The sequence below is a fragment of the Sitophilus oryzae genome, unplaced genomic scaffold (genome assembly GCF_002938485.1).
Source record: "Sitophilus oryzae breed Bouriz unplaced genomic scaffold, Soryzae_2.0 scaffold_1396_pilon_pilon, whole genome shotgun sequence".
NCBI lineage: Eukaryota > Metazoa > Arthropoda > Insecta > Coleoptera > Curculionidae > Sitophilus > Sitophilus oryzae.
The window spans coordinates 11,971,551-12,259,908 of record NW_022146055.1 but is presented as its reverse complement, the minus strand read 5'-3'; the positions used below and the strand labels follow the sequence as shown (position 1 = coordinate 12,259,908).

Sequence of the window (288,358 nt, the reverse complement as noted above, 5' to 3'; positions counted from 1 at the left end):
TAAATCTCCTCTTTATGGTTATGAGTTATTTTAACTGTAAATAACATTGTATCTTTAATGTGTTATTAATACTCATAAGAAGTCTGGTGTACGCTATTGTATTTAGTTTTATATCTATCTTTCTATTTATTTCAGAAAAACAATGAATTACAGTCTTATTATTTTTATTTTTTACAATACCAACATAGATATTTCATGTAATTTTATTTTAAAGTTCGCAACAAAAAAGATTTTTGAAGTGAAACTTCTTTACGCTTTTTGGGAGTAAAAATTCAATGCCGTGACACACAAGCTAGCGAGATGACATGCGAGACGAAAAATGGTAACGATCGAAAAATTGGCAAGCCAATGAGAAAGTTGAGCTGGGTTTCTGGAATCTCGTAGCTCGGGCCCGAAACTCTAAATGTAGATGGGGCTCCAAGAGCCCATCTTTTCATGACATTTTGACGACGTTTCGTGCACTATGAAACCCCATAACCAATGGCGGAAAATCGTCCGATTTAAATGAAATTTGGTATGTCGATAGAATGGACTAATGCCAATGCCAACTTAACCGTGTACGACACGTGTCACTGTGACAGTTAGTTTTGACGTAAGACATGTCAAAATTTGATGCCGGCCGATCGCGACCAAATTTGGTGGGTAAAGAGAAAATCTTGATCACTATTTGAAAGAATTCAACTATGCTGCTCTGAACTTTAATAAAAGATAAATACTAATAATAGAAATAATGCTGTCTTCATACCAAAGTTCAAGGTTTAACACACTTAAAACATTCATAACTAAAGTGGTTTTGTTAGTTAGCAGGTCCCCATTTGCAGGTACTGAGGTCCCTGGATTTGGGAGGCTACTCAGCTATAGTTGATATGTTTGGTGCCAAGTTTAAGCTATGAGTTACACCATTCTTTGGTTTTGAGTGATCACTTTTTTACCAATATATTCGCCTATTAACGGTTGAAAAATATTAGTACACTCAATCAAGACCCTTATTGTCACTAAGTCATAGTGAGCCTAAAACATCGACACGAATGGACAGTAAACGACTGTATTTAGATTTAATCTTAAACTAGAAATTATCACTCAATCAAGACCCTTATTGTCACTAAGTCATAGTGAGCCTAAAACATCGACACGAATGGACAGTAAACGACTGTATTTAGATTTAATCTTAAACTAGAAATTATTCACAGCCCCAAAAATGGAATACATTAACACATACATATGTTATACAATATAATTCTCAGATGAAATAAAATCAAGAAAAGCTTTAGCACAGAGTATTACAACAGAAAAATTAAAAAATACGCTATAACAGTTAAATAATAAGAAAACATTTACTTTACCTTTTGATAACATTCTTTGTCACAATGACTGAAACACAAATTAACATCAATGCGTCTCGAACGGTAATGTAGAAGCTATTACCTAACACCTCATTGTCTGATTTCCCCCTCCCTAGTTTGTAAATCAAAGGGTTTCTCACAGATAGGAACTTGAACTTCGGCCTTAGATACAGAATGGTGAAGTGCTATGTCTGGTCCGTTTTGTTATACGGTGTGGAAGCATGGACATTGAAGGTACCAACAATAAGCAGAATTGAATCCTTCGAAATCGTAGGGTCCACTACGACGAATGCTAAGAGTGTCCTGGGTCGACCGTGTGAGAAATGAAGACATTTTCAGAAGAGGAGCTGGTCTAGAAGAACGTGAACTATTCGAAATCTTCAAGAAGAGGAAAATAGACTATTTGGGACACATACTACGTGGAGGACGCTATCACTTTCATCGTCTAATTCTCCAGGGTAAAATAGAGGGGGCAAAAGTGGAATAAGCCGAAGGAAGCCTGGCTGACAAATATTTGTCAATGGACAGGCATACAGAACTTCCAAACACTCGAAGTCACTTCAATTCTTCAATTCTTCAATTAATAGAATCATCTGATGAGGAAAGAAAATCGCGAGGAATGAACGCCTACGTAGGAATATGCACGGCACCTTAAGAAGAAGCAGTGGCGGACTAAGGGGGGTGTGGTGGAAGGGGGGGGGGGTCCGCCCCGGGCCCCGTCTTTTAGGGGGCCTCCGAATCTTAATAAGTAATTTTTTATTCAACTGGCAAACAAGGCCAATATGTGTTCACTAGTTATAAAGCAGTTTGTAGGGGGAGTATGCAAACCATACGTATACGCCAACTAAAAACAGTATAAATGGAAGCAGATATTTACTTAATTATCAATTATCAGGCCCCAGTAATTGTCAATGGCATTTCCTATTTAGGAAATTAAATCAAGGGGAAATTTTCTTTGTTTAAAATATCGAATAATTATTATTTTTTATATATTTTGAGACTGAATTTATTTTTTTTTAGTTTTTAAGTTATTTTTCAATGGTTTCATTATTTATTTTTACTGAATAAACATTTTAAATTACAACCAATGCACAGCATAACTTGTATTCTAGCTTCATAATGACTGATGATGAGCAGTGAAGTCTTTAGTATAACGGGGGCCACGGGTCTGAGACAGCGAAGAGGCCCCTCGGATCTTGGAGGACTTACAAAATCGCGATATTTTGTCGCGGTATTTCCCTGGAAGCATTTTTAAGAAAAAAATATTTAAAATTTTTGGACGAAAAAAACTACCTGTCAAAAAAATTTTTACAGCCTAAAAGTCAAATTTAGTGATTATCACAGCTCCTGTGACATAAAGAAAAGACATGTGGCTATCTATTTCAAAAATTAAATTGTTCAAATGTCATATAATAATGGCGGTAGCTGTCATGGAATTGCGCGATTAAAAAATTATCACAAATATTTTCTTTTCAAATGGAAACCCACTTTTTTTATTTCACTAGTAAAATGGTTTTCCAATTCGTTACGTTTTAACTAGACATATTCCTATACCTAAAATAAATCGTTTTTAAGTTATTTAAGATTTAGTTTGAAAACATATATTTTTCTTGATTTTATCTAGGTTCCTTTGACATTAAGTGTCAAACAGTCAGACAATTTATTTCCATCTGTCAGAAAATGAATTATGTATTTGAATTTACTACATATATTATAACTATATACTGCTGCCTTAAAAGTTTAAAAAGTGTATTTATATAAATATAAACAAAAGATGTTATCCTGGAGACTATATAAATATATCTCGTATTTTTGTTCTTTACTTTAGTGATATCTAATAGTTGATATTTTAATAATATACCGTACGATCGAAAAAAAAACAGCGCGAAGCTTGGAAATGATGATCGATAATATATACTGTCGTGGATGTCCATTTGAAAAAAAAATGATTTATGATAATTTTTTAATCGCTGAATTCCATGACAGCTGCGGCCATTATTATATGACATTCAGACAATTTAATTTTTGGCATAGATAGCCACATGTCTTCTCTTTATGGTACAATGGCTGTGGCAATCACTAAATTTGACGTTTAGGCTAGATTCATATTTTTGACAGGCAGTTTTTTCCTCCAAAAATTATAATTTTTTTTTCCCCAAAAACGGTTAACGTTAGGTATAGAGTGTTTAATATCAAATATATATAATAAATTCATAAAATTTTCCAGAGAATTTAAGTATGTAATAAAAAATACTTGAATTTTGTCAACCATTATACATACGTCATTCAATTTTTACAAAATGTGCATTAGAAGTACATATATCATTATCTAAACACACCAGGGCGGGGTCCACATTTAGCTTCGCCGCCCCGGGCCCCCGACAAGCTTAGTCCGCCACTGAGAAGAAGTTTGTAAATAATACAGGGTGGCGCCTCTCATACGCCGCGGAAGCTCTAAGGAGAACTATAGTTTTTAAGTATTTAAGCATTTAAGTATCCTATTAATTGGTGAATGCACACTGCATTCACGAAATAATAGAATCATATCAATTCTCTCTGATGTAGGATAAGTTTGCATTTTCGGCAAATTTCTGAGAATTTTTTTAGTTTTAACTGACACAAAATGATAACTAGTTGTTAAAGTTGGACTAATTAGACAAATATGTTGAAGTAACGTCAGACATATCACAGCCACCTAGATTTTATCAAATAATAAAGATCTACTCAGATCAAATCATGTAAATGAAAATATCTAGAAAAACTTTTGTTGGAGGGGTAGGCAACCAATAGTATTTTGAAGAGACATGAATTCTCCATTGAATATCGGAATAATATACAGGATGTTATATTTAAAATAAAATAGTAACATGCTTTTAAAGGTGACCAATGTTCAATATTAATTTTGTCTCACCCTGTATAACTTTTTGCATCAAGTTTTAATTTGATTTAAAGTACAATAGTTAATTTAACTACATATTAGTATATACCGAGTAAGTTCCAATTTAGGTAGCTTTTATTGTAATTTATAAATTGTTCTTTATTTCTAGAAAATGTTAAATATGTCAAAAACCTTACATTTTACGTCATGTACTTCTCTTATAAAACTTACCTTTATTTTTCTCCCAGAATCCGAAAATCAATTAATATATAGGGTGTTCCATTACAAAAAAACACAACTTTGATATGTAACTTTTTTTGGAGATACCCTGTAGAACTCTCTATATTTTTAAAAAGTGCTCTGAACTAACCTATATGTATATGCTCACCAAAATTTCATATCAATACAGACTGTCGTTTTCCTTGGAGCCTCCGCGGCGTATGAGAGGCGCCACCCTGTATTTTAAAAATCAATAAATATTATGTATACAGAGTGTTTTAAAACTGAATGTCTGAAATTTAAAGAAATATGTTTATTTTTAAATAGGCGGGTCATCTCAAAAGAATGAGAAAATGTCGAACGAAAATGTTGCGGTACATCCACCACTGTGTCTTATGCCAACAATACGTGTGGCCGATACCTAAAAAATTCGGCCCGATCTCGGTCGGCCAGGGTATTTATCTATCATTAGCGGCCGAAATTAACGGGCAATTTGCGGTAATAATTCGCGAAACCTTTCAATTTCTGTATATTGGTAAGCACAAGAGCGCTCTTTGTGATAAATTATGGCCCGGCAATTTGACTAAGTACCGTACGTGGGCGCTGTTTACATAATATCCGACTTCGAGCGAGAAGAAAGAGTACGGCCCCATTGTTTGAAGAGAAAAACTCTATTGGTGGTAATTGGGGCTATTTTCCAGGCGCGAGAAAGTGCTCGAGGTGAACCTGGGACGTTGAAAAATTTAATAATTTTAAAGACGAATAAAAGGTAATATTTATAAGGTCTCTATATACCCTAGTTTATGGGTACCTAGGGTAGGGTGCAAAATAAAAAATAGAGGACGAGAGGGTAAAAAAGAGGCACAAGCGAAACATTTTTTGAAACCTTGTTTAAATGCCTAGAATTTATCAAAAAGTTATGTAAACGGTATGCGACTGCTGGTCTTTCTTACTTTTTTGAAAATATTTATACCCATGACTTATTAAAATAAAACAAACCGTTTTCAACAAAACTTTGTTTTCAAAACATAAGCTAACAGTAAGTAAACATAAAATAATTAAACATGTTTATCGCTTCCAAAAATATTTCTTGTACATAAATATTTCTTGATTTTCTTTTCTGTACAAACGAGTGGGAGTAGTGAGAGACACAGATTAACAATCTTTTAAAGCATTGTGACGATAGACGAATATTTATTAGATTTTGAGTTTTGTATGTAAAGAAGAGGACTTTTTCAATACGTGAGAGAAAAGAGGACAGTGAGGTCAAAAAGAGGACTGTCCTCTGGAATAGAGGACGGTTGGCAACCCTAACCTAGGGTTCAAAATATAGTTCTTAAAATAAATTTTTCATTAAAATACAACTGGATATAACTTCCGGATCTTTCAAACTTAGGACTAAACAAAAAAAATTTAATGAAGACCTAAATATTTTTTATATATTTTCATAGATTTCAATTTGGCGGAACTTAAGTTGCTCATAACTTTGAGAAACACCTTACTGTAGTATTGAGTAATAAAAAGGATTGGAAGAAAGAAACGCTTACTCAGTATGTAAAAGACCATACCATAACGTGGTATACTGATGCTTCCAAAACCAAAGCAGGGACAGGGATAGGAGTATTTAGGCAGAAAACTAAATACCTACTGCGAACCAATGGGCACATACCCCAGTGTCCTTCCGGCAGATATTTACGCTATCGAAAGATGGGTACAATTTATCTTAGGTAGGAACTATCGAAAACAGAAAATTGCCATCCTATCCAATAGTCAAGCAGCACTAAACGCGATTAACTCAGTATAACCATCAATTCGAAGTTGGTCAAAGAATGCCTAAAGAAGCTCAACAAATTAGGCAAAGAAAATAAAGTCATCCTACTCTGGGTGCCTGCTCCCCAAGGGATATAAGGCAATGAAAAAGGAAATGGTCTAGCTAAAAAAGGAGCGAACACTCCCACTAACTGGACCAGAACCGAGACCAGAACCGTTCTGTTTTCCAAACGGGAACCAGTTGAAAGCGGAACTGAAGAATCTGGAGGTCTTCATCCGTAACATGGAATGGATGTCCTCCAACGGTCTAAACACTCGAAAAAGTTCCTCAGAACCTACGACCGAGAAAAATCAAAGGTTTTTCTTGATTTAAGTAAAAACAATCTTCGGATTGTCACGGGGTTTTTAACAGGACACTGTCTCCTCAATGAACACCTCAGTAGATTGAAACTAAGAAGAAACGGCGAATGCAGATTCTGTGGGGAAAGTGGGGAAACACCAGTACACCTCATCACTGGGTACGCCGAGACGACAACCATTCGTACCATGAACTTTGGTACGACTAATATTGGAGATAGAGAACTACCAATACCACCTAGACAATAGCTATGAATGAACTATTGTGATTTTCACATTGAGACAAATCGAATAATAAATTATTTTGAGACAAATATTCTAGTGTTATTGCTGATAAAAATTATCTCCACACTATCACCTCAACGAACAATTTATCATTAGGCTAAAGCCTAAAATAATTTTATCATTAGGCTAAAGCTGAGGAACAACGGCGAATGCAGATTCTGTGGGGAAAATGAAGAAACACCAGAACACCTTATCACTGAGTGCACCGATACGACGACCATTCGTGCCATGAACTTTGGTACGGCTGATGTCGAGGATGGAGAGCTGGCCTCTGTGGAGCCGTCTCAGGTACTGGCTTTTGTTAAAGCCCTGACACTATACGATGAGTTATAACTCGTTATAACTCAAGAAAGGGGAACATACAATAGATCTGTAAGGTCGCGGTGATTAACTCCCTTCCTAAACATACTACATTCTACATTCTAAGTTGCTCATATATTACTTCAAGCCCCGTTAAATTATCAATCAAAAAAGGCATTATTTTAGGAAGCGGTTTTATCTAGATCACTATTTTTTTATTTTTATTTTCTGTAGTAAGATTGTTAAATTCAGCTTCTCTTGGCTAGAAGAGACAAAGGTTAAACCATTATGAGCAATAATTTTCTACTAGTGATCTTGATTTTTTGTTCATGAGGAAGATCAAGACCTCTTGGATATCCGACAACTTAATTTAGAAAAAAATATGATAATATGATTCAGGGTGTCTCTCATTAATCGAATACAATAGGGCAGACTTAACTCAGGTGAATATGGTTACATGGTGTCATTTATACCAGATATTTATAGACGCATTCATTGATCATCGATCATTGAAATATAGTGATTTTTTTCTCAGAGTCCTAAAAATCAAAACGCGTTTCTATGGTAATATAATTTCGTTTTTATTCGTTGTTTGATTGTTATTGATAGAATTTTAATTAACGTCATATTTTGTGGTGTTTTAAAATGTTAAAGATGCACAACATTTATATTTAAGTCAATGCTACAATTATTAAGTCGATGCTATAATACTTAAGTACTATTCTATAGCTTTTATTCGGAAAATGTAATACTTGTAAATAAATGTAATACAACAAAATCAAAAAATATTACGGCAATCAAAATTAATAATAACCGTCTATCAAAGAATGAAATCGAAATGATATTACCATAGAAACACCTTTTAATTTTATCACTTTAACCATATTTTCATTTTTTTTTAATTTTTTGTCAAATCGTATAGTAATAGGAAACAGTATAAACAGGATTAATAATTTTTGAATAAGCAAAAAGTTATATGAAGAATGCATTTTTCTAAAAATGTCAATAACAAAAAAGTTTTTCCTCTTGTATTTTCCCAATCCGGTGACATTATCTACTGCAAAACAACTACCTATTTTCCTTCATAATAGGTTTAAACTAACATATCTGAAAAAAAAACGTAACAATACACTCAATTTAACTAAAATCCAATTAAAAAGCGACATTTTAATCTACATGATGAAACACGAATAAAATAATATAGATTTTGCAATTTAAATTTGAAGCGTTTCCCCGCACGAGGTCCGTTAAAACCGCCGAAACCTATTCGATTTTTTTCGCAACAGCCCGCGAATGTACATTTAACCACGTAAAAATTTATATCTATTTCGGCTATGTTTAATTGAATTTCGAAAGTGGCGCTGCGCGAATGCAGTGGATGGGAATACACCGGCTTTTAGTACACGTTTTGTAGCGAAAACTGCGTTTTTTAAACGGCACGGGCGTTTAAATACACAATACATCTCTAGAAAAGACCTTTTGAAGTGAAACTTCTTTACACTGAAAAAATATCAGTAGTTTTTCTTCTCTCTTGTACTCATTAGCGTATTTTTAATAAGAAACTTGTAAAAATGAGATATTTTTGCATATTACAAAAAAATATAATTTTGCACAAAACAGTTTAATACTACATTTTCCATTAAAAACAACTGGATATCATTTCCGGATCTTTCGAACTTGGTACTAAACATGAAAATTTTAATGAAAACCTGAATATTTTTAGCCGACCATACCAACAGGTACAACAGGTACAAAGTTTTTTAATTTCATTCAAAATGAGTTTTTTTATTATTTTTTTTTAGAGGAGGAGGGGAAAAATATTGCATAAGACACCGTTGGGTAGTGTCGGATTCCTACCGACTAAAAACCCTCCTCGCATTCCATCGCTCTATCCAGCTGGAAACCGCTTGCGCATTACTTCAGCTGGAAGGCTGTCTATGCGGTTAGGTCCCGCATTCTATTTCCTTTGGTTTCTATTATTTCTCGAATGCATCTATATGTAATTTTCCATGATGTTTCACCACTTAGTAGCCCTTGCATCATATTTTTGGCATTAAAGACTTGTCCACCACTGTCCCGTTGGAATGACTCTCTAAACTGCTTCCATTCACTGCAGAGGAATAGTGTGTGTTCGACACTGTCAACTTCCTTGCAATACATACACAAATTTGAGGTGGATCTCTCCCTTTTATGCAAATAGTTGTTAAAGCATCCGTGCCCTGTCAATGCCTCAGTTAGGAAATAGTCCGTCTCTCCAAAGCTTCTGTCTAACCAGATATTAATGTCTGGTATGAGATCATGTGTCCATCTACCATATCTATCTAGATCCCATTCCTTTTTTGCCATTCAATCATCAGTATGCTTCTTGCCTCCAGTTTTGATGTCCCTTTGTATCTCTCTCTTCTCTCCTCTACAAGTAGCTGAATAGGCGGCACCCCGGATATGACATTTAATGCTTCAGCGGAGACGGTTCTATATGCACTGCAGATCTTGAGGTTCAGTTTACGGTGTATAGCTTTAAGTTTTTACCTTATATATCCCTTTGATATTGCGAAGTGCCACACTGGGGCGGCATATAACAGTTGAGAGTGTGCTACACAGGCTAGGATTCTACGTTTGGAAGCAAGTGGCCCTCCTATATTAAGCATCAGCCTACCCAGTGGGGTCAAAGTTCGTTCCGCCTTTCGTATAACTTGATTTATATGCTCGCCGAATGTAAACTTTGAATCAAGCCAAACTCCAAGATATCTTATTGCATTCTTTGGTGAAATTGTTGTACCGAGAAGCTCAAATGATATATGAGAGAGTTTCCTCTTGGTGGTTAATAAAACCGCTTCAGTTTTGTTCGGTGCTAGTTTTAAACCTTTGCGCTCGATCCAGTTGGCCACTCTTTGTAGCCCTGCATTAGCAACACTCATGAGTGTCTTTTCGTTTTTGGCCGTTACCACCATCGCTACGTCATCGGCAAAGCCGATTAGTGTTACTCCTTCGGGCATTGCCGTTTCCAGTAGGTCGTTGTACTGGATATTCCATAGTGTTGGGCCAAGTACTGACCCCTGTGTATCGTCTTCAATTAAAATTGTCCTTTCAGAGAGATAAGATGCCACCATGTTAGTCAGAGACAAACTTATACCCCATTTTTGCATTTCGTCCAGAATGATCTGCCACGAAGCACTGTTGAACGCATTTTGCACATCTAGAGTAATTACTGCGCATAATTTTCTATTATTTGGTGCATAATCTGCTGCTTGTCTGGCAATAAGAAGTACATGTTCGATCGCATGTATTGTTTGTCTACCTTTTCGAAAACCATATTGGCGCGCTGAAAGAGTTCCTATTCGATCGAATTCTTCATTTAGTCTAATAAGGATAAGGTGTTCATATAGTTTTCCTTCTATATCTAAAAGACATATCGGTCGATATACCGCTGATCCATCTTCTGAGTTAGAGTTTTTAGGAATCAGTGCCAGTGCGGCTTTCTTCCACTCGGGAGGAAAGAGCAAGTCTCTTGCTAGGCGATTATAAACCTTCAAAATATACTCTGGTTTTTTGTCTATTAATTGCTTAAGTATTTCGACCGGCACGTTTCCAGGTCCAGGGGCTTTTCCGTTTTTTAATTTATCACAGGCTTGTTTCAATTCATTTACACTAAAATCTACAAAACTATCTCTAATATTACGGTTAAATATCACGTTTGGATGAACAGGGAATAGTTTTTTAGCTTCCTCTGCCATTGCTTCAACGCTCAGCTTTGATTTAGAAGGAAACCCATTTATGCACTTCATAGCAATTTTGTACCCGTTATTCAAAATGAGTTATTTGGGTCATAAATGACCTAAATACAAAATATTTTCTCATGGTGTCTGTCTGTCTGTCTGTCTGAAACACAATAATTCAAAAACCGTTAAACCGATTTTAACCAAATTTGGCACAAAAAGGCTGTGGCACCCGAAAATCTGGCTATTAGTTTTTAGTGGGGGTGGGGGGTTGGTATGGGGGTATGGGACGGGGTTAAAAATTTTAAAAAAATCGTAACTCCAAAATTACAGTAACTAGCAAAACGCGGTTTTCAATTTAAGATTAGGAATAATATTTGCAACAAAATTTGTAACATCAAAATCAGTCAAAGTCGCAGTAGATAAAAAAAAAATTGGAAAAATTCCTTTACTTTGAAACTAAATAAACTGCCTACCAACTTTTTATTAACATATTTTAGTATGGGCGGCTATGCGTGCCTCCCGGCGCCAATTTTTTTATATATTTTCATTTATTTCAATTCGGCGTAACTTAAGTTGTTCATATCACTTAAATCACTTATTTTAGAAAGCGTTTTTATGTACAGAGTGCTTCAAAAATCTTATTTTTACCTGAGGAATCTCTCCATGAGAGGTTGCACATATTTTTTCGTTTTTTGAAACACCCTGTATATTATGTTTTTTTTAGTTTTATTTTCTTTTTTAAGTCCTTTTTCAAACTAAGATAGTCCAGCGTAAGCTATATAAGAAAATAATAGTAGGTATACAAAAATTCAACTTCTCTTGGCTAGAAGAAACAAAGATTATACCCATTTTGAGCAATAATTTTCTATTAACGATCTTGATTGATTGATGATTACATTGATTACACTGCATGCATGGTGTAGTTTATACCACATATTTATAGACGCATTCATTGATTGTCAGCTCAATTTTGGAGATGGAGATGTGCAGATTAGAGCAGGGCCTACCTCAATTTTTTACTCTAACCATCATTTTTGTCCACATTTTCCAAGTTCGCCAGCCAAAACTGGTAGTCCTTCAAATGTAGATTGAAACTATATAGCTTTTCTAGTAAAATATTTTCACGTCCTCTTATTTTTTGATTTTGCTTAGACTACACTAATCAAATAAGCCCTTACTATAGAAACGCATTATTAGTGACCCAGGTTATAATGGTCAGTGAGAGCATCACTCGTTAAAGCAAATGGATTAAAATTATACTCGTCTCTGTGTAATTTTCTTCTTCTCTGTGAAAGTCTTGTATTGTACCAGCACACTTCTATTTAAAATTTTATATAAAAACTAAAAGTATTGCCATTTATTAATTAGGTTTCTTTTTATTTTGTCACTCAGTATACAGTATGTCCTCGGATTCACTTTACAATAGGAAAATCTTTTTTATTATTGAGAGTTTGAGAAAATGCATTCTTCATAAAAAAATTGTTTGTTCTAAAACGGCCAATCCAGTTTGTACTTTTCCATTTTCATGCCGTTTTAGGCATAATTGAATTTTTTCCTTGTGTCCTAAATATCAAAACGCGTTTCGATGGTAATATAATTTCGTTTTTATTTGTCGATATATTATTATTGGTAGAACATAAACTGGACACCCCATAAAACACAAGAAAATAGGACACCATGGCAGGGGATGGGACAGAAAATGGGACACCATGAAATGGGACACAATAGAGGGGATCGTACTATAGTACAGTACGTCTGTCCGTTCTGTAGCTACGGGGTATCCGTGAGAGGGGAAACGATATTCTCTCCATGTTTTTCGTAAAAAATTAGACGACGCGTCCCATCAATAAAAATTCGACAAATTTGCAAGTAGCCAATAAAATGAGTGGGCGGAGCGCTTTGCGGTGACGTACTCGTAAAGTCGACGTATAAAATATATTCTTGTTTATTTAAATGTTTTTGTCCGCATTCCTTTCATAGACTCAGATCCAGCAGACGTACTGTACGATCAGTAGTACGATCAATACAGCTATTATTATTATTCAAAATCATTAGGTTTTTTAATAAATTAATAGGATTTATTAGGAGTAAAAATGATACTTTTTATGGCGATGCTGTATAATACGTTTAACGAACAAGTCTTAGCGAGTCCGACATTACATGCAAAAAAAAACATGTCATTGTTTTCAAACGCCACAAATAATTTTTTCCAAATAATATAAAAATATTTAAAAGTAATACACCTTGTAAGTTGTAAGTAATTATATATCGAGAAACTATCGTTACGCTCGTTGAATTTGACACTATATCAGTTTAATAACGTATTTTCCTACAAAAAGGACTTTACTTTTATGCCTAGGCGTTAAAATGACTTTTCTATATTGTCATAATACTTTTGTGACGTTTGAAAAAAAAAATAGATTTTTGGCCCTATTGAGTATATTTTTATACGATAAAATCAAACGAAAAGGTCGATTTCATCCACCATTATTCCCACTATCCCTTTACACACAGAACATTCCCTCGAAATTCCTACATGCATATTTTCGATGCAACGTAACACCAAGTCGTCAAATCGATCAGCCCGGTGTCTACATACAAATCCACTCGTGTATACCGGATCGTCCTGCAAAATAAATAGCCGCTGATCGGTTATGGCGCTGCGGAGCCCTGTAGTTCGAACGGTCGCAGACATTCCGATCGGTTAAACGCAAATTTTACCGGATGACGGCACGAAGTCCCTGTTCGAAGTTTAGCATCGGAGTAGGTCAAAATATGTCGGACGATTAGAAAGCTAGGGAAAGAGTTGTGTACAGGGTGTCCAGAAGTGCTGATTGATTCCCTTAGATTCTCATTGTATAAAACATAGCGGCTTAAGCATAAGGTCAAATGGTCAATGCTCCCCCCCCCCCAAAAAAAATCAGAAGAAAATTAGAAAAAACCTATTTAAATTATACTTTTTGTAAATCACTTTTTTTTAACCTAAGATATTCAAAACGTTTTATTTTACCCATTTTCTCTACTACCGGTCAAAATTTCATTTTGTCCTTCGTTCCCGCTATGTTTTGCACGTATTGAACTCCAAATGCCGCGGCTCGTGACACCGACGAGGTAAGGTATACTACGTATAGAAAATATAATGGGTTAAGTTGCGATAGATATAGTTTATATTGGCCATTGACCGCGTCATTCATAAAAGCATTTCAGTCATATCGCTGGAAAAATTTCGCCGTTTGGGCAGTTTGGGTGTTTATAAAAACTCAAATTATAAAACAACCTAGGTTTTCATATCGTTTATCGGGGTATAATATTTGGTTTAAGGTGGCTGCAACAACGTTCTGTCATCCTGCTGTTAAAACATAACAGCTGGTTTTTATATATAAAAATCAGTTGTTTTATTTTAACAGCAGGATTGCGGGACGTCGCGCGTCGTTGCAGCCACCCTTAGTCAATATAAAGCAATATTTAAATTTTTAATATCGAAAGAAATCTTGATCTTGATCTTGAATCTTTTTTACTTGAAATCTTCATAATTTTCTGGTTATGGATAAATGATGAACTGTTGTTGATTGATTCTGGAATAGATATTTTAAAATAGACAGCATGGTTTTTACTTTGTGAAATCGTGCGGTTACAAGAAAACAACTGCTTAAATTTCGAAAAAATCTTCATTTTTCTTAATAAAAATAATAAATATTATTAAATACTTACTTATTAAACTTATTGTAGGTCAATTACATAAAAATAACCTGTTATAAATTTAAATAAAGACCATAAATGTCGATTTTGAAAATAGCTACTCTAGCGTCTCTAGCAAATTGCCATGGCGACACCAGCCATCATCTTGATTGCCATTTTATTGAAAAATCCTTTTTTATTCAAAATCTGAGCCAGATAGGTATGGGAAACCCTAATATAGCTTGAAAGAGCATTTAAATCTGCTTCGACTTAATTAAAAAAAATACATAGTGTATCATTTGAAATAACGAAGTTTTTATGTAAAATAAATATTTAAAATAAACCAGCAATTTTTGATAACCCTGTATATATTTAAGGAAGCAATAATTTATTTTAGTAAAGTTTATTTCTCTGGCTTCAAAGGCAGCACAAGAACTAACTCTGAAAAGTAATGTACAGGGTGTTGATAAACTTTTTTATTATAGCATGCATATTTAAATATCTTTAAATATCTCAAAAACCAAAGCATTTAAACATATTAAACCCTTATAATAAATGCCTTATTTTATGCCCAAGAATCCAAAAATGTAATAAAAAACCGGGTGTTCCATGAGAAAAAATATCACTTTGGTATGGATCTTACTTTTGACACACCTTGTACATTTGAGAATAATTTTAAATTATGCACATTGCTTTCCCACATATACACATAAAATATTTTGTTTCTACATCTTTCCGTTTTCATATAATCCACCGAGACGAATGAGGTGCGCTACCCTGTATATATGTTTCCATCATATATCCATTCCATCAAAATCGATTAAGTCGTTTCGGAGGACTATGGTAACAAAACCTGTGACAGGTGAATTTTATATATTAGATTGTATATTAACACTGGTCAAAATTTCCATAAAATATCCTTTATATCTTAAAAGATTACCCTAATACAAGAAAATGATTTTTCTCTAGTATGGCGGATGTCTTGGTCGGAAATGGACAGTGTCCTATACACAAGATATTCCATCTGCCGGATGAGGAATTCAAGTTCGGAGATACGGGTTTTAATGAGGTCAGGGACGTAATACTTAACTTAAAAAATAAAGATTCGCGTGACAAATTTGCGTTCAGTGTTAGGATTATAAAGATGACTCCCTTATCATCTTCACTTATCCTTATACCGCTAACAAAAATAATTAATTTGTGCTTTAGGGAATGCATTTTTCCATGTTGTTTCCAGGAGGCTGCGTTGTCGTACCGGTATTCAAAAAGGGGGCACAAGAATGATATATCTAATTATCGTCCGATTTCACTGCTTCCTGTTTTTGCAAAAATGATTGAGAAATGTATGGCCTCAGGAATGGCCTTATTCCTTGAAGAGAATTTATTGCTGAACGACCAACAGTTCGACTTCAGGTCCGGACACAGCACTGTGCTGGCTATTCTGGACCTCGTTTTTGAAATTCATTTTGGATGGCTTTGAGGGTAGGGAACATGTTGGCACGGTATTTTGCGATTTAAGTAAAGCCTTCGATTGTGTGTCTCACGAGTTGCTCATTAAAAAAACTCGACTATTATAAATTTAGTGAGGGTAGTTTGGGTTGTTGCCCTTTTGAAATCCTACGACAGAATAAAGAGGGTGGTCGTTGATGGTGTGTGGTCGAACCCAAGACCTCTTAAAAATGGTGTCCCACAAGGCTCAGTACTAGGCCCTTTACTTTTTTTGATTTATATAAACAACTTACCACATATCCGACGTGACGACCACTACGTTTTGTTTGCAAATGATACAGCGGTCTCGGTCAGAGGAAAAGAGCTAAAAGACCTAGAGGGAGGCGGGGATGACGCTCAAGCGAGGGCGGCTATAAAAATCAAGTGGTTCCGGAAAAATAACCTATAGTTTTAAATGAGGCCAAAACAAATCGTGTAATTTTTTCTTTGAGGAGTGTGCCTGAGGACTGAAGCGGCAGTCCAGGTCTTCCTGGGAATCTGTTCCAGGGAATCTGTTCCACTCCAGGGAATCTGTTCCATTTTTAGGGGTTCAGTCGGACAGTGAAATGCGATGGAATGCTCATATTGAGCAACTATGCAAGAAACTAAGAAGCGCGCTCCTCGTTCTGCGTAATAGGTACCGTATTTGTACCGTGTTGGTACAAATACGGTACCTGTTGGTAAGCGCATTTGTCAGGTATTTGTCCTGTTGCGTATTGCTGTTGTATTGCGGACGGCTTACTACGCTCTTTTTCATTCTGTGATGTCCTACGCTGTTTTGGCTTGGGGTCACGCACCTCAAGGGCGCAGGATTTTCGCGCTTCAGAGGAAAGCTGTGAGAATTGTCGGAGAATTGGGCTACAGGGATAATTGCAGGGAAACCTTTAAAATGTTAAATATACTTACTCTTCCAAATCTTTATATATTGGAAAATCTATTATATGTTAAAGCCAATACACAAAAATAACCCACAAATGTTCAGCACGGCTCTCATGACACTCATAGAGCGGAACACCTCAGTATCCCTATACATATGTTAGAAAGGTCTCGAGATGGACCTAGATACTGGGGTGTGAAGTTTTACAATAAACTCCCAGATGGGTATAAACTATTGTCCGATAAGGTGTTTAAGGGTAGGATTCGTGGCTGGTTACTTGAAAATCCACTGTATGACTCGGAGTTTCTTTCAAGTAATATACATATTAGTCTCACTTGACGGAAATTCCTTCTACAACAGAATGTGGGAACTGGAAACTCCTACTCTATGTTTATATTACAATGTATTAACTAGAGTAATTGTCATTTGTACCCATCTAATATGGTGGTCTTAACTTTATGTCTTTTGTGTCAATTTTTAAGTTAATTGTGGTTTATATTATATGTGTTTTATTTCATGTGCTGACTTATGTACGCCACTCTCTCTATGATATTAACATCAATAAATTATTTTATTCTAAAAAACTTTCAGAAAATTCATTTTATGCCGGGTTGTCACTGCGCGAAACTAGCCTTGCTTCGTGTATACTTCGTACTGACCCCGAAACTCGTTTCGCGAATATGTTTCGAAGTGAGCCAGCGTCAGTCGGTTTTCGTTTACGCATCAAAAGAGCTTCGTCTTCCGTGTTGCTCAGAGTGTGAACGTGCATCGTGTGTTTCGCGCCAGAAATGGACCAAGAATCATTGTCTCGCGCAAACTGACGGCTCACCACTTGTTTCCGCTTGGAGCACGAAACGTATGTTTGTTGTCCGAAACACACTCGCGAAACATTTTTTCACGAAACAGTTTCGCGCAATGACAACCCGGCTTTATGTCAAATAAAGTTATTACGAATCATATTACACGCGCCGCAATGTATCACTTTGATGACCTATTGAAAAACTTTCGATAGATGTAATACCTACACCGTGGATGCAGTTTAAGAGGTAATCAGTTCCGGACTACCGCCGTACCAGTCCTTTGTTCTAATTTTCAGAAAAAAACTATCCGATCACGAGCGCCACATCGGCATTAGGAGAAAGCCGAAGCCACGGCCGTTTTTTACAAGCCAGCAGCAAATGCGGTGCATGTTAATTCGAGTTAACCTTTGGCCGAATTCGGCCCAATTGTCGTGCGAGGTTTAAATTCAGTTTCGCGGCTGCGACTAGCGCGGATAATGGGGACGCGCATTTGCAAACCGAATTTTTCCTCCTTTTTCGAATATCGCCGGCACGGAATTGGGTTAGTTGGTTTGGCATTTACCTAGAGAAAAGGATGTTCGATGCAAAATATTTACGGCCAACGGAAAAATATAAAAGCAAATGTGATAAGATTGCGATAGTTTTCACGCGATATTTCATATATTTTTAATATTTTCTCAAATAAGAGCATTCAACATTTTTGAAGTTGAAAAAATGTTGTGTGCACTATCTGCGCATAGTTGAAGTGAAACTTCTTATACTTTTGTCTGTCCGTCTGAGGACTTCATTCGGTATCTATATCCACGTGCCGAGTTTGGTTCCAATCGACCCATAATTAGTAAGTAAAGAAGTAGTAAATAGAAATCCTGATGATTTCGTCCATTAGAGGCATCGGTTCGAAACATCGAGGACGTCATCTTGTATACCTTGATTTTTTTTCTCAGGTAAGATTTCAACAGACGATGACAGAAGAAAAGCAGATGACGTCAATAACAATCTATTTATTTTACTAAAAAAAGTTTCTAATATTTTTTTAAGTTAACTATGGATGGGTTTAAATATAAATCCGTCATGCGTCGTCTCTTGTTGTTTTTAACCAGTTTTATTGGTTTATTTCAAAAATGCCAGACCATATTTCAATTTAAGAAACGGAATAATAACGGACGCCGATGCGTATGAACTCGCCTTTAGATTTTTGAGGCTTGTCAAAGTCTTGCCAAATTATAGGTTATAATTTTGTGTCAACTTATGTCAAATACCCTGCGTTCTAGAAGATGGTGCATTTTGATTCGTGTCATTGCGTGTGTTTTGAATCTTTTGAAGTCAAGTGGAGGAAAAATCGAGGGAAAATTAACTGTAGACCCAGAGCACAGTTTATTGTTAATACTCGGTGCCCAGGCAAACGTCTTATACACCAATAAATAAAACCATCAATAAAGTTTGTATACCATCTCGTCATAGATAAGTGCATCTCGTATATGGTACATACAAGGATCATACTAAACATATACTAAAAAATGGAGTACCTGTAAAATAACATCACACGATAGGTAAATAATTAATTTTAGTACTGCAGAAAAATAATGTCAAAAGGTAATGGTTTAAAAAAATTAAAATTCAAGTTAATTAATCAACTTTTAAGGTATAAAATTCGGAAACTCATTAACTCAAAAACTTATTATTAATAAAATAGTTTGTTTTATTTATGTTATTTTATTTATTCCTGTGGAATATTACAAATTTGTATTTGTACATAAGTTATATTAATAAATATAATAATAAATGCGGGAAGTTTCTTGAAGCTTGAAAGTAAGAAATACATAGTTATATATTTTTATATTGTTTTGGTATATGGTGTTTTGTTCTTGTTTGTTTTGTTCGTTTTTTTTAAATAAAATAACTCGATTAGATTTTTTCAGTTTTATATATACAGTTTCTTTTCACAATATTTTGAACTAATCACTTGTCACTCAAATTTTAAATATATTAATTTCCTGCTATGCATTCCAATTGTACCAACTTATTTCTTTGTAAAATAAAATAAACTACTTTGAAATTAAAATGACAGAGACATCTATCACTGTCAAGGATTTTCTCCTTGGACAGACTATAGACCGTTTCCAATTATGCCAAAATCGACCGACATTTTTCTTCAATATCAAATCCTTACCTATTAGTCCCACTCTGATGACGATGTAAACGATATGTCGTATCCAACTTTGCAGGGTTGGACTGTGTACACCGTCGCTTACCTTGCCTACCCTCCAAATTTGGTCGCGGTCGAACGACATCAGCTTTTGACATTTCTTACGTCAAAACTGTCATAGTGATACGTGTCGTGCACGGTCAAGTTGGCCTTGGTCCAGTCTATAGACACACCAAATTTTATTTAAATCGGACGATTTTTTAATTCGATTCATTGATGATGGGGTTTCGTAGTGTACGAAACGTCGTCAAAATATAATGAAAAGATGGACCTCTTAGAACCCCATCTACATTCCGAGTTTCAACCCCCTAGTTCACATAGACACACATTACGACGCTTCAAAAACCTATTAAATCAGACGATTTTTTCGCCATTGATAATGGGGTTTCATAGTGCACGAAGCGTCGTCAAAATATCATGAAAAGATAGCGTTCTTCTAGCCTCGTCTACGTTTCGAGTTGCAGCCCCCTAGCTCACATAGGGCACGAGTTACGACGCTCCAAGATCGATACCATTTTTGTAAACCTTGGCGTGACGCTTCGAGTAACGCTGCTCGTGTGTCGCGGCCTTGTTGAAGTGAAACTTCTTTACGCGCGATGGGAGTAAAAATCCAACTCCATCATCAATGAATCAAATCAAAAAATCGTCCGATTTAAATATAATTTGGTGTGTCAATAGACTGGGCCAAGGCCAACTTGACCGTGTACGACACGTGTCACTGTGACAGTTAGTTTTGACGCAGAATGTAGAATGTTTAGGAGGGGAGCTAATCACCGCGACCTTATAGATCTATTGTGTCTCTTTCTTGAGTTATAACGAGTTAACTCATCATACAGTCTCAGGGCTTTAACAAAAGCCAGTATCTGAGACGGCTCCACAGAAGCCAGTTCTCCATCTTCGACATCAGCCGTACCAAAGTTCATGGCACAAATGGTCGTCGTCTCGGCGCACTCAGTGATAAGGTGTTCTGGTGTTTCCCCATTTTCCCCACAGAATCTGCATTCGCCGTTGTTTCTCAGCTTCAGCCTACTGAGGTGTTCGTTGAGGAGACAGTGTCCTATTCGAAACCCCGTGACAGCCCGGAGATTTTTTTTACTTAAATCAAGGAAAACCTTTGATTTTTCTCGGTCGTAAGTTCTGAGGAACTTTTTCGAGTGTCTTAGACCGTTAGAGGACACCCATTCCAAGTTACGGACGGAGTCTTCCAGATTATTCAGTTCCGCTTTCAGTTGGTTCCCGTTTGGAAAACAAAACGGTTATGGTCCAGTTAATGGAGTGTTCGCTCCTTTTCTAGCTAGATCATTTGCTTTTTCATTGCCTTCTATTCCTTGGTGAGCAGGTACCCAGAGTAGGAGGACTTTATTTTCTTTGCTAATTTGTTGAGCTTCTCTATGCATTCTTTGACCAACTTCGAATTGATGGTTACTGAGGTTCAATACTCCTATGTCCCTGCTTTGGTTTTGGAAGCATCAGTATACCACGTTATGGTATGGTCTTTTATATGCTGAGTAAGCGTTTCTTTCTTCCCATAATTTTTATTACTCAATACTACAGTAAGGTGTTTCTCAAAGTTGTAAATTCTTGGTATGTCATCCACTGGGAGTTGGAGAAGTGGAATTTTCTTTTTGAGGGTGTTCCAAGCCCCTGACATGAAAATTCTCCCAGTACTGTTTCCGTCAATTGGCATAACTACCGACGACAATATGCAGTGGTGTTAGGTCTAGAATGGCCTCCATTGCTGCTGTTGGACATGTTCTCATGGCACCTGTGATGGAGATACATGCCAGTCTCTGTACTTTGCACAGGTTTTTCCTTGCTGTACGTTCCTCTAGTTTTGTATACCAAGCAACTACTCCATAAGTAATCATGGGTCTTACTATCATGGTATACATCCAGCGCAAAATATTAGGGGCTTACTATTAGTTTTGACGTAAGAAACGTCAAAAGCTGATGTCGTTCGATCGCGACCAAATTTGGTTTGTGAACACGGTCCCACCCTGCAAAGTGGGATACTACGTTTTGTTTACATCTTCATCAGGGTGGGACTAAGGATTTAATATTGAAGAAAAATGTGGATCGATTTCGGCATAATTGGAAACGGTCTACAAGATGACGCCCTCGACGTTTCGAACCGATGTCTCTAAATGGACAAAATCATCAGGATTTTTCTTAATTATGGGGCGTTTGGAACCAAACTCGGCACCACCCATACCAGCGACCGGTTTATCGATTCATCGATATACCGGTAAAATGTACTAAAAACGCGTTAAAATATTACAGGTAAATCGTCTGCAAATACCGTTAATTGGATTAGAAGCCAGAAGCCAAATTTGCCAGATCTCTGAAAATATTAGTTACCGAAGCCTTTATTTCTTTTATTACCATGGTTTTTATTTATTTTTTCTTTTTCATCTGAATATAGAGCAGATATACACATCAACGATTTTTATTGCGGAAAATACATATTTTTATTTAAAATGAGTTAAACGTCCTTACCTGTCGGTAGCAGACAGACACGATTACAGCTAAGCCACTGCCACCACTCTAAACTATCAGCGGACCTAATTTAAAGAAAAAGAAGCAATATGACGTTGTATGATTTCGACATACATCCAAATCACACAGAAAAATGGTTTATTTTGTATGAAAGAGACAAATAGCTGTACTACGACTCACTGGTCTGTTTATATTGAAATATAGAAATGATTTACTAACTTTAATGCAGTATTTTTTAATATAATTAAATTAAGTTCAGAAACGACAAAAAAACATAGTATTTCTTAGCTTTAGGTGAGAGTTACAGTTTGTAGCAAGTTTTATTTTTAATCTAACTTGTGTTAGACTTGCCAGCCAACGTGCAATAAAAGTTTCCAAAGTAATATTGATTGTGAAATGGAGATTTTTGCAAGTGTTAGCTTTTCTGTTTCTCTATTATTCGCTGTTAAGGAAAAAGTTATCGAAACTTTGTCGTGGTAAATAGAACTGTTAGATATTGATTATAATATCTGGTTTGTGTTCCAATATAATATGTTCTAAACAGTGGACTGATGCTCAATCGTCTTCTTTACCACTCTTTAACGTATAACAAATAATATTTATTTGTTTAGTTTGAAGATGGAATAGTTAGAAGAAAACGTCGTGCTTCAAGGGGTAATTTTAGCCTTGTAACATGTCTTTTTAATTAATTAAACAGCATTTCAAACATATGTAAGTAAGACTGTTAAATTAAACCGACAATTTAGCTGGTCATGCTTTATATAAGGTAAAAATCGGGTTTAAAAATTTCTATGAGTAAACAGGACTAAACGTAATCCAAAGTCATTATTAGAAAATCTATAAATAAATATAATAAAATCGAATTAATATTATGTAACAATTATTATACCACCTGTACCTCCCGATTTCCAATAATAACTCTATCGAATGAGACCAACCAATCTTCACGACTGTCTTGGCAAGCCATCCATTTTTTCTTGTTTGTTTTCGATCATCGTGCACCACATCCGCGTCGACATATAATATTTACTGAAAGAAATGCCAAAAAGCGGATCGACATCGGCAACCGTTCTTATAAGTATGTTTATGTTTGTGCTCTTTACATTTTTAATATTTGCACAAGATTGTAGAATGCCAAAGGCCATTCGTATTACATCTATTTGAATCGTAATTTAAGCTGGTATATATCAGCAAAGTTCCCGATTTATTTATTAACACTCAGGAATAATTATACCAAACAAATATCGCCAAAGTTACAAAATTGCACCCAAAAACACATAAAGCTTATGATTAGGGTGACCCAATATTTTATTCCTTCTTCTTCTTCTAGTATGCTTGCGATAACATTTTCCAGCGCCTCTCTGTTTCTGGCGGTGTGTATTAACGACTGTACATCGTACAGGCCTATCCACTGTCCACTGTCCACTGTCCAACATTCCTCGGCCAAGACAACAGATGCAAGAATTGATATTTGGGATTTCGCATTGTGTGCCCCAGATATGCGTTTTTTTTTCTTTTTATTCAATTTAAACAATTCGCGGTGTTTGTACCACGTCTCAGAACTTCTTCATTTGTTAAACTAGCCGTCCAAGTTATCTTCAGGATTCTGCCATATAGCCACATCTCGAGAACCTCTAGTTTGTTAATGGCAGCTGCTTTCGATGTCCAACCTTCCATACCATAAAGGAGCACCAACCACACGTAACACTTTACAAATCTTATTCTGAGGTTAACATCAGAATTAACCTTAAGGTCAAAATCAGAACAGACAAGTATTTATAACCTGAAGAATGCCTGCCGAGCTTGTTCGATGCGACATTTAATTTCCTTGTCTGATTTCCAATCTTCGGAGAGCCAGATGCCCAGGTACTTAAATTTATCTAATCTTTCTATGGGCCTTGTGTTAAATGTTATGATGGAGTTTTTATACCCATCTGAATTTCTGGATATTATTATAAATTTGGTTTTCTTGATGTTCATGTTTAAACCCATTACTTTGCTCTGTTCTCCTACTTTGTTGACCAGTTGTTGTAGGTCGTATTATCCGCAATTCAGACCGTATCATCGGCGTAGCGGATATTATTAATCCACACTCCATTAACTTTGACTCTCATTTCCAGGTCCTCGATAGCCTCTTGGAAAATAGCTTAGAATACAAATTGAATAGGAGTGGAGATAGCATGCAACCCTGTCGCACCCCCTTCTAACTTGCATGGGATTGAACATGGTATTGGCCAATTTTATTTGTGCTGTCTGGTTCCAGTTCAGCTCCAGTATTTTATTTCACTAAAAAGAAATTAAAAGTCTAACGTTTTGATTTACCTTGGGTCCACCAATTTTCTTTTTTTATTGGTTGTACGTTTACGTTTTATAGTTGGTTGCCATATTGTGGAAATTTCCATACTTGAATAGCTTATTGTTTGCTCTAAACGTATATTAGTATATTTATGCCTCGAAACTACACTCATATATTATTTTAAATATTTGCTTGAGGTCATATTCCCCCTTTGCAGGAAAAAAATTGATTAAGACAAGACTTCCCAGAATGTGGAATGTAGAATAGTAGAATAGGCAAGGGCCGGAACTGGTTGCAGTGACGGGAGAAAACATCCCTAAAGGGGCGGCCATCACGGTCTTTCTGCCGAGGAGCAAGGCGGAAAGACACCACCTACCTGCTGAGCCTTATCCAGGGTCAGAACTTCAGTGTAAGGGCATCGAGTTGGCGAGTCATCAACTATAGGGTCATGGTCAGGTCCTCACAATAGTAATTGACCTCAAATCCAAGGAGCCAATAGAGAAAGAGGGACACATCCTCTATTATAGATACGGGACAACACCAGTATCAGGTCTAAGGAGAGACCAAGTTAAAGAGGTGGATAAAATGGAGACAGATCCTCGAGCCTCAACCTCACGGGTTCCTCAGCCGGAGGCAAGCTCCTCGACTGTGAAGGGCGGCACGGAGGGCCAAACTCCAACCGTGGAAGGGTGTGTACCCTCGGAGGAAGAACTGTTTTCAGAAGAAGATGGGAAATACCCTGTCCCTTCTACAACAGGGGTATGATGGGTTATAGACTGTGTGATGACTCAAGGAAGGGGGCACTTTGACCCAAGAAAGGGGAAGGGATCTTTAAAGTCGCAGTGATTAACCCCCCCCCCCTCTTACTCATTCTACATTCTACAAACCTTCCCACACATTCAATGCTCAAAATTGTGTTTGTGTTGTTTAATCTATTTTACAGCATCTTAATAACATAATTTGTTTTTTTATTTTAATGGTAAAGATTATACTTTATTTTACAATTAAAATTAGTGGTATTGATATTTCAATTTTCATAAAATGTATGAAATATTTTCTTAAACAATGTATATGCGTAGAGGCAAACCAACAGTTTTTAAAAATGGATATTTTAATGTCTCTTTTTAGTATCTTATCTATTAAGCACCTATTTAAAACAAACAATTAAGTTGTTAAGAGCATAAAAAGAAAATTGCTGTGCAGTAAAAGTTTAGTTAATAGCAGCTACTTCCTTATTTCGTATTTTTATAAAGTATGTAACATAAATATTTCTTAATTATCAACAACTTAAAAGCTATCCTTTAATTACATTTTGCTAATAACGTTTTCAACTATATTAGTACTTAAAATATACTTAAAAACAATATAAAATTTAATAGCTTAACTAAAGTTGTACTGCTTAGTAGAAGTGGGAGTGACGCCGAATCGGAAGGTGAAAACAAAAAATACAAGAAAAAATACGAAGTTAGTGCTGAAGATTAATTATTAAACTGCAGTAGAACAAGCCATACATATAACGAAGGTTGGCGTCCCAAAGAAAAAACTCCTTATCATCTACAGTTAATAACAAATAAACTTTTAGTCACGTGATTAAGCTTGCGATTTTTAAATTCATTGTTTCCAACCATGGGCATATATTCGGCGCCGTGCTTACTAACTGGAATTTAAATTTTGCGCTGAGGATTCAGGTGGTAGCTCTCCTGTAAAAAATGTCAAGTTGCCGCATTTATTTATTTATTTCCTGACATTGTCATTCGTTTTGACACTTTAATTTTCTATTACGAGCACAGATAAATGAAACAAGTTTAGATTGGAAAGTGCCAATAGGACAATGTAAACACTATTTGGCGCTATTCTTGCAACGGTCGCGACCCAAAGCTTTTGATAATTTCGGAGCGGTTCGGCTTTTTCCTGAATTATATCGCCAAATATTATTTATTCAAATTTATTATTATTTTCTTTCAATTTTTTAAATAAAATACAGTGTGTTTCATACAAGAAACTTTATTTTATATAAGGACATGTATGAAATACCTATGAAACATTGGAAACCGACGTTATTCCACGATACACAATGGTTTTTACAGTTCACAGTTCACAGCACAGCTTTTTAAGTTTTTACTGCCATTTTTTCACAATTATCACAGGTTTAAGTAGTAATCGTTCAATGAAGGAATGAGCTTATTCTCATCAGTACAGGCCTGCTCTTCTGTATTTTAAGCAAGATCAAAATGAATTAGGTAAAGTAATATTAAAAATAAATTTTCAGTAATTTTACTTAAAGTGATAAAATTCAAGGTGGTCTGGCAATTGTGCGTGGGACATCTATAGCTAACAATTAGGAATTTTGTTTAAGTATAATTGTGAGTGGATCGGAATGTTATTTTTTAACGGAACACCCTGTATGTTATTACATTATCAGCCTCCTTTCTGATCACTTTACACAGTGGCGGATACAGAGGGGGGCCCATGGGGCCCGGGGCCCCCCTAAAATCTGTAAATTTGTGTTAAATATTAGGCTTTTGGTTTAAAAATGGCGCCCTAAAAGCATATTCTACATTACTTTTTATTTAGGGCCCCCCCTAAAATAAATTCCTGTATCCGCCCCTAACTTTACATGTAATGCTAAGATATTATTAAATAGGTTAGTTTCAGAGATTTTAATAAATAGATATAATTTTTTTTCTGTCTTTTTAAAAAAAAATTATTAAAAATACAAAAAATGTCCTGAAATCAAAACTACACTAGGTATTTACTATATTTGGTTAGTACTTACTTTGCTATAAATATTGTAATCTTAAATCATACAGGCTGTTCAAAGTTCTATACCAAACTTTCTAAAACATAAAATAATTTTTCTTCGTTTTTTTAACATGTATACCTATTATTTGAACCATGATGAATTTGAACACCATGTATATTATTTCTTTGTTAATGGCAGAATTAAGAAATTAACATTTTTTGTATTTTAGCAGTTCCGCAGTTATTCGCTAATATTCTGTTTTTAATTTTCCATCTAACAAATATTATATAAGAAGAAACAAAGAAAAATTATTTTATATTTTAGAAAGTTTAGCATAGAATTTTTAACACCCTGTATGTGTCCTAATTATGTGTAATGTATGATCTAAGATTACGATATTTATAACAAAGTAAGTACAGGGCAACTATAGTAAATATCTAGTATAGATTGGATTTCAAGACATTTCTTGTATTTTTAATAAAGTTTTTTTTATTTATTTATTAATATTTGCAAAACGATAAAAACCTATTTAATAATATGTTAGGATTATGTAAAGTCATCAGAATTGAAGCCCCATATGCAATATTATACAAGGTGTTGTTCCATTTAAAAAAAATTATGTCAATCCACTACCCATTCATTAGTGATGTGTCGGTATTTGAGTAGCGCGATTTTGGAGCGGTATTTTTTTATAACGTCGCGTCGTGTCGCGCTCCACAACGAATCAGGAACCTGTTATTGAAGAACGACGATCATAATGACGACAAAATTATAAATTATTTATAATTTGCAAATAAATTATTTATAATCGCTCTTGAAGTTAGCTCGAACCGTAGTAACCGCATAGCGACGTGTTCGCTCCAGCCGTCGCGCTCCTAGAGTTGTAGTTCCCTGTCACGAACAGAAGTAACTGCTGTAACTGATTATCGACGCTCGACCTCGGCGGCGACCTACTTCGCTCCAGCCGTCGCGCTCGTAGAGTTTTAGTTTCCTGTCGCGAACAGAAGTAACTGCTGTAACTGATTATCGACGCTCGACCTCGGCAGCGACGTACTTCGCTCCAGCAGTCGCTGGAACGCCTTTAGGGTTTCGTTTTCGCCTGTAGCGATTTGGTCAGTTACTACTGGCGTTGGTGCTCCCGTCGCTACGTTACTTTCGAAATAGCGATTTTTGGTATGCACTAGGCATGGTATAAAATAGCGTTGTTAGAAAGATGAAACGTAAAAGCAAATAAAATTAAAATGTTATTTGCTTTTATACATTTATATAAGTTTTATTGTTTTTATTTTTAAGGTCTAATGATGGCTGGAATTGCCGAAACCGGTCACCAATAAAGAATTTTTTTGACAGTGGTTTGGACTTTGTTCTTGATTAAATATATTATGTTGCAATACACATAAATATGAGCCGTTAAAGACAATACGTCATTCCTTGATATTTCTTTAAAAATTAAAATATAATGCTACTTCCCGCAATATAATAAATAAATATAGCGACACGTAATCAATTTCGCAACTAACTATAGTTTAAGTAACTTATTTTATTTTTGTATTTCTCAGCATCGAAATTTTTAAAAAATATAGGGCCATTTTCTATAAAGTAAACACCGCTCTCTATAGGCGTTCTATTAAGTTCATTATCTAAGTTCATGGCACGAATGGTTGTAACAGCTGGTACAATTGTAAGAACCTGACAACACTGGTTGGGATTAGATAACTAATGCCAGAAATACTGCATAAGCGAGGACCGCGACACTGTGGAAGTCGGAACCTCGATTACAAAATAGCGGTATTTTGTCGCGGTATTTTTCTGGAACGGTCGTTACTGTAACGCGACTCATGTGGAACCGGTATTCCCATCACTACTACCCACACTTTTTTGAGCCACCCTGTAGAAGTTAGGTTAGGTTTGGAATATAATTAGGAAAAATTAGGAATTAAAAATTATGAATATTTTCTTAACTCTTACGTTATTTTTTGTACATTTTTTCTTTATTATTCCCTATCCTACTTTTTTTATTTTTTGTACATTTTTTCTTTATCCTACTATTTTCCCTATCCTTATTTTCCCGCCAATATTTTTTTCAAAAAGAAACACGAAATTTCAAAGCGTACTGGCAATTGCGAACGAGCGTATAAGTATATTTACGCCCCGAAGCTGTACTCATCTTATTTTAAATATTTGCCAGAGATTTTATAATGCGGAGAACCATCTCCCGCTCTATACCCGATATAAGCTGATCGAGACAAGCTTTCCGACACATTTAATCCGCAAACACTACAGGAATTATCAATCAACAAACCCCATGAAGATTACAAAATTGTCCTGCGTTAAAATGTTTGCAGATGGGATCGGATCACTGTCGTTATTTTATCTGTTTTCTAGTGTTAATCCAAATATAATATATATGTTACAGTGAAAGTTGGAAATTCAGTGATTGTTAACATTCACTAGGAAATGCTAACAATTACGCATTGGAATTTGGCATTTTAAAGAGATTTGTCGACTTTTCCTAGCAATTTCTAACATTCACTAGTGAAAGTAACATTTAGTAAAGGTTGCCAGTAAAAGTTATTCTATTGCACAGGGCGAGTGTGGCGAGGAAGAATGTTTTGGAAGTTAGAGGAAATAAAACTTTTAAGAATATTGGATCATCAACATTCAAGGTGATTCACATATCTTAAAATTACAATTTACTTCTTTAGTATATTTACTAAAAATTATAGAAAATAACGATATAACCTTCTAAATATTAAAAGGGAAAACATAGTAAACATTTTAAAGCGTACAAAATAATTAAAAAAACATTCATAAAGATTACTTATTGGTACAAGGTTTTTCTGATAAAGTTCTTCATTGTGGACAAAATAAAGGTATGTGCGTATTTTCTTCAACCGCGAGTTATTCGTTTTTTCAAACCCGCTACTTCAAGCATATCAAAACGTTTAATAAGTTCATAGTCACTAGGTTCTTTAATATTTTTTTCTCTTGCACGCTTAACTTTTGCTATTACTTCATTATATTGCAAAAATGAAAAACCAGCACCGTTACATTTTTGCGAGTACCTGCTTTACCTTAATTTTCCGTACAGCACTTTTTACAACGATAACAAAACAATTATACATAACCACAAAAACAAAGCGAATTTACGTTTCAGATGTCTGTCAACGTTGCCAATGTTTAGCCCAATTTAATGTTATCCTTATAGTGCCTATTATCCAACTTATGCTTATTTATCCATATATATTTTACAACATGTGGCAACCGCGCTAACTTTCGAACTCACTACCATCATCCAGGAAATGTTAACATTCATTAGTAAAAGTTGCTTTCAAAAAAATAGCTGTTAAACTTTTACTGGCCCAGTCTTAGCAAATCAGTGAATGTGAGCTTTTACTAGTAAATTACATAGTAACTAATTTTACTAGTAAATTATAGTAATTTTTAACAATCACCGATTTCCAACTTTTACTGTGACATATATATTAATTATTATTAAGTATTTCCCTTCATTAAGTAGCCATTGGAACCAGTGCCAAAAAAATCAGTAATAACGAGATATCAACTATCAACAGCAATTTTATTATTGTAAACAATATAATAGTCCGATTACGCATAACTAGAGTTGCTTGATATTGACTATTATGGCTAGTTCACTATTTTAAAGTTTTATCTTCATCACTCATCCCAATACAACTAAAAAAAGTAAAAGTATTTTAACTTAACGTTCCCCCCCTTTGGTCGCAAAGCAATATTTAAAAAGAAAAACATACATATTAAAAACGTAATTTTATTAAATTTCTCTTGACATTTAATTTGCCACTCCCTGTACAAGTAAACAATACGCTATCCATTCGTTTTGATTATCCTAATAATATGTAAATGTACAGTTTAGGATTATTTAATCAAACCATCATAATGCCTGGTTAGGAATAATAATAACATTGTTGTCCTATTTGTCATATTAACAATACCAGGCACTCTAAAGATTTCCTGTAATAGATAAAGTTTACAAAATGTTATGCGGTGAGGTGAATACAAAATTGTGTGTGTAATAATTTTCTTAACGCATTTTACAAATGTTGGTGTTTTGTTGGAGCCGATTTTAGAGAAATTCTTTGAATGTTAAACACAATGCCCTATTATTAAGATTTTTCTTTATGTGCCTACAAGTACAATACAATCGAAATAAAATGATGTCCGAGTAGTATGGAAATGAAGATCGCGCTGTCATTTACCTAATTATACAAGGTGTCCCAGAAATAAGTGCAAGTATTTCAACTGGTAGTATAGGTCAGCCCCAGAAACACCCCTATGGGTTTTTTTCCGCGAAAAAAAAAATTTGAAAATTCGAAATTTTTTGAAAAAATTTTTGAATTTTTTCGCAGTTTTTAGTTAAAAAAACATAATTTCTTAATAATATTGCAACATAGGTATTAGATTAAATTTACAAGAAAGAAAATCCAGAAAAGATCCAGCGGTTCTCAAAATTTTAGCAAAAAATCTTTTTTTTTGGAAATTTTCAAAGTAAAATAACTCCGTTATTTTGGACTTATTTGATTTACGATAAAGAGAAAATATGTTTCTTTTATCCAGATACCTATCTCGATATATACCTATCTGGCTCATATTTCTAATAAAACCAAGATGGCTGGTGTCACCATGGCAATTTGCTAGTAACACTTAGTAGCTATTGTTAAAATCGACATTAGTTTATGGACTTTATTTAAATTTATAACAGGTTATTTTTATTTAACTTACCTACAATAGTTTAATAAGTAAGTATTTATTATTTTATCAAGAAAAATGGAGCAGTATCTGCTGGCTGAAGGAATAGATTTGTTACTAGTGATTTTATTTTGTGAAACAATTGCTTGTTGGTTTGATTTATGCTCAAAGATATCCGCAAATAATAATTTTCTTGACAAGCGTTACTTTGAAAAAGTACATTTCCCATATTCCTATTTCGCAGAGCTGATAGTGTTGTATATGTCAAACCTATTAGGCAGAAACCTACCGTTGGAAGCGAAGAAAATGAATTTGCCTTAATTGGTATCTATTATATGTGGTCTCGTCTCATAAATAAATACAATGTAGTACCCTTTTCTCCGTGCGGCGACCACACATTTTAAAGCCTAAACAAACAAATTTCAACATGCCCCTCGCTTCCCTGCTCCCTTACCTCATTATATGCCCTTGCATCATTTCTTATTTGGTCTTTTTTTGTGTGCGGTACGACCCACATCGAATGTCGCGTAAAAGATATCGATCGGCTCTCGCTCCGTAGAGCGGAGTGTTTTAGATTATCTTAAACGGATGGATAAGCGATTAAAGTTATTAGAAAATAAAAACATGCATAAAAGAAAAAGATTAGTGACAAGTTCGGAAGAGGAAAGTATAACAAGTTTTGAGAGGCAGGCGAATAGTAGTGATTATTCGCAAGATTCTGAGGACGAGATTAGAAGCAGTGTTTGAGATGTTAGAAATAAAGGTAAATAAACATATAACATATACATATACAATACCTGAATAGTAGGGGGAAATTTCTTCTAAGCTTGGGTATATAGGTATTGTGGGTGAATACCTTAGTGAATGCTTATATTATCTAGATTTTTCCACTTATGCTTATATTACACTAATATGGCAGAGTACGTTGGTGGTTACTCTAGCTTGGTTTATAGGACATTAAATTTATTCACGTTAATTGTAGCGGAGTACAGAGGTGGTTACTCTAGCTTGGTGTGTAGGTATTGTTGGTGAATACATCAGTGAATGCTTATATTACCTAGTTTTTTCCCACTTATTACATTAATACAGCAGAGTACGTTGGTGGTTACTCTAGCTTGGCATATATGTATTATTGATGAATACTTATCGCATGGCTGTCTTATTACACTAATATGGCAGATTACGTTGGTGGTTACTCTAGCTTGGTTTATAGGACATTAAATTTATTCACGTTAATTGTAGCGGAGTACAGTGGTGGTTACTCTAGCTTGGTGGGTATGTATTGTTGGTGAATACCTCAGTGAATGCTTATATTATCTAGTTTTTCCCACTTTTTACAGTAATACAGCAGAGTACGTTGGTGGTTACTCTAGCTTGGTATATATGTATTATTGGTGAATATTTATCGCATGGCTGTCTTACTACAATAATATGGCAGAGTACGTTGGTGGTTACTCTAGCTTGGTTTATAGGACATTAAATTTATTCAAGTTAATTGTAGCGGAGTACAGTGGTGGTTACTCTAGCTTGGTGTGTAGGTATTGTTGGCGAATACCTCAGTGAATGCTTATATTACCTAGTTTTTCCCACTTATTACATTAATACAGCAGAGTACGTTGGTGGTTACTCTAGCTTGGTATATATGTATTATTGGTGAATACTTATCGCATGGCTGTCTTGCTTTTATTTTCAAAGTTGGTAGTCCCATAAGGGCACGTTGGTGGTTGTCCTTATGGAGTGACGTTTTGCTAAGCTAGCTGTATAAGATTTATAAACTCCTTAAGCATGAGTTAGCCCAATATGTGTTTACATATCATGATATTTTCTTATAGGTGAAAGCGCTAGTACACTTATTGAAAAAGGTATTGGAAAGAGCCTACCTAAACCTTTCTAGGAAGGTTTATTAGCGGTTTTAGGAGATAAGGTAGACGGGAAAAATACCACGACACCACCGATTGAACCGGAAATTGCAGAAAGATACATACACATCGCAAAAACCGGCCTTGAAGAACCCGTTCTTAACCTATTAATGGAAAAGTACCCCTCTCCAGAGAATGCCACCTCTTTAGGACCACCACAGTTAAATTTAATGGGGAAACAGGCCATACATGATAATGTGGAGTGCAGAGATGAAATTGGCTAAAATTCAATCAAGATTAGCAGCCAGTTTGTCGGCTATAGGCCAAGTAATGGCAAAAATTTTAGAGGAAAAGGGAAAGGGGGGAGAAAGGAATATAAAGCATTATATAGAGACCCTAAACGACACAGAACGTTTTATAACTGGTGTTATCCATTCCGAGTCAATATCGAGGAGGGAACTAGTGTCTTTCGATTTAAATAAAAATTGGAAAACCACTCTAACGGAATCCCCTTTGGATACCTGGTTATTTGGTGAGGATTTGGAAGGAAGATTAAAGGCGGGCAAAGAGTTGTCCGCCTTTAACTGTCATCCAGTCAGTTAAAGACTGTCAGAAGTACTCCAGGAAGAATCGTATCAAATGCAGCCAGATCTCGGTCCACGCCGCATTTAAACTTCAAAAGTCTGCCTCAACATCAGCAGGGAGGGAAACGGGACAGACTCAATGTTCGAGAAACTTCCTACAACCGCCCACGTCAAAGGCGGACCTGGAACCGAATACAACACTTCGGCGTAAGGTCGCGTTCTCAGGGAAGATGTATAGGGATAATAGATGTATTATGGCATGGTTGCAAGGTTTTAAAATTCCGTTTGTGACGAGACCATCACATAACATAATCTCAGGTAGACATAAATGGTCGGTGCAACAACATAAGACAATTGAGGGCAACGTTCGGAGATTGCTTAGTATAGGGGCTATTTCTAAGGCACAGCCATGTAAAAATCAGTTTATTACAGAGATATTCACGTTTCAGTTGTTTATTTAGATGATTTTTAATTACTAGGAGATTCTTATGATGCATGTTTAGCAAATGTATTAGAAACAATTGGACTACTCGAATATGGGGTTTATTGTAAACTATAAAAAGAGTATTATCTCCACAAAAAATTGTGACGTTTTTGGGGTTTAAATTAAACTCTATGGATATGACTATTTCTGTTCAAGAGGAAAAAATCACAAAAATAATTTTGCATTTAAAAAAGTTTTTAAGATGGAAGAAATGCACTACAAGGGAGTTTGTAAGGCTAACAGGGAAGTTGATATCCATATGTCCAGCCATAAGTACGGTTATTTATATACCAAATTGTTTCGAGAGAGAAAAAAATTTAGCGTTAAAGAGTAATAAAGGAAATTATAACGGAACTATGAAAATTTCTAAGAAGTTATGTGTTGATACCGATTGGTGGATTCGAAACATACCTATTAGCAAAAACTTATTATCATATAGTAAATACTCTATGGAAATATTCTCTGACGCATCAGATATTGGATGGGGTGTTTGTTGCAATAACATAAGTTCTCAAGGTCTCTGGCCTACCTACGAATGAGAAGAACACATAAATTTTAGGGAGTTACAAGCTGTTTATTTTGGCTTGAAAGGCTTTGCTAATGACTTATCTAACGTTTCTAGCTTGTGCAAGGTAGACAGTGTTGTCTACCCTATATGCCAGTGCAGTAGTGTTACTGCACTGGCATATACCTATATTACATAGAACATAATGTGTTCAATTTCCAAGTTAAACAATATCCCTCGAATAATTTGGCAATGGTGTGAGGAAAGGAGATTATTTATCGTAGCCTCTTATATTAGATCTCAAGAGAATAAGGAAGCTGACAGGGCTTCCAGGGAATTTAAGGTCGAGACAGAATGGAGTTTAGCGAGCTGGGCATTTGGGAAATTGGTCACTATAAGTGGGGTTTACCGGAAATAGATTTGTTTGCTACGCATATAAATGCTAAATGCAAGAAATACATATCGTGGCACAGGGACCCAGATATGTACGCCATTGATGCCTTTACAACAAACTGGGAAACATTTTATTTTTTGCTTTCCCTCCATTTTCAATGGTCCCAAAGGCTCTGCAAAAAGAAAAAAAATTATTTCTGATCAGGCAGAAGGTATAATGGTTGTACCCAACTGGGTTTCGCAACCTTGGTATTCGGTTTTAAGGGCGATGTTAATAGATGAGCCGATTATTTTTTTAAATTAATAAATATTTACTTCTTTTAGCGGATCTCCCCACCCGTTAGCCAACATCTTTCTCTGACGGGAGGTCCGGCTATCAGGCAAGCCTTGCTCTTAGGGAATGTTCCAGAAGAAGCGCTGGAAATTTGCATGTCTTCAATAACAAGTAACACCTTAAAACAGTCTAACTCAGGGCTTAAATAATGGTGGGAATTTTGTAGCGTTAAGAACTTAGATCCCTTCTCGGTTTCGGGTTCCAACGTTCTAATATTTTGACTCAACTCTTTAACGAAGGCGCATCTTTTAGCTCATTAAGTTCTTATAGAGCAGCCATAGCACAGATAGCGGGCCCAGACCTCTTACAAGATTTTCGTATGCAAAGGTTTTTTAAGGGAATATATATGTTGAGACCTAATAAGCCCAAGTCCGAAAATACCTGGGATCCTACGTACGTAGTACTTAATTATTTAAAAATAAAAAATAATTATGAGTTAACCTTGGAGGGGCTTACGCATAAATTAGTGACATTACTGGCCTTAGCATCGGGTCAACGTTTACAAACACTATCGCTTATTGATATAAGGGAAATTTTTCGGAAGTTAGGGGAAATACATATAAAAATTAGCGCAAGATTAAAAACATTCGGTAGAAATAAGCCGCAACCCTTTTTACGCTTACCTTATTTCAAGAAAGACGCTAATTTATGCGTAGCTAGCACGTTAGTAGAGTATCTAAAACGAACAGAGAGCATTAGAGGAAGTATAACTTCTGTTTTCGTAACAATCAAGAAACCGCATAAGAAAACATCCACTCAAACCTTGGGGAGCTGGATTAAAATTGTCCTAAATAAGAGTAGGATTGATACGGATCATTTTACCGCTCATAGTACACGGCATGCTGTAACTTCAGCAGCTGCCAGGAAAGGGTTAAATTTTGATACCATCAGACTCGCTGCTGGTTGGTCTAAAAATTCTAGAATGTTCGCTACTGTTTACAATAGATCCTTGATGGATAATGAGAATAGTTTTGCTGAGAAATTAATCTTTATATATTTTCAATATAGAAATGGGAGAAAAGATTATGTTGTTGTTATTACTTTAAAAATCTACATTGTACTTATTTATGAGACGAGACCACATATAATCACAAGATTAAACGAACTTACCTGAAGTGAAGTTCAATCTTGATTATATGAAGGTCTCGTCCAAATAAATAAGTTCCCTCCCACCCTCAACCTCATTTTACAACAACATAATAAGTATCTTTAAATTGACTAAATAAGAAATGATGCAAGGGCATATAATGAGGTAAGGGAGCAGGGAAGCGAGGGGCATGTTGAAATTTGTTTGTTTAGGCTTTAAAATGTGTGGTCGCCGCACGGAGAAAAGGGTACTACATTGTACTTATTTATTTCGACGAGACCTTCATATAATCAAGATTGAACTTCACTTCAGGTAAGTTCGTTTAATCTTGTGATTATATGTCATAGTAAGTAATATATCAAGTCATCGTAATATAAATCAAAGAACTACTTCTTTATTTTTCTGGATAAAATAATAAATACTTACTTATTAAACTATTGTAGGAAAATTAAATAAAAGTAAACTGTTATAAATTTAAATAAAGTCCATAAACTAATGTCGATTTTGAAAATAGCTACTGTCACTAGCAAATTGCCTTGGCGATACCAGCCACCTGTCATCTTGATTGCCATTTTATTGAAAAATCGATTTTTATTCAAAATCTGAGCCAGATAGGTATAGAAACCCCTAATATAGTTTGAAAAAGCATTTAGATCTATTTAGACTTATTGTAAAAAATACATAGTGTTGTGTTTGAAATAATAAAGTTTTTATGTAAAATAAATATTTATAATAGACCAGCAATTTTTGATACCCCTGTATACATTTAAGAAAGCAACAATTTTTTTTTTAGTAAAGTTTATTTCTCTGGCTTCAAAGTCAGCACAAGAATTAACTCTGAAAAGTAATGTACAGGGTGTTGACAAACTCTTTTATTAGAGTATGCATATTTAAATATCTTTAATTATCTAAAAAGCATTTAAACATATTCAACCCTTATAATAAATGCCTTACTTTATCCCAAGAATCCAAAAATTAAATAAAATACCGGGTGTTCCATAAGAAAAAATATAACTTTGGTAAGGATTTTAGTTCTGACATACCCTTACATTTGAAAATAATTTTAAATTATGCACATTGCCGCTCTACATACCCATCAAAACCGTTTTTGTATAATCAACCGAAGCGAATGAGGTGCGCCACCCTGTATATGTATAATTATTTCTTTATAATTTGATTAGAAATAAGGACAAAATATAAACAGTGGGCTGTGAAAAATACATTTTGACATTTAGAATGGTGGTTTTTAAGATATACATTGACAAAAAAAACTGTACATTTAGAGAAAAAGTGTAAATATACAGAAAAAGTGCAAATTTTGCCGAAAATATTTTACAATATCGATATGGCAGCTCTACGATTTCATAGCAACATCAATAAAAATATATGTTTTTTCGATAACTGAGTTATTTTAAGCGTATAGATGACCGACACAGCTCGCCGCCGGGTCATGCACGGCTTTGAAATTATTAATAAAACAGACTGCTCCACAAAAACAATAGAACATTCTCTTATTATGGCAGGTGCCCATCCACAGCGTAACCTTCACGTTAACCCGAAATTCGGTAGGTCTACCGAAAAATTTACCGAGTCATTCTACGAAATTACTTTGGGATTTTTTCGGTTGCATCGGGATGAGCTATAACGTCTGTTCTAGTCGAGTTGTGTTCATATTTACGGAATTTGCGTCACTGTTTGATAATCCTAGTCGTTAGAGAAATGTAATAGTAAAATCTCTTTAATGCACAGAAAAGAATCTTGCGGGTTTAAATTATTTTTTTCCACAGCAACTGTTAAAATTACCTTATATCTATCAAAAATAGTAGATAAAATAGTACTTTAACCGCAAGGGTAGATTAAATGATACTTTAACAGCGAGGATAGGTTAAAAACTTTCTCGCACGTTTTTTAATTGCTTCCATTTTTGAAAATTTGTATATCCCTTTTCATAAGTTATTCGGGATTTAAATGGAAGCAGTTTGGATATGGCGTTTGTCACCTCAGCCTTATATCTATCAAAAATAGTAGATAAAATAGTACTTTAACCGCAATGGTAGATTAAATGATACTTTAACACCGAGGATAGGTTAAAAACTTTATTTCTTCTCGCACGTTTTTTAATTGCTTCCATTTTTGAAAATTCTTGTATTCCTTTTCATAAGTTATTCGGGTTTAAATGAAAGTAGTTTGGATATGGCGTTTGTCGCCTCAGCGTGAATATCTGTTGGTAATTTACTTATTTCGTTTTGAGCCATTTCTGGCTCCAATTCAATCAGCAATCAACATGAAAGAGAATTAAAAAACATTGACTCAAAACTGACAACTAAAGAGACAGCTTTATTTACTTGTCAAATTACATAGAAATCAACGCCAACCCAGCACAATATTTTTTCTACTCGTAATAAATTCCTTGAAATAATAATTTCTGAATATTTTTAAAACGTAATTCAGTATGGAAAAAAATATTGTTTTATACACGACGATAAAATTGCATTATCGTCTCCCGAAATTAATTAACTCGCGATTTCATCGCTCGTGAATTAATCTTTTCGGTCGACGATAAAATACCATTTTATCGTCTTGTATTAAAAATGACTATTAATTTATTACACAAATCTATCATAAACACTTGATTTCAAATTCTTTAAAAAAAAGGTTTTATCTACCGATTTTACAAAACTCATACATTAAATAATGGATCCTTGGTTAGTGTTAAAACTAACTAGCTATTTTGTAAACTAACTAAAAGCGGCTAGTTTGCCAATTTTATATTAACTACTTTTGGTTAATCTCATGATTTCATATTGTTGTTTTATTATTAACCATTTATTTTAGTTAGTTGGTAGAATAACTATTTATAATCGTAGCGGAGCCATCATATAACAAGAAGAACAAAGACTTTTACTACAAAACTTTTACTAAAGACACTTTCTACGTAGGAAATCTTTACATAAATAGTAAAAAATGAACCTTTCAAGAATCAAACAATATAAACAAATATTTTCAATATACAGGGTGTGGCAATAGTGCTAGTAGGAGTCATTATTGACATCAAAATCAAATTTCTCTTGTCCAAAAACTCCCAGATACCAATGTTCATCCGAATATTGATGTTACTTCAGAAATTATTTGGAAAAAATCGAAATAAAAATGAAACTTCTACACCCTGTATCGCCGAAACTAAGCCATTTTAGGACATACACGACCTTTTTTTAGTTTTCTGTAAATTATGCTCCCGAAAGTTTCCGGAATACAGTTCGAACCATCCTGTATACTATATGCATAAGTTTTTCGTCGTTATATATCCTTAAAAATATGAGTCTATAAAATATTAAACCAGATATTTTATTGCTAATACAACTCAACTTGATTTTAAATCAACATTACAGTAAAATAAATATACGTTGACATTGAAATATAGAAATTTTTCTAAGTTAAAATAGTTGCCAACTGAGTTTCCTGAATGTATTTGACTTTATTGAGACAGTGATTTTTATATAAGATGGAGAAAATTTAAAAATATTTGATACCTGTAAAATGGCAATCAATGTGTCAAGCCGGGGGAAATGGAAAAAGATTTATCGCATGCATTGCACTTACAAAAATAGCAATTTTATTGGTATTAGTATTTAAAAAAATATACGATATCTACCCAAATATAGATCTCTTGCACAGATAATCTTTTTATCCTGCAGCAGGTGATGAAAAAAAAGATAGCAGTTGATCAAGAAGTCCATTGATTTGGAGAAAGCGTACGACTCTATTCCCCGCAGCAAGATATGGGAAGTCTTGAATATCTTAGAAGTAGATAGATCCTTGCTTAAGATAATAAAAGAGCTATATAAAGAAAATGAATCGTACGTTAAGATAGGACATAGGCTATCAAATCCAATTAATACCACAAAAGGGTTGCTAGAGGGATGTAGCTTATCTCCTCTGATCTTCAACGCTTACGTCGAAGTAGCCCTTAGGGAATGGAAGACGAACTGTCAAAGTATGGGAATATTCATTGGGGACAATACACTATTTACCCTGAGCTTTGCAGACGTTCAGATCGTGATTGCGCAGGACTCATACGATCTGGAGTTCATGATTAAGAGGCTTTATCAAGAATACAACAAATTGGGACTTCAGGTTAGTCTAAAAAACACGGAATACTTGGCTGTCAATTCCAACGCTTATTTTGAAATCTACATTAATGATAACGTCCAGATTCGTCAAGTAGCCAAATTTAAATACTTGGGTGCTACTATCAACAACGAGGGTTTGGGCCAAAGAAGAAATACAAACCCGCATTCAGAAGAGCAAACAAGTTATTGGATGTCTTAATAGCCTCTGGTGGAACCGAAACTTGCCTGCAACAACTAAAAAAAGACTTGGACGAACATTGGTGGAGTCAGTTCTTTGCTATGGTTCAGAGCTATGGACTCTGAGTGCAGACGCGAAGCGCAAAATCCAAGTTGTTAAAATGGACTACCTTAGAAGAAGCGCAGGTATATCTAGGATAGAAAAAAAGTCAAACATCGAGGTCAGGCGTATCATGAATGCATCGGAGGAAACAGTATTAGATCGAATCGAAAAATCCAGCTTAAAGTGGTTTGGACATGTTCTGCGTACGCCGGAGAACAGGTGCTAAAAAGTTTTTCAATGGGCTCCCCAGGGCAGAAGAAAGAGAGGTAGACCTAGAAAATCCTGGAACGGAACGGTTAAAGAAGCAATGGAAGTTCGTAACCTAGAAGCTGTTGACGCTCTAAATCGAGATGTGTGGCTTAGGGTAATGGGAAGGCAGCAATAGGCTGTAGTTGGAAATGAGTATTAAATACTTAAACCCAATCCCGATTTTATATATGCTACTGTAAATGTCCGAAATGCCCGCTAAACCTAGGATTTACAAAAAGCGTTAACTAATTAGGTTAGCCTGGTTATTTGGAGGGTGTTAATGCATTGGTTAGCCTGGTTATTGGGGTTAATGCACTTGTTAGGTGGTTATTTGGTGGAGTTGGTTGGTTTTTACTACCACCTGCTTTTGGTAAATCCTAATAGGTTTTACCGCATTTCGGACATTTACAGTAACATATACATATAAAACGAATAAAATTAGAGAATGTTTTAAATTTCCAGATTTTACCCAAAGTTTAGAGAATGACCCGCTTTACTTCAAAAATTACACTTTGTGTAATTTCTTTGCTGGTAAAATTTGACTTTTTCTAGTAAAGAAGATTGTAACTTAGTTCGTTTGCGATCATGAACGTAGTTTTGAAATATGCTACCCGGCCGGATACTGGCAAAACAGCACTTTTATCACTTAAAAATAATTAAAATCATTGGTAGGTTTATGAAAAACCTGTTATATTTAACATGAAGCCCAATATCCACACTATCTATTTCATAAATTTTCTTTTCCATGCCATAAAAGGGTACTTTTTATGGCATGGAAAAGTCTTACAGCATACAAGAAAATTTAATCAACAATTTAAACTGGACTTCCTCTAAACTGTCCGACCACTGGCTAATTCACCCTGTAATTATAAGAAAAATAAAAGTAATAGTAATAAGTAAATATAGATCTTTGCATCATAAAAACCGATTTAAAAGACATTAATCATAAATAAAAGCAATCATTGTACAAATCTATAAAAGAATATCAATAGAAATTATTAAAACCGCCTTTTAGCAATTACAATACAATAAAATATTTAGTCTGAATCGGAAACGTTTAAATGATCGATACAGCAATGATTTATTTTTTCCTCCTTCACTTTTTTCCTTCACAATCAGTGACTACTAGATTTATTGACTCGAGGTTGTTTTATGATGATTGTTTCTAGAGGTTTACAGTTACGTTGTGATAGGAATTCTATAAATCGAATGTAAGCACTGCGAATATACTAGGAGACGTGATTTAATTCGAATATTTTAATGGCGCAGACCTTGATTTAAATAGGATTCTAAAAAGCAATTGTGTTAGAAGTTAGTTTTATTATGACAATAAAATGCATTTTGCATTGACACAGACTTTTCTTGCTTCGATCCAGAGGTATACATACATATGTTCGAAATAGACTTAGAATTAACATTTTAAGATTTTAAAATATTGGTTTTAATTCAGTAGTTAAGGCTCTCCTTCCCACTGGCGCTAGCCTAGCATTTGTAAGAGTTTGGCTGTCACAAAATGCTGCAACAACCATGTGATCTTTCTTCACGAATCTATTTTTATTTGTTTGTATACATCTTAAGACGTGCTTATAATTATATTTCCTTCCCCAAACTCAACTCAAACTGTTTCAAATTTACCCCTAAAACGCCCTAAAAAAAGAAGATTTTATAAGTAATTTTTTTAGCATTAAATGTATTCAAATCGATTTTAAAACTAATTACGAGCATGTCCGAAAGCTTCCTTAATAAAGTGAAACACAAATTATTTCAAAATATTAAAAAACATGGTCGCAATTTTGTGACGCCCCGCCCGACCCTCTGCAAACCCAATTTTGATCATTTTTGTTGCCCATAATGTGGCGCCCTTATGTGAAGTTTGTTGCTGACGCTTTTGAAGGCGGGCAAAGGAAACCAGGTACGTATTCGAATTATTTGGATAAATTATTTTATAACGCTTGTCTCTTACACAATAATTTGGCACAAAAATACTGTGGCACCCGAGAATCTGGCCATTAGTTTTTGGTGGGGGGTGGGGTGTTGGTAAGGGGGTATAGGAGGGGGTTAAAAATTTTAAAAAATCGTAACTCCAAAATTACAGTAGCAAGCGAAACGCCGTTTTCAAATTAAGATTAGGAATAATATTTGCAACAAAATTTGTAATAACATGAAAATCAGTCAAAGTCACTGTTTTCGAGATATTAAAATATTTTAGTATGGGCAGCTATACGTGCCTCCCGGCGCCATTTTTTTTATAATACTAAATGTAGATGATAGGGGTAAGTTTTTACTGTTTTTCTGCCTCTTTCACATTTTAATAATATTTTCCCATATTTGTATTAGGGTCATTTTTGTTAAAATATATTTAAAATTTATGAACGATTTTAAAAAAATGTAGAAATATCCTATTTTTATACATGTCATTCGCTTAGGTAGTTCTTATTCTTTTATGTCGAGCAAAATAAATCTGCCCCAAACTGCCACCCTGTGTGGTAGAGCATATTGTTTTGTTGGAGCCTAAAGTATGTACGAGGATGTATTTCAGGAAAATATTTTAACTTCTATAGGGTGGCTCAAAAAAGCGTGAGTGGACCGGGATGATTTTTTTAAAAGGAACACTCTGTATATTGTTGCATTTTTGGCTTCCTTTCTGATCACTTTACATAATCCTAAGATAAGATGTAAATATTAATAAATAAATAAAATATATATATTTTTCAATAAGTTACAAAGTAAGTTTGGTTTGGTTTGGTATAAAATATTGCATTTTCAAAATAATTATATTGAAGGTACAGCTCTTATCATATTTTTATACAATTGTCTCAAAAGTCTTAAAATTCGATTTTTAAGAAAAAAAACTAGTTTTATAAAAAGTTCATTACTTTTGACTTTTAAGACACCCTGTATAACATTTTTTTTACATATTATGATGTTTCTAGGCTCATACATTTTTTGGAAACTAGTTAAGGTGTGACTTTGACCTGAATCTGCGAAAATATGATTTTTTATGTGGGTTAATATTGTAACACCATGTATAAACCATTTCCTATGCACTAATAATAGTTATTTTTTTCATATTTTGTATTGACTTTGTAATTTTAACACATATTGATTAATATCTACGAGCAAAATCATTTTTCCATAAAATATGTCCACCGTTGGGATTTTGGGCGCCGCGCGCCTTTGACCCTGGATTTATCGAGAGATTCGTAAGTGCAAGTAGTCGATGCACCGCCTTCTGTTAGTTTAAAAGCTACCTCGTCTCTTCGGATTCCCCGCAGGTGTTATAGTTTGTCTAGGGAAGGGCAGCCTTAATAAAATGTAACTTTTGTTTACATTTAGTTTAATGATTGACGTTTCGACCAATTTTAATTCGGTTTTCAGAATTTATAATGTACAATACAATTTTATAACTAACAATGTTTTTACTTTAATATAGGGGGTGGTCCGAACTAATATTCCGGAAACTTCAGCAATACTCAAGTATACTAACAGAAAAAAAAATTGTAAAGAATACCCTAATACTTTGTATTGCTGCCCCTGGCTGCTGTAACTACCTGTATACCTACGTCCGTTCATACTGCCTTTGAGGCTGCATATATCATATTGCGTTATTTTGCCCATTCTTCTTTAAGGACCAAGCGAAGTTCATTTAATGAAGCTGGTACTACATCGCGACCTCTAATCCTCCTGCCAAGCATTTGCCAAACGTCGAACATGATGGGCAGTTCAAAGTAGTATATAGTTCACAATAATCACCAAAGCCGCCTTGTCACATTGAAAAATAACTTCAAAAAGAAATGATAGGTAACAGAAAAAATTGCAAATTGTCGGTGGCAAGTTCATTTCGCTCTTAAAAATTAATCAAGGCAGGTATTAACATGATCCAAAAAAACAAAATGCTCAGGAGACATGGTTCTCACTGCAAAATTATATTTTAGGAAAATTTACACACGAAATTATTGCACAGGGTGTTTTAAAGTTAAGGTAAAAAAACAACCCCGCGATTTACCCTGTATAATATACCAAGTACTAAAGATTATAAAAAACTGAGTTTACGATTTAAAGTTGATATAATTATATACAGCTTGCTAAAAAATTCATGAAAATAGGGCTGAAAATAACAAAAATATAACACTTTAAATTTGACCAAAAATTTCTCCTTTGCGTTTTTTTTTGCATCTGATTGTATTTGAATTAGAAAATATTCCTGTTAATTTTAGTCATTAGAGTTCATCACAAGAAGACTAAACTCTAAACAGGTCGAAAAAGAGACATATAACGTATTTTTGACAAAATCTGCGGTACGCCCTTACGACAATATGTCTAAAATTATCCCGTTATAGTAGCCCATTATTTATAGATTGCACTGTATACACGGCGAGAGAAAAAAAGGTTTATTCGAAACACGAAATAGGACGTTCTCGGACAGAGCAGCGGTGCGGCGAACCGCATCAGCTATCGCAATCCATCGGGCTCCTTGATTCTACCGCGTCGCAAACCATTTTGTTTTACAGTTAACCTAACCGCCCGGTCGAAGATAAATTACACAATCCGATTTATTTACCGATCTTTGCATCTCTTTCCGATGTGTTGTCTGTCTAGGAACCTATCCCTAATTACCCGGATTGGCCATGACTGAGTGATAAGGTGTGCGAGAGGAAATGATTGATGATTGAAATTATGTTAAACTAAATCTGCCTCCAATCATTGTTTTTAATAATATAGTCCGTCTAGAAAGTATCCGGAAAAAAGAAAGCAAAATTACAATTATCGATATATATTTTTAGGACTTTTTAGGAAAAAAATTATAACAAATTATTAATTTCATTTACTTATACAACCTCCACTTACCTCCAAACACTTAACTAAACGTCCAGGTACACCCGAAACTAGGTCCAGACCATAATGTTCAGTGGCGGTAGTCCAGGCCTGTAAACTGAGCAAATCCAATCTTGTTTATTTCGTGGGGCTGGTCGTTCCACTTCAATCTTCATTAGTCCCCATATGTTTTCAATGGGACTAAGGTCTGGTGAAGCTGCTGGCTATGGAATTGTTGCCAAATATTGTTCTTGCATCCAAGCTTGGTATAGGCAGACGTATTATGGCATCTTGCATTATCCTGCTGAAAACGCCACTCCTCTGGATATAAAACATGAGCCGTTTCAAGAAGAAACCCATTTAAAATATCACAATATTTTGCACTATTAACAGTTCCATCAACTATACACAGAGGTGTAGCACCACGTGTGTGTCCACGGTTTCCACCAAGCTGGAAACAACTTTCGTCAGAGATAAAAACATTATTAAAATTATCTTAAAAAATGTCTAGGTATACCTATGTGGCCCATTCATCTTTCCAAAAAAATACTTTATAGGTATTTCGCCACGGCACTTTAAAATTATCTTCTTGAGAACGTTGACAAAAATCCATTCTTCGCTTTCTTTGTAGAGGTGTTATTGCAGGGATTTTTTTTTTGGCTTCCTTGATAGGTAGCCTTGTCTTTTTAATGACATGCGGATGGTTTCTGGACACACATTTAATTTTCGCTGACTTCCAAATCTGTTAGCCGATTTGCGAAACTCTAGGTGCTGATTCTGTCGTCCTAATGCCACTAAAGCGTTTAAATTGTTTTCGCGAATCTTACGCGGTCTTCCTGAAACTGGTCCATGCTTCATATCTGTGCCACTTTTATCCCCTTTATTGTCCTATATACTGCACTTTTTCCGAGTTCAGTGAATTGCACTAATTTTTTAACGTTTCGAACACCTTTTCTATACAAATATTTCACCATTTCTCTTTTTTTTACTTGCGACATTATTTCTCAAATCTTAAGCCGGTTTACAATCAACAATATTTGACAGATGGTGTTGCCATGCGATTTTGGTCATAGCCTACAATCGGCACAACCTACGTGATGGATTACTGTTGTCGTAGAGTGTTACAGAAAAAAAAATACATAAAAATATAAAATTCCGGATACTTTCTAGACGGACTATATTTATGTGAATTAAAAATAAACACATGTCTCTCATCAGTTTTTATATTGAAGACTAGAGCTTCCATAAAGGATTTTGGAAATTCCGGACAACTGAACTCAGAAATCCGGACAAAATCTGGACGTCGCAAAAAAACTACATATAAATGTATTTATGAACTCCTATAAGATGCAAATAATAGCCCCGGAATCAACAAAATATAAATCAAAAAAACATTCACTTTCCAAGACTGCACAAAAAGCGAAAAATTTGAGCGCCAAAGTATACTAAGGGCTGGCAAGGGTTAGTCTTGGGTCGAGATTTCCGTATATACGAAGAGTTCAATGCGTTTATAATGTACTGAACAAAGAGAGAAAAATAAACACGTTGCCAAACGTATGAAATAAACCGAGAAACTGTACACATTGCTAAGAGACGTCGGAAGGGGATGTAGCATGTAGCAGATTTTGTCGGCAGTCGATCGGTTAACCCAATCAGTACAATCAGTACCTCTGTCAGCACTTAAAGTTCTAGGAAAAGGTGTACATCATGCGTTCAGCTTTTACTTCGCAATACTTTGTTTATTTATTAACGAGTCGTAGTCATTTTCCCTATAGCTTGAAAAATTTTAAGTGCAAGTTAGAAACACTTGCATTTTTGGTAAAAATAAGTGGAATTGAGTTGGTGTTCGACAGTGGTCGCGCTATTAGAACTCTGAATTCAAAAATCGATATCTCAAAATCTATATTAAAAATAATTGATTGTAGTTTTTTTTTCAAAAACTTTCTTAACATTTCTGCTATATTTTCTTCGCAGACAGTATGTGAAAACTTTTACAAATAAAAAAGTTACACGACTGCTGAAAATTGCACGACTGCTGAAAAATGTACTAAAAGTAAATGGATGGGTTGTTTTAAATTTTTGAATGGAGAAAAACAACCTTATCGAGTTTTTCTGATTTAAGCATATTGTAAAAGATCCGATCTTCAAAATAAAAAAAGTTTCAATGTCTAAAGTGGTTTTTAAATTATGGCATGTTATGTGTTAAAAAGTTGAGTTTTTAAATTATCGCGATTACGTCATTATCCATTTTTTTTTATAATGATAAAACGTCAATTTTATCATTATAAAAAAAATGGATACTCTAACGATATCCTTATAATTCCATTTCAGATGCTCAGAAACATATCTAATGATTTTGTCTAGTTATCTTTTCGAAAAAAAAGTCGTTTAAAAATAAGCGGTTTGCGATCGTGATTTTACTTTATTTGATAGACTTTGATAGATATTTGAAAGACCTACCGGCAATGCCGCATTAGCACGCCGTAATCTGTGACACCGTCATATTTCTCTCACTCCGACTTAATAAGATCCCTATGCGATTTACTTCCACACACATGTCAATGCCGACCCAAAAGTAACAATTGCCAGCACGGTATGGAGTAAGATCTCAGAGCGCTCAGAGATAACTTATTTTCACCAGAATGAAATAAGGTGCGTATTCATTATCCGCACGAACGAACGAACGAACGAACGAATGTTCGCTAGTGGTATGAACGGGGACCGTACGATAGAACCGCACGAGAAGACCGGACGCGAACGCCTTTGATGTACCGACTCGAAACGGATGGTCGAGCGAACGAACGAACGAACGGCCGCATGCGTTCGGTCCCCGTCTAAATATACCGCACTTTCATTCGTTCGTTCGTTCGTTCGTTCGTTCGGATAATGAATACGCACCTTTAGGCTCTCAGTAGTGCTCTCATGTGCTTTGAATACCGGCGTGTTTGTGAGTTTCGCCCTGTGACATCTTGGTAGATACCAGATGAGAAAGGTAACTAAAAATAAAAGTTACTTAACATAAATTTGTATGGCTGATTTTTATATAGGTATACATTGTAGAACATTACTCTTAAGTAGGTAGTATCAAAAGTATCACACACTTTCCATGGACCAGAACTTTTATCAGACGGTTTAAAGCTCCACAGAAAATAAACGAACTTTACCTATTTTTACATGTCTGATTTTTATGTATGTTATTAAGACAGCTATTATAAAGTTATTTACCTATCGTGTGATGTCGTTATTTTACAGCTACTCCAGTTTTTAGTATATATTTAGTACGATCCTTTACTTGTACCAACGAGATGCATTTATCTATGACAAGATGGTATACAAACTTTATTGATGGTAACTTTATTTGTGTATAAGACTTTCTGTCTGGCTGATGGGCACCGAGTATTAACTCTAAACTGTGCTCTGGGCCTTGTAGTTAATTTTCCCTCGATTTTTCCTGCACTTGACTTGAAAAGACACGAAACACACGTAATAACACGAATCAAAATGATTTAAAAATCATCATCATCTTCCAAAACGCAGAATCTTTGACATAAGTTGACACAAAATTATAACCTATAATTTGACAAAACTTTGACAAGTCTCAAAAATGTAAGGCAACTTCATACGAATCGGCGTCCGTTTGTCGTTCATCGTTCCGTCAAACCAATAAGACTGAAATATGATCTGTCATTTTTGAAATAAACCAATAAAACTGGTTAAAAAAACAACAAAAAAGACGAGGTATGACGGATTTATATTTAAACCCAACCGTAGTTAACTTAAAAAATATTAGAAACTTTTTTTAGTAAAATAAATAGATTGGTATGGACGTCATCTGCTTTTCTTCTGTCATCGCCTATCGAAATCTTACCTGAGAAAAAAAAAACAGAGTATATGTAAATAAAAGTCGTGGTAGTCAAATAAATCAGAAACTAAAAACAATGGAATATTGACATTGATATAACAGTTTAGATAAGATATTTTACAGTAAATTCAGAGAACGCACTAACTAAAAAGCGAAAAAATCCTAATAAATAATTAATTTGGTTGGTCGAAACATTAATCTACAATCAAACCAAACCAAAGAAAAATGCTAATTTATTCTATCTAAATACATATACACTTTGACATAATATATTCCACAAAAAGCATATAAAAATACCCATTCATGTTGTAAAATTTGATAGTACAAAAATACGAATAGCTGTGTTGCTTTCATAACATTTATTTCAAAAAAGCCTCTGAGCTTTAGCAAATTCTATATTCGCCATTAACGTCAAACAAAAAGACTAATCAATGTCAGGCTTGTAATTCGTATGAACGCAATTTTCTACATCACTCGGTTTTTTCCTTAGTTTTTTTCCAAAAAGCCCAATTACACAAACAATTAAAAATGAGCAGATCGACAGAAAAGGCTTATGTTTGGAATTAAAGAGGAACTCCACACAAAATGATTAAAACCTAAAATTAATAATGTATAATAAAAATATACTTAAGTAATAATAAATCAAATTCAATTTTCTGTGGTTAGAAGGAAGCATTAGGTAAACCATTATGTTCAAAAGTCTATCCTAATGTTAATTTTCTATCATTCCTAATGTTTTTCAGATAATTTTTGGGGGGGGGGGCAAGACAAGAAATCTTGTCTTGACAAGTAAAGCAATTTCTTGTCTTGTCTTGAAATATTTTCAAGAATTAAAAAAACATCTTGTCTTGACCATTTCTTGAGAGTTGATTTCTTGTCTTGATTCAATATACAAATACCTATATTATATATAATATACAAATATATTAATATAGATATTCATATAATATACAAATACCTGAGTAAATGAGTATTTCTTTTTTATTTTTTATCTTCAAGAAATTTCAAAATTTTCTTGATTTATTGTCAAGAAATCTTGATCTTGAGAAGTAATTTCTTGTCTTGATCTTGTCTTGAAATCAAGACAAGATCAAGAAGTTGTCAAGAAAATGACGACCCCTACCGGCAGTACGATTCGAACACCACCTTCAGATTGGTAGACGAGAGCTGTATCTCTACACCTTCGGATAATTTTTATATTTTCTTAGAAAATATAAGAAAAATAGAAATAAATTATATTTTCTAATAGTCGATTGCATTAAAAACTTTCAGAAAAGAAAGAAAATTAATTTTGACAAATTGACAAAAATAATTCCATTTATGATACATAATTAATAAAAGAATTTGAAGCTTTATACACGTATATAAAATGACTTGGCGATTATACATAATTATTTAAATAATTTGATATAGAAAATTAAGTCACAATCATAACCATCTTCAACTTACTGAAAAAATAATTTTCTCTCGCGCCACGCTATAACTCAAGTATATCGAATTAAATTAATGAAAACCTAAACTTCGTCACCCCTCCTAGGGCTAAATTTTTTTGGACTGAATTGGTATTAACGACTTCGTATATAATCTGCCATCAATTTAAAGTTCGTTTAGTGAGACTGGGGAACCGGCAATTTCACGTTCAAATTCCCTATAAATTTAATTATCGCACTAATTATTTATTAACCATTAATTAAAACTTGAATTATTTAATATTAAAATAGACGCCTGACAGTAATTATGTCATTTTATTAGAATTTTAAAGCGAATATTTGTCAATAATTTGCGTTGAATATTTAATTTCGATTGAATTAACGTTTTCCCATAATCTGATCGCGAAATTAGGTTTGGGCGAAATTAGCGAAATTGAAATTTGCACAAAATATCTGTTTGTAATTAGTTGTTGTTTCTGTTGTAATTGTAATTGTTTAGAATTCGTAATTGGATGTGACTTATTTAGCGAGTTATTTTTTTATTATTTTTACCAATTAACAACAAACCAGTCGGGTATATTGATTACACAAACGCATGTCATTAATGTCATTATAAACTAATAATATAATAATAATGCTGCATAAAAAACCTTATCATCGTTACATGACTAATTTTTCTTGTGAAGTGTCCTTTTATGTAGCCATTATAAAATATCTCATGTCATGTCTGCCTGGCATGTCATGTCATGTCTGCCAAGTCATGTCTGCCAGCCAGTGCGATCCCGGTGCTTAAAGCGGGGGCGGCCAATCAAAAGGGTGAAATTTTCAAACTAAAAATATTATAAGGTACACGATATAAGTGCGAAAATAACTTTTATTTATTATTAAGAAACGTGGAAAATTGTGGCCAAACATTTTTCTCGTGACTAAAATGCCGGCAGACAACGCGAAAGAAAAGTAAAGTAAAGATTTCGGTTAACGTCTCCTTTTTGCTGCCAGGGCTAATCTGGACGGGGCCTACTTTGTTTACGCGGAATCCGAACCGCGGTCCTCGGCCATACCATGGTCAATGGCCTACCGACTGGCAAGTGTCTAAATCAACTCTTACTCACGAGATATCCGATCTCATCCGGCCTCACGGTGTGTATCAATAGATTTTACACTTTTGCCTTTATTGGCAACAACAGCACGATACAGAGTTTCGAACCGGTCACCCATCGATCCACTAGTATCGCCTTACGTCGCTTAACTTCGGTGTTTTTATGGGAACCGGTGTTTCGACGTAGCTGGGCCGTTGCCTCACAACGCGAAAGGGCATGAAATTTTGACAAAAAAAATCATCGCATACATGCGTGCCGATTGGTGGAATGCCATGTTTGTTTATTTAAAATGCAAAAGGGCAGACAAAAAAATCGTGGCTCAATCAGCGGTAGACAGTTATCAAAAACCCAAGATTACTCTACATGGTGAGTCTTGAATAAGTGCAAATATTTTCAGAGCTGATAGATCTCGATAAAAGAAACATATTTTTTCTTTACCGTTTTCCGAGCCGTTTTCCAAACAAGTCCAAAATAACCGTGTTATTTAAGTTTGAAAATTTAAAAAGAAATTGATTTATTTTTAAATAATTTTGCGAGTCACGTGTTTTTTTCTCTATTTGCATTCATACTTTTAGTGTCGTAACCATAGACATATAAAGCCGTAAGCATGGTAGGTTAAGAAATAATTATAATAATAATAATAATAATATCTCGTATATAGCGTTTAATGCCTTGCGAGTAGCAAGGTACAGCTTGCAATGCTAGAGCCGTTCGGTATACAAGGAAGGTAATGTGGCTAGCACTACGCTTCAACCACCTATTATTACCTCAGGATTGTGAATCCCACGTACTCATTTAAGGCTGAGTCGACCTAGATACCCAAACTATTTTTATTTTAATAAAAATAGTCGGCTGATGAAATGCTGGGTGTAGGATTCGAACCCACTACCTTGAGATTGGTAGACGAGAGCCTGTACCTCTACGCCACCGGGCACCTTAGAAAGAAGAAATAATTATACAGGGGGTAAATATGCGGTGAACAGGCAGAAAGATTTTGAAAAATGCACGATTTTCAACATCTTTATTAACTTCGGTCATTATATTATTTATATTAACTTCGGTCAAATTTCAGCTAATTAATCTTAAAATGTTCAAAATTATTCCTCAATTGTTATTCTATCTCTTATTATTCTGATGCTTGTCAAATATTCGTCAGCGAGTAATGGCAGTAATAGTTATTTACAGTACACGTGTGTTTATGAACATAATTACAACAAAGAGTGTGAACGATTAGAACGACGAAGTCGTAGACCGAGTCGTTCTAATCACACGAGTGTTGTAATCATGTTTAAAGCGCGTGTCATGTACAACGTTTTATCTACAACCGAAAAATAAGAAAATGCTCTTTTAATTTTCGTTTATTAGTCGCCCACCTTTAACTGTGACATTTGTCACATAGTTGTTTTTCATTATTATAAAAACTAGTTGTGTGAATCTCATAACGTAACTGAAATACTAAAAAAATAGTGATGTAAAAACGTTATAACTAGCCGATGGTTAACTAGCCAAACGGTTGTATATAAATAAATTAATATAATTAATAGGGGTACACAAGTTCGCTTATTTCATTTAAAAAACTATGTATTTATTACAAAATAATTCTAAACTTAATTTTAAAATTTACTTAAGTATAATATGGTTGAAACACTAATGGATTTATCTGACCAATTTAAATTAAGTAAACATTTTCCTTTGGAAATGTAAAATAGTTAGAATGAAATTGCAACTGGCTCGATCGGCAAATAGAGAAGTGATGCAAATGGATTTAGGTGGAAGAATGTATACCTACGTTAATCTAAAGAAGTAATTAAAGCAATGGAGTATTAAGAAATTAAGTATAGACATAATCATAGAAGGCATAAAAGGCAAAAAAAATATCAATAATTTTTTTAAAAAAGAGATGAAATTGACGAGGCAATATTGTCCAATTTGATACTGATCAAAATGCCACCTTCAAATTTTAAAATTTCCGAATGGCTTCCAAGATTTTTTTAAAAAATAACGAAATAAATTTCACATTCTCATTACTACTTTTTTAGTTCTACAAGATGGTGTTATCAACTTTCGTTTTTTTTTATAAGCTGCTGATTTTTTGGTCGCAATACCAAATAAACCGATGATATATTGTAGAGGTGGGAATTCTAGTTCCTTAGTTCTAGTTCCTCCAGAGGAATAGTTCCTTGAACTAGGTCTTTAGTTGACAATAGTTCCCGACTAACATTGATATCCCCCTTGCTTGCTAATGCGTTTCGTTATCAGTCAGAACTATTCACAGTATGATCTGTATAATTTTTGTAATGTACGGAGATATAACGAGACGTGTAATTGTGTATGTTAAGAATATAGAGGTAAGTTTTATTGCAGATAAAAAAATAAAAAAGAAACTCAAATCAGAGTTTAAAAAACTATATCACAAATCAATTGGAGCAAATATTACGAAAAATTACATTTTTCCTCACTTCAAGCTTTTTGTTTTTGTCTAAAAATTCAGAATATCTACTTTGTTTTATAAGATATTTCTTATTTTTAGGGACCTAAAGTGAAACATTCCCATAAAATATTTAAAAAACAAACTAAAAATCAAAAACAGTATCCACGACAATTTTCTGTGGTAATTACGCCGTCTCGACTGTGGCAATAGACAAGGCCGAATCCATCGTCGTCGCCTTGTATTATATCTCGGATCTGCCGACTGAATAGATTCCCGTGAACTAGTCTTTTAATTAGTTCCTCTATGTCCGGATCCGATAGCATACGGCTGGCACTCCCCACGCCTGCCTAGCATCAATCGCGCTGGCTGATCCATACGTAAACTAGTAACTAGTCTTTTATTTAGTTCCTTTAGGTCCGAATCCGACGGCTGGCACTCCCCACTCCTGCCTAGCATCGATCGCGCTGGCCCGATCCGTACGTACGTAAACTAGTCTTTCATTTAGTTCCTCTAGGTCTGAATCCGATAATGTACGGCTGGCACTCCCCACTCCTGCCTACCATCGGGCTACGCGCGCTGGCCGATCCATCGCCGTCGCATATTATTATATATCAGTCACAGTCTCGATCCCGGAATAAGTCCTGAGGAACTAGTTCTTTGAGAAACCAAGAACTAGTTCCTTTCATTCCGGGGTCGAAATAGTTCGTTGGACTAGTTCGTTCACGAACTACACACCTCTAATATATCGCACTTTTGGAAAAATTTCTATTAATGATTTTCCACGACGATCTTACAAAAAATCTACTCCCTCTCAGAGCTGTAACAACTCAGTTTCAAAAAAAAGTCTATGATTTAAATCATTTTCTATCAAGTCAAGTCATTTTCGTAAAGACTTGAATCAATATAATTTAATTCAAGTCGTTTGTATGACTTAAGTCTATATTTTTTATTTAAATCTTGATGCGAGTTAAGTCGGCAAAATAACTTAAATTAAAATAATCACCGTCAAGTCAAGGCAGTCATTCAATTTAAGTACCTATTTTTTAATGTTAATATGAAATTTCTTACATTACCGATTGCCGATTTTCTTATTTTACCTATATTATTCATTTATTGTAGGTACAAATCTGTGGTACTACTCGTAAGACAGAACCCTATATATGTCACCATAATTTCCTATTTGACATGGGTTTTGCCTTAGTACCACAGATATGAAACTATGAGACTAATACCACATAAGATAAATAGAAAAATATGTTTATTTTTATAAAATTTAACCGATTTTGTAATACTTTATTTGTGACCATTACAGTAAGCTGCCGCCTACAGATTAAAAAGAAATGCTGCTGTTAAATATTTATTTATTATAAAAATCTATAAAAATCTGACTTAAGTCTTTTATAAGAATACTGAAGCCTTTTTAATGACTTAAGACTTTTCTAAAAAGACTGAAATCTTTTTAATAACTTAAGTTTTTTCTAAAAAGACAAATTATTTTGTAAAAGACTTAAATTTTAAGTCTTCAATCAGCTTTCGAAAAATGACTTAAAATCAAATGACTTAAGTCATTAAAATTATTTAAATCAAAAAAAGGCCTAAGTTCTCTGTGAGCTTGCAGCTCTGCTCTCTCTCTCTATACAGGGTGGTCAGAATTGTATTCGGGAAACTTCGGCAGCATATTCTGCAGGTAAGTAAGTAAGAAGTTCGTATAAATTTATTTCCTAAAATGCTTCGTTTGTAAAATGTGAACGTGTCTGGTGTGTGGTGTGACCTGAATTATTGTATATTTGTCTGATGATGCTCGTATGAGCGAAACCCGTGCCACAACTTAACTTTTAATAAAAAATGTCTATACCTATGTGGCAGATTCATCCTAAACCTAAACGGACACTGCTTGTCAGAAGTTATGTTTACAGTTATACAAATTTGCCTAACAAAGAAAAACATGCTTAACGTTTCGGAAAGTCTATCTCTTTCCGTCGTTGAAAACAAAAAAAAATACAACGAATAAAGAAAAAAACCTATTTAAAATATTTAAGTTCAATTATTCGAGAACGCTTTACTTTTTTAAAACAGATACGTCTACAAGAAACCGTTGACGTTCTGTTAAAATGACATTATATCAAGTTAAACTTCAAAATTAATATTACTACCTGATAACAATTACATAATAAGGTAAAACCAAAACGCCCCAAACTTTCTGTATGATTATTTTTAAATTTTACGTATGTTATGTTTATTTATGTTATGTTCTTTAAAATCAAAGAAACGATTGCCATACATTACTAACATATACAGATGCATGAGCAATACATTTATTTTTATTAGATTGAATTAAAAAAGCTTCTTTTATTTTTCTTTTAGAGGCTATCGCTTCTTTCATTATAGTTTTGGCGTTATTAAAATTTATTCTATGCCCTGTGTCCCATGAATGCTGACAAATCTTAGATTTGTGAAAATCTCCCTTTCTTAAATAATCTTTATGATCTTTAATTCTTCTAACATTTAAGGGTCTAGATGTTTCACCAATGTAAAATTTATCGCATTCACATGGTATTTGGTATATTACATTTTTTGTTTGTTGTTCTGTATTCATTGGTTTAATTAACTTTTAATAATAAATGCTGAGACCGAGACTTTGAGTCTTCTTGCTTCTTTTGGGTACAGGGTTGGGGTACAAGTTTCATTTTTATTTCGTTTTTTTTCTAATAATTTCAGAACTACAGTCGATATTTAGATAAAAATTGGTATCTGGATGTATCTAGCTAGAATCAAAAGAAAAAGAAATGTGAGTCATTGTATAAACTAAACATGGAACAGAACTCTTTAAAGTAACATAAAAACCCTTCAAATTACTGTCGAAAGAGAAAAAGATTCAAAAAAAGTACAAAATAAATAAAGATATAAATAAGTTTAACCGATGCCGAAAATGTGTATTTAAATATGGTCAGAAATGAGCGCGTCGTTGGTTCGGGACGAATTTTACGATTCCTTTAATTTTTGCATAAATTTTCGGTTACATACGACGAAATAAAAATGCCTTTTCAGATTTATATCTTTTAATCGATTGTTTATAAATCTCCCCTTTAATAGTAGGGTTAAACATTTTCACGTATTCTTAATAGTCCATAAAAAAGAGAAATATTCCCATCGTAAAATATTCGACTGCAGTTTTTATAAAAAATAAAAAGGGGGGCCTCATCGTAAAATTTGCAATAAACATTTTATTTATATACCTGTTATGTTTTTTAGAAATTCGACAAAATGTTTATTTGTAATTAAAAAGAATACACGAAATATCATGTCAAAAATGTATCGAAATATTTTAGTTTTATGTACAGGGTGTCCCAGAAATAAGTGCAAATATTTTAACTGGTAGTATAGTTCAACCCCAGAAGCACGCCTATGAGGTTTTTTTCGCGAAATTTTTTTTAAAAATTCGAAATTTTTTCAAAAATTTTTTGGAATTTTTTTTTGTTTTTAGTTAAAAAACATAATTTCTTGATAATATAGCAACATAGGTATTACATTAAATTTACAAAAAAAAAATCCAGAAAAGATCCAGTGGTTGTCAAAATTTTAGCAAAAAATATTTTTTTTAGTTATAGCGGGTCAGGTGCGTCTCAAAAGTGGCTCACCCCTATAACATTTTTAGTTTTTCAGATAAATAAACGAGATTTGGTATGTTAGTATATGACATAAATTAGGATTGATTGGTGTATTCAATTGTTTTTGGTCACTTCCTGTTTCACCGGAAATGACTACAACTTTTGATTTTTAAATGGCACCCTCGGTATTTTTTTACTTTATTCGATAGAAAATGACATTCTGTCTATCATATGTCAACTTTTGACATTCTCGCTTAATAAAAAATTGTATTTTAAAATTCAATTTAGAGTTCTATGTTAAAAACACTAATTCTTCATCAAGGAGCCTTGGAAAAATAGATTTGATCGTCTAATGTTTTTAGTGACTTGTCCTGGCCAGTTAGAAAATGCTCAAATCGTATTTTTAATGATATCTCAATTTTTTCAAATGGAACGAGGGTGGCTCATTAGCATATTTGAAAAAAGCATTCTTTTACGTATAATTTAATACCACACACTTGGTATTTCAAGTCAAATTTTCGTTACGAACCGCAAGTTATAATTTCAAATAAACCATTGCGAAAATGTCAAAAGTTGACATATGATATGTCATTCTATTCAGAGTGACATTCTCTATCGAATGAAGTAAAAAAATACCGGGAGTGCCAGTTAAAAATAAGACCCTTAAATGTTAGAATTAAAGAACATAAAGAGAGAGAGAGAGAGAGAGAGATGTGTTAAAGACGCATCGACTGTAGTCTTTTAGCGTCACTTTATCCCATTATTTATATATTTTTATATATGTCGATATCCTTTATATAATCCAACATAGCCTTGTTATTTTGGTAGGAAAGGGCTACCTCAGGGTTATCCACGATACCGTGTTGTCTTCGTTTTAACGCGTTCTTTGGGCATTCAAAGATAATGTGTTTGACAGATATTGGAAGATTAGATGTTTCACAAATGGGCTGATTCTGTCCTTTAAGGAGGTGTTCATGGGTAAGTTTCGTGTGTCCTAAACGAAAATTCTAGTGAGCATAACAAAATCTCTTCTAGGTAAGTTAACTACATTATTTTCAAAATAGTCCCTTTTGATTTCATGAAGCTTATTATCATTCATGTCTAAGTCCCATTCTAGTTGGATTATATTATCGATCATATGTTTGCCATAATTCTTTAGATCTTGCTTGGAGAAAACAAGGTTGGTTTTATGAGGGTTGAGAGTTTTTGCAGCCAAGTAGTCAGCTCTGTCATTGCCAGGAATTCCTATGTGGCTCGGAAGCCAAAGGAAAGTGACGCTGTAGTGGTTGATATTGGCCTTCTGTAGAAGCATTTTGATTGCTATAACTAGTGGATGGTTGGAGTAGAAAGAGGAGATACTTGAAATGGAACTCAATGAATCGGTAGCCACGACCCATCTCTTATAGCTGGAGGTCAATATATGTTGAGTGGCCTTAAATATTGCAAAAAGCTCTGCTGAGAATATTCCCGTTATGGGACTTAGTGAGAAACACATTTCTTTATCAAACGTATGAAAAGCCGCTCCAGTGTGCCTATCAGTTTTCGAGCCATCGGTGTAAACCAGTCGATGACTCTTATACTTCGAGTTGATGAGATCTTTGAATTGTGCTCTTATAGTGAGATGTGAGCATTCCGTTTTGTTGTGGACTTTGAGTGATAGGTCAAGTGAGAGTGGGTGCAGACTCCATGGGGGAAACAAACGGGAGAATGGCGCAATATTGAAAGGAGGAGGCAAATCGATTGACAGTCTTTCCTTTATATCTACATAACGGTGGTGTGATGCTGATTGATACTGTTTGTATCTATGTTTGATTTGGGGGTAAATAATTTTGAAGAATTTTTTGTGATTAGGGTGTTCCAGATTAACACGTAGACCAAACGCATATGCTAATAGGTGTCGTTCTCTAATATAATTTAGTGTGAGTTGTTCTGATTCACACATTAAGCTTGGTATGGGACTCGTGTGAAAAGCGCCCAGTGATTTCCTGATTCCCATGTTATGTACCGCGTTCAGCTTATTTAAATAAGACCGCGGTGTAGACGCGTAAACTTGAGACCCGTAATTGATTTTGGATAAGACACAAGCATTGTACACCCTCAAAAGAGAAACATGTAGAATTTTAATAATGTTAAGATTAGTTTGGCATTTAGAGATTAAGTTGCTGATATGGGTTTTGAAATTGAGAAGTGTGTCAAAGGTAATGCCAAGAAATCGTTGTGAAAGAAAATAAAGATTATTTAAGAAAGGGAGATTTTCACAAATCTAAGATTTATCAGCATTCATGGGACACAGGGCACAGAATAAATTTAAATAACGCCAAAATTATAATGAAACAAGCGATAGCCTCTAAAAGAAAAATAAAAGAGACTTTTTTAATACAATCTAATAAAAATAAATGTATTGCTCATGCATCTGCAGATGTTAGTAATGTATGGCAATCGCTGCTTTGATTTTAAAGAACATAACATACATAAAATTTAAAAATAATCATACAGAAAGTTTAGGGCTTTTTGGTTTTACAATTGTTATCAAGTAGTAATTGTTAATTTTGAAGTTGTCCGATACGCCGAGCAGACCAGAACGCCAACGACTTTCTTGTAGACCAGTAAGTCTTTTTTTTTACGTGCATAAAGTGTTCTTCGTTCCACACAGGTGCTCCTCCATACATAATAATATTCTGGCACGTTTGTATTTTTTTTTTGCTTCCGACGACGGAAAGAGATAAACTTTCCGAAAGTTAAGCATTTTTTTCTTTGTTAGGCAAATTTGTATAACTTTTTTTTTTGGAGGTGTAAAATACCTTTACGTACGGAGTGTGGGACTCAATCTCTCCTTAAGCTGCCTGGAGAACACTACCCACTAAACATTACCCCCTCGCTCCTGCCACGTCTACCTGAACCCGCTGGACGCATCTCCTCAAGTAGACGCCGGACTGTTCCTTTTATTTTTCATTACCCCTGCTCTTCGCTGTATTTTGCCTCTAGTATATTTTGGGCCAGTTTTGAGATGGCTTCAAAGTTTTCTCTTCTTTCTGTTACCGATTTTAAGAAGGTATCTGCGGAGATGTTGCCACCAATCATCATGCGTGCCTTACATCTTTCCTGTTCCCATCTTGGACAAGCAAACATTGTGTGTTCTGGAGTATCATTGGGTTCAGCACAGTATCGGCATTCCGCGACTTCCCTCTTTCCAATTTTACACAGGTAACTCCCAAAATTTCCGTGGCCACTTAATATTTGAGTAAGGTAGAAGTTTACCTCTCCATGCTTTCTTTTAATCCACATATTTATATTTGGGATGAGCTTATATGTCCATCTTCCTTTTTGTGATACTTCCCATTCTGCCTGCCACTGCTGCACTGTGCGGTTTCTCTCCATCTCTCTGCTTGCCCTGGTTTGTACTTCACCCTTGAGAAAGAGTCGTTCTCTTTCTCTTGAGGGAAGATGCAAGGGCACCAGACCCGATATCACCAAGGCTGCCTCAGTTGTCCGATACGCCGAGCAGACCCTCAAAGCCATGACTCTCTGTGCACCTTCAAGTCTTTTTTTATTTACGTGCATATTGGTTGCTTCGTTCCACACAGGTGCTCCATACATAATAATATTCTGGCACGCATATGCTAACACTCTTCTCTTTGCTGGTGTTGGGCCCCGAACGTTTGGCAGTATTGCGGACAATTTGTCTGCAATACAAATTTGTATAACTGTAAACCTAACTTCTGACAAGTAGTTTCCGTTTGGGTTTAACGCAGAAGTGTTTACAAAAAATAACTATTTTATTTTGTAGATTTTCTTGCAGTGCAGTGGCGAATTACCCAAATAGGATTTTTTTGGACTACACAAATATGTTACACACGATCTTTGAAAATTGAAGAAAGAAGTTTGAAAATTAAAGAAGAGTTTTTTTGTGGTACTGACACATCATCAATATAAGAGTTTCCCATTATTGAAGAGGTAGGAATGTACAGAACGTGCTACTAAGAACAATATTTTTGAGGTAATTTACTAAAAAGAAAATTAATTTAAAAAGTTGGACCATCAAATAAAATAACCAGAAATTCATTACAAACAGAAACTTCATCGAAACTACCGGTTACATTTTGAAAATTGGAAAAAACTGTTCGTTCCCATTACTCGAAATTAAATCCGGCTGAACTGGATCTCGTCTCAAATCAGAGAATAAAAGAATACCGTAATAAATCTGCTAATTTGAAAAGTAAACAAACGAGTTAAAAGAATCTTATAACTTAATTAAAAAATTAAAACGGTTTCGGAGTTTTAATTTCATTCATATTCATGGTTTAATGCGATTATATTTTTCGTTCGTTACCATCGTTTTTATTGTCAGCACTTTATGGTCTTCGGAATTGAAATTAAAATTCGAAATACGAAACAAAAGAATCGCCTAATCAGTATTTATATTTATGCTAATCCCTTTCTTTCTCGAATTTATATCGCCATTGGCAGAACAATAATTATTTTGTACGGTTCAACCAGTTCGTAATAAACCAGCAATTAAATCTAAAAAAGGAAAGGAAGGAGTTAGAAGTAAATTTCTTTTTTTAACAAATGTAAATCAATTTCTATTTATTAGCACTTGAAATGAAAAAAGAAATTAAGTTTGGGTGATTCTTTTACCAGCAAAGTTGATTTTAAAGTACAGTGTAAGTAAATTAACACCGTAAATTACAACTGTAAGTTTTGGGTTCGTTGAAGGACTATTAGAGCTACAATTTAGAAATAATTATACAAGAAACAGAGTGTCCCATATAGGTAAAAAATATCATAGTTGTATTTTTTTAAATGAAACACCCTGTATATTATTCTATTTTAATATTCTACGATTGAAATAAAGGTAAATTTGATTAAGGTTTATCACGCTTAAACCTTACCGTTTTTGAAATATTTTCAATTTTGTGAAATTGCAGTAAAAAAATTTAAGGCTTTATTTCTCCAAGGGTCTTTTTTTAATACTAAATATTTACTGAAGATTATTTATTGATCACATATTGTGTTGCAATAATAAAAATTGTACTACATTATACAGAGTGTCCAAAAATTGATATTAAATAATTACTAGCTTTAAACGGCAATAACTTGTTTAATTTAAATAGAACACCCTGTATATTTTACGTGAATCAGATGCACAATTTAATTGTCTATCAAATTGTATTACTCCATTTTATAGCTATCTCTTTAAGTTTTCGTAGAAAACGCATTTTCTTATAATTTAAACCTCATTTATCGCTATACTCATGGAAAAATAAAACGGGATTAACCATTTTAGAAAAAGCAACAATTTTTATAAAGAATAATAAAAAAGTTTTTCCTCTTGTAAAGACAATCCGGGGATATACTTTATAGTGTGTTTTTCCAGCTGTGTATCTCCAAATATTCTTGAGCATTCCAAAAAATGTTATTCTGGCCTTGTTTATTCTGTTTATGATATCTTGCTCTGTGCCTCCGTTGGTTGAGATGATATACTACCTAAACTGGTACTAACTCTCACCGATTTATTTTTTTTTAATATTGATCTTAAGACCTGCAATTATAGCTTCATTTGTTAAGTCAAGTGGTTTTGAGACATATCTGCGTGACTATGAGAAAGTAGACAGATGTCATCTTCATAACTGAGATCTTCTAACATGCTAAAGGAAGTCCACCATATTCCATGATTATTCTTGGATCTTGGATTTTTTTCTCTTTAGAATATCATCTAAGAGGTGATCAAAATATAACACTAAATCACCACAATACAGCAATTAAAACTCAGAGAGCTTTAATCATCTGCTGATGATGCTAACATGGTTAGCATCATCAGCGTGTCCAGTGCAAAAGTAAAAGTGTTTTGGTGTATTGTGGTAATTGAGTATTTTATTTTGCTGTTGTAACACCAAAGGTTTCAACCCCCAACTGTAATCTAAGAGGATATTAAAAAGAAATGGCGACAGGACGCAACCCTGCTTCACCCCAATCTGAATGTTTATGGATTCACCCCGTTGACTCTTATGCAAGACTGCACTTTGAGCCTCATAATAGAGCACATCTATGATTCTTAGAATTTGGTTAGTCTGCTGAGGGCTGACCAAAGATATTGGTGCTTTAGGCTATCAAACGCATGCTCAAAATCAATAAATATCAGGAATAAAGGTGAACACTTGGCGAGTGTATTTATGTGATCTATACACGATCACTGAAGCCTAAATTCTGCTTGTTATTGGATAAAAATGCGGTTCTATGTGTTGGCCGTATAAGGTTGATTAAAATTATTGGCCAATGTTGGAATTATCACACGTTTTCGAACATTTAATATAAATCTTTTTAGTATTTTTAGATGATTTATACAGAAATAATAATATAGAAACACTTAAAAAAAGCGCGAGGGTGGTTCAAGAAGCTCAACTTTATCGTACCAATTTTTGTACACGTGTTTTGTTCCCTCCATTCTTGTAAATTCTTTCGATTATTCTTTATTTTTCGATTTTCAACATTATAGACCTGTTTAGGATAAATCAAGTTCCCGCTACCATGTTTAAAATTGTGATCTAAGTGTAAGGTTATTAAAAGGTAAGGTTGTCTCGTAACTTTTGGACCAATAGGAGCGAAGCGGAATAGCATCCTTCTGACGTAGATAGAACGTATAAAATCATAGATAAAAGGAATAGAAAATAAAATGCAACCGACAAAGAGAGATAAATGGACAATAAAATAAAGAAAACACACATCAAACCTTCATCAAACAACTGAAAACTATTGACGCCATACACTATAAACAATAAAGTACACAATGAATATCGATTCGGAAATGCACTGTCGGACTGTGGGCAGTTTTTATCACTTTATCTATGAGCGGTATCATTCCTATGACGTAGTAGATCATGTTTTCGATAATGGCGGATCGAGTTACGAGACAACCTTACCTTTTAATAACATTGATCTGTGTTCCATTAGCCTTTGCTTATTGCGACTGCATTGTCAACATGGGTACAAGGGCTGCTGGATGTAAGCAACTTATTTCTTTCCTCTGTGACTTACGACTTAAATGTACACAGTTGTTTCGAGAATGTGGTAAACATTAGCCAATTTATCATGTTGGTAGTAAAAACATAGTTTGGGGGAAATATTGTATTTCTAATTTATTCTAATAAAAAAATGTGAACCGCCACTGCGAAACAATCTAGTATTCAACTGGATAAGTTGGAGAAAGCGGTAAGAAGGCTGTGGTTTTTATAATCTCTCATCTCTGGTTACTTTTCTTCTTATTTTTGGAGTGTTTTAATTTCGTTTCTTGTTTGTTTTCGGTGGATTATTTTTCTGGAATTCGCAATTTATGTATTTATTCAAGGAAAATTTTAGGCGGTATTACGGTTTAAGTGAAATAGAATTAGTACAATGCAAATTTTGGAAAAATGGGAAAAGAGCGAGGAAAAGAGTTAACCTTCATTACAACATCTGAATAAGAATTGTCACCACAAATATTTAATGATTTACTGATAATGCTACCAACACCGTTCATTAAATGATCATCTAAAATAAGTAAAAGTATTTTAATCGGTATAGTAAAAGTGTCTATTTTTCTGTTTAATATCAAAAACTTTTACAAGAATGCTTTCAATAAAGACGTATTTCAGTTGTTAACTTAATACTATAGACGTTTTCAAGCGAGTAACCAAAAATAACCATTTAACGTTGGTATTTACCTAAGATTTACCAAGAAAGGTACCCGGTGGCGTAGAGTTACAGCTCTCGTCCACCAATCTAAAGGTTGTGGGTTCGAATCCTGCACCCGGAAGTTCATAAGCCGACTATTTTTAATAAACTAAAGATAGTTTGAATACCAAGACAACGTGACCCCTTGCAGGTACTTGTAATATGTGTTCTGTGTCATTAATTTTTCACGTACACTAGACCTACATGTCACCGCAGAACCCGAGCGGCAAAAGTGGCAACTAGGACGGTAGTAGCTCATTATGGCTACCATCAATAATTATCCTTGATGGTAGCCACGAGGACAAGACATACCTATAAAGAAAAAGAAGACGGTACCGGCTGCGGTTTTGCGCCTTTACTGGCTATTATCATCATCATTCTCAGCTTATTCAACCATTTCCAATTATGGTGTAGACCTCATATATTTAGATACTATAGATACCCTCTTTGTAGTTGGGCCAATTGTTGTCTATTGTTGGCTATGCGGGCCCAAGTTATCCCTGCTAATTTCCTAATATCATGGTCCTATCTAAAGTTTGGTCTTCTTCTAGGTCTCTTAATTTCTGGGTACTATGTTATAATTTTTGTGGTCCATCTATTGTCCGTCTTTCTTGCCAGGTGTCATGCCCATTGCCACTTGAGGGATTTGATTCCGTGGATGATATCTACAACCTGGGTCTTTTGTCGTATCCACTATATCCTTTTAACGTCTTTCTTGGTTATTTCAAGCATATTTCGTTCCATCGAGCGTTGTGCGACCTGTAGTTTCCTTAAAATGTCCCTTTTAAGTGTCTAGGTTTCTCATGCATAGGTCATGACTGTTAGTACAGATTGGTTGAATGTTTTCTTCTTTAGATAAAGTGGCATTCTAGATTTGAATATGATTGGGTTTTTTCCATAAGTACTCCATGCTAACTTAATTCTTCGGTTGATTTCTGGTAGTAGAGATCCCGAGCTGTGCATTAGTTAGTTGTCCCAAATATATTCTTGTACTATTTTCAGTTTTGTGTTATTTATTAGAATGTCTTTTCTGTCTACTAGTTCGTTGTACATTATTTTAGTTTTTGCTAAATTCTTGTGCAGCTTAAAGCTTAAGTCAGGATGTTCTTCTTCTACCATCTGAGTTTCTCCCTTCTTATTTGCCTTGCATGATACTTTGACTACCTGATTCCAGTAAATTTACATAGGTATATACAATATCACAGTTAGAATGAAATAATCCATACCTTTATAGCAATACCGTTTTGTTCTACAAAAACAACAACCGCTAATTCATTTTCTATTCTAGTTCATACACGGCCTGATCATTATGCATAATAGAACAATAAAATACGAAAATATGACTTATGCCCGGCATTTTAAACGTTTATTGAAGTGATTTAAAAGGTAATTTACGTTACAGATCGCAGCACGACATCTAAGGGATCAATAAAAAAATAATAATTTCTCTCCGATGCACAACATATTTTTCAAAAATACTTATATTCCCGGTCGTGAAACGGTTTTTTATCGTTGTTTATTGGGCTGTAAAAATACTTGAATATTTATTAAGAGTTTATTTGCGTTTTATTTATGTAATTATGTCCCCTTATACGGCGAAGCTGCCTTGTTATTTTTTTAGCGTAGAAATGAAAACAACATGCAAGTTACTGCAATAAATTGACTTGCGCTAAAATGAGAAACAGGATAAACAAAGCATTTAATGTTTTCATTTAATAAAAAAGCAGATTGCTAATATAAATCCAGCCTTGGTGGGCTCGGAATAATTAACAAAGTCCCTTTTTTGTAAAATTTATATGGATAATCGACTATTGTCGTGATCCTGGATTGGACCACCGTCGTCACCAATCTTGTAGTCGCTGCCACCAAATGTTGTAGTTCTCTATTTGACTCGTATCACCACTTGTTGGGAATGTTATTCTTTATTTTTTTTATAATTAAATTCTTACTAAGTTGTTATTACTTTTTATTTTTAAACTTTTAATACAAAATATAAATTTAGCAGTATTACGTCTATGAAAATTTGTACTTAATCTGTGTATCTTTGTGGAGGGTTAATTTCCGGAAAAAAGCTTTTTTTCATGTGCATGGGCAAATTCGTGACAAGGCTGATTTGATTTCCCTTTACGTCTCAAGTGCTGTACGGTGGAGCCTCTACTCGTCCTGCAGCCAACGCATAAAAACACTTATTTTCTCTAGATCGGCTAGCCAAAGTATATCGAAAATATGGTCTGTGAAATATCTGTAATACGTTTGACGAAAATATCTTTGGATGAAAAATCCGTGTTTATGTATTGAAAATGTATTCCTGTTAAACACAGAATAAACAACAAAAAATATTTTATAGCTAAGTACTGAATATTTCGTATGATCAAAAAAGTCGTTTAGTTGGCTTGAAAATGACGACTATTGACACTTGCCATAATATTTTACATATGAAATAACAGCTATCTTCATTTCCAAGCCAACTCTGACGCCGTTCTTTGTTTAATCATATAATATTATGTTAAATTGTTTAATGATAGAAAATCCTTATTATTAACGTAGGTACCTACTGCATCCAAAACCCGTAAATCTACAGGTTAATCCGTAGTTCTGGCAACACTGTTTCCGGCAACCACCCACTCTGTCGACTGAAAGCAGAACTACGGCATAGTATTCTTTATCCGCGGCACTGTAAACGACTATCAGCGCGCAGCGATGCAGAACTAAACTAAATCTCGAACAGGTTGACTAGCGGCGACGATATCGCCAGCTACATCTCGGACAGGTTTTGTGCCACGAAATAGCCCATAAAGTTGCGCATCTTCTTATATCTTCAACTTATATATTCAACGCTAGTAATCCATTATAAAGAGCGTCAACGATTTAATAAACGTGTCTACTGAATTTCAATAAGTCTTTTCAGCTTTTTGTTATTTGAACGTGGCTTCCACAGGTTGACCCTACATAATTGCGTATTGCTTCCAGACCCAATTCAGTTCTAAATCTATCTGCAATCATCAGTTGAATTTCTCTTCCTGTAGGTACACATGCCAGCAACCCACCAAAAACTCCCTCAAAAGCAAGGTCTCAGACCGAGTCCACCTAGCCATAAGAAACAACCAAAATAATTGTCCGTCCGCCGGCGCTGTCAACCCACTGGCCTGGTAAAATTAAGACGTGGTATTGTATCAAATATACTAGCACTGGTCACATTATTTCCGTGGTCTGTACTCCATACAACAGATAAATATGACCAGTTAGAAACATTAGAAACTATATAAAACTTAAAAATATGTATACCCGTTAAAGGTTAATAGAAAAAATTCACTCACCTAACTCGAACCCGATTTATACCATTATCAAGTCTACACACAACCCTATTTTCATTCAAAACTGTGTATAGCCGGTTTAACTCACAATACTAGAATTTCCTTGTATTTCTTTTATTTAAGATACTGTCTTTGCGTATATAAAATATTACAGAGACGTAGCATATGTAGAGATGGAGCTTTAGGAAACCAGTCTGAAAAACTATTTTTGCTGAAAACTAATACAACTTATTATATTATTATATATACTTACAAAACATTACTTTCATTATATATACTTACATTTCGTAGCCTTTTCCGAATTTTTCCTTGATTATGTTCCTTTTCATAGGGCTCCAAAACACTTTATTCTTATCGAGGAGTGCCTCTTTTCAAATAAAGATTAGTACAGATTAAATAGAAATAAAGGGGTGCATAGAAATTAGATTTCTAATCGTGGATTCGGTGAGGGACAATGTGTTGCCCTTTTCTTCCTTAGTCACGTTAAGGGTTGACATATACAATTCCATATGCTATATGTAGGTGCACATAGATTCAAAATTTATTGAAATTCATGTAAAATATTTTTATTTGTTTATTATTAGACCGATTTAAGAGCATACCAACCCTTTTAATGAAGTCAATTACTAAGTTTAATATCATAAACAGAATAAACAAGGTATAAACAATTGATCTAAAACAGAGAACCGCATAGACATAAATCAAATGACCGGTGCGTTATGGAGTAATGACAGCCTTTGTTACGTTTGTAAAATCGCTTATTTCTGGGGCTTACTCAACCAGGTCTCACAATGTAAATTCACCTCAAATATCCATTTAGCTGGTCATTGGCAAGCAGACTCTCGTTGTACAGGGTGAGTCAACGATAAAGTCCATTATCTCATTTGTTTCGAGGTTTACAAAAAAAACTTAAATATAAAAGTTATAGGGAAGGTTAAGATACACATTTTAAAATTATTATAGAGTATACAAGGTGCCTTGGTAAAGCCAATATTACTACTGCCTGGAACACTGAAGGTGTTTTTTTTTTCTTCTCTAATTCTCTAATTCATTTCAGGAAAATCTATTATCTAACTATTATCTCTACCATTTATACTTATTACAACAAATTAAACTAAAATTCATATATTTTGTTCTTAATTTCCTTAACAGACAAGACATTTTGATAATTATTACTTTTTGTCATGGTAACTATGATGTTATAGCGTAATTGTATTAAAAATATGGGTAAAAATAGAAAAGATTGGAATAAATCGCAAACTATTAAAAATAGGTACATGATATACTTAATAAAAGTTGAAGAGTTTTGTAAAATCTATCAGAAAAAATGATAATATATAGGGTGTCCTATTTAAAAAATTTGAGATTTTTTAATTTTAAGTAGTTGAAATTCATAAATATATTTTGAACACGCTGTAACATCTAACTAAAATATCTTTACATAGGTCTTTTTCTATATCTATATGAAATTCTTCTACCAAATTTTAGTTGTCCAACATCAGAAACAATGGCATCACTGGCAATTTTTTATCACACTGCAATCTAACATTTGTTTAAACAAATTTAAATATTTCAAAAACTATTAATTTTAGGTATATAACATTATATATAAAAAAGTTATGGAATGTTACGCAGAATCTAAAAATAAAATAAAACATAGGGTGTTGCATTTAAAAAAACATGTTATATTCGCCACACTTTTTTGAAGCACCCTGTATATTCTATAATAATTTTAAAATGTGTATCTTAACCTTCCCTATAACTTTTGTATTTAAAACTTTTTTGTAAATCTCGAAACAAATGAGAAAATGGACTTTACTCTATCTTTGACTCACCCTGTACATGACATTAACAAAACGAACATTTACTGATCTGGATAAAATTGATAGTTAAATAGTAAAACTCTAAGCCACTGACAATCTATTCAATATATCCCATTCCATATCTTCCTCAATTCAAATATTATTCGGATCTGTTGGTTAATCTTCAACAACTAGCTAGTTTCACTTGAAATAAGTATAGGCGCTTCTCTCGGACGCAAATCTGCCGCTAAACAGATTCGCATATCCCAATCGACAAGGCTAATTGGGGTACCTCGCGACCCCAACGCCCCATCGCATCGTGTCAATTCGAGAAGCATGGGAGACCTCAAACTCTCAAGACACACTTGAAGGAAAAACGTCATAAGAGTCATAAGAGGTTTTCTTCTCAATGGTCAAACGACCCGAAACCTTAATAGTCAAGAGACTCACAACCTCCAAATGTCGGCTCTGTGACAAAACACTACACTACAGCCGGTAAAATTGTGATGTAACAGGACAGCTTACAGCGCTTTCAGATGGAGCGGACCGTCCGCAACTTCGAGCAAGTACTATGAGTTTATATGAACAATTTCACATGGGTCGCGTCCGGATGATTTCGTCGGACGACTATCTTGAACACGACAGACGGTCCGCTCCATCTGAAAGCGCTGTAAGCCTGTCCTCTTACATCAAAATTTTACCTGCTTGCAAATATTTACATCGCTTGCCAACGAATCATACTATTTTCTCTAATCGACTTTCAGATAAAGTGTTTTAACATTACCAGATAACTAAATAAAGAGTTTCCGAAGGAATGTATATTTTTTTATTAGAATAGTGAATAATAAAAGCATCATTATGACGAACTTAACGTTGATATTAATTCAGATGTAGAACATATATTTATGTGATCCCTTTTGTCTAATACTAAAACAACAAATACTGCCGTCTTTTACATTAATACAACATATACAGCAGCCTTGCCGTCAAATTGTAACGTGTAGGGTGTCATGCTTCGTCCAGATACGTGCACAATACGTTCCGACGTGCCGAGGACTTGCAGCCATCTATCCCGTCGGCAAGCCCATCAGGGAAAGGACAATAAAAGGACAAAAATTACCGTCATCTCTTTCTTGACGAACGCTTATCAGATGAATCACCTAGCGCACAGGGGTCCGATAAGGTCTCCCCCTTTTATTTTTTTCACCCTGTGTGTCTTTGTTTTATTTCTCTCTGTTGCGAGGGCTAAAAGGAATTGGCGTGACTGCTTACGAGAACGGAATTGGAAATTGGCGTTTGTGGAGGGAATTATTTAATTTAAAGCAGCCCTCGGGTTTCTTTGAGTGCAAGAAGATGTTCCTTGATTTAATTGAATAGAGCTTACTACTAAAATGGCTTACTTCTTTTGGTTAATGTAATGTATCTAGCCATATTGTTATCTTCCGAGAGAATATCAAATTAGTAAAGTCAAATAATACAACATAATTACAATTTTTTTACAATTACCCCCCAAAGAAAGTAAAAAAACACATATTCGGCATACAAAAGCGTTCGGCGAATGGAGTTCACAGTTTACGCGACTTACGAACCTTGTAAGCCGGTTTTGGCACTATGACTTAGATATCATGTGAAACGTCCAGTAAGGTGAGTGAGACGTGAGACAGCCCAGTAAGAGGTGACAAATGAGACTTCCAAAAAAAAATTAAGCGAATCAAAAAAAATGTTAAAACTCACCGGCACCAAAAACAATGAATGAAATTTTATATATTGTGTTCCAGTTAACCAATTTTGATTATTTTTTAAGCAATTTGTAGCTAGATGATATTTGACTTCCTAGTGTATTTTTCTAAATTAAAAATGAAAGTTACCATCTGTCAATTATTCGAGGTGAAACAAAATATTGATATTTTGGTGAAAGTTTGAAACACCCTGTGGAGTACATTAACAAAGCAAGGAATTTAAAAACCAATTTATCATCTAGATGTACATTTTCTCGATAGTTTGTTTTTTGATTCATCTCAATAGCTTTATTCTTTTTGAAAAGATTCGCTTTTGAAAAAGACACTAACGTGTTTTTGTATTTTTACATTAAAACGATGTCTACTTTTGGTTAGAGTCAACAGACCTATAAAATAGTAGTTATGATTTATGTAATATCAATGTCTTGGAAAAATCATATATTATTGCCTTACTCTAGCAGATATGGTTTTAGGTCCACAAGTTGGGAACTCTACCATAATCACTTAAAGCAACAATAACTGATTATTCAGAACTTAAAACCATCTCTACCAGAGTAAACGTCAATAAACAATAATAATATGAGATTTCACAGAGAGAGAGACACGACAAAAACAATAAGCACTATTTTATAAATGTGTTGATGAGGACCCAAAATCAATGCTAAAATTGCGTTAAAATAGTTACTGCCTTATTCACAACCGAATATCTCCATTAGAAATAAAGCTATTGAGATGAATCAAAAAACAAACTATCGAAAAAAGACGTACCTAGATGATAAAAATATTTTTAAATTCCGTGCCTTGTTAACATATTCCACAGGGTGTTTCAAAGTTTCAAAATTTACATGAGAAGAAAAATTGTTCTAAAATTCTAGATTTCCGTTGAGACTAATTCAATTCCTAGCCCCTTTTGTAGATTCATTGTGGAATAATGTACCAAGGAGCATGAACTATTCTTGTTAGTACAATACGATCCAAAGATATGGCGTTCAATTGAAGATTGTCGTCGTTGGTCCTATAACCTAAAGGCGGGTTCTCATTAGTCGATTTTATTGATCAATATCATTGAATCTATTCCATTGAACATAGAAATAAATGGAAAATTCGTTCACAAGATTCAAGAATATTGAACATTCAATCTAGTTTTAAAAATGGTTGCCAAGAAGAAAATTGTGCGTGCTGGCGTTCGTATGATGTGTGAACATTTAATAAACACAATCAAAAACAGGAAACAAAGAAAACCTCGTCGTTGGTGGGTCAAGCTATGGATTTTAAAACAAAAAAATAAAGGCGCTTCAGTAAAACTGTTAGTAGAATTGGCAACAGGTGATTCAGATGCCTATAAGAACCATTTAGAATGAGTGAAGAGCATTTTGACTCCAGAAATTTTGCAACATGGAAATCCCTCCATTTAAACGACATTTTGATTTACTTATTTCAACAGAAACACACACCGAAAGACACTTCGATGCGACTGAACGCTTGTTCCAGCTTGTTCTCACGGGCAAACACTATTCAATTTGATTGAATCAATACGATTGGTCCACCAAAAGTAGAAATGGCTTCCAGTTTTCTAGAAATGCGAAAACATTGAACAATATGGTTGAAATAATGTTCACATTAATCTGTTTTATTTCAAATTTCAATGACATAGATTCAATGATATTGATCAATAAAATCGACTAATGAGAACCCGCCTTACCAACTACTACTTAATCCTATTCAGTCGGCTTCAAACTTTTTTTAGTCATTTCCGTGTCTATCGGCATTTTTCTAATACATCTTAAGGTTTGTTCTTTAAATTTCTAAATAACAGATAAGGATAGAATGTATAAAAACAAAGATAAATGTATAAGATGAAACCGTGGATGAAACAGATATTTTAGTGAGATTTTTAGTATTTTTTTTACATTTGAGGTGTTACTTTTTGACTGTTGTCCATTTTAAATAAGAAAATGACAAAATAAAACTAGATTGTTGGTCAACATATAAATCAGTCGTATCATCAACATATAAATCAAGTCGATCCTATCCTGTGTATACGAAACGATATTATGTTTGCATCTGCTTGAATAACTTCAATCCTACCGAAAAAGAGTTAAGAATTTGGATCCGCGTTGAGATATCAATCGCTGCTGGGCCATATCATTATTTCTGATTGGGGCACTTAGAAATTTCCTATAGGGCGAATTGGGAACAAAATAATATAAAGCTACGATTAGTCTTAATTGATAATTTCCTGTTGAACATACTAAAAGTTCCCATGCCTCCCATAAGGGGAACATTGTCAAAATGGCACCGCCATCTTGGATTTTTGGCATTTTTTCCTAAATTTGCCATTTATTCAAAAACTTTTAATTTTTAAAGAAAATATGTTGGAAGATAAATGAAAAACCGATAAAATTTCTATAATTAGAGATACCTTCGAGGTTCCTAGGTAGCACCGTTACCAAGATAGGTACGTAGAAGGAGCATCAACATAACAATTTTTGGCGAATTTTCGTTTTTAACCTGAAATAAGTAAAGTATAAGTATTTTGCTGTTTATAAAATGGCTAGTGACAAGATCGATGGATGAAAAATTTTGGACAGTAGCTGTAAAAATTTTTGGTCAGTACTTTGGGCAGTACTGCAAGTATATACTGTCGGGTGGCTTACATATTATTTCTGAGCAGTCGATTAGTCAGTAGATAGCTGGTAAGTTTCTACTTAGGCAATACTTGTGCAGGACTTTGATGGTACTTAGGCAGACTAGGGCCGGAATTTGTGTACTAGGTAGTGCTTGGGTAGTACAAGGCAGTACTGCAAGTAGTGTCGTCGAGCGGTTTAGTTTTGACTAGTTATATTGTGTCGTGCCAATTTTTATTTATTAGCACGCCGTGTTTCTAATAAAGCATGCAAAATATTCCATTTTCGGATAATCTTCCTGAAATGTACTACACATAGGTACCATCTAAAAGACGCCGGCAACACATATCTCGGTCGTCCCTAAAATCGCTTTCCTAGTTTCGGTCATTGCATAACATAGTAGGCGCCCTCCACGCAGAATCAAGACAAGTCGATTCAGGATTTAAACAGCTGATCAGTCTGTAAATCTTATAAAAGTGTGCGGGTTAAGCTCTGGAATATACGACAATATTGTGATATTGATGATGCCTTGAAAGCTGGCGAGCGCTTTTTAGTATCTCTTTACGGAAAAACTTCAATAATTTCACTAGATGAATTAAGATTTAAAAAATACATTGCTATAACCGCTAGACAAAATCGTAGCACAAACTTCAATTTGGCTGGTCTTCCTCCCACCACAGATGCCGCAAAATTCCATATCTTTAGAATTTATAACCAAATACAAGAATGGTTAGGCTACTCTCCTGATCCATTAGAGTGGGCATGGAAGGATGCAAATAATGAGCTTTATCTCATTTTAATGGAGCAAGAAGTAGCTCCCGAATTTATTTTAAAGATTATTTTTTGTAACTGCAAAACCTCATGCACAAAGCAATGCAGCTGTAAAACATCTAGCATTTTTTTCTCAAATTTATGCGGATTTTGCCAAGGAAACTCTTGCGATAATATCCCCGAATTAAATCCGATGAATGATCGAGCCTGAGGAAGAAATGTAGATACGTTAGTTTTTAGTTATATTTTTTGTATGTATAGCGACAAAATAAACGTGTTAACTGAAGTTCTTCAGAAGTACCCAGTCTTTTGACGTTTTCTTTCCTCGACTATTTCTTTCCTCGACTATTTCAAAGTCGGGATAGATTCGCTGTTTCTATATACGAGTGTATGATCAAAAATGAATATGATGAAAAACTAATTAGCTTCGAATTTTTTATTAGTTTTCATGCAAAATCGAGAGATCAACAACTGTAGGCAGTTTCATTACACCATATTTTGGGCAGTACTAGGCAGCACTGCAAATATTGTTAGGCCGTTTAGATATTTTTGACCAATTATAATTTGTGAATAACTATTTACTCTTCGGAGTAATAATATACATTAGATCATAAGGATATTGTGTACTCGCCAGTTGTTGGGTAGAACTTGGTCAGTGCTAGATAGTACTACAAGTACTATCGGACGGTGCATAGATTTTTGACTAAATCTTTACCTCTCGAGCAAAACGGAAACTTATTCAAGTTATTTTAGTTAAATTTTTTTAAAATTTCTAGCAAATCGATATGTCAGTGGTACTTCAAGACATATATCTTGATAAGGGTAGTACTTAGGAAGGTCAGAGGTATCTCTATTTATAGTATTTTTATCGGTATTAAAATTTTCCCTCTTCATAATTTTTCTAAAAATTAGTAGTTTTTGAGTAAAGACCAGATTAACAAAAAAAATGTCAAAAATCCAAGATGGCGACGTCATTTGGACAGTGTTCCCCTAGTGGGAGATATGGGGACTTTTAGTATGTTCAATCGGACTATAAAAGCTATAGATTAAGACTAGTACCAGCTTCATGTTATTTTGTTCCCAATAAAATCATAAGTGCCCCGAACTAGATGAATTGAAGTGAGTCCGATCTGCTCAATCGGATTGAAACTAACCGATAAACACGTAGTCATTGACTACGTCATGAAATCCAGAAATAAAAACGTCATGACGTTTTTTTTCTGGGTCATTCACTTATACAACTTTCCTTGATTTTTCCTCATTCCATTACTAGCAATAATCCGCTTTATATTTATAACCAGTTTGAAAGCTTTAAATTTTAACTTAACTATGTACCTACCTATATTTATTTTTATTATGTTCAATAAATTAATGACCATATTAAACTGTTCAGACATTACTGCCCACACTATTAATTTACAAATATTTTACGAGTGAAAATTAAAATCTGACAATAGTGCTTTCCCGCACATGATACGTTAACAGTTACGACTTACATGATATTAAACCCCTGCAGGTTTACTATTGCCCACTAACAGTGGCTTAAGCGGGAGGTATATAATGTTGGTAACTATTAACTGCTTTTACGCAATAGATAATTAATACAGTTTCCCACAGAAAACTAATCGAGTATCCTATTACCCAATTAAAAAGATTTTTTTTTATTTTGTTTGTAAAAAGATTTTTCTATGTGTACTTTAGGTATTGTAATCGCAAAACACTTTCCGATGCACGTCATCAATCATTTCGACATTGACACTAAGGTTTATAAGCCTGACTAAATTAAATTTTGGCAAAAATGTTTAAATTTGTTGTATAATTTAAGATACCGAGCAGTTCTTCATTTTACTTTATAAAGCAAATGATTGTAACAGATATTCTATTTAGATTAAAGCTGTAAAAATTAGTTTAAACCGAATTTTATTATCGCTATGTTGGTCACATTGCACTGTTTTCACCAAGGTTGTCGTTTATTATTTGACAATTATTCTAATGCCAGTCATTATTTTGTATAATATCGTGTTGTTGTTAAATCTTTGTGAGTAATTCTCGTTGTTTTTTTGTCTATTTTCATAGTCTATTTAAAAAATTGTACTTTTAAGCATAAACAGTTCTTTTAAGAACTAAATTTTCGAGTTTTTGTATTACATTTCTTGAAATTGTATGTTGAAAATATGCCAAAGCATTTAAACAGTCGAAGCAAAGAGCTTGTAACTTCCCTGATAAACTATTTTGAACGAAAACGTAACAATAAAGGTCTTTTATTACATTACCCTTAACAGCAGTCAGAAAAGTAAGTTTGATTGATAAGCGCATTACACCACTTTCAAAGTTATTTCTACGTTAGTTTTTATTAAATTTTGTGATTATTAGTTTGTGCATTAATAGCACCCTTTTACTCGTTATTACCACTTATGGCGTTGTAAGATATACATAAATAAATAAATAAATAAATAAATAACCCATAATAACGCTTAGAATAATCCTCAAAATGGACTACTTTTTGCCAATATGTAATTAGTAAAATAAACTAAAACAAATAAATCGATTAAATATTAAATTAAAAATAAAACGTAAAAATCCATCATAATCTGGCAGCGCTGTCGCCATCGCTTGTCACTCAAAGTTGATCACGTGCATCGGAAATTGTTTTGCGGTTACCATAGGTATTTTCTACTTACTATAATTTTGAAGACTACTAGAAACTAGAACAAAGCAAATACCAGACAGATTCTCGTACAACAAATGTCCATCCATTCATAAAGGCATCCATTGTCCATTCGGGTACATCCAATGAAGGCAAATGATCAAAATGATTATTAATATCCTATATTGTACTAAATCATACCTACTCTAGGAAAATGCTTTAACTTCTACTGGGTGACTAAAAAAATATGACTGGATCGGGATTTTTTTAATGGAACACCCTGTATATAATTACGTTTTTGGCTTCCTTTCTGATCGGATTACATAATCCTAAGATATTATAAAATATGTTTTGATAGCTTCCAAAATATTAATAAATAATAAATAAAAATATATGTTTCTTTCGGGCTTTTTTTAAAAAATGACTAAAAATACAAGAAATGTCTGAAATCAAAACTATACTAGGCACTAGGCATTTAATGTAACTTCATAATCTTAAACCTCGTCTTAAACCATACAGGGTGTTCAAAATTCTATGCCAAACTTTCTATAATATATTATTTTATTTTAACATTTTTAACCGTTTCGTAAATATTGGCATTTTTGTTACATATGGCTCTTCCAAACCGCAAAATACCAGACAAGAAATCATTAGGTGGCTTTGATAAAAAATTACTGATAAAAAACCCCTATGTAATTTACGAATATCCGCAAAACCGTTTCACAACCAAAACAAACCAAACCAAACCAAACCAAACCAAAAATATTAATCAATCAAACCAAACCAAACCAAACCAACATCTAACAAAGTATAATATACAGGGTGTTCCATTAAAAAAAACGGAGAAAAACTTTTTTATATTTTAGAAAGTTTGGCATAGAATTTTGAACATTTTACAAATAATTTTGATTTTTTCCAAATAATTTCTGAAGTAACGTCAATATTTGGATGAAAATTAGTGTCTGAGCGTTTTTTGACATGAGAAATTTGATTTTAATGTCAATATGACTCCTACTTGTAGAGGGCGCCACCTACATATGGTTTAACTGTTTTGAAGAGTAGTAACTTTTCGTCTGTACATTTAGAATTGTCTCTGTTTTCTATAACATCTTCCTATGAGTTTTTACGTTTAGTATTAACAAAAAATATTAAGAAAATTAAATTTTGTTAAATTGAAGCAAGACCAAGAATTTCTTCTTTATTAGGTACTAAAAAGGCTAATATAATGATATATGATTATATATTACCAATTTTAGGGCCCTAAAATACAAGAAAGGCCTTCCGAACGTACTTTTTAACAATAAAATATTACCCCACGGTTTTTATGCGCAAATTTAACAGATCTTAAAACGAAATAATATATCATTATAACGCAATAAGCAGAGCCCCAAGTCCATATTTTAATAAAAATACTAATTCACTTTGCAATATGTTGCCGTCCGCACACTCCTTTGCCATTATAATACAGAGTTAGGGCGGTTTATTCTATTATATATATACGGGGGGTAAGGCTGAGAAAAAGTATATTTCATTTTACATTTCAGCAACGTGATAAATTTTATTAAGTATATCATTTTTAATCTAATTCAAAGCAAAAAATAACGCCAAAGTAAAATTTTGTTTATATCAATTAATAAAAAAAATCTACCATGTAGTGAGTGCATCGGGACGCGGGACAAGAAATTCCATGTAAATTTTGAAAAGGTCAAATATTATCTCCCCAGATGATTTTATGCAAAAGTTGAATTAGACTTTTTTGAAGAGACGTTAAAGTGGGTGTTTCGCCTATTAGCACTTTAGATGGAAATTTAAAATACGATATATGATATGTCATTCTATTCAGAGTGTCATTTTCTATCGAATAAAGTAAAAAAGTACCAAAGGTGCTATTTAAAAATCAGAAGTTGTAGTCATTTCCTGTGAAAAAGGAAGTGACAGAAAACAATTGAATAGGTTAATCAATCCTGATTTATATTATAATACCGTATGATCGAAAAAAAACGGCGTCCAGTTGGCTGGGAAATGACGATCAATGACATTTCCCATATAAATTTACATATAAAATGACAGCGACCTTCATTTCATAGCCATCGTTGACGCCGTTTTTTCTCGATCATACGGTACTAACGTACCAAATCTCGTTTAGGTATTTATCTGAAAAAATAAAAAAGTTATAGGGGGTGAGCCACTTTTGAAAAACACTCGGTATACATAGATTGTTGACTAAAATTAAAAATTGGAAACGTTTTGATGCCAAACGTTCAACAGAAAAAAATTCCTAGCTATCCAAGGATCTAAGCTATCGCAACATAAAATGTGTTGAGCTCATTAGCAGAAACTAAACGACTTTGTCTTTTAACAAGCATAAATACATATTGATATGCTGTCAATGCCCATAGTAGACCCGTTTTATACAGGGTTGTTCACCACATACGACACGGAGTATTGTAGCTAAACGATTAGATTTTTGCAAGTTGTAAGTTTTGGGTTTGTTGAAGGACCATTAGAGCTACAATTTAAAAATATTTTTATAAGATAGAGTGTCCCAAATAAATAAAAAATATCAAAGTTGTATTTTTTTAAATGGAACACCCTGTATATTATTACATTTTTTGTTTCTACGATTAAAATAAAAGTAAATTTGATTAAGGTTTACCGCATTTTAATCTTACCGGTTTTGAAATATTTAGGTTTTTGTCAAAATACAGTAATAATTTTAATGCTTGATTTCTCTAGCCGTAATTAAGTTATTAAAACCAAATATTGTACTGAATGAAGTATTTCTATTTACTAAATTTTGTGTTGCAATAATAAAAATTATATTATCTTATACAGAGTTCTGAAAATTTATTTTAAATAATTACTACCTATATATACCGCAATAACTTGTTTAATTTAAATGGAACAGCCTGTATATTTTATGAGAATCAGATGCACAATTTAATTGTCTATTAAATTGTATTATATCATTTTTTAGCTATCTCTTCAAGTTTTCGAAGAAAATGCATTTTCTTATAATTTAGACTTCATTTATCAATATACCCATGGAAAATTGACATTTTAGATTATTTTTAAAGATGTAACAAATTTTTAAACAGTACAGATTTTGTAAAAGTTTTTTTTATATTTTAATGAAATGAAAGAACTATTATTTCATTAAAAAATTAAAAAAAATGTTTAAATATGTGTTAAAGAGGACCAGTTAATATGATTCCAATATTCAAACTACATGAATTGAGCGTTTACGTTGATTAATAATAATTGCTCCAAATACAAAAAAACTGAATTTTGGATGTGTATTAGACAATGTGATAAAAACGAATACCTTAAAAAATTTATTTCATTTTTTGACGATTGCTTATTTATAACAACAGAGACGTTCATTTTCATAACTTATTATATTGATTTCTGATTCAAATCTACATTTATTTAGAATAATTTATTAACTAACACAATTAAGTATGTATTTAATTAATATTTTTGGAGAAATAATGGTGGTATATTTAATTAACGGTATACTCTTTTATAGAGATTTAAATATCTTATATTATGTCTTTTTCTCTTATCTCTGTCTTATATCTTTTTGTATACAAATGGGCTAATAATATTATAACATTGGTTGCTTTAAAAACAATCTAAAATGTCACTATTCCATGGGTATATTGATAAATGAGGTCAAAATGCTGAGGTGAAAATGCCCCGGGCTTAAAGCGGGGACGGCCAATCGAAAGGGTCACATTTTGACACTAAAAATATTATAAGGTACACGAGTTATAATTGCCAAATAGCTTTTATTTATTATTAGGAAACGTGTAAAATTGTTGACAGACATTTTTCTCGTGGATGAAATGCCGGCAGACAACGCGAAAGAGGCATAGAATTTTGACAAAAGAAAATCACCCCATACATGCATGTCGGTTGGTGGAATGTCATGTTTATTGTTAATTAATTTAAAAAGCCGTATGCAAAAGGGCAGACAAAAAAATCGTTATTGAAATAATAAAAAACATATTTATAATATAATCGTATATTATATGATTTATCTATACTTAAATGGATGAGGCGGCCAGCGTTCCCCGAATAAAGCGCTAGAGTAATGAGTAATATCGCGCTTTTGATAACTGTCTGCAGCTGATTGCGCCACGATCTTTTTGTCTGCCCTTTTGCATACGGCTTTTAAAATAAATAAATATGGCATTTCACCAATCGGCATGCAAATATGCCATAATTTTTTTCATTCTTCAAATTTGATTTTTTAATAATTTTTAAAATTTCATGCCTCTTTGGCGTTGTATGTCGGCATTTTAGCGACTAGAAAAATGTCTGCCAACAATTTTCCACGTTTCTTAATAATAAATAAAAGCTATTTTCGCAATTATAACTCATGTATCTTATAATATTTTTAGTGTCAAAATTTCACCCTTTCGATTGGCCGCCCCCGCTTTAAGCCCCGGGATCGCGCTGGCAGACATGACTATTTCATAATGGCTACATAAAAGGATACTTCACACAAAAAATTAGCCATGTAACGATGATAAGGTTTTTTTATGTAACCAGCTCTTAGACTATAACACAAAGGATTAAAATCAAAAAAAGTTTTAAGTTTTCTGTGAGCTTGCAGCTCTGGTTGTGATACTTTAAGCTTAAAAATGTTTACTAGCAAATCTTGTAGTCGAACATTGTTCTTTTTAGAACCTCTTTTAGTGCAAAGTGGTACAAGATAGCTTAATGGCCGTAAAAAACTCATCGCAACTTTATTAGAATATTTTGAACGGTACAGCGGTAGTAATGGCCCTTTATGTCCCTTAAGTGCTGTTAAGAAGGTGAGTTTTGTTGATGTACATAATAACTGTTTATATATTAATAATTAATTTATTTTTGTTTCCTAAAATATTTTGATTAAAAGAAAATATATAAAAGTGGGCAACGGTGTGCCGGTCAAGCTTAAACACGTGACTAAAAGTTTATTTGGTATAAACTGTAGAGAAGAAATACCATAAAACCTTTGATAAAACTATGTACTATATCCTAGTAATGTTTTTCAACATTCTAGGAATTGTCAACTGCTTTGTAAACATCTTTATTAAGGCTTTTGCAGCACCACAAAAGAATTCTGGTCCGACAAGACAAATGGGATTGATGAATCGTAGTCTATAACGTATTAAGTTAATGATAGAGATATCACGTTAACGTATAAGATAATAATAGATATATCAAGCCTAACAAGCCGAAACATATGAAGAAATAAAATATTCTAATAATTAAGCACATATGAAGCCGTATAATTTTATTAAACTTTAATTATTTCCATGATCTTTCAAGAAGAACCAGCCATAAATTCCATACAATTTATAAAAATATCATTATTATATTAAAACTGGGCTATTCTTATTAAAAATATATTTTGGACCGTTCGTTGCACCTAATTACGCTTAAGGAGGAAATCGAAGTACCCACCGGTAATTGATTTAACCAGGATCTTTATTTAAATTGCCACATACAACTGTTTATTACACCGCGTGGCTCAGGTGCAAAAAATATTGGTACTTATGCAAAATGCATAATGCCCAGCGGGTTATTTAGCAAGACAAGTAATTTATGAAGGAGCAAAGCGTAAAAACTGTTTTTGATCGCTACTCCTTTTTGAATACGCCCAATATAATTTATAAAATGAAAATATCATTGGACGTAATAAGGTAAAAGAATTTTCAAATTGCTGAAATAATACGAAACAATAAACTTTTAAATAAGGTTCTGCTGGTTTAACTGCCGGCGATATATTTTATTGTACTTTTTCTCAATCTACGTTTTATTATGATGCTTACTTAATGTAATATTAATAGAATACTCTTATGTTCATAATAAACCTGTGAAAAAAATCCTTTGAAATGATAATTTGCTTTATGAAAATTTATTATAACAAAAAAATTGTGTGTGCACTATGTACAAATATTCGAAGTAAAACTTCTTATTTCCCGGTATTAATTTTAAAATAAATTTTAAAGGATTTGAAGGATTGTTTGAAAAAATGTAATTTGAAATGTTGAAAAAGTAATAAATAAAAAATTAATAAAATAATTTGATTCAATTTGTAACGTGCCAAAATTTCACTAAACTATTTTATTTCTTTTCTTTAATAATTTAACGCTAATTGATATTATTATTAGTCTGAAATATCGATCAGTTCAATTCAGTAAACCAAGAATAAATAAATCGTACTTACATGTTAACAAAAGTAATTATTCCATCCTTATTTTTAACTAAACATATTTCACACTTAATAACATTTTTTTTTTTTTTTGCAGCACAGAAACTAGTTTGATTTAATACAATTTAATATTTATTTTAGCCGAAATAGATAAAATAATTCTTTCCGCCGTTAATTCTGTTTATATACTAAATACCATGGCTGAGAAACTTAAATGGAAATGACGGTTCATTAAAAATAGTTTTTCCTCCAAGATGCAGAGGCGCAAAATATTAAAATTGTCAATATTAACAATGCAAATGTCAATATCTGACAATAATAAAATTTGATTTTTAACTGTCACTCAGAGACGCTTTTGTTGTGATTTTACGGTTTGATTTCGTTTTGATTTGTCGAATTATTGTAAAATTAAATTCCTTCAGAGTTTTTGCCAGTATTCTGTTTTAGAGAATGTTTTTTAAAAATGGTGGGACAATTTGTGTTTTGTATAGACTCTTAATTATTTTTTATCATGGAGTTTAATTGTTGTACACCTGGTTTCCGAAGGATACAATGGTAAGTAAATTAAACATATCTACTTACAGTTATAGATTTTTAAATTAGTACTGCTAATAAATGCCACCTGCTGAGCAGTTATTTAATTTTATTACGGTGCATGTAAGGAATTAAGGACGCGCGTTGTGTTATATTAGCATGATCAGCAGATGATTACATCTAATTTAATTTGTTTTTATTATTTCAGGTCTCAAACGGAAACAAACTGGGAATCTTGCCTACACCAAAATTATATAGCCGTTTCCAATTCACTTCAAAGGGAGGAAAATTATGTAAAACTGCCTGCTATTTGCTGAAAACCGCCAAATATTAAATTATAACTGTAACAACATAATATATATTATTTCTAGTCTTTTTAATATATTTTTTAATTAATATCCGACATATAAGAACACTTTGTATGCTTTTAATTCAGTTGATTTATCGTTTATAATATGTTCGACCTAATTAAAAGCACACAAAGTGTTCTTACATGTATGTCTAAATTTATTTTAAATTAACTAAAACAACCCCCCTTCCCCGCACCCCTCTCATCCATTAGTATTTCTTCCTCCATCTACCAGAGGCGCCCTTGTATAATAAAATTGAAATGTATTATAAGTTGCCTATCTATTTAATAGTATAAGTCTTTTATCTATGCTAAATACGTAGGTTAGAAATTTTTGAATTGAACTGTCAAATATTTATTTATATTTTTATTAACATTAACTATTAGGCAACCCAAAATATACTTTAATAAATTGATTATATATTTTTGTATTTTATTTAATCAACAGTAATTATTGAGCCTATTTTCACTTAGTTAAACTCATTAAATTTATGTTGCTCTATTTTAATTTTTAGGTAGAATTTTCTAAGCATAATTGTCTTAAAAATATCGTATCGATCCGGCAAGTGAGTCATGCGCAATATCTCTAGATTGTTGTTATTTATTAATTTTTGAATGTTTTGATAAGCAAATTTCTATATAACTTTCATTAATCTCGTTAACTTTATTTATTCTATTAATTATATAAATTATTGATATTAACTTTATTTTCCTTTAATATATAACTTTTTCTTCATGTCTTTATTCAGCTCATGGTTGGCAATCCATATTTTATCAAGGGCTCGTGTTTTTATCTGGCTATTTCTTTGTTGCAAAAAAGGTTTTCGTTTTTCTTGGAACTACCTTGGTTTGGTCACTTTATGTTCAGCTAGTGTGAGGTACAGAGGCCTCTCGGTCATTTTTGTCAAGTTTTTGATTTTTACCCTTGTGGGGATTTTCGAGTGTGCCTCAAAAATTACTGCAGCATCCTATCTTACCTTTTGTTTTTTGGACGGTGCTACGGTTTACCGGTGACGGGATTTTCACCTCAAAAAGCTGACGTGGGTCAACCAAGCAGCCCGCCTTTTTTTTATTGAGCACCCCATTCCATCCAGGGGAAGAAATAATATTAATCACCTGAGGATTCGTAGAAAACCCTGAGTTAGCAGGTAAAGCCTATTTTTTTTTATTAATACATTTCTTTCCACTTTTTTTCTTCTTTAAAAAAAAACTATCTTTTTTTATGGTATCTCGTACTATGGAGAAACTATAATATTATTTCTCCGTAGGGTTTTTTTTTCGTCGGAGCCGAAGAGTTTTTGTCTGGACCGAAGAAGTTTTTTTGTCTGGGCCGAAGAAGTTTTTCTTCTGTGTTGAAGACTTCTCTCTGAGCCAGTTTTTTTGTTGGAGCAGTTTTTTTTTCGCTGTATCCATTTTACTTTTCTGGAGGAGTTGACAGTCGACGGTTGACAGTTGACAGCCGACGGTGTCTGCCCAAGATTGATTTGATTTGAAGATTTTCAACTATTTGGTATCGTACAATTCAATTTTTTATTTTTTCCCTATCTTACGATTTGAATTTCATTGGTGCGCACGAATACTGAACGTAGATAATTTTTTTTTACATTATAATTTAATTAGAATAAATTTTCACATACTTAATTCTGTTGATAAAATAATATTTCATTTTTTTTTCCTTTAATTTTTTTTTGTAAATTTAATACAGCTGACACAGTTTCTTTTTGTCTCTATTTAAAATTTAAATCTATTCATTTTTTTTATCGATATCTAAATTTCTTGAACTGATGAATTCATAATTATTAGTTGATTATTTTGATTTATTTATTTAATAATTATATTATTAATTATTATTATTAGTGAATTGGTTTAGTATTATTTATTTGATTTATTAATTTGTTGATTAATTTGATATCTTAGCTGAATTTAGTTGCGCTGATATATACATATATATTTTATTTTGTAAATCTTACGTGATCACGAAAGGTACCTAGGTATTTACGTAATTTTGTTACTTGCGTATTGTGAGATATATTTTTCTTGGTGCACAATTTTTTTTATTGATTTATTTAATTTACTATTTGCTATTTGGTATTTTCTATTTACTGTTTCCTATATTTTCCTTTTATATTTCAATAGAGGGTACTGAAACTAATCAGTTTGCATTATTTTTTTATTTCCTTTGGCCCTATGTCTACATAATTCTCTAAGATCTTGACTTTTTTTTTGTTTATTTATTTACTTTTTTTATTTATGTATTTGTGGAACTTGTAAGATGACTAAATACACCGTGGGGATTTCTGACTTTTTTTTCCGTCTAAAGTCAGTGGCGCTCTTAACCGCCCCTACTCTCCGAATTTTCTGAGCTAGGGCATAAATTTGTTCGCGACTAGACCCCTGCAAATTCCATAAATATTTATTTTTCTTAATCGCTAACTTAATAATATTTTTTTCTTCTTCGTATTTTTTTTTACTTCTTTTCTAAATTTTTTTTTCCTTTTTTTTTAATTAATTTAAAAGGGCCGAGCTAAGGCCAAAACGCGTGACAAATTTCACGAAATTTCTTTTAAAATGACCCTCTGTACGCTGTACGTCTGAGGACTCCATTGGGTATCTCTATCCATGTGACGAGTTTGTTTCCAAGCGACCCATAATTAAGAAAAATCCTGATGATTTTGTCCATTTAGAGACATCGCATCGGTTCAAAACGTCGAGGGCGTCAACCTGTAGCCCGTACCCAATTATGCCGAAATCGACCCACATTTTTCTTCAATATCCATAGTCGTCAATAATTCAATATTCATAGTATCCAAATCCTTAGTCGCACCCTGATGAAGATGTAAACGTAACGTCGCATCCAAGCAGGGTGGGAACGCGTGCACCGTCGGCATCGCTCACATAGCCTTCCCACCAAATTTGGTCGCTATCGGACGACATCAACTTTTGACGTTTCTTACGTCAAAACTAACTGTCACGGTGACACCTGTCATACATCATACACGGTCAAGTTGGCCTTGGTCTAATCAATCGACATGCCAAATTTCATTTGAATCGGACGATTTTTTCGCCATTGATGATGGAGTTTCATAGTGCACGAAACGTCGTCAAAATATCATAGAAAGATGGGGCTCGAAGATTTTTGTTTTACGATGCTTGTAAGATGTAGGTATGTGTATAGGGTGTCCTATTTTGATTGGAATCATATGATATGTCCCCCAGATTCCCGGCGGATTTGTCCGCCCTCCATATCTGAATTTAGGAATTTTTGAAAAATAAAATATGTCGTCACACCTACAACAATATCGAAGACTGACACATTGACAAATGCTATCAGGCAAGCTTTTAGATATTTGTAAACCCATTCTGTTATAATCTTCAACGCTTTGAGAAGAAACAGAGCAATTTACCAACAATGTTTACAACAAAACAGGGTGCACATTAAACATAAAAATTTATTATCTGATCATTTATTATGAAATCGATCATTTTATCATTTATTATCAAATTTTTTATCTGATCATGCCAGTTTTCCATTCTTTGTGAGTAGTAGGTCAGTTTTATAGGATTAATATTTTAATAAGTATTAAGTAGAAATATATGGGACTAAAATGGGACACCCTGTACATTTAAAAAAGACTCGAAGCCGTAAACGCGTATTTTATATTTCGAAATGGCTATTTCTTAGTAAATTAAAAAGAATGTATCCAAATAAATTCTGTGTTCAAAGAATAAGATCTACAATTTTTGCACGTAGCGCTCCCAGATTCGTTGGAAAAAAAGAACAACCAAATGAAGCCTGAATATAAATGCAAAATTATATTACAGTATAAAGGTAAACAAAAATAAATATGAACAGTTATTCTTTTGTAATAATTCATCTTGAAGACATGACACGATTTCGGTATTATTATGGCCGTCGAAAGAGCAGAAGGAGCGCCTTATTGCCCAAGTACCGCCACTCCATAGGGCACTAGCCCCAAAGAAATAAGTAAACGTAGAAAAGCGTTCTAAAGAATTTGTTGATGTTTATAACTTCACAGTTCACGCAGATATTATTATTGTATCTATAGATTAGTTGAACCCAAATTTATATTATGTATAGCACAAAATTTTTATTAAAAACATTAAATTAAATTAAATTTTATTTTTGCAGTGCGTCTGCATCTACAGGGTTCCGCAATAGTGCGTCGGGCATCTGTAAATTCTAGAATTAAAAATTTGGGAATTTTGAAATATATTTCGATAGTTTCAGAGATATTAATAAATAAATATAAAATATTTTTTTTCAGGCTTTCTGAAAGAAATTATTAAAAATACGAAAACTGTACTGATATCAAAACGGTATTTACTTTAGATGGTCTATACCGAGGTCTATACTAACTTTGATATAAATATCGTAATCTGAAATCATACAGTGTTCAAAATTCTACGCCACATTTTCTAAAATATATCTAGAGTATCTGCGAAACCGTTAAAAATGTTGAAATACTGTTAATATAAAAAGTGTACATTTTTTAATTCTCCATCTAACAAAGAATTATTATACAGGGTCCTACATTTAAAAAAAAAAACGAAGAAAAATTATTTTATATTTTAGGAAGTTTGGGGCAGCATTTTGAACACCCTCTATGATTTAAGATTACTATATGTATAGCAAAGTAAGTACAGATTATCTAAACTAAATACCTAATATAGTTTTGATTTCAGCACAGTTCTTGTATTTGTAATAATTTTTTTAAGAAAGGCTGAAAAATATAATTTTTTATTTATTTATTAATATCTCTGAAAGTATCGAAATCTTACCCATATTTTTATAGCAAAGTTAAGTATACACCATCTAAAGTAAATACCTAATATAGTTTTACTTTCAGGACAGTTCTTGTATTTGTAATATTTTATAATGAAGGTTGAAAAATATAAATTTTTCATTTATTATCTCTGAAACTATCGAAATATATTTATTTATATCTTAGGATTATGTAAAGTGATCTGAAAAGAAGCCGAAAATGCAATAATATACGGGCTGTTTCATTTAAAAAAAATCATCCCGATCCACTCAAACTTTTTTTTCGCATTTCGTTGGAAACCTAAAAAAAATGATGTGTCTTAAGGCTCGAACTCACTGACGACCAGGTCGCAATGACCTGGCCGTCGGCTGGCCGGATGTATTGCGTTTTTAGCTGCGGCCAGATGAACGACCAGTTTCAACAGAGTTGTCAAATCTAACGATTTTTTACGTTTTACCAATTAGAAAATATTGTTTCAGAAATGTTAAAATATCCGAGTTAACTAAAAAGCGAAGTTGCTATTCACAACAAACAAAAGAATTGTGTACGCGCGACCGACAAAAGGGAGATATTCTGTTTCTTTTTTCTACTGATATGGCGCCCTTATCGACTTTAGAAGTAAACATATTAGGGCCATCGTAAAAAAAGATCGTCAGACACTGGCTCTAAATATAAGCAGGTAGAAAGTTTAGCTTCCAGTTATTTCAATGTTTACAATATAACGAAGAATCTACAACAGTAATTACTTCTATTTTTATGAATGTTTAAGTTACTTTCTTAATTTCTTTTTCAAAATAATGTACCTAGTGGAAATATGGTCTAATGAACCCTGCTTGAAAAACGTTAAAATAAACATAATATTTAAAATACAGTTGTCCTCCTTGTACATGACTACAATAAGTGGTTGTAGAAAAACTTTAAATATTATTTTTTTTATTTTTTAACATCGAAACTCAAAGGTATAATAACAGGTATCATACCAACCATAAATAGAGTAGGTATGTCATATAAAAATGTTTTGAGTTTTTACTAGAATCGACCCTTCATAAAAGAAAGGGATTAGATTTAAGTTTACCCTTTGATCCAGTCTGTTTACTATTTCTTTAGATTTTCTGCACGTGTGCAAAAACTACACTAAAACACTATATCTTATAGAAATAAAATATTGTGCCTTGAATTTGAGGGATTTCATCTGAAAAATTATTAATTTGGAAGAAAACCGGCAACAAGCGGCAGAAAATAATAATATTTCCGTGCAGTCTTCTGGTCGCAACGATCAACGGACGGCCAGGACGTTAGTGTGCGCTATATCATTTGATTTAATGGTTTTAGAGGTAGCTGCGGCCTGGCCGGTGCGACCTGGTCGTCAGTGTGTTCGAGCCCCAATACCGGGTCAAGACCAAGGCGACAAAAAGTAAACACGATTTTGAGACAAAAACAAGACAATTTACGACAAAAAATTGGGAATTCTGGCACAAGATAAATGGTTAGTTGTCGCGAATGAGTTTTATTAACCATGTGTGATTTCACTGGTCTCCTACTGTTGGCAGCACACGCCATCCACACTGCGCCGACAACTTGTCGCAAAATATACGAACAAAACATAGACACTTTGATCTTTACCGACTCGAGACGGGACTTTGAAAAGTCTCCAAATTTTGAAACAATAAAAATGAGACAAAAATATCGCAGAAATGTATTGGATTTTTCGCAATTTTGACGTAAGACATGAATGTTTCTGTCTTGTCGTTGCTTTGTCTGCTTATCCATATCAGTATAGTTTTCTAGTTTCTAATATACCCTAATATTTATTTTGGAAAAATTAGAATGACGATTTTGATCATTAAGATAATAATATACAGGGTGGTCCGAACTGTATTCCGGAAACTTCGGCGGCATATATTATTCTGCAAATGCATGTCCTAAAATGCTTGGTTTCGGAGATACAGGGTGTACAAATTACATTTTTACTTCGATTTTTTCCAAATAATTTCTGAAGTAACGTCAATATTTGGATGAAAATTAGTGTCCTGGAGTTTTTTGACATGAAAAATTTAATTTTGATGTCAATATGACTCCTACTAGTAGAGGGCGCCACCTACACATTTTTAACTAGTTTGAAGAGAAAAAACTTTTCGTCCGTACCTGTATAAAACTAAGTAAAAAATTATACACTTACGACGTTTTTTACGTAGAAAAGGTTTCTTGGTGAAAATCACTACGAGTAATAGTTTTCAAGATATTTTGAATCTATCAATACCTGTCATCATTGACATAAATTAAACATGTTGACTAAATATCGTATGATCGAATAAAAATGGCGTCCAGTTGGCTTGGATGACGATCGATGACATTTCCCATATAATTTTACATATAAAATGACAGCGATCTTCATTTCATAGCCATCGCTGACGCCGTTTTTATTCGATCATACGGTAGTTATTAGCCTGAAATCATAAATTTAAAATGTTTTTGTACCAAATGTTCCAACCAAAACAAACCAAACCAAACCAAACCAAACCAAACCAAAAGTTCAATAGAAACTGTTTTATCATATTTTTTTTTTGCAGAAAAAGTTATCCATTAGGTAATTAAAAAAATAACAATTTCCCAAATTTATTATTGCGTGTTTATTTTTCGTCAATAATGACATGTATTGACTATTTTCATTCTAAATATCTTGAGAACGGTTGCTCCTAGCGATTTTTAAAAAGAGATATTTTTTGCGTGAAAAGTACCCAGAGATGTATTTTTTTTTCTTGGTAGTTTTATACAGGTACGGACAAAAAGTTATTACGCTTCAAAACAGTTAAAACACAGGTAGGTGGCGCCCTCTACTAGTAAGAGTCATATTGACATCAAAATCAAATTTCTCATGTCAAAAAACTCCCAAACACCAATTTTCATCCAAATATTGACGTTATTTCAGAAATTATTTAGAAAAAATCGAAATAAAAATGAAACTTTTGCCTAGATAATGAGTACTATAAATAATAGCGTCATAATCTTCAGTAAATTTTAGATTTTTTTTGTTAGAACCATTTTCCCCTATCTGCTAAAATAAAGTGGTGGGGGAAGGTTAGATCTGTCTTTATTTAAATGTTAATAACTCCGGACTCTCTGGATGATCAGAATCAAATAAAGGAGAGCTCGTTTAAAAGAGCATTTCTTACTCTAATTATACCATAAAAATAATAATAATAAGGTTTTGAACGTAGAAGCTAAGGGGCGCTTTCTTACAATTTAACAAAAATAGTGCGTTTTTTCAAAAAAATTAAATACGATAGTATGTGTTATTTTAGCTGATAGTAAAGAGTAGTAAAAGGTTAAAAAGTCAGCGAAAACCGCATCTTGATATCTTCTTTCAAACCGAAGATATTAGCAAAATTATAATAAATACCAAAAAATAAACCCTTAATTACCTCATTTTTACAATACAGTATCAGTAGCCCTCTTGATTAGGCCCATTCTAACAAAAAAATAAGATAGAAACATTAGTTTATTTTAAAATCGACGAAATACCAGAATACCATAATACCAGATGTATTAATATCTAATAATTAAGATATTAATAATAGTGAACAAGAAACGATGATTCAGTGAAGTCATATTAGGCTTTGTTGCTAAACTAAAAAAGTTGCTTTTCACGTAATAGTATAAACGTCAAATTGTTATTAGATCAACATTTTGATAATCTTAGCAGCGTTTTTTTATCTTTTAAATGCTTTTTCAAAATGCCTTTATTATTTGAAGTAGTTGAAGTTGTTGGCATTTTGAAAAAGCAATCAAAATATAAAAAACGCTGCTAAGACTATCAAAATGTTGATCTAATAACAATTTGACGTTTATGCTATTACGTCAAAAGCAACTTTTTTCCAAAGCCCGCCATGACTTCACTGAATCATCGTTTCTTGTTCACTATTATTAATATCTTAATTATTAGATACTAATACATCTGATATTATGATATTCTGGTATATCGTCGATTTTAAAATAAACTAATTGTTTCTATCTTATTTTTAGGTTAGAATGGGCATAATCAAGAGGGCTACTGATACCGTGCTGTAAAAATAAGGTAATTAAGGGCTTATTTTTTGGTATTTATTATAATTTTGCTAATATCTTCGGTTTGAAAGAAGATATCAAAATGTCGTTTTCGCTGACTTTTTAAGCTTTTACTACTCTTTACTATCAGCTGAAATTACATATACTATTGCATTTATTTTTTTTTTTTTGAAAAAACGCGCAATGTTTGTTAAATTGTAAGACAATGCCCCCTAGCATCTATGTTCAAAAGCTTATTATTATTGTGTACAATATAGAGTAAGAAACGCTCTTTTAAATGAGACCTCGCTTGTTGGATTCCGATCATCCAGTCCAGAGTTATTAATATTCAAATAAAAACAGATCTAACCTTCCCCCACCACTTTATTTTGGTAGATAGGGGAAAATGGCTCTAACAAAAAATATTCAAAATTTACTGAAGATTATGAAGCTGTTACTTACAGTACACCTTATCTAGGCAAAATTGTGTAAAAACTTCACTTTCTTATTTTTTGTTGCAGTTGCGCCCCCTAGCGGTCGTTCTACAAACTTGTAAAGCAATTTTCCATAGCCTCTTTAGTTATAAACAATTTTTTCCGTAGCCGCTACGGCTAATACTTTCCGAGATACAGCCGAGAGCTATTCTTAGTGGGACACCCTGTACACCCTCTGTATCTCTGAAACTAAGCATTTTAGAACATACATTTATACGAACTTTTTTAATTATTTTTATATGCAGAATATTCTGCCGAAGTTTCCGGAATACAGTTCGGACCACCCTGTATATAGAACTCAGAATTTGTGAAGAAAGACCTATAACTATATTCTTATAAACAAATATGCACAACTTCTAATTTTTTAGATAGATTCATAATTTTTAATGATACATACCTCATGCTTATATTACCTTTTTTGTAATGTGCAAGGGTTATGCACAACAGTCCTATTTTAAACACACACACAATACAGTACAATTTCATTATTATTATAATAACTTTTATTATTTACACAAAATAAATATAATAAATGTTAAAACATTCAAATGCATGTATTTTATCTACAACTGCATTTTCTCTAATTTATTTGTCGCTTCTTTGTTACCTTGCTCAGTTTTAGCATCAGGCATGGTATTTGATATTGGCAATTTTGATTTCTTGTTCTCATCAGTCTCTTTTACTTCTGTTGTCCTAATTTTCGTTTGCAAACTAATTAGTGCTTTATCAATTTCTAGAACTCTCTCCTTTGTCTGAATTTTAATCTAAATATTAAAGAAAAAAATATACTATTTATCTGTTATGATTTTCTTACCTTATAAAATAGTAATAAAATGTCTGCATTATACACTCAGATGCAAAAAAATCGCAACGGAAAATTTTTTCGTCAACTTTAAAGTGCTATATTTTGTTTATTTTTAGCCGTATTTTATGGAATTTTTTAACAAACTGTATATAAATCTATCAACTTTAATTCATTTACTCAGTTTTTATAAACTTCAGTATTTCGCTGATTATACAGGGTTAATTGAAGGGTTGTTTTTTACCCTAATTTTAAAACACCCTGTGCAATAATTGCCTAAGTAACTTTTCCTGAAACATTATTTTTCGATCAAAACCATGTCTCCTAAGGATTTTGTTTTTTGATTCATGTCAACACATGGCTTGGTTAATTTTTAAGAGCGAAATTAATTACCAACAATTTGCAATTTTTGAACCAAACCAAACTACCGTATGATCGAGAAAAAACGGCATCAACGGCTATGAAATGAAGATCACTGTCATTTTATATGTAAATTTATATGGGAAATGTCATCGATCGTCATTTCCCAGCCAACTGGACACCGTTTTTTTACAGTAATAAAAATTTGCCTAACAAAGAAAAAAATGCTTAAAAAATAACTTCTGACAAGCAGAGTCCGTTTAGGTTTAACGCAGAAGTGTTTACAAAAAATAACTATTTTATTTTGTAGATTTTTCTTGCAGTGCAGTGGCGAAATACCCATAAAGGATTTTTTTGGAGAGATGAATCCGCCACATAGGTATAGACATTTTTTGTAATAACTATGTGTACAAAGAAACAAAAAAACTTGTAAAACATACTGTAATACTTTGTATTGCCTCCCCCGGCTGTTATAACTGTCTGTAGCGTCGGTTCATACTGTTAATGAGGATGTAAATATATTGTGTTGTTTTCCCATTCTTCTGCAACGACCAAGCAAATATTCATTTCGGCCATCTTCAACAAGATTATTGACTTTTACACAATTTTCGACTTTAAGAAAAATATTCAAGTGTACACAACGTACACAACCATAGTCATCAAAGCCACCTCGTCATTATGAAGAATAGCATCAAAAAGTAATGATAACTGAAAAAACTGCAAAATGTTTGTGACCAGATCATTTTGCTCTTAAAAATTATCCAAGGCATGTGTTGACATAAGTCAAAAAACAAAATATTCAGGAGACATGGTTCTGACCGAAAAATTATGATTTAGAAAAATTTGATCACGAAATTATTGCACCAGTGTGTTTTAAAGATAGGGTAAAAAACAACTCTTCAATTAACCGTGTATAATAAGAAAAATACTAAAGGTTATAATAAACTGAGTTTACGAATTAAAGTTGATATATTTATATAGAGTTTGCTAAAAAAATCAAGGAAATAGGGCTAAAAATAAAAATAATATACCTAAAACTTTAAACTCACCTCAGTAGGCTGAAACTGAGAAACAACGGCAAATGCAGATTTTGTGGGGAAAATGGGGAAACACCAGAACACCTTATCACTGAGTGCGCCGAGACGACGACCATTCGTGCCATGAACCTTGGCACGTCTGATGTCGAGGATGGAGAGCTGGCCTCTGTGGAGCCGTCTCAGATACTGGCTTTTCTCAAAGCCCTGAGACTGTATGATGAGTTATAACTCGTTATAACTCAAGAAAGGGGAACACACAATAGATCTGTAAGGTCGCGGTGATTAACTCCCCTTCTAAACATTCTACATTCTACAAAACTTTAAACTTGAAAAAAATTTCCATTGCGTTTTTTTTGCATCTAAGTGTATAATTTAATAATAATTTCCAAAATAATTATTATTCTATAATATTCTGTTCATTACACAATCTCTAATATTTTATAAATATTTATCCCTTTAGAGAAAAAAAAATAATTAGAGAAATATTCTTGGTAATTAAAAAAATTAATAAAAGTAAACATTAAATAGTTATTTAAACATTACTATTTTGGATATCATACATGCTGTTAATAAATAGGTTGTCAAAGCAACAAAATCATACTAACATTTTTTAGATTTGTTTTTACAGGTTTAGCTTTTGTCTTCATCTTTAAACTTTTTGCGCCCGCCACTTTGAAAACATTGCGGTTCTTGCCCATTGTCTAAAACTAAAAATAAAGTAAATTAATATACAAATTATATTAATAATTCATATCATTACTTATAGTGTCACTAATATCCTGTTCCTTTCTTTTAATTCCACAATTTCCAACTAAAATATCTCTGTCTAAATGTATAGTAACTCGCATCATTTCTTTCATGGAACTTACAGTCCTTACATGAAAGATATCTTTAATTTTTGTTGTTACGTCAATAGAGTTAACTTTCAAATTGTTAACAATAAGTTCTCTAACTATTTTTTCAGGATTATCACCTTTGGCAAAGCAGTATATAAAGAGGGTAATATATTGAAAACTTTTTGGAAGACTAATATCCCTGAATAACTCGACATATGTATTTAAAAATTCCACAGCTAAAGCTGGCAAATTCATTGTTACGAAAGTATTTTTTTCTGAATGATTTATTAAATTTTCTTTCACAATTTTTAAAATAAACTCACGACCATCTAAATTGTATCCTTTGAGATTTGAGTCAGAAATTTTGTTTAATTTCTTATTATGCATTAGCCATTTATATGATTCTGGATTAAGATCGTTTGCATAAACTATGCAGCCTTTTTTTGCACAAGGTATAGCAAAAGGTCCCACTCCAGAAAATGCATCAAAAAGAACATCTCCTGTTTTCAATGTTTTAACAATTCGCTCATGTTCAGTACAAAGTCTAGAATTCCAATAAACACTGGAGAAGTCAAATTCAAATTTACAATTATTTTCTTTTACCGCTGTAACCATATTGTTTTCTCCTTTCAAAAGTTCCATTTGAAAGTTTCGATATGTATTATCAATCATGTTCACTTTATTGACAACTGACTTGCATCTTGGAACTTTATCATACAGTACTTCACCTAAAATATTTTAATCTATTATTAAGAACAAAAATTAAAAATATACCTAGTTCATTACCTATGAGATGTTTAAAAGGCAAAAGATGTTCTCTTAAGTTAATATGAACAATGTGACCAATTTGGGTAAAACTGGACATTCCCTCCATATTTTGAGGCAAGACAGCATTCAAAATTTTATCAATAGAATAATTGTCATATTTAAGCATCAAAGCTTTTAGGTCCAAATTTCCTTCACCAAGATTTAGAGCTTCTAATTCGATTCTTGTAGTTTCAGGGAAATCATTCCACGTCTTAATCAAATCAGGATTCAAATAAATATGAACATTACTTTGACAAGCACTATCGACAGGTTTAAAATGTTCTAATTTCAAAAGATATTTCTTCAATAAAGGAAGGACTTTTGAAATATTTGAATACTCAATATTGAAAGTAGGCACATCTACTGTTTTATCAAACGCACTTCTATCTAATTCTTCCATTAAATATACTTTCTCTGGTGGTATTAAAATACTTTTCATGTTTATTTGTCCAAAAAGGTTTTTGAAAAATCCGATTCGTTGGAAATTGTGAAAAACTAACGACAAAAAGGACTTCATAAAACACATATGTTATTCTAGAAAATCATACCTGTATACAAATCTATCCAAGATATAATGACTAATGAGGCATAAGGTCTGCGAAGCAAAAGAATCATAAAAGATCACGTACAAAATTTTAAAAAGTTAGGTTAGGTGAAGAAATTCGAGGTTAAGTAGTATATTAGTTTAATGGCCACAGCTGCCAGGGCTATCCGGCCGGATGGTAGAATTAACTACCTACGGTTGAGCGTTTATATAGATGATGACACACAGACGAGGATCGCTATAAAGCGAGCCTGGGAAATCCCATACCCCGACTGTTGAGTTGAAGAAAATGTTGGCAAAGGAAGAATGGTAAGTAGTAAGGTAATACAAATTAGAGATGTGCTTTTAAATTTTTTATAACACAACCCTGTTCCCTTTTTTACAAGCAAGATACAGTAGGGAACAGCGAGAAAGTCTTTTAGCCATATCTCTGGTTGCTCTGGAAAAAGTCATGAAAATTAATCATAGAAATTGACTTTTTTTTAAATCCTATTTTTGAAGCCTCATTCATAGATAAAACGCTGATAAAACGGCATCTTATCACAGAACAGATACAAATTACAGATTTGTATCTGTTCTGTGATCTTATCTACGATATCTATTATCGATATACAGGGTGTTTCAAAAGACATGTGCCATCTCTCGTGGGGAGATACCTCACGTAAAAATAAGATTTATTTTTTATATCAACATAGGTCCGATACTGCTTTGTTTCGTAGCTGCAGGGTGTTTTTTTAAGTCTTAATAATATGTTTTCGATTTATTATAATTTTCTTCCAAGTCCTTTTAGGGTTTCGAATGAAATATTGAGGGTAAAAGTTACTATAAATATGCTATAAATACGACATATTTTGAAGCCATTGTGCGCGTTCAGGGAACACAGCGGCTGACCGACCGCTGAGTATTTTGCTCAGCGGCTGACTATTTTTGCGTGTAAAAAAAGACCGTTTAGGGAAACCGCTTACTCAGCCACTCAGCCACTGACCGTCCCTGAACGCGCCCATTTTGAAGCTAAAAAAATGTTGACATATTCACCAGGGGCGTGCATATTGGCTATCACTGGAATATTTTTCAAAAAAGCATGTACGCCACAAGTGTACGCCACTAACATTTTTTTTTAGCGAAATAGTGTAAGCAATTTAATGCCGATTAAAAGTTGTCTCTTGATATTTTGTCGATCTCAGCCTCCTTGATGAGATAGGCTAATAGCAAGCTTTTAAAAATTTTAATATCATTAACTTGCGAAAGCTTAAAATAAGTACCCATGGATTCCTCATCTGAAAAAAAGTTCCTATAAACACAAGGGTATGCAAATGCGTAGTTTTAAAGTTACAGGATGATAAAACTTTTTAAAATTAGATTTAGAATTATTATAGAAATATAATTTTTTTAATTATCTTAAACACCCTTATTTTTTTAATTTAAAATTGTTGTAGGTTGGACTAATAGTAATAATAATTTAATAATAAATTAGGTAAAATATATACCTAATTTTTTAATTTATTTTTTATTTTAATTTTATTAATTGTGATTAATAAAATTGCGTTTATCTCATCAAGGAGGCCGAATTCGACAAAATATCAAGAGATAACTTTTAATTGGCATTAAGCGGCCTACACAATTTTGATATTAAAAGAAAAAAGTCAGTGCCGCACGTTTTTTTTTGAAAAATATTCCAGTGATAACCCATATGCACGTCCCTGATGAATTTATCGACACTTTTTTAGAATGAAAATATGTAACACTTATAGTAACTTTTAGACATCAAATTTCATTGGAGTCACTTAAAAGTACTTGGAAGAAAATTATAATAAATCGAAGAATTATTATAACACCCTGTAGCTACGAAACAAAGCAGAATCGGACCTATGTTGATATGTAAAATTATATGAGGAATGTCATCAATCGTCATTTCTGAACTGAACGCGGTTTTTTTCGATCATGCGATATCCAGCCAAGACAATGCTAATCTAATATTTAGCATTGTCTTGGCTGGATACTATGAATGGCTACTGGATACTGTTCATCACCATTACAAAATCGATATAAAAACTTAATGTCTGTTCAACGGGAGGATTCCTAACAGTGACAGATGTGTCTGTCATTTTAATTCGTAGATAAATTGTATTTGCTGTTATTTTTTGGATGTCGTCTATCGAAATCTTTCTTCAGTCGTTGGACAGACTAAATTTATGTAGTAAAAATAAATTATTGACTCAATTCTAAATTACGGCCTTATAACCCAACTCTAAATTAGAGCCTTAACATAGATCAGATTTATATGCGAGTCTGCGAGTCCGACAAGGTAGGGAAGATTTCGACAAACGATATCCAAAAAACGGCAGACTGTCCCTCTCACGTATCGTCTCGTTAGACAGACTATATGTTATATGTATACATTCTCCAGCGGAAGAAACAGAATTCACAAGAAATATCGAAAAATTTACTTTTTAATTCAAATGGCAGACAACCACATATAAAAGAATTATCTCTAAATAATTACTATATCTATTATAACTACCGTATGATCGTGGAGAGCTGGCCTCTGTGAAACCGTCTCAGATACAGGCTTTTGTTAAAGCCCTGAGACTGTATGATGAGTTATAACTCGTTATAACTCAAGAAAGGGGAACACACAATAGATCTATAAGGTCGCGGTAATTAACTCCCCCCTAAACATTATACATTCTACATGATCGAAAAAAAAAGCGGCAAGCAGGCTCGGAAATGAGCATCGATGACATTCCCCATATAATTTTACATTTAAATTTTTTTTATAAGCGATCTTCATTTCATAGCCATCGCTGACGCCGTTTTTTTACAATCATATTGCACATATATACAGTTAACTGTTATAAAGACTGTCCATCAAATCAAGGAAGACTTGACAGACGACATCCAAAAAATGACACATAATACACAATTCGCCTATGAATAAAAAGTGGCACACACAACTGCCACTGTCAGTGATTTCGTTGGACAGACTACATATTCTTTCACTGCACATACTTAGTAATGAAATAACTTCATGGTTAACATACATATCTAGGTAAAATGTAAAAACCAATTGTGTGTCATGATATATTTTAATAGAGTCAATCGTAAAATTACAAGTGTTAGCTAATTAACCACTAGGTATTTTCTTAGTAATTAATATTATCATAAAATACCTACCTAGCATATGTTATATTTCACTTATATTCTTAGGACTATGTACATGTATCAGCTAATTATATACAACTTCTAAGACAACCTAAATGATACTTATTACTCTAGATAGGTATAAAACAACTACACAAAAATAAATAAATGAAAAAAAAATAATGATTAATTATTTCAATATTGTAATACCTAATGTGTGTATAATATCTGCATTTAATAACATTTATTAACGGTTTATTCAAATTCTGCAGTTATATGCTATATATTCGATAGTATACTTTATGTTGTTGATATTCTATCACCATATTATTTTGTAATAGTTTTCGAGAGAAAATTTTAAGAAAGCTGGCTCTTTAATATATCTTTTGCTATTTTTCTTTGGAATAGCGTGCGGGCCGTCTGGCTGCCGGATAGACGTTACGTTCACAACTGCGCATTGAAAGAAGATCCCATATTTTTTTTATTTAGTCCGTTAAATTCTAGTATTGAATATAAATCGAGCAAATCTCCATAACGCGGTGCGAAAAAGTTCCGCCTATAAAGCGCCGAAACAAAAAAAGCGCGAGTTCGAAACCGGCTCGAGGTGAACTTTTTTTTATTTTATTTTCGTTTATAGTCTGATAGTAAAGTATTAAATAATTCTGGTGATTAAAAAAATCAAATATGGCCCGCGCGCTGTTCCAGAGAGCATAGTAAAAGATATATCAAAGAATCAACTATCTTAAAATTCTTGTTTTCCCCACGTTCGTTGGTAGCTCTCGTACTATAAATTTCTGTCAACAATATAAAATTACTATAAATTGATTTAAAATTTTATTAGATAAAAAATCAGTCTTCATATCTTCAAAATATGGCATTTTTATAAAGTTTAAGTCAAGCAGGAAACTTAAAAACCAGGAAAAAACGTAAATGTGTACTCATATAAATATAATAAATTTGTAAGATAACGTATGATCGAAAAAATGGTGTCAACCTTACAAATGCCGAACGATATCAATTTCTGTATAAAATTATATGACACATGTCATCGGTCGGCTTTCCTATGATGTCTTGCAAGCCATATATTATTATTTTTTCGATCATATAGTAGTATATACCGGGTCCGTCTCAAAAGTGGCTCACCCCCTATAACTTTTTTATTTTTTCAGATAAAACAACGAGATTTGGTATGTTAGTATATGACATAAATTGGGATTGATTAACGTATTCAATTGTTTTCGGTCACTTCCGGTTTCACCGTTCAATTTTTTCAAATGGAACGAGGGTGGCTCATTAGCATATTTGGAAAAAGCATTTTTTTACGAATAATTGGATACCACACACTTGGTATTTTGAGTAAAATTGTCGTTATGAACCGCATGTTAAAATTTCAAATAAACCATATACCAAAATGTCAAAAGTTGACATACGATATGTCATTCGATTCAGAGTGTCATTTTATATCGAATAAAGTAAAAAAATACCGAGAGTGCCATTTAAAAATCAAAAGTTGCAGTAATTTCCGGTGAAACCGGAAGTGACCAAAAACAATTGAATACGTCAATCAATCCCAATTTATGTCATATACTAACATACCAAATATCGTTGTTTATCTGAAAAAATAAAAAAGTTATAGGGGGTGAACCACTTTTGAGACGCACCCGGTATATATAATAATTACTGATAATTCAATATAATGCACTTGGAGAATATATAATTATTTTTTTATTTATAGTTCCTTTTCACTATTTCATCGAAGCCCAATGACTCTTAGAATTCCTACACTTAAAAATGATCAATCATGCCACGCATAAAATTCAGTATATAAAAGTCTACCCAACAAATCAGAGATTTCGACAGATCCAAAAAATGACATAAAATGCAATATACCTGTAATTTAAAATGACAGACAACTATGACTATCGTTGCACAGACTTTAAATCTGAATCTTAGGATATAAAATGATTCTGTACAAATCTCACATTCTATCTAAGCAAAACAATTAGAAAGATAAAACTAATAAAAAGGCAATATTTATTTTTATTCAACTTTAGAAAATGTAAAAACTTTTAACGTTGATTAAACAAATAAGAAGATGCGCAACCTTATGGCGATTTCGTGGCACAAAACCTGGCCGAGATGTAGGTGGCAAACCTATTTGAGATTTAGTTTAGTTCTGCGCTGCGGCGCGTTGATAGTCGTGTACAGTGCAGCAGATAAAGAATACACAAGCGTCTAAAGTGCAGAGGATTACCGCATGCAGCGTTGCCAGTTTTCACCTTTTTGACACGTTTTGAAAGAAGAAAAGACAAAAGACATGAAGATTACGATATTTACGAAAAAACGATTTTAGATTAATTCTTGCATCTAGAATGTAGAATGAGTAAGAGGGGTGTTAATCACTGCGACCTTAAAGATCTATTGTGTCCCCCTTCCTTGGGTCATCACACAATCTATAACCCATCATACCCCTGTTGTAGAGGGGACAGAGTATTTCCCATCCGCCTCTGACAATAGTTCTTCCTCCGAGGGTACACATCCTTCCACGGTAGGAGTTTGGCCCTCCGTGCCGCTCTTCACAGTCGAGGAACTTGCCTCCGGCTGAGGAATCCGTGAGGTGGAGGCTGGAGGATCTGTCTCCATTTTCTCCACATCTTTAACTTGGTCTCTCCTTAGACCTGATACCGGTGTTGTCCCGTATCTACAATATAGGATATGTCCCTCTTTCTCTATTGCCTCCTTGTATTTGAGGTCAATTCCTATTGTGAGGACCTGACCATGACCCTCCTCCCTCGAGTTGATGACTCGCCAACTCGATGTCCTTACATTGAAGATCTGACCTTGGATAAGGTTCAGCAGGGAGGTAGTGTCTTTCCCCTTGCTCCTTGGCAGAAAGACCGTTATGGCCGCCCCTTTAGAGATGTTTTGTCCCTTCACTGCAACCATTTCTGACCCTTGCCAATTCTTAAGCTTAGGTGCGATTTCTTGCATCTAGCCTGACCGTGAAACTTTGCAACCCGCAGTTCCGCATGCGCATAAACGATAATCGGTCGGGTATTTCGCATGCAATCTAAAAGAGACTAACCAATGCAATTAAAAAACGCCTATGGCGTATTTTGATTTCTATTGCCGACAGCTGTAAAAAAAACAGCTACATATATATTTTTGGGACACGATCCTCGATCCCGAAGCGACGGCCTTGAGATCAATTGAGCCACGGCTGCTTTTTAGAAAGGCTATAGGTAGGCATTGCTTAGTTCCGCCGTTCATAACATAATAATAAGTACCATCTACAACAGCGGTAAAATTTCCAATGTTTGTTTTTTAATTTCCTCTGCAATTTAGACGGTTTTAAAGAATACTGTACCGTAGTTCCGCGGTCAGTCGACAGAGTGGGTGGTTGCTGAAGACAGTGTTGCCAAAACATTTTTGTCTCCACCGTACAGCACTTGAGACGTAAGGGAAAATCAAATCAGCCTTGTCACGAATTTGCTCATTAGGTTGGGTATCTTCCCAATTCTTTCAATCAACGCTTTTAATTTTACGAATTTGAGAAAAATTAAATCGACGCCTATCGATTGTCGATTAAAAGTTTAATTGGGACATGAGGTGAATGATGGTTGGTATTTTATCCCATAAGATAGATGTTGAAGTTATAAATAAGATCAGTTAAAATAATTTCATCAGTTTTCAATGTAAAGAAAGTGTAAAGCTTGATTTTCATGGATCCGTTGTCCGACGGTACGTTGATACGATATTAATTTTATTGGTAGAATTTAAAGACTTTAATTGGTTAGAAAACAACGCACTTTTTAAATTTATTGCATTTTCATGCCTCCGTTTATCGGATATACGTTGGTGTTATTTTATATTTTCGAGGAATAGAGTAGAAGTGAGCCGTGCCCAGCACCGATGTCTATAGGTGTGGCACACTGCACACGCGCAAACTACAACCACAATAAATAATAAAATACACTACAGTTTCCATAACGATTTTGCTATTTTACTTATATTTTTATCAAGATTAGATTAAATTTATCAAAAAAGTGTCAAAACGTCCGTTATCGTTTAAACGGGTCCGTTGACGGGCTGAAGTAAAATATTTACGGATAAAAAGTAGCGCGAAAACGCTATGACCAATCAGAGCACCGTCCGTCGAACCATCGTATCAACGTATAACGGATGCATAAAAATCAAGCTTAATAAGTACATTCTGCTAAAATATCAGCACCATTTGAAACATTTATTATAAACTTGAACTAAATCCTGATATTGTTTAGAACAAGTAAAAGTTTCTTTTACAATGCAAATGTGTTTTGTCAGTATATGTGCTTCGTCAGTATATGTAAACCACATTACAAAATGTTAGGCACTTACACTCTAATCTCTTCTATTGACTTGAAGGTCATATATTATTACACATACATTATTACACTAATTAAACCGACAAAATGCAAAACCGATTTAAAATAAAGGCATAATATGTTATATACTAATAGTATTTACATATTTGACAACAGATGACTTAACTAGGAATGTAAAGTTCTGAAATATTTTTATTTATTTAAGTTGGTCCCAGCAAGAACTGTGGTGAATCAGTTAAAATTTCTTTAAAAATACCTAAAAATCTTGGAAATGAAGATCGTTGTCATTTTTAAATGTAACATTTTAACGGGAATGTCAGCGATCGTTATTGCCAATCCAACTTGAGCCTCAGAAGTCGATTTATTACGAAATAATACTAGACACAATAGACGCAAATAGTTGGCGCTAATATTTATAATAATTGTTCAGAATTTGATTACACATGTACCAATTGTCATAATTATACAGTGACATATATTGAATGTCAAAAGATAAAAGGATTCTAACAAGTATAATTTATAATGTAGTAATTTTACTTTACAAAATCGCAATATTATATTAAGAATATCAATTTTATTGCAATGCCACAGAAAACAAAAATTATAATTAATATATTAAAAATTATATTAAATTTACTCCATGACTTTATTGTATATATTTACATACCGTGCTGGTAACTCTTACTTTTGAATCGGTATTTACATGTATCGAATTAAATCGCATAGGAATCTTATTAAGTTGGAGTGCGAGAAATGCGACGAGACGGTGTGCTGTTGCGGCGTTGCCAAATTTCTCCGGTACGCCTTTCCCTATGAAGTAAAGTAAAATCACGATCAAAAATCGATTTTTTGGAAAACATCATTAGATAAGTTTCTGAGCATCTAAAATGAAATTATAGGGATATCGTTAGGGTGTCCATTTTTTATAACGAGAAAACGTCAGTAATCGCGATAGTTTAAAAACTCAATTTTTTAACACATAACACGCGATAACTCGAGAACCACTTTAAATAATGAAACTTTTTTTTATTTTTAAGTCCGGATTTTTACAAATGTTTAAATAAGAAAAATTCGATAGGCTTGTTTTCTTTCCATTCAAAAGTTTAAAAACCCATCCATTTACTTTTAGTGCATAGCAATTTTCAGCAATCGTGTAACTTTTTTATTTATAAAGATTTTCACATACTGTCGGCGAAGAAAATATAGCAGAAATGTTTTGGGGTAGTTTTTGAAAAAAAAAACCGCAATCAATTATTTCTAGAATGGATTTCGAGATATCGATTTTTGAATTCTAATAGCTCGACCACTGTCGAACACCAACTCAAAACCACTTGTTTTTACCAAAAGGACAAGTCTTTGTAACTTGCGCTTAAAAATTAACAAGCTGTAGGAAAAATTACAACGACTCCTTAATAAATAAACAAATAAAGTATCTCGAGATATAATTAAATCGTGAAGCTGAACGCATGATGTACACTCTTCCCGAGAATTTTAAGTTCTGATTGGATTGGATCGACCAGCGACCAGTCGACCACGACGAATCTGATATATCCCCTTCCACGTCTCTTAGCAATGTGCAGAGTTTCTCGGTTTATTTCATACGTTTGGCAACGTTTTTCCTGTTCTCTCTTTGTTCAGTACATTATAAACGCATTGTACTCTTCTTACATATGGAAATCTCGACCCAAAACTAACCTTTGCCAGCCCTTAGTATACCTATCTCATTCAAAAAATTTATAATTTTTCTCAAAAATTATCTTTCAGAATTTTATTTACTAGTTCAGTCATCTATTTTTACTATTTTACGTATTTATGAAACTTATAGTGTTGTAGATGAAAATATTTCCGTTGGAAATATTTCCATGGAAATGGAAATATTCGAAATTGCTAAACGTGTCTCGAAAATATTGGAAATATTGGGAATATTGAAAATATTTTTAAAAATACTTCTTGTCATTAACGATTCAAACCCGATGTTAATTAATACCAGGGTTGGAAAAAATCATGATTTTTTTTAAAAAAATCAAAAAAATCAGATTTTTTTTATTTAAATCGGATTTTTTTTATTTAAATCAGATTTTTTTTATTTTAATTCATAACAATATTTAAATCGGATTTCCAAATGACTAGGACTTATTTCCATTTAAAGTCCTATCCTAAATGGCTAAATCTTTATAACTCTGAGCGATACCGATAACATACTACGGCGCGTGTCATTTTTCCACATCGGTCACCAATATATTCCGCAAAAAAAGTCGCTCCCTTCAGATCAAAAGGATTTTTTTTCAAACGCCTCAAAAGTATTAATTTTTGTCATTTTAACGGCTAGGCATAAAAGTAAAGCACTGTTACGCCTAAGCACAAAAGTGCAAAAATATATTATTAAACTAATATTAGGTGTCAAATTCAACGAGTGTACAAATCGTTTCTCGATTACTGTTTGTATTAGTTGCAATGTTTGAAATTGATTAAAAAATTATTTGTAATGTTTTAAAAAAATGGTGTTTTATTTGAAGTAAAAATGTACTTTTTGTGCCTCCTTGTAACGTCGGAATAGCTTTACGATGGTCCTCAAAATGTACAGCATCGTCAAAAAAAGTATAATTTCTACTCTTAATAAAACAATACACTATTGTTCGGAAATAGTCTTAAGTCGAGAATGAAATTAGTATTATCTAATGTCAAAGTGTAAAGTACTTACTGCAAATCAAAATGTCGGTAAGAATTTGGAAACATACCAACGTTTCAAAAAAAAAATACGATTATAGATTTTTGGGAATGAAGATATAGTCTCTATATCAGAAGAACCTAGTTCTGCACCAGTCTGCGAATGATATGTATTTGAACAGCGAATTTTTGTCACTTATAGGTACATAAATTTTAAAATAAATCCCTGCGTTTAGAGGTCTTATGGATTCACACGAAATTACTTCAAAAATCGGTTCAACATTTAAATTGATGACTAGGTATTTTTATAATAATAATAATAATAATAGCTCCCGTATATAGTGTTTAACGCCTTGGGAGCAGCAAGGTACAGCTTGCCATACTAGAGCCGTTCGGCATACAAGGAAGGTAATGTGGCTAGCACTACGCTTCAACCGCCTATTATTACCTCAGGATTGTGAATCCCAAGTACTCATTTAAGGCTGAGTCGACCTAGGTACCCAAACTATTTTTATTTTAATAAAAATAGTCGGCTGATGAAATGCCGGGTGTGGGGATCGAACCCACTACCTTCAGATTGGTAGACGAAAGCCTGTACCTCTACGCCACCGGGCACCATGGTATTTTTATACAGTTTTATAAAATTTACAATTATTTTTCGATTTATTATCTGTTAGGTATATCTGTTATCGAAATAATTTTTTATAGTTTTCTAAGACAGATTTTGATAACTTTTACAATTATTTTTTGATTTAATATAAAGTTTCAATAAAATTAATTTTTTGATTTAAATCACATGATTAAAATTAAAAAAATCACTTGATTTAAATCATTTGATTCGGCTGATGAAATACAACCCTGATTAATACCGTATGATCGAGAAAAAATGGCGTCAGCGTTGGCTATGAAATAAAGATCTCTGTCATTTTATATGTAAATTTATATGGGAAATGTCATCGATCGTCATTTCCCAACCAATTGGACGCCGTTTTTTTTTCGATCATACGGTATATCATTCATATTTTGTAACCCTATAAACATTAAACTTACTATAGAACAGTTTTACAAACATATAATATGGTGAATATATCGAGTTTGAGGATTCACCAAATTATTTGCAACCTCGCATTTCTACGGAGAAGTCCCCAGCTCGTAGGTCGTAGCGTAGGGGAATCCCTGATCGACATAAACATCGTATTATTTGCTAAAGGAAGAACGTGAGTGCCGCAGTTCGTTATTAGAAAATACTTTCATACATTATACGGTGTGTAAAGTATATTTTGTAAGATTTGGAAGTTTATTTTTGATTTTTTGTTAGTGTCAATGGTTAGTGAATTAAAATGGGGAAAACAAAAGACATTGTTTTGGAAGTATTGCATTTTCCCAAATTTCCAACCTAATTAACATTTTTGAACCTATTTAAAAATTGTAGAAGGAGATTATAGCACTATTCATTTTGCTGTAAAAGTATTTTTTGATATTAGAAGGGTAATTCAGAGTAATCTTGCATTGTCCTCACTTGACGACAAAGAAAAATCCGAATTGTTGGAGTTTGTTGACAAAAGAGAAAAATTTGCTATTAAACCCATTCATTATGCTGCAGAATTACTAAATCCAAAATCACAAGGTTCTGAACATCATGAAACCCAAATTCTTTCTGCCATAGAATGCATATACTTAATATATCAAAAAATAAACTCAATATAAAGGAGCAAGAAATAATAGATGAAATAGCAGATTACCGTTGTAGAAGTGGTAAGTTATTTGGAAATAACTTCATATGGAAAAGTAGTTTTGATAACCCAGTCTCCTGCTGGAAAGGACTGTGTTCTTCATCTTCATTATCATAAGTAGCTTCACGAATTTTGATGATGCCAGCATATTCGGCTGCTACGGAACGCAGTTTTAGCGTTTATAGTCATATTCATTCAAAAAAGAGAAACAGGCTTACTAATGATAGAGTCGCTAAGCTACTCTATGTATCCCACGATGAAAACTTGCTGAAGAAAATAGGCAACGACAATAGATCAATTTTTATTTCCGATACTATTGAAGATTTTGAGGAAGTAGACTGGCAAGAAGATGTTGAGTGTGATGCTGATGACAGCAATGAAGATATGCCTCTTGCTTGACTATTATGCTATTTTTTAAAATATTTCATATATTTCCAATATTTCCATATATTTCCAATGTTTCAGGAAATATTTCCGGAAATATTTCCTAAAATATATTTCTGGAAATTTTACATCACTAGAAACTTACTGTTATAAAGTTTCTCTCCTAAAAAGAGATTTAGTCATTTTAGAAATATTTATTTGGCCAACTAATTCTATCGATTTTTACGCCTGTTATTATATTATTATGCATATTATTATTTAAGCATACTAAAGTTATTCAGTTATTATATATTATAGGCCTCGTATTTCTAGAGATTAAAAAATTTAATAACTAGATCTCTACTTTATTTACATAATAGAATTGACAACTGGTTTCTCTGTTTTTAATAACTAAGTATTACGTTTTATACTAGAAAATAGGAACAAAATGCACAAAAATAAGAAACCACTGTCAAAATTTAAAAAATTTACATTTCTAAAACGACCAAATTATTTATTTCCTATACGCTTCTCACGAAGATGGGATACTAAGGTTTGAACTTTACCAAGGGAATATTTTTAGTAGATAAACATTTATCGCAAACCCATTCTGCGTATACTTCGGCCGTTAACAGTTGGAAAGCGTGTTCTGTCAATCCTGTACAGCCACGGTGAAACCAAAAATTACAGCCACTCTCGCATAAGATTGCTTGATCGTTGTCGTGGACCTAGATATAAAAAAATGCTATATGATAGAAAAATAGGGCCTCAACTTTGTAATAAAAATTATTGATAATTCGTAAAAATGTAAAAGATTGTTTCCGACGATAACCTTTTTTCTATAACAACGGGTTTTGCCGAGGTTAAAGATAATTTTTTTAAACGGAAAATTGAGATATATGGCAACAATACAGGGTGTCTCAATATTACGTGGACACAGAACTACTACGTATTTTTGGAATCAAAATTAGTTCGTAGGATACAATTTATCTCTATACAAAAGTGCTTTGGTTGTCTGTTAAAGAACATCAAGCTTTAAAAAAATAAGCACAATTTTTTAGATATTTTAAAACCCATTATACCGATTTGAATATGATTTTGGGTGTCTATGTTTTGCTAAGTGCTTTGACATTTGACTTTCAGAAAAATCAAGAAAAAGTAAGAGAAGAATGAAAACTACCCCCACCCCCACATATATTTTAGTATAAATATTTTCCAATTCAAACGACGACCGAATTTTTTTTTGTAAAATGGTCCCTCTAGTATGTATTAAGGTGCGTTCACACTGCTGTACCGCTCATATACTTTTGTGCGCGCTAAAAAAATATACTTCAAAAGTACATGTTAAAAAAATGTTTTGCGCGGCGCGGCGCAGCCGGTGTGAACGCACCTTTACATTGTTTCTCTCTTGGGGGTAAAAAAACGCCACCGCGCATACTTTTGAGGAAAAAGATCTTTTTCCGAAGCTGACCATAAAATGTTTTTTGTCACATCAATAATAATATCTAATAATCTAGTTGGCAAAAATATGGAATTTTATGTTAGTACCACAAATTATATTTGACAATAAGATTCATAAAAAGCTTAAAAATAATAATAAATGTTAAATTAATTAACGTTCGTGATTATTTTTTATTGATGCCCTCTAACGGACAAACGAAGCACTTTTGTATAAAGGTACATTATGTACAGTTAACTTATTTTGATTAAAAAATACGTACTCATTCTATGTCTACAGAATATTGGAACTCCCTGTATATTTTGTAGGTCCTGCTTTGGAAAAACAAATTCTCTAAAAATGTTTCTCTCAAAAAACTATGCGATGTAGAGTTTTTTACAAGAGACAAAAAATGTAGTAGATAAATACTAGGGGGGACATTTTAAGAAGGATATCGGTCGTCGTCGGTTGAGTTGGAAAATGTTTTGACTAATATTTATGTCGGGGTGGGGGTAGCTTTGACCCTTTCCGTACTTTTTCTTAATTTTTGTGAAAGTCAAATGTTAGAGCACTTAGCAAAACATAGACATCCGAAATCTCATTCAAGTCGGAATAACGGTTCTTAAAATATCTGAAAATGTGTGTTTATTTTCCAAATTTGATGATCTCTATCGAACAAACGAAGCACTTTTTTATAGAGGTAAATTGTGTCTAATAAACTTATTTTGTATATCACATTAAGGAAGGCTTTATTTTTTTGACATCTATGACAGTTAGCGTCATAATATGCGTTTATGCGTTTATGTGCTAATATCGGATGCCGCTAGTTACATAGAGAAGAAGCGGTATTTTGACATTTTGCAAATGTTACGTTGTCAATTAATTGAGATGCTGCATTTCTGTCAAAATAAAAATGTTGACATAAAAAATATTTTTCTTTTAAATATTACAAATAGATATACAACATAGCTTAGTGGAAATTATTATTTAAGATTTAGTACGTTATCAGAAAATTATTAATACAGTTGTTCTGATAGACTAATTTTAAATATTATGAGAGGGAATCCAGAATGACTGCTTCAAGATCTTGCTTACTCTTTTGTATGTAAGTATAATTTAACTAAAACTTTTAAATTACTTGAACGAAAACCAACAAAACACAAAAGCAAAAATAAAAAGTTAGGTTAAGATCGAGTTTACAGCATATACATATCAAATAACTAAATATACTCAGTCTAATCTCTAAAAGTGAAGCCCAACAGTGAAAGAGAAATATGGAATTCTGCATAAAGTATATTTCACCCGGATATTCATTTAACTGCGCATGCCTTACCTGACGAAATTTTCATTGGTCGGTGTTTTTAGAGGGAAGTGGTTGACTGACATTTCACCTAACCTTGGAAACAATAAACTAAACAAAATCACTCTTTTACGCGCACAAATAAAAAGTAATCCAAACAGAACTAAAACAACAATCAATCGGAGTTTAGCGCAATCGCTGATCAATCGATATCTGGGTGAAATAGACTTATGCAGCATTAATCTGGAGCTGAGTTATGTTGTCTTTTTCTTACAGCACGGAAACAGCACGGGGTTAAATAGGGAACACTGAGTATATTCAGTTATATGTATATGGTTTACAGATTGAAGCTTTATTTAGAAACTCGGAAGTTGAGGTTCAGTTGCCGTTCAAAATGTCCAACGCTATGAAATGAACGCGCGCATTTATAAAGTCAGTTGGTCGAAAAGTTGGCAGTTCGTTTTACATTCAGCGGAGTTCAAAGATGGTCAATGTTTAAGTCGGCAGTTGCGGGCAGTTGGCGATGTTCGGCGACAGCCAATGAATAAGCGCCTGTCGATCACGTGAAGCACGGTAAAGAGAGGTGACGCCGATGCATTGGAAAATTACCCTTATGGTTATTTCATTATTTCTGTTAATGTAATGTTTATATTTTGCGTAATCTTGGATTACTGTGTTTGAACTTTGACAAATATCAAAAGTATTTTTAAATCGAAAGAAAAACGTTCGAAATTTTCACAATTCCAAACCTAACCTACAACCGAAACTAACAGTTTATAAATGCAAAAATATTGAACCTCAACTGCCGCGAACATCCAACTGCAACTGAACCTCAACTGAACGCCAACTCCCGACTTTATAAATCCAGCTTGAATTAATGAACGTTATTTTGTGCTAAATTCGACAACCGTAAATATCAAGTTACGTCTGAGCTACTAGAGGAGTTGTGGCGGTATTAGACGTCGCTATATCTCTCCATTAACTTAGATCTTTGCAATACAAATTTTCAGATATCTGATGCGATAATTAAAACCCGCATAATAATTGAGTAATTACGTGTTTCTGATAAAAGTACGTTTAAATAAATCAGAAGACTTACTTCTTTATGACAAATTCCACAGGGGTAGATAGGAGGCGCATTTGGATTCTGTGAATTAAAAACCATGGGTTGATCAGCTGGATAAACTTTTCCTGCACTCACTGGCATTGGCTTGGAATACATGCTATTCATTGGTGACATCATGAAATTGTTATTATTCATTGGAGGTCCTGATAAAGACATTAAATATAACATATTTATTTATTAAAAAATAAAGTGTATACCTACTACATTGCAACGCACAAAAAAGTACTATGTAAAACATTTACCTCAACCCATACTTTTACAGTTGTACTGAACAAGTATACGAATACACTCATATTATTTTTGAAACAAATTCTCTTAATTATAAATGGAAATGGAAAGAAATTAATAATACGTTTCACAAATCAACTTTTAAGTATAATTTTAAATATATTTAATCTGAAATTAATCTACAAGGTAAAAATTATTAAAAAAAAATCTTAAGTGTTTTATGAAAGGTAACTATTTTAATTAATTTAGTAATTATCTAATAATTTATATCTCATCTATTCCTTGTTATACAGGGCGTTTTATAAAATAACTAGTAGTTGAGCGAAACGACTGAAAATATTTTGTAATATCGCGAAAATTGAAACTGTAATAATAGTTACAATTTATTTTTTCAGTTTACTCAATTTACAATTAGTAAAGTAGGTAAATTAATAGAGCAGGGTACAAATCTATTTAAATAGTGATAGGAGTTTCTCTAAAATTCGTAGTAATTTAAACTGATATAAAGTTATTTTGCGTATTTTTTTAAGTAGATAGTCACAATTACTGTGAACTTATAAATATGCAGAATGTGAGTAACGTAGGGGGTGGCAACATTGCATTCTCTACATGCTCCTTAAACAAATTTCGGGAGAGTGAACAGTGGCACTCAAAAGTTTTTCAACATTTTCTGGGAAATGCCAAGAAAAATATAAAATTTTCAATATTTTTTTCACCAAAAAAATAATAAGATAAGCTTACGGTAGCAATAATAATAATAATACACATGTATATCCGAGGGGTAAACCGCAGAGGAATTATGGTGTACACTATGAAGGAATTCCAAGGAATTACTGGCAACGCTGGTTCGGACTGAAAGAGTTACCGAATTCGTACCAAGGAAGACCTTGAATGATTGACCTTGACCTTGAAGACCAAGGAATTCCAAGGAATTCCGAAGGAATTACGAGGAATTCTGAGGAATTATTTGAGTAAAAGGAATTACGGTGTACACTTTTCTCTCTGCGGTTTACCCCTCGTGTATATCTAAATGAGCACAAAAGAGAAAACAAACACTACTATTATTGTGTTCAGAGAACTAATAATAAGTGCGTTGATGTGGACAAACTACATCAAACCCAAAAAGACATTCCATCCTAATGTAATTTTATTCTTTTTCTATTCTATTTTCTATAAAAAAAGACCGCAAAATTAGTTTGTGAACAGCTATATTGTAAATTTCGCAAATAGTTGTAAATCGATTCCCATATTTTATTGAGTTGGTATCGTTTACTCATTTTTTCTATTTTGAAAAATATATAATTTATAATTTGTCCAAATAGGAAACATTTGACAGTGACAGTCGCTTTACCTCAAAAGTAGACTGAATTCCTCATTACACAGGGTGTCTCAGAAATAAGTGCAGATATTTTTACTGGTAGTATATTTCAACCCCAGCAACTAGTGATGGGAATACCGGTTCCACGTGAGTCGCGCTACAATAGCGACCGTTCCAAAAAAATACCGCGACAAAATACCGCGATTTTGTAACCGAGGTTCCGACTTCCAAAGTGTTGCGGTCCTCGCTAAAAATATATCTAACTTATCTATATTTGTAGATTAATGTAACTTTTATCCGCCACTCATTTTCCAAATATCGAGTTTATAATTGTGTACATTTATGTTTACATTTTTAGAAAAACGATGACATTCCTTGTTATTTTTTTTCTTTATCAATTTTCGTTCAAATAAAATGAACGGCTCATTTATGTGTATTGCAATATAATATATTTAATGTTAAAATTAAGAACAGTTTCGAAGTTTGATACTTACTTAATTTAATCTAATATTTTTAGATACTTATTTATTACAGAGGAAAATAAAACATTAATAACAATTATATTATGCACACCCTTTAAGTTAGGCAACTGTCGCGACAAGCGTGTTTTGATTGCTTTGAATTCAACCGTTTTGTTTGTTTCCTTTTGTGTTTCTGTTTTATTTTTAAAATTTAATACAAATTTTGATTGCTTCAAAAAACAAAATATGTATTTATGGTATGGTATGGTAATGATGAGCTGCCTCCCTCACTGTGGCAGCTCTATGGCTCTGCTTCCTATGAAGGTGCAATTTGCCAAAATATGTATTTAAAATTGTTGAGTAAAACATGTACTTTCTTTAGATTAAAAGTAGTTCGTAAAAGGTAATAATTCTCAAAATGTATTCATTCAAAAAGGTACTCAAAGTAGTGTGTGTTTTACAATGTGTTTTGTAAATCACTGGTTCAAATTATGATAAAGCCTAAATATAATTTACCTATTGGTCCATTTGGTCCGCCCATTGGACCCATTCCACCCCCTGGACCATGACCACCGCCTGGACCATGAGGCCCGCCCATAGGTCCTGGACTATTCATCGGGCTACTCATTGGTCCATTAACTGGACCGTTCATTGGTCCATTCATTTGGTTATTTGGACCACCGCCATTCATAGGTCCATTCATGGGTCCACCCATTGAACCACCCATAGGACCACAGTTACCCACCATCGGACCCATTGTTCCTATAGGACTGTGCATAGGAGGACCTACAAAAATATCAAAACTATAGAAAGTTAAGTAAACACTCTTAAATCAAAAAATATAAATAAAATCTGATTAGCAAGTAAAAATTTGTGTAGAAGTCTATAAAGTTGTTATGGTAAATTAGGATTAAATTATTTGCCATAGCACAACATAAATTTGAGGTAATATATAATTATCTTTAAATAATATTAATCTTTTAAATTTAAGCACTAATTAAAGTACCCATTATAGTTCATTTTATATAATATACCGGGTGTGTCTCAAAAGTGGCTCACCCCTATAACTTTTTTATTTTTTCAGATAAAAAAACGAGATTTGGTAGTATATGACATAAATTAGGATTGATTGACGTATTCAATTGTTTTTGTTCACTTCCTGTTACACCGGAAATGACTCCAACTTTGGATTTTTAAATAGCACCCTCGGTATTTTTTTACTTTATTCAATAGAAAATGACAATCTGAATAGAAAGACATATCATGTGTCAACTTTTGACATTCTCGCTTAATAAATAATCGTATTTTAAAATTCAATCTAGAGTGCCATGGCTATGCTAAAAACACTAATTCTTAAGCAAGGAGGAATCTTATTTCAATTTTTTCAAATGGAGCGAGGGTGGCTCATTAGCATATTTGGCAAAAGCATTTTTTTTACAAATAATTTGATACCACACACTTGGTATTTCGAGTCAAATTTTCGTTACAAACCGCCAGTTTAATTTCAAATAAACCATATGCAAAAATGTCAAAAGTTGACAAATGGTAATGTCATTCTATTCAGAGTATTATTTTCTATCAAATAAATAAAAAAATACCGAGGCTGCTATTTAAAAATCAAAAGTTGTAGTCATTTCTCGTGAAACAGGAAGTGACCAAAATCAATTGAATGTGTCAATTAGTCCTAATTTATGTCATATACTAATACTAACATACCAAATCTCGTTTTTTAATCTGAAAAAATAAAAAAGTTATAGGGGTGAGCCACTTTTGAGACGCACCCTGTATAGAATATAGAAGATATATTATATTAGAACTAAACATCTATTTTTCCGAGGCTCCTTGCTTAAAAATTAGTGTTTTTAACACAGCCATGGCACTCTAGATTATAATTTAAAATACAATTTGTTTTTGAGCGAATATGTCAAAAGTTAATATATGATATGTCATTCTATTCAGAGTTTCATTTTCTATCGAATAAGGTAAAAAAATACCGAGAGTGCCATTTAAAAATCAAAAGTTGTAGTCATTTCCGGTGATAACCGAAAACAACTGAATATGTCAATCAATCCTAATTTATGTAATATACTAACACACCAAATCTCGTTTTATTATTAAAAAATAAAAAAGTTATAGGGGTGAGCCACTTTTGAAACGCACCCGGTATAGGAACTAATAAATATTTTTCCCAAATACATAATTTTTATATAAACATACTTCCTTTGCAATATAAACTGTATCAGACAATATAGATATTTTTTAAAACAGCTATTTTTATAAAATAAAATCGCAAACCCTTATTATATGTTAAAAAACAACAAGGTGAAGGAAGCTTCTCTCTATCAGTCATACCAGTCATAGAATGCATCGGCCCAGGACCATTCGGACTATTCATCATGTGAGGTGGTCCATGTGGACCTGAACTTGGTCCCATATGTCCTGTTACCATTCGGGGTCCGTTAGCCATCATTGGGTTCCCCATAGCATTTGGACTATGCATCATTGGTGATCCTATGGGCCCCATACCTGTACATAGTTATTACAAATTAATATATCAGTATTAAACATTAAGCAGCCAAATCTAATTTGATTTAAAACTATATATATTGTCATGTTAAGTAACATACCTGGACCCATTGGAGGCCTGCCCATCCCCATAGAACATCCCATATTTGGGGACATACCCATATTAGGGCCGCCCATACCCATTTGTGGTCCTCGACTCATAGTTATATTATTTACCGTACTCGGACAGTCATCAAAAGGGTTGGAAGCAACTATAGTGTCCCCATAGCCAGTCAAAGGAGGTGGCAATAAATCTTGCACATTTGGGGGTGTCTGTATTGGAGCTGCTTGATTATTTTTCCTCCTCTTTTTAGGGTTACTTGGAGGTCCAGTAATATCTGGTCCCAGATTAGGGACATTTAATCGGAATGGAGGCATGTGAGCCATTTTATTTTAGTAAATTAAAAAACTCACTTGAATTCACTTGAATTCTGCTTTAACCTCAACTAGTATTCCGTCACTAGAGGTTTTATATCTAAATATTTGGGCTTTACTACGATTCGACCAATATTTAGTTTCTTGTTTACTTAAAATAGTTTCTGGATCAACAGCCACTACTTTTAAAATATTCTTACTTATACATTGACCTGAATCTTGTTTTCTATTGAATTTTTTGCCTGAATTGTGATGATGTTTAAATGTAGATTTGTCTTCCTCTAAAAAATGTCTGGAATCACTAAACAATCTAACACCACTTCTATATTTTTTTCGTTTAGGTATTTCACTATATTCTATGTTTTGAATTTTGTCTTCAAGATATTTATCTAATATTTTAGTTAACTGTCTAGCTACATAATTTTGAAATTCTGGAGTTACATGAAATAAGTTGAATTGTTCGTTTTCATCCTTTGATAAGCGCAGCGATGGAAACTGCTGTGTCTCACTAAGCTTATTAACTTTTATTACAGACTCACCTATAATGAAAAATTATAGAAATCATCATGAAATCCAATCTGAGTTAAATTACTAAACTTACCACTTTTATTAGCAAACATAGAATCATTAATAAATTCAAAATCGGTAGCTTCTCTAAGGAGATCTATATTCTCATCATCAGAATTATCTGAGCTCATTTTCTTTCTGAGATATTAGTAAAAATAACTTTTTTATCCATGATTTTCGCTCTTTTTACTATAAGAACTCCACCATTTTTAGGATAAACACTCTTCTTTTCGAATTAATATAATTTAAAAAAGAAAAAGAATAAAAAGATTTAATATTTCTTGGGCCATAAGAACTAAAAGGAAGATTGGTTGAATTTTATTGACAGATTGACTGACAAATTGTAGTGCTCAGTAATCTATGGTATGACATATAATCATTGCATGTAATAACCAAAGCAATGCCAGGTAATGTTTATAATCTGCTTATAATATCCAAACAAATTACCGCAAATTACCGTACGTCCCGTAGAAAACTACAAAAAAATCTAACTTATAATGTAATAAAATGATAAACTGATCATATATAAAAAAATAAGAAATGAAAATATGAAAGATACAAGGATGGGTGTGTAAAAAACATGAAAAACTATTTTTTTACACAAAAAATATATTTAGTTTTACCGAACGTTTTAATTAAAATTTAATGTAATTAAAAAATATACATAAATCAACTTTAAATAAAAAATGCATTAACGACCATTCTTGGAAAAAGTAATGACGTAAATTAACACTTACTTGGAACTTGGAAGTTGGAAGGCTTGGCTCAACCCTTGTCTGCTCAACCCTAGCTAGCCATATTCTCTATTCTTTTCCTAGGTTATATATGATGTAGGCGCGGGCGCATCAAAAGCATATGAAAAGTAATCAGTTGACAGATGTGCAAAAATCACATGTTTTTTTTTTAAATATATGAAAAATCGGCACGCATTTGACAATTTTGTCCTAGAAGGTCGAGTTCACTAATAGCAGCAAGGACTTTTTGCTGGAAATTTAATTTTTTATTGATAAAACATAAAAAAAATGTTTTCCAGGTGTATCAGGCCAACTCTTATTTCTGCCAGAAATTTTTCAACTTCCAAGCAGGTACGAAAATGTCTTTAATTATAGATTTTATTTTTTAAAGGTACTCTCTGGAGGTTATCTCTGATGTAACACATAATTGGTTTTTATAGAAATAGTATACAACTATTAAATTCTTATAGGATATTGACATATTCTAGTTGTAATTTAATATTTTTGAAAATTTATAACACCCATATCTATTAATAGTTTCAATAAAAATAGTTCTTGATTGTTTGTGTTATGCAATCTATAATGATATAGTATTTACTGGAATTCAAGTATACTCTTTTGTGTATTTACAGAACAATTATAAAGTCGCCGTATGTGGAGCTGCAGGAGGAATTGGGCAACCACTTTCTTTACTGTTGAAAATCAATCCCCTTGTTTCTGAATTATCTTTGTATGATATTGTACACACCCCAGGTGTAGCTGCTGATTTGTCTCATATTGAGACCGCAGCGAAAGTTAAAGGGTATTACTTATTTTACAACTGAAGAGCACACGGAAAAAACGATGAATGTCCAAAAATGATAATGTCCAGGAAAGCGTTTTTTACCCAAACTACGCATGGACTATTATGGTTTTTTCCATTTTTAAATGCCTGTTTCTATGTGACTATCAATATTCCCATTTATTTAGGGACCAAAAGATGTTGTTTTTTAAAACGGAAAATATTATGCATTTAAACCAAATTAGCAAAAAAATGGACTTATAATTTTTCCCATGTGCTCTTTAACTGCTTCTACACTTATACCTTGCTATATAACATTATTTATTATAGGTTCAATGGACCAGATAATCTTTTGGAAGCCTTGAAAAATGCTGATGTTATTATAATTCCAGCTGGTGTTCCCAGGAAACCTGGTAAGTAAACAAATCTTTTGGCACTTTTCTGATAGAGAAATTACTGTAAACATATTTACTACAATTTATATAAATAGAATTTTCTGAAGGACTGGGAAAATGTCTAATTTGATTCAATTTTATCTTTGTGTAATTGATATATTTTTTTAGTGCAATAAATATTTTTCTATTTTTTTCTATTGATATGAGGTCAGGTCATTGATAAAGTTAATATGTTAAAAACTGTGTAATCATTAAATAGGGTGATATGAAAGCAATAATTACATTGTATTTAACTTTATGTAGGAATGACTAGAGATGATCTCTTTAACACAAATGCTGGAATTGTGAGGGATCTTGCAAAAGCAGCAGCTCAGGTTGCTCCTAATGCATTGATTGGTATAATCACCAATCCGGTTAATTCAGCTGTACCAATTGCGTGCGAAGTATTGAAAAAGGTAAATTAGCATATTACAATTTCTTATGAAGTCATGTTCAATCTGTATTACACAGGCTGGAAAACTTGACCCCAGACGTGTCTTCGGTATTTCAACTTTAGATATTGTAAGAGCTAACACTTTCATTGCTGAAGCCAAAGGATTAAATCCTAAAGATGTAAACATACCTGTTATTGGAGGTCATTCTGGTGTGACCATTATTCCTTTGATTTCAAGGTATGTTATTTTCCTTTTATTAAGAGATAAATGTATTTACTTATTGATTTTTTCTTTGTTTATAAGTTTATTCAAGGTTTTTTATCTGTTATCTTAATAAAATTATAAGCTAATTTATAAAGTAGATCTTGCACTTAAAAATTAAAATGAAACTACTATTTTTTCATATTCTCCTCTAGTTTTTATTAACGTATATTGTCTATGAAATGTGTTAAACAACTCCATTGTTTCTAATTTTACAGGAGAGCAAACATACTTACACATGTATAGTTTAGAAGTATATTCATGCATTAATATGATAAGAGATAACAATAATATTTGTTGGGGAACAATAAAACTCAATATTTTAACGTAAAAATTATATATTAAACGTATTCTTTAATTAATGTAAAAAATGGAGTTATCAGTTTAAGACATTTCACTGAAGATATTGTAAATTGATACGTTCTCTGGATTAATGTAGGTTTTAAGTAAGTTAATATTTAACTTTCTATTTCTTAGAGCTACCCCATCAGTAAGTTTTCCAGAGGACCAACTAAAAGCCTTGACCACAAGAATCCAAGAAGCTGGTACTGAGGTAGGTGGACTTATATTATTAATTGTTATAAATCAATTTTATTAAAATGAGTCACAATAAAAAAAGGAAATAGATAACATATATACAATAAAAACCCATTACGTATAATCCCAAAATTATACTGTATTTAGAGATTTTTTAGACAGTTTATTTGGAGTTGCTAAGATTGAGAATTGCTTGGAAAAAGATATTGGATCTTAAAAAATCCATTTACCTGCTTTTATTTTTGACAGTGTTTTTGATAATTTTTAACTCTGGTTTTTGGTATATTCCCTGTTATTTATATAAATATTGAAATGTTTTAAATTGTTCATTATAAATGTATTATTATTTCAAATATTTAAAAATATGAGGGTTTTTCAATTTTTAAATATTCAAATTAAATAGTTATTATGTATTTGTTTTACTATCTTATGCCAACTGAGTTTTCAAATTATTTAATTACGTGTAAAATTCTAATTAATTTGATTTAATTTTTACATACAGTTGTTACATTATTACTTATTAATATTCTCTTTAAAAAATTGCTCTCTCACTACAATAAAATTAATAATTTTATTGTAGAAAAGGTATTGTGGAAAAAGAAATATTAATTTTATTGTAGTGAAAACCTAATTATTAAACATTTATTTGGTTTTCATATTGAACATGGATATTAGAAAATAAGATGTTCTAATTTTAATGTTCCACTTCTTATATCCAAAGCATGATTTACATTTATTTGTTCTACATGTAAGTAAACTCTTCCAAAATTGTTGCACGAATAAAAATTTAAACAATTAAAATAAAATATCAGTGAGTCTTAGAATCGCGTAGTGAAGGATAATTTTAGCGAATTGATAAGCTAGTCATATATACAGGGTGTCACAGAAATAAGGGCAAGTATTTTAACTGGTAGTATAGTTCAACCCCAAAAACACGCCTATGAGGGTTTTTTTGCGAAAAAAAAAATTGAAAATTCAAAATTTTTTCAGATCCAAAAATACGCCACGGAAAATTTTTTGGTTAAGTTTAAAATTATATACCCCCATAAAATTTTAGTGTCCCAGAAATAAGTGCAAGTATTTTAACTGGTAGTATATTTCCGCGTCAGAAACACGCCTATGAGGTATTTTTTGCGCATTTTTTTTAAATTTTGGAATTTTTTGAAAAAAAAAATTGGAAATATTTTTAGTTTTAAGTTAAAAAACATAATTTCTTGATAATATGGCAACATATCAAAAGATAAGAAAAAAAAAGAAGAAAAACAACAAAAAAGAAAATCCAGAAAAGATCCAGTGGTTCTCAAAATTTTAGCAAAAAATCTTTTTTTTTTAAATTTTCAACTCCGTTATTTTGGTGTATTTGAAAAACGATAAAGAGAAAATATGTTTCTTTTATGGAGATCTACCACCCCTTGCACTTATTTCTGGAACACCCATAGTTACCAAGTGTTGAAAAAAGGAATTGGAAAGGACTACTTGAAATTTTCATTGCAATAATTTTTGTAAAATATCCTACGAATATTTGCGCACATACATTTTAAATATATTTTTAAAAATATATTTAAACAGGGCGATACAAATATATTTTTACTTTTTACTTTAGTTTTGTATATTTATGGAATACAGTATTTTTTGCATAGCGGATTTTACCACAATTTTCCATTTCAAGGAATATCAAAACCTGAATAGTTTTTAAAATATTATACCTAATATATATATATATATATGAATAGTTTATAAAATATTATATATATATATATATATATATATATATATATATATATATATATATATATATATATATATATATATATATATATATATATATATATATATATATATATATATATATATATATATATATATATATACTATATATGGCTTCTCAAAAGTGGCTCACCCCTATAACTTTTTTTTATTTTTCGGATAAAAAAAATTAGATTTAGTACATTAATTTATGACATAACAGGCAACATGCGATTCGTAACAATTTTATTCAAAATATCAAGTGCGAGGGACCAAATTATTTGTATAAAAATGCCTTTTCCAAATATGCTAATGAGCTACTCTTGTTAAACAAATTTATTTTTCCAAGACTCATTGGTAAAAAATTAGTGTTTTTAACACAGCCATAGTACTCTAGATTGAAATTTAAAATACGATTTTTGTTAGCCGGAATATTAAAACTTAACATGTGATATGTCATTCTATTCAGAGTATCTTTCTATTGAATAAAGTAAAAAAATACCGATGTTGCCATTTAAAAATCAAAAGTTGTACATACAAATGTTATAGGCTTGGTGCATTCTCCGCCGGTGCTGCCACCGCCCGAGAATATCATAAATAACGAACACATACAAATACACGGGTTTAAATGGCGAGTAAACGAAAAAATAGTATATAATTATTCTAAGTGTTAGAAAGTATAATTTGTGGAAATTCTAAACAAAAAAAAATAAAAAGGTAAATATTTTGATATCTTCAGAAGGTCTAACTTGTATTATAATTTATTATTCCAGTTGTTAAAAATTATGAGTTCTACGGTAGCGAACATAGTTTTATCACCGGTTTTGCTAGTGGGGCATAATTGGAGCTATTTCGGCTAGAACGCCAAGTATTTTTAAGGTATGTACTTACTACTTATACTTGAATAATTGGTTTTAAGTAAAATACTTATTACTTCAAGTACTTTCGTAAAATACTTATACTTAATATTGTAAGTAGATTTGGAATTTCAATTACTTAATACTTATTACTTGAAGTACATTTGCAAAATACTTATCACAGCTCTGTTTACTAACTTGTTTCGTCGAACTGCTTGAATCCGTTTTTGCTTTTGACCAAATCGGTGTGAGGAACTATGAAGCTATAAAATGTTGTTTCGGGAGAGTTGAATATCCGGGAAAGTTGAGTTATTGAATGTTATTGCACCCAACAACGCCCTAATTACGCTCTCCTTTACGCGTTAACATTTTCTTGGGCAATTTTATTAACATTTGAAATTCACAAGTCACAACACAAGAAGACACCTAGTTTGAATTCTTTTCCACTTATTTTTAACTACACGAAACAGTGTTACATCACACAAACCTCGTACCTGAGTGTTCTATAGTCTCAATAACTGCACTAGCAAAAAACTAAATTACTTAAATATTATGACAAAACCCCGATTTCAATATTATTTTAATGCCATCGACATGACGGCGGCGTGAACTATTTATTGATAATTCCTGATTTCTGCCGTAGAGTGCGCTGCGGTCGGAATTTGTTGAAATCAACTGAAATGCACCAAGTCTATACCTACCACACATGGTTTCAGATTTTCCAATAATTAACAATACTAAGAAATAAGTTGTAAACTCTCTTATTTGTATTAACTTACAGGTTGTTAAAGCCAAAGCTGGAGCTGGATCAGCTACATTGTCAATGGCCTATGCTGGAGCGCGTTTCGCCAACTCTTTATTGAGAGGACTGAACGGAGAATCGAACGTTATTGAACCCGCCTACGTCATTTCCGATGTCACAGAAGCAGAATATTTTTCAACTCCTTTGATACTAGGCAAAAATGGTATATTTCTTTGATAAAAACTGCTATTATTATTATAAATGTCTGTTTTTTAACAGGTATCGAAAAGAACCTAGGATTAGGAAACCTCAGTGACTATGAACAACAATTATTGAAAGCGGCCATTCCCGAATTGAAAAAGAACATTCAAGCTGGAGTCGAATTCGCCAACAAGTAAACAAACTTTACAAAAAAAAAATCCTTTTACACAAACAAATACAAATAGTATATGGTTACCTCTAGGTCCTAAACGGGTAACTACTTTTTAAACGAAATTTTATATGACCGTTTTATTTTTATTTTTAGGGATTTAAATGCAGAAGGGAAGATATTTGCATTTTAATCATTTATTCAGTGAATTACTTGAAACTTGAAGTATTTTTTTCGTATTTGTTGTTTTAAGTCAAACATCTCACGATTTATGTAATATACTATGTTAAAATAAAAATATTTATTAAGAAGTTTTGATGTGATCAGTATCCTATTGCCTTCTTGCCGTTCTTTAGCATCTGAAACAAAAATAATCGGTTTATTTTTAGCGTGAAATAATTGCTGATAATATATTTACGGATTTCTCTGCAAAATATAATTCTGTAATAATACTTGAAAGTTTCTTTTCTATGGTGCCCAAATAAATCTTAACATTAAATAAGTTAATTTCTGAGTTTTCACCTGGAAGTATAAATAACAATCAATACAAGTAGGGCAGTAATTGGCACATATGGTAATCGCAAAACAATTTCCGATGCACGTGATCAACTTTGAGTGACAAGCGACAGCGCTGCCAGATTGTGATGGATTTATGAGACGAATTTTAATTTAAAAGTGACAAACAATATATTTATTATATCATTTTTTAAAGACGTTTACGTTTTAATTTTAATTTAATAACTAATATTTTAGTTATTAATTGATTTATTTGTTTTATAGCTTATTTTACTTATTACATATTGGCAAAAACTAGTCCATTATGAAGATTATTCTAAGCGTTATTATGGGTTATTTATTTATTGATGTACATCTTATGACGCCATAAGTGGTAATAACAAGTAAGAGGGTGCTACCTATTAATGCACAAACTAAGAATCACAGAACTTTGAAAGTGGTGTAATGTGCTTATCAATCAAACTTATTTTGCCTACCCTTGACTGCAGCCAAGGATAATAAAGGACCTTTATTGTCACGTTCTCGTTCAAAATAGTTTTTCAGGGAAGCTACAAGCTCTTTGCTTTGACTGTTTAACTGTTGCTTCGGCATATTCAGCACACGATTTCAAGAAATGCAACACAAAAACTCGAAACTTTACTTCTTCAAAGAACTGTTTGTGCTTAATAGTACAATTTAAAAAAAAAGACTATGAAAATAGGCTAGGATATGATACAAAATAATGACTGACATTAGGATAATTGTCAAATAATAAACGACAACCTTGCTGAAAACGGCGCAGTGTGACCAACATAGCGATAATAAAATTCGGTTTAAACTAATTTTTGCAGCTTTAATCTAAATAAAATATCTGTTACAATCATTTGCTCTATAAAGTCAAATGAAGAGCTGCCCGGTATCTTAGATTATACAACAAATTTAAACATTTTTGGCAAAATTTCATTTAGTCAGGTTTATACAAGTTTATAGACTTTAGTGTCAATGTCGATATGATTGATGATGACGTGCATCGGAAAATGTTTTGCGATTACAATATAATAACTTATTACTTAGTAATTTCAATATGGGACCTCTATCACAATCAATAATTCGAAATACTTCCTCAATTCCATGCAATACTTTCAAGATGTCTTGTTCTGTGTTCTTAACGTCGCCTTCATCATTGTTTGCCTATTGAGCATAAACAGAAGAGTAATATGTACGATATTGAATAAATATAAAACATCACGTCTTTAATCAAGCAATTTCTTTAATTGCAGTCATTTATTTTAAGGGATACTTGTTTTGAATTGTGGTAATTTAGGAATCACATAATGCTGATTGAGAAATTATTAGAGACACAATTTAAACATATTTTTACAACATACAGACTGTCCCGAATAAATAAAAAAACAAAGTGGTATTTTATAAATGGAACAACCTGTATATCATTACATTTTCCTACAATTAAAATAAATGTAAATTTGTTTAAGGTTTGCCGCATTTTAATCTTACCATTTATGAAATATTTAGGTTTTTGTCAAAATGCAGTAACAATTTTTCATTTCTCTAGGCGTATTTAAATTTTTAAAACCAAGTATTGTACCTACTGAAGTTTTTCTATTTACGAAATTTTGTGTTGCAATAATAAAAATTATATTACCTTATACAGAGTGTCTAAAATTTATTTTAAATAATGACTAGCTTTAAACGGCAATAACTTCTTTAATTTAAATGGAACACCCTGTGTGTTTTACGAGAATCAGTTGCACAATTTAATTATCTATCAAATTGTATTATACCATTTTTTACCTATCTCTAAAAATGCATTTTTTAGAGATATAGCGCATTAATTTGAAACCTCATTTAATCAATATACCCATGGAATATTGACATTTTTGATTGATGACATGAGATAAATGAGGTCTAAATTATAAAAAATGTATTTTCTAGGAAAACTTGAAGATATATAGGTAAAAAGGTATATAATACAATTTGATAGACAATTAAATTTGCATTTGATTATCGTCAAATATACAGGGTGTTCTATTTAAATAGGGCAAATTATTGCCGTTTAAACCTAGTAATTTAAAATACATTTTTAGACACTCCGTAAGGTAGTATTGTTTTTATTATTGTAACACAATATCTGATCTATAAATAAACTTTAGTAAATATTTTTAAAAACTTCAATACCCTTGGAGAAATGGAGCCTTAAAATTTTTACTACAATTTCGCAAAATTGAATCGATTTCAAAAACGGCAAGGTTTAAGTATGATAAACCTTAATTAAATTTACCTTTCTTTCATTCGTAGAGTCTAAAAATAAAATAATATACAGGGTGTTGCATTTTAAAAAATACAACTATAACATTTGATATTTATTTGGGACATTCCGTATCTTGTAAAAATATTTTTAAATTGTAGCTCTAATAGTCTTTCAAACCAAACCAAACCCAAAACTTAAATTTGCAAAAATCTAATCATATTAGTTTAGCTACAATACTCCATGTCGTATGTGATGTGTGTGTGGGATATATAAAATATGATCGAAAAAAAACTGCGTCAGCGACGGCTATGAAATGAAGATCGGTGTCATTTTATAAGTAAAATTAGGTAAGTAAAATGCTTACTTGTTGTGTTGCTATTTTTAAATCTTCTTGGAGGGAAGTTATCGTATGTTGTCGTTGCTTAGCTTTTTCCGCACTTATCTCTATCTGCTCATCTAAAAAAATTATGTAATAATTCCAGTAAAACTCAGAAATACTAATTTCTTCATTTTTGTCATCGGACAAAGCCAGATTAACCATAGAAATGTTTAATCATATTGTATTATGGAATATGAAGATCGCGGATATATTTTTAGGGTTTATTAAGATCTAACCAATTTTTTCATGAATGTCATCTACTGCTGTGCTTAATGTTTCTAACTCATGTCCAAGCTCATTAACATAGTTAAAGAGTGCAAAATTTTCTTCCTCCTGTTTTAAAAATTGAGAAGCAATTCTTTCTATATCCTCTTCATTGCAAAACGTCTAAAAAATAACGTTATTGTGTAGATATCTTCATATATTTAATTAAGATTTAAATACTTGAATTTTTGTTAGTGTTTCTTCGTAAACGTGTAGCTGATTTTCGAGGTCCTGTATTTGAGATTCTTTTTTTAAACGTTCTTTTTCTTCTAAATCTTTCAAAATTCGTTTTTGTCCTTTGACGCATAAGAACTCTCTTAGGGTCATATAATGATCTAGGCGCCTCTGGATTTCTCTCATTTCTTCGGAGTGTATCACAAAGTCCATTTCCGTTCTCTTCTTTAGAGCAATCAGTTTAGAACACCATTCTTCTCGTTGATCGAACGCAATGATGGCTTGTTCTATTAGGTCGACCATATATTTTTTACCGGCGTTGACATCCTTCAACAACTTTTCCCATATTTCATTGAAATGATTTCTGTAAGGTATCTTTTTCATTAAAAAAATAAATAAAAACATATGTTCGATAAAAAATAATCGTTTTTTGCTGTTTTTCAGATTTCCAGTTTTTCTTGATACTTTTTACCGCAAGTCTTTGGTATAATATAGCATGCTGCATAGAATCTTAAATAAAATACGTCTGTACTAGATCTGTGTCCTGTGTCTATGAAAGGAATTTTAAGAATGGTGGTCCAGGTAAAATATATTTTTATTATTGCAGTGAAACTTCTTTACGCGCGATGGGAGTAAAAATTCGATGGGGTCTTTAGATGGGTCTTTGGAAGGGCCGGCGGAAGGGCCGGGCGCCCCTAGCGGCCGCCCGGGGCTCCGCATGCGAGGGGCGCCGCGACGGCAACTAAAATATTTAAAAACAGTAATCTAAACAAATAGTAATGAAAAACCAGATCAATAATAAATAAAATATTAGCAATTACCATACCACATAGGGAAGAAATATCTGACTAAACAAAAACACTACTATATCCTATTATAGTTTACTGAAATTATGATCAAAAAAAATCCTTAGCACGAAAGCTTTGGGATAGTTTTGATTTCTTCTTTTCTATATATTTTTTGGGTGCTCTATTCGAAACTGGGATTTGGGAATTCATTTTCGTGGAAGAATCTTAAACAAAATAAAATAAAAAAATATAAATTTGATTTGTTCGTGGTATTTTATTTTTAACTCAAAAACTAACAACTTTTTGTAAATAACCCTTCTTTCTATAAATCTCGTTTTTATAAATTTCTAAACAAACTGTTTTGGGTCAAGGGCCGGCAAAATTGACAGTTTTACACTGACCGCTCAAAATCGCACTTTTTCTACTACCCTCAACCTTTATTTGTTATTAATGGCTGATGCCCTAACATTATATGAGGCAAATATTCATTCGCAAGAAGCTGAAGAGGATCCCGATATCCTTATTATCAAAAAAAGCTTATAAGTTTGCCTCATTAATTAAATTAATTTATTAGCAGTAGTGGGAAAAGATATCAATCTTTTGGTGGTTTTGATTGTTCCGGATTGAATATGTAGTAATACAGGGAAAATGGTAGTAGAATTTTCTCATTAGAGAAATTACACAAAGAAATACATTTCAAACACTGGCTGATCCTCATTTTGAAGCCGACAAAACTGTCTGATCATATACTGATTCTGCACGAAATAATCGATTGTGAAAAAGAGGAAATTTTTCTTAAATACTCACTACAAACGAGAAAAATAATGCAACTTCTTGCAACTAAATACTAATGTTTCCAAAGATCACTTATACCAGAACGAGACTGCCGAAGTTGGAATTCTATTTCTTATAAATCTATATACCGGGTGCGTCTCAAAAGTGGCTCACTCCTATAACTTTTTTAATTTTTTCAGATAAAACGATATTTTGTATGTTATTATCACAGATAACACATAATTTTGGATTATGTGTTATCTGTGGTTATTATATGACATAAATTAGGATTAATTGACAAATTCAATTGTTTTTGTTCACTTCCTGTTTCACCGGAAATTACTACAATTTTTGATTTTTAAATAGCACGCTTGGTATATTTCTTTTTCTTACTTTATGCAACAGAAAATGACACTTTGAATAAAATGACATCATATGTCAACTGTTGGCATTTTCTCATATGGTTTACTTGAAATTGTAACATGCGGTTCATAACGGCGAACAATTTGTCTCGAAACACACCAAGTGTGTGGTTTCAAATTATTCGTAAAAAATGCTTTTTCCAAATTTACAAATGAGCCACCTTTGTTCCATTTGAAAAAATTAAGATATGATTAAAAATACGATTCGGGCATCTTATAACCGGCCTGGACAAGACACGAAAAATATTAGATGATCAAATCTATTTTTCCAAGGCTCCTTGTTTAAATTAAGTATTAAATCAGTGTTTTTAACACATGCCATTCTAGATTGAAATTTAAAATACGATTTTTTAAGCAAAAATGTTGAATACATCGATCAAGCTAATCATATACTAACATACCAAATCTGGATTTTTTATCTAAAAAAAAATTAAAAAGTTATAGGGGTGAGTCATTTTTGAGACGCACCCGGTGTAGAAAAAACAACAACCATATAGACTAAGATTGAACAGAGAGAAGAATTTTGAAGTTTCTTTAAGTAAACATTTATTGTTAAAGTAGTATAAATATGCTTAGTTGTAGTTAAAGTATGCTATTGAAGGAAAGAAAGAGTTATTATAACTATTGGGGAGGGGGGCGCCAGATATGGTACTCGCCCGGTCTCAATATTTCCCTTCCACCGGCCCTGGTCTTTGGAGCATCGTATCTCGGGCCCTATGTGAGCTAGAGGGCTGAAACTCGGCATGTTGATAGGGCTTGAAGAGCTTTGCTGGAAAAAAGATACTTTCATTCCGAATAAAAAATTCTGGCAAGTATGCAAATGTCATCAAGACTTGGTTTGATCGCGAAATTTCTTACAGCATGATGAAAATTAGACAGGTGATCTAAATATTTCTGTACAGATTTGCACAATCGTTAAAAAATTAATTTTGAAATTAAATATTATTATACCTACCTTTCTTTTAATAAATGATCTATTTCTTCTCTTAGCTCTTTATTACTTGCCAGAATTGCACAGAATTTTTTTACCATATTATCTAGACGATTTTGAAGCATTTTTACAGTTTTTTGTCCCGTAGTTAATTGACTTTGAAAATGATTATCGGTAATTGAACTTTTTGGTCGAAGACTTCTGATATCAGCCTCCAACTAAAAATTGTTATTAAGCAATATAGAAAGCACAATTAAAAAAGATGAATGTAGAATGTAGAATGTTTAGGAGGAGAGTTAATCACCGGGACCTTACAGATCTATTGTGATCCCTTTCTTGAGTTATAACGAGTTATAACTCATCATAGAGTTTCAGGGCTTTAACAAAAGCCAGTATCTGAGACGGCTCCACAGAAGCCAGCTCTTCATCCTCGTCATCAGCCGTACCAAAGTTCATGGCACGAATGGCCGTCGTCTCGGCGCACTCAGTGATAAGGTGTTCTAGTGTCCTCCATTTCCCCATTTTCCCCACAGAATCTGCATTCGCCGTTGTTTCTCAGCTTCAGTCTACTGAGGTATTCGTTGAGGAGACAATGTCCTGTTAGAAACCCCCTGACAATCCGAAGATTGTTTTTACTTAACTCAAGGAAAACCTTTTTATCTCTCGGTCTTAAGTTCTGAGGAACTTTTTCGAGGGTTTTAGACCGTTGGAGGATACCCATTCCAAGTTACGGATGGAGTCTTCCAGATTCTTCAGTTCCGCTTCCAGTTGGTTACCGTTTCGAAAACAGAACGGTTCTGGTCCAGTTAGTGGAGTGTTCGATTCTTTTCTAGCTAGATCGTTTGCTTTTTCATTGCCTTCTATCACTTGGTGAGCGGGCACCCAGAGTAGAAGGACTTTATTTTCCGAGTTATTTTCTTTGCCTAATTTGTTGAGTTTTCCTAGGCATTCTTTGACCAACTTCGAATTGATGGTTACTGAGTTGATCGCGTTTAGTGCTGCTTGACTATCGGATAGGGTGTCAATTTCCTGTTTTCGATAGTTCCTATCTAAGATAAATTGAACGCATCTTTCGATAGCGTTAATTTCTGCCTGAAGGATACTAGGGTAGGTGCCCATTGGTTCGGAGTATTTAGTTTTCGGCCCAAATATTCCTATCCCTGTCCCTGCTTTGGTTTTGGAAACATCAGTATACCATGGGTTAAAAAATATAATACTCTCTGTCGAACTCTTGGCGAATCTTTAGAAAATAATTTTGACGAAGATATGTTTCAGTCAGGATTAAATTGTATTTTAAAACTGTATCAAACCATATAAAAAGTATTAATCATCTGAGATACACTGTAATATAATGCAATAATTGCATCAAGATAAGCCATTAAGTCTACCTATAATTTAGCTACTTAGCATTCTTAGTCTTCCATACTGAGGACACTGCACAACTCTATCTACTCAGGACATACTTTCAGTTAGTGGTAAAGATACAATGCATTATTCGAAATGTGATAAGTTATGCGTTTTAGATCCAAGGATGGATTGGTAACAAGTTAGAGCCTTTGCAGTAACGGTGGAAAAAGGTCCAAAAGATATTTTTCCCATAAAAATCAAAAGGTATTCTACATTTTTTTCTTCTTTTTTTTCATTCTAAAAAAGAGCACACTAAACGCTTTTAAACAGTTTTAGCGGCGTAGAAGAAACTATAAATATAAATATTTGGAAATACAGGAGGTCTAGGAAAAATTAACATTTAGTTTTAGATCCAAAGATGGATTGGTAACAAGTTAGAGCCTTTGCAGTAAGGGTGGAAAAAGATCCCAAAGGTATTTTTCCCATCAAAAATCAAAAGGTATTCTAACCAATCAACAGAAGTTGCACCTGCTAACCAACTAAAATTAATTTTTGCACTTGCAAAGAGATTCTGCATGTGCTCTAAAAAAGGCACATTTTTTTCTTCTTTTTTTTCATTCTAAAAAAGAGCACACTAAACGCTTTTAAACAGTTTTAGCGGCGTAGAAGAAACTATAAGTATAAATATTTGGAAATACAGGAGGTCATGGAAAAATTAACATTTAGTTTTAGAATATTAAGAAATATATTATTAATACAATGGCATACTGGCATTCACATCCAAATGTGAATATCTGGGCACTGACCCGGTATAAACATTTGAACCTGCAGAAAGACATCTTAAACTATATCATTAATGCCCACTTGCACCGTTTGTATAAACTTTGTTTAAAGGCTAAACAGTAATTAACTATAATAAAATATGTATAGTTAATCGCTGTTTAGCCTTTAAACAAAGTTTATACAAACGGTGCAAGTGGGCATAAAAAGCACAGTAGAAAATACCTTTTTAATTTGAATGTCCATCTCCGTGATATCCTCTTTTTGAACTTTCACTTTCTCACAATAATCGTCATAAACGCTCAACAGTTTGTAAATATCCTTAGATAATTTTTCATCTTTTCTTCTTTGGTTATCACAGGTAGCAATGTTTATGTCTTCATAGAGCTTCGCTCTTTCATCTTTGAGTCGTTGTATAATTTTTCTTTGTTTTTCTAGTTTGGTGTTTGTTTCTTCAGAAAATGCTTTACGATCATCTTCCATAATACGTAACTGAAAATTACAATTAAAAATTGCATAAGTTAATATTTTCAAGAGAAGTTAATAGTTTTAAGAGAACAGATATTGTGAAAGATAAACATGTATTGGTATAATACGATCAAAAATTATAATCATTAAGTGTACAATACCTTGATGTAAGCTGATGAAAAATTAGATTAATTTATGAAGTGAAACTTCAAAAATTCACGCGCTGGGAGTAAAAATTCAAGTCTGTGACACGACACGTCATATAGCAGGCCAGATAAAAAGTAGTACGGACAGCCTACGGCTTAGAAAAAATCGTCCCATTTAAATTAAATGAAATTTGGTATGTTGGTAGATTGGATCAAGGCCAACTTGACCGCTGTGTACAACACGTGTCACTATGACACTTAGTTTTGACGTAAGAAACGCCAAAAGTTAATATCGCCCGATCGCGGCCAAATTTGGTGGTTAGGCTATGTAAAGGTAAGATGTTTTACCGGAGGATTTGTTTTTTTCCGACACTGCGACATGCGACAACGACGTGCGACACTACGGTGTGCCGTAAATTTAATCTAGCACTAATCAAATTAGTATGTTGTTTAACCTATCGACTTGCGGCAGCGACATGGCGGCATCGCAGATGTCGCTGTGGCACGTCATCGAGAAAAATAAAATCTTTTCTGAACGATATCGCTGCTAGTTCTTTTGTAGCATACACCGCATCGGCGTCGATTTATTTGGAATTTTTGGTGGTTAAATTATTTGTTTTTTTTTCTGCCATGTCACAAACATGAGATGATGACTTCAACGAACGTTTAGTAGATTGTGTACGTACATTTCCAGTTCTCTGGGAGACGAAAAGAAACTCATATAAGGATAAGGTGGCCAAACAACGCAGGGAAAAATATCTCGGAGTATATGTCAGAATGTTTCTGAAAAGGTTCAGGAGCGTGAAGCAGTAGAGCTAAATTTTCTTCTTCTTCGTCATAAAGTAAAAGAACCACAGCAATATTACGACGAATAGCGTTCATCTTAATAAACTGCACTGCTTCGAACGATTTGCTGAACTAAAGTGTCGCATGGTAAGAAAACACGTTTGTCGCAAACCCGCAATCCGCGTCGCCACAGTTTATCGCACGTCGTTATCGCATGTCGCAGTGTCGGAAAGTAAAACATCCTACCTTAAGCGACGGTGTACAGGGTCCCATCCTGCAAGGTGGATCTAGACCTCCGACGATCCTTAAGGTTATCGGACGGCTGTAATGTTCTACAAGCAGAGATTTACGCCATAAGGGAAGCGGCAAGTTGTATACGAGAGAAAATTGCTGATAGACCAATAGGGGATACAGATTGATGACTCATCAGATATACTCTGACAGCTTGGCCGCTTGAAGAAGCATCACTATGCAATCAGTGAGATCGAAAACTGTGATGGAATGCCGAGGAGCACTGTCCTGGCCGCGTCAGGCCGGGGCTACTCTCTGCGCTGGGTGCTAGGCCACAGGCCACAGCAATGTGGTGGGCAATCAGGAAGCAGACAGAGGCCCGATTCTGTAAACACTTCTCTTGTCTAGTGACTCATCAATCGTATACAAATAGCATAGGCTAGACAGGAAATTTCTTGCTACGGAGCTTACAGAATCCCACTGCAGACTCGCCAAAGACGGGGCCAGGGGAGAGGCCGTGGCAGATGACCCACCACTTGTGATGATCAACACACTGAAGGAGGCTATAGGAACTGCCATCAAAGCCAAGCAGCAAGAGACGTGGCAACATTGTGAGGACTGCGCTACAGCTCGAAGACTATGGCTAGTGGTAGATAGCAAAAAGACAAAACAACTACTAGAGCACAAAAAGGACCTAGTACGCATAATTTTAGGTGTCGTCACTGGAAACTGTCCCACGGGGGTAAACCTCGTGAGATGGAAAGTTTCCGACGACGACTACTGCAGAGAATGCGGAGAGGAAGAAGAAACCATAGAGCACCTGCTCTGCCACTGTCCGGCATTGGAATACCGACGCTTTAAAATTTTAGGGCAAGGTTTTTTGGAGGGTCTAGAGGAAGCAGCAGAAATCACCATCAGCGACATCGGGAACTTTGCAAAGAGCTGGAAGTGTTTTAACGGAAAGAAAGAATGAGAGAAAGGTTTGGTACAACAATAACAAGGGTATCGCAATCTGCCCAAGGCCTCCGAGTGAGGGATCAAATATGATCCCAAACCCCAGCAAACCTAACCTAACCCAACCTAAGAAGGACTTGTGTTCCACTATTCTATTTTTTCTCAACACTCACACTGTACAATCAATCATATTAAATCTTACGAAGAAGAGACATTTTACAAGTGTTATTCAGAGAGTGCAATAACTAGAAGCGGTTACAGGATTCGAGGGAGGGGGGCTAGACACAAAACTTTACTCAAAGTACATATCCTGAGTCGTTTCTGACATAATAAATTAATAATATCTATATAAAGGGGGGGGGGGGCTTGAACCCCCAAAGCCCCCCGTGGATCCGCCACTGGCAATAACTAAATGGTGTGGGGAAAGAAAGTCAGTTATTTCGGGAAGAAAGACTGTCATTTATCCAGTTAGTCAATATTTTGCCTGCATATAGTAAGATTAGGTATATGACAATTGGCAATATAGTCCTTTCTGTAAAATGTCTCCCATTCTACAGCCACTAAAAGAAAGTAATGTTTTCTCATTTCGGGTAAGATTCCGTTCTGCAAAGTTCTGTAAATATTGCCAATAAAACGAGGAGGAACTGATATAACTAAGATATCTGTTTTATGTTAAAAGCTATAGTTTTCAAAAACAGAGTTACAAGTTACAAAAAGCCGCAAAAATTAAAGTGTCAAAAATTCCGTCACAAAAATACCGTATGATCGAAAAAAACGGCGTCCAGTTGGCTGGAAAATGACAATCGATGACATTTCCCATAAAAATTTACATATAAAATGACAGCAATCTTCATTTCATAGCCATCGCTGACGCCGTTTTTCTCGATCATACGGTACATTAAATTCTGCAAATGTATATACTGCATCGTTGTATTAGATAAAATTAATTTCTTTATTTAATAATTATAAAAAAATATAATAAAAAAAAATCGGCGTCAAGTTAGCTTCGATCGCTGCCAATACCTAACAAGATGTCATATAGATCTTCATTTCTAAGTTAACTCTAACGCCGTTTTTTGATCATATACGTTAAATAATTTGATATTGCAGATAAGGCTTTAAGTTATTAGAGGCTATGATGCAGAAACGTAACATGTAAAGTAAAGTTATATTTAAAATAACCAATCAGTATTTTTAATACATTTTTTATACGACAATAATCATCTTTCAACATTTTTTAAATTTTATTTTCTCAATAATAAAGCTACACTCAAGCGACAAATATTCAAAAATCACCATTAATATTGCTTTCTGAATCAACATTTTCTTCTTCCCCTCACCATCATTTTTAAAAATATTTTTAAAACTTACCTGTCGCTGAAGTCTGGCTAGCTCCTCTTCAGCCATGGCAATCATTTCTCTTTCTGTGGTAGAATGAACTGTGGCATTCATTGCTTGTATCATGGTTAGGCACCCGCAAATTTAATTAATTAAAAAATTCTATTTTCTTTTGTACTTTTAATGGAAGTTTTATCGATATGTCTTTTGTGGCTACTCCATGGGGATAATTTGTCATGCGCACTATATTACTGCACGTGTCTATAAATGTATAAAATCCCATAATTTTAGATATGTTTAGTCGATACACAATGATACTCAAAATTATATAATGTTTATACTACTGTTACTATATTCTAGCGTAGGTTATAGTCAACATTTCATTTTTTTTTCAATAACCCCTTAATATCTAATAATAAACAAATTAAAAAAACTTATACAGGGTGGCGCACCTCATTCGCCTCGGTTGATTATACGAAAATGAAAAGATGTAGGAACAAAATATTTTATGTGTATATGTGGGGAGGCAATGTGTACAATTTAAAATTATTTTGAAATATACAAGGTGTTTCAGAACTAAGATCCATACCAAAGTTTTATTTTTTTCTTATTGAACACCCGGTATTTTATTTCATTTTTGGATTCTTGGACCCAAAAAAAGATATTTATTATAAGGGTTAAATATGTTCAAAATCTTTGGTTTTTGAGATAGTTAAAGATATCCAAATTTGCATGGTACAATAGAATAGATTATTAACATCCTATACATTACTTTTCAGAATTAATTTTTGTGCTGAGTTTAAAGGTAGAGAAATAAACTTTACAGAAAAATGTTATTGCTTCCTTAAATTTATACAGAGGTATCAAAAATTGATGATCTATTTTAAGAACTTAGTTTACATATAAACTTCATTATTTCAAATACAACACCCTGTATTTTTTAATAAATCGAAGCAGATTCAAATGCTCTTTCAAACTATATTAGGGTTTCCTATACCTATCTAGCTCAGATTTTGAATAAAGAGCATTTTTTTCAATAAAATGGCAACCAAGAGGGCTAGTGTCGTCATGGCAAGTTTCTAGTGACAGTTACTAGTACTAGCTATTTTCAAAATCGAAATTAATTTATGGGCTTTTTTTATTTATACTAGTTTACTTTTACTTAATTTACCTACAATAGTTTAATAAATAATATTTATTAAATATGTATTTATTACTTTATCAAGAAAAACGAAGTAGATCTTTGATTTATTTTACGATGACTTGTAGATATATAGATTTTCTATAAAAAAACCAATAACGGCAAATTCGTTTTTTTTTCACTTCCAACGACAGGTTTCTGCCTAATAGGTTTTTAATAAACCACACTACCAGCTCTGCGAAATAGTACAAGCAGTTTTTCAAAGGAACGCGTATCAGGAAGATTCCTATTTAGATATCTTTGAGCATAAGCCTTTGTGGCTAAGAAGCAATTTTCCTCACAAAATAAAATCTCTAGTAACATATTGTACAGTTCAGGGGCGGCTTGTCCTATGAGGCAGATGAGGCAGTGCCTCACCAATACATTTGAAAAACTACACGTATTAATCGATACATCTTTAATCACAATTTTATATTTTTTTTCCTATTTGCATCAATAATAATTGTATTTTTTAACCGTCATTTTACAATAAATTACGTCGATGGTATTCCTTTAAACGCGCTTCCTTTCCCATATGCGACAAACTCGACGATGTATATCCATCTCATTTGTTCTTTAAGAAGTATATGTGCAGAGGTTTGCCTCTCGTCTTTCCTTGTCTAGCGTATTGTGGTATATCGCACTGACGGAGCGACAGCGTTCACTGGAATCTTAACTCTATAGAATGAAAAGAAAAAGCATAGGCATAGGCAAAACCTTTAGTTGAAGAGAGATAAAATGTATGGAGTAGTAGCGCGTAAAAAGACCGTATTGAGGCGAGCCTGAAATGTAAATTTGAACCTTAAAAGCCGTTTGTTAAAAATATGTATCACTTCCCGATCAGTTCCCGATCAGCCCGAGAGATTTTAGGCGACAGGCTCAAAATGCAGAATTGCATTATTTGGGAATTTGGCTTAGTTTGAATCAGAGTTTGAATTAATTCTGCCGGTTATTACACTGTTTTGTCTCTAACTGATTAATATCTACATTTTTTAATGCGAATTGCATGATTAATTACCCTTTTTACTGATTATTGTACATATTAAGTAAATACCTAAAAAGTGGGCAGTGACTAATTGTTGATTGATATGATGATTTAGAGGGACCATGCATCATCAGAGGACTTCCCTAGGTAAAGTTTTTCGAATCAGTTCTAGATAAATTGTGTATAGTCAAAAAGTAAAGCGACCTGGATGGGTAGAAAAACAAAATTTTACCATACAGAGTAAAATATAAGAGAAAATATCCTGAGGTCGCTTTGATAAAAATTTACTGTTGCAATAGCCCTATGTAATAGGTACCGTATGATCGAGAAAAAACGGCGTCAGCGTTGGCTATGAAATGAAGAACGCTGTCATTTTATATCTAAATTTATATGGAAAATGTCATCGATCGTCATTTCCCAGCCAACTGGACGCCGTTTTTTTCGATCATACGGTATAATACTGCGAATCATATTACATAAGGCTATTTCCGCAACTGCTAAAAATTTAGAAATATTTTAAATACAAAAATGTGCGCTTTTTAAGTCTGTAGGTATCTAAAATACTAAAAATAATATACAGTGTGTATTGCGTTTAAAAAAAAACTGTGATATAGCATTATAATATTGCAACGTTGGCCGCGCCATAAAAAAATTCCTGTGAATGTGATTTTTCTCGGATTTCTTCTTTTATCCTACATCATCATCATCATCATCATTAGCCGTTTGTCGTCCAACTTTGGACATAGGCCTCTCCCAATTCTCGCCACCGATCTCTGTTCTGTGCTGTGCGTGTCCAATGTAGTCCTGCCACTCTTTTGAAATCATCGTACCATCTCATTTGAGGGCGTCCTCTCATTCGCTGTCCTAAGTATGGCCTCCATCGCTGAATTACCGTGTTCCATCTATTGTCGGATTGTCTAACTGTATGTCCTGCAAAGCTCCATTTCAATCGTGCCGCCCTGGCTGTCACATCCTCCACTTTAGTCCGCATTCTTATCCAGCTATTTCTTTTTTTATCCTTAAGTTTAACTCCTAACATAATTCTTTCCATGGCTCTTTGGGTCCTCGACAGTTTTTCTATATTTGCCTTTGTAAATGTCCATGTTTGGCAGCCGTATGTAAGGATTGGCAATATGCATTGGTTGAAAATTCTGCTTCTCAAATATTGGGGAAATTTCTGATTTTTGAGTATCCACGATAATTTTCCGAATCCAGCCCATGCCAACTTGCTCCGCCTAGTAATTTCGGCCGTTTGGTTTTCTTTTCCTAACTTGATCACCTGTCCCAGGTATATGTATTCTTTAACTGTTTCCAGGGGGGATCCGTTGATCGTCACGTTGTTTTGATTTTCGGTATTTGTCATCATTTTTGTTTTTTGTATATTTATCTTTAGGCCAACATTTTCCGATGCGGTTGTCAGCTGGTTTACCATTGCCTGAATTCCCTCAAAAGTGTCAGTAATTAGGACGACGTCATCGGCAAATCTCAAGTGATTTAGTTTTTTGCCGTTTACATTAATGCCATATTCCGACCAGTCCAGTTTTTTAAAAACATCTTCCATTGCCAAGGTAAACAATTTTGGAGATATCACGTCTCCCTGACGTACTCCTCTCTTAACTTGGATGGGTCTAGTAGTATCTCCTATTTGTATTGTCATTGTTGCGTTCTTGTATATATTATGGATTAAGGTTCTATATCTTGAATCAATTCGGCAGTTGTTCATTGCTTGTTCTACAGCCCATAATTCGACACTGTCAAAGGCCTTTTCATAGTCCACGAAAGCAAAATACATGGGAAGATGATACTCGTTTGCCTTCTCAACCAATACTTTCATAGTCAGCAGGTGGTCTGACGTACTGTATCCTTTACGGAAACCTGCCTGTTCCACCGGCTGGTAGTTGTCGAATTTTGATGTTAGTCTGTTGTTAATGACTTTCATGAAAAGCTTATATACTTGAGAAAGCAAGGATATTGGCCTGTAGTTTTTTATATCACCTCTATCACCTTTTTTGAATAAGAGTACTGTCAGGCTGTTATTCCAATCTCTTGGTATTTGTCCGAGATGTAGACATTCGTTAAATAGCTTTTTTAATATCGGTATCACTATGTCTTTTCCTTCCTTTAGCATTTCTGCTAATACTTCATCTTGGCCTGGTGCTTTATTATTCTTCAGGTTTCTTATGGCTTGTTCAATTTCGAATTCATCTATATCCGGCAGTTCCTCGGATCCAACATTTTCTATTTTCAGTTTTAGTTTTTCTCTTGTAGGGGTGTCTGCATCTTTCTTAGACCTATATAGGTCAGTGTAGAAGTCTTCTACTATTGAGGTGATCTTTTTTTTGTCTCTCTCTTCTTTTCCATTTGGGTATTTTAGAGATATCATTCTTTGGGTTCCAAGTGTTGGTTGTAAGCTTTTTAGACCCCTGTTGCTCTCTATAATTTTCTCCGCTAACGCTTCGTTGTGTTCTTTTAGGTCTTTTTTGACTTCTTTTTTGATGATTTTATTTAGTTCATTATATTCCCCCGTATTCATCCTTCCATTCGTCATGAGTTGCCTCCTTTGATTCATCAGTTGTTTCGTTTCCTGACTTAACTTATTTACCCTAGTTTTTGTCCTGCTAGCGACCTCCAATCCAGCTCTGGGGAGCTCCTTACTTATTCTATCGTTTGTTTCGTCTATATCTTGTCCATCCATTTGTTCTAAATTTATATTATCTTCAAGTGTTCTTCTGAATTTTTTTATCCTACATACCTCGCTATATTATACGTACTTAAGCAATAATATATCAATAAGTTAAATTCACTCCAGTTTTTTACCACTTTTTAAAAGATGAAATTTTTCAAATATGAATTATCATGGAAATCCCGCATATACATATAGTGCTTCAAATAAATCAATAGTGTGATGTATGCTGAATTTTATGCTGAACCCAATTCTGTACAGAAAAATGGTAATGCGATTGCAATTTTAAAGAAAATATTTTTTTAGGTATGTACCTTTTTTATATAGAACTTCCTCGTACTAATGGCCACCCTATATACATACTAATAAAAAATCTCTTCTAATGTGCCTCACCATCTTCCAGTGCTACGAGCCGCCCCTGGTACAGTTCGTCTGCTGGATCTGTGTCTATGAAAGGAATGCGGACTAAAACATTTAAATAAACAGCAATATATTTTATACGTCGACTTGACGAATACGTCACCGCAAATCGCTCCGCCCACTCATTTTATTGGCTACTTGCAAATTTTTCGAATTTTTATTGATGGGACGCGTCGTCTAATTTTTTACGAAAAACATCGATAGAATATCGTTTCCCCTCTCACGGATACCCCGTAGCCACAGAACGGACAGACGTACTGTATCTATTCGTTCTGCCACCAGATACTACTTTATTTTTTTTGATAAAATAATGAATACTTATTTATTAAACTATTGTAGGTAAATTTAAGTAAACTGTTATAAATTATAAATAATAATGTCCAAAAACTAATGTCGACTTTGAAAACAGTTACTAACTGTCACTAGAAAATTGCCATGGCGACACCAGCCGTCTTGATTGCAATTTAATTTAAAAATTGCTTTTTATTCAAAATCTGAGCTAGATAAGTATAGGAAACCCTAATATAGTTTGGAAGAGCATTTGAATTTGCTTCGATTTATTTTAAAAAATACAGAGTGTTGCATTTGAAATAACAAAGTTTTATATAAAATATATCCTTAAATTAGATCAGCAACTTTTCATAGCCCTGTATAAATTTAAGGAAGCAATACCATTTTTCAGTAAAGTTTATTTCTCTAACTTTAAACTCAACATAATAATTAATTCTGAAAAGTAATGTACAGGATGTAATAATTTATTCTATTGTAGCATGCAAATTTAAATATCTTTAAATATCTCAAAAACCAAACATTTTAAAGATATTTAACCCTTATAATAAATGACTTTTTTTGAGCCCAAGAATCCAAAAATGAAATAAAATACCGGGTGTGTTCCATAAGAAAAAATATAACTTTGGTATGGATCTTAGTTCTGAGACACCCTGTATATTTCAAAATAATTTTAAATTGTGCTCATTGACTCCCCACATATACCCATAAAATATTTTGTTTCTGCATCTTTCCTTTTTCGTATAATCAACCGAGGCGAATACGGTGCGCCACCCTGTATGTATCTCAAAAGAATGAAAGTAAAAAAAGAAAGTTGCTCTAGTATGTCCTAAGACAGTAACAGTTTTGTGTCTGTCATTTTAATTATTCATAGTCAAATTGACTTTAATATTTATTTATTATCTATTAATAACAAATACCGTATAAACATCGACATTTCCCATATAAATTTACATATAAAATGACAGCGATCTTCATTCCATAGCCATCGCTGACGCCGTTTTTTCTCGATCATACGGTAGTACTCAAATGGGACAAAAGACAAAAAATAAAGAAGATGAATCTCTTTACAATCTTTACATGTTCAAACTTCCGTCTGTATTTTGACCGGCCTCCCCTACCTACTTCTTCCAGTGTTTCAATACGCACGCGTCCAGGTGAGTTAGTTTGTTGCCATGGTAGTGGGCTGGCGGGTTTTCAAACAACTGAATAGCGTTCGTTTCTGTTTTTAGTTACGTATAGTTTATTTGACAGGTTATATAGTTTCTCGTGCGGTCCGCGTTTTGTTTCTTTCGCATGTTTTCGCGAAAAGTGACGTCAAATTGTTATTTGTCTTCCGGCCTAAAATTATTTTAAACAGTTGTTTTTAATCGGACCAGCTAGTTGAGTTTATCGTTTTTATTAGTAATTTGTGTTTTTGTTATTAGTGAACAACTCTTTAAGGATTATTTGTATAAATTGGGCAGGTAGGTTTATAAGTTGTTTGTATTGTTATGCCTGAAAAAATTATGAATTGAATTTTTGAACAAATGCATTGTCGAAGTACTGTTATAAAACTTATTAGCTTTTCTTTGTCATTTACTTTATGTATCACAAATTACTGTCATAATGAAAGAGCAACTAATACAAAAAGTTTGTCAAGATCACAGCCGTAGAGGAAAAATAAAAAAATAACATCAAAAATTAATAGATACATATTGGCTGTGATATTGGTTTGTTATTTTTTTGAATCCTAAACGGAATTAACACATAAGAGTATTTTGCAAGGCAATCAATTACCAGACTACCAGATAAATAAAAATAAAGAAATATTAAACAAAAAATCGGGTCTGGTAAACATTAAGTACCTCAGAATTTCGCAATTTTTATTTTTTTAGTCGAAAGCTCTATTGCTATAGAACAGTTTAAAAGAAAAAAAATCCTTGGATGAAGCACTTTTGAACCAAAAAAAATCATTTAAAAGTGTCTAAAATGCTAACCAACCTATCACAGTAAATTATTAAAATATAAAAACCACAGCTTAACACCTGTGTTAACACCCTCCACAAAGAAAAGCTAACCAAAGCAACCCAAATCCTATACAATTTAATAATATTTTTGCAAAATCACAGTTAATTATTAAAATATAAAAACCACAGCTCAACACCCTCCACAAAGAAAAGCTAACCAAAGCAACCCAAATGCTCAAAAAAAATGTATGATCCAACAAATTTGTTGTCTTAATATGCTCTATTTACAGTAATCTTTCAAACCAAACCAAACCAAAACAAAAAAAAGTGTGAAATTCCGAGGTACCTAAAGTTTACTAGAGCCAAAAAATCAAATAAATGAATATAAAGGATAAAAATTAAACTAGTTAAGTTAAAAATAAATTGCAAATCAATATAAATAATAATAATAAATAAATAATGTATTTATTATTTATACATTTTCTTTGACAACTTTTAAAAACCATTACATATTTATCTTTTGTATACATCAGTGCCTTTTTGCAAATTCTCTTTCGTTAAATACTATCAACATTTTTTTCTATTAGTTAAGACATCTTCGCAGTACAATAATTTTCCTGTTTATAATAATTTAAATTTCTTTTCCGTGTTAACAGTATAAGCAATAATAACTTCCGTTGCAGTAGTAGGTACACATACATTTAGGTCACTTTAGGTATTGAATTTTTATTGACATTTATGAGCATTTTAATTTTTTCTATCTTTTTATTTTTACCTGAATGTTTCCATTTTTTTCTTATTATCTTTCCTAGTGGTTTATCTCAAAAGCAAAATGGTTGTATTTATTAGAGATATAACATTTTATTTCTGCTTTTGAATGATATAGTAGTTAATATTCCGTTATATTGTTCTACCATTTAAAGATATTACTCCAGTCCATACTATTACTACCGTATGATCGAAAAAAAGTTCCAATTGGCTTGGAAATGACGATCGATGATATAGTCCACATATAATTTTACATATAAAATGACAGCGATCTTCATTTCATAGCCATCGCTGACGCCATTTTTTTTTCTAATAGTCATAGACGGTAATAGATATGCTAAACCTATTCAGGTTTAGCATCGAAATTATCCTAAGCTGTAAAATACAATTTGGTATTTAACATTATATTAATAAATAGACCATTTAGATAGATGTTTAAAAGAATTTTTTTCTAATTGGTTTGAATAATTGGGAGTAAATTTTATGGTAGGGGGGCCTTTTATCATACTATTCTAGTGCGTTCTTAGGGCCACTAATAATTTATTTTATGCTGTCATTCAATAATAGTAAATATATTTACTTAATAATATTAATTTAGTCACTATTATAAAATCTTTGTCAATTTTCTCATATTATCTAGGAATGAAGGGCCCAGGGGAAAACTTGATAAGCGCCAATTTCGTAATTTTAGGATTTTACAATATAGTAGGTCTAACTGGTCCCTTCAAAATGAACAAACCCTACAAGGCAATATGAATAAGTTGTTAAATCCTATGATATATGCCTAGTAAAAATATAGAATACACTGCAAGAACCTGATAACTACCGGCCGTCCAGTGCTCTCCTGTAAAATCAATGAAATGGCGCTTATCATATTTTTCCCCGTATTTCTCTCATATTTTCCTTACATTTTGATGCTTTAAAATTATTTACTTATAAAGTTCGCTTTAGAGATTTCTAGACTTCCTAATACCTATAATAGTGCGTAATTTATTTTTACATTATTTCGTTGTTTTTTCAATCCATCGACAATAGATTTTCATTTTATGTCTTTGCCAACAGGAAACATCTGGATTCTGGATATATCCAATTTGATAGTTCAGTGCGGTTCTTTGTTTCCGAAAAAGACAACACTGGCCTACGCAAGACAACATTTTTAGTAAAATATTTGTATTTTTTTTTTAATTTTTGCTAAATGTTTGGCTACAACGCGTATTCTCATGGTAATAAAACATATAGTCATAGTTTTCTGAGAATGTCACTATTGAAATAATTTGGAATTAATTTGCTTTCTAATTTATATTTTAATGCTTAAAATATTTATATTAACAAGCATAATTGAATAGCTAATGAACTACTTCCACTTACACACATTAATTGATAGTAATGTTTGTATACGTATTGTATCTCATATAACAAGTTTGAAGTTTGAAGTAGGTACGAGTATAATGTAAATTTCAGAAATCTGCCTAAGGGTACGAACATAGTGGAGGCAGGTTTCTGCTTTCCGGCAACCGGCGCCGTCTCTGGGGACCTATTCTTGACCACTCGCATCACCAAATATCGCTCGCATCTCGCATCTCTTAAAAAGCCATATAACAATACACAGATGCGTAACTTTGCGTATATGCATCACGTGTATTGTATATGGCTATTTCGGAGATGTGAGGATTCGGAAGTAGATAATTAAGAGGAAATTTACCTGATTAACTAACCTAACCTAACCAAACTATATTCAAACGCCGCGCCCGCCTCGCCGGGGCCGCACATAGATGTATTTGGTTTATAAACCTGGCCAAAAGTGATATTTTTTATTTTTATTTTTTATCTTAACTGAATACAAATCTATAAATACTAAATGTAAGCACGTTTATTAGTTATTAGCTTTTTTAAGTCGTAAGTTGACTATCAAATAAATAATATATTTCAGTTAAAAGTATGAATTATCTTGAGTGTATTCTGAATATTTCTAAGATTATAAAAATAGTGGAATTGTTTGTAGTGCTTTTTTTGCAAATTGTTCATAATAACTGTCATGATGGATACAGAGCCAGCTTTGTTTGTTGGCTCTGTTCTGTTTTATGCCATATTTTTATTTTGAAACGTTTCCTTCTATTCTATTTTTTTATAATGTTTTATATTTAAAAAATCAGTGGCATTTTTATAAGGTGTAAGACTATTCGGCAATATTCCGCATGGAAATTAGTATCCGTTCAATGCTTAAAGTCTCCAGCATTGGAATATGCACAAAAATCTTGCCAATATTTGCCACTGCCAAAAAAAACATTGATTTAAATAGATTCTTAAAGGAAATAGTCTTTACCCTATTAACACCCATCCTCGCTCAAATATCGTCTATAATATACAAATTACTTTCTTGTTCTAGCATCCTCATCCAATTGCTTGGTTTTGCACAGAATGGCCCTATTTGATCGGTGGAAAGGGTTTCAGAGTAGAGGAAAAAATATTGTGTAGGAAAAACAAAATGGGGTTCCATATTAGCAACCTCTCCTCTAATTAATAATTAATATTACTAGCAAAAAAGCAAAAAAATCATAAAACATAATTTTGGCCAACTTTTAGTTCTTAATACCCCCTGTGCGCCGTCGGCGCGTGCAAAAGCAGAAATAAATAAATTTTCGTTCCGGTAAAAGCGAGAACGCCGATGAACGCTGGTTGACGGTGCCTGCCTGCTTTCACTGTGAACTAGCCGATTTGATAACACGCTTTAATTTTTCAAGGTTATAAGCGCGAGGCGGCGCGGCGCGGCGCTACTATGTAACCATATACAGGGTGTCCCAGAAATAAGTGCAAGTATTTTAACTTAACTGGTAGTATAGTTCAACCCCAGAAACACGCCTATGAGGTTTTTTTCTAAATAATTTTTTTTTGAAAATTCGGAATTTTTTGAAAATATTTTTGGAATTTTTTTGTAATTTTTTTTAGTTTTTATTTAAAAATAATAATTTCTTGATAATATGGCAACATAGGTAGTAGATTAAATTTACAAGAAAGAAAATCCAGAAAAGATCCAGTGGTTCTCAAACAAATCTCGAAGTATTGAAAAGAATGTGTAAGGACCAAGAACTATTGACTACAATAAAACGACGGAAAGCAGCATATTTTGGTCATATTTTTCGAAATAACAATTATAGTTTCCTACAGCTGATCGTTGAGGGAAAGATTGAAGGACGACGAGGCATCGGGCGTAAACGGTTTTCCTGGTTGCGGAATTTGCGCCAGTGGTTTAATATAGGAGAGGCCAGTGCAATTATCCGTTTGGCTCAAGACAGGGAGGAATTCCAATTGATGGTCGCCAACCTCCGATGAGGAGAAGGCACATGAAGAAGAAGGTTCTCAAAATTTTAGCAAAAAATATTTTTTTTTGGAAATTTTCAAAGTAAAATAACTCCATTATTTTGGACTTATTTGAAAAACGATAAAGAGAAAATATGTTTCTTTTATCGAGATCTACCACCCTTTAAAATACTTGCACTTATTTCTGGGATACCCTGTTTATAACAATACACGTGATGCGTATACGCAAAGTTGCGAACGATGTCAAGAATAGGTGCCCAGATTGGCGCTGACTACCAGTAAGCGGCAAACCTGCTTGCACTGTGTTCGCACACTAAGGCTTAGCTCGATCCTGTCGTGTTAAGCCATACCTAAAATTCACACCTAAGCTATACCTAAACACACGTGCTTTGATTAAGGCTTGATTAAGGTTTGCAGAGCTTCAGCATTTGCCATAAAATAGCGAGCAATTTGTTACAACACCATATAAAATATATATATATATATATATATATATATATATATATATATATATATATATATATATATATATATATATATATATATATATATATATATATATATATATATATATATATATATATATATATATATATATATATATATATATATATATATATATATATATATATGCAATATATATATATATATATATATATATATATATTATATATATATATGTATATATATATATATATATATATATATATATATATATATATATATGTTGTTGATGTTTGACCATCAAAATCTTAAAAATAAAGACGTTGTCTAAAAATGTGCTGCAATACGGATATCGTATAATCCTTTATCTTTAATTTCCTTCTTCATTTGTGTAAAAATACCTAGCCAGTTTTACACAAAACGTTACATTCCGAACGCTTATTTTGCTACTTTTTCGGACTAGTGAAATGGACTCTTAAATTTTTTTGCGCGACACTGGTATTTCAATATTGCACAGAATGAGCTTTACTTAAAGAATATTTTAAAACTAAAGGAATTTCGACACTTAATTCAATTAACGTAGAACGTAGATATTTGTTTTGAACTATAGTCAAATGATTACGTTAATTATTGACACTAATAACCTATACAAAAGACAAATTTCAACTCTGAGACACTGGATGAAAGCTGAGATGAAAATATTAATTCATTAATTGGAATAAAAATACTATTGCATTATAATTACAATCATTGCTTTCCGTGAATTTTAAGCTTCAAATTTATTTCGTTGAAATTCAAATAAAATAAATAATAAAAATACCGTGCCCAAATGCCTAGTGTTTTTTCAAGAAATAATTATACCAATTAGACTAAAAAATATACCAAATGGTTGAAAAATGGCGTCAAAGACTGCTGGGAAATGACAGTCGATAATATTTTTGGCGAGATCAAGCATAGACATCATGACTTATGACTTGGTCCATACTCTACTATTTTACTGTTGATAACCCCATGTAATATAATACAGCGAATATCTGCAAAACCGCTATAAATTTAGGAAAAACACAAGAAATGTTTTTAATTCTGCATTTTTTAATTCTGTCCTGTGATTCTGTCTCTAAACGAAAAATAATATACAGGGTGTTGCCTATGTAAAATAAATTTAAAAATGATGAAAAGTGCTCTTAATAAGGAAAAAAGTAATACTCGATGAAAGATCGATGAAAAAATTATCATAAATCATCAAGAAAAAAATACGCTTTAAAACTAAATCTTAAATAACGTAAAACAATTTATTTTAGGTATAGGAACATGTATAATCAAAAAGTAACGAATTGAAACCCCTTTTCACTAGTGAAATGAAAAAAGTGGGTTTCCATTTGAAACAAAATGATTTATGATTATTTTTTAATCGCTCAATTCCATGACAGCTACCGCCATTATTATATGACATTTGAAAATTTAATTTCTGAAATAGATAGCCACATGTCTTCTCTTTACCTCCACTGTGCTGTGGAAATCATTGGGCGCGTTCAGGGACGGTCAGCGGCTGAGTGGCTGAGTAAGCGGTTTCCCTAAACGGTCTCTTTTTACACGCAAAAACAGTCAGCCGCTGAGCAAAATACTCAGCGGTCGGTCAGCCGCTGTGTTCCCTGAACGCGCACATTAAATTTGACGTTTAGACTATACACATATTTTTGACAGGTGTTTTTTTCGTCCAAAAATTTTAAATATTTTTTTTCTCAAAAACGCTTAATGTTAGATATAGAGTATTTAATATCAAAATTCATAAAATTTTACAGAGAATTTAAATATGTAATAACAAATGGGGGCACCCATTTAAAATAAGAAAGTTGCTGTCAACTTCCGGTATTTCCGGAAGTGCCGCCATATTGACAATATTTTTAATCGATTGATTTTAAGCCGCGTACTCACTGGCGAACTGCAACTGTAACTGCAACCGTTGCTGTAACCAAATTCTATAGTGTGGACGCGTTGCGAACCAGGTTTGCGAGCCAGCTTCGGACAGCTCGCAGCGAGCCGCCAGTTGTCGGTTTTCAGGACGAACACAAAGAGATTCTCGGTTGGTTCGTGGACGTCGAATTACGACGATCGCCAGTGTGTACGTGCAATAGTCTCGCAACCAACAAAAATATGAGTATGTGGGACGAAGAAAAGGTTTTGGCGCTAATTTAAAAGTACAAAAACATGCCTATAATATGGGCTCCAAAAAATAAAGACTATTACAAGAGACATTTAAAAGAAGATACTTGGACAGAAATTGGTTCTTTAATGGAACATTGTGCTTGCGCTTGGAACATTGTTGAGCGATTAAATCAACTGAAAATAAAGACATGTTCATTCTAGAAACAAAAACAATAACGAATGAAAATACTCTTATCTAGTTTATTTTAATATTATTTTTATACGAAAATATTTTTTTAAGTACTAATATATTTTTAGTAATTATTTAGTTAATTTAGGCAATGCTTTAAAATAAAACAGCTTCTGGTGACTTAATGACAAGTTTATCACCAGTGCAAAGGGATTGTAGATCTTGATATTTAGTAATATTATAGGTTTTGGCCCTGAGTTTAATTTAGAATGTGATTGAAAAAATTAGTTATCATTTTAGGTTTACTATTCTAACTTTCATAAATTACCGGTAACCGGTAACACACGGTAGACACATATAATTTGCCTGTTTTTTATTGCATGAGCAATACAACAGATCCAGGGTCTATTTTTCATCTGGTCGGGCCCTAAGGCCCAAGCAAAAATTCGGGCCCTCTTTTCCAAAAAAATTCAAAAATTCAAGAAATTGTGAATATTTTACAACCTTTAACGGCCCCCGAGACCACCGGTTCCAAGGCCCGGGCCTTATGGGCTTTATGGTAAAATAGGCTCTGAACAGATCTAGTAAAATTGCCCGAAAACAATTAACTGAAGTGGAATTACCCGAAAACAATTGATAAAGCCGACGATATCTCTTTCCCGTTTTACAAATAAGTCCAAAATAATCGAATTATTTTTCTTTGAAAATAAAAAAAAAATCATTTTTTGTTCATATTTTGAGAACCAATGTTTTTTTTTTCGATTTTTTTTGTAAATTATGCTACTAACTATGTTTCCATAATATCAAGACATGTTTAACAAAAATCCAAAAATTTATTGAAAGTGAAAAAAACCTCATAGACGCGTTACTGAGGTAGAAATATACCGCCCCTAAAAATATTTGCACTTCATTCACCCTGTATACTAGGGCTAGCATTTTTGGTCTTGGATGGCGGTTTTCATGTGTACGACGAGTACGGTCAACACAGGCTTAGCAAAATAAGATGTACTGAATAAAGGCAGAAGGCAAGTATTTTCCCAAGCGCATGGAATCTAGTCACTGTAATGGAATATAGCGCCATATTAAGTGGTTATGTAATAAATACTTCGTATTTTTGCTCTCTTCGACTTACTAGATTGCCATAGCGATTCGCTCCTCTACATGTAAACGCCGACCCAAGGTTTCGCTTGCCAGCAGGGTATGATAAGTTACTAATCAAAAATCTCATCCCTTATTCTCATTTTTTAGCTGACCATACCAACAGGTATGGTTACACGATAACTCAAAAACCGCTAAACCGATTTTAACCAAATTTGCAGTTTTTGAGATAATTGAAACTAAAAGAACTGCCTACCAACTTTTTATTAACATATTTTAGTATGGGCGGCTATACGTGCCTCCCGGCGCCAATTTTTTATGAATACATGTAATACTTCTCGAAATATTTCATTTATAATCATTTCTAAAGTTAACGTTTCTTTTCCAGTTGGATATTAAATCGGCATCATGACTCGGTTGCGTGAAATGGCGATATGTCGCAATCGCTTCCTAGCGAAACCGGGCCGGATTTGAACAATCTCGCATAGAAAATGCTTAAATCCTTAGAAGAATACGTAGTAGAAATGGAAAAACGTAGTGCCATAAACGAGCAGAATGCTCAAATCCCCAACGAGGACCTCTGGACTCAGCTGCAGCAAAAGGAGAACGATCTACAATTGGCAGCTGAGTTAGGAAACGCGTTGCTGGAGAAAAACAAGGAGCTAATGAAGCAACACGAAGCAGCTATCGAAGAAATTTCTAAAAAATTAGAGGTAAGTCAGTTCAGAATAATGTTATTTGTTGGAAAATTAGTAGATTTAAGGTTCTTATTTCAGATTTTATTAGAATAGAATTAATGAATTTAGATTGCGATAAAATAGCTGCTGTGTGATATAATTGTATTCACAGCACAAATAATTCATTGTTTTTGGTATATTTTTCTTATAGTACGAGAGCTAGCAACGTCGGGAAAACAAGTATTTTAAGACGTCTGGCTCTTTGATATATCTTTTACTATGCTCTCTAGAACAGCATGCGGCCCGTCTGGCTGCCGGTAAACGTTGCGTTCCCTACTGCGCATTGAAAGAAGATCCTATATTTTTATTAGTCCTTTAAATTATAGTATAGTGTTGAATAAAAACCGAGCGAGTCTCAATAGCGCAGCGCGTAGAGAGGTAGAGATTCCGCCTATCAAGCGAGGAGTCAGAGTGTTAGAGTTCGAGAGCGGGTCGGGGTAAAAACTTTTTTATTTTATTTTCGTTTATATTCTGATAGTAAACTATTAAATAATTCTGGTGATTCAAAAAAAAACAAATATTTAATACTTTATTAACTTAACTATTAAGACTATCAGAATATAAACGAAAATAAAATAAAAAAAATTTTGCCCTGACCCGGTCTCGAGCGCTGAATCCTTGGTTCGTAGTCGAAAACTCTACGCGCTGCGCTATGGAGACTTGTTCGATTTATATTCAATACTAGAATTTAACCGACTAAATAAAAAAAAATATATAGGATCATCTTCCGATACGCAGTAGTGAACGCAACGGATATGCAGCCAGATGGGCTGCATGCTGTTCCAGAGAGCATATAGGTATAGTAAAAGATATATCAAAGAGCCAGATTTCTTAAAATACTTTCTCGAAATCGTTCCTAGCTCTTAGACTATTATATGTGTCTTATTTTTTTTTCTAAAATTTACAAGATAAGTTTAAATTTAATATTTATTAAGTACTAATAACATACTTTGTTACTTACATGTTAAATATTTCTTAAAACCATTATATATTATATTTTTAGTACTGTTTGAACAATGTTTAAATTGCTTTAAAATGATTGGGAAAATTAAATCTATTAATTGAACAAGAAACATCTATTTGTCCTAGGCTTCTTAGTTTTTGAAATACAGGGCAAATTTGAAAGTTTTTTAGTTACATTTTTCGACTCCCTGATCATACCGGTACCATCGTTGATTGAAGAAATAAGAAGATGCGCAACTTCTGTCCGAGATGGGGGGGTAGCTGGCGTTATCGTCAGTCTATCCGAGATTTAGTTTAGCTCTGCGCCGCTGCGCGCTGATAGTCGTTTACAGCGTAGCGGATAAAGAATACTGTACCGTAGTTCTGCTTTCAGTCGACAGAATAAGTGGTTGCCGGAAACAGTGTTGGGAGAAATACTGATTAATCCGTAGATTTACGGATTTTGGGTACAGAATGTTAATAATACGGATTTTTTATCATTAAACAATTTAATATAATATTTAGTGATATATGATTAAACAAAGAACGGCGTCAGAAAAGTAAAGAATTCAGTTAACGTCTCCTTTTTGCTGCCAGCGCTAATCTGGACGGGGCCTACTTTGTTTACGCGGAATCCGAACCGCGGCCCTCGGCCATATCATGGTCAATGGCCTACCAACTTGGTAAGTGTCTAAATCTCTCATCCGGCCTCGAATCGACGTGAATGAGCAGTGTGTGTCAATAGATTTTACACTTTTGCCTTTTTTTTTGGACAACAGCACGATACAGAGTTTCGAACCGGTCACCCGTACATCCACTAGTATCGCCTTACGTCGCTTAACTTCGGTGTTCTAGTATGAACCGGTGTTTCGACGTAGCTGGGCCGTTGCCTGAACGGCGTCAGAGTTGGCTTGGAAATGAAGATCGCTGTTAATATGTAAAATATTATGGCTAATGTCAATAATCATCATTTCCTAGCCAACTAAACGACTTTTTTCGGTCATACGACATACTCAGTACCTATAAAAGTTTTTTTTGTTTATTCTCTGTTGGACACAAATAAATTTTCAATTCATAAAAGCGGATTTTTCATCCAAAAATATTTTCGTCAAACGTATTACAGATTTTACACATTTTAATTTGGCAACGCTGTCGCTTTCAGTTCCACACCGTCTTCGATATGCATTCGCTTGCCGAATTAAAGACAATAAGTATTTTATGCGTTGGCCGCAGGACGATTGGTGTCTCCACCGTACAGCACTTGAGACGTAAGGGGAAATCAAATCAGCCGTGTCACTGTCATTTTCGAAATATGACTCAGGCTTAGTAATGTATAAACCGCATTTTTTTTTCTCTATTCATAAACGAAAAACCCTTTTAAAAACGCAAAAATGGAACACCTTTAATATATAATATATATATATATATATATATATATATATATATATATATATATATATATATATATATATATATATATATATATATATATATATATATATATATATATATATATATATATATATATATATATATATATATATATATATATAATAATTTTCATTTATTGTAATAAATGAAAATAATTATTATACATATATTTGAATATTTACATTCGTGTTTTATGTGTTTAATAAATCCCAAAAGAGATAAGATATAATTCTTATACCTGTATGTTAGTTAATACCTAGCTAATTTGTTACGAAAAAATATATATCCAAAAACCAACAAACATAAAGATTATAGATTATTTTAAACATTTTATGCATTTTACAATTTGAAAAGTTTAATTTTGGATTAAGCTTAAAATTTACTGAAAGGTATTTTTATCAAATATGCATAAAGACCAGTCAGTTAAAAGAAATTTTACTTACTAAATTATTAGTCTGTTACCCCAACGTTTACAAGATTTTCTGTAAACTTTGCTAATACAGAATTTTCTGCCATAAAGAAAACACATACATACTTTATTTTCAAAAAAATAAAAAAAAATTGGGATATTTCCATTCCATAATTAAATGCTGTAATTAAATGCATTTTTCTGTCTCATTTTTAGTATTTATTAGCAAATAAATCTAGCAATTATATTGCTTATAATATTATGATTAATGAGTGAAAACAGCTAAATTAATATAATTAATTTGATCCTTTTTTTATTACATCCTACTGTAAATAATTCAATATCATTTACATTTTTTTTAATAGAAAATATTCGCTATCACTTTAAATTATATTTTTGATTGAACATGTGACAATCCCGCTTTTGAAAGTAGTCAATTAGCGGAGCAGGGAATTGTATGTTTAACATGGAAATTGTTAAATTATGAACTCAAAACTTTTACTCTCACTCTTGCTACATGCACAAAGAAGACTGATTTAAGTTGTCTCTGGCGATGACATGCGTCTCACAGAATATATGTGAAACTAGAAAGTAATTGATGCAATTAGTTTAATCTGATTTTACGTAATCGGACCTGTATATTGTTGTACCTAAGGCATTTGTTGTAAAAAGTTAATTAAGTCGCTTTGAAAGTACACCCTATAAAAAATGTTTTACGTCGAAGACGTTCACCTTCATTGAAAGTACCCACTACATGCAAAATGCGTCTCCCAATTATAGTAAAAGATTATATCGCGGAACTAAGCAACCAGTTCAAAATTATCATAAAATCAATGGAAATTTACGTTCCTTAAGAAACTCTAATCTTTTATTTCATTTCACCGATTTTTGCACATTATTATTTGTTCATTTTTTATTAAATGTGTATGTGTACAGGAGATTAAATGTAAAACACCACAACCTTTCCATTAGACAGCCAGTCGACTTTTTTTGAATACCTGCGCTTCATTTACTACGCCTATCTCGTACGTGTCTCGCGTAGATTCGATCACGTTATATTCTCTATTTGTAATACAAATATACAAAAAATATGCCTTAAACCGAGCCTTAAACCTTCCCTTTTAGTTCTCATCCAGCAAAATTGTATTGTTCCTTTCCATTTACCCCATGCGACAGGTTTGAATCACTCTGTACATTTAGATCATAATCATACTCATACTTTTAATGTACTCGTACATCCTTGCCTAACCAATAAAATGATAGGAAAGATGCGCTATTGATTTCATAATTTCATATAATAGTCGTATGCGTCAAGTACATGCATTTTAAGTGCCTACTTTATCAATAATATCATATATATATATATTTTTTCCTTTCTTGGGTATGAGGTTTTTTTTTATTAATTGAAAATGGAAACTTTAAAAAAAAGTTTCCATTTTCAATTAATAAAAATAAAACCTCATACCCAAGAAAGGAAAAAAAAATATATGATATAATTTAAAGGTTTAAGAAAAAGAAAAAAAAACTCTTTATCAATAATTTTAATTTAGTTTTATTTAGTTAACGATTAAGTACACACACATAGTTAAGGATTTTATTTATGTACTACGAATGTTATAAAATATTAAATATTATTTTCAACATTGGAATCAAATCAATGAAGGTTCTAAAATATTAGTGTTTTTATAAGTGATGTTTGTATGTTTTGGTTTATATAACCAACGGTTCATAACAACATTTTCTAAAATACAATAATTGTTAATACATCATTATGATCGAAAAAACGACCTCCAGTTGGCAAGTGACATTCGTGATATAATTTTAATCGATGAACATTTCCCATATAATTTTACACATAAAATGCCAGCGATCTTGGATATGAATCCAAATCAATTCTGACGCTGTTTTTTATAGCATCGCATATCTATATAGTATCACAAATAACAGCGACAAAAAGTACAGAGGCAACAAAGCAATGAGATTTTTGAATGTCCGGAGTGCGGTAGGTAGATAACATCACGTATCGGGCTTTTCAGTCCTGGCTCATGAAAGGAAGCGCCTTGCGAGACCATCTTCTGATGTGTGTCGAATACTCGTCAGCGAGTAATGGCTGTATGTATATCATCGCATTTAGCAACTTTTGTTGGTTATACCGTTACTATACTTTATAACAAATAGGATTACACAAATTAATTATTAATTTTTACATTATAAAAATTTTAATTTTAAGGCTGCCCTAAAATGCATAGGTACTGTTTTAAGTGCTTTTTACAGTATGGTGACTTCTATGTGAATCCTATTTTCATTTTTATTTTTAAAGCCAGACTTCTGACTTAAACATGTTTATTTTTAGTTGTTAATCAGCAAAATATACAGGCACCTGTTATAAAATACATTAAGAAAAAAAAAAGAAATTTGACTAACAATATTAACAAATATGAATCACTTTTGTAAAGTAAATGGTGTTGCTTGAGATCATCATTGATGAGTAAAACCTGATCTTTTATTCATGGGTTCTTGAATTGAAAAACATATACGTAATCCCAATAGAATCGTGACTGTAAGAAAAAAAGTTGATTATTGAATAGCTAGACATATTTGTTCAATGTAAATATCGTCTCAGATTATATTAATGTTTTTATTTTAATCTATTCAAATATGTAAGAATAACAGTTGATATAACGGCATTACTAAACATATGCGATTCTATAAACTTTTTTAAGCTCTTCCTAAGTTAAAGTAAAGTTTTTGCTTCATAACATTTATAGTGTGTAATTGGTTATCGTAAGCTACTATATTATAAGTATATACTTGGAGAAGGGAAAAATGTGCTATCGACTTGAACCGGCACTTAGTCTTTCTGATACAATCTGTTAATTCCAAAATGGAATACGCCAAGAACCAGTCATCCGTTACGTATCTGAGTGACAAAATTTTACGACTTCGACAATGCCAAGGCGGATCTCTAACCTAAAATGTGATTACGATATTAGAAAACAAGCAGAAACAAAGGTAGCTTCAAAGAATACTACAACAAAACATATAAGAACAAAGGAAAAAAGAATATGCAAGGGGGGCATAACCGTAGTGTAGAATATAGATCATTTTGCAGCATGACGACGGTAGTGATGATGATGATAATGATGATGCTGATGATGGTGATGATGATGATAAAAATGAACAAGAGGATGACTGAGGGTGAGATTGAATAGGCGTCTGTGGTTGCAGTGAATGTTTCTTTGAAGACTTTTGACCGGAAGAAAAAACGAAACAATAGCTGTAATTATCTTTTTCAAGATATTTATTGGTTTAAAGTTAAAGTTTCAAGATTATAAATTTCAAATACTTAGGCTTTATAATTATTTTGTAATAAATACACAGAGAATAGCATGCGGGTTAATGCAATCTTCCTTTAAGCATCAAATTTACTAAAAATAAGAATGAAGTCAAGGCGAGCGCAATTTTCCCAACAAGGAACGTAATAATATCGATTGGACACACGAATAAAAAATTATTCAATAAACTAGGTTAGCCTGTAAAACGGATGGGTTTCAGTTTACGTCATGAAATGGACTGTCTAATTCAGATGGAGTAAATAATTCTAAAGTATTACAAGCGTATATATGTTAGAATAATTTATGGATTCCGTTTACTGTTCAAATAATCGTTGGTCTAAATAAATCGAAAATGCTTGTTTAATACAAAATTCTTATCGCGGCAGACATGCAACTATTTGCAGGTAATTAACTTCCTTGTTTTACTTTTTATATTTTCATTTAGGAATAATTCTTTGAAATACATTAACCTGATGTATATAGTAGCTGTCAACACATATTTTAGTACTGCATGCATGTATTTTATTCACATGCATATTTTTAGCATAACATTTATAAATTTTCACTTTTATAATACCCCTATCCGAATGAAAACTCGTTATTCACATTCTTTTGAATTGTTGTTTTTGTATAGTCACAGTTCGGTTAAATATTATTACGCCTACCAGATTACATCATTTATAGTAGCATAAATTCATTACAAAATTAGTTTTATTGCATTTAAAATCTAGAACTGAATAATTACTTCTTGATTACTCCTTGTTTTCACCTTTATTTATATCTGATTTATATTTATAGTTTTCTTAAATTTAGAAGCAAAATAACGCCACACATTTCTTATTCGATTATTTTACCAAAGTCGTTACCATTACTTCAATATAGGCATATGGTGGACCACTGTTCCATATCAGGTTTTATGGTGCGTTTAGACTTGAGCACGCACGCACTGATCCTCCGCTAATACTCAAGTGTAAACAACTGTGCGCGCACGCTCACTCTGAATCTGGGAACGTGAGCCGTCTGTTGTCGGTTTTTGGTCCGTGCTCAAAGGGATTTTATGTGTGCGCGAATATTGCACCGGCAATTTGATTTGTCTGCGTTCGTGCGTGCGTGTGTGATTTTTTTTCGTTTTCTTTATTAAAATTATGGAGTGGATCTTCGTTATTAATTGAAAAATATGAAAAGTTGCCTGTATTATGGGATGTTAAACATTCTTTGTATTATTAAAAAATAAAAAATAAAATATCGCATGGCAAGACCTTGTAAATAAAATTAATATTGAATATGTCGATATTAATGAAATTAGTATTCTAAAATTTGTATCTTTTGTTCGTAATTTTTGATGTTATTAAATTTTGTAAATATTCAAAGTCAGGCCTGGTCATTCTTGTAAAGTTTTTGAACTGATCATAGCCCTTTTCAGACACTAAGTTGTTGCAGTAAATTATATCGATTTCTAAAAATTTGGGTTTGCCACCAGCGACGATGTTTTCGATTTTTTTTTTCTTTTTAATAATTAAGCTGTGCATAACAATGACTGCAACCTCGACTATTTCTTGGTCGTCCATTATTTTCGCCAATACAACTCTGCTGTGCGCGCACAAATGGATCACTTCATTCGTCGAAAAATAAGTTTTTAATTTGAACGGAGCCGAGAGCGAATGCCCTGCGCGCACGCTCATCTCGTGCGTGCTCAAGTCTAAACGCACAATTAGAGTTTAACTGTTTTGGATTCTTGTATTATGAAAGTGAAAATTATAATTTAATATCATCATCATCATCATTTTCAGTTTATTTTACCATTTCAAACCAAACCTCACATATTTAGAGGTAGTTGTAGTTGGCTCTTTGTAGTTGGGCCCATTGTTGTCTATTGTTGGCTATGCGGGCCCTGGTTATCCCTGCTAATATCATGGTCCCGTCTCAGGTTTCTTCTTCCTCTAGGCCTCTTAATTCCTCGTGGGTACCATACTGTAATTTTTACCGGTCTTTCTTACCAAGTGTCCTGCCCATTGCCACTTGAGAGATTTGATTCTGTGGGTGACATCTATTACCTCGACCCTTTGTCGTATCTACTCTATTCTTTTACGATCTTTCTTGGTTATTCCCAGCATATATCGTTCCATTGAGCGTTGTGTGACCTGCAGTTTCCCTATAATGTTCCAGGTGTCGCATGCATAGGTCATGACTGGTAATACACATTGGTCGAATGTTGTCTTCTTTAGATAAAGTGGAATTAATTATAGATTTGAATATGATTGCGTTTCTTCCATAAGTACACCTTACATATTCTTCTATTCAGTAGCGTAACTTTAAATGTGAGGCCCCCCGCAAAATTTTTTTGGGGCCCTTATATTAAAATAAAAAAAATACACTAAAAAACATAATATAGCTTTATGTAGGTTTTACTTAAAAATATGTGCTAAAAAATATGTGTTTAAAATTAAAACATACTACATTATTAAGGTAACAATGTAGTTTAAAAATTAAATCAAGTCCAAAAAAAGTTAAAGTTTTTTCCCTTTTATTTTTGGAAATTGTAGCGGACGCTGTTCACATATATATGTATTTAGTAAATAAAATTTGAGGTCCCTGCGGGGCCCCCAAAATCACGAGGCCCCCCCGCCGTTGCGGGTGCTGCGGGGCCTACGCTACGCTACTGCTTCTATTGATTCTGGTAGTAGAGATCCCGAGCTGTGTATTGCTTGTCCTAAATATATATATTCTTCTACTATTTCCAGTGTTGTTTTATTTATTAGAATGTATTTTCTGTTTACTAGTTCGTTGTACATTACTTTGGTTTTTGCTAAATTAATTTTGAGATGTAATTTATAATACAGGGTGGTCCGAACTGTATTCCGGAAACTTCGGCAGCATATTCTGCAGATAAAAATAAGTAAAAAAGTTCGTATAAATGTATGTACTAAAATACTTAGTCTCGGAGATACAGGGTGTAGAAGTTTCATTTTTATTTCGATTTTTTCTAAATCATTTCTGAAGTAACGTCAATATTTGGATGAAAATTGGTGTCTGGGAGTTTTGTGACACGAGAAATTTGATTTTGATGTCAAAATTACTCCTATTTGTAGGGGGCGCCACCTACGTGCGGTTTGACTGTTTTGAAGAGTAATAACTTTTTATCCGTACCTGTATAAAACTACTGACAAAAAAATATGCATTTCCATGACTTTTTACGTAAAAAATGTCTCTTGGTAAAAATTGCTACGAGCAACCGTTCTCAAGATATTTAAAATGGAAATAGTCAATACATGTCATTATTGACAAAACATATGTACACGTTGAATTGTTATTTGACTGAAATAATAAATTTTTATTTTTTTAAATTAATCATAATTTTTTCTGCGAAAAAATTATATTAAACAGTTTCTGTTCAACTTTTGGCACAAAAAGATTTCAAATTTAAGATTTCAGAGTCTAATAACTATTTAGTCAACATGTTTAATTTGTCAATGATGACAGGTATTGATAATTTCAATTTCAAATATCTCGAGAACCGTTACTCATAGCGATTTTTACTAAGAAACCTTTTTTATGTAAAAAATGTTTAAAATGTACATTTTTTTACTTAGTATTTTTATACAGGTATGGACGAAAAGTTATTACTCTTCAAATCAGTTAAAGCATATGTAGGGGGCGCCCTCTACAAGTAGGAGTCATATTGACACGAAAATTAAATTTCTAATGTCAAAAAACTCACCAATTTTCATCCAAATATTGACGTTACTTCTTAAATTATTTGGAAAAAATCGAAATAAAAATAAAACTTCTACACCCTGTATCTCCGAAACTAAGCATTTTAGGACATACAGTTATACAGACTTTTTTTACATATTTTAATCTGCAGAATATGCTGCCGATGTTTCCGGAATACAGTTCGGACCACCCTGTATATCTCTTATAACCTAACCTACTATACAATACACCAAAAAGTTTTTCGTGTACTGTTTTTTGTTTTTATTTTGTTTTTTTTATGTGGTGTATTGTTTTTTATTTATTATTTTGTACTAATATAAAAGATGCTGGAGCTTAAGTGAACCATGACTGAACAGTCTTTATATTTATTTATGTGCAAAATACCAAATGTTTTAATACAATCAAAATTGAGAACCTTTGTTTTACCAAAGTTTACAGAATTATTCTGTAAACTTTGGTTTTACCCTATAGAAAAATTTCTTCATCTGCAAAATATCACACAGGGTATAAGAATATAGCGTGGCTGGTTATATACATACTTTTTCTGGTTTTTACAATACTACAAATCATTTCTATCTTGAAAACCATTAGTCAGTTACTCAGCCAATTAAACACGAGTTTCTACTCATGTTTTATACGTGAGCATCTGATATATGCGAAAGGAAAAGAAAACAATAGCAGTTTTTTATGGCTATCAGATGAACAATAAACGAAAAGTGTAACACCGCCGTATTCTATAGTGACGTTAGGAAAAATAACGTAACCTAAATGTTTATTAGAAGGTAACCAATTTTCTACAAAAAAAAAACATAATTTACGGTAGTGTACGTTAAACGTACAGTATTTTTTAATCTTCTTGGTGTGGGGAGAATTAAATGTCATTAAAAACGGTAAACCATTGTTGTGTACACGTACGATTTACGAAACCAGCTGTACATTATATAGTTTGTTTCTTGCCTTCAATTATAAACCTACGTTATTTATATCTATTTTAAATAGTACAGATTAATAGTTATTTTTTATACAAGACGATAAAATGGTATTTTATCGTCGACCGAAAAGATTAATTCACGAGCGATGAAATCGCGAGTAAATTAAATTCGTGAGACGATAATGCAATTTTATCGTCGTGTATAAAACAATATTTTTTTCCATAGCAAGTTACGTTTTAAAAAATATTCAGAAATTATTATTTCAAGGAATTTATTACGAGTAGAAAAAATATTGTGCTGGGTTGGCGTTAGTTCTATGCAATTTGACAAATAAATAAAGCTGTCAATTTTGAGTCAATATTTTTTAATTCTCTTTCGTGTCGATTGCTGATTGAATTGGAGCCAAAAATGGCTCAAAACGAAATAAGTAAATTACCAACAGATATTCAGGCTGAGGCGACAAACCCCATATCCAAACTACTTCCATTTAAATCCCGAATAACTTATATTATGAAAAGGAATACAAAAATTTTCAAAAATGGAAGCAATTAAAAAACGTGCGAGAAGAAATAAAGTTTTTAACCTATCCTCGCTGTTAAAATATCATCTGTGGTATCATTTAATCTACCCTTGCGGTTAAAGTACTATTTTATCTACTATTTTTGATAGATATAAGGCAATTTTAACAGTTGCTATGAAAAAAAATTATATATAGTTCAATCAAATAAACTTTTAGTCATGTGATTAATCTTGACCGGCACAGTGTTGCCCACTTTTACATATTTTCTTTTCTTTTAATCAAATTATTTTAGGAAACAAAAATAAATTAATTATAAATAGGGTCATTAATTATAATTAGGGTTATACATAAACGGGCATTACTACCGCTTTCCCATTCAAAATATTCTAATGCGCTAAGTTGCGATGAGTTTTTTACGGCTATTAAGCTATCTTGTACGCTTTGCACTAAAAGAGGTTCTAAAAACAACAATTGTTCGACTGCAAGGTCTGCTAAAAAGAAATTTAAGCTTAAAGTATCACAAATCACAACATAATTCATTTAAACCAACAACTCGTAATACAAAACTAAAGTGTCAATACGAATGACAATGTCAGGAAATAAATAAATAAATGTGGCAACTTGGACATTGTTTACAGAAGAGCGACCACCTGAGCGGGAAATTTAAATTTCAGTTAGTCAGCTCGGCGCCGAATATGTCCATGGTTGGCAACAATAAACTTAAAAATCGCTTTCGTAACTAAAAGTTTAATTGGTATCGAATATATATAACTTATTACAGGAATGGGCGAGACTTTTTGACATGTAGGTCAAATTTTGTTCATATTTTTTAGTACTAGCTCGTGCTAATGCACTAATGCCTATTTGCTTAAATTTAGCAATGCGAAATTAAGACCAAGACTGGGTTCTGTAGTTAATAAGTAGCCATGGTCTTGGTCTTGCAGAATACTCTTGCAAGTCTGGCATTCTAAAATAGATTATTATTAGATGTATTTTCTACATAGAAATTTCTTAAATAAATAGTATTTTTAGTAATGTATTAGAACTATTTAAAAGTTACAGAAAAATATTATTAGATTATTTGTCTGACGTATATTTTTATTGTCCAATATATCATATTGAATCAGCATTTTTTTTAATTTTATACAATAGTCGGTTGTAATAAATTAAAATAGTCCTTTTTAACAAATAACAGTCCGAATGCTCAAATATCACCTTGGTGTCTAGATATTCTTACCTTTCATTTCAAGTACAATAATTGAAAATTACTTCAACAAATTATTTAGCCAATGGAAGTAAGTAAGTAATAGGATGCTTTTAAAATTCCTCTTTGCTGATAGAAAAGTTAAAACCGCTAATTTGCTTTAAAAGCATTTATGACGGTAAATTTAGACGAGCCATGCTTTTACAGCTGTTGTATTTCGTTCAGATAAGAGCTAAACTTGTTTAAAAAAAATCAATTTTCATTTTTTACGTTACAAAATGGTGAATAGAGTCACAGATAATATTTCGAGTAACTATGTTTAATACATGAATTTTCGTAGGTGATGTCGAGGATGGAGAGCTGGGTTCTGTGGAGCCGTCTCAGATACTGGCTTTTGTTAAAGCTCTGAGACTGTATGATGAGTTATAACTCGTCATAACTCAAGAAAGGGGAACACAAAATAGATCTGTAAGGTCGCAGTGATTAAACCCCCTCCTAAACATTCTACATTCTACAACTATGTTTAAAAACAGAATTCGTAAACATTTTAGTTTATACGAATTCTGTTTTATTTGTATGAAATTTAAAGAAAACTCTATACCGGGTGCGTCTCAAAAGTGACTTACCCCTATAACTTTTTTATTTTTTCAGATAAAAAAAACGAAATTTGGTATGTTGGTATATGACATAAATTAGGATTGATGGACATATTCAATTATTTTCGGTCACTTCCTGTTTCACCGGAACTGACTACAACTTTTGATTTTTAAATGGCACCCTCAGTATTTTTTTACTTTATTCGATAGAAAATATCAGTCCGAATAGAATGACATATCATATGTCAACTTTTGACATTTTCGCATATGGTTTATTTGAAATTATAATAATTAACTTGCGGTTCGTAATGAAAATTTGGCTCAAAATACCAAGTGTGTGGTATCAAATTATTCGTAAAAAAATGCCTTTTCGAAATATGCTAATGAGCCACCCTCGTTATACATACATAATATACTAACATACCAAATCTCGTTTTTTTATCTGAAAAAATAAAAAAGTTATAGGGGGTGAGCCACTTTTGAGACGCACCCGGTATATCGGGTGTTTCTCAAAAGTGGCTTCCCTCTATAATTTTTTTTATTTTTTCAAATGAATAATAGATATTTGGTATGTTAGTATACGATATAAATTAGGATTGATTGACGTATTCAATTGTTTTCGATAACTTCCTTTTTCACCGGAAATTACTACAATTTTTGATTTTCAAATGACACCTTCGGTATTTTTTTACCTCATATTTTTGATAGAACATGACATATCATATGTCAACTTTTGACATTTTCAATTAAAAAAGCATTTTAAATTTCAATTTAGACTGCCATGGCCATAAATGTAACGACAATTTGACTCGGAATACCTATAATATTATACCTATAATAATCTATTTTTCTCTCCGAGGCTCCTTGATTAAAAATTGATGTTTTAATACAGACGTGGCTCTCTAGATTGAAATTTAAAATACGATTTTCCTAAGCAAGAATGTCAAAAGTTGACATATGATATGTCATTCTATTGAGAGTGTCATTTTCTATCGAATAAAGTATAGGAAGGTGCCATTTAAAAATCAAAAGTTGTAGTCATTTACGGTGAAACAGAAAATGACCGAAAACAATTGAATACGTCAATCAATCTACCATATCTCTCGTACTTTATCTGAAAAAATAAAAATTCATAAGGGTAAGCCACTTTTGAGAAACACCCGGTATATATTTTTGGAGATCATTTCAAAAAGGGCCTCGTTTATTTGACTATATAAAATTAAGGTATATTTTCTAACATTTCAAAGCTACATACAAGCTTTTATTTTTTCAATGACATAATATTAAGCGAGAGAAAGACCTTACTTCTTTGTTAATTAAAGGTCATGTCTCTTACACATTTGAATACAAATAACCCACATTTATTTAAATACTTTCAGTTTTAAATCGTGTGTATGGGCAAAAACAAGATTTTATTTTTTTAATGAATCCTACAATATACATATATGAAATGAAAGTTATAACGAGCTCTCATCTAAACAGTAATTTATGTAGGTAGTTTAATAATTGGCCATTGATGCTTGTTCGTATGCATATTGGCCCAATTCTAAATATTAATTACAGAGTGATTAGATAACTTGTTGCAAAATTGATACATATATCGTCTGTGTTATTAGATTCACTGTATAAAATTACTCTTGCTCATATGGGTCAAAAAAGATATCTTGTGTGAAGTGTAATTATAAGATTTCATATATCTAAGGATATCGGCAATTTGATGAAGGAACTTAAAACTAGGCTATTTCACAACGGAATAGTAGTTTAAATATACAGGGTGGTCCGAACTGTATTCCGGAAGCATATTCTGAAGATAAAAATAAGTAAAAAGTTCGTATAAATGTATGTCGTAAAATGCTTAGTTTCGAAGATACAGGGTGTAGAAGTTTCATTTTTATTTCAATTTTTTCCAAATTCCAAATAATTTTTGAAGTATGTAACATCAATATTTGGATGAAAATTGGTGTCTGGGAGTTTTTTGACATGATAATTTTGATTTTGATGTCAATATGTCTCCTACTTGTAGAGGGCGCCATCTACATATTTTTTAACTGATTTGAAGAGTAGTAACTTTTCGTCCGTCCCTGTATAAAACTACTGAGTAAAAAAATATACATTTACCATGTTTTTTTTACGTAAAAAAGTCTCTTGGTAATAACAGCTAGGAGTAATGGTTCTCGAGATATTTGGAATCAAAATTATCAATACCTGTCATCATTGACATAAATTAAACGTGTTGAATTAATAGTTATTAGATTTAAATCATTAATTTGAAATGTTTTCGTGCCAAAAGTTCAACAGAAACTGTTTTATCATCATTTTTCGTAGAAAAAATTATGATTATTTTAAAAAAATATTTTTTTTTCAAATTTATTAATTCAGTCAAACAACTATCTACTCAACGGGTTTATTTTTTTGTCATTAATGACATGTATTGACTATTTCCATTCTAAATATCTTGAGAATGGTTGCTCGTAGCGATTTTTACCAAGAGACAATTTTTACGTAAAAAGTCACGGAAATATACATTTTTTTACCCAGTAGTTTTATACAGGTACGAACGAAAAGTTATTACTCTTCAAAACAGTTAAAACGCATGTAGGTGGCGCCCCCTACAAATGGGAGTCATATTGACATCAAAATCAAATTTTTCATGTCAAAAAAAACCCAGATACCAATTTTCATCCAAATATTGACATTATTTCAGAAATTATTTGGAAAAAATCGAAATAAAAATGAAACTTCTACACCCTGTATCTCCGGAACTATTTTTATCTGCAGAATATGCTGTGGAAGTTTCCGGAATACAGTTCGGACCACCCTGTATATATGTATGCCATTTATGCCAATCACAGTGAAAACCTAACTATCTGAACTGAAGTACTTTAGTTTTTACCATCTTAATTGTATATTGGATGCGAGGAAAGTACAATTTGCTTGAATATATTGGCAACTGAAAGTTTTTTACATTTACTTATATGTTATCACCTGTGTATAAAAATATATTGATTTCGGATAATACCACCTTTACCACTAATATTCAAATGTTATCCAGGTTTGATAGTGAAGATAAGTTTGAAAATTGCATATCTACAAGAGCAATATAAATATTGACCTTTATTTTGTTTTATGGGTGATTAAGTATTGTTTATTTACGATGACTAAAGGGATATGATTACTGAATGCTGTATACAGGGTGAGTCTCTACGATGTTCTCTATGGGTATCTCGGAAACTACCAAAGTTAGAGAGTCGGTTGGAGGGTCATAAATATGAGCTTTTTGGACGTTTGAAAAAGTTTATGGCTTTCTAGATATTTCGAAAAAAAAACAAGTTTCGGCTATTTTAATAATGCTCCCTAATTTCATTATAGTCTATTTTGAACAATAATTTTTACAGATAAAAGTTGTAGATAATCACATCCTTAATGAGACAGTGTTCTCCGATTTTTTCTAAAGCTGTCATTTTTGACCTATGACATAAACATATGTTTTTTAAATGGAAACCATAAATATATGCTATAATACTTTTTTTTTAATTACTGAGTTATAGCCAATTTAGTTTTAAAAAGATGTACATGTACTCAAAATAAAGGCGGATTTTTTGAACATTTGCAAAAATGACTTAAAGTGTATGTAAAAGAACCGTCTAATAAAATATTCTGTCTTTTTATTAAGTTTTAAATCATAATAGAATAAGAATACCATATGACAACTAAGTGAAATTAGCCTGGAAATTAGGCAGTAATTTTTCGAAAAAAACATATTCTAGCTTATATTGCTGGACAGCTTTAAAAATGACGTTTTTGATGAAGTCATGGCAAACTATGATTTCCATTTAAAAAAAACTATGTTTGTGTCAGATGTCAAAAATGACATGCTTTAGAAAAAAACGTAGAACACAATCTCATTAAGGATGTGATTATCTACAACTATTATCTGAATTTTTTTTGTCTAAAAGATAGATTGTCTAATATAGACTATAATGGAATTAGGGAGCATTTTTAAAATAGCCGAAATTTGTTTTTTTTTCGAAATATCTAATAAGTCATAAACTTTTTCAAAAATCCGAAAGGCGCATATTTATGACCCCACAAAATTGCAATTCTTTCCCCATTTAACCGACACTCTATCTCCAGTAGTTTCAGAGATACCCATACAGAACATCGTAGAAAACTCACCCTGTATATCACAGGTGTGAAGTAATATTATAATTTGTAAGAAATAATCTAATATTATGTAAACATATAATATAAGAATAGAAAAAACAAATGTTCTCTACAGGTCATCCAATATTGGATGTTATCTTGGCAATCGTATAGTTGTCAATTTTCTTCTAATATAATTTTCTGCATTTTAATCACTTTATAGAAAAGTCAAATTAATACATTTTGTATTATCCAACTCTAGAGGTATGAAATTATTATTCAATTGTGACAAATTTTATTTTATTTATTATAGACTACACTTAAATCTTGAAAAGGTACTTTCTTATTTTTAATAAATTCTTGCAGCATACTCATGACTTTTAAGTAACAAACATAGCGTAAAGAAGAAAAATGTGGAGTCAGTGTAATAAACATAAAATTAATTAATCATCTCGTTAGAAATTAATTAAATAGCAATTTTAATTAAATTATAACAAATTACTTAGGAATAAATATTTATACAAAAGCGAAAGTTAAATAATATACCACAACGAACAAAAAATAATACAGCTTGGAAGTAAAACAGGATTCATCTGAATACATTTTTTCATATCGTATTAGAATTTAAAATTAAAATAATCCAAATCTGATACAGCTTAATAAAATTAGCATCAGTAACTATATACAATTAGATGTTTGTAGATGAATATCACAGCTTATCTTAGCTAGAAAGTTAATGTAATAATAATTAAGAAAAAAAAGAGGCGGTAAAATAAAGAAATGCTTCTTATAATTAATACCCTGTTCAATTTCTGCAGAGTTAGTCTATTGAATATTTGAAAGATTGTTAGGATTGCCGTATAATCCGAGAATTGATTTAGTCACCCATGATGCAATGCATGATATATAGAACGAGTAATTAGCCTTTGTATTTGTTTGAAATCTAGCGGAATATATTTTTAAAAAGGTAAAAGCCAGTAATGAGTCAGCGACCATGATCGCTGTCTAACCGGATTTTGCTTGGCCAGGTTGTCATTTGAATCGACTGCTTATAAAGTGGAAATAAGTAGTATTGTTTGGTAGATTGTTGAGCTTCAATATTGAATATGCCTAATATTTTTAGAATAAGTAATTTCAACATTCATAGGACACAGGTCATAAAATAGACTGTAATAATGCCAATATGATAATGAAAGAACGGATAGCAGCTAAACGGACAAGGAAATGGCATTTTCTAATCCAGTCAAACATACAGTCCGTTGCATCGCCGACCTGAACAGAGGAAATCCCATGTAAATTTTAAAAATGATGAATAAGTTTTTCCCATTTTATTCTACAGAAAAAAATATTTGAAACTTTTTAAAAAACTCCTGAGAATGGAGTAAATTGTTAATTTTTAATAGCTTCTACAAATTCCTTTTGCAGTTACCAAAGATAAAAAATGAATTTATTCCAGCCCGTCGACAACAAATTTAATCTAGCCTTAATAAAAATATAATAGTACAAAAGCTAGCAACGTCGGCGTCGAGAAAACGAGAATTTTAAGAAAGCTGGTTCTTTAATATATCTTTTGCTGTGCTCTCTTGACCAAAGTGCGGGCCGTCTGGCTGCCTGTAAACTACTTCGGTTCCCTACTGCGCACCACATCGTAGAGGGTATCCCATTTTCGCGTGTTTTATGGGATTTCTCATTTATATGTGAATAGAGATACAATGATGCGATTTTCACATTACTTTGCTACTTTTTTATGAAACTAAATATGCTACACATATGTTTGTTCTAGACTTCTTAGTAATTACAGGACGAATTTGTGATGCGCAGTAGTGAACAGATGTTGAATACAGATATGATGCGCAGTAGTGAACGCAACATATAGCGGCCAGACGGTCCGCACTCTGTTCAGGAGAGCATAACAAAAGATATACCGGGTGCGTCTCAAAAGTGGCTCACCCTTATAACTTTTTTATTTTTTCCGATAAAAAAACGAGATTTGGAATGTCGGTATATGGCATAAATTAGGATTGACTGACGTATTCAATTGTTTTTGATCACTTCCTGTTTCACCGGAATTGACTACAACTTTTGATTTTTAAATGGCACCCTCGGTATTTTGTTACTTTGTATTCAATGGCATTCCGAATAGAATGACATATCATATGTCAATTTTCGACGTTCTCGCTTAATAAAAAAATGTATTATAAAATTCAATCTAGATTGCCATGGCTATGTTAAAAACACTAATTCTTAATCAAGGAGCCTTGGAAAAATAGATTTGATCGTCTAATGTTTTTAGTGTCTTGTTCTGGCCAGTTAGGAAATGCTCAAATCATATTTTTAATCATATCTTAATTTTTCCAAATAGAACGAGGGTGGCTCATTAGCATATTTGCAAAAAGCATTTTTTACGAATAATTTGATACCTCACTCTTGGTATTTCGAGTCAACTTTTCGTTCCGAACTGCAGTTATAATTTCAAATAAACCCTATGCGAAAATGTCAAAAGTTGACATATGATACGTCATTCTATTCGGACTGTTATTTTCTATCGAATAAAGTAAAAAAATACCGAGGGTGCCGTTTAAAAATCAAAAGTTGTAGTCATTTCCGGTGAAACAGGAAGTGACCGAAAACAATTGAATACGTCAATCAATCCTAATTTATGTCATATACTAACATACCAAATCTCGTTGTTTTATCTGAAATAATAAAAAAAGTTATAGAGGTGAGCCACTTTTGAGACGCACTCATTAAAGAACCAGCTTTCTTAAAATTATCTCTCGAAAACGTTCCTAGCTCTTAGACTATAAGCTTTGCTATAAGTAAAACAGCGATGGAAATAAATAAAAAATCGTTATGGAAATGAAAATATAAAATGACACCATTCACAAGCAAATCGTACATCCGATGAACGGAGGCATGAAAATGCAATAAATATAAAAAACTGTGTAATTTTCTAACCAATCGAAGTCTTTAAATTCAACCAATAAAATTAATATCGAATCATCGTATCGTCGGATGCATGAAAATCAAGCGTAAGAAACATGCTATCTCCAAATTAAACTTTTTAAAGTCAAATTGATATTTTCGTTGTATAAATAATTTGAGAAAAATAATTTTTTTAATGTCATATTGACCAAAGATTGACTTTATACGTGCTAAAAATAAAAAGGTTTGGTGGTAGTATGGAGCAAATAGTATACAGGATTTACTTTCTGTACATTTTATTACTTCTAAAAAGCAACGGCCTAGCTACGTTGAAACACCGGTTCCCATTAGAACACCGAAGTTAAGCGACGTAAGGCGATACTAGTGGATGGACGGGTGACCTGTTCGAAACTCTGCGTATCGTGCTGTTGTCCAATAAAGGCAAAATTGTAAAATCTATTGACACACACTGCTCATTCACGCCGGATGAGATCGGATATCTCGTGAGTAAGAGTTGATTTAGACACTTGCCAAGTCGGTAGGCCATTGATGATGATATGTCCGAGGACCGCGGTTCGGATTCCGCGTAAACAAAGTAGGCCCCGTCCAGATTAGCCCTGGTAGCAAAAAAGAGACGTTAACTGAAATCTTTACTTTACTTTATTTTACTTCTAAATAGTCCAGAACAGTTATTCAAGACAGTAAATATTAAAAGAAGAGTAATATTGATCAGGATTATCGAGAAATAATAAATGAAAATAAATTCCGCTACGACAGTGGAAGATGAAAAACAAGTAAAGTAAACAAGTAAATATCAGAATACTTGGACAAATAGTCGATTTTCTTTTGAAGCAGTGTGTTTACTTATCTAAGAAATATATTTGATTTCTTAAAGATGCTATTATGTTTAAAGTGTACTTTTTGTAACTTTCCATAGAGGACTTGTAATGTATGTAATAACTTGTAATGATCTTAGTAATGTTATAGAATATCGTTATGACGTACCTCTTAATGTTAATCTTAATAGTTACCGATACTATTAGTTAGTATCGTTCGAAAAAAGAAATGTTAAAAACGTTTAAGCACTAACGAGTTCATTTAAATGTCTAAAATATATCTACCTCATTTTAGAAACTTCAGTTGCTGTCTTGTTGGAAGCGGCAGGGTCTCTGTTCTATCGCTGATTTGTCTATTTCGTGGAAATCCGTATTCATTACCTCAGTTGGATGATTTTACCACGGTCTCCCCTACAAAAGATTCGGCGCGGCGGTTTACCGTTTACAAATCGAATCGTGACCTATGACTTACCCAGACTTACCGCATGGCATCGTTGGTTTGCGTTGCGTTTGTGTCGCGTCGTTCGGCTTTCTTACCTCGAACAATGAATATGGAGTTCCTCAAAATCAGAAAGAAGTACTGTTAGTCGACTTGAGGTGGCACGATCTTTAAACATGTATATAAATTTTCTAAATAAACATAAGAAATGAACGAATTTTACAGCCATCAGATTCGTATGGATGTGACGCGCGTCTCACTTGTACGCTATTTGTATGGTTATATTTTATCTAAGGCTAGTAGGAAAGCTTTTTAACATCCAAGTAAGTATTGGCCCTACCAAATTATTTCGATGTTGGAAAGATTTCCAACTTGATTTGGATAAAACAGTTATTAATAACGATACAAGCAGCGTACAAATGAGCCACACGCAGCATCAAGATAAATATACTTATATTGCAGCATCTAAGTGTACGTGGACCAAGTACACCTTGGCCGTGTCAATCCCCCTTAAATTTTTTTTGTATCGCTTATTAAATTTTATGCAAACCTAGGACCTTAAAAGTGTGACCTTCCTCAATTATTTACACGTATATATGTTTCAAGCCACTGTATTTCAATGACCTCCATTATTGGACAAAATACTTCTTTTTAATTAGATTGATTGTAAATAATTGATTGTAGATGCACTTACACAGAAAATATTATTAAAAATACTTCAGTGGATACTTGTTCTATGAATACCGAAAAATAATCGTCCCTAACTCAAGTTTTTTAAAGACAGTTGTAAATGTGTTTGTGTACCTCTCTTAGTATTTAACTTATTTGTATTATTTGATGATTGTTATGAATATGAAGATAATTAGATTAAGTTCGTCATCATTTTCAAACGTTCCCGCAACAGAAAGTTCCGTCAAGCAGAAAGCTACTGACAACAGGCATCAGTCATATCTATTCTGCAACCACTAGCTTAAAAAATTATGGTTTTATACTTGTTTAGTGTCTGTGCCTTGTAAATCCTGAATAATCGAATATACTTTGTTACTGAAAGCTCTCTGATAGTGGTATTAAAAGACACGCTAACCATCATCTGACTCATCTTCTAACTCTTTTCCCTTCATAATGCAGGTAATTTGGACCTTACCCTAAACCTGCATCACTAAAGTTATATTACTATTACTCCATTCCAGGAAATGACTCAAGATTAAGCCTTTTAAGTGTGAAAGTAATTTTTAGCCACAGCTACACTTTGCCTAGTCACAGAACTCGACTATAAAGCTACGTTAGAAATAAGAATAACAAAGTGTCTCTGAATAATACGTGTTACTATACGAACTTATTATGAATACTGCTGAACAATAGCATCGTTCGCAGGATTGCCGGATTGAATCCAGTAATTAATTTCCATAATATTCTTTTTATGTCATATAACGAGAAAAATAATTTGCCTTGATTTAAGTAAGAACAACCTTCCGATTGACACGGGGTTTCTAACAGGATACTGTCTCCTCAACGAACACCTCAAACAACGGCGAATGCAGATTCTATGGGGAAAATGGGGAAACACCAGAACACCTTATCACTGAGTGCGCCGTGCCGAGACGACAACCGTTCGTGCCATAAACTTTGATACGGCTGATGTCGGAGATTGAGAGCTGTCGTCTGTGGAGCCGTCTCAGGTACTGGTTTTTGTCAAAGCTCTGAGACTGTCTGATGTGTGATACTACTCCCAAGGCGTTAAACGCTATATACGGGAGCTATTATTATATTACTATTAGTTAAAAAAAAATCTTGATAATATGCCAACATACATAGGTAGTACCGTTGATTGAAGAAATAAGCTAATTTTTTTAATCAACAGTAGTACATTAAATTTACGAGAAAGAATATTCAGAAAAGATCCTGTGGTTCTCAAAATGTAAGCAAAAAAATATATTTTTTTAATTTTCGAAGCAAGACAACTCGGTTATTTTGGACTTATTTGAAAAACGGTAAGGAAAAAATTTGTTTCTTTTATCGAGATCTACCAGCCCTGAAAATAGTTGCACTTATTTAAGTCTCACCCTGCATAAGCTATTTGTTGGATATTTAAAATATTTTTAAGAATTATCCTGAATGACAGTATTTTTAGCTGTCACGACTTTACGTAGTCATATTTAAATAACTACCCACTACGATATCCTAGAATCTTTTTTCTGACACTTTTCTAATTTATAAGGTACTTCTACTCATCTGGAATTACATATTATATTATCCTGACTTAATGAGAGCAATAATAATAAACTAGTGCGTGAATAATTCTATGTTTGTATTTATTACAAAATAAAATGATTACGATTTAACAATTACTTTATTTCCTTCTTTATTTCAACCGATCTAACATCATTTTTATTTAATCTAAGCTACGAGTCGCTCGACCAAAAATATCCTAAGGCAATCAGGTTAGAACGAAGTCGCAATAGCATATTATTGCTAAAGACCCAGAACTAATCTTCAAAATAATTTCTGCGTAATATAATAATATAAGAACAACTCGATTGACTGACAAAAATTTGTTTTTAATGTCACCGTGTCATTGTCAACGAAATTATGTCGTAGAAAATATCGCGCAATTTTTATCAAAATGAAATTGGTTCGAGAATTAGCTCAGGCGGTCATAAGACTCAACATTGTGCAAAATAACTGTGCTCAACTGAGATATATCCATCGTCCAGTTAGGAAATTGAAGAAAGACCCGGAAGAGGCAGTAGAATGCTTGAAGCCAGCAAAAAAGCCGCCCAAAAAGTCGATCTGGAATATATTTAAAGGGAAGAAAGAAGCAGAATGTTATGAGGCAGAGAAGAAAGCAGATACGAATCCTGTAAAGCCTGGTGGGTAGTTTTCATATTTTATATTTATTTATTCATGAAACTGAAAATTTGATGAATAATTGGAATAGTATAGATCACCTTGTGTTAAAAATATTTTTACCTTCAGATTACCTTTACTGATAAATACGTTAAGAGACCTTATATATACAGGGTGAGCCTTAAATAAGTGCAAGTATTTTCAGGGCTGGTAGATCTCGATAAAAGAAACGTATCTTCTCTTTACCGCGTTTTTCAAATAAGTCTAAAATAACCGAGTTATTTTACTTTCAAAATTTCCAAAAAAAGAAAGATTTTTTGCTTATCTTTTTTGAGTCTTATTTCTTGTGAATTTAATCTAATACCCTTGTTTATATATTCTTACTAATACTTATGTTGCCATATTATCAAGAAATTATGTTTCTTAACTAAAAATTGAAAAAAAAATTTCAATTTTTAAAAAAAAACAACTTTTTTTGTTATAAATTTAATTTACTACCTATACCGGGTTCGTCTCAAAAGTGGCTCACCCCTATAACTTTTTTAAGTTTTCAGATAAAATAACGAGACTTGGTACGTTAGTATATATAATATTATATTATTATATACATAAATCTAGACTGATTGACGTATTCAATAATTGTTTTTGGTCACTTCCTATTTCACCGGAAATGACTACAACTTTTGATTTTTAAATGGCATCCTCGGTATGTTTTTACTTTATTCGATAGAAAATGACATTCTGAATAGAATGACATATCATATGTCAACTTTTGACATTGAGAGTGTCATTTTCTATCGAATAACGTAAAAAAATACCGAGGATGCCATTTAAAAATCAAAAGTTGTAGTCATTTCCGGTGAAACAGAAAGTGACCAAAACAATTGAATACGTCAATCAATCCTAATTTATGTTATATACTAACATACCAAATCTCGTTTGCGATTAGTGAAATGAACTCTTAATTAATTAAAGTTAATTTAATTGTTACTATTGAAACGAAATACTGTATGATCGAAAAAGGAACGGCGTCAAATGTCAAAAATTGACATATGACATGTCATTCTATCCAGAGTGTCATTTTCTATCCAATAAAGTAAAAATACACTGAGAGTGCTATTTAAAAAACAAAAGTTGTAGTCATTTGCGATGAAACAGGAAGTGACCAAAAACAATTGAATACGTCAATCAATACGTAAATTAGTATTGATTGACGTATTCAATTGTTTTTGGTCACTTCCTGTTTCACCGGAAATGACTACAACTTTTGATTTTTAAACGGCACCCTCGGTATTTTTTTACTTTATTCGATAGAAAATAACAGTCCGAATAGAATGACGTATAATATGTCAACTTTTGACATTTTCGCATAGGGTTTATTTGAAATTATAACTGCAGTTCGGAACTAAAATTTGACTCGAAATACCAAGAGTGAGGTATCAAATTATTCGTAAAAAATACCATGTCAATGTATATCATGTACTAACTAAATGTATGTCATATACTAACACACCAAATTTAGTTTTTTTATCTGAAAAAAATAAAGAAATTATAGGGGTGAGCCACTTTTGGGACGCACCCGGTATATTAATAATTATTTGATACTTAATAATATTCTCTTAAAATCACCGGAACATACATATATGCGGGTCAACTTTCGTTTAGCTGAAATCAGTTATTAGAAAAAAAACTGTCTTTAAAAAGCTACTGTGAACCACGGAAAACACAAATTTTCCTGCGGAAATGCGTAATTTCCAAATTTCGCACTTTAGAATTAACCAAAACAACCCAAATGCTAACCAATCTAATATTTTTTTTCAAAATCACAGTTAATTATTAAAATATAAAAGAAAACTGCATGATCCAATGATTTTTTGTTTTGAATCAGCCCTATTATTTACGTAAAGCTTTAATAAAAAACAAGAATAAGTGCAACATTCCGAGGTACTTATAGTTTACAAGAACCTATATTATCAATTCTACAAGAATTGTTATTCCTCCGAAATATGTTTTACCCCACCCAGAATCCCTATTCGCTGCCGGGTCCCGTAAGCTTCTAAACTGAAAAATGTATGACAATCAAAGTGCACAAAATGACACTGACACATTTCCGCAGGAATTTTATTGTATTGCTTTGCTCGTAAAGGCTCGTATAAAACAAATATAAGTTCATTTTTCATGTAACTGATTTCGGCTATTCTAAAGTCAAAGCATTTTTTTATGTAAAATAAAAATAAAAAATTTCCGCAGACACTTTTTTGTGTTTTTATGTTTAGAAAAATGTCTAAAACACACCCCGAAGACTAGTTTTGATGAACAGATTTCGGCTATACTAAAGTACGAGAAATGAAAATGACGCATTTCCGCAGGAAAATTTGTACTCTTAACTCTTTGTCTTAACGCCTTCTAGAACGCATATATAAAGTCATTTTTTATAGTATAAACCGATTTCAGCTAAACGAAAGTTGAGCCATATGTGCTTATTTCCAATTCCAAAAAATAAATGATTTGGGGAAAAATATAGACCAATCCAGTCTTGAAATGTAATAAAGAAACAAATTGTTTACCGTCATCTAACCAGAATACCGTTTTCATTGTGTATTGTTAAATTAAAAAAAGAAATTCTCGAACTAACCGATAGGTACTCAAATATAGTACCAACAATATTTAACCTACTTAAAGAGCGCTTTACATTTTTATGTTTCTTAATTAATATATTATATTACAATTCACTTCAAATTAACTGCATTATATTTTCTGTTAATGTTTGTTTTTAATTCCATTCATAACACGGCTAATTTACTTTCATCCGATAATTTTCCCATAAAAGACAGAGGGATTAAGTGAAACTATCATAACGACGTAGAGCATGCGGAAATTTACATTATTTACCACGTATTCCGGTAGCGAATGACATGTGCTTTTTTTTAACTGTGTTGGGTTGCCATGTTTGCCTTTGCTAGTCATAAATATGTTTATTTACAACCACATATGTAATAATACTGACATTACTGACTTTTAAAAAATTTGAAAGTGTCAAATTATCTACATTTCTTCCCTCTTCCATTTCCCTCACCCATTTCCCTCATCCATTTCCCTCACCCATTTCCTTCACACGGTTTTTCTTATTTCTCGCATCATTTAATGAAGCAAAATATTCTTGTAATATCTTTATTAAATACTTATCTAACATCAACAAAAATTAACAATAATAATTGAAGATTTTAATACATTTATTTGTTGAAGATAAAAATGCTAGACTTCTTTGGCTTAAAACCTACATTCTGGCGTTTTAAATAAGCGACGAATTTGTGATGTTTTGATAGTCAGTTGTTTTGCCAGTCTTTTCTCTTAATTCTAGCATTGTCCGTATCATGTTGTACGTAGCCCAAAGAGTATATGGCTTTTTCTGCCTTGCCATGTCGCTAAAATATGCCATCAAGACTGTCTCCAAAGCAATATACTTAGCATTTCTTTCGGCACACCATTTTTCGGATACTTTCAATGCTATTTCATATCGCCCCCTACTTTTCTCTGGAAGTAAACTGGCTTCTGCTCTTTTTGCAGCTTCTGTAACTTCTGGTGGAGTACCAATATTAAAGTAGTCTTCATTATCAGAACTTTCCGACAACATTCTGGCTTTCTATGTTATGTAAATTCGAAAAAGCGAACGAGAAATTCAAAACTGTCACTTAGTTGTTTGTTTTGCTGTTGAAGGTTTGCGCCATAACAACCACTGGTACCGGTAACTATAGATATGAAAATGCCAAAACAGAAAACGACACATTTTCGCATTTTTTTTCAAAATAAAATACTGTCCCTATTTTTTATTTAATGATGTGGTTGTAGATAAAATAGTATACAAACCTCGGAGGAAACTTTTCATTATTGTCTCGAGATTTAGTTAATCTCTCGACAGTAATGAAACACTTTTCCCTCCTCGGTATGTAATATACTATTATGTTTATTAAAACTCTGGTATTGATACTTGAGCTTTTTTTATCCTTTCTTAATATTTAGGTTGTCAAAATTGGTCTATTATATACAGGGTGTCCTTGGATGAAAATATTACCTAAAGAACTAAAATACAGGAGTCTCTCGATTTACATGGGGTTTACGCCCTGTAAAGTTTTCAGTCCCAGGGCTACATCTTCATTTATTTCTTTAGTTTCATACTTCTGCTCCAGTTCTTTGAGTTCTTCTTCAATGAGTTCAACAATATGACTATGTAATTCAAGTCGGTCAATTATATCTTCCTGATGTAAATAAAGGACAAAAGGACAAAGGACAGAACACTAAATCCCTCTCAAAGCATCTTTCCTTAAATCAGAATAAAAGTTGATCTCTGATACCAAACGCCAGTTCTTAAAAATTTCTTTCTCTAAAACGGTATAGAAAGTTGGAAAAGTATAAACGGGATTAAACATTTTAGAAGAAGCAAATTTTTTTTGAAGAATTTGCATTTTTCTCAAAATGTCAATAATAAAAAAGTTTTTCTTCTTGTAAAGACAATCCAATCTGATTGATAGATATTCTACCAGGCGGCAGCCATGCACACCACTTTTGACATTTCTGCTTAAAAAAAATTATTTTAAATTTCAATCTAAAGTGCCGTGGCTGTGTTTACACAAACACTAATTTTTAATCAAGGCGCTTTGGAAAAATAGATTTAATCGTCTAATAGTTTTCGTGTCTTGTCCTGGTCGATTAAAAATGCCCATGCAAATCGTATTTTTAATAATATCTCAATTATTTTCAAATGCGACAAGGGTGGCACATTAGCATATTTTAAAAAAGCATTTTTGCGAATAATTTGGTACAACACACTTGGTATTTGAGTCAAATTGTCGTTATGAACCTTATGTTACAATTTCATATAAACCATATGCGAAAATGTGAAAAGTTACATATGATAGGTTATTCCATAAATATGGTGTAAAATATTCTATCGAATAGAATAATAAAATACCGAGAGTGCCATTTAAAAATCAAAAGTTGTAGTAATTTCCGGAGAAACAGAAAGTGACCAAGAACAATTGAATACTAATACTAATTTATTTCATATACTAACATACCAAATCTCGTTTTTTTATCTAAAAAAATAAAAAAGTTATAGGGGTGAGCCACTTTTGAGACGCACCCGGTATATGTTTAAATTAGGTGTAGTATCCTTTAGAAGCAAGATGGGGAAAGTAAATACTTTTATGAATCATCACACACATTTTAAGCCATTTAATTAAAACTTAAAACATCAAAGGTATTAGAATTATTTAACTATACAGAGTGAGTCTTAAATAAGGGCAAATATTTTCAGTGGTGGTATATGAACCAAAGAACACGACTATGAGATTTTTTTCGCAAAAAAAGATGTTGAAAATCGTGCACTTTCTTTTAAATTTCCCTGTATATTTTTCGAAAATTTTTAGAACTGCCTGTTCACCGCAAATTTTCCCACGGTGTAATTTCTTAATCTCTGATATTACCATAGTTACGGCTTTACTCTATGGTTACGGCACTAAAAGGGATGCAAATACAGAAAAATTCCGGTGGCTTTCAAAATGTTTAAAAAAAATCATTTTTTTTAATTTTCAAACTTAGATAACTCGGTTATTTTGGACTTATCTGAAAAATGGTAAAGAGAAAATATGTTTCTTTTATTGAGATCTACCAGCCCTGAAAATATTTGCATTTATTTAAGACTCACCCTGTATAATATAACTAAAAGGTGTTCTAATACTTAAGTCGATATCATTAGTATTAATGATAATAACTGGTTAATTGATGCATTAGGTTCATTGGTGTATTGTATTGACATAACTTCATCAACATTGCTTATAACAGTACAGCAGATCTTGGTAATTACATCTATATTTATTTTATAGTCCTTTAAGGAAATTTTAAATCATCGTACTGATGGCAACTGTAGTGTGATATTAGATGTTTTATTTGCTTTCCTTTAACATTATAAGGAAATTTATCTATCATAGGTCGCTAAACTGGCAGCGAGGTTATTGACAATGTTTATATACGGTTCGTCTGCTTTATATGGTCCATGAGTAAAATTATTGAATTCCCTTAGTGGATTTATGGTGGTAATTCCCATATATACAAACAGTGTTTCAATTACATGTTATAGGTATACACTCAGATGCAAAAACACGCCACGGAAAATTTTTTGGTCAAGTTTAAAATTATACAGGGTGAGTCTTAAATAAGTACAAATATGTTTAGGGCTAGTAGATCTCGATAAAAGAAATATATTTTCTCTTTACCATTTTTCAGATAAGTCCAAAATAACCGAGTTATTTAGGTTTGAAAATTAAAAAAAAAATGATTTTTTTTTGAAAAAATTTTGAAAGCCACTGGATTTTTTCTGTATTTGCATCCCTTTTAGTGCCATAACCATGGAGTAAAGTCGTAACTATGGTAATATCAAAGATTAAGAAATTATACAGTGGGAAAATTCAGTTAATTTAGAAAACAGGCGTAAAAAGTTTTCGAAAAACATACAGGGAAATTTAAAAGAAAATGCACGATTTTCAACATCTTTTTTTGCGAAAAAAAAACTCACAGACGTGTTCCTAGGGTCGAAATATACCACCCCTGAAAATATTTGTACTTATTTAAGACTCACCTTGTATATATTTCTTATTTTTAGCTCTATTTCCTTGATTTTTTTAGCAAACTGTATATAGATATATGTATCAACTTTAATTCGTAAACTCAGTTTATTATAAACTTTAGTATTTAACATATTATACAGGATTAATCGAAGAGTTGTTTTTTACCCTATTTTTAAAACAACCTGTGCAATAATTTCGTGAGCGAATTTTTCTAAAACATTATTTTTCGGTCAGAACCATATCTCCTAAATATTTAGTTTTTTGACTCATGTCAGTATATGCCTTGGTTAATTTTTAAAAGAAAATGGAACTTGCCACAAACATTTTTAGCTCTCAGGGGTCAGGTAAAGGTTGATTCCCACTATACCTTCCGTTTCCATTCCATATCCGTTCCGTATTTTTTATTGTATTGACGCTATACGTAAGCTTCCGTTCCGTATCAGTTCCATACTTTTTATCGTACAATTTGTATGATTACGAAAGTCTTATTTTAAAAAATTGTATCTTATATTTCAGAAATCTGCCTAAGACTTAGCTCACTTAGCCCGATCCTGTCGTGTTAAGCCACACCCAAAATTCTAAACACATGTGCTTTGATTAAGGCTTTATTAAGGTTTGCATAGCTTCAGAATTTGCCATAAAATAGCGAGCAATTTGTTCCAAAACCACATACATCATATATCACTGTAATCACAAAACTTCAATCTATTTCCGTATTGTAACGGAATTTTAAATTGCGTCTTTATTTTCAAGAAAATTTAGTCCAATAACATAATGAATACTTTGTTGATGTTTGTCCATCAAAATCTTAAAAATAAAGAAGTTGTCTAAAAAGGTGCTACAATACGGATATAATATAATCCTTTATCTTTAATTTCCTTCTTCATTTGTATAAAAATAGCTAGCCGGTTTTACATAAAACGTTAAATGCCGAACGCTTATTTTGCTACTTTTTCGAACTAGTGAAATGGACTCTTAATACAGTATTCTAATTCATCAGTTATCAAACAACCTTTCTAGTTTAGCGACACTTGGTCAAATCCAAATTATCCATTATAATCCTCAACCATTTTAAATTTTAACTCATAGTTCCGGACGAGCAGATAGTTTGCGACCTTAAGCACATATCGAATAAAATGGGTGGCGATGCGTACCGAACATGCGGAACCGCTTACATTCTACAAACGGGCCACGTCGAAATGCCCAACCTCGAAACGGATCCGGAAACGAAAATCCTGGAGGATATGGTGAAAGACCCGTCGCTGAAGGGCCAGGTGGACCCGATGCCGCCCTTCGAGAGCGCCGAGAAGCGCTTAATTGATCTGAGCGAGAGGAAATTGCACCCGTTATATAAGAGGTAACGTGCATAGGGGGTGATAGTTATCTTCTTTTTTATACGGTGGGAGTGTCAATTATACAGGGTGAGTTTCCTACGAGGAGGTAGAGAGTCGGTTAAATGGGGAAAGAATTGCAGTTTTGTAGGGTCATAAAAATGCGCCTTTCAGATTTTTGAAAAAGTTCATGGCGAAAAAAAAAACAAATTTCGGCTGTTTTAAAAATTGTCCCTAATTCCATTATAAGCTATTTTAGACAAAAAGTTTTCAGATAAAAGTTGTAGATAATCACATTCTTAATGAGGTTGTGTCCTCCTCTATGGAAACCATAGTTGGCCATGACTTCATAAAAAACGCCATTTTTTAAGCTTTTTAGCGATATAATACACGCTTTTCTTCATATGAAAAATTCATATTTACAATTTTTGTTTATTTTAATTTACAAAGTTTGGATGTGACAGCTTCACATTTCTGAGAGCAAAGCCGATTAAACTTGTTTCCATGGCTAACTAAGTGAAATTGTTTAAAAATGATAAGAATTGGCTATAACTCAGTAATTTTTCGAAGAAAACATATATTAGCTTATATCACTAAAAAGCTTAAAAAATGGCGCTTTTTATGAAGTCATGGCCAACTATGATCTCCATTTAAAAAAAAACATATGTTTGTATCATATGTCAAAAATGAGAACACAATCTCACTAAGGATCTGATTATCTACAACTTTTATGTGAAAACTTTTTGTCTAAAATAGTTTATAATGGAATTAGGGACAAATTTTAAAATAGCCCAAATTTGTTTTTTTTTTTCGAAATATTTACCAGATATTTCGAAAAAAAATGCCATGAACTTTTTAAAAAATCTGAAAAGCGCATATTTATGACCCCACAAAACTGCAACACTTTTCCCATTTAACCGACTCTCTATCTCCAGTAGTTTCCGAGATACCCATAGAGAACATCGTAGGAAACTCGCCCTGTATGAAAATAGGGGAAATTATGCGTCCATTTAAAAAAACTCATCGATTTTTTTTAAATGGATGCATATTATGTAATTAATGCATAATATGCATTAATTACATGCTATAATAGGTTTGGTGTATTCTCCGCCGGTGCTGCCCCCAAGGGAGAATCAGTCAGGTTTCAATTACACTTTATACTTTTTAGTTTACGATCATTCACAATGTTAAAAAACACAATTAAAATTTTTTAAAAAATTCACAAAATCTTCACTTTTTATAATTTTTGTCTAAAAAATAATTATTTTTTTATAAAATGTCATTTACATTAAAATGTCATACATTTTACATTTATGTATTTTTACAACCATAGACCATTCTCGATTTTACTTTTAAAGTTTGTTTAACCTAAGTATTTGTAGAATATCATATTTGACACAATATCTATTCACAGAACCATTTAATACAATGACCCCCCACAAGGATATAGGCTATTAATTTATGTTGCAACAGTGTTTTTCTGCTTTTTATTCATATTTTTTTGCGAAAAATAACAAAAATACATTTAAATAACAAACATATAATTAATAAGGTATACATTTATTTCCATGTAGGCAATTCATCTATGGATAACACGGATTGATATTTTAATATGTATTAAGCATTGAATAGCAGAAGTAAACTTCATGAAATCAACTTAAAACTGTGAAGGAAAATAATTTATCGACTTTATCACTTCCGATTTTAATTTAATTTAATAGAGGAATTCATTATTGGCAATAATTTACACCTAATATTTAATTCAGCTTACGATGTATTGAGGCCAATTAGTTAGGAATTTTGTTCATCCAGTTATGTACGATTGAATTTACGTAAAAAAATAAACAGATAAAATACCATTACTAGAGCAAATTTACATACCGTAATGTTAGATATGTACAGTTTTTACTTGTACCTTTTTTATATGAAAAGTTAAACTATTTACTTTCTAAGATATAAGTAGATACATGGTTAACTACTACTTTGTAAATAATGTTTAAATTTAAAAACAAAGACGAAAAAAATATTAAGTAATTTTGGTTGTTTAATACTACATAAGTAAAGTTATATAAAGTTCTCTTTAACAAAATGGGAAAGATTTATTCATGAGTTTTTTGAAAAATTTACATTGCATTTTTTATGTTCAGGTGGCTATTTAGTAGTGTTGGGAAAAACCGATTAGTTTCAATAATCGAGTACTCAAGCGAATTCAAGCGATTGCAATAATCGAGCGATCGCTCGAGCGAAATATCGCTCGTATTTAAAAATACGGTTTTTTGTCAGTCACTTGTTGTAAGTAATCGTTAACGCCAAGCGCTACGCAGTAAGTTGCGTGCGCAGGACACATATTCTTTCGGTGATGAATGGCAAGTAGCAGGCGACGAGCGATTCGCTGGATCGCTTGATTTAGTTCATTTCAAAGCATTGCCGATGTAGGTCGTAGAATTTTGTTACTCAGGTACGCAACGAATAACGTCGTATAAATTTGATACCTGGAATGTATGTACAAAATTCGCTCGGCTTTTTATCGAGTATGTCGGAACATTAAAATCGGATTTTATTTTATTCTAGGATCGCTTGCGTTCGTCACTCGTAACTCGTCATCTCTCGTTCATAATCGAGCGATGGCGGTTATTTCAATAATCGAGTACTCTTCTGTAACTAACTAAGTAAATGTAAAAACTGAAATACTAAGCAAATGTAAAAACTTGAGAAAAATATAATGGAAAGTATAAAATATTGAGTCTGCCGAAGCTGTCGCATATTTTTTCGAGGAATTAATCTTTTAAGAACAGAATATGTTTTACTGTTTGACAAAACATTAAATAATAGTCCCTGGAAGACAAACAAAATTTATTAATTATATTCATGTTAAAGTAGTAAATATCTTTTCCTCCACCCATGATACAAAAATAGGCATTTTATGCCTATTTTTGTATCATTTTGCTTCACTCGTTAATTATTTCTAAGTAACATAAATGAATTGATTGAATGAAATTGACAGACATCGCATCTGATTAACGGATTGTACGTCATAATGGCAGACGTTTGGCCATTTTACATCACAGATAAAGGAAATAAATTTAGATTGAAATGCCCGTCAAAATTTTGGGTCGCGACCGTTGTACGCGATCTGGCGCTGCTATAGCGGTTGCTAAGAACAACCTCAAACAAAAACAGAAAAATTTTCTCTTGTCCATATCTCTTGTCAAAGTCAGAATCTTCAGAAATTATAAATTCTTTTTAAATCTAAACCGCTCTCATTGAAAAAAATTGGAAAAGTGTTTAAAGCGTTCATTTTCAAAGTAATTATTGCTATCTTGTGAGTTTAATTTAAGTTTTATTTACTCAAACTCGTGATAATTGTGAAAAAGTGGCATTAAAAACTTAAAAAGCTGTGCTGTGAACTGTGAACTGCAAAAATCATCCTGGATCGTGGCATAACGTCGATTTCCAAAGTTTCATAGGTATTTCATACATGTCCTAATATAAAATAAAGTTTCTTGTATGCAACACATTGTATTTTCTTTATAAAATTAAAAGAAAATAATAATAAATTTAAATAAATAACATTTGGCGATATAATTTCGGAAAAAGCCGAACCGCTCTCTAAATTTTCAAAAACTTTGGGTCGCGACCGTTGCAAGAATAGCGCCAAATAGTGTTTACATTGTCCTTATGGGCACTTTCCAATCTAAACTTGTTTCATTTATCTGTGTCTGGCCATTTTACATTCAGATGGCTGTTAAAATGGTATATTTATGGTTTTGCATTATTCTTAAACTAATTTGTTATATTCCTTTAAAGATTAATGTCAATTCCCAAACCACCTAAGCCCCAACCTGTCCCTGCCCTACGGGGTTCCTACAAGACCAGGAGCGGACCTGTGTCGCCCTCTGACATTCCCGAACGCCTCAAACTAAACAAGGAAGCTTTCGAAAAGAAAAACATATTTTGCGAATTTAAAAAAGCCCACCCGCCGCAACAGCTAATGGCGAGACTGGTCGAAATGAACCAGAATCGGCGAGGTACTATGGAGAAAAAAATTGAGGAAATGGCTAAAACAGATTGTTCTAACTAATGTTAAAAAAAAGAAATGTTATGTACAGAGAAACAAGATGTTTAATAACAGTTGTCAATTTTTTGGTACAAGTCTATTTATTTCAGTGTGTGTGATATTTATCGGTTCTAAATAATTTTTTACAACGGAAGATTTTTTCTTTATTGCAATATTTATGGACAAGGTTACATATTCTCAATCCAAAAGTATTTTACTGCGATTCGACATAACCAAAATATGATTTTTCATTCTATTTCTGCACTGTTTTTTGTTCCTTTTTCCCACAATGACGGGAAATTACGTCAAATATCAATGAAATATTTCACTTATCAGAGTGTAATGTACAAAAAGTGTGCACTACACTCTGCGACAAAAAATAAATCTTGATATTATATTTAACTTCTAATTAAATCTAACTTCTAGTAGTTTACAATTTAGGGTGGCTGCGACTGCGACGACATATTGCTGGTTTTTTATATAAAAATTTTAAATATATATTAAGAAAAATAGATGAAGGTTTTTCGACAACTGAGAAAATTATTAAGGAAGCTTAAGTCCCTAAATGTTGGTAATATAGGGAGATTAATTAATTATCAATCTCCATACACTAATGACAGATTTCTTCAAAGGTTTGTTATTATTTTATTTACCACTAATTTTACTATTACAACTAATTAATTAAAATTGTTATTATTTTATTTACAACTTAATCAAAAACGAGGTACAATTTTGTGTTTTGAAAATGAAAAAAAGCGGTAAAAATGCCAAAATTGGTAATTATTTTGTTTTGGCCTACTAACCTTTAAAAATCAGTAAATCATAAATACCTTATTTTGAATTTTAAATTTATCGTTCGTTTCTTTGAATTTCTGTAAAAAAGTAAGCCAAAATGTTGGCAGATGATAAGGAAGACAGTGGTATTAGACATTTTGACAGTTGTATAGAACCCACCCCAGGAACATTAACCAAAGAACCATTAGAACTTAAAGATACTATAGAAGGAGCAGAGGAAAGAGAAATAAGAGTAAACCCGAGTGAGAGAAATGGAAGAGGCTGCTAAAGATAGCAACAATATTAAAATTTTCAGTAATTGACGTCAGTAATGTCAACATTACATACATATGTGGTTGTAAACAATTTTTTTACTGCGAAATATGAATTAATTTTAATAGTGTAGTTAATATTAAAGAAAATTGAATGAGCGTTTTTGAACTGAGAAACTTATTAAAAAAAACGTGGTATCTCCAAACGTGGTATTGTTTTAAGATTCAAACAGATTTTGAAAAGAATACCAATTCCTACAAAGATAGGCCTATACATATATAGATACTAACTGTACAGGGCGAGTCTTAAATCAGTGCAAATATTTTCAGGGCTGGTAGATCTCGATAGAAAAGAACATATTTTCTCTTTACCGTTTTTCAAATAAGTTCAATAGAACCCAGTTATTTTACTTTGAAAATTAAAAAAAAATTTTGCTCAAATTTTGAGAACCACTGGGTCTTTTCTGGGTTTTCTTTCTTGTAAATTTAATCTATTACCTATGTTGCCATATGATCAACAAATTATGTTTTTTAACTAGAAACTAAAAAAAATAAAATAAAAATTCCAAAAAATTCTGAATTTTCAAATTCTTTTTTCGCGAAAAAAAAACTCAGAAAAACTCGTGTTTCTAGGGTCGAATTATACTACCCCTAAAATATGTGCTTACTTATTTAAGACACACCCCACACCCTGTATATGATAATTCTAATGTTATACCAGCGACATCACTCTTATTAAGACTGAAAAAGAGATATATAAGAGATATATATAAATAACAAAAAACCTATTGCGTGATCTATAAGAAAATATGACAACTAGAAACCTACTTTTCAAAAGTTTTGTATAATCAATACTAAAATAAACGTTACAGTTACAGAGTTTAAGAAAATAAATTTTTGATGCATATACCACAAATATAATATTGAAAGATTTATGAAAATTATCGTAAAAAGGCAACAAGAAATTGACTATTAAATAGTTTTGTTAAGAACTTAGACGTAGATCATAGATCAGGGTTTCTTAAAGTGTGGTCCATAGCATGTGTATCAGGGGTCCGCGGTCCGCATTACACCAATTAACTGTAAACATATTTATTAAGAATAAAATAGTGTAGGGCGGCGAATTCAGTAGGTATTTAATCACTAAACACTACGCGATGCGCGTAAGGATCAAAAAACAAAGTTGTAGCTGTTCCCTTATCAAACGATGTTATTAATTCCAAAATTGTTGAAATTACGTCAAATGTTTTACAAGCAGTTGTTGAAGAATTAATTGCTTCACCATTTCCATTCAGCAGTCAATTAGACGAAAGCACCGATTTGTCACAATGTAGCCAACTCTTAGTATTGTCCGTTACGTACAACAAGACACATGTATTAAAGAAGAGTTTCTTTTTTGCAATTCACTTTTGGAGACTATAAAGGCTTCAGATGTTTTTGAAATGACAAAAAGATTTTTCAACGAACAAAATATAGACTGGAAAACTAAACTTGGTAGTATCTGCACCGATGGAGCTTCCGCAGTGCTTGGTAATACGTCTGGTTTCGCGGCTTTAGTCAAGAAAGAGATCCCTCATGTCATAATAACTCATTGTGTCTTACATCGACATGCCTTGGTTTCACGGACTTTACCTACATTTCTGAAGGAAGTTATGTCTACATGTGTCAAAATAATTAACTTCATCAGAGCAAGAGCCTTAAATCACCGCGGCACCGCCTGTTTAAAAGACTTTGTCAAGAAATGGGGTCAGAACATGAAGTACTGCTGTACTACCCAGAAGTTCGTTGGCTGTCAAGGGGACAGGTCTTAAAGCGATTGTTTGAGTTGAGGACAGAAGTGTTACTTTTTCTAAAAGACAAAGGAGAATCACTGTCTGATCTGAATATCTTGAGAGCGAAGATTTTGTACGGGGGCTACCGTATTTGGCAGATATATTTACTCAGTTGAATGAGATTAACTTGTCTCTTCAGGGCTCTGCGATAACTATCGTGGATGCATCTGAACGGTCGAAAGGTTTAATTTGTAAACTGCCACTTTGGAAAAGGAGGGTGCAATCTGGTAACTTTGCAAATTTACCGATGTTTGAAGAGTTAATAGCACAAGGTGACGGCAACACGATATCAAAAATGCTACAGAAATAGGTGTCTAAGCATTTGGATACATTGCAAACTTTTTTGAATGCTAATTTAACTTAAAATCGCTTGAAAATGAAACGTGGGTAGGGGGTCCATTTATAATCGACACGGATAATATCAGCGATGAAGATCTTATTAAAGATGACTTAATTGACATGAGATCAAAAGAAGTTTTGAAACCTGAATTTCATGCATAAGATCTTGGCGAGTTTTTGGTGTTCTTTAAGTCAAGCCTACCCTCTTCTTGTCAAGCGAGCTATGTCCGTTCTGATACCATTTGCTGCTACGTACCTTTGCCCGAGGCAGGGTTCTCGGTTCTGGTCTCAATAAAAACAAAAAGTCGCAACCGATTGAACGTCGCAGATGATATGCGCCTTGCGTTGTCGAAGATAACCCCACAATTTAACGTTCTCATTGAGGCTAAACAGCAACATCCTTCTCACTAATTTACTAGTGTACGTGCAATAAATCTACTAATAAACGTTGTCTATTTAATTCTAATTAAATTAAGTGTTGATTAATAAATATCTTCTTAGACACAAATTCAAGAAAAAATGTAATAACTACTTAATTTAACAACGTTCAACAATTAAACACATCAAATCAGGACCTGCCTTTCGAATAATTACCGTTGCATATATAACAGGACCATTAACACATGTAATAGCTATAATTTACTAATCTTGACGAGCTCGAGTTAAACAAAAAACAATGGAGATATTGCAAAAGTACAATACCACTGGATCGTTTATTAAAATGTCGAAAATAAAAGGCCTTGTCAATGACGTTAGTTGATGCCGATAAAGCGTGAGTAATTCTTCAAAGCCTTAAAAAGTGAAAGGTTCGAGAAATTACATCATTTAAGGTAATACGTAAACAAAACCAGTATATTTTACATGCAAACTATATATCAATTTTTCAGCGCTGTTCATACGGTTCACTGAGCATCGCTTTGTTCTGGCCAGCTTGACTTCGGTCTATTTAAACTACTAATTATCCTATAAATCTGTTGTTACTTAGTTTTATTTCAGGTCTTCTGATAAAATACTATTACGTGAAGGGTCCAGGCGAAAATATGATAAACGCCATTTTACTAATTTTACATAAGAGCACTGGACGGCTGGTGGTTTTTTCCGTGTATTCCAGATTTTTATTAGGCATATATCATAGGATTTAACAACTTATTGCCCTCCAACATTTTGTAACTCCTACATTTTGTAGAGACGAGACCTACCTACTGTAATATTGTAAGATCCTAAAATTAATAAATTGGCGCTTATCAAGTTTTTTCTCTGGGCTCTTCATATTTAATATGCAATTTCGACAGACGACATCCAGCAAATAACACCAAACTCAGCAAAAACCTATTATTGCATTAAAATGACAGATTACTGTGGTAAATTTCAGCAAAATAAAAACACTAAATCACCACAATACACCAAAACACTTTTACTTATACACTGGACGCGCGTTTCGCTAACCATGTTAGCATCATCAGCAGATGATTATAAACTCATAAGGTAAATTTCACGTAAAATAATGTTCCGCCTTTTTCTACCAGGATAAAAGGCTTCAAATTTCACCACTGAAATCTAAACTCTCTATTCTTTTGCTGGTTAGATTATATAGACTCTCTAATGAAACGGTCCCTGACAGTGATAGTTGTGTCTGTCGTTTTATAAGCCAAGTGTAGTACTATCACATGTTTTTCTGAAAATGTCAATACCATAAAAAAGTTTTTCCTCTTGTAAAGACAATCCGGGGACACACTGTATAAAAGAAAATGAAGCATAGAAAAATAAATTACTGACGATGTGATTGTGATGGTATTAATTCTGATAATTTAGTACCTAAAACAGTAAATACAATAAATTCCATACGATCGGAAAAAAAAAACGGCGTCCAGGACGGTTGGGAAATGACAATCGATGATAATTTTGGAGAGGTCAATCCTTAGACCATCATTAACTTGGCCCGTACTCTTCATTATTTTTTAATGGTGCCTATTGCCAGATTGCTTTACGATGGATGTAATTTATTTTTATATTGATCAAAAATAATTTTTATAGTTTAATGTTAAATATGATAATTTTATGTCAATTTTTAGTAAATGACGTCTAGAGAATGACCTCGCCAAAATTATTATCGATTGTCATTCCCCGTCTTTGCCGCCTTTTTTTGGATCATACGGTACCTAATATTTTCCTTGTACAGGGTGGGTCAAATTCGACGCTTTTAAATGGAAACACCCTTTTCTGTAGGAGATAGACAAAAACTAACATCGGTGTCTGGAGCTCAATTTTTGTCAAAAACAAAATGGTGAAAACCGCATATCGATATCTGTTACCGTTTCAGAGTTACGGGGTGTTTTTCAAAAATATGCATTTTTAACAAATCGCTGTAACTTTTTTGCTATGGAAAATTTTGTATTTTTATGAAAACATTTTCAAAGCACCTTTTTACGTAGAATTTAATGGTTTAAGTATAATTTTTTTAAAATTAATAATTTAAGAATTATCAACAGAAAATTTGATTTTTTATATGGGACACCCTGTATATTTTTACTTTATTGAAAAGAATTTAAAATTACCTTTCCAAAAATATAACACACTTGATATTTTGCTCGATTCCTCTTCGAGATATAGAGTATATAAAAATTCGCCCGCTTTAAATAAGTAGGCTTTGAACGGCACCGGCTATAATGCAAAAAAATTCTAGCTGTGAGCATCAATTAAAACGAAAATAATATTTGCTATGACAGATGCAGAATTTTATAACAATTTAAAATATATTTAACCAACATCAACACATTTAAACTATATCTAATAACAATAAAAATAAGTAGCAAACCAAGACATGAGATTTTGCTACAGGTGTTCGACATATCGACCGTCTTCTGTTATGGGCAGACGGGGCAGTTTTTGAACATTTCTCGCGGTATTCATTAACTCAGTGGGGGTGAAAGATACCCTCTCATAACTACTAAGTATTTTTAATTCTTGTCTAGATTATACGGAAGAATAAGGAACCTTTATTCTTCCGCAACTATATTCATAGGATTAGATCCATGGGTACTAAGTCAGGCGGCCTCGACGGCCAACGGCTGAGATCTTGGTTAGCTATCCAATTATTCTTGAAATTGGCTGCAAAAATTTGCTGATAAGTTCAGCGTTCAGAGGCGATGCGTCGTCTTGCTGGAAAAATATGTTTTCGAGTTCCATTAACGGCATATCATCAATAAGGGGTCCAAAGCCTACTAGTTAAAAGTGGCGAGCTTTTAAAAATTCTGTATTTCGAAGGCGATTATAACAAAATATCAAGTGTGCTATATTTTTGAAAAGGTAATTTTAAATTCTCTTCAGATAATTAAAAATATATAGGCTGTCCCAAATAAAAAATCAATTTTTCTGTTGATAACTCTTAAATTATTAATTTTAAAAAAATTATACTTAAACCAATAAATTCTACGTAAAAAGGTGCTTTGAAAATGTTTTCATAGAAATACAAAATTTTCCATAGTAAAAAAGTTACAGCGATTTGTTAAAAATGCACATTTTTGAAAAACACCCCGTAACTCCGATACGGTAACAGATATTGATGTGCGGTTTTCTCCATTATGTTTTTGATGAAAATTGAGCTCCAGACACCGATATTAGTTTTCGTCTATCTCCTGTAGAAAAGGGTGTTTCCATTTAAAAGCGTCGAATTTGACCCACCCTGTACATATAAAATTAACTCTACTAAAAATAACTATTTTAAACACATATAAGTATTTAAACAGATAAATTAAGATAACGCTGGCAGATTTTACATATGCCTACTAATAGATGCAAGTCACATTCCATTACATAAACGGGAATTTTGCTGATATGATTTGTCGATTTCCTATAATATATTTCAATGTCAGGTGGTAGTAACTCATTATTTAAATAGGATATTAGCAATTCTACATAAATCTCTTGAAAATAAACAATAGAACATGTTTACCTGTGTGTGTTTTCTTTGTAGATTAACAAAATATGTAAATATAATTTAAATACATAATTTGTAAGAAATTTGATTATGTTAAATTTTATTTAAAACTTTTATTAATAATCTGGAGGCTAGCCCATATTTTGTATGAATTATTAATTGAATCACTGAAATACTTTTAGAGAGTAACTTTAAAGTGTTTGTCGTTTGGGAGTCGACAGGTCGATTTGGTCAATTTTTTTCAAACTGTATTGATAGTGAGCTGATGTTTCAGTATTTGTCGAAAAAAGTATTTGAACAATCATGGTAACTTTGTCCAACAAAATAAACTTTCCGATTTCCCAGTTGAATGGATCAAGATCACTCAATTCATGCAACTACAGATAAAAGAAAAATATCAAACCGATTTTGAAAATATTCGCATTGTAAAAAGTTATAGACTTATCATAATTATTAAGCATTACAGAAAGTGATGTCTCCGGATCGTGTTTAGAAGAGGATTTATTTATGATAAACATTCAGAGAAAAATGCGTTCTTTTAAAAACTTACTCCTAAAGTCCTCCTACTCTGGGTGCCTGCTTACCAAGAGATAGAAGGCAATGAAAAAGCAAATGATCTAGCTAGGAAAGGACCGAACACTCCCACTAACTGGACCAGAACCGTTCTGTTTTCCAAACGGGAACCAACTGAAAGCGGAACTGAAGAATCTGGAAGACTCCATCCGTAACTTGGAGTGGGTATCCTCCAACGGTCTCAGACACTCGAAAAAGTTCCTCAGAACTTACGACCGAGAAAAATTAAAGATTTTCCTTGATAATTAATCTTCGGATTGTCACGGGGTTTCTAACAGGACACTGTCTCCTCAACGAACACCTCAGTAGGCTGAAGCTGAGAAACAACGGCGAATGCAGATTCTGTGGGGAAAATGGGGAAACACCAGAACACCTTATCACTGAGTGCGCCGAGACGACTACCATTCGTGCCATGAACTTTGGTACGGCTGATGTCGAGGATGGAGAGCTGGCCTCTGTGGAGCCATCTCAGATACTGGCTTTTGTTAAAGCCCTGAGACTGTATGATGAGTTATAACTCGTTATAATTCAAGAAAGGGGAACACACAATAGATCTGTCAGGTCGCGGTGATTAACTTCTCAACATTCTATTTTCTACAAACTCCTAAACAGGCTTTAAAAAACAGTATTTATAATATAGGAAATTCAAATAATTCGTTTTCTGACAGATGGAAATAAATTGTCTGACTGTAAGTCGGTTTCCATTTGAAAAACATCATTTATGATAATTCTTTAATCGCTCAATTCCATGACAGCTACCGCCATTATTATATGACATTTGAACAATTTAATTTTTAAAATAGATAGCCACTTGTCTTCTCTTTATGTCACAGTGGCTGTGGTAATCACTAAATTTGACTTTTAGGCTATACAAACTTTTTTGACAGGTAGTTTTTTTTCGCCCAGCAATTTTAAATATTTTTTTTTTCTTAAAAACGGTTAATGTTAGGTATAGAGTGTTTAACATCAATATACATAGAATTTTACAGAGAATTTAATTATGTAATAAAAAATGGGAGTACCCAATTAAAATAAGAAAGTTGTTGTCAACTTCCGGTATTTCCGGAACTGCCGCCATCGCCATATTGAAAATATTTTTAATCGATAGATCTCGTTCTGAAACAATGTTCTGCAAAAAATCTCCGATCTAGATATTGTGGTTCTCTAGAAACTTCTAATGAATGCTCAGCCTGGGACACCCTGTAATCAATAGGATAAAAATATTAGCTAATAGGTATTCTAGTCGAACAACCTTGTGATTCTACGGTACGCATTTGGGCTAGTTACCCCTTGGTGCGAAAAAAACCTTGAATATCCTTGATGATCGGAAAGAATAAAGAACAGTTTGATAGAGGTCGTAGCGAACCGTTGCTCCTCGCTTTCTGCAATTTCCATAAACAAAACCGAAATTAATTTCAATCGCCTCCGTGCAATAACAATACGAAATAACATCCTGCAACCGACTCGTTTGGCAACTGTTTCGATCCATTCGTTACTATCATCGTCAGAGTACCTAGCGTTTGCCGATATTGTGTTGCTAAATTGGAGGCTAGGAAGAAAATTAAAGAAACTATCGTTTTCGTTTTAGAACAAGTGGTATTTTTGCCATTATTTATTGATAGAGAGTGATCTGCTAATTGTTAGCCTTAATTTGAAACAGGTGGATCGATAAGTATGGTAGCTTGTGATTTAAAATTGTTTTTATCTTGCATTGGGTATTTCTGTTACTTGGAGTAGATATGAGAGTGGTACTATAATTAAACATAAATGCTCAGACAGAAAAAGAACTAGAGAAATTTTGCATTTCACTTTGGAATCAATGTTAACATAATTCTATAACTTAGGTGTAATTCTATTGATCGTACCCCCTTTTAACAGAATTATGTACATCTACCATTGTTTCCTGCGATAGGAAAAACATGAAAATTGAAACTGGAACGCTTCATATTATTAGAATAATATTTAAATTAAAGGAAAATTTTTACATTTTGAAAAACTCATGTTGCAGTGCGAAAGAAATTGCAGAATGAAAAGGGTTTTTTAAACAAGCGAGAGTTTTTATACAAAACTTTTTGATTTCGAGATTTTTTTAAGGTTTTTAGGTTGAGACAATACCGGGTGTGTCTAAAAAGTGTCACACCTATAATAGGATTGATTGACGAATTAAATTGTTTTGGGTCGCTTCCATTTTCACCGGAAATGTACTACAACTTTTGATTTTAAAATGACACACTAGGTATTTTTTTTACTTTGTTCGATAGAAAAAGATACTCTGTATAGTATGACATACCATATGTCAACTTTAGACATTTTCGCATATGGTTTATTTGAAATTGTAACATGCGGTTCATAACGACAATTAGACTCGAAATACCAAGTGTGTGTGGTATCAAATTATTCGTAAAAATTGCTTTTTCAAAATATTGCCACCCTCGTTCCATTTGAAAAAATTGAGATATAATTAACCGGCCAGGATAAAACACGAGAAATATTAAATGATCAAATTTATTTTTCCAAAGCTCCTTGATTAAAAATTAGTGTTTTAAACACAGCCATGTGACTCTAGAGTGAAATTTAAATACGAGTTTTTGAGCCAAAATATTAAAAGTTGACATGTGATATGTCGAATAAAGTAAAAATATACCGAGGATTTTTAGAAATCACAAGTTGAAGTCATTTCCGTTGAAACAGTAAGTAACCAAAAACAATTGAAAATGTCAATCAATCCCAATTTATGTCATATACTAACATACCAAATTTCGTTTTTTTATCTGAAAAAATTAAAGTGTGAGCCACTTTTGAGACGCACCCGGTAAACTTACGCACTTTTTTTCAAAAGTGGTTCAGACTAAAACAAATGACATTTGGTATAATTTTTATTAAGAATGTTAATTGGAGTGATCATATACAGGGTGTTTTGAAAGCCACTCATACATTATTTTACTAGTTAAAACCCTACTTATTTTTAAATAAAAAAGAACTAAAGGTTCAGAGTCAATTTGAAAATTGTTATTTTGTCCCTGCATGTTTTCTTTCACATAAAACAGTTTAGAATAAGAAAATGCCGGGCCTTGTTTAGTAACCTCGACGTTTCTACAAAAAAAAACTTCTTGAAATGACCGCAAAACGTCGTCTGGTAAAGCATATGAAATGGTCCGCAAGGCATATGTCTGGTATGTCGTTAGTCTAATACAGGGTGGCCCATCGAAAACGTTCCGCAGGGCATAACGGTCAAGAATTTTTTTTTTCAGAATATTCAAAAACACGTCAATTTTGTTTGTGAGGGGGACACCTTTTGTCCCAAAAATGATTGCAAAATCTTCAACCCTCTAAGCGGGGGTGTCATCCCCCAATTTTTTTCAAATGAGAAGGGGGTCAAGTGGTACCGCAATGAAAAGGGCTTTCTATTCTCTATGCTTTCCTGCTTCGTTTTTGAAAATCGGTAGAGTCATTGAGAAAATATGAAGGATTGAAATTTGAAAAGTTTATTTAAACATTTATCAGAGTAAATGATAAGTATAAATTCCTTCGACCAATTTGCTGTTTTTTCTTATTATTTCTAGATGTTTACGAATTTTTTCACTTGCCACAAGGTTGAACGATCATGTGCGGTAGTTGATAGATAGCTGTTCTGTGACTTGTGTGTTGAAGTTCTTCTCAATATCGTTAAACTTTTTAACAATTATGATGTACTCACTTGTAGAAAAAGTGGAAATAATCGTACTTTATTTTAAAAATAATGAATATATCGGGTTGCGCAGATATTCAATGAACGCCATCCTAACCAAACACCTTTATGGCAAAATTGTTCACGAGTTAGTAGCCAAATTTCGCGAAACTGGTTCGGTTATGAATAAAAAGAGGCAGAGGGAAAATTCTGTAGTAAATGAAACTATGGAGGTATTCGTATTGGGCCAAGTAGCTATGGATAGTACGCTGAGTACAAGAAAATTAGCCAATGAGACCGGCGTGAATCATACAAGTGTCCAAAGGATATTAAAAAAGCCCACCCGTATAAAATTCAGTTGGTACAAGAACTCAACGAAGATGATTTTCATCGTCGCTTACAATTTTGTGAAACAATGAATGAACGAGTGGCGAATGATAATAATTTCCTATTTAATGTGTTTTTCGGACGAGTGTACTTTCTTTTTGAACGGTGTAGTTAATCGGCAACTGTCGGTACTGGGCTGAGGACAACCCCAGGGTTTTTCACGAGGTGCACACACAAAACTGTCAGAAATTGAACGTGGGGGCTGGTATTTTTGGAAATTCTGTTGTGGGTCAGTTTAACGATATTGAGAAGAACTTCAACGCACAAGTCACAGAACAGCTATCTAGCAACTACCGCACCTGATCGTTCAACCTTGTGGCAAGTGAAAAAATGCGTAAACATCTAGAAATAATAAGAAAAAATCTCAAATTGGTCGAAGGAATTTATCCTTATCATTTACTCTGATAAATGTTTAAATAATCTTTTCAAATTTCAATCCTTCATATTTTCTCAATGACTCAACCGATTTTCAAAAACGAGGCGGGGAAATATAGAGAATAGAAAGCTCTTTTCATTGCGGCGCCACTTGACTCCCCTTCCCATTTGAAAAAAGTTGGGGGATGATACCCCCGCTTAGAGGGTTGAGGATTTTGCAGTCATTTTTGGGGCAAAAGTTGTCCCCCCCACAAACAAAATTGACGTGTTTTTGAATTTTCTGAAAAAAAAATTACCCTGGCCGTTATGCCTTGCGGAACGTTTTCGATGGGCCATCCTGTATATTCTTTTGTAAAATATAAAATCAGGAGTTCTATACACGGTGAGTCTTAAATATTTTGCAAATATTTTCAGGGCTCGTAGATCTCGATAAAAGAAACATGTTAGTTAGTTATTCAAGTCATTCAAGTTTGAAAATTTTAAAAAATTGTGTTATTTTTAAAAAAAAATTGAGAGATTTGATTTTTTTTCTGTATTTGCATGTTTTATAGCATCGTAACTCGTAACCATCGTAATATCAGAGTTTAAGAAATTATACCATGAGAAAATTTGCGATGAACAGGTAGTTCTAAAAAGTTTTCTAAAACATACAGGAAAACTTAAAAGAAAATGCACGGTTTTCAACATTTTTTTTTAATAACCACTAAAATTTTTGTCGTATCCGAGAAACTGTATTTTCAATATTTAGATAAAAATATTTCTTTTTATATATCTGCCAACAAACTCTTTCCTCATAATTCATCCATCACTACATACTTAAATTCTTTATGAATCGTTTTGCATTAAAAATATATTTTGTGATACTCCTAATAGTTTCTAAACTAACTAAATAATTATAATTTTAATGTTAACTATATTTCTTTTATATTAATAAAAGTCTAAGTATTATTCTCAGAATTTATACGCCGTATTATCATTTCTACTAAACAGATATCTAACAACAATAAAAGTATACATATCTCACATCTAGTTATTTACATACACATCTTATACGTAACATATTAATGCTAAGTAAGATATTTAAAAAGTGTTGCCAGTCACATGCAATGACAAAATAACTGCACTATGTTCACCATGCAGAAAACCCATTAATTTAACTCGTGCAGCGATGGGAAAACTGCATTTTCTTCGGCTAAGTGCTCAGTTATCAAACGATTAGCATGATACATACTTATTTCTTTTTCTAACGGTAAATCCAGTAGAGATCTATTTTATTAAATAGTCCACACATATGGTATGATGTAGGAAATAAATAGCAAGTTATTTATTAAAGTTGATGCAGTGTAAAGGGAAATGAACTTAGGAGATATGTCACGCACTGTTGATTTCCTTAATATATGCTTAATTATACTAAATTTTAAATAAAAATAAATGAATAAAATATAATATATACCAGGTCTTTCGCTAAGAATAGCAACTATTTTATTATGCGATAAAAAAACTATTAGATCTTGTCCATTATATTTTTGCCTAACACTTTTAATTTGATGGAACCCTAGAGAACGCAAAGGCAAGGATAATTTACATAATAAGATTTTTTTTATAGAGAAATATAAGGTATCTATGCCAAAAATGTATTATAATTTTTTAGGCTATATTCCGTTGCAAAACCAGGCGAACCAGACCGGTAAACTACCTGCGCCCCTAACATTTTGCGCTCGATGTATACCATGATAGTAAGACCCATGATTACTTATGGAGCAGTTGCTTGGTATACAAAACTAGAGCAACGTACAGCAAGGCAAAACCTGTGCAAAGTACAGAGACTGGCATGTATCTGCATCACAGGTGCCATGAGAACATGTCCAACAGCAGCAATGGACGTCATTCTAGACCTAACACCACTGCACATTGTCGTCGGTAGTTATGCCAATGCGGCAATGATTAGAATGGTTACTGACGGAAACAGTACTGGGAGAATTTTCAGGTCAGGGGCTTGGAACACCCTCAAAAAGAAAATTCCACTTCTCCAACTCCCAGTGGATGACATACCAAGAATTTACAACTTTGAGAAACACCTCATTGTAGTATTGAGTAATAAAAAGGATTGGAAGAAAGAAACGCTTACTCAGCATATAAAAGACCATACCATCACGTGGTATACTGATGCTTCCAAAACCAAAGCAGGGACAGGGATAGGAGAAACTATACTCCGAACTAATGGGCACCTACCCCAGTATCCTTCAGGCAGAAATTTGCGCTATCGAAAGATGCGTACAATTTATCTTAGATAGGAACTATCGAAAACAGGAAATTGCCATCCTATCCGATAGTCAAGCAGCACTTAACGCGATCAACTCAGTAACCATCAATTCGAAGTTGGTCAAAGAATGCCTAGATAAGCTCAACAAATTAGGCAAAGAAAATAAAGTCCTCCTACTCTGGGTGCCTGCTCACCAAAGGATAGAAGGCAATGAAAAAGCAAATGATCTAGCTAGAAAAGGAGCGAACACTCCACTAACTGGACCAGAACCGTTCTGTTTTCCAAACGGGAACCAACTGAAAGCGGAACTGAAGAATCTGAAAGACTTCCGTAACTTGGAATGGGTGTCCTCCAACGGTCTAAGACACTCGAAAAAGTTCTTTAGAACTTATGACCGAGAAAAATCAAAGGTTTTCCTTGATTTAAGTAAAAACAATCCTCGGATTGTCACGGGGTTTCTAACAGGACACTGTCTCCTCAACGAACACCTCAGTAAACTGAAACTGAGAAACAACGGCGAATGCAGATTTTGTGGGGAAAATGGGGAAACACCAGAACACCTTATCACTGAGTGCGCCGAGACGACGACCATTCGTGCCATGAACCTTGGTACGTCTGATGTCGAGGATGGAGAGCTGGCCTCTGTGGAGCCGTCTCAGATACTGGCTTTTCTTAAAGCCCTGAGACTGTATGATGAGTTATAACTCGTTATAACTCAAGAAAGGGGAACACACAATAGATCTATAAGGTCGCGGTGATTAACTCCCCTCCTAAACATTCTACATTCTACATTCTAGGCTATATTCCGTTGCAAAACCAAGCGAACCAGACCGGTAAACTACGGTAGAGAGCGGTTCCTGAAAAACATCGGTTTGATACGGAACGGTTTGGTAAAATTTCCAATATTTTATGTCAAGTGTTGACGTTTTCTAAATTAATACCTCTATTATAAAATTTATCTTTTATGCATTTTTAATGTACCTATTCTCTGCTTTTACGTTTGCTTCTTTCAATGTAGTTTAATATTGAAAAGTACTTTATTAATAAACTGTTAAACTCGTTAGACAGCTCAAGTGAGGATTTGCAGGCCCAATATTTAAACAGATCAATAATAAATAAACAAATCTAATCAATATTTAAATTTTTTATTATTTTTTTTATTATTTGAATTTTTTTTTTTGCTTTTTTGTTTTGTGAATGCTTTGTCGATGAAGCTGTTTTGGCTTTTTGTACAATAAAGCGTTGTTTTTTTTTTATTTTTATAGCTTACAAAACATTCACGATTACCTGTTGTCTTGTTTTTCATGCTTTCTTTAAATGTTCCTAACTTTAAGAAACAATGGCTGCATGATAAGTTTAAATGGTCCTAAAATGGTCATTCTATTTAGTTAATGAAATTTATTTACCTTTACTGGCTACCTCAATTGCTTTTGGATGTAAAAACAAAATATTATTACAAATTTTAGGAATTATATGGGAATTTCACTCGAACTTCCAATATTTATTTGATTTCTGTCACATAAATGACATTGATTGACAAACAAAACCAGAAAACCAGCCTTCTCGCGCTGGTTAGTTTGGTGACAGTTATAACCGAATTTTTCAGGAATCATGTTCCATAATAAGAAAACTTTCGGGAAACCGATAGAAACGGAACATAAAACCATAACCAAGGTAAGCAACGGAATACACCCTTAGAATGTTTTCAAGTTTCATCGAAAGAGAAACAAAATGAAAGTGAGTCAATCGTTGTCAGTCAATTTACCATTAAAATTGACGTTGAACGAAAGACAAATAAAACTCTAATTTTATTGTAAAATATCAGTCAAGAATGGAAAACAATTTTTTATGTTTTCACGAAAGCAAGTTAAAAATTATTTACGTAACAAAATTTGTGGATTGGGGCAACACACATATTTTCTATGAAGCCATTTAATGATACCATAAATCATACCATAAATGCTTAAAATGAAATCCCATAATTTTCAATGCAGGACTTTTACTCTTTGTTTTTATGTGTATGTATTAAATTAGGACTTTACACTGGAGACACTCGAAAGAGCCGTCTCAGATACTGGCTTGATAAGACTTTTGTCAAAGCCCTGAGACTGTGTAATGAGTTATAACCCGTTATAACTGTTCGATGTTTAATAATAAACCTACTATTTTCTCTTATCGTCGTTTATTTGCAAAAAAACTTATAATTAACGTAGAGCCTCCTAAGTGACAACTACATCACAACTACTCGGACTCGGCCATCTTGGTTCTCCTGTCGTTGCACGGCAACGTCAATCTGGCGCACAAATGAATGTGGGATTGCCGCAGTTTACTTTAAATCCTTAACAATAACTCAAGAAAGGGGAACACACAATAGATAAGGTTGCGGTGATTGACCCCTCTCGTGAACATTCTACATTCTACACTGGGGATCTTTCAACTTTATTTGCAAGGGATTTTTGTGGTTCAGTTATTCAAATCAAACAAAATTTTGCGCTGAAAACCCAACCTGTTGTGTATAGGTGTTCAACATGTTCAGTAGGTCTAGCATGCCAGAAATAATGAACAATTCAAACCTGACCCTGCTCCCAACTGGCAAGTACATAACGGCCTCCAAGGAGGGTAGACATTATTATGTGGGTTCTCAGTCACCGGTAGCTCCTCTATACTGAAATCAGCACACACATGCTGAATTTCTCTCTGGGTTTGAGTTCACTGATTTTGAGTTTAGATGGTCCTGCTAGGATACTAATGGTATATTCCGGGATTATGTGTCATTTTTCATTAATGCTAAGTGCTGGTTTTGGTTCTACAAATGACGTACCTACTTCGAGTTGGTGTGGTTAATACGCTTGTTTCATTATCAACAGCTGAAACATGACAAATAACAATATTTTATATCTTTAACGGGTGGGTGGAGTTGTGTATTTCTTTTCGTAAAACTTAAGTTGTATTCAAAGAAATTTAGGCGTGCGTGGTATTTATTTTTCTAATTAAAATTGACATAAAATTTGCCTAGTCATATATCATAATTAATGTTGAAAGAATTATATTATGTATGCTCTAAAATAATTTGTAGGTAGTTCGTTGTGTAAATTTAATATAATATAACTGAGTAACTTATAATATAAATGAGATGGGACCAAATGACCCCTCTTTATCACTACCACAAACCATTCGAGGTGAACAAAATGGATCGAGAAATGTGGACATATATATAACATATAACATTCCTTCAGGATGGACTAACCTGGTATACAGACGGGTCAAAGACCGCTGAAGAAACAGGAGCAGTATTTGGGGAAAGACCAAGGGTAAGTTTATCCTTTTCCTTGGGTAAACACTCAACCGTATTCCAGGCAGAAATCGTCGCCATTCTACAATGTGCGAGAGAAAACAATAGAAGAGCTTATTCAGGTAAGCTCATCAATATATGCTCAGACAGTCAGACGGCACTTGGGGCGCTTATGAGCCCAAAGGTAACGTCAAGACTCGTCTGGGAATGAATGCCTAGGTCAACTGGGAGCTCTGGCTCGAAGGAACAGAGTTAAATTATTCTAGGTGCAGGGCCACAGCAGCATCCAAGGCAACGAAAAAGCCGATGAGCTAGCTAGGCAAGGATCATCGGCATCCTATCTTGGTCCAGAACCAGTACTGGGAATACCCAAATATATGGTCCGTAGTGCACTAAAGCTCTGGATCACGGAGAAGCAGAATGTCCACTGGAGAAACAGACAGGGGCACTGGTACAGCAAGGCTTTTATCCAAGGAAAACCGCAAAAAAACTGCTAATGCTTAGCAGGAATAAAGTGCGGGTTACAACAGGCCTCTTGACAGGACACATGGCTGTCAAGTGTTACCTGAACAAGCTCAATCTGTATCAAGGCAGTCTTTGCTGGAGACTCTGCGATAAAGGTCCTGAAACAGCGGAGCACTTAATATGTCACTGCGAGGCTCTGGATCGCAAGCGACACTTTTTATTTGGGAAAGCTAGAACCGGAGGAACTATCCCAAGCAACACAGATAGTTCCAAATCCTTCCGGTTTAAGACTGGCTACCAAAACATAGTTCCTGGGTGCACCCTGTTACCAAATTTGTCACTATATCCGGTAATACCACTGCAAAGTATTTTTGGATAGTATCTGTTACCACCCTGTTACTACCACCAAGTTTTATAGTGCTTTAAACATTTAGTTTTCCAATTAGAACTCGAACACACTTTCGTGCATTACGAAATATTATTTTTAATATTTTTGATATTATTTTTTGTCCTGAAATATCTACAAAATTGAATTAATTCGAAGGCGCGTTAAAATATTTCCATCTAACTCGGTAATATTTCTCAGTAAAGTGACGTGCGTTATTATATTAGTCCTGGAAGTATCCGAAATACGCGATTAATAACCATAATTTTCATCATAAACATAACACGCCATTATTAACTTAACTTTAATATGGCCATGCACCGCGGCTGTCATATCATATTATTATTTTATTTCAAAACGTTTTTTAAAAGTAGAGGTCGCTAGAAGAATGTTTTACTACTATATACTAGCAGTTACCAGGCGGCTACGTAGGGGCGACCAGGCCGCTACGTAGCAGGATAGTGGCGCTACTACCCTTTCACTTTATAGTTACGAAATATAGTGGCAGCGTTAGTCTCTGGGACCACCCGGTATACTACCCAGTTACCCTAAATTCTTCCCCATTTTAGTAACAGTTACGTGGCGGCTATGTGGCGGCTACGTGGCGGCTACGTAGCCGTCGATAGTGGCAGTCTACTTGATGGTCGCTTTTATAGTCCCAGGAACGTACCTGCTACTATCTGTGTTACTTGGGATGCTCCCATCCTATCAAGGACCTGCATAAGTTAGTGCAGGGCACAGGGATAGGAGAATGGGTGCAGATATAGAAAGGGGACAAACACAATAGGCCTCACAGGTCGCAGTGTTTCCGGCAGAGCACGGCCCCTTATTGTGAAAAAAAAAACATTTAATATACATTTCTTGTTTTCTGAAGCTCATATCTACATTTGCAAGAAAAATTGCATATCTACATTTACAAGAAAATATCTACATTAGCTCATACAATGTAGAATGGGTGGGAGGGGGTTTAATCACCGCGACCTTACAGATCTATTGTGTCCCCCTTTCTTAAATTATAAGTCATCATACAGTCCCAGGGCTGTTTCACAAAAGCCAGTACCGGACGGTTTTACAGAGGGTAATTATAAATCTCCAATATTAGTCGTACCAAAGTTTATTGCACGAATGGTTGTCGTCTCGGTGCACTTAGTGATGAGGTGTTCTGGTGTTTCCGAATTTTCCCCCTACATTAGCTCATAACATAATAAATTATGTGTGGTATTAATTGTATTATCTATACAAAATAATCTTGCTTCTCGATTTCTTAAATCTACGCCTAATCTAAAATTTTACGTGTTATATGCCCTTTTAATTTTAATGTCTAGTATTGTCATGAAGCCTTAAGTCTAATGCTCTATCTTTTAGAGAAATTTAACATTAACTTTTATTGTCATATACATATTAAAAAAGACAAATTTCTAAAGATTAGGTTTCAGGTTATTTAATTATAACCTTGGAAAAAATCATACAAAATGGCCATTATTTTAAAAATCTAAATTGAGATGAGAGCGATGACATCGTTTTGTTGACACATGTAAGCCTTAAATCAGTTAAGTTTAAATGTTTAAAGAACATCCTCTTCCTGCTTGTAAATGAACTTGATTTAGTTTTAATATTAATGGCTCAACTAAATATTTCAGTGTCGCCTACATTTTTAATTAACAGCAAATTAAACTGTTTATAGGCTTTGAATAATACTTATTTTATCAAATTTTATATCTAGATCTTTAGATAAAAAAATTAAATACTGGTGAATTAAATGTAATGTATTTACCGAGTACTTTTAAAATATAACAGAACTATATTATTTCTTTAAGTTATTTAACTTAACCAAACCAAACACCGTATACAATTATACATGCGTGACCTTAAATTATATTCGCGTCCAGTCCGAATGTATTATCTTGATTTTTCTATACGTAGTACCGTCCCTGCGTGCACAATTTTAAAGCTATAAGCTAAATTCCCTCCCGCCACCAGTCCAGGCGGCCGCGCCGGCCCTGGCGCGGCGGTCGGTATTCATTCGTCTTTCGTGCACGGTGCAGTGCGGATCGTAGCTATCCGATTTCTTCGTCGTAGATCGATGAAGCCATTTTGTTTATTGTCTACTCATTTTGGGATATTACTATGTAATATACGGTGTTCTACAATGTTGCAACCATTACAAAGTCGATTTAAAAGGAAGTAGGTTCTGCGATTCCTGAGATTAGAGAATAAGAGGATATCGACTATTAATGGATTTTATTATATACATAGTACGTACTTATTACAGATTAAAATGAAACCAAAAATTCTTAGATTAATTTATTTAATACTAGTAACTTATAAGTAATAGCAATAGCTATATTAATTTATTTTTTTGGGTGAAATTAAAAAAATGTTGGTATATATGGGGACAGTCTTTTGAAGAACATCAATGAAAGGAATATAAAACATCTTATACACTTAAACCTAAAAATTTAATATAACAAATCTATGTTAATCTAAACTAAATAAATATTGCTTTCGTATCACAAAAAAATAAAATACTAATTCACTTCATCAGCAGATGATTAAAATTAAACTAATACCTTCAAATTCAACAAGTCCCAAATTACAGACAATTAACTGCATATAAGAGCGTCAAAATAAATAAATGTAAAGATAATATGAACAGAGATAATGGTCTAATTCCTTCCAGTTCTCTGTTCCTATTCTTCTATTCTCGGTAGTTATTTATCTTAACAAATAAATTTATATCACGATATTTTAAATATTACAATCAATTCAAATTTTAAAATAGTAAATATCATATTTATGCAGTTCTAGTCAATGATTTAATTGAAAAAAAAATTACATTTAACTTTGAGTTATTAGCGTAATCGTATCCTTAATATGTTTGTTTATTCTCAAAATTTCTTTTACTTTAAACTAATATAAATCTAGAATAATTATCACCTTTGTACTAAACAAACTGACCAAATTACATCAAACTATTTTGTTACAACTGTCTTACTTGCCAAATATCCATGTTCTCAATTAGGTTAACCGTTAATTCCTAAATAAATTGGGTAACTTAATTATTACAGCTTAGGCACCGAATATTAACTAAAACTGTGGCTTAGGGTTATTTCGTAAATTGGTTTATTAAAGCGTAAAAATGGTATCATACAATATTTCTGTAGTTTATTTCTTAAAAAAACCATTTTGGATAAAAACAAGTATAAAGAATAAAAAAGGTTAAAAGTGGTTTTATATTTAAAAACGTGAATTGAAGGTAGAATGAATATTTTTCTCTATATAGTTTGCTGTCCATTTAGTGCGTAATGTCAAAATAATAATGGGTATTTTTTGTTCTTGGAGCAGTACTTTTTTAATGCAACGTTTTGGAATAATAAATTTGTTCTTGAATTCGAAAACTGAATTGAAGTTTTAAAACTCAATATGTATGAGCGATACATATTGAGTACATACCATTAATTAAAGTTTTAGTTACGGGATTAAACTTCATCGGTACAGCGTTGCCCACTTTTACATATTTTCTTTTAATCAAAATATTTTAGGAAACAAAAATAAATTAATTATAAATACATAAACAGTTATTTACATCAACGAAACTCACCTCCTTAACAGAAATTAAGGGACATAAAGGGCCATTACTACCGCATTCCCGTTCAAAACATTCTAATAAGGTTGCGATGAGTTTTTGCATTGGCTATTAACCTATATTGTACACTTCGCATTAAAAGAGGTTTTAAAAAGAACAATGTTCGAGTGCAAGATCAAACCAATGACGATGTCAGGAATGAAATAAATAAATGTGATGACTTGACATTTTTTACAGCAGAACTACTACCTGAATCACCACAGATCAATGGGACAATTGCTTAGACGGACCAGACATACTATAGGAGCAATTAGTTAAAGCCTTGACAGAAACTAAAAATGGAAAAAGCTATCGGTCCTGATGATATAAATGTTAAAATATTTAAACTGTTAGACGAAGAAAATATGAATCTTCTACTTAAATTGTTTAATCGCATCTACAACACCGGAGAGATACCTAAACAATGGCTGCAATCCGCATTTGTAACTCTCCCTAAAAAGTCAAACTCCAAAAGATGCAACGAGTATCGTCTGATAAGCCTTATGTGTCATACATTAAAAGTGTTTCTGCGTATCCTGCACTCTAGACTATGGAGAAGGATTGACGAAAATATAAGTGAAACTCAATTCGGCTTTAGAAGTGGGCTGGGAACCAGAAATGCTTTGTTCTCAATACAGGTTTTAGTCCAAAAATGCCTCGATCACCAGACAAGTGCCTTCGCATGTTTCATAGATTATGAGAAGGCATTTGATAACGTGAAACATGACAAACTGATACATTTACTGAAGCAGATTGGGTTAGATGGCAAAGACATCACAATCATTAGAATTGAATATTGGAATCAGTCAGCTTACATAAAACTCGGAAATATGTCAACAACGGATATAGAAATTCTTAAAGGCGTCAGACAAGGATGTATATTATCGCCAATTTATATTCTGAATCGATATTCCAGGAGGCGTTGGAAGATTTGAAAGTGAGAATAAGGGTGAATGGTAAACCTATTAATAACATCCGATATGCTGACGATACGGTGCTCCTAGCTGGCAATGAGAAAGATTTGCAGTGCCTGGTGGACAGAGTTAGCAGTATTAGTCAGAGTCATGGTCTTAAAATAAATATAAACAAAACAAAATTTATGATTATCACCAAACTAAATATTGAAAATATCAGGATACAAGTGGAAGATCAAAATATAGAAAGGGTAAGAAGATCTAAGTAGGTACTTGGGTTGCTGGCTGAATGATAAAAGGGATGCTGATGAAGAAATCAAACATTGAATTGAAATAGCCAGAAACACTTTTTTCAAAATGAAAACTCTACTCTGCAACCGAGACCTGAATATGACTACTCGATGGCGAGCTACCAAATGCTATGTACTCTCTACGTTATACGGTCTCGAGGGATGGACGTTGAAGGCACGGACCAATTCACGCTTGGATTCATTTGAGATGTGGTTATACCGACGAATGTTGAAAATATCCTGGACCGAACGAATAACAAATCTCGAAGTATTAGAAAGAATATGTAAGGATCAAGAACTATTGACTACAATAAAACGACGGAAAGCAGCATATTATGGTCATATTTTTAGAAATAACAAATATAGTTCCCTACAGCTGATCGTTGAGGGAAAGATTGAAGGACGACGAGGCATCGGGCGTAAACGGTTTTCCTGGTTGCGGAATTTGCTCCAGTGGTTTAATATAGGAGAGGCCAGTGCAATTATCCGCTCGAGACAGGGAGGAATTCCAATTGATGGTCGCCAACCTCCGATGAGGAGAAGGCACATGCAGAAGAAGAACTGTTTTCATATCAGTTTTTCTATGTTTACTTATTTTTCTGAAGCCGAAACAAAGGTTGTCCTTGTTTGCCTATATATAGATAAATATAAGCCCGTGTTGTAAAAATTAGTTTCCACGTTTCCTGAAATTGATCGAGACGCGCCGTGATTGGTTGTTTATTTTTTATTGTTAATCTGGTTTATAACACGGGACACGGGCTTATATTTATCGTACTATTTTCAGAAATGTTTTGCGAAACATTTCGGGGATAGTGTAGCGGCTGTTTTACAGTTATGCGGATTCACCAATAATTGTGTCTATTATGTGTATACATATACTTCTTCCCTGGTATTAATTCAGCTAGACTAATTGATACTTCTACAGTTATTGTTTTAGCGTCAATTGGTACCCATCATCAATTCAGCCTTAATTATATTCTTGTTTTAAACAAGATCGTTCTCACGTTGTTAATTTAATGTATACAAATCTAGGTATATAAGGGCATTATTGTTCTAACATCCTGCTTCCATTTCCTTGAAAAGTAAATACAGTGCGATATACATTTCGCACGACTAAGGAAGTAAATTATTTTAGATGTGTGAAATTACTACAGATTGCTGTAATTTAAATCTTCATTAATGAGAGTACACGTTTCGAGATCAATTTGCTTGGTTTTATGTAACATCATAAGCTGCGAAATATAAAATGGAACGATCTACTTTTGAAAAATAAAATAATGTTATTATTTGAATATAATTGCTTATGTAAGAAAGTAAAGGTAACGTATATTTTAAACGTAACAAATGTTGTTTTAGTTCAGAAGCGATGATCATTACGGAAGTAAGCGAAATTGTTATGATTAAAAAAATAAGTATATTTTTAACGTATGTGATCCCTATGATAAAATTCAAGCTACTTGGAAACTGATAGTCAGAACATGCATACATGAATTTCTTGTGTTATTTTTAGTGTTGAAAATACGACTGGGATCGTTTTTTAAATGGTTTGATAATCTAAATATCTATAGCAATATCGGTACAAAACTACAGTAAATAGAATAACAATGTTGAATCCTCAAATGCACTGAAACCACGTCTTTTGTTTGGAAAATGTTTCCTGTATTTTCTACTATAAGCGATACCAATTTAACATTTAGTTACGTCATCGAGGGCACGATTTTTAAAATTATTGTTGCCAACTATGGACGTATTTGGCGCTGGGCTGACTAACTGGACATTTGCCGCTGGCGATTCAGGTGGTAGCTCTGCTGTAAAAAATGTCAAATTGTCACATTTATTTATTAATTTCCTGACATTTTCATTTGTTTTGATACTTTAGTTTTGTATTACGAGTTTTTGCTTTAAATAAATTTTTACTACCTTGCAGTCGAACATTGTTCGTTTTAGAACCGCTTTTAGTGTACAAGATGCCGCATCAATATGCTTGAACTAATAACTGCTTATATATTTATAATTTATTTTTGTCTCCTAAAATATTTTGATTAAAAGTGAATATGTAAAAGTTTAATCACGTGACTAAAAGTTTATTTGGTATCAGGGCAGGGTGCAAAAAAAATCATGATTTAAAAAAAATCGAAAAATCTTTTTTTTTTTAAATTTTAATCAGATTTTTTTATTTTAATCAATTTTCTATTTAAATTCCTATCCTAAATGGCTAAATCTTTGTTACTCTACCCGATATTGACAATATTAACATTTCAACGGCGCGTGTCGTTTTTACACATCAGTCACCGGTATATTTTATTTTGTAAACTTTGCCGATGCCCCTTTTTTGGAAATAGTCATGACTGTCAAATGTCGAGAATAAAACTAGTATCACCTAATGTTCAAAGTTGAAAGTACTTATTACAGAAAAAATGTCGATAGAAATTTGAAATGGAGACTAGAAGACAAATTAGGGGGAAGGCGGAATTTGGCTCGATCAACATTCAGCTATTTCAAAAAAGGTATGAAACAGCCTTGACTCCAGCTTATTTTTTGACATTGTCAACATTTTGACAAAATATAACCTAACATCAGAAGAAATTAGTCCTGCACTAGAGTTTGCGAATGAAATGTATTCAAATACGGTATTTCTGGTACTTCGTAATTTTAAAATAAATCTCTGCCATTTAGAAGTGTAATGGATTCACACGAAATAACTTCAAAAATCGGTCCAACATTTTAATAGATAAATAAATATTAGGGATATATGTTATACGTTATACTTTTTACAAGTCTTACTTTTTTAATTTCAACAGCAAGTGTAAACTTTGTACTTATTTGATGAATAGATAGGTTATATTTGATATAGGTATACTTTTTTATAGCTTTATGGGAAAAGTTTATTATTTTATTATGATAAATCCAAAGATAACTGTAAAAATTATCAGTTATCTTTGGATTTATCATAAGTTTTTGAACAAATTGGTATGGAGTTGATTTTTTTTTATTTAAATCCATGTAAAAAAATCCAAATATAAAAAAATCCGTTGATTTAAACGCGATTTAAATCTTGATTTACATCAAGTTGATTTAAATCATTGCACTTGCACTCTGATTGGTATGCTTTATAAGCGAACAGTTTTCATCATGTCTTCTTCTCGCGATTTATTTATTGTGTTGCGTGGATTTTTTATAATCTAAAATATTTTTAGTAAAAATCACACGTAGAACTGGCAAAATCATGACCCATTTGATAAATGGTGACATAAAAATAATGGAGAACTATCATTATTTCATAAATTTATAAGAATATTCGGAAAGCAGTTTGAAAACTTGTTAATTGTTCCAGTTGATTAGATGCAGACGAACTCTTTTTACAAAAACACAGACAAATAACAGAAACCCTTTCATTTTTCCGCCTAGCGATGAAACATCTCGTTGTTGGCAAAAACAGTCATGTTTTTTCATGTCAAACAAAATGTTTCATATTTTGAAAACTGCTGTTGCTGTTGCGTTGTTGTCAATGAGACTCTGTTTCATTTAAATACGCGATTTTGTCCGTTTGATGGAGGATTGAAGCCTTTAGGCTTTATTTCACCTGATTTAAAGCTTGAAATTGGCGAAAAAGAAAAGATTTTTAGCATTTATAGCGTAAAAACCGGTCTACGGAATATTAAAGAATTTCGCATAGATTTCTATCTGTGATGTCAAATATTCCTACGCGTACCATATTTTTTGCCTGCAAGAAACATTTTATTTTGCGTGACTCATTTTGCAAATCAGTTTTTTTGGTCTCGCCGTGCTGTTGACCTACTCCTACATTCAGCAATCATAAGTGTTATTTAACATTGAACTTTCTTTTTTTTTAGTCATTTTTAAGTCATCAAAGCTTATTTTTTAGAGAACGTAATACCACAGATTATACAGATTATAATCTTTGTTTTTTCTTTATTGTTTTTCGTGGTTCCAATTTTCGGAATCGGGCACTAGTTCGGTGACTAGTTTGCGCACATAGCACGCCTACTTATGGCTTCTAAAATTGTGCACAGCGCCTGACCGGCACAATTATTAGAGAGATATCGGAAAACCGAATAGCGTCATCCAGTATTTACGCGTACGATATGCGCGAGTCAACGCAACACCCGCTAATAACGTTACCGCTTGACGTAATTTGCGGATCGATTACACCAAGCGCTCTTTCTAAATAACCTCTGATAACGTTTAAAAATTGCTCAAATGGGCATGTGCGGGTATTTGACAACCGGAGCCGGCCGGCGAGATCTTTTATTTTAGGTTATGTTTAGATTGTTTTGAATTATTGCTTTAGTTTTATTAGGTAATTTGATATTTAAGTAGCTGGGATTAGTTTTAATTACATAAATATGGCCCAAAATATGGATTCCACCTCCTCCAATACTAAAGAACCTATAAAGAGTCTTCGGTTTACAGCAGATGACGACTTAGCCCTTCTAAGAGAATTTGTTGTTTGTTGTCCTGAACCTATTGGCAGACGTTGAACAATAAACCACTTGAAATAAGCACTTTAGCCCTTTAGTTTTAAAATACCTAGTAAACAAAACAATTTCAAAGTTTTAAATTCAAAGCAAGGTTAAGTTTAAATAGCGGACGCAACGCGATCAGAATTCTTTCCGATCCGATAACTATAAATGAAGAGAGTTAATACCACCTCACGTAAAGGAAATAACACCTGGCCTTATTAACGTCCATGCACGCTATTCGGTTTAGCGATATCTCTCTATTACGCTGTTATTGTTATTTTACGCGAGTTTATTTTTGCGCACAGGAAATTTGACTCGTTTGCACATCGTCATAAAAAACAATTTTCGTATCACGAATTAGGGACAAGATTTTTATCTGTATACTTATAGGATACCTAATCCGTGGTAATACCAACGACGAGAGGGTTTTGCAATAAAAACAGTAAAATTTGAAGTATATTTTTTTTCAAAAGTAATAATTTTTAAATTGTAAAAATGTCTTTCGTTCTAATGTTTATTTCATTTGATCAGGGATAGTACAAAACAGTGGCGGCTCGTGAGTAAAAAATTAGGTGAAGAGTTATTTTTCTTTAAATTGCGCCGCAGGCGAATATATTTTTGGCGTATTCACCATTCTGTCAACATTTTTTAAAATATTATTTGAAAAATTTTTGATGCATTCACCATTTTGTCAACATTTTTTTTTTGTTATTATTTATATACTAATACCTATAATATTTTCGTTTTAGTTTGGGCTAAAACGCATTAAGTAAAAAGAGATACAACCAGTTTTCGATAAACACATTATTTTGCTTTCCACTGAAAATATAATTAAACTTAAATTAAATATAATAAATATTATATACATATGTATATATATATATACAGTGTCCATCAGAAAGTCGGATCCATATGGATGTTTTTGTTTTATATTAGAGTTTTAAAAAATATTTTTGTGGCAATCACTTCTGCTTTGAAAACAACTTAAAATGCACCAAGCCAAAGTTGACAGCTAACATCTGGGTGCTGTCAAATACAAAATATTTAAAAGAAATTTTTAAAAATTGGTTAAATTATTATTATTTTAGAATAGTTTTTTTTAAACTCGAATACCAAAAAAAACGTCCGCATATGGATCCAACTTTATGGCGAACACTGTAATTATTGAATGGCTTCCCCGAAAAACGTTGAAACCGACATTTTTTTCAAAATAGAGATTTCAGTGAAATAAGGTTGTAATTTTCATAGGTATAGAAGATTTTTCCTCGGTTTTTTCACTGAAATTTCGATATTGAAAAAATTGTTGGTTACAACCGAGGAGCCATTCAATTATTACATTAATGTTTACTAAGCAATATTAACCAAAATAAATTTGACTTATTTATATTATCAATATTACTAACCTTACTAATTTTTGTAAATCAGCTCAATTTTTCTGTTCTTTATTGATGCAAACTTATCAGTAATATCGTCATTTAATTAATTAATTATATTCATTAAAGCCTATTTAAGCGAACATTTTCATTAAAATTAAGCTTATAACGGAGTCTAACGGTTTTTTTTTCTAAAGCATAGGCTATTGTATTTTGATTTTTTTTTAAATTTCTTAGCATTAACTGTTCTGCAGAATCCCCGTGTTTATTCAAAGATCTTGTTATATTTACGAAATCAGTGAACCTTTCTTTATTCCAAATGCCATGTTTATTAGAAAATAGTAAACAATACGACCTAGTACAAAATTAATTAATAATTAATTTCCATTATGGAAATATATGGTAATATGTAATATACTAGAATATATTTGCTACAGCTTTAGGTATACATAAATTTAACTGTTGTATTCTATTATGAATGATTAATTGAATTCTTAAAATATCTAACTAATAATGGAGCAACACCATACATTTAGCATGTCTTTTTTCTTATCCTTTAAAAATTATCGCATTTATTTTCTGCGTAGTAAGGTAAACTGAAGACAATGAAACGCAAGAAATAGATAAAATCGAATGTCAAAGGAGAACAATTCTTTGCCTTTCGAATATCACGGCCATCCACTACTGGTTTCGGTGAGTCAATAGCACCATTGCAATTATTCGGCGAATATTAACAAAACTGTTAGCCGTAGATCCTTTTCGTTTTTTTTTCAATTATTGCCTCGGTTAGGAAGTTCAGTATACAACCTAATTAGTATACTATATAAGTGTTTTCGAGACTAAAGTAATCGCAAAACATTTTCCGATGCACGGCATCAATCATATCGACATTGGCATTAAAATCTATAAACCTAACTAAATGAAATTTTGGCAAAATGTTTAAATATGTTGTATAATGATACCGAGCAACTCTTTATTTTACGTTATAGAGCAAATGATTGTAACATATATTTTATTTAGATTAAAGCTGCAAAAATTAGTTTAAACCGAATTTTATTATCGCTATGTTGGTCACATTGCGCCGTGTTCAGCAATGTTGTCCTTTATTATTTGACAATTATCCTAATGTCAGTCATTACTTTGTATAATATCGTTTTCTTATTGAATCTTTGTGAACAATTCTCGTTTTTTTGCCTATTTTCGTAGCCTTTTTTTTAAAAATTGCACTCTTAAGCACAAACAGTTATTTTAAGAACTAAATTTTCGAGATTTTATATTGCATTTCTTGAAATTGTGTGTGAAATATGCCGAAGCATTTAAACAGTCGAAGCAAAGAGCTTCTAGCTTCCCTGATAAACAATTTGAACGAGAGCGTGACAATAAAGGTCCTTTATTACCCTTGACTACAGTCAGAGAATAAGTTTGATTGATAAGTACATTATACCACTTTCAAAGTTAGTTTTTATTAAATTCTGTGATTATTAGTTTGTGCATTAAATGCTCTTCCTTGTTATTACCACTTATGGCATTGTAAGATGTACATCAAAAAATAAATAAATAAATAACCCATAATAACGCTTAGAATAATCTTCACAATGGACTGGTTTTTGACAATATGTAATAAGTAAAATAAGCTATCAAACAAATCAATTAATTACTAAAATATTAGTTATTAAATTAAACGTAAAACTTTAAAAAATGATACAATAAATATATTTTTTGTCATACGCTCCCAAAAACAGCTATTTTACGGACTCATTTCAGTCCGTAAAATGTTTCTTTTTCGGCCTAGGCCGTAAAGGTCGTCATGGCAACCTTTATGGACTAAAATGTCTAAATTCGTTATTTGGTTGTTTTATTTTGTCATTCGAAATTTGTCACAAAATCGATTACTCTATATTCCTAACCAACGAATATTAACTAACCTTAATACAGCGCGAGTATTAAATAAGTGCAAATATTTGTAAGGGTAGTATATTTCCTACCCAGAAACACGTCTATGAGATGAGGGTTTATTTCGCGAAAATTTGGAATTTTTTGAAAACACTTTTTTAATTTTTTTGTGAAAAAACATAATATCGTCGTCATAATATAGATAGATTAAATTTACAAGAAAAAAATCCAGAAAAGATCCAGTGGTTTTTAAAATTTAAGCGAAAAATAAATTTTGTTGATATTTTCTCGGTTATGTTGGATTTATTTGAAAAACAATAAAGAGAAAATATGTTTCTTTTATCGAGATCTACCAGCCCTGAAAATATTTATACTTATTTAAGACTCACCCATCTTAACTGCTCTATTTTTGTAAAACAAAGTATTTAGTGGATTTAAAGAAGTATTTTTTGTTTGTAATGTCTAGCAAAATTAAACCCTATCCCTATAGTCCACCACAAACACATTTCTTTACAGTCTGCGTACTTATTTTGCTGTTTATATTAGCATCATCAGAAGATGAATAATGTAATGCTAACGAATGAAAATGTGCGTCCGGACTTAAGTGTAATTTATGGTGAACTATTCTTTACTTTGATGTTGTAGTGCCAAAATCTCAACTATATTATATGTCTGGTTATTCGGGAGTCTAGTTTTATGGACAGATATACCTATTTCTGCGCATTTTTGGGATCATCATTATTCTGTCAAGTTTGTAAAAAATATATAAGAACTCATAACTTTAAGAATTAGAACCAAAAATTGTCTATGATTGATTTCTACTATACAAATTTGTTTAACCAATAAAGCCATTAGGTAAATGTTTCAAGCTGTAATACTGACCAATTTCCAAAAAAAATCCTTCTGTTATTAATCTTAAAAATTACTATTTTTTCAGATTTATTTTATCATTATCATCATCATTATCATTTTCAGCTTATTCAACCATTTACAATTATGGTGTAGCCTCCCTCACATATTTAGGTACTCTCTCTGTAGTTGGGACCATTGCCCATTGTTGTCTATTGTTGGCTATACGGGCCTCAATTATCCCTGCTAATTTCCTAATATCATGGTCCCATCTCAGGTTTGGCCTTCCTCTAGGTCTTTTAATTCCTGCTGCATTTTTTGTGGTCCATCTGTTGTCCGTCCTTCTTGCCAGGTGTCCTACCCATTACCACTTGGGGGATTTGATTCTGTGGATGACATTTTTTAGCTGGTTCTTTTGTCGTATCCACTCTATTCTTTTACGGTCTTTCTTGGTAATTCTCAGCATATTTTGATCCATTGAGCGTTGTGCGACCTGCAGTTTCCTTATAATGTCCATTTTAAGTGTCCAGCTTTTACATGCATAGGCCATGACTGGTAATACACATTTATCGAATGTTTTCTTCTTTTGTTGATTTCTGGTAGAAAAAATCCCGAGCTGATGTAGGATAAGGGAGTTCAATTATGAGATAGAAAATGGTACTTAGGAGAAATTTAGGTAGGATAGACCTTAACGTTTATACTCACTCGTAATTGAAGTTCTGATACAGTCTCTTTCTGGAGTTATGCACCCCCTTTTCCTAAAATCAACTATAAATTAAACAAGAAATTATAAAAAATAAACACTATTTTGATTCAAATAAATGAAAAATTCTTACGAAAAAAGTATAACTTCAATAACCCCCTTTCCGGCATATTCTTCTCATACAGGGTGATAATTTGAAAACGAACACACACACAGTATTTAATATTGTGTCTACCGATAATAGTATGAAAATTTGGCATAATTTTTTACATAAACTGCATTGCACAACCGACCATACCATAACAACAGGTATGGTAGGCTATTAAGATCGGCAAAAAAAAGTTTTTATAATTTCACTCAAAATGGTGTCTGTTTGTCTGTCTGTCCGTCTGTAACACGATAACTCAAAAACCGCTAGACCGATTTTAACCAAATTTGGCACAAAAATACTGTGGCACCCGAGAATCTGGCCATTAGATTTTGGTGGGGGTGGGGGGTTGGTAAGGAGGAATGGAAAAGGCTTAAAAATTTTAAAAAATCGTAACTCCAAAATTACAGTAGCTGGCGAAACGCGGTTTTCGATTTAAAATTAGTAATAATATTTGCAACAAAATTTGTAATAACATCAAAATCAGTCAAAGTCGCAGTTTTTGAGATATTCCGTGTTTCCGTAGTCCGTTTTTGAGAAAATTCGTGTGGAGAACTCCAAACTCCCATCGGACGCGACCCCAGATGGCGGATAGGGGAAATAACCGCGGACCAAAATTGGCAAAATTCCTTTACTTTGAAACTAAAAGAACTGCCTACCAACTTTTTAATAACATATTTTAGTATGGGCGGCTATACGTGCCTCCCGGCGCCAATTTTTTTTGAGAATTTTATAAGGAACACAAAAATGGTAAAAGAAATAGGGGTTGCCATTTAAAATTTTAGGGGTAGGTTAGGTTAAAACCCCTGGAGGTCAAAGGGTTGAAAGTAACACGAAAACAAATGCCTCAAAAATTGTCCCTCTTGATATGTAAATTGACGTATCATATCGGTAGAGGTAATATTAAATACCTTTCGTTTGCAAATTGTCACTTTGTATGTATAAATATAAAAATTGTATTTTTGTTATTTCTTTCTTGTTTTTTTTTGTTAAATCTTTATAGGACGTTTAATTAATCCTACATTTCTTCCATATCGTAGAATATTAAAATTACAGATTGCAAACTTTTTTGCGGTCACCGTGTAATCAAGAAGAATCAGTTACTAAAATTATAGAACAAGTCTTACATTTCGTTAAAAATTCCAGTAATATTGCGTGTTTGCTCTTAACCATTTGTAACTTTAAACCTGACCACTATTCTTTGTTGTCACGTCTAATTTTACAAGTATTAAACACTTTTTCATCTTACATCCATTGTATAAGGAAACTATTAATTCATAAATCAATTACTACCAAATAAAACCAAAACCAAAAGCGAAATTGATATGAGAATGCGGTCGCATTTCCCAGAGGCAATGTTACTTTGATTGAAAATAATCCTTGCGTAATCTAACACTTTTCTATTTTCTATCGATTGATAGGAAATAAATCCGTTAGCTGTAATTCAATTATTATAAGCGTCAGAAGTTCTTTGATATCAATAATTATACGTTTGGATTTATTAAATTATAAGTCTTTTACGGGATATTATTGTTTATGTATTTACTTTCATATTGATTCTTGGTAGTGGTGTTTGACCTCTTCAGTATTACCGTTTCTCACACTTGATTACAGGATTATTGTATTGATAGATTTTTAATTTACTAATTAAATTATGTGTGAACTACTGCTGTGTACTAGAAAACTATATAATCTGATTGAATGAAATATCTACTGCCTAGATATTATGAAGAAATTCTTATTGTTTATTCTTTTATTCGTATATAACTTATTGATAATATTTTTTCAAAAATCATATTTGAGAATTCAATTACTGTGTTTTGTAACCTAAAAATCGCCAATTGTTTTTCAATTGGATTTTATGATTAAGTGAAAAGAGAAATAAATATAAATGTCACTACCACTTTTTGTCACTTTTTCCATCCGGATCTTAATTTTCAATTTCATTATTTATTAAATCAGTGTTAATAATAATTTAATAAATATTACTGACTTATAAAAAACAAATATGCAGATTTAATTCAAAATACGCAATTATACAAACAAGTATATTTGACGTGGATAAAGGAAACAAGTTTAGATTGGAATGCTCGGCTTGCCACCAAAACTTATAATTGTTTTGGTGCGCATACGTTGTAGGGCGATGCTATAGACTTGGTGCATTCTCCGCCGGTGCTGTCACCATCGGAGAATATCGTAAACAATCGATATATATGTTAGACTCATGGGCCGAATTCGCCCATTGAGCGAAATAAATACTCATTTCGCGATATGATTAAATGCTATTATTTATGATGCAATCAAAACTCTTTCGTGCAACTTCGTGGTTATAAATAGTCTTTATATAACTTCTTTGCGGATGGGATTCATTTTTTTTATATATATTTTTTTGATATTATTTTTTTATAACAACAGAAGTTTAACCCCCTCCGCATAGAAGTTGAGAAGTTGAAACCACTGCAATCAAAACTCTTTCGTGCGACTTTGTGGATGTATTTATTTCGCTCAATGGGCGAATTCGGCATATACACAGATTTAAATACCGAGTATACGAAAAATTTATTATTTAATTACTCTAAAAGTGTTAGGAAGTATAATTTGTAAAAATTCTAAAAATAAAAAGTAAATGTTTTGATATCTGTAGAAGGTCTAACTTGTATTATAATTTATTATTCCAGTTAAAAACACTTTTTAGATGAGTTCAACTACGGCAGCGAGCATAGTTTTAATTACCGGTTTTGCTAGTGGGGCATAATTGGGGCTATTTTGGCTATAACGATTTTTTTTAAAGATACATAATCGGTATGAGAAACTATTAACCTATAAAATGTTGTTTCGGAAGAGTTGAATATCCGGGAAAGTTATTGAATGTTATTGTCCCCAACAACGCCCCAATTACGCTCTCCTTTACGCATAACGTTTTTTATTAATTTACAATTTATTTTATTTTTTTATTATTTTTATTTATTAATTTAAATAGTAATTTAATTTTATTAACTTTTGAAATTGTCACAACACAACACGACGCCTAGTTGGAATTCTTTTTCACTTATTTTTTACTACCCGAAACAGTGTTACATCACATAAACCTCGTACTTGAGTGTCAGTTATAGTCTCAATAACTGCACTAGCAAAAAACTAAAATACTTAAATGTTATGACAAAATCACGATTTCAATATTATTTTAATGCGATCAACATGACGGCGCGGCGGCGCGGCGCGGCATGAAGTGCATTATAATAATTTCTAATTTTTGCCGTAGCTGCAGTCGGAATTTGTTGAAATCTTTGAAATCAACTGAAATGCCCCAAGCCTATAGCGGTTGCTAAGAACAACCGCCAAACAAGAACAGAAATAATTTTCTCTTGTTAAAGTCAGAATCTTTAAAAATTATAAAATCTTTTAAAATTTAAACCGCCCTCATTGAAAAAATACTGAAGAAATACTGACCTAGAAAAAATTCAACTACATATATATTTTCATGTTTTTTTTTAGTTCTTTCTAAAACGGTATGGAAATTTGAAAAACATAGATAAACGGAATTAACTATTCTAAAACAAGCGAATTTTTTTATGAGGAATGCATTTTTCTCAAAATGTCAATAACAAAAAATGTTTCTCCTCTTGTAAAAACAATCCGGGGACATACTGTATATTTGTAACGTACTATTTTTTTTTTCTAATCTTTTTTTAAGTATAATTATTTCTGAATTCATACTCATATTGATAGATTTCTTTTATTTTAAACAGTTTGAATACGTCAACTGTTAACAATTTTGAGCGTGATTAGAATAAAAATTATGCATCTATATTCGTTGGAACGATGTAAAGTTTTGAAAATGATGACGCCGACGTGTCTAGAAGACGAAACATTACAAATGCTGTAATTTCCCCGTTTGAAAGCAGACATTATCAGCCTAATCCAATAAATACTTGTGCCGTAGTGTTCTGTTTATGATGAAAATTTAATTAAAATTGATTACCACGAGAATTAAGTCCAGCGAGTTAAGTGAATATGAAACTAAAAGAAAGTCTTCCTATTATTATGTTGCCATTTCTTCAAAAATATATTATATTACCGTAAATCTACAGAAACAATATGACAAACCCAGATAAGTAGGTAATGTTCTTCAATATTCAAACATGTACTTCCATTAGTATTAAATTTGTTATATAACGTAGGTATATATTCGATACCAATTCAACTTTTAGTTACGTAATCGAAGACGCGATTTTTAAATTCATTGTTGCCAACCATGGACATATTCGGCGCCGGGCTGACTAACTGGAATTTAAATTTCCCGCTGCGGATTCAGGTGGACATTTTTGACATTGTCATTAGTTTTGATACTTTAGTTTTGTATTACGAGTTTTTGGTTTAAATGAATTTTATTGTGTTGTGATACTTTAAGCTTAAATTTTTTTACTAACAGACAAATTGTTCTTTGTACTACCTATTTTAGTGCGAAGTGTACAAGATAGCTTAATAGCCGTAAAAAACTCATCGCAACTTTGTTACAATATTTTGAACGGGAAAGTAATTGGCCTTTATATCCCTTAAGTGCTGTTAAGAAGGGGGGTTTTGTTGATGTAAGGTAGCAACTGTTTATATGTTTATAATTAATTTTTGTTTCATAAAATATTTTGATTAAAAGAAAATATGTAAAAGTGGGCAACGCTATGCCGGCCAAGCTTAATCACGTGACTAAAAGTTTATTTGATATGAACTATACTAAAGTCTACATACCGGGTGCACCTCAAAAGTGGCTCACCCCTATAACTTTTTTATTTATTCAGCAAAAAAAATTGAAATTTGGTATGTTAGTATATGACATAAATTAGGATTGATTGACGTATTCAATTGTTTTTGGTCACTTCCTGTTTCACCGGAAATTACTACAACTTTTGATTTTTAAATGGCACCACCGGTATATTTTTACTTTATTCGATAGAAAATGACACTCTTGCGCAAAACTCTTGAAAGTCTTGCATTTTCTAATAGATTTTTACTAGGTGGGTTATAAAGTTTGTTCCTTCTCACAAAGTGGTGGCCCATGGTAAAAAAAAACTTATTGTTAAAATGGAAATCAAAGTCCTTGCATTTTGTTGCATCATTGCATTCGTTGCATCATTGTAGTCATTGCATTTTTTACTAGGTGTACTGTTGACTACATGATCTTAACTACAGGTCCAGTCTTGGTCTTGGTCTTGCGTAAAACTATTGAAAGCATTTTTTAATAGATTTTTACTAGGTGTACTATTAACTACATGTTCCCGATTCTGTTTTGTATCAAAAAGAAAAACATTATTTTCATGACTTCATTGACTTCGTACATGTCTTGTTACAGGTTTTTTATATCATGCTTAGTCGCTAACTTTTTTATTCCAGGATAGCATACTGTCATATAGACACGAATCAACAATAAAGTTGTTTTCACCTATTTTTCAAGGGAATAGAAAATTTCAATTTACTGAATATTATTGTCAAGAAAAATGGCGCATCCGCCAGAAATTAAAAATGTATTACTGGTTGCCTGCACAACCGCAACGTATCCGCCAGAAATTAAAAGACTTTTTCAGGCGCCATCTTTTAGTCAAGTCGAGAAGTAAGGGAATCAGACAATAGAATTGTCTGGTATGAAGAAGTACGCTTTCTCATTACTAGTACATAATCTAAGCACTAAGAAATTACGCAAAAAGTGCGCTTGCATCATATACTCACATTATATTAAAATGTAATTTTAGAATTGGTGATTGTCGATTTACTGTACTAACTTCCTTCTATTAACATTATATTAACGAAACCAATAACACGATAATAAAGAAAATTTGTGGAAAATTAGAATTTAATTACTTAATGCCATCTTTGTTAAACTAGGTAGTTTTTATTTAAATGTTAAGAAGTCAAGCTGATAGTTATTTTTTATACAAGACGATAAAATGGTATCTCATCCTCGACCGAAAAGATTGTGAATTAATTTCGGGAAACGATAATGCAATTTTATCGTCGTGTATAAAACAATATTTTTTTCCATAGCGAGTTACGTTTTAAAAAATATTCAGAAATGATTATTTCAAGGAATTTATTACGAGTAGAAAAAATATTGTGCTGGGTTGGCGTTGGTTTCTATGTAATTTGGCAAATAAATAAAGCTGTCTCATTAGTTGTCAGTTTTGAGTCAATATTTTTCAATTCTCTTTCGTGTCGATTGCTGATTGAATTGGAGCCAGAAATGGCTCAAAACGAAATAAGTAAATTACCAACAGATATTCACGCTGAGGCGACAAACGCCATATCCAAACTACTTCCATTTAAATCCCGAATAACTTATGAAAAGGAACACAAACATTTTCAAAAATGGAAGCAATTAAAAAACGTGCCAGAAGAAATAAAGTTCAAAATCATTTAATCTTGCGGTTAAAGCAAAGGTTAAAGTACTATTTTATCTATTATTTTTGATAGATAAAAGGCAATTTTAACAGTTGCTGTGGGAAAAAAATATAAACATATATACATTTACCTGTAATAAGTGCTTATTTATCACAGATTTAATTTATGGTGTACGCACATTAGTTAATCGCTAAAAATTATAACTTTTTAATTAAGCTTAACTTTTTTAAGAGCGATTGTCATCATAAAAGTACGGTTACTATTTATGGACAAATACATTAAATTAAACTACTGTTAAATATCGTCGACTTTATGACGAAAAGGCTGAGGAAAGCAATTTAAAAATTCTAAATATTTATAAATTCTAGTATTTAGCATAGAGCAATTTCTTAAATGAATATAAAATGAATAAGGTAACTGAGACACAGACAATTTTCCATGCTAAAAATTGACCCATTGGGCTTGAGTTGATATCTCGAAATTGCCAAAAATCGCCTTCGAGATACGCCTTCTTAAAACAGCAATACTATAGACAGAAAGCAGACAATCCTTCAGACTTTGTTGCGATTTGTTATCATAAATTCACAGCTCTGAAAGTTGTTGAAGAGAAAATATGTGTGCGTAAGGTAAATATTTAAGCATGAAAGACATGTGTATTTAAGTTATAGCAAATTTAACGGCAGTAAGATAATGGTAAACCTTTTACACATGGGAGGTTTGTTTAGTCTTTGTTATCTCTTTCATCCGTTAGCGAAATATCGTTCAAGAAATTCTCACTATATGGTATCTATCTACATATAAAGTTCATTATACATAGATATTTTTATATTAATTTATTTAAGACCTTCCTTGAGCCTTATTGAAATCAATGCAAATTGCAGACTTTGGTTAATGAATAAGATAGACATATTGAGAGGGAGAAAAAAAAACAGTTATAAACACGCCATGAAAAACAACAAATATTGTTAATGACTTTCTTGACAATTTTCAAGCAGCTGAACTGTTTCTTAATTCTTCTTAATTTTTCTGAATACATGGTAACTTTTGCTCACTTTGGTTAGCGGTTCTCTTATCCAAACCTATCATCAGACTTGAAAAATAAACATGTCTTTTTATGGTTTAAACATGGAAGAAATAGCACCAAGACATATAACGATGCCGGATTGGACTACCCTGTTCGTCATACTAGACACCCTTTATTGTCTGTGGCCATGTCACATGGACAGAGGGTCTTGGCTTGCTCAGGACCAAGAGGAGAAAACCTCACCAAATACCTAAATCTTACGATGGCGGGACCAGGTCAAAGGGACGCCTGGCTAGATAGAAGACTATCCTCTACTGGTCTCAATTATTTCATTGTTTACTCCTTTGTTCTACAAGCTGCCACCTCCTCTAGTAAGGGTCGGGAGCTCACTTCTAGACCCAAAAGGTACACAAGCTACCGTGTCTTCCTCTCGGTCTGGGCCAACCAGGCGGGCTAGACGACCCGCTGAAAATAGGAGCAGAATCTCAGCGGAGCAGGAGTACGGAGATACATCCGACTGTTCCATGGATTTGCTCCAGAGAAAGCAAAAGCGAAAACTCCTCGGAAAAGGGGAGAGTAAAGGAACCAAGAAACAGCCTGGCTCATCTCCACCAAAGAGCAAGAGAGAGAGCGAGAATCTCACACCTCTGCTCCGGCAAGGAAAGAAAAAACCAGGATGGAAAGTCGTCCAACACCGGAAGGCAAACAGGGATTTATCACCAGCTTTGACAGGAATCCAATGGAAGGATATCGAGTTGGCGAGTCATCATCTCGAGGGAGGAGGGCCATTGTCAGGTCCTCACATTATGCCTTTGCCACACTATGCTCCTCGCGCTGCTCATCGCCCTACTCGTGCTACCGCAATGTTGTCCTCTCCGCCCACATTCTGCTCCGCTCGCGTAATTACTTGCAACGCTCTGCACGCCGCTCTATTACCGCTCCTTTGGCTCGCGCCCATAAAACCGACAAAAAAGGGAATGGTTTGCAGGACGAGAAGCATGATATGCAGCATGACGAGTAATGTTGCCACACTGCGTATCTGCCTCCTTCCCTCGCTACTTCCTATACCACTCGACGAGTTTATGGCAGGGCCATTAGTGATAGGAACATAACATAACACACACACACACACACACACTAATAGGAATTGGCCTCAAATCCAAGGAGGCATTAGAGAACAGTGGCGGATACAGAGGAGGGGCCCATGGAGCCAAGCCCCCCCTAAAATTTATAAATTGGGCTAAATATTAGGCTTTTGGGTTAAAAATGGCGCTCTAAAAAGCATATTCTACATTCCTTTTTATTTGCCCCCCCCCTAAATTAAATTTCTGTATCCGCCCCTGTTAGAGAAAGAGAGGTATAGTCTCTATTACTTGGGACAACTCCGGTATCAGGTCTAAGGAGAGACCAAGTTAAAAAGGTCCTAAGCCTCCACCTCACGAGTACCTCAGCAGCTCCTCTACTGTGAAAGGCACGGAGGCACCAACCGTAGAACAGTGTGTACACTCGTAGGAGGTAGATGTCCACTCCTCGGAGGATAAACAGCTGTTGTTAGAGGAGGATGGGAAATACCCCGTCCTCCCTACAACAGGAAGATCCCCATGTGTGATGAGTTCTAGACTGTATGATGAGTCGTAACTCAAGAAGGGGGCACAATAGATCTTGAAGGTCGCGGTGATTAACACCCCTTCCACTCTTTCTACCTTCTCTACGTGCTTTAAACACGGCGTTAACTAGAAGGTTGGAATTATGTTTAAAACACTTGTTTTAAAGTTTGTTTTAGACTACATAGTGAAGATGGAATTCAAAATTATGAAGTAGGTTGGTAATAATGCGGAAAAAATTATTTCGATTCTAGGTTGATTGTAATGTTAGATTCAGGTGATTATTTCAATCCATGTGTATATGGAAGGAAATCTTCAATTATATGTATATCCTTCAAAAATTTTAATTTACGAGTCATTTTCTTTAATAATAAGTTGATTAATATAAATATTGTTTTTTTTTTTGACTATTTATATGTAAATTTTAATATAAACGTTGAAGCCTTCCTTCCTTAATGAATATTCTTATCATTTCTGCGTGTAATTGGCACACTGTTATTTCTGACCAAGGTTAGTAATGGTGTAACGGCCAAAAATGGAATAGTAAATACAGTAACGCGACGGAGCCTAAAAGAACGACTTTTTTATATGCGGATGATGGATCCGGTTGCTTTATTTGTTTTACCAACTGGGAACTGGACTGGTCAAATTTAAATGGTGCGAAGTGTAGGTATCATGGATTATACAGAGTGGTCTGATTTTAATTGCGCAATCTGTAATAGGAAGAAAAGTAAAAATAAAATAACGTTCCTAACAAAGATTTTGTTGCGAATCTATTGAATAAAGAATACATTGCATAAAACAAGGAGTTTTCTTTTCTGAAAAGAATTCTAGGTTTTTCACCACTGCAACATAAAAAAAAATATTTTTTCGTAAAACACCACTGCGTTGAATACACAATCTTAGATGGTTAAAATTTTCTCCATCTATTTTTAATTTTTTGAAGTACCACAAAATAATTATTATAATTTTGTCGTTTTGACAATAGTAATTAACTTTATTTTTATGTCCATACTCATTTATTTATATTTTTACTTCTGACTTGTCGTTAGTGGTAGAGACAATATAACAGTGAGAATTCATATGTAATTATATACATATATTTTTATATAAAACATAAAACAAATACTTAAATAAAATTCTTTGATTCCAGTTCCAGAATTTTACCAAACTATTTTTTGTTTGGAAAAGTGCACAATATAAAATAATATCAATTAAATACTTAAAAAAGAAAAAAATATTACCTTATTTTTGTTTCTTTTAAATTTACTTAATTTTTTTATGGTTACTTAATTTTTATCAGTACCGTTCCGTTTTGTAAAAAAATGGCGAAATAGTGCTAATTGCATAATACCAGGTTTGTTCCAACCAGCATTTCGGGATCGTTTCGATATCGTACTCGAATCGGTTTTCTTGCACTTTGTTAGCATGCGCGGACTTCGAATAGAGTAGTTTCGTGACGGTGCAAAAAGTATCAACGTTGGAACGCTTTGTTTTCGGGACTGTCAAAAGTGTCAAGCGTGCGTGTAATGTGTCAAGCGTGCGTGTCGATCGGCTTTTTGTTTTTGTTTAGAATTTCATAACATAACCCTATTATTTTTGTTTGCAATTAGCAATAATAATAATTATTATTATTCTTGAAATGCAGAATCAGAATCCAGTGATTCCACAAATGTTGTTCATTTTCCACCCTTTCACTAGGCAGCAACTCCATATTGTCACTATCTGAAGTGGAGGTAAAGATATCAGTCATAACCATCGTCACTCATCATTAATTATTATCTATAGATAATTATAAAAGTGTGCAATTTAAAATTTCCGAACGATTTACTCCACACAAACTCACAAGCAAAAGTATAACGCACACGTATTCGAATTCGTAAAAAATAACCAAGACAGAAGCATCAGTCGGACGCCGGACCAGAATCAGCTGTTAAAAATCGATAATCCCAACGATCCCAAGGTAGGTTGGTACGCAAATAGGATCGTCCGATAACCGTCAAATCTCGGTTGGAACACATTTGAATTACTGCGCACGAGCGTGATCGTTCGGTGACGGTTCTGCGGCGGGTTGGAACAAACCTACTGTATGATCGAATGAAAACGGCGTTGGCTATGAAATGACAATCGATGACGTTTCTCATATAAATTTACATATAAAATGACAGCGATCTGCATTTCATTGCCATCGCTGACGCCGTTTTTATTCGATCATATGGTATATTAAATGTTGGTATACCTACTCATTATTTAATCATTTATTTGTTTTATGACAACCTATTATTATTAATTTACTTTTTTCTTTTTCAGGTGAGTGAAAGCATCAACTCTCTTTTAGAGGAGGTAAGACTACATATATTAATAAGTTACTGTAGGCTTGAGGCATAAAGTGTGTCAAACGAGCCAGGGAAGATTTCGACAAGCGACATTTAGAAAATAACAGAAAATATTATCTTTAAAACTGTCACTGTTATCTGTCCTCTAGTTCGACAGACTCTTGAAGATGTATAGTGCAGCATTGATTGATAGTGTAGCTAGATGCATAGTGTAGAACCACACTATGATCATAATAGAAGGAAAGAACGGTTTTTCCTTCTACCTCGATGCAATTCGTTGGTTCGTTTAGAAATTGGTCCATTCAGTTCGTGATATTTCTTTTGGTCGTTCGCCTAAAAACCGAAATTCCGTTTTCAGAGTGGCTTTTGAAATAGCAACGCATGAGTTTCCGCCAACATAAATGGTTTAAAAATGACTTAATTTGAAAAATAAGTTATTAAGCTTCATTCAGAACTTCAAAATTAGTGGTAGCAATTTACAATTAGTAGAAAAAGTTAACAAGCTTTTAACTCTTCCACTCATTATACTTCAAAATTTGCAAGGAATGTCATTTTGACCTTTAATTATCATCCGTCAGAGAAATTGTAGTTAGAAATCATAAGTTTATTGTTTAATGCATATGTGCAGGGTGGCGCCTCTCATAGGCCGCGGAAACTCCAAGGAGAACGGTAGTTTAATCGAAATGAAATTTTGGCAGTGTATGTAGGTTAACTGAAAGCATTTTATAAAAATATATAGAATTATACAGGGTGTCCCGAAAAAAGTTACACATCAAAGTTGTGTTTTTTCTAATGGAACACCCTATATATTAATTGATTTTCGGATTCTAGGATAAAAATAAAGGTGAGTTTTATTAAAGAAGCATATACCTAAAATCTAAGGATTTTGACATATTTCACATTTTGTGAAAATGAAGAGTAAATTTTAAATTTCGATAACAGCTACCGAAATTTTTATCGACCTTGTATAGCCTGATGTTTAATTACAGTAACAATTGTATGTTAAACCAAATTGAAATTTGATCCGAAAAGTTATACAGGGTGAGACAAAATTAATATGGAACATTAGCCACTTTTAAAAGCAAGTTACTCGTTTGTTTTAAATGGAGCACCCAGTATACTTTTCCGGTGTTCAATGGGGAATTTATATATCTTCAAAATATTATTAAGGTTGCCTACCCCTCACACAAAGATTTTCCTAGCTATTTTAATTTTTATGATTTTGCGTCAGCAGATTTTGATTATTTGAAATAATCTAGGTGGCTGTGTGATATAACTTTTGTTAATTTAACAAACATTAAAGATTGTCGAGTAAAGTACTCAATGGTAATAAAAAGATACACTTTTAAAACATATTTTAATTATTACAGAATTAAAACTAGTTATAAACCTATAGTGATAAAAATTAGCTGGATGAAATCAAATGCTCAAAATGCTTCCTTTTCTGTTAACTGCATAAAACGATTGTCTTTTTAAAAGGATCTTTTCATTTTATAAGACATATGGGGGGTCTACTTCGAAAAGCAGCTACAATAATTTCTCTCATATTGTCGACAATAGTTGGCCGAGTTTTGTAAACACTGTCTTTAACATATTCCCATAAAAAAACAGACTAGATAAAATTAGGAGTATTTCAGTATTCTATTAATTGGTGAATGCAATGTGCATTCACAACTAATTATTACAACTATGTTGAAGTAACGTCAGACATATCATAGCCACCTAGATTTTATCAAATAATAAAGATCTACTCAAATCAAATCATGTAAATGAAGATATCTAGGAAAATCTTTGTTTGAGGGGTAGGCAACCTTAATAGTATTTTGAAGAGACACGAATTCTCCATGGAATATCGAAATAATATACTAGGTGTTACATTTAAAATAAAAGAGTAACATGCTTTTAAACGTGACCAATTGTCAATATTAATTTGACTCACCCTGTATAACTTTTTGGATCAAGTTTCAATTTGATTTAATGTACAATAATTAATTTTGCTACATATTAGGCTATACCGGGTAAATTCCATTTTAGGTAGCTTTTATTGTAATTTAATAATTGTTCTTTAATAATAATTAATTAATAATTTTAAAATGTTTCTTTATTTCTAGAAAATGTTAAATATGTCAAAAACCTTACATTTTAGTCATATACTTCTCTTATAAAACTCACCTTTATTTTTCTCACAGAATCCGAAAATCAATTAATATATAGGGTGTTCCATTACAAAAAACACAACTTTGATATGTAACTTTTTTTGGGACACACCCTATAGAACTCTCTATATTTTTAAAAAGTGCACTGAATTAACCTACATATGCTCACAAAATTTCATTTTAATACAAACTGTCGTTCTCCTTGGAGCCTCCGCGGCGTATGAGAGGCGCCACCCTGTACAACTACCGACTACCGCAAGAAACTGTTGCTGGGATATTCTGTTAATTTTGATTGTATTTTTAGACATTGTGGATGGTGGTAAACTAAAAAGTATAAAGTGTAATTATTGAAACCACTATTCCACTAATTGCGAGATAAATTCTGAATGAAGCTTTAGATACAAAATTAATTTCAATTTTTTTTCTTAATAATTTTACAAATCGGGAATTTTTTATCTAAATATTAATTTATGAAAAAATCTCCATTCCGTATTTTTTATTCCATATTGTTAAATTTGTCGTATTGACTTCTACTAACAGATGGTATCTTATTACCTTCCAGATGTAGATGTTTTTTTCTACCATGTAAAATACAAATCCTAATACTAATTAGATATTAACGCAATTTACTGCCAATTTGTTACAAGAATACTTCGAAGCGTTTAACATAAATCTTTTATGATGTCCACATTTAAAGAGTTATTTATTAATTGCCCAGGAAATACAGTTTATAGTTAATATTAATTATAATTGAATAAAACAAATATAAAAGCACAATTAACCTACTTCCATTACAAAGACAGTTCTATTGTTTCGAGAAAAATAGAAACTTTAGGTGTTGGGTAATTTTTTATTTACTCGTTTTGTTCTGTATCTAAAGGAAGGAATTTAAATAATCTCAACTTAAAGTTTTGAAATAGTTGTAAAGTAAATGGTTGTAAAATTCTGTTTTATGATCGACAATATGGTAATTTTATAGCAGTATCTAATGTAAGAGGGTAATTAGTAATTATAAGCCATTAAGGATCTTTTAAAAATATGTCAAATTTTATACACATAATAAACATATACAGGGTGCTACAAATTCGAGGTACGAGCATTGGTATCTCGGTAACCGTAATAGATACGAACATGGTTAAATTGGGGCAAAGTTGCGCTTTGGCATGTTCACCCAGGGCCGGATCTACCTAAGGGCTGCTTGGGCTGCAGCCCAGGGCCCCGGGGTTACAAGGAGCCCCCAGACCCCGCTAAAAACAATAGGCGATAATTTGAATTTAAAAAAAAAATCTAAATTAAAAAAAACTACCATAATTTTTAATTACTGCACTCATTACAAAGTATTCACGTATTCAAATGCAACGATTATCTCGTTCACTGTTTATTTATCAGAAAACTATCAAGTTCATTGTTTATTTTCAGAAAAAAAAATCAAAGTCTTAATTTAAATAATGTCTGGTCGAAAGTATAAAAGTGGCTGAGAAACGCAAATTACAGCTAGATTGAGAAAAAGAAAGAAAAAAATGTGCAAAAATTGGGACTTTTTTCAAATCAAAACATAAAAACGAGGACGAACTCGCTGAAAATTCATCAACAAGCGCCAAGGAAGGGATCTTATCTGAAGAGAATCTATTTGAAGGAAGTAGCAAATCGCAACACCAAGAAAAAAAGACAAATGATGAAAATGTGCAAAGTTTTGACTACCAGCAACCCTCTGATCAAACGGAAACGATACTGGTGTTCAGCGACAGGATGGTAACACAAACACGGAGACAGAGACACGGATTTAGAGAATACCTATTAATTTTGAGTTTGAGAAATATGTTGACGTGGGCTTGTGGCCAGAATTGCTAAATAATGATTTAATGACATCCTCTCACATAAAATGACTAACTTTCAAAATAAAAATCCAAAAAATATATATTCAGCTTCTATAAAGAAATACAAGGAACAAAACAGAGCATTTTCAAATAGCCATTTCACTAAAAAATGTAAAATGGTCAATCACTGGAAAGATCTTTGCTAACATATTCAACCAGTGTTTGTGCTGTTTTTTGTTTGCCTTGCAAACTTTTTTTTTAAACCTCTTCTCAATACACGACTGGAATTTCTGATTGGAAACACATAGGAACTTGTTTAGAAACCCACGAAAATTCCAATGAACATAAGAAATCAATGTTAGTGTGGTTGACACGAAAAGAAAATAAATCTGTTTTAGGCAAGCAGCTTCAGGAGTAATTAAGAAAAGAAATATATTATTATCAGAATGTCCAAAAACGGGTAATTGTAGTGGTAAAATTTTTGAGTATAAGAGGCTTAGCATTTAGAGGTTCCGAGGAAGTATTTGGTTCTCCACATAATGGTAATTTTATGAGGAGTCTGGAGCTATTGACAGAGTTCGATCCATTCATTGAACACATTGAATATCGGGAGCAGCCACCAAAACCGATAATATCGTACTTATCAAAAACACACAAAGACACAAAATATTATTCAACTGTGATGGATTCTATACCAGATCTGTATTACGATACTGTTTTCGGGGAAAAGTAGGTATATGAAAGATGTGTAGCCTTCATTAAAATTAGTAGTCATACTGCCTTACATTTATTTAATATTCTACAAGACTTTATAGAAACAAACGGATTACTACTGAGGGGGCAATCTTATGACAACGCTGCCAATATGGCGGGTCACTACAATGTTTTTTGACATGGCTATAATTGAGTACTTAGGTAGGCCCCTAAGTAGTTTCAGCCCAGGGCCCCACAAATTCACGATTCGCCTCTGTGTTCACCAAGATGCCATCAAAATTTTTTTAAAAATTTCAAGAATTGCTGAGTTTTTTGGAAAAAACGGATTTTTTTTAAATGAATTTTATTTTTTCCTGTCGTTACTTTTAAGAAAATAAAAAAACTAATTGCACGTTCTCATAGCCACTTTATTAGAGTTATCAGATAGTATTTTTATATTTTCAAATTTCAACTTATTTTTTTTTAAATACGGACCTGTATTTTTTATTTCAGGTTTTGAAAGACCTCGGTCCCCTGAGTACAATGATATGCCACACTTTATACTTTTTTTGATTTAGGTATCTTAACAACAACAAAAGTATTTATAATTATTATTTAAAATAATTTCAAGTCCGACTCTGGTTTTTTAAATTATATAATCTGATTATATTCATCGCAACAATATTGATCAACGCTAATTAACATTGAATAAGGAAAATCGAATCCCTAACTAATTGAGAGATTCAAATAAATTATATCCAGGTCAGCAATTTAAAGATATTATTTTTAACTTTTTTTATGGTGAATTTGAAATCTCAGTGTGCGATCTAATAATATGCGTAATATTAATCGTAGTTATTATTAATAAATCAACTTCTACAAACTAGTTTCTAATGCTCTACATGTTCGAAAGGTTACCACCCTTCCTATTGCACAAATTTATTTTTCCTTCAATTTTATTTATAGCTCTTTGAACTTTCTTCTTATACTTCCGAAAGTATTTTGTACGCTTTATTGTAAATGTTGAGATGTATTGATTTCACTTTTACAAATGACGTTAAGCAATGTATTCATTTGTATATTATTTTTTATTATTTTATTCTATTTGATTTTCTATATTCAGTGTTTTACCGTATCGTTTATTGTTAAGTTTGAAAGCTTATCAATATTGTAACGATGAATAGATTAAATATTTTTAACAAACAGAGCCGGACTTAAAATTAGTTTAAATAAGTAGTGTGTAAATAATTATCAGCTAATTTGAAAATCAAAAAATACTATCAGATAGTCCTTATAAAGTGGCAATTAGTTTTTTGATTTTCTTATAAGTATGACAGGAAAAATAAAATTAATTTTCAAAAAAAAACATTTTTTCCAAAAAACTCAGCAATCCTTGAAATTTTTTTGATGGCATCTTGGTGAACATCCCAAAGCGCAACTTTGCCCCAATTTAACCATGTTCGTACCTCGAATTTGTAGCACCCTGTATAATAGTTGTGTAAATATTTTTTGTTAATAAATTTTACTTATTTAACAATGTTTCGAATGGTAATACAGTAAAAACAAATAATAGCTGTTTTATTATATTTTTTATTGCTTAATTTGGGTAATTGTTTTTGAAATCACATAAAAAAGAAACATAAAATTCACTTTATAGAAGCTTCCCCAGTGGCGTAATAACAGACTCACGGGCCTGTGTGCAAAAATTTTATCGGGCCCCCTATTACACCTACATATTTCAATACTTATACATAGGTACCGGGTGTTGCATCGTCGAGCGGGCCATAGGAAATCCCATGTAAATTTTAATGGGGTCAATTATTGGCTTCCCTAATTATTTTAGAGAATAATTCTATTTAGGTTTCAAAAGAATAACTTTAGATATTCAAAAGAATAACTTTAGATATTTTTGATTAGCTAGTTTACGAGTTATCCCCGATTTCTTTTTAAATATTTCTCCTTTCTTATGGCCCTGTATTTACTTATGAGCACCAGTCAAGGTAAAAGATAACTGTCAAATGAAGTTGTCATTTCAGAAATTTATCTATTTAGTGCTTTATTATTATTATTAAAAACTCATACCTACATCGAAAATATTAGCCATGAATTACACTACCGAAGAAAAAGTATTGATGATTAAATGGTATTATCAAGGAAATAGTTATCAAAAGGTGTCGGACATGTTTGCTGCTCTGTATCCAAATAGACCGATACCTGGAAAATCTACAATCGCAAGGAATATCCAGAGATTTGAGACCAAAGGTACCCTAATAAATAACAGCAGATGTGAAGCAAGGCAGGAACAAAGAGAAGATGCAAGAAATGATACCGACTTGGAAGTTTTATTATGTGTGGAAGAGAACGATGGAAAGACGAGCACAAGGAAAATTGAGGATGAAATAGGAATAGATCACACTACAGCGTTTCGAATTTTGAAACGACATAAATACTATTCCTTCAAATATGAAAAGCACCAAGAGCTAGTAATAATACTATAATTAACCTTGTAATTGATTAATTTATTTTACTTTAATTCATATTAATTTGTATTTATAAATACATCTTTAAGATTTCCGATGTAGGAATGAGTTTTCAATAATAATAAAGCACTAAATAGGTAAATTTCTGAAATGACAACTTCATTTGACAGTTATCTTTTACCTTGACTGGTGCTCATAAGTAAATACAGGGCCATAAGAAAGGAGAAATATTTAAAAAGAAATCGGGGATAACTCGTAAACTAGCTAATCAAAAATATCTAAAGTTATTCTTTTGAATATCTAAAGTTATTCTTTTGAAACCTAAATAGAATTATTCTCTAAAATAATTAGGGAAGCCAATAATTGACCCCATTAAAATTTACATGGGATTTCCTATGTCCCGTCCGACGATGCAACACCCGGTATACTAATCTGAATAATATGCACTCATATTTTAGATTAGAAATAACATTATCAAATTAATTTTTATATAGTATTATTTATTACTGCAACACAGATATGTAACCCAAAACATATAAAATATCAAATAAATAAAAACAAAACAAAAAACAACAACAAAACTAACTAAATTAAAATAAACAAGGTAAATGGAACATGAACATGTTAAAATTCTTTTTTTCTTGCTTTAACATGTGCGAAAGTTGACACAATATTACAACTTCATTTTCAAGTTCATTGCAACTTCATTTTCTATTGAAATAATTGCCAAAGTTCATAACCGTTTTTCGTCCATAGTATTTCTTAAATAATTTTTAAGAAGCTTTAATTTGGAAAAAGATCTTTCAGCCGAGGCCACAGAACTAGGTATGGTGAGAAAAATATGACACGCTGTTAAAATCTCGCTGAAACTAGAAGACGATGAAAGGTTTTTAATTAAAATAAATTCAGTGAGTTCAAAAATGCAATTGATTTCATATAAATTATTTCGAAAACATTGCCTGAAGGAGAGTACTTAATTGAGAAGAAATCGTATAGGCAATATTATCGGGGTATTTAAGGTATAGAACCTGACCCATTTCATATATATAATCATCAGAAACAGAAGGATTCTGCTTGATTCGAGATAGCACGTGATAGATATGGAAATGCGGCCCGGGCCCCCCGAGGGCCCGGGCCCGTGTTCTTCGCACACACGGCACATCGATAGTTACGCCACTGAGCCTCCCTAAGCACAAAATCATAAAAATTTCTCTGAGAATATGCATAAATTTCTTTATTCCGACTTTAGAATCACTGAAATCAGTTACATGAAAACATATTTCTGTTTTACATTCTGAACATTTTTCTAAATATAAATACACCAAAAACTTCATGCGGAAGTTCAGAAATTGTATCTAACTAGTAGTCAGTAATGTTTCAGAAAACACTTGGTTTTTGAATTTGACCTTAATGTCAATCATTTTATGAATTTGCATGCTGCGTTTAAAATTCTAGAACCTTACATCTAAAAAATCTACTTTTGGGATATGCACCGGTACTACTCGCATACATGGAGACAAGCAACAAAAATTTCGATCAGCAAACATATTATGGGACATTTTTGAATCAGTGTACTCCATTCATCCTGTATATTTCTTTTTATAGATTAATTGTGGCTGGCAATTTTGAAATCGAACTCACTGAAGTGATTTTCATTGCATTTTTTTTAATTCCTCTTCGTCTCTATTCGACAGTTTCTTGGTTTATTGACCTACCAAGTTTTAAAATAATTACCAAAAGCACGCTACCTATTTGGTTTGTTTATTTTTTTCTCTCGCATTCGTGAAGTTTAGACTGTTGGAAACTAACGAATGCAATAAATACAGGATTCTAAATATAACTTTGTTTGTGTCTTTTTTCTTAAGCTCTAAGTGATATTAATGGCTGGAAGAGTTATTTTTGGAGTATCCTCTCGATACGTAAGACACTCGACATCGATAACCTTTCATTCTTTTTAAATTGTTTAAAGGAAATAGAAAGGTATGTAGGTTACCAAATATTTTATTCAGTAGCATTTAAGTACAGCCTCGTATATATGTATTTTTTTGGGAGAATTTTATAAGTTCTTAGATCGGTGAGATAATATTTTTATATAGATATGTTAAATAGTGGATAGCGGTTAAGCTAAAATATACTACTCAAACGTGTCTTATACATATAACAAAAACCTGTAGGTGTAAATGTCAATTTCTTTATATGGTCTTTATTTAGTTACTAACTAAACCTTTTAAAAATAGGAAGTCAATACGTAGTTAAGTTTCAATTTTTATTCAGCACAAGACCACATAAAAAACGATCAAATCTATTTAAGCACTTTAGATTGATTTTTAAAAAACTTGAAAATGTCAAAAGTTGGCATGTGATATGGCATTCTATTCAGAGTGTTATTTTCTTCGAATAAATTAAAAATATACCGAGGGTGCCATTTAAAAATCAAAAGTTGTAGTCATTTCCGCCGAAACAGGGAGTGACCGAAAACAATTGAATAAGTCAATCCATCCTAATTTATGTCATATATTAACATATTAAATCTCTTTTTTTATCCGAAAAAATAAAAGTTCTAGGGTTGATCCACTTTTGAGAAGCACCCAGTATTACATAGTAGTATATATACAGGGTGGTCCGAACTGTATTCCGGAAACGGCAAATTCCGGAACTGTATTTCGGCAGCATATTCTGCAGATCAAAATAAGTAAAAAAGTTCGTACAAATGTGTGTTCTAAAATGCTTAGTTCGCATATACAGGGTGTAGAAGTTTCATTTTTATTTCGATTTTTTCCAAATTTTCTGTTACTTCAGTAATTATTTGGAAAAAATTGAAATAAAAATGAAACTTCTACACCCTGTATCTCTGAAACTAAGCACTTTAGGACATACACTTATACGAACTTTTTTACTTATATTTATCTGCAGAATATGCTGCCGAAGTTTCCGGAATACAGTTCGGACCACCCTGTATAAACAACTTTAATTTATGTTTTAAATTAAAATAGTTATGGGAACAGGATAACCACGAATATTGTATTATATTTGGAAAATGTTGAAAGACAAAATAGTCAAGTCGACAGTTCGTAGTTATCGATATCGATATCGATATCCGTTAGAATATTTGCCCATCTTGAACAGACTTCTTCAGTTATGTGCAAAGACTTTAAATCTTTGAAGGATTGGAAAATCATCCATATTAGTTTATATAATACACACAGGATAATTAGTGTGTTTTAATGCTAATTATCTTTAGAAGTCATTCAAGAGTAATTAGTCATATGCATAAGATTCATTGGAAAAATCTAAATAACTAATTTCACAATTACGCTGATTCTCTTGTAAAATTTGCAGTAATATGGTTAATTAGGTATTTTATTTTTAATAATAAAATGTGGAACGTTAATTTTATAATAATGTATGTCACACAAAATACTATAATTTATTGTTTGTTAGTCCCAACAAAGAGAATGTTTTTTCTTATATATACCGGGTGAGTTTTCTACGATGTTCTCTATGGGTATCTCGGAAACTCCGTGATATTAGTTTTTTAAGTTTTAATTTATTTAATGTAAATTGTAAAGAAACGTTTAATAAAATAATATGTTTATAAATTATAATAGAGTAAGAATACCATGCCAACTAAGTGAAATTGTTTAAAAAAAAATAAGAGTCGGTTTTAACTCAGTAATTATAAAAAACATATTGCAGATTATATCGCTGGAAAGCTTTAAAAGTGACATTTTTATGAAGTCATGGCCAACTATGGTTTACATTTAAAAAAACATATTTTTATGTCATATGTCAAAAATACGGGCTTTAGAAAAAGACGGAGAACACAGTCTCATTAAGGATGTGATTATCTACAACTTTTATCTGAAAACTTTTTGTCTAAAATAGTCTATAATGGAATTAGGGATCATCTTTAAAATAGCCGAAATTTGTCTTTTTTTAAATATCTACTAAGCCATATACTTTTTCAAAAATCCGAAAGGCGCATATGTTTGTTCCTTAGATTAAAAATAAAAAGTTTGTTCTCACAAAACTGCAATTATTTCCCTATTTAACCGACTCTCTAGCTCCAGTAGTTTCTGAAATACCCATAGAGAACATCGTAGTAAACTCACCCTGCATATCATAACATGAGTGGTATTTAATTTTGTAAGTTTTGTGTTTAATAACAATATTAAAGATTTTTCCCATGGGTTTTAGTGAATAATTCCCAAAATTTGAGATGTTGATTAAAAACTATGAGGGACTGGTTAATGGTCTTTTATTTGAAATTATGGAATTCATCACAATGTTCTCTTCTATATTTGTCTGTGCATATTCTGAATCCAGTGTTTTTTTATAAAACATCTATTTTTATTTTTACACTTTTTGGAAACGTATTCTTAGAAAATTTTACGCAAAAGTATTTGCTAACAAAAAAATAAGAAAATCTCTTTTGTTATGGCTATTTAAAAAATTCTGTTTATTTATATTTAATCTACTATTCTTAGAAAAACAATACTATTACTACTTGTTGGTTACCGTACTATTAACTAACTTAACCAAAACATTAAGCGTATCTATTCTCTTCATGTTTCATTAATTGAAACAGCCGGCTTGTGCTGGTTGCTTTAAGTTTTGAAGCAATCAACCAAATTACACAACCGACAAAGAGTTTTGCACTATTTTACTTGGGTTTAAATGTGTCGATTACTTATTACAGAATAGCGTTGTTAATAAATGTTAGTACATAATTAATAAAATTGTTATAAAAATATATATGTCTAATAAAAATAGATAAGTTATAATATTTATTTAATAACACTAACATCAGATACGCTACTGAAACACGTAAGTCAAATTGACGTGTCTAAATTATTTTTGCCAAGTAGTAAATAAAAGACGAAAATGCAAAGAAAAATATATATAATTAGTTAATTTTATTATAAGTGAATTCCATAAACGATCGGTTTACCCTTAGGGTTTACCATACGTAGTATATTATACCTATAGTCACCAGTGAAAAGTTATTCCATTATTTCCCCCACGATTTTTGACCGATATCTATCGCACGCTACACACACTGTTAGTTTAAATTCTGACACACAATTTCCTTCCAAGTTTACTACCTCTAAACAAAACCAATTGTAGAATAAATAATAAATAACATAAAATAAGCTCAATAAAGACAAACAAATGCACAACATTTCAAATCAAATTCAACTGTTTAAGTTATAACGTCAAATAGAACTCTCGAGGATGGAGACCCTGTGATGTCGTCTATTTCATACATCCAGAACACCCTACCAATATATTTATATTATTATTATACTCATTTCTTAATCTTTTTATTCAAAGCTGTCACCAAATTCTTATTCTTTTGTTATTATATGTCATCATATACATACATGTACCCAGGGCCGGCGGAAGGGCCGGGCGACCCGGGCGGCTGCCCGGGGCGCCATATACGAGGGGCGCCATGACGGCAACTAAAATATTTAAAAACAGTAACGAATGACCAGATCAATAATTAATCGGTACTATCAATTTCCACATTAAAATATTACCTATTACCACACACCATACTACATAGGGAAGAATATCTGACTAAACATTATAAACACTACTATATCCTAGACGGATACGTATACTATTATAGTTTACTGAAATTATACTCAAAAAATCCTTTGCATGAAAGCTTTGGGATAGTTTTAATTTCTTCCATTCTATATGTTTTTTTGGGTGCTCTATTTGAAACTGGGATTTGCGAATTCATTTTCGTGGAAAAATCTTAAACAAAATAAAATAAAAAAATATAAATCTCATTTGTTCGTGGTATTTTACTTATAATTCAAAAGCTATCAACTTTTTGTAAATAACCTTTCTTTCTATAATTCTTGTTTTTATAAATTTTCTCTAAACAAACTGTTTTGGGTCAAGAGCCAGCAAAATTGGCAGTTTTAGACTGACTGCTCAACATTTTTTTTTCAGTTTTTCTACTACCCTTTTATTTGTTATTAATGGCTGATGTATCCTAAAATTATATGAGGTAAATATTCTTTCGCAAGAAGCTGAAGAGGATCTCGATATCCTTATTATAAAAAAAGCTATATATATATAGCTTATATACAGGGTGTCCCAGAAATAAGTGCAAATATTTTAAGAGGTGGTAGATCTCGATAAGTAACGGAGTTATTTTACTTCGAAAATTTCCAAAAAAAAATATTTTTTGCTAAAATTTTGAAAACCACTGGATCTTTTCTGGATTTTCTTTCTTGTAAATTTAATCTAATACCTATCTTGCCATATTATCAAGAAATTATATTTTTTAACTAAAAACTAAAAAATTTTTTCGGAAAATTTCGAATTTTCAAATTTTTTTTCGAAAAAAAGCCTCATAGGCGTGTTTCTGGGGTTGAACTATACTACCAGTTAAAATATTTGCACTTATTTCTGGGACACCCTGTATTTTTCCAAGGCTCGATCCTCTAGATTGAAATTTAAAATATAATGTTTTTAGAATGAAAATGTCAAAAGTTGACATATGATATGTCATTCTACTCAGAGTGTCATTTTCTATCGAATGAAGTAAAAATATACCGAGGTGCCATTTAAAAATCAAAAGTTTTAGTCATTTCCGATGAAACAGGAAGGGGCCCAAAAACAATTGAATAATCAATCCTAATTTATATCATATACTAACATACCAAATCTCATTTTTTATGTAAAAAAATAAAAAAGTTATAGGGTTGAGGCAATTTCGAGACGCACCCGGTATACAAAAAACAACAAACGCAAATTAAGATTGAAAGAAGAGTAGAATTTTGAAGTATCTTTAAGTGAAAATTTATTATTAAAGTAGCATAAATATGCTTAGTTGTAGTTAAAGGATAGTATTGAAAAAAAAAGAGAATTATAATAACTATTGGGGGGGAGGGGCGCCAGATAGGGTACTCGCCCGGTCTCAATATTTGCCTTCCGCCGGCCCTGCATGTACCTATGCCAATCATATAAATACAAATATATTATACGTGATTCTCTTTTTTATTACGAGATTAATAGCTGATGTATAAATTATTTCGAGATTGAACTTCAGTAAAAAGATGAATCTAGCATGAAAAAAAAGTTCAAGTAATAAGAATATTGTGATATCTTAAAATATATCGATATTTGACATTTCTACAGATGTTACTATATTATTACCAACCTCCTTAAACTGGGACTTCTCTTAATTTTAAATTAATGATTAGGTAATCATTATATCACTTACTTAATCGAGTAATAAAATAAAGTAAAAAATCGAGTAAATAAAATATCACTTACTTAATCGAGTAATATATATACCGGGTGCGTCTCAAAAGTGGCTCACCTTTATAACTTTTATTTTTTCAGATAAAATAACGAGACTTTGTACATTAGCATATGACATAAATCAGGATTGATTGACGTATTCAATGGTTTTTGATCACTTCCTGTTTCACCGGAAATGACTGCAACTTTTGATTTTTTAATGGCACCTTCGGTAGTTTTTTATTTTATTCGATAGAAAATCACATTTTAAATAGAATAACATATCATATGCCAATTTTTAACATTCTCGCTTAATAAAAAATTGTATTTTAAATTTCAATCTAGAGTGCCATGGCTGTGTTAAAAACACTAATTTTTAATCAAGGAGCCTTGGAAAAATAGATTGGATCGTCTAATGTTTTTAGTGTCTCTTCCTGGCCAGTTGGAAAATGCTCGAATCATATTTTTAATAATATCTCAATTTCTTCAAATGGAAAGAGGGTAACTCATTAGCATATTTGGAAAAGGCATTTTTCTACGAATAATTTGATACCACACACTTGGTATTTCGAGACAATTTTTATTACGAACTGCAAGTTATAATTTCAAATAAACCATATGCGAAAATGTCAAAAGTTGACATATGATATGTGATTCTATTCAGAGTGTTATTTTTTTATCGAATAAAGTAAAAATCAAAAGTTTTAGTCGTTTCCGGTGAAACAGGAAGTGACCAAAAACAATTGAATACGTCAATAAATCCTAATTTATGTCATATACCAACATACCAAATCAAGTTTTTTTAACAGAAAAAATAAAAGTTATAGGGATGAGCCACTTTTGAGACGCACCCGGTATAGTAGCTCCATTTTAACTAAGTGGAGTTCTTCACATATTTTTTCGACAACTTACCTAATGAATTACGTTATTAAAATACTCATTATATTATACTTTATTTATAATTATCACAGTTTTCTTACGCCTGTCGCATCACATCAAAAACCAAACACCTGCTTGTAAACTATTTGTCTCTTTTCTTTTCAAGATCTCGAAAGCAATCTCGAAAATAGCAAACCTTTTATTGGCAGGTAAAGGACTTTATGGAGGGTCATAGAAGATGTAGCAAAGACCACTGCGCATCCTGCCAGTTTCCCACTCCAGGATTCCAAGCGCTCGGACCAATGAATAACATTTATTTGAATAACGCGCCGACTGGGGCCGATGAGCTGTCAACCGACTCTATTTTCTGCCATTTTCGTTGTGTCAGCTGTGTGTTTACAGTCGTTCTAGTGGCATCATGTAAAACTGAAATAATCTTCACATAATTAAATAAAAAAAAATAAATAAATCATTCATAAAAAGATGTAGTTCATATTTATAAAGGCTTCTATCAATGGCTAATAAAATTTTCTAAATTCGCAACACAAAAAAAAAGTTTTTCTTGCTTCTCCTTCAGTTTCTGTTCAAACTTTTGTCCAGTTTTGTCCAGACCATTTTCTTGAAAAGTATTTCCAACTAGAGCGATATATTTTCATTATTTTTCATTCTTCCAGGATTTGGGAAACTATTTGCACTGTTTTGAAACAGCTTGGAGGATTTTTTTCTATAAAATTTCTCGAGGTGGCAAGTCAAGCTGTTTTAAACTTTATATTTCTTTCTTTTTTATTTTTTGAAATTGGTAAGACATACTCTCTGATTAAGAACGCCACCTGTTTAGATGGTCTAGTCTAGCGAATAACAGCTTTAGGGCCTTGCGTGGTATTCGACTAAGAAAATTTCACATCTAAATTTCAAAAAAATATTAATCCAACCTTTAGTTACATCAAATGCTAAAACTCAAATGGGTAATATTTCAATATATAGACATTGTAGTTCATTCACATTATGATTGTAGATCTTATGTTTACCTTTTCAACTGTCAAAAAATTTCCACTAAAGTTTCGTGGCGCCTCGAAAAAATTTCCGGAAATTTTTTCAGTTGCCATGGTAACTAGTCAACATTAAAGCATGTTATTGGTTGAAAAGTAGAGGTGTGAAATTTTCTATAAAATTTGTCGAGGTGGCAAATCAAACTGTTTTACACTTTCTTTTTTTGAAATTGGTAAGACATACTCTCTGAGTAAGAACGCCACCTGTTTAGATGGTCTAGTCTAGCGAATAACAGCTATAGAGCCAGAGCTTCTCATGAAAACGTAACAAATTTAAATGAAATCTAAATAATTATTCTATATTTCTCAAGTGAAAGATACACCGGACAAAAGTACCAATTAAAGAAAACGTTGACTTTTTGTTATTCTTTCCATCCACAACTTAATGACAGATAAAAGCATGTTATTAGTTAATCACTGCAAACAGAGAAAGTCCTAACTTATAATTAATAAGCTATATTTGTCACTAATTATTTTAACATCTAGTTATCTATTATTTTTTATATAAAAAACAATCAATTATTAAGCAACTGTCATATGGCAGAAATTATATGTGATTTATAAACACCTAGACATATATTTATTATTTTTAGTATTGCTTTTTTTAAAGAGTTAATTGCCCTTTCTATATTAGTTAAACAAAGTTAAATAAAATGTTTCATGTAGGATTGAAAAGACTAAATTGTGCATATATGTAATTTATAACTCCCACTGAAAAGCCATAAGTATAAAAGTAAACAATTGGTCATAGGTATCGTGAACTTTTGTAATAATAATGCTATAGTCAAGGTTATTATAATTCTTTTAATTTCAAATTTATATGATTTTACGGATACTAGTTTTATACGGAAAAGTAATAGGAGAAATATACAGGGTGTCAAAAAAATATTGTATCTAACTTCGGTGGGTGATTCTACAGATAAAAATAAAACAAAAAGATTCTATGAACATACAGGGTCCGGCAATAGTGCGTCGGGCATCTGTAGCTCCTAGAATAAAAAATTTGGAAATTTTGTTCAAGTGCAGATCTAAAGTATGTTCTAGGATGTATTTCAGGAAAATATTTTAACTTCTATAGGGTGGCTCAAAAAAGTGAGTGGATCGGGATGATGTTTTTTAAATATAACACCCTATATATTATTGCATTTTTGGCTTCTTTCCAGATCACTTTACATAATCCTAAGATTTCTATTGTTTCGATAGGTTCAGAGATATTATAGATATAAATAAATAAAAAATATACATTCTTCAGCCTTTCTGAAAAAAATTATTAAAAAAACTGTCCTGAAATCAAAACTATATTACATATTTACTTTAGATGGTCTGTACTTACTTTGCACACTTTGCTGTAAATATGGTAATCGTAAATCATACAGGATGTTCAAAATTTTATGTCAAACTTTCTAAAATATAAAATAATTTTTCTTCGTTTTTTTTAAATGGAACACCTCTATATTATTTTTTCAATAGATGGAGAAATAAAAAATGAACATTTTTTGTATTTATAGTATTTTAAAATTTTTAACGGTTTTGCAGATATTCGCTGTTTTATATTTTATATGGCATTTTCCATACTAAATTTTTATCAAAGCCACCCAATGATTTTTCTCTCGTATTTTACCGTTGAGAGAGCCATATGAAATAATACTGCGTGTATCTGCAAAACCATTAAACATTTTGAAATACTTAAAATGCAAAAAATGTTCATTTTTTAATTCTCCATCTAATAAAAGAATAATAAATAAATAAAAATTTAATAATAAAAAAAACAAAGAAATATTAGTTTATATTTTAGAAAGTTTGGCGTCTAATTTTGAACATCCTGTATGATTTAAAATTACGATATTTACAGCAAAGTATGTATAGGCCATCTAAATTAACTATCTAATATAGTTTTGATTTCAGGACAGTTCTTGTATTTGTAATATTTATTTTTAATGAAGGTTGAAAAATATATATTTTCTATTTATTTATTAATAGCTCTCAAATTATCAAAATATATTTATTCATATCATAGGATTATTACAGTTGAGGGTTGGAACCCGAGTTGGAACCTTTGGTGTTACACAGCAAAATAAAAACACTAAATCACCACAATACACCAAAACACTTTTACTTGATGCTAACATGGTTAGCGAAACGCGCGTCCAGTGTAAAAGTCAAAGTGTTTTGGTGTATTGGGGTGATTTAGTGTTTTTATTTTGTTCTTAGAATTATATAAAGTGATCTGAAAGGAAGCCAAAAATGTATTAATATACAGAGTGTTCCATTTAAAAAAAAATTATCTCGATCCACTCAAACTTTTTTGAGCCACCCTGTAGAACCTAAAATATTTTCCTGAAATACATCTTAGAACATACACTTAAACAAAATTCCCAAGTTTTTTATTCTAGGAGCTACAGATGCCCGACGCAATATTGCCGGACCCTGTATGCCCTAAAATGCTTCCCGAAGAAGTTACAGCCCTCGAAAGGTTAATTAAAAATAATATATTTTGTTTATTTATAAGGACATTTTGGTAAACCAGAAACATAAACGAGTAAGCCTGTAAAACCCACGACAACCGTGTACATACAATCTTCTATACAACCGTACGGCTTTATTAAAAACTTTTTTTACAAAGAGCATTAAATTGGGCATTGGCCCCCGAAAGCAGTTTAAATTGAAATTAGTCGGTGTAGTAGAGCTATAAAGCAGAAGTGGTTCCGGTTTTGATGGGAACAACTAGAGCTGAAAGCCAGAAAAAGCAACGGTGCCACTATGAAACATAAAACGCCGTTTGAAATTTTACAAAGTACAAACGTGAAAATGTTTATATTTATCATGATATGTTGCAATATGTATTAAAACTAGATTTTATTTTGTATTTTTTAACAACAAAAAAAGGAATTTGATATACCGGGTCACAACGAAATCGTTGCACAAATGGTCATTTATCCGCCTTTTATCTGATAAATTTGAAACCGCATCAAATCGTATACCGGGTGCGTCTCAAAAGTGGCTCACCCCCCAATAACTGTTTTATTTTTTCAGATAAAAAACGAGATTTGATATGTTAGTATATGATATAAATTAGGATTGATTGACGGATTCAGTTGTATTTGGTCACTTCCTGTTTCACCGGAAATGACTACAACTTTTGATTTTTAAATGTCACCCTCGGTGTTTTTTTACTTTATTTGATAGAAAATGAGATTCTGAATAGAATGACATATTATGTCAACTTTATTTATATGTCAACTTTTGACATTCTCGCTTTGCCAGTGAAAGAGTAAAATTATAAAGGGTAATATTCTTATTTCGACTCAGCGACCGCGACGCGACGCACAGTTGAATGGTGGAAAATGTTATTAAAAATGTTAGTTAACAATTTGAGTAATGAACACTCAAGAGATAGCAGTCTACACAGATGCTTCCGCAAATTCAGGGGGCACAGGTATAGCATCTTCTCAGAGAAACTAGACATCCGACGATCTTTGAGGCTATCGGATGGCTGTAATGTTCTACAAGCAGGGGTTTACGCCATAAAGGAAGCTGCTAGTTGTATACGAGAGAAAATTGCTGATAGACCAATAGGGGATATAGTGATATACTCTTGACAGCTTGGACGCTTTAAGAAGCATCACCATGCAATCAGTGAGATCAACACAGGATCAGGCCACAGCAATGTGGTGGGCAATCAGGAAGCAGTCAGACTCGCCAAAGACGGGGCCAGGGAAGAGGCCGTGGCAGATGACCCACCACTTGTGACGATCAACACACTGAAGGAGACTATAGGAACTGCCATCAAAGCCAAGCAGCAAGAGACGTGGCAACACCGTGAGGACTGCTCTACAGCTCGAAGACTATGGCCAGTGGTAGATAGCAAAAAGACAAAACAACTACTAGAGCACAAAAAGGACCTAGTACGCATAATTGTAGGTGTCGTCACTGGAAACTGTCCCACGAGGGTAAACCTCGTAAGATGGAAAGTTTCCGACGACGACTACTGCAGAGAATGCGGAGGGGAAGAAGAAACCATAGAGCACCTGCTGTGCCACTGTCCGGCACTGGAATACCGACGCTTTAAAACTTTAGGGCAAGCTGTTTTGGAGGGACTAGAGGAAGCAGCAGAAGCCAACATTAGCGACATCGGGAACTTTGCAAAGAGCTGGAAGTGCTTTAACGAAAAGAAAGAATGAGAGGAAGGTTTGGTAAAACAATACAGGGGTATCGCAATGGGCCCAAGGCCTCCGAGTGAGGGATCAAATATGATCCCAAACCCCAGCAACCTAACCTAACCTAGTTAACAATTTATATAAAGCAATTTATAAAATATGTATGTACATTATCATATAGCAAGTAATTTGTAATTGTAATGTATAAAATTAATTTAAAAGTTTAAACAAAACATACAACCATAAAAAATAAACAGAAAACAGATAAAAAATCGTGGTAATAATTATTTTATCTGGAAAAGTAATTGTAAAATCATTCAGGTGTGAATAAAAGTCTATGAAATGTTTAGCAATAGTAATACATCATTGCTTTGTCAGGTTTCATCTAGTTGTGAAAAGGGCAAGGTGTTGTTGCATTCTATCTTTATGTGTGGCATTAATCTAATGCTTTAGACAGCACCTTATTATCAAAGCAATTTTATTTCAAATATACATGTGAGTTGAAGTGGAAATACTAATTAATCTCTAATAAAAAATATAGAACAAAAGTAAATGGCAATTAACGAATTGAAGAAATAGATCAATGATTTGTAAGAAATATTTTAATTTTTATTGGTATTCCTCCACTTTTCGTGTGTTATAAAACATTAAATGATTTCATATTTTCTTATTTTGAAATCTGTTATTTTTTATTTTTCCAATTTATATTATTAGTATTTTTTATTTATCGATTAGTTCCATCACCAAAACTTTTAATTCCTCGCAAATTTTAAAACTGATTTTTGAAATGAATCTGTATCATATGGTTAATAGTATATAATAATATGTACCTGTCTGATATGGATCAGTAGAAAGTTGTTGTTTTGTATTCAGTAATAATAACCCCAAGGGCGGTCAAGAAAATCAATATGTGGCTAAATTATTTGACTTTTTATTATCTCTTTCTAAATTAAAAATGAAAGATCTCCTCTGTCAATTATACTCTGGTGAAAGTACATAATCACTGAATACTGTATAACTGCGAAAAGAATCATAATCAACCTAAATAAATAATTTAAATTATTTCATTTTTGATATGAGTACAAACGTTTATTAGATTTGTGTTTTAATTTGAAATTAAAATGTTTTAAAGTCTGTGCCAGTAATAAATGTAGATAACTGACACTCATACATAAATGTATTTAAATATATAGCGATGATCGAAAAAAAAACGGCGTTGAATTGGCTTGAAAATGATGATCGATGACACTCACCATATGATTTTTCATATAAAATGACAGCCCAATCTTCATTTCTAAGTCAACTCTAACGCAGTTTCTTTTTGATCGTATGGTACGTACTCCATTATACACGATACCGCAAATTAATGATTGATCAATGTGAAAGTTAACAGCCAAGGTTGAGGATTAATATTGACCATACACATCATGTTTACAAATAAATGTCAAGTGATACTATTGATTTTTTTCTTCAAGATGACAAAAGCTATCATCAAATCGTTTGCAGACTTGTTTTTTTTTCTTTGGTCGATGACATAATCAATATAGCTTAGTCACGGCTTTCGATTGCCTCACGCTTTTCGCGAAACGAATCAAAAATGTTAGCAAGCAACCTTGCGGTTGGTTGAATGATTTATTATTGCGCTTTTTCGTTTGCGCATTTATCGTTTATTAACGTGGGAGGAAGACTAGTTCAGAAATAAGAAAACAACGGAGTTTTCATTGCTAAATAGTGGTTAATTGAAAATTTTACACTTTAACCAAAATCGGGCAAGTTTTATTTTTATTTTTATTCGTCGCACTTTGTGTTTATTTTATTCACATCAATTGAAATACTGAATAAGCAAGCTTTTATTTCTGAACAACGGAACAATGGAAAATTGGACGATATTGGAAGTTAACGAAATTGGAAATTTTAAGACATAACATGGCCCGAAAATCATCATCATCATTTTCAGCTTATTCAACCATTTCCAATTATGGTGTAGCCTCCCTCACATATTTAGATACTTTCTTTGTAGTTGGGCCCATTGTTGTCTATTGTTGGCTATGCGGGCCCAAGTTATCCTTTCTAATTTCCTAACATCATGGTCCCATCTCTGATTTGATCTTCCCCTAGATCTCTTAATTTCTCGTGGGTACCATGCTGTAATTTTTTTATTGATTTGATTCTGTGTACGAAATCTATTACCTGTGTCTTTTGTCATATCTACTAATTCTTTTACGATCTATCTTGGTTATTCTCAGCATATTTCTTTCCATTGACCGTTGTGCGACCTGTAGTTTCCTTATAATGTCCGTTTTAAATGTCCAGGTGTCGTTTAAGTATCCATGCATAGCTCATGACTTGTAGTACACATTGTTTGAATGTTTGCTTCTTTAGATAAAGTGGCATTATAGATTTGAATATCATTGAGTTTCCTCCATAAATATTCCATGCTAACTTAATTCTTCTGTTGTTTTATAGTAGTAGAGATCTTAAATTGTGTATTAGTTGTCCCAAACATATATACTCTTCTACTATTTCCAGTGTTGTGTTATTTACTAGAATGTCTTTTCTGTCTACCAGTTCGTTGAACATTACTTTAGTTTTTTGCTAAATCCATTTTGAGGCTGTTCTTTAATTTGTGCTTGTAGTTCTTCAGGACTATTGGCAATTAAGACTATATCATCAGCGAATCTTAAATGGAACTCTCCATCTATTTTTAATCCTTTCTTGGTCCAATAGAGCTGAAGGAAGATTTCTTCTAGTGTTCCTGTAAACAGCTTTGCGGATATTGCGCCTTCTTGTCGTACTCTTTTGCCAGTTGAGAACTCTGGGGTTGATTTATATATCATTACTCTTTCTTTAGCCTCCTTGTATATATTGGCGAGAGTTTCTATATAAGGCCTGTCAATACCTTGTTTCGTTAGGGCTTCTATTATTATCTTAGGATATATCGCGAAAATATCCCCAAAATATCTGGAGTAAATTGGGCCGCTTTCTAACATTACAATAGAAGCATTAACAGTATCAAAAAAATCATGCATTCATCCAACAACAGGATTTGAATGAGACCGGAAATAAGATCCGGAAACCCTAGTGAAACTTTTTGGAGGATTTATTTTTTCAAAGCGGACCTACAAAATATACAGGAAGGTCAAATATTCCGTGGACATAAAACAAGTATATACAAAAATATTTTTAAATGGGACAACGAACGAGTAAATTCTGGTATTTATAAATTATTTAAGGGTGCACCGCGGGGTATACACTTGTTTTATGCTTTATATTATATTAGAAGTTTTTAATGTTCTCAAACTGTATTTTACCCAGTTATATTTGACATATGTTAGACAAATTCTAAAAAATTGTTTACTATACCTGTAACTAATGAATATACAGTTTCTCTGAAATCTGTAACGAAAATTATTTTTCAAACTGAAAGCGAATTATTCGTATTTTATGCATAATTCGTTACACAGACAGTTTCTCGCAATTAACGCCGATAGCAACATTAGAAGTAAAAGTGTTAATAATGATTTTAAGTTAATATCTGTGGGATATCTAGTCAAACAAGTATCACTATGACAGATAAAAAATATGTATTTAATTGACCGATAAAATTTAATGATATTCTTGATATTGTTTTTAGACTCTTAATATCTGAAAGTAGTAGGTACATTTATGTATTCTTCCGGTATTTCATAGTTAAGAAATGTATCTATATGTTGTATTAACTAAGGTATTAACCGATAAAATTTAATGATATATTTGATACTGTTCTCAAACCCTTAATATTTGAAAGTAGCATGGTTATTTTCCGGTGGTATTACATAATTTGTAAAAGCAACTGGGCGTATTTATCAAACACAACCATCGGATTGTCACCGGGTTTCTTACAGGACACTGTCTCCTCAACGACCATCTCAGTAGATTGAAGCTAGAAAACAACGGCGAATGCAGATTCTGTGGGGAAAATGGGGAAACACCAGAACACCTTATCACTGAGTGAGTGCGTCGAGACGACAACCCTTCGTGCCATAAACTTTGGTACGGCTGATGTCGAAAATGGAGAGCTGGCCTCTGTGGAGCCGTTTCAAATACTGTCTTTTGTCAAAGCAATGAGATTATAAGATGAGTTATAATCCGTTATAACTCAAGACAGTGGAACACACAATAGATCTGTAAAGCCGTGGTGATTGACTCCCCTCCTAAACATTCTGCATTCTAGCATTCCCTAGTGATTGTTAACATATATACTATATACTGGATTTCCGACTTTCACTATAACATTTATATAGAAATATATATCAAAGATTCATAGCAAAAAATTCTATGAAAAAAAAACAGTATTCATCCGTTTTTGCTTTGTAACATCTGTTTCATCCCCAGATGTTTGTAATATATTTCGTTCGCCCCCGATGCACCTGGCCAAAAAAGTTCTCTTGAAATGTTCCCAGTTCAGTGTTTTAATGACCTTTTTTTCTAAATAACATGAGACGGTAATGATTCCAACAATAGAGTTACCTGTTATTAAAATATTTAATTATTGTTTTCATATTCTTACAATTAGATATTACGTTTCGTTTGCTTCTGTACTCGCATATAGTTTCATCATACTTGTGAAATTCTACAATTTTCTTTTTGTAATTCAGTGTCGTAATTTCTCACAGTCTTGGCAATAGATGAGGGCAACGTTTTGTAAAGGAAAACTGTAATTTTAAAAGGAACTTGTGTTGTGAAAACAGAGAATCGACGTTTTTCCGATTTTTGTAGGTATTTATCTATAGTTAATTACTAATTCGCGGATACAATTAAATTGCCAAATGGTAAGGCTTTCGACAAAACAAATAATATATTCAACTGCACCTGTTAATTGCACTTTATAGGCATTTGTATCTAATGCAATATTACTATGTGTCGTAATAACATTTTGTAGCTTATATAAAATCTATCTACATCTAACAGTTATATTAATCAGTAATTTAAGTTGTTATTTTAAATTTATTTGGCAACTTTTATTATTACTTAATTATTTTTATGCGAAATTATTAAAAATGGTTTCTTTTGAAAATTAAATATTATTTTTAATATTTAAATTAATATACATTTTTTATACTCTTTAGTTCCTTGCCTAATATTAAATATTGGATTAATCATTCTATGTACAAGGTATATTAAAAGTCATGACTAACAAAATAAATTAATGTAGGTTAATGTGGCACAAATTTAAATTTCATTCGAATAGCAAAGAATGTTTAAAAGGTACAGACATATACATACATACTGCCATTACTCGCTGACGAGTATTTGACACGCATCAGAAGATGGTCACGCAAGGCGTTTTCTTTCATGAGATTTTCTGTGCCTTTTGCGAAATCAAACTCCCAAGGTAATTGAATTCCGTTACATATTCCAATAGTTATTTTCCGATTTTTATAGCATATACACTAATGTCACCATCTGAACAGACTATGGGTATACGTATATTCACCTACTGCGAAAATAGGCCCAAAAAAATTCACTGCCTCTTGGACTATAAGCCATACTCTACTGATTATTTGAATTTAGGGCATTTGCATTATATTAAAAATAACAACAATGCAATACCATTTTATTGTTATGTATCTCCTCTTTAGGTAAAATTGAAGTGTGGTTTGGTTTTCTCCCATTTAAACTGTACGTAAAGCAATTTTATGGTTAAATTTATTTGACCACTTTCTTTTGTTTTATTTTTATGAAAATGCGTCATTTTTTTTATTATACATCGTTAAAATTTTTAATTTTATATTTATTTTAATATTTTGGCCAGGTTATATAAAATTTAGCATGTAATTTAACTTTTCCTTTCTCGTGATTTGTAATTATCAAGTTTATTACACAATTGATGCATTTTCATGTGTTCTATGCAAATATGTTTCAAGGTTATCTGTGCAATAAAGCAAATATCTTATTGCAGGATTAGGGAAGTATGGTGGATGTTTACTTCCTTCGATTTGTTTTTTATTAAGTCGTGAATATCTGCAAGTAATATTGCCACGACGGCTATCAAGTATCTACCTAAGAATTCTAATTAATATAAATTTAGTTGAAGTTACGTATTTAACTATAAAAATGTAATTTTACAATATTAATGTTTATTTAACATTTTTCATTTGGTTAAAAAGAGCATACCAGGGTTCAGGGTTGTAGTACCGCATAGAAGAAATGTACCAACCCAATTTTCATTAAGCTGTCTGCATCCACTGTCTTACACATTAAAATCCAGACCACGCAGTTTCGATGACCAGATCGGTATGTTGACCGGCGCCTACTATGTTTCTATATGCAAAATATAAAAGACAACCCTCGTATTAAATAAACATTACTTGAAGATAATTATTGAAATAAAGATTTAATTAAATAAAGAGAGTTAGTTAATTGACTATTTTGTAAATTATATGATATGAAATTTATTTTATATCAAGAAGCGTAATCATATCTATACAAATCTATACTAATATATAAAATCCTTAAGTGACTGACATACTGATTAATCACGATCTCGCTCAAACCACTCAACGTAAGAAGCTCAATTTTGGTATACAGATTGATTCTAGGGGGTAGAGGTTCGATAAGAAGGGATCTAAAAGTTTAGATCTAAAAAAAGCGTTAGATTCGATACTACACACGTCTTATACAAAAAATGGAAAATGTGGGGGTTTTGGGGAATACAAGAACACTTTTTCAATCGTATTTAACAGAAAGAGGGCAAATCACAAAAGTTAACGGAGTGCTTAGTACTTCAAATTTTGTAAATTATGGTATTCCTCAGGGTACTGTTCTGGGTCCTGTTCTCTTTTTAATATATTTAAATGATTTTTTGGAAATAAAGCTAAATAGTGGAAACATGATATCGTATGCGGACGATACCGTAATCCTATTTGAAGGGAGAACGTGGCAAGAAACCGTCATAATGGCAAATCAAGGACTGCACGAAATTAAATGTTGGTTGGATGAGAATTACCTGACTCTGAATGCGAATAAAACCGTGGCAATTCCATTTAATATCCCGGAGAGTTTTTTTCTAACTTACATAATATAAAATTGAGGGTGGTTATGTTCAATATCGGAATACTACAAAATATTTAGGTTTACATTTGGATGGCAATCTAAAATGGAATAATCATATTAACATTTTAACTTCCAATATCAGAAAGATGTTTTGTTTATTCACTCAATTAAGGTTATATATAAATTTTGAAACCTTAAAAAAGATATATTTTGCATTTGGTTAGAGTTTACTACAGTATGGCATTACAGCGTGGGGCTCTGCTTTTAACATTACTAAAGAAAACTGAGAGTACTGGACATACGTCAACTATACGTGAGAAGTGTAATAATATACATGCATAAATACAAAAAATCGACAAGTAATAATAACTGTAACAATATATTTACTAGAGCCTATTCAAGACAAGATTCAAGAATACCGTTTATGAAGTTTAAATTAACACAACATTGTTTACTTTATATTGGTCCAAAACTATATAACCTTTTACCTGTGGATATAAAAAATGCCACAATGATGCGGTTTAAATCTTTAATAAAAAAATGGATAATATCAAACCATTCCTATCGCAATATTATCTAAATACCAAAATATCTATTCTATTAGCGACTCTCTCGTATCCGGTGCCTTGTAGTGCTGACAAGATCGGTAGTATTTATTTGACTTGTAATATGTAAGTAACTCTTTTTATTTCTTATTTTTGATTATACATAGTGAACTTATTATGTAACTGCTAGAGTTTAGTCTACGCAACAAATTCTCTTTTTTTATTAATTATTATTATTATTCCCACGCACAAGCCTCAAGCTTATGTGGGATAATTTTGAAAATATGTTTATAGTTTATTATAATAATTGTACATGTTTATAAATAAATAAATAAATAAATAAATAAATAAATTTTTCGAAATTCTAGTTCCAAGAGGGTGAAACCACCCCTTAAATATTACAATATTTTTTTTTTTAAAAAACGGTCATGTTTCCGAAAAAACGCTTAAACACGTGTATTTTATTTTGTTTTTTACATATTTTAAGATTTTTTAAAAACGTATACAAGATGTTTCGAAAAATCTGGTAATTGATTGATCACGATCCTGCTTAAAGCGCTTGACGTAAAAAGCTGATTTTTGGAAAACAGATTGACTTTAAGGTGTAGGGGTTCGATAAGAAGGGATTTTTCGAAACTCGAATTCTAAGGGGGTGAAACTATCCCTCAAATATTAAAATATTTTTTATTTAAAAACCGGTGAGTTTTTCGGAAAAACTCTTAAACACGTATATTTTATTTTGTTGTTTTACATATTTTAAGATTTTTTATAAATTTATACAGGGTGTTTCATAAAATATGACCATTGAGTAATCACGATTCTGCTTAAACTGCTTGACGTTTAAAGTTTTGATTTTTCCCATGTTGACATAAATGTGAGAAAATTTTATCCAGTTTGTATGTTAATGGAAATTCTTGCTTTGCTTTATCATCACCATTACAATTGATTAATTCGACGCGAACGAAGTCGCGGGTACACGCTAGTATAGTATATTTTTCTCGATGCGATTATTTTTAATGCAATAGAATTGCAGATTTTTCAACAGAATAGATCTGCAAATTACAGTATGCCAGAAAATTACTATTGGTCAATTTTATTTTAATTGTTCGGATAAAAAATGACCATCAATGCGACTATACTGTTTTTACTCATAGAAATAATTTTAAGTAGTTTAAGTGCTTAATGGAAATTATATGTAATGTGTAAATACTGTGACAATAATATTGTTACTACCATATACGTATAATTCATATCTGCACCTATGTTTACACATTCATTAATTGCAATGACAAATAGTAGATTATATGTAGGTATTTTAAACTTATCGTGGGATAGAACATGATAGAACTTTACAGCTTTGTAAATCTCAAAGATATACCTAGTTGTGTTAATAAATTAAAATTTACGATAAAGCATTGAACAAAGTATTTTACTTTGTTTCTGTTATTACTTTTGCTGTGCCAATGTTATTTTTAGTATATTTAAAAACCATTAACCTTATTAGGTATGGAATATTATTTAAAATATGTGTCTAGAATTTCCTGTTGGATCCAGAAATTATAAAATATACAAGTATAATATGAAAATTGTTGTTGACTTCCGATTAAACCGGAAATACCAGAAAATGAAAAATATAAAAATGAAGTACCTACGTGTAAATATATTTAACCTAAAAAATCAGAATTGTTTAAATTAGGTTCTAAAAAAGTTTTAACGAATGCTTTATGTAAAAAACTCTGTATGGATATTAGTAAAGCTTAGCTATTACTTTATTATACTAACGCACTTGTAAGGTCATGAATTCTTGTATCCCATTTTAATTGCTTTTCTAAAAAAAAATTACGATGATAAATAAATCAATATGTAAGTGAATACACTAAAATAAAACAATGCTTTGAGATGATTGGTTAAAATTAGGATCATCGTACAACCCTGAACCCTTATTATACGTTAGTATATTTGTATATATCATGTGGACTGTATGGTAGATATGTATAATATCCCATTCTTTCCAAAAAAATCCTTTATGGGTATTTCGCCACTGCACTGCAAGAAAATCTACAAAATAAAATAGTTATTTTTTGTAAACACTTCTGCGTTAAACCTAAACGGCACTGCTTGTCAGAAGTTATGTTTACAGTTATTCAAATTTGCCTAACAAAGAAAAAAATGCTTAACGTTTCGGAAAGTTTATCTCTGTCCGTCGTCGGAAGCAAAAAAAAAATACAAAGAATAAAGATACGTCTACAAGAAACCGTTGACGTTCTGTTAAAAAATACTAATTAATAATAATTTTTTAACAGAAGGTCAACGGTTTCTTGTAGACGTATCTATTTTAAAAAAGTAAAGTGTTCTCGAATAGTTGCATTTAAATATTTCAAATAGTTTTTTTCTTTATTCTTTGTATTTTTTTTGCTTCCGACGACGGACAGAGATAAACTTTCCGAAACGTTAAGCATTTTTTTCTTTGTTAGGCAAATTTGTATAACTGTAAACATAATTTCTGACAAGCAGTGTCCGTTTAGGTTTAACGCAGAAGTGTTTACAAAATATAACTATTTTATTTTGTAGATTTTCTTGCAGTGCAGTGGCGAAATACCCATAAAGGATTTTTTTGGAGAGATGAATCGGCCACATACATAGGTATAGACATTTTTTACAACTCCATTCTTAGCAAACGAGGCAGTGTAACAAAAGCATTATTCTGTATGAAATTTATCAATGTCGCTTGTACGACCGGAAACTTAGTCTAATAATATTTATTTCTCTATAATCCCTTATTTTTATAAATAGAAAACAAGCTATTCTGGTGCCACATAAAAGGCCGGAGTTGCATTTTTAGAAACGCATCCATGATATACTTTTATAGTCGTATTGCGTGATATCTGATACTCAGCATACTGGGGATCAAATATAACGAAAATGTCTATAGTATTGTGTTGGTGTATGGTCTTTAATAGGGCTATGGCACTGTCAGACTGTCAGACTGTCAGACTTTGTTGTTTTTTCTCATGCATTGCATTGTTGCCTCTTGTAAAAAATATATTCCCAATTGAAATAATACTTAATATGTGGCACAGCTTTTTTATAACGATTCATCATACGCATGCGCTTTGTATTTGGTGCATCTTTCTTATATTTAGTTTCTCCGTCTTACTGATAAATTTGTGTTGATCTGTGAGTCTACTATGACATTATTTTAATTCGATCGCACTGTATATAAAAACTTAATTGCCTATTTTGCGGATAAAATCTTTCATTAAATTTGTTTCTGATATATGGGTACAATAAAGAACAAACTTCTATTTATAGGCCGATATTGAAATAGACTCTTCCGTGAAGTTGATTTAGTTAGTTTCTCTGGGGAGATTTTTTTTTCATATAAAGTGACACAAGGAAATACGGATTCAAATGACAAATATATTACAAATTACGAGGGAAGTGACAGGAAACATTTATCTCCGCTTAATTTTACGAAGTGATAAGAGTAGGATTTATAGGGGGAGCACTATATAGAACTTCTACCGTATGATTGAAAAAAACCGGCGTCCAATTGGCTTGGAAATGAACATCGATGACATTCCCCCCATATAATTTAATTAATAAATTACAATTATTAAAATAAATTTATCTTTGTTATACACCTATAGTTCATATCAAATAATTTTCAGTCACGTAATTAAGCTTGGCCGGCACAGCGTTGTGAGCTTTTACATATTTTCTTTTAATCAAAATATTTTAGAAAACAAAAATAAATTAATTATAATAAGTGTAATAATTAAATAAATACAAATATTTTTAGTATATTTCGATCCCAGAAAAACAATTATGAGTTTTTTTTCGCAAAAAAAATCCAAAGAGTTTTTTGAAAAAAATTCTTGAAAGAAATTTTTTTAATTTTTAGTTAAAAAAGTTAGTTAAAAAACAAACTTTCTCGATAATATGGCAATATAGGTAGGAGATTAAATTTGCAAGTAAGAAGACCTAGAAATGATCCAATGGTTCTCAAAATATAAGCAAAAAATATTTTTTTTTGGAAATTTTCAAAGTAAAATAACTCGGTTACTTTGGACTTATTTGAAAAACCGTAAAGAGAAAATATGTTTCTTTTAGCGAGATCTACCGGCCCTGAAAATATTGACTCATCCTGTATAAATAGTTATTATTTACATCAACAAAACTCACCATCTTAACAGCAGTTAAGGGTCATAAAGGGCCATTACAAACGCTTTCCCGTTCAAAATATTCTAAAATTGCTATGAGTTTTTACGGCTATTAAGCTATTTTGTAACACTTGGCACTAAAAGAGGTTCTAAAAAAGAAAAATTTTCGACTGCAAGGTCTGCTAGTAAAAAATTTTAAGCTTAAAATATCACAACACAATTCATTTAAACGAAAATCTAGTATTACAAAACTAAAATGTCCGACGAAGTGAAAACGAATGATAATGTCAGAATAAATAAATAAATGTGGCAACTTGACATTTTTTACACCAGAGCTACCACCTGAATCCCCAGCGGAAAATTTAAATTCCTGTTAGTCAGGCCGGCACCGAATATGTCCATGGTTGGCAACGATGAATTTAAAAATCGCGCCCTTTATTACGTAACTAAAAGTTTAATTGGTACTTTTTAACTACTAATCAGATTTATATTCTCAATTTCTTCAGTTAAATACTAAATTCTACACTAATTTCTACACTAATTTCTATACTAATTTCTATACTAATTTCTATACTAATTTCTATACTAATTTCTATACTAATTTCTATACTAATATCTATACTAATTTCTATACTAGTTTCTATACTAATTTCTATACTAATATCTATACTAATTTCAATACTAGTTTCTATACTAATTTTTATACTAATTTCTATACTAATTTCTATACTAATTTCTATACCAATTTCTATACTAATTTCTATACTAATTTCTATACTAATTTCTATACTAGTTTCTATACTAGTTTCCATACTAATTTCTATACTAGTTTCTATACTAATTTCTATACTAATTTCTATACTAATATCTATACTAATTTCTATACTAGTTTCTATACTAATTTCTATACTAATATCTATACTAATTTCTATACTAGTTTCTATACTAATTTCTATACTAATTTCTATACTAATTTCTATACTAATATCTATACTAATATCTATACTAATTTCTATAGTAGTTTCTATACTAATTTCTATACTAATTTCTATACCAATTTCTATACTAATACCTATACTAATTTCTATACTAGTTTCTATACTAATTTCTATACTAATTTCTATACTAATATCTATACTAATATCTATACTAATTTCTATAGTAGTTTCTATACTAATTTCTATACTAATTTCTATACCAATTTCTATACTAATATCTATACTAATTTCTATACTAGTTTCTATACTAATTTCTATACTAGTTTCTATACTAATTTATATACTAATTTTTATACTAATTTCTAAAATATATATACGATTTTTGTAGTACATGTTTACTTTTATATAAAAAATATTATTTTTGTATTTTTTTTAATAGTGTCCTCGTTAAGTTCGTCAGAGAAATGACCAAAAACTATTTGCGATAAATCTCAAAACAAATTTATATTTCTGTAGATATCTAATAACATTTTAAAAGGCATATTTAAAAGAATGATGTAAATCTCATACAATGATAATTAGAAACCAATGATTAGAGTTTTTTTATTTACGCATAAATATTTATTAGACAAACCAAAATAAACTTGACCGCCACCATTACACTTTTTATGTAGCAAATAATCGATAAAGGTGGGCGACTAAATAGCATTAAATTAATTAATGTTTGGGAAATCGATAGTTTCCTTGTCGTTTGTTGGTTTATAGGTACATAAGCGAGGTCTTTAACCAAGCAAAGAATCTAATTAACACGTTTTCATATTGAACTGCTAAAAATAAAATTAGTGTAGGCTAGCTTTTCATGGAAAAACGAGTTCTAAACCTTATTAAAATTAAAAAAAATATATTGGTGTTTCTTTGCATGAGGTAAAAAACTGTTTTGATATCTCATTTTGATAACTTCCTTAATAGTCGAACTATGACAAAATTAAGCTACATTAGCATCGCCTAACTTAATTAATTAAGTTTATCTATAACTGTTAACAGTTATCACAATTGAAAAAGGGTGTATTTCAAAAGCCTTTCTACTAGGGACGAGGAATTCAAAAGAGATTTCGGGGAGATAATTGTATCGGAACTTCCGGTTATTGCGGGTGGTTCCCCTCGGTTATATATCACTTGCTTCCGCACTTTACAAGCGTTAAGTTATTGTGGTGGATTTAAGGCGTGCCATGTGTCTGTTTCTGGAAATTACGGATTTACTGCATGGACAGATGTGCGCTTTTATTATCTAGAGGTATGTAGTTTAGGTGATACACTGTGGCCGTTGTGAAATGTAGGTGTCGAATTTTTATGGGAGCTGTAAAATGCGTCCATGTTATTATAGATCTATATCGGGTTAGATTGTTTATATTGACAGTGTAAAATAGTCCATTGCATATGCATATCAAATGCATTTGGTTTAAATAAAAAGCTAAGCTTGATATTCATGCATCCGTTATCCGACAATACGATGATGCGATATTAATTTTATTGGTTGAATTTAAAGACTTCGATTGGTTAGAAAAGGTTAACCAATCGAAGCCTTTAAATTCAATCAATAAAATTAATATCGTATCATCGAATCGTCGGACAACAGATGCATGAAAATTAAGCTTAAGGCGGATTCTCACGACTCGTGTACTTGTCAAGTACGCCAATATTTGCGTACTAAACTTGGCAATTTTTTTTGCAGGTACGAGGAAGCCGCTCACACGACATGGCAAGTATATGCCAATTACCAATTTTGTACAAGTACACGAGTCGTCAGAGTCCGCCTTTACATTTTCAAATAAAAATGCAAATGCCTATAAAAACATATCATAAAATATACCTAAGTAATACATTAAGCAACATATACTAAATCATAACATAACATATTTAAACTTCAAAAATTGCTAATAAACATTAGGAGCTTCAATAGAACTCCAGAAATAAGAATAATAAGAGATAGCATCACTACTTATTAAGAAGAGTTTGATTTCTCGACCGCTAGAATCAATTATTTTTTAATTATTATATTGTTTGTGAATGATTTTGATATATTAATTCTTTGTCTCTGTTTTACAGATCGTAGAACAAGATCGACATCTGTTGCGAAAAAAGCTCACAAGTAAGGAATCCGAATTAGATGCTAGAATATTGGAATTAGAAAATGACCTTACGGAAGTTAAGGACAAATTAGCGGCAAAAGACCTTTTGTTAAAACAATGGGAAAGAGACAAAAGCAGCTTGGTAAGTATTTGTATCAGATACAAAATAGATAATAGAAAATCACATTAAGAAAAGTCAGTCGTTAATTTACAATTAAATATATTCTAACTGAATAAATATTATTCATTGAATACCTCGTAGTTTCGAAAATATAACGTATCAATCTTAGACCAAAAAAAAAAGAAACAGTTTAAGACCACAATAAAACTTGTAAAACGATTAATTGATTTTTGATGAGATGCAGATTTGTTATTATCGAGCTAGGTGTGATTAAGTAGATTGCGAATTAATGACTGATCTCTAATTTCCCTTTATCAAGTGATTCCCAATAGGTGTTTCATCTAATAGAAATTATATACTTTTTTTGTGTAGGTCGAAGAATTAACATCCCAAAATGGGAGATTAACTCATCAATTAAAAGAAGCACAGTCGGTGGAAATACAACTTAGGCAACAATTAGATAGTTATAAGGAACAAATTTCATTGGGAAAATCCAGTTTACAGGTAAAAACTTAGTTCGTAACGTAATATTGTTCATGAAATTGCACTGAAAGTCTTTGATTTTATAATAAAAAATATAAGTTTTATCCAGTTTACCAAATAATTGAGATTAATTCGAGGTTGTCTTTTATAATTTGCTTATAGAGGTAGATGTATTTTAAAGACTATTGTTTTTCGAAGTATTCTCCACGAAGAGAAATGCGTTTTTGTATCCCTTTGGACCAATAATTCTGAAAGCAGATATTCCACTTGCTTGTTGGTTACCTTCAATTTTTTTCATTTTTGTAGGCTGATTGCATCTTCTGGGAACTGGAACCTTTGACCACGCAGTTCATCCTTAATTTTTGGAAAAGCAAAAAAGTCATTAGGACTGTATGGAAAATGATCCAACAATTCGAGGTTTTCTTGCTTTAAAAACTCAATTGGTTTTCGAGTTGTGTGGAAACTTTTATTGTCTTGGTGGAGGATCGTTCGTTGTTGAGGGTTGGTTTTTGGAAAATGACCAATTACTTCAGGCAAACAAATAAATATGTACCAACCAGCAGTAACAAACTTCGAGGACGGATAATTTTCTTCGGTTTGAGTTCAACTGGGAAACAGCCGATTAACATTTATTTTCGGATTCATATGAGTAAAGCCAGGATTCATCACCACTGACAATACTGTATATATTTTTGGAGTTTCCTCTCCGTTAAACCGGTGTAGAGTTTTTTGAAACCATTTGTTAATTTTTCTTCCATCAACAGGTCGTTATATCTAATGAGAAACTAAATTATTACGGGTAATTCTTATTCATGTAAAGTTTTTTGAATTGAGGTCTTTTAAATGCCCAATCATGCTTCAGTTTCACGATATGTCACATGTCGATCTTCTTAGATGAGCTGACGAATAGCATCAACGTTTTCCTGGGTGATTGCCGTTGTGGGTGGACTAGTGGACCTGTTCTTAGATCGTCGCTAAGACTAATCCACGTTTAAATTCTGTATACCAACGAGAAATTTTCGACTGAGGCAACTGTCTTAGAAAATTGTAAAAAAAATATTGCCCGAAAACTTTCTCCGCTTAATTCCATTATTCGACTGGCTTGTCAACTTCAAAAATTCAGGTTAGGTAGGTACAGCATTAAACAAAGCGGTCTAAAACTCTAACGTGGCCTAAAGGTGGCAGTTAGTTTTGACATTTGGTGTAATGTTGACATGCGCCTACTATGTTTCTATATGCAAAATAAAAAATGACAACCCACTTAATGCAAAAAGTACGTTATTTTGTATTATTAAAGGAATACTAATATTTTTTTCCTTTGATTTATAGCAACATTTAAACAGTGTTGATGGATTGAAAGATGAGCTCGACCTAGTCACGGAGAAGAATAAGGAGTTGGAACGAAGATTGCGGGGAGCAGCTGAGGAACGAGATAATTTAGCTTCAGCAGTAGAAGAAGCCTCTGATAGGATATTGCTATTGGAAAGGCATGCCAGAGAACAAGACATTAGGTATTGTAACTTACAACTTCAAAAGTATTGTTAAAAAAGAAAGATTCATAGTTAATTTCTCTATCTAAAGGAGGGTTTAACAGTGCTTGAATATTTGTCGGTGCTTTTGGACCTCAAAAATTTTAATATTTTAAAAATTCACCTTTATTTTTTTAAGATTAGCGTCTGTGTACAGGGTGTCCCATTTTAGTGTGTTTTTTGGCGTTTCTCGTTTACGAGTAGAGCTACCAAGGTGCGGTTTTCTCATCATTGTGCTACTTCTTTATGAAACTAAAAAAGATACAAATAGGTCTGTCCTAACCCCCCGTTTCTGAAATATATTTCGAATTTGAAAATGTTGTACATTTTCGACCCTTCATATTTTAGTTACCTTATAATTTATCGAAAAGGTTTGGTTGGACACTGTACTATATCTATAGAATTTTTTAAATATAAATTTTTGCTTTTTAACTTACCATGAATATTACAGATTTTTTACTAGATTATTTTTTAATAGGTACCAACAAAGCATCAAAGAATATAGTTTACCTCAAGAAAAGCTTTCTATAGAAGAACGACTGAATGGTAAGTATTACTAACGTAAAATTTTAAAGGGTACTCTATGACCATCATTCATGTTAAAACAAAACATACTACACTTTTTTTCGACTTCATATTTTTATTTTACTAACTTCCACTACTGCATGGATCATATTTTTATAGTTTCATATTATGATATTCTACATAAATATATGTCAAAAATGATTATACTAATAAAATAAAATTGTATATTTAGCTCATTGGTGCTGGAATTTACATATATACTAAAAAAACATTTCTACTATATCTCATATTTTTCCATCGATTTTGCCACAGATATTATTTAAATATGTCTTATTTAAATCTTCCAATTAAATACAAAATAGAATCGAATTCACTGATTATAGTATCCTGTAAGGCAAATTATTGTATGAACTAAAATATGTAACGTACTTTTTTTCACAAAAATAATATTGAATAATAAATGTTCAATCATGATTGGAAAGCCCGTAAAAATTTTAGGTCGCGAAATTATATGGGTCGCGACCGTTATACGCGATCTGGCGCTGCAAATATTTTCAGGGCTAGTAGATCTCAATAAAAGAAACATATTTTCTCTATATCGTTTTTCAAATAAGTCCAAAATAACCCAATTATTTTACTTTGAAAATTCCCCAAAAAAATTATTTTGAAGAAATTCCGAAAAGTGTTTATAGCGTCCATTTCCAGTGTGAGGGTATCTTGTGAGTTTAATTCAAGTTTATTTCTCAACCGGTGATAATTGCTAAACGTAGCATTCGTGGATTAAAAACTCTGCTGTGTTCTGAACTGCAAAAACCATCGTGGATCGTGGCATAACGTCGGTTTCCAATGTTTCCAAAGGTATTTCATACATGCGTCCTTATATAAAATAAAGTTTCTTGTATGCAACACACTGTATTTTATTTGAAGCAAAAATAATAATAAATTTGAATAAACAATATTTGGCGATATAATTCCGGAAAAGCCGAACCGCTCCGAAATTTTCAAAAGTTTTGGGTCGCGACCGTTGCAAGAATAGCGCCAAATAGTGTTTACATTGTCCTTATGGGCACTTTCCAATCTAAACTTGTTTCATTTATCTATGTGTTCAATCTCTTATTCATAGTTTTAATAATGTTTCCTGGTATTTATATAGAGGGTGAGTCTTAAATAAATGCAAATATTTTCAGGGCTGGTAGATCTCAATAAAAGAAACATATTTTCTCTATATCGTTTTTCAAATAAGTCCAAAATAACCCAATTATTTTACTTTGAAAATTCCCAAAAAAAAATGATTTTTGCTTAAATTTTGACAACCACCTTTTCTGGGTTTTCTTTCTTGTAAATTTAATCTATTACTTATGTTGCCATATTATAAAGAAATTATGATTTTTAACTAAAAACTAAAATAATTTTCAAAATTTTTTTCAAAAAATTTCAAATTTAAAATAATGTTCGCGAAAAAAAACTTTGGAGCATTCCTTGTTCGGTGAGAGCTATAATTATTCCCCTCTGTATATCTGTTAATAATTTTAAATTTTTTTGGATCGAATGAAAATTACCGGACAATCGTGATTTTACTACTGAACACAAAATTCAAAAGAAAATAAATCGCGGCGGTCGTTTATTCTTTATTATCAGGTTTATTTACAACAAAAAGCCTTATCTTAAAGTTGTATACTAATTGTTATCCTTGCAAGAAATTTAGTTAGAAGTAAAAAGTTTGGTTGTGTGTTAATTAGTATTTTAGTCTGGGGACTCTGTAAATTAGTATTTTAGTCTGGGACTTAGTATTTTAGTCTGGGGACTTTGTATGATATATAATTATGATGAGCTTACCACTTCTACTGTCGCGTCGGTGAAAAATCATACATTGGTTTTACCTAGGAAGATAAAAGTCTAATAGATAATAGATAATTAGCGTTTTTTAAACAACTACCACTGCGAACGGCAGCTTTTCATCGGAGAGCAGTCGTGGATAAGTTATTTCACTGGAAAGAAAACTAATTAAGAACAATAAACAAAAAAATAGATATTGGGCGCCAGGCATGTACAGAGAAAGAAAACACAGTTGTATATTACTTAAAACTAATGACTATATTTATTCATGATGAATTCTGATGGTAAATAGCATTGTACAACTTTAATAATTATTATAGTGGTTATTTGTTGAGTAAAACTATGTATGTAAATAATATTAAATAAGTTCTATGAAAAGACTATGAAAAAATACAATGCGTGTAACGTTATAGAAAATATAAGAAAAGTAGCATTACTTTATTTAAATTGTTAAATTTTATGCGGTGAAAAAACAACCTCTAAAAATATTTGCACTTATTTAAGACTCACCCTCTATAAGTATATCTACATTCACGACAATGAATGTTGTGTTAAATATTATATAAAATTGGGTATTTTTAATAAATGAATAAGTAGATATATAGTATAAACAGTAACAGAAAAACATGGTTAATTACTTTTATTAATGTACTACTGAGTTCAGCTAAATATATTTTTGAAAGGAGCTGGTGTATAAAACCATATCACTCTAAGATAAAACCCAATTCACACTGAAAAGCATTTCTATCAAAAATCACAAAGGGTATAGCCGGACTAATATGGGAGATCTGCCCCCGCAGCTTTTTTACCTCGCACTCAGGGGTCGATTTGGTGGAATCAAAATAATTCACCTAAATTTTTAGCTCTTTAACTCAAACGGTTTTCGAGATTTTACAAAAAAACCTGTTTTTTTCAATTTTATTTTTATTTTAATAGTAAAATTCAAAATTAATTAATGATGATTTTTTTTCTAGTCTAATTCATGTCTTAGACTAGAAAAAATCAAACCAAACCAAAACAAAATAATATCATGATTCTTAAACGAAACGCCGATTTTTAGCGGAGGAAAGAAAATTAAAATCTTCATTTTTTTAACCTTTGTGAAATATGTCACTCACTAAAAATCGTCAGAAAATGTCTTTTATACTTCTTTACACTCAGGAATTTTTAAGAATTTTTTGAAGCGGTGGAACAAAATGAAAAAAATTAAAAACTCATTTTTTTAAATCTTCTGTTTAAACAAACTTATATTTTTGTTTAGTTAAAAAAAGTGAGTGGAAAATATTTTTTCATTAAAAATACATCCTTGTCAGAAATAAACATAAAGATTATTATGAAAAAATCAGTCCGAGAAGATTTTAAAAAAAAATGAGTTTTTAATTTTTTTCATATTGTTCCACCACTTTAAAACCACCTTAATTTTCTTTCTTCCGCTAAAAATCGGCTTTTCGCTTAAGAATCATGATCATATTATTTTTTCATGTCTTAGATTTTTAAGAATTAGAAAAAAAATCATTATTAATTATTTTTGAATGGTACTATAAAAATAAAAATAAAATTGAAGTAACAGTTTTTTTAAAAACTCGAAAACCGTTTGAGTTAAGAGCTAAAAATTTAGATGAATTATTTTGATTCGACACCAAATCGATCCGCTGAGTGCGAGCCAAAAAAACCGCGGGGGCAGATTTCCCATATTTATCCGGCTATACCCTTTCTATATTATATTGTAATCAAACAAGGTAAAAATACCTGATGCATCAGAGCAACTAAAATTCGAAATAACGAATTAACGACTGATATAAAAATGTCCAAAAGACTAAACACCAGAGTGAGAATGTGGTATCAAATTAACAATCAAAATCATCATCACACCTCATGTAACCGAATACCAGAACACAAATATCCTGTAAATAATATTGGAATACCTTTCACTTTTCATCCATAACATTCGTTTGAATAAGGCAAATAATCGTTAATAAAGATCATAATTCATATTGCTCGATACTGTTACTAACGTCACCGGTAACTAACCCTCGAACCGTTTACCTTAAGGTGACCACCGATCGCTTCTAGCAGAAATGGACATCTCGGAACCGACGCTGAGCCAGGAATGTATGTCAGTATACAGGCAGCTGAGATCGCTGGTACAGCAGCTCAAGTCACACCAAGACGATGACAGTGGGCTTCACTCTGATTGTTCTACGACATCTCTAGAAGATACTAGTAGATTTTCACCTGGATTATTAAGTGAGGTAAAGTAAATTCGTAAGTTACTTGGTAATATAACTTCGTAAAGCATAAGCTAGAGCAGTAGTCCTAAAGTGTAGGTCGTAAAATTTCCAAAATAAGACAAATTTGCCACTTTGTTAAATCATGTATTTGTATTTTAATAAAGCTTCACTCAGGACCTCAAAATTAGTGGCATAAATTAGTGGTTCAATTAGCGTAGAAGCTTGTTCCTTTAATTTTAATGTAAGCATTCACAACAAAAGATTCGAGCGAAAATTCGCTCGAGTACTCGATTATTGAAATAACCAATATCAAAATAAAATTACACTAAATCACCACAATACACCAAAACACTTTTACTTTTACACTGGACGCGCGTTCATCAGCAGATGATTATAAACTGTCAGTTTATAATCATCTGCTGATGATGCTAACATGGTTAGCGAAACGCGCGTCCAGTGTAAAAGTAAAAGTGTTCTGGTGTATTGTGGTGATTTAGTGTAATTTTATTTTGCTGTGTAATACCAAAGGTTCCAACCCTCAACTGTAATAACCAATATCGTTCGATTATGAACGAGCGATGCAAGTGACGAGTTACGAGCGACGAACGCAAGCGATCCTAGAATGAAATAAATTGAAATCCGATTTTAATGTGACATTCTCGATAAAAAGCCGAGTGAATTTTCTACATACATTGCAGGTGGCGAATGTATACGACGCCGTATACTAAGGGCTGGCAAAGGTTAGTTTTGGGTCGAGATTTCCGTATCTAAGAAGAGTACAATGCGTTTATAATGTACTGAACAAAGAGAGGACAGTAAACACGTTGCCAAACATATGAAATAAACCGAGAAACTGTGCACATCGCTAAGAGACGTGGAAGGGGATAAGCAGATTTGTCGCAGTTGACCGGTCGACCCAATCAATACCACTGTCAGTACTTAAAGTTCTAGGGAAAGGTGTACGTCATGCGTTCAGCTTCACGATTTAATTACGTCTCGTAAAACTTAATTTGTTCATTTATTAACGAATCGTTGTAATTTTCCCTATAGCTTCAATTTTTTTAAGTGCAAGCTAGTAACACTTGCATTTTTGGTAAAAATAAGTGAAATTGAGTGGGTGTTCGATAGTGGTCGCGCAGTTAGAACTCAAAAATCGATATCTCGAAATCTATTAGAAATAATAGATTGTAGTTTTTTGTTAAGAACTTTGTTAATATTTCTGCTGTATTTTCTTTGTAGACAGTATGTGAAAATCTATCAATAAAAAAATTACACGATTGCTGAAAATTGCTATGCTCTAAAAGTAAACGGATGGATTGTTTACAATTTTTGAATAGAAAAAACAACCTTATCGAATTTTTCTTATGTAAACATAATGTAAAATATCCGATCTTGAAAATAAAAAAAGTTTCAGTATCTAAAGTGGTTCTTGAGTTCTGGCCTGTTATGTGTTAAAAAGTTGAGTTTTTAAATTATCGCGATTACTGACGTTTTCTCGTTATAAAAAAATGATACCCTAACGATATCCTTATAATTCCATTTCAGATGCTCAGAAACATGTCTAATGATTTTATCTAGTTATCTCTTGAAAAAAAAGTCTCTTAAAAATAAGCGGTTTGCGATCGCGATTTTACTTTACTTGATAGGTTAAGGCGTATCGGCAACGCCGCAACAGCACACCGTCGCGCGTCGCGACGGTCGGTCGCATTTCTCTCACTCCTACTTAATAAGATGCCTATGCGATTTACTTCCACACATGTAAATGCCGATCCAAAAGTAACCGTTGCCAGCACGGTATATATTTATCCGTTGCGTATCTGAGGGATAAAATTTTACGACCTACATCGACAATGCTTTGAAATGAACTAAATCAAGCGAACCGCTCGTCCGCTTGCTACTTGCCATTCATTACCGAAAGAATATGTGCCCTGCGCATGCAATTTACTGCTTGGCGTTAACGAGTACTTAACGGACGAAAAACCGTATACGAGTGATATTTCGCTCGAGCGATCACTCGGTTATTGCAATCTCTTGAAACTAACTCGGGTACTCGATTATTGAAATTAATCGGTTTTTCCCATCACTACTAAATATTATATAGGCTTTCTCTATGGATACAACTGACTAACGCAAGCTGTTTCTAGGACATTCTATTAATTTGAATTATGTTTTTTAAACATTGTGAATGATCGTAAACTAAAAAGTATAAAGTGTAATTGAAACCACTAATTGCGAGTTTCTGAATAAAGCTTTTCTCTCTGGATTCAACTAATGATTCAACTGACTACCGCAAGCTGGTGCTAGGAAATTCTCTTGATTTTCTTTCTGTTTTTTAGACATTGTGAATGATCGTAAACTAAAATGTTTAAGGTGTAATTGAAACCACTAATTTATTCCACTAATTGCGAGGTTCTGAATGAAGCTTAACGCCATAAATAAAAATTAGCAATTAATTATCAAGTGAGACATGAACGTTCGTAAAAACAAACGAGAAAAATAAAGCCTTAAAATTTTGATGTATTTTAAAGTTTAATATATTTTGTTTTAGTGGGACGGTTTTGATAATTTTTTAAGTAATATGTAGCTAAATTATTTGACTTTTTAGTATCTCTTATAATTTTGGTCATTTTATTTTGGTGAAAGTTTGGAACACCCTGTGGGATACGTGAAGACAGCAATGAATTTAACAATAATTTTATCGTCTGGTTACATCCTTTTTCGATAGTTTGTTTTTTGGTTCATCTCAATAGCTTTATTTTTGTTGAAGATATTCGCTTTTGAAAAAGACACTAACATTTTTTCATAATTTTTACATTAATACCATGCTTTTGCTTTTTGTCCTAGCCTTTGTTTGTTTAACCTTCTTACAGTCCGTTCACTTACATGTACGTTCCTTGGTACAATTCATTATAAATTTGAGAAGCTGGTAAACGGCGGTTTCCTAGCGATAAACTTTCAATAAGTCGATTATTGTCTCGATCCAAAGTTCTGATACGAAGGTTCGTGGACGTCTAGCATATGAACTTGTCTCGAGGACGCGACGGCACTATACTTCGTACACATCTAAATCTGTTCATGGGAACTTTTTGTTTTATTTTTATCTGTTGAATCACCCACCTATACACTATTTTTTTGGCACACTGTATAAAAAATATCCTGAGGACAACGTTAAATCAAAAATAAATTAGTTCTGTTAATAAATAAGGGAACAAAAATAATCCGATTTGTTAATTTTGTTAAAGATTTAACATGCTGTTACAATTATGGCTAATTCTAAAATCTCGTCTTTGTAGGTAGCACAGGAACTTGTGGGGTTGGTATTGGATACAGACGTCGTAAGACTCCTAGAACGATTGGAACAAGCTAGAAGGGAAATTCAAGAAAGAGATGAAGAATTACAAAAAAGAATGGAAAGGATAGTAGAACTGAGTACGAAGGTATGTGTAGTAAAGTAGCATATACAGGGTGAGTCTTTAAGAGCAAATATTTTTAGGGGTGGTATATTTCGACTCCAGAAACACGTCTATAAGGATTTTTTAGCGAAATAAAATTGAAATTTAAAAAAAAAATTATTTTTTAAAAATATTTAGTTAAAAATATATTTTGATTAATATGATAACATAGATAGTAGATTAAATTTATAAGATAGAAAACACAGGAAAGATCCAGTAGGTCTCAAAATTTAAGCAAAAAATATATTTTTTAAATTTTCAAAGAAATATAACTCTGTTATTTTGGACTTATTTACAAAACGGTAAAAAGAAAATATGTTTCTTTTTTCTAGGTCTACCAGCCCTGAAAATATTTTCACTTATTTAAGACTCACCGTGTATATATATGAACAAACAATTATGCATCATTGCAAAATTTTGTTTAGATTGTCCAGCGAGAGAATGTATGACAGGCAATAACTGCCACTTTCATACATTCTCTCGTTAGACAAACCATAATTATTATTATGAAATACATATGATATCATTTTTGTAGAGTTCTGTTTGCGAAGTTGAATTACAAGCGGCTCTAGAAGAACGAGATAGAGCTAGAAATGACGCAAACGATACATCACTAGCTCACGATGACGTAGTGGCTCAAGCTAGAGAAGACAGAGACTTGGCTGTACAGAGGCGGACAAAAGCAGAAGTGGAATTGGCCAAGACGAGAGTAGATTTAATGCAAGCCAACAGTCAGCTGCTGGAAGTAATCCAGCAAAAGGTTGAAATGAGTCAACAACTAGAACAGTGGCAGGTAAACATTAAAACAATGATTTAAGAGGAAGAATAACGCTCTAAAAATGTCAGAGAAAGGATCAAGTGGTGTAAAAATGAGATACGCCTGTAGGTAAAAAATGAGACGTTCAAATTCAAATAAACCCACCGAAAAGTTGTATTCAGTCAGTTTTGTTGTTATGAACATTTAAAAATAAATGTTAAGAGATCATCTTCATAGTTTATTTAATGCACACAAAGATTAAATAAACTTAAATGATTTAGGATGAATCATGGAAAACGAAAAAACTGACATTACCACTATTAGGTAAAGTTGGGGGTTGGAACCTTTGGTGTTAAAACAGCAAAATAAAACACTAATTCACCACAATACACCAAAACACTTCACTTTTGCACTGGACGCGCGTTTCGCTAACCATGTTAGCATCATCAGCAGATGATTAAAACTACACACATGGCCAAAATGATTGCATATAACGATATTTTTTTTTGGACCTAATATGATTCTTTTTATATTTTTGTACGTATTGGCTTACTACACGACTAATATAAAATTAAAAACCAAAGTGCAACTAGGCTGTTATAATTTTATTTCATAATGAGTAAAAATCAACAAAAACAAATTTCATTGTAAACAGAAAATATTGAAAACAATTTTTATATTTATTATTTTTATTATTTTATAAAATAAGATTCTGAAATGCAATAATTTTGGCCATGTGTATATTTTTTACTGTTTTCGTCAGTTTTTAACAATTTTAATCATCTGCTGATGATGCTGTTAGCAATTATGAATTAGTGTTATATTTTGCTATTGTATCACCAAGGGTTCCACCTCATCATCATTATTGTATTTTCATTTGAATTATATGCATATATTTTTTATTAGTTTAGAATTTTAAAGTTCTTACGATAAAGAAAATATGTCTAATTTCTATCCTTCTAGTGGCATATTTACTCCAGCATTTAATATAAACGATAGCAGAACCTTTAAATGTGCATTTTGTGTCTTATGTTTAACCACAAATAACTGTTATTGACGTACGTACTGACTTTTTTACGGGTACTCGTTTTTTTTAATAGTTTTACTTTAGCAATGCTTCCCGTATCACCAAATGCCTTTTATATAAGAAATACTTTTGTATTTAAATGCTTGTCATTAAGAAAAAAAAACTAAAAAAAAATGAAAAATGTCTCATTTCACCACTTGACCCATAGTTTTTGGAGAATGTTTTTATATGTTCAACTGTATTGGATATAGCGGGGGATATCTCACTATTAGAATTACATGTACATTTTGTAAAAGACATTGGGAGTCTTACGGCAGTCGCCTATAATAATTACATAGTCATAGGCAGTTTTCTTCGCAGTCATTGGCAGTCGCTTGGCAGTAAAATGATATTTTGGCGGTACATGTACACTTTTTACCCAAGTGAGACACCCCTTGGGATAGTCCTACCACTCGGTACCTACTACTCCTATATTATTAGCAGCAAAAATAATTAAAGTATTTCCTGTTACTGAAAATTACTTAATTATTATTACTGAAAATAGTTAATTATATAAATAAAATTATTATTTAACTTATCTTTTAAATATTTTCAGATGGATATGCATGAACTTTTAGAAGAACAGCTTAAAAATAAACTATCAAGACACGAAACAAAGGCAAGAACGAAAGAACAGACACCCGTAGCACCGCCGAGAAGAAGACTGTTAAATTTCTTTTTACAACGATAGCATGCTAAATTACTGTAGAATTACAATAGCAATATGTTACCAACGTTTTAAAAAGTAGCCAAAAACCAGTGAATTGAAAAACTCATTGTAGGTAGATTATCTAAATGGCTAAAATGGATTAACATATTTCGATAGTAAACAAATAGTTTTGCAATTTTCAAAAAAGCCAATAGCGTTGATTGAAGAAATTAAGAAGATGCGCAACCTTATGGGCCATTTCGTGGCACAAAATCTATCCGAGATGTAGCTGGCGTTACTGTCAGCCTGTCCGGGAATTCCAAAATTTAGTTTAGCTCTGCGCCGCTGCGCGCTTATAGGCGTTTACAGCGCAGCGGATAAATAATACTGTACCGCAGTTCTGCTTTCAGTCGACAGAGTAAGTGGTTGCCAGAACTACTGATTAATCTGTAGATTTACGGATTTTGGGTACAGTACGTTAATAATACGGATTTTCTATCATTAAACAATTTAATATATTATATGATTAAACAAAGAACACCGTCAAGGTTGGCTCGGAAATGAACATCGCTGTTATTTCATATGTAAAATATTGTGGTAAATGTCAATAATCGTTATTTCCAAGCCAACTAAACGACTTTTTCGATCATATGACATATTCAGTACCTATAAAAGAATTTTTGTTTTTGTTGTTTATTCTATGTTTAACACGAATAATTTTCAATACATAAACGCGGATTTTTCATCCAAAGATATTTTCGTCAAACCTATTACAGATATTACACATTTTAATATGACAACACTGTCGCTTTCAGATCCACACCGTCTTCGATATGCCTTCGCTGGCCGAATTAAAGCAAATAAGTGTTTTATGCGTTGACCGCAGAGCAATTGGTGTCTCCACCATAAAGCACATGAGACATAAGGGGAAATCAAATCAGCCTCGTCACGAATTCGCCCATTAAGTTGCGTATCTTCCCAATTCTGTCAATCCACGCTAATAGCTTGAAACGGGTAATGCAAGATATGTTTGTCAAAAAGTTAACATCGAATATCAAATTAAACTTCTATATACTTATTATAACATATATTTGATTAATTTTAAAGTTTTATGTTAACTGACTAAATGATGGAATTGCAAACCTATATGAGATTTTTTAATTTCAAAATGTTTAGTAAACATTTTTATTTAAATTTAGTACTAAACTGTGATTTTTTATTAAACATATAACAAGATTTTCTATGTACTTATTTTTAATGGAAGTCTATTCCGGTAAGTTACTATTTAAATTTACCTAACAAACATTAATGTAGAATTTGATTTAGTATTAGATATTTATGAACATCTAGGAATATTTTAATTTTAAATGTTATAGTCAATTTTTAATTTTTTTAACAAAAATAACTTACTTTCATTCTGTAACAAAAACAAGCCACCAGTAGAGACTACCCTCTCCGTCCAGATATTTTAACACTTAATTAAACAAAAGAATGCCTTTTTTATTAACAAGTTATTAGCAAATGTACCTATTTGTATGTTTCTGTAAAAATAAAGAATATTTTATTGATAATAATCGGTGTTGTTTTATTTTAAATTTACTCTATTATTAGATACAATAATTTATTATAATATCTGGGGGCACGGCCATCACACTCTGGCACAGCCATACCATCTTTTTCTCGGGGGTATTAGCCCTGTAACTTCGTTGTGGATAAAGCATAGAATATTAGTTTTCACTACACTTGAAGACATACTATAGCTGGCTAGGTTACCAAAATATCTAGTAATTATCTCTCATAGTTTATGAATTATCGCTTGTCAAATGTCTTTAATTTCGACATTGACTTACTGATAGATCATCAAAATTCTACAGTACTCCTAGATGTGTCACAAACTCCAAATTTAGAATTTTAGGTAGTTTTAAGC

At 32.5% G+C, this 288,358-nt stretch overlaps 7 protein-coding genes across 9 annotated transcripts; 3 read left to right on the top strand and 4 right to left on the bottom strand.

Annotated features, from left to right (window-relative positions):
• Positions 1–96,837: 96,837 nt before the first annotated feature.
• On the bottom strand, positions 96,838–101,043 carry LOC115876059 (tRNA (guanine(37)-N1)-methyltransferase). The gene is made up of 5 exons (XM_030891735.1): positions 100,748–101,043; positions 100,179–100,694; positions 99,317–100,120; positions 99,162–99,263; positions 96,838–97,121 (listed from the first exon to the last, which is right to left on the bottom strand). The coding sequence occupies exons 1-4, from the start codon at positions 100,812–100,814 to the stop codon at positions 99,187–99,189; spliced, it is 1,464 nt and encodes a 487-aa protein (XP_030747595.1). The 5' UTR covers positions 100,815–101,043; the 3' UTR covers positions 96,838–97,121; positions 99,162–99,186.
• Positions 101,044–112,618: 11,575 nt separating this feature from the next.
• On the bottom strand, positions 112,619–121,861 carry LOC115876060 (protein pygopus-like). Its single transcript, XM_030891736.1, has 5 exons — positions 121,510–121,861; positions 121,235–121,408; positions 119,399–119,668; positions 116,849–117,018; positions 112,619–113,739 (listed from the first exon to the last, which is right to left on the bottom strand). Exons 1-5 carry the CDS (start codon positions 121,832–121,834, stop codon positions 113,560–113,562), a joined length of 1,119 nt encoding a protein of 372 aa, XP_030747596.1. The 5' UTR covers positions 121,835–121,861; the 3' UTR covers positions 112,619–113,559.
• On the bottom strand, positions 121,847–122,684 carry LOC115876061. Its single transcript, XM_030891737.1, has 2 exons — positions 122,424–122,684; positions 121,847–122,361 (listed from the first exon to the last, which is right to left on the bottom strand). The coding sequence occupies exons 1-2, from the start codon at positions 122,518–122,520 to the stop codon at positions 121,868–121,870; spliced, it is 591 nt and encodes a 196-aa protein (XP_030747597.1). The 5' UTR covers positions 122,521–122,684; the 3' UTR covers positions 121,847–121,867.
• Positions 122,685–123,241: 557 nt separating this feature from the next.
• On the top strand, positions 123,242–129,384 carry LOC115876058 (malate dehydrogenase, mitochondrial). The gene is made up of 8 exons (XM_030891733.1): positions 123,242–123,474; positions 123,756–123,925; positions 124,235–124,317; positions 124,603–124,754; positions 124,810–124,970; positions 125,472–125,547; positions 128,916–129,099; positions 129,156–129,384. The coding sequence occupies exons 1-8, from the start codon at positions 123,412–123,414 to the stop codon at positions 129,272–129,274; spliced, it is 1,008 nt and encodes a 335-aa protein (XP_030747593.1). The 5' UTR covers positions 123,242–123,411; the 3' UTR covers positions 129,275–129,384.
• A 15-nt stretch (positions 129,385–129,399) lies between these two features.
• On the bottom strand, positions 129,400–141,875 carry LOC115876057 (coiled-coil domain-containing protein 63). Its single transcript, XM_030891732.1, has 9 exons — positions 141,826–141,875; positions 138,095–138,361; positions 135,767–135,960; positions 132,834–133,191; positions 132,626–132,776; positions 132,375–132,466; positions 130,812–130,932; positions 129,665–129,768; positions 129,400–129,605 (listed from the first exon to the last, which is right to left on the bottom strand). The coding sequence occupies exons 1-9, from the start codon at positions 141,868–141,870 to the stop codon at positions 129,570–129,572; spliced, it is 1,368 nt and encodes a 455-aa protein (XP_030747592.1). The 5' UTR covers positions 141,871–141,875; the 3' UTR covers positions 129,400–129,569.
• A 6,665-nt stretch (positions 141,876–148,540) lies between these two features.
• Positions 148,541–286,587, top strand: LOC115876054 (bicaudal D-related protein homolog). Of its 3 annotated transcripts, none has more exons than XM_030891730.1 (10): positions 148,541–148,814; positions 157,649–157,973; positions 273,760–273,924; positions 274,276–274,407; positions 275,716–275,897; positions 276,394–276,461; positions 280,353–280,528; positions 283,801–283,944; positions 284,495–284,752; positions 286,339–286,587. In XM_030891730.1, exons 2-10 carry the CDS (start codon positions 157,752–157,754, stop codon positions 286,471–286,473), a joined length of 1,482 nt encoding a protein of 493 aa, XP_030747590.1. In that variant the 5' UTR covers positions 148,541–148,814; positions 157,649–157,751; the 3' UTR covers positions 286,474–286,587. The 3 variants fall into 3 exon arrangements, with proteins under 3 accessions (XP_030747590.1, XP_030747589.1, XP_030747588.1); XM_030891729.1 differs by having other exon boundaries at positions 280,350–280,528; XM_030891728.1 differs by having other exon boundaries at positions 280,329–280,528.
• On the top strand, positions 181,999–194,368 carry LOC115876056. Its single transcript, XM_030891731.1, has 3 exons — positions 181,999–182,293; positions 189,983–190,250; positions 194,032–194,368. Exons 1-3 carry the CDS (start codon positions 182,047–182,049, stop codon positions 194,303–194,305), a joined length of 789 nt encoding a protein of 262 aa, XP_030747591.1. The 5' UTR covers positions 181,999–182,046; the 3' UTR covers positions 194,306–194,368.
• Positions 286,588–288,358: the final 1,771 nt, after the last annotated feature.

Bases quoted from the DNA above. Each gene is read 5' to 3' on its own strand.
- LOC115876059 (XM_030891735.1), bottom strand. From the start codon at position 100,814: ATGATTCTTTTGCTTCGCAGACCTTATGCCTCATTAGTCATTATATCT. The intron at 100,695-100,747 runs GTATGATTTTCT...TTTTGTCGTTAG, and splicing joins TTGGATAGATTTGTATACAG to TTTTTCACAATTTCCAACGA. The intron at 100,121-100,178 runs GTAATGAACTAG...AAAATATTTTAG, and splicing joins GCCTTTTAAACATCTCATAG to GTGAAGTACTGTATGATAAA.
- LOC115876060 (XM_030891736.1), bottom strand. From the start codon at position 121,834: ATGGCTCACATGCCTCCATTCCGATTAAATGTCCCTAATCTGGGACCA. The intron at 121,409-121,509 runs GTATGTTACTTA...AACTATGTACAG, and splicing joins CAGGCCTCCAATGGGTCCAG to GTATGGGGCCCATAGGATCA. The intron at 113,740-116,848 runs GTAAGTCTTCTG...TTTTATATCTAG, and splicing joins GTGGAATTTGTCATAAAGAA to GTCCACGACAACGATCAAGC.
- LOC115876061 (XM_030891737.1), bottom strand. From the start codon at position 122,520: ATGAGCTCAGATAATTCTGATGATGAGAATATAGATCTCCTTAGAGAA. The intron at 122,362-122,423 runs GTAAGTTTAGTA...TTTTCATTATAG, and splicing joins TATGTTTGCTAATAAAAGTG to GTGAGTCTGTAATAAAAGTT.
- LOC115876058 (XM_030891733.1), top strand. From the start codon at position 123,412: ATGTTTTCCAGGTGTATCAGGCCAACTCTTATTTCTGCCAGAAATTTT. The intron at 123,475-123,755 runs GTACGAAAATGT...GTGTATTTACAG, and splicing joins ATTTTTCAACTTCCAAGCAG to AACAATTATAAAGTCGCCGT. The intron at 129,100-129,155 runs GTATATTTCTTT...GTTTTTTAACAG, and splicing joins TTTGATACTAGGCAAAAATG to GTATCGAAAAGAACCTAGGA.
- LOC115876057 (XM_030891732.1), bottom strand. From the start codon at position 141,870: ATGATTGCCATGGCTGAAGAGGAGCTAGCCAGACTTCAGCGACAG. The intron at 138,362-141,825 runs GTAAGTTTTAAA...TGTAATTTTCAG, and splicing joins TAGCCAGACTTCAGCGACAG to TTACGTATTATGGAAGATGA. The intron at 132,467-132,625 runs GTTAGATCTTAA...TAATTTTTTTAG, and splicing joins TGACATTCATGAAAAAATTG to ATGAGCAGATAGAGATAAGT.
- LOC115876054 (XM_030891728.1), top strand. From the start codon at position 157,752: ATGCTTAAATCCTTAGAAGAATACGTAGTAGAAATGGAAAAACGTAGT. The intron at 275,898-276,393 runs GTATTGTAACTT...ATTTTTTAATAG, and splicing joins GCCAGAGAACAAGACATTAG to GTACCAACAAAGCATCAAAG. The intron at 280,529-283,800 runs GTAAAGTAAATT...TCGTCTTTGTAG, and splicing joins CACCTGGATTATTAAGTGAG to GTAGCACAGGAACTTGTGGG.
- LOC115876056 (XM_030891731.1), top strand. From the start codon at position 182,047: ATGAAATTGGTTCGAGAATTAGCTCAGGCGGTCATAAGACTCAACATT. The intron at 182,294-189,982 runs GTGGGTAGTTTT...TTTAACTCATAG, and splicing joins TACGAATCCTGTAAAGCCTG to TTCCGGACGAGCAGATAGTT. The intron at 190,251-194,031 runs GTAACGTGCATA...ATTCCTTTAAAG, and splicing joins TTGCACCCGTTATATAAGAG to ATTAATGTCAATTCCCAAAC.